General features: G+C 42.2%; 2 protein-coding genes across 6 annotated transcripts; one reads left to right on the top strand and one right to left on the bottom strand.

The window, feature by feature from the left end:
• The first annotated feature begins 75808 nt into the window (after positions 1-75808).
• Positions 75809-104789, top strand: SSR1 (signal sequence receptor subunit 1). 2 transcript variants are annotated; one of them, XM_073631011.1, is made up of 9 exons: positions 75809-76053; positions 80807-80919; positions 82744-82834; positions 92257-92519; positions 94877-94953; positions 96552-96630; positions 98649-98742; positions 101112-101126; positions 103922-104789. In XM_073631011.1, the coding sequence occupies exons 1-9, from the start codon at positions 75981-75983 to the stop codon at positions 103987-103989; spliced, it is 873 nt and encodes a 290-aa protein (XP_073487112.1). In that variant the 5' UTR covers positions 75809-75980; the 3' UTR covers positions 103990-104789. The 2 variants fall into 2 exon arrangements, with proteins under 2 accessions (XP_073487112.1, XP_073487113.1); XM_073631012.1 differs by lacking the exon at positions 101112-101126 and having other exon boundaries at positions 75813-76053.
• A 33797-nt stretch (positions 104790-138586) lies between these two features.
• Positions 138587-266418, bottom strand: RREB1 (ras responsive element binding protein 1). Of its 4 annotated transcripts, XM_073631006.1 has the most exons (14): positions 265668-266417; positions 247587-247649; positions 194242-194362; positions 188290-188406; positions 184797-184987; positions 178559-178648; positions 177783-177946; positions 166435-166579; positions 164356-164492; positions 154748-154937; positions 150180-152901; positions 146647-146811; positions 141650-142354; positions 138587-140312 (listed from the first exon to the last, which is right to left on the bottom strand). In XM_073631006.1, the coding sequence occupies exons 2-14, from the start codon at positions 247596-247598 to the stop codon at positions 140086-140088; spliced, it is 4986 nt and encodes a 1661-aa protein (XP_073487107.1). In that variant the 5' UTR covers positions 247599-247649; positions 265668-266417; the 3' UTR covers positions 138587-140085. The 4 variants fall into 4 exon arrangements, with proteins under 4 accessions (XP_073487107.1, XP_073487111.1, XP_073487108.1 ...); XM_073631010.1 differs by lacking the exon at positions 146647-146811 and having other exon boundaries at positions 265668-266418; XM_073631007.1 differs by lacking the exon at positions 247587-247649.
• Positions 266419-288181: the final 21763 nt, after the last annotated feature.

The following is a 288181-nucleotide window of genomic DNA, read 5'->3' as shown; positions in this document are numbered from 1 at the left end:
GTGAGAAGGTGTCCTGTGTTTATACTTATGATAATGTATAATCTACTGTGTGAAGCTCGGTGACAACAAGTCTGACCTGTAGTGAAATCCTGATTAATCATAACAATGCTCAGGAGGGCACGGAGTCACATCGGCTAAGTTAATTAGCTCACGTTAATTCTGTTTCTGGTTACAGGTATATTGTTAGAGTAATATGATTAGGAGGGGGACCTCCTCTTCTACTGTATAAAAGATTGTATTTTGGTTCTATTAAACAGTCCATGTTCAGCAACTAAACAAGTATCGTCTTGTTTTGTGCTTGTGGTTGGAATACCTGATATCTATAATCAGACTGGGAGGAAGCGGTATATGACAAAAGCATTCAAGCGGAGTGTGGGACATTTTGTTACATTGGTGGCAAGCAGTGGGGCGCTTCCTGCAGTCTGGGACATCCAAACTTACACCTGGATCCAAGGTGAGGATAGGAGAGATACAGATACCAGCTGCCATGGAAGAGGAATTCAGAAGGAGGTTGCGAGAGATGCAGATACAGCACAGAGGACCAGTTTCAGAGCAGGTCCTGCTGGGATGGTTTGATTCAATCCGCTGCAAACTGGAAGGAATCGCTAGCCCGTGAGCAGCGACACCAGGGAAAAGTTCTCCCCTTCATCCAGGAAAGGTACTGGTAGCAGTATGGATTGCGGGTGCTGTATTTGGTAGAAAAACCGCACAAGGAACAGACAGCTCAATTAAGCAGGCTGGTCTGGGCAGAGATGCGGCTAGATGAGAGCTACAGAGCCCTCTGGTGGCATGTATCCCAAGCATGCCCTTGGATAGCGGATGACAGCCCAACGGAAGGCTTTGTCTACGGCGGCCTGGGACTGTTGTATGTGAAGCTGACAGGGGACCCCAACTTTGGGAGTGATTTGGAGTGGCTGTTGGATGAAATCATGGATTTCAGAAAAGGGCTACTGAACGTCTCGGAAGTGCACTGGGCACTGGAAGATATAGATTTTCTGGCCGTTCAGGAATGGGAGCTGGAGATCGCCTACAGACGGCTGCTAGACTCTGCTCAGCACCAGGGCTGGGCTCCCTTTGCCTGGGACTATCAGGAAATACCAATTGACAATTCTGAAATCCTGGCTGAAGAGTCGGCAATGTGGCAGAGTAACAGTGTGCTTTGCCAACCTGCCCCCGCAGCTATGGACGCGGAGATCTTATGGCGGATGCAGCAAGTGCTGACTGACCTTGATCCTGTTCCTGCATGGGATGATCTTGGATGGAGGAGTGTGCCTGTCCAGCAGCATGCCAGGGAATCGGCAGTGGAAAATCTGGAGATTGCCATCCCCAAAGCTGACAACAGGGCAGAGCTCTGCTAACCTCTGCCCAGCTCCGCTAGCATCTTCTGGGTTCTACAGACGAGATGGTGAACCTCTATCCCCAGACACCAGTTGCAGAGACGGGATTTGCTAGACTTTTCTGCTGAGGAAGAACAACCTGATGAGCCTCCAGCAGAAGAGCTGGTATCAGGGCCAAACTTCACTGTGCTCTGCCCAGCACCAAAAGCAGTATCTGTGGCGTTGCAAGGAACTTCCCCAGCTGAAGTGCTGGTCACCAGACAGAGGGTCCAAGACCCCTGCCCCACACTTGTGGCAATTCTGGAGGGTGAGAAGGTGGCGATTACTTTCCAGCAGCAGATACAGGGGGAGAAGGGAGAGGAGTTCGTTGTCCCTCCCTAACAGTCGGCCAGGGTGGAGAAAGCGGTCTTTCCTCCCCAGCAAAGATCCGTGCACCTGGGAGACAGTACCATAGACATGTCGTCCCAGCAGCCAGATGAGGTAACAGAAAAGGAAGCAGCCAGATCACCTCCCCAATGGCAGCTACACAGTTTGGGAGTGGAGGAATCCAGCCTGCCCCAACGGTTAGCCGAAGTGCTACCATACTCTGCCCAGCACCGGCAACTGTGGAGTTCCAGGGAGCTGGGGCAGTTGGCTAATCTCTCCAGCCACAGATTACAGAATGTATGGACTTAATGGACTGTTCATCAGAGGATGTTATAGATTATGCATCGCCTGCTCAAGTACTGGCAGCAGGACCGAGTACTGCAGACCGCTGCTCCACACCCGTGGGAGTTTCGGAGTCCCGATGTGAGAAGGTGATGGTTTCTCTTTCCCAGTGAGTTTCAGAGATGCAGGGAGGAGAAGCAGCCACTTCACCTCCCCAACAAGGGTTCGTGCACCTGGAAGACAATACCAGTGAAAGGGAGTTCCAACAGCAGGCGGCGCCCCAGAATGATGACACCAACCCAGCTGAAGCGCTGGCAACCAAGACCTCTGCGGCAGTTCTGGAGGCCCAGGGTGAGGAGGTGGCGGTTACTCCCGAGCAGCAGATCAGGACCCAAGGAGAGAATGCAATCGGCACCTCACAACTGCAGCTTGATCTGGTGTCAGTGGATGGGCCTGCTGTCTCTACTAACATAAACCCAGCAGAAGTGCTGGCAAGCGGGCAGAGTGCTACCAACCTCTGCCCAGCACCGGCAACAACTACAGAGTTCCAGGGAGCCGGGGCAGTCTGCCTCCCTCCCCAACAGTTAGCCGGAGCTGATGGTGTAGGGTTTCCAGCAGAAGGGCTGGCAACAAGGTGTTGCTGGCCTCTGCCCTCAACTAACAGAGGACCGATTTCCTGTAAAGGTGGATGGGACTTCAGTCTCCAACTGCATCCCCCAGGAATGCTGGGCAGTCGGCCCAGATGACCAACAACATGACGGACTGAGCCCAGCCACCCTGTCTTCTCTCCTGCGGCTAAAGGGACTCCTGGGGGTAGGACCAGTCCCCACTTCCCCCCAGCAGCGGGTATGTTCTATGAGCGAGGCAGGGGTTGGCTGGGTGAGTAATTCTCTGGAACAATTTGTTTGGGGTACTGTGTGGGTACAGGCATTAGAGGACTGGAACTATGGACTAACTTCAGAGTCAACCCGTCTGGGGTCTCCTCCTGTGCTAGTCTTCTGCTGAAAGGGGAGAGATGTGACAGAAGGGCCCGTGGAACCAAGAATCCCTTTGAAAGGTTGGGAAACCCATGTTTCAGCTCCCCATGCACCAACTTGGATTACTTAAAATGGACAGTAATATTTATCCACAATATCTCCCAGGATATGTGTAAAGATTATTCTTGGTTTGTTTGATTCTTAACTCAACATGTTAGTTGAGAGAGCTGATCACATTGGCCTCTGTACAATGTAGGAGACAGACCAACTCATGCTGGAGCTCCTGCTATTGTGAGATGGCATCCTGTGTTTATACTTATGATAATGTATAATCTACTGTGTGAAGCTCGGTGACATGTCTGACCTGTAGTGAAATCCTGATTAATCATAACAATGCTCATGAGGGCATGGAGTCACATCGGCTGCTTTAAGGGATTAGTTAATTAGCTCATTTTAATTCTGTTTCTGGTTACAGGTGTATTGTTAGAGTAATATGAGCAAGAGGGGGGACCTCCTCTTCTACTGTATATAAGACTTTTATTTTGGTTCTAATAAACAGTCCATGTTCAGCAACTAAACAAGTATCGTCTTGTTTTGTGCTTGTAAGAGGTTGGAATATCTGATATCTATATTCAGACTGGGAGGAAGCGGTATACAACGAAAGCACTCAAGCGGAGTGTGGGACGTTTTGTTACACATCCGTTTACCAGCAGCAGTGTACATGAGGCCTAACTCTTTTACCATGGAGAAGCATGCCCCTAAATACATTATAGTATTAGTAATACAGCCCCACTTCCATAATGGAATGCAATGATTTTCAAATCTCGTAAATCTATATTTTTTCCCAATAGAAAATCAGAAAACATTGCGAATATTTAATGAGAAAATGTACAATTTAATTTTAAAAAAAAAAGGTTATTTTGAAATTGATCGCAGCAACATTTCTTAACCACTTGCTTACTGGGCACATACACCCACTTACCCAGGCCGGTTTCAGCTTTCAGCGCTGTCACTCTTTGAATGACAATTGTGCGGTCGTGCAACAACATACCCATATGAAATTTGTATCATTGTTTTCACACAAATAGAGCTTTTTTTGGTGGTATTTAATCACCACTGGGGTTTTTATTTTTTGCTAAACAAAATAAAAAAGTTTTCGTAGTTTGTTATAAAATGTAGCAAACCGGTAATTTTTCTCCTTGGCTGATGAGGTGGCACTGATAGGCTGCACTGATGATGAGGCACTGGTTAGCGGCACTATATGGGACTGCTGTCCCTTTTACAGAAGCGGTTAATCGGCTTGTTTTGTTCTCACGCTGTTAGCGTGAGGGGAAAAAAAAGCTGATTAGCGTCTTCTGTTTACATCATATGATCAGCTGTCATTGGCTGACAGCTGATCACATGTTAAAGATCCCAAGGACTCTGTGATAACAGAGCACGCCGCAGGGGGCCTGCAGGTAGCACGCCCCCTGCGGCGTGCTCTGTGATCGGGAGCATGTCCATGTACGCCCTTTTTCGGCTATAGTGTGGGTTAAAGTGGGGACAGGCCAACAAAAACTGGTAAGTGGTATTAACAAGGAAGAGCTGGAAGAACATATTGCAACTAATTTGATTAATTGCCAACGGGTCAGTAATATGATTGGGCATAAAAAGGGCACCTTAGAGAGTCAGAGTGTCTCAGAATTAAAGAATATGTAAACCTGACATTTTATATTCTGATATGTGCCTGCTGTACCGTGTACTTCTATGACAAAATTATCCTATGCCCTTTGTATTGCTTCCTTTGTGTGAAATCCCATGTTCCTGACAGTCTTTCTGCTTTCCTATTAAAAACTAAGCAGAACACACTTTGGTCAATTCTCTAGCTATGCTGGGAACTCTGTGTGCCCCCCACCCCCACCCAGCCCTTCACTGGGAAGCTCATTGTATTGATGTTTTTCCTCCCCTAGCTAAGAACAGAGGGAATGTGATCACTTATAAAAATGCGGGGGGAAAGGCATTTATAATGCATAATTTTACAATTACAGAAATCTCTGTGTACAAGGCTGAAACGCAATAGTGGATGCCTGTGATCTCTGGCCCCGGCACACGGCACTGCATTAAAAACAGACATTCGATTATGTACATCACTGCATGGGCTGTTTGATGCCCAAAAATCACAGTCTATGAACATACTTTGCCATACCATCCAATATGGTAAGGTAAAGCTCTAACATGCAAAGAAGAAGCCATATCTGTGAATGATCCAGAAATGCTGTTGTCCTCACTGGGCCAAGCTCATTTAAAATGGTCTGTCAAAGTGGAAAACTGTTCTGTGGTCAGATGAATCAAAATTTGACATTCTTTTTTGCTACTTTGTGTCCCACGACCTCCGCACTAAGGAGAGGTAGCTTCCGACTTGTTATCGGCGCTCAGTTCAAAATCCTGCATCTCTGATGGTATAGGGGTGCATTAGTGCGTATGGAATCTGCAGCTTGCACATCTGGAAAGGCACCATCAATGCTGAAAGATATAGTGCCTTGAAAAAGTATTCATACCCCTTGAAATTTTGTCATGTTACAACCAACGACTTAAATGTATTTTATTGGAATTTTATGTGATAGACCAACACAAAGTGGCACATAATTGTGAAGTGGAAGGAAAATTATAAATGGTTTTCAAAATTTTTTTACAAATATCTGAAAAATGTGGCGTGCATTTGTATTCGGCCCCCTTTACTCTGATACTCCTAAATAAAATCTAGTGGAACCAATTGCCTTTGGAAGTCATTTAATTAGTAAATAGAGTCCACATGTGTGTAATTTAATCTCAGTATAAACACATCTGTTCTGTAAAGCCCTCAGAGGTTTGTTAGTGTACCTTAGTGAATAAACAGCATCATGAAGGCCAAGGAACACACCAGACAGGTCAGGAATAAAGTTGTGGAGAAATTTAAAGCAGGGTTAGGTTATAAAAAAAAATATCCCAAGCTTTGAACATCTCAAGGATTACTGTTAAATCCGTCATCCGAAAATGGAAAGAGTATGGCACGACTGCAAACCTACCAAGACATGGCCGTCCACCTAAACTGACAGGCCGAGCAAGGAGAGCATTATTCAGAGAAGCAGTCGAGAGGCCCAAGGTAACTCTAAAGGAGCTGCAGAGATTCACAGCTCAGGTGGGAGAATCTGTCCACAGGACAACTATCAGTTGTTCACTCCACAAAACTGGCCTTTATGGAAGAGTGGTAAGAAGAAAGCCATCGTTGAAAGAAAGCCATACAAAGTCTCGTTTGCGAGAAGCCATGTACGGGACACAGTAAACATGGATGAAGAAGCTCTGGTCAGATGAGACCAAAATTTAACTTTTTGACCTAAAAGCAAAACATTGTGTGGCGGAAAACTAACATTGGACATCATCCCATCCCCACCGCAAAACATGGTGGTGACAGCATCTTGTTTTGGGGATGCTTTTCTTCAGCAGGGACAGGGAAGTTGGTCAGAGTTGATGGGATGGTGCATGGAGCCAAATTCAGGGCAATCTTAGAAGGAAACCTGTTAGAGTCTGCAAAAGACTTGAGCCTGGGGCAGAGGGTCACCTTCCAGCAGGACAATGTCCCTAAACATACAGCCAGAGCTATAATGGAAAGGTTTAGATCAAAGTATATTCATGTGTTAGAATAGCCCAGAATAGCCCAGTCCAGACCTAAATCCAATTGAGAATCTGTGGCAAGACTTGAAAATAGCTGTTCACAGACGCTCTCCATTTAATCTGACAGAGCTTGAGCTATTTTGCAAAACCGATTGGACAAAAATTTCACGCTCTAGGTGTGCAAAGCTGATAGAGACAAACCCAAAAAGACTTGCAGATGTAAATGCAGCGAATGGTGGTTCTACAAAGTATTGACACGGGAGCTGAATACAAATGCACGCCACACTTTTCATATATATATTTTGAAAACCATTTATCATTTTCTTTCCACTTCCCAATTATGTGCCACTTTGTGTTGGTCTATCACATAAAATCCCAATAAAATACATTTACGTTTTTAGTTGTAACATGACAAAATGTGGACAATTTCAAGAGGTATGAATACTTTTTCAAGGCACTGTATATCCAAGTTTTAGAGCAGCATATGCTCCCATCCAGATTACTTCTTTTTCAGGGAAGGCCTTGCATATTTTAGCAGGATATTGTTAAACCGCATACTGCATCTATGACAACAGCATGGCTTTGTAGAAGAAGAGTTTGTGTGCTTAACTGGTCTGCCTGCAGTCCAGACTTTTCACTAGTTAAAAATATTTGGCGCATCTTGAAATGAAAAATACCACAAAGAAGATCCAGGACTGTTGAGCAGTTTGTTGTGGAATCTCATATTAGCCAATGTATTTCATATTATATATATTGATTTGCATATATTTTATTGATTATTATTATTATTTATATTATTATATAGTAGTGGTTTTATCAATATTATTATGCAATAAGTAAAGCAACAATTATTAATCTTTAATAATGTATACTGTATTTTCCAGATTTAGAAAGTCTTCATTTTTAAGTGTTGAACTTTAAATGACCTCTGCTTTATGACAAGTACTTGTAAACAGGTGTTCTCGAAAATGTATTAAGATAGTCTACTGGGTGAAAGTTCATTAGAATAGATTCAAGTTATGTAGAATGGTCTCAGACAGATAAGAAAACAGGTGGTTAAAATAATTAGGTGGAATACAGGAAAGTTATGTACAGAACATTAATTAAGTTTGACAGGGTCAAACAAAGGTCTGCTTGTGCCCTCATTAAAACTGTTAAAATACATGCATATAGTGAAACATATAAAACATCTGGTGGGGTTATTGAAAGTTAATTGTCTCAAAGTTGTAAATCTGCAAATCCTTGAAGCTAGTTAAATCTTATCAAGATAAGGAGAGTTTGATAACACAGCTGGGTGTCAGACTGTCTCTATACAGGTGTTTTTAATTGGACAAAAACAGTTATAAATCACTTTAATGAACATATAGGAATTTTGGGAATAATTAAGTTTATCTGGTTGTAGAACAGGTGTCAGATTTATGGTTGGTTACTTTGACGTAGATCTTAGCGACCAATCATATGTAAGAGATATGATAAGATAAGACTTGTAAAAGGGTATATAAATGCAAGCTCTACAATTGTTAGACAGACAAGTCAGATAGGAGCTCATAAGGCTGAACTCTATGTATGCTGCCCTATTGCACGGGTCATAGAGGTCAGAACCAATGGGCAAGTATCTGTCCTAACTTGTCCCCTCGGACAAGTCAGATAGGAGCTCATAAGGCTGAACTCTATGTATGCTGCCCTATTGCACGGGTCATAGAGGTCAGAACCAATGGGCAAGTATCTGTCCTAACTTGTCCCCTCGGACAAGTCAGATAGGAGCTCATAAGGCTGAACTCTGTGTATACTGCCCTATTGCACGGGTCATAGAGGTCAGAACCAATGGGCAAGTATCTGTCCATTACTTGTCTCCTCGTACGAGTTAGGGAAGACTTCTTGACTTGTTCCAGAATGTGGTCTCAGGTGAATTTCCCTCACAAACTTGGTCGAGCTGGAACCCAGAACTCTGTGAGGGGACCAGACCACTGGTCGACCGGCTGGTCCCTATCAGGTGACAGGTTCCCAAGAATTGGCAGTAAAGACCCATTCTGGTTCAAGGTGAGAACACTTCACAATCGTTTCAATTTGGTTAGAGGATAAGAATATTTATATCTAATATGCTTGCATTGTAAGAAACTGTATAAATTAGACCTGTATATTGTAATATTTTGAACATAAACCTGTATGTTATCAGCTGTTAATAAACCTGCATTGCTGAAGTTCTGCCTGGTTCGATACTTTATTATTCTACTTCATTTGGTGGGGACAGCATAACCTCAACTCCGATCTTGCCTAACTCCATGCTGGTGAGGCACTGAGCTCAACACAATTTTGCGCAATTTATATCAGGTTAGCAGACACCTATTATTAGTTCTGCATTGTGTTGTGCCGTGTTTTGCTAGCGCTAGGATGGGCAGGTGGTTGTTGGGGTATCGCTGTCCACCAGGCTGATCTTTGTGATGGCAGGTTGGGTTTTCTCAACTGTGGGTGCCTTAAAGTACATTGTACAGGATGAGATACCCTGGGTAGAAAATGTATTTATTTATTTATTTATTTATTTATTTTTCTCTTTTCTCTTTTTCTTTTCTTTCAATTCTTTCTTTTCCGAAGGGGTACCCCTGTAGAGGGTTAATTACTCTCTATGTAAACCTAGGCGTAACATGCATGTTGGTTCCCTGGACTGCAAAAATTAGTCAGGATGAGGTTTTGGGGACATAAAGACCCCTGGAGAACTTGCGTAACATGCATGTTGTTTACCTGGACTGCAAAAATTAGTCAGGATGAAGTTTTGGGGACTTAAAGACCCCTGGAGAACTTGCGTAACATGCATGTTGATTCCCTGGACTGCGAATTTAAGTCTGGATGAGGTTTTGGGGACTTAAAGACCCCTGGAGAACTTGTGTAACATGCATGTTGTTTACCTTGACTGCAAAATTTTGTCTGGATGAGGTTTTGGGGACTTAAAGACCCCTGGAGAACCTGCGTTAACATGCATGTTGGTTTCCTGGATTGGTAATCAATCAGGAGAAGGCTTTGGGGTTATCAGATCCCTAGAAAGCCTAAGTTAAAAAACCTGAAACAGTACTGATATGTAGCTACTAGTAGAAAAGGTACCTTTGTGGTGTAAAATAAAACTCATGAGTTTAGAAGGTTGATGTCAGGAAAGGTAAGTCCTGACAGGTAAATAAGGTGAAGGTTTTGGAGCTCCATTTGTTAACAAAGTTAAAAGGTATGTATCGTCTTTGTGCTATAAGTGTATGTGTTTATATGTATCTGTTATAACGGTCTGAGTTAAGATCAGGTTGAGACATTCCTGATCGCCGTGGCAAGCAGGGCTTGGCGGTTTTTCGTGTCTTGAGACAAGCGTTTTGGTAAGGAGACGTATGCGCGTACGGTGCCTATTGGCTTTACTCTGAGCACTGCTGTCCATAAGTAATTACTAACTAAGCTGTCAGTTTTAATATTCTGTGAATATTTGTATATTTATATATAGTCAGGAATTTGTGTTCATATGTATGCATACTTTGCTAGGTGGAGTGACTGTGTATTGCTATATAGAAAACAGAAGATAATGACATTTTGTTAATGAATGTTCACAAATGTAAGTTAATTTATTTGTAATGTTTGTAGAATGTTAGGGAATATTGTATGTGTGAGGGAGACTGATCATCTCCCAAATTAGGTTAGAATAAGTCTGTAGTGGTTGTAAAAACGTTGGTGTGAAAGGACCCTATGTGTTAGTTCTATGAGTGAATTGTAAGAAGTATGTAACTGATGCTGAATTCTGCATAGTGTATGATGAATGTGGAAATGGTATGTATCTTCCATACAAATACAATTAGAACTTTCTGTGTCATATCTTTGATTTTGTGACACGTGTTATTAGTATTTGTTAGGAGAATTTATATTTATATGAGTTAAGTGTGTGTGTGTGTGTGTTTTGTTTTTTTTTTTTTTGTATGAGGTGTAAAATTAATCCCTATGTGATTGATTGTATATGTCTTTCGTTGAGAGGCTAGGGATTGATACATATATGGTGACTGATTGACTTTAGCGTCAAAGTTCTAAATGTTATTGGCAATGAGTGAGTGTGTGTGTAGAAGGCACAAATCATTAATCTTTTTTTTTATATTCTTTTGAATATGTACCTTAGCTAGTTAGCACCATTAATGAGCTGAGGGAGTTAGAAGTTATTTAAACTGTAGAAAAAAGAAAGTGGTTTGTTTTAAGTAATTTACGACACAAAGTTCTCCCATATTTTTTGTATCCAGCATACTGCTTCTGGAAGGAAAAATCTGTAGATAAATTCAATGGCGCTAATCTAATTAATGTCATGCTTAAAAGATTTTACAATTGTAGGTTTTACACGTTAGACAAAATACTGTATATTTTTTTTTTCAGTATGTGTTTAGGAGCTTATGTGCAACAGCATTAAATCACTTTTTGTGACAGCTCATCTCAGTGCTCTGTACTGAGATAAAGGGGCATGTTTAGGTGCCTTTAGACAGAAACTGGATGAGCTGACCAGAAAATAAATAAAATCTCAGAATACGTTCTTATTCTTAAACATTTGTTGATTTTTTATTAGAATATAAACTGTAGATTATAATAGGTATTTTGTCTTTTATATTATGGACTGTAGTAGTGAAAGGTGCATTTTATGTTTAGTGTATCACTCTTGTAAGTAGGGTGCTTATTCTCCCTTGTAGCTTTTGTTTATTTTGTCATGTCTCTATCTTATTGTACAGTATTATGTATACTGTCATCTTTATATATTTGCCTATTTAGTAGTATTCACAAAGATAGCAATGGGATTTATTTATTTGGTAACAGGGAACTCCAAATTTATATTTGTTTATTATTTTCTAAAAAGAATAGTGAAGAGTGATGCATGGTAACAGTGCTACCATCTTATTATATGTGCTATATGTAGCACATACAGGGGGGTGAATCAGATAATTAGAGTCTTAATTTTTAATATTAGCTTGTAAGCTCTGGTGAGCAAGGTCCCTTATTGGTATTGGCTATAACTTATTTTGTCCTACCTGATTACAATATTTAGTAATTATCAGGTTGATTATTAGTTTGCCTAAATAAATAATGTGTTTCTTTATTCCAGGAGCAGCCAGCACGTTTTCATATGTAAAGTTATACTTTGTAAAATTTCACTCCTTTTGATTTTTTTTATTATTCAAGTTCCTAGTTATGCTACTACAGGTGGCAAAGTCAGTTTTTGGATTAGGGTCACTCTGCATTAATATGATCTAATTAACAATAAAATTTGTATATAATTATTCTTAAGGAAGGGACATAGTAATGCACATTTTCTTAACCTCTTTAGATTTAACAGACTGTGCAAGTGACCATGTAATTTTATTTTGATTTATTTGTAATTATGAACAATCACAATGTAGTTTCACAAAATGTAGTTCTTCAAAGTCTATTTTGTGTGCCTGTATATAGGCTTTATTGCAATGAAAGAACAAAGCTGTAGATATAGATATACTTTAATAAATGTCTGCTCCTTTTTAAAGTAAATCACAGTTTTTCATATGGTCATGCAAATGTATGAGACAACAGCTAAGTGTCTGATGTGGGAAATTTTCCCAGGATTGGAGTGTATACAGCACTGATATCAGATAATTGTACCCATTTTTATGAAAAATCAGTTCCATTTTGCTCTATGCTTGGCATAGAAAATAGAACCTTGTGTCCACACTCATATTCATTGGTGGATAGGTTGTATGGGCTGTTCTAGACCAAATTAAATACAATTTGCTGGGCCATATGAAACTTTGGATAGATTTGTGACTAAGTTTAGGAGTTCTAGAGGCAAATCATAGTTGCTTAGACTTCATGTTGTACAGTGGGAGATAAAATGTTCATGTGTTTAAAATAATTAACCAAATTGGTGTAGTTTTGTTTCTAAACAGATCCTTGTTTTAGATGTGATCTCTTGTTCCAATCAAAGCCACTAAAGGAATGTATGTCAGTAACCCTTGATGACTGCAAGTACATTAAAGATCATAAAAGGAAGTGGAAGAATTCACAATTCAAGTGTCCATTTAAATCCACATTTGTGACAGTGACATTTTCCATTTCCATATAGTAGTCAAAGTCTGAGTGAGATTACCAAGAGTGTTATTCACATAAGTGCAAGTGGAATACATACAAGAGACTGTTGCAGACAAAGACATTGGAAATATTTCAGTAATGGACATTTCTAATTAATTATATGTGATACTTTGTATGTAGAGACTTACTGTTGTTTTGTTTGTTATATATGTTATAAGTATTAATATTGTGAACACCTTAAAGTGGAACTTTGGTCAGAAAATTGATTCCTGCTGGATCACTTGAGGCTAACCCTTTTTGCAGGTGTAGCTATGAAGCACAGTAAAAAAATAAGTGCCTATACTGTTTAAAATCCACTGTTCCACCCTGCTCTACACAGGCTCAGTTGTGCTCTATTTTTTTTGCACTGCTTAAAAATCTAGAGGCCAGTCTGCTGACAGCCTGAAATTCTACTGCTGCTCAAAGGTTATGGGCTTCAGTAAAATGGTAGCATAATAATTAATGTGGAATGTATTTTTCTTGCTAATGAACCTTATTTTATCACATTTTTGTGAGTAGAGTTCCACTTTGAGTAATGTTCAATCATTATAAACAAATAGTTTTATAATTTTTTTTGAAAAAAAAAAAAAAGTGGGGAGGTGTAATGTAATGAGTATGACATTATCGCTAAAGACTGTATGCTATTGATGCCTTATAGGATATGTTATGATATTTGTCATGATATTGTTTTATAATTCATGTTTTAAGACATAGAAGAGGTAGGCTACTGACTTAGACAGTATAGCAGTGACTGACAGAAGAGACCCATGCTGACTGTTATTGTATAATATTCTGCAGTATAGTATGTGCAGAAATGGACAAAAAGTGAAATGGCTTTGGGTTTAGCAAACATTGTGGGAAGACTAAAAAATTAAAACTAATGAAATATCTGGACTGACTTTATTGACAGTATGACATGACCAGGGTAATAGTGACTGATAGGTGGAGTCAAGGTTAGGAAATGATAAGAATTTTACAATTATTGTATGGGAAATAGTATAGGTTGGGAAATTTAAAAGAATAGTCTATATAAAATACTTTGTAGTGAAATTATGTACTTCAAAGGATTTATACTAACAATTATTATTAATAGTGTAAGAGTATATAGTATATAGATACATGTATATTATTTTAGCGAATGTTGTAGAATTAAAAGGAACACACTAAATTAAGTTATTAGATAAAATGAAAATGTAGGAGCCATTGCTTTGTAGGTTGCCCTGAAGTGCTTGCCAGAGACCTATTGTATCCTGACACTGACTTTATTTTTATTTTTTTTTTATAACTATATTTTTGAAGTGTATTTTATATCCAGACAAATATCGGATGATCGCAGAAGACATGATGCAACTTGTTACAAATGTTAATTGCTACAAAGGAAGGATTTCATGCAATAAAGGAACATCTGAGACTTGTACCCTTGCAGAACAGGTATACACTGAACTTGTGTCTTACAGCATCCAAAGCAGCTTGTGCTATGATACTGGACCAGCAACTGATGATGAAGAAGGAGATCTCTCCAAAAAACATCAAGCACTTGGCTAAGCTGAAAAGACCTATGCAGGAAAAGGCAGAGCCTTATGGGACTGAGTCTGCTGAATGGTCCCTGGAACCACATACTTCGCTTTCATTCACTAGCTGAACGGATTGTTCCTCTTCCCTGTTATCCTTGATGTGATGTTGCTGAGTAAATGTTGCCTGTTGCAAGAAGTTTGTGGCAAGAATGATCACAATGCCACTGAGACTGACAACTATGTTTTCCGTGCCACATATGGAGAAGGACTTTGCAGCTACAGAAGATGCAGTGTGTTTTTGATTGGACTGATTTATTTATTTTTTATTTTTTGGACTGATTTATTTTTATTTTTTTTGGACAATTTATGTGATCAGTGTTGGGTGCATGGGGTCTCTGAAGAGCATGGTGGGTGATCTGTACTGTAATTGCTGTGAGGCTTATGCCTCAACAGGGGAGAAATGTTGTGGAATCTCATATTAGCCAATGTATTTCATATTATATATATTGATTTGCATATATTTTATTGATAATTATTATTATTATTTATATTATTATATAGTAGTGGTTTTATCAATATTATTATTCAATAAGTAAAGCAACAATTATTAATCTTTAATAATGTATACTGTATTTTCCAGATTTAGAAAGTCTTCATTTTTAAGTGTTGAACTTTAAATGACCTCTGCTTTATGACAAGTACTTGTAAACAGGTGTTCTCGAAAATGTATTAAGATAGTCTACTGGGTGAAAGTTCATTAGAATAGATTCAAGTTATGTAGAATGGTCTCAGACAGATAAGAAAACAGGTGGTTAAAATAATTAGGTGGAATACAGGAAAGTTATGTACAGAACATTAATTAAGTTTGACAGGGTCAAACAAAGGTCTGCTTGTGCCCTCATTAAAACTGTTAAAATACATGCATATAGTGAAACATATAAAACATCTGGTGGGGTTATTGAAAGTTAATTGTCTCAAAGTTGTAAATCTGCAAATCCTTGAAGCTAGTTAAATCTTATCAAGATAAGGAGAGTTTGATAACACAGCTGGGTGTCAGACTGTCTCTATACAGGTGTTTTTAATTGTACAAAAACAGTTATAAATCACTTTAATGAACATATAGGAATTTTGGGAATAATTAAGTTTATCTGGTTGTAGAACAGGTGTCAGATTTATGGTTGGTTACTTTGACGTAGATCTTAGCGACCAATCATATGTAAGAGATATGATAAGATAAGACTTGTAAAAGGGTATATAAATGCAAGCTCTACAATTGTTAGACAGACAAGTCAGATAGGAGCTCATAAGGCTGAACTCTATGTATGCTGCCCTATTGCACGGGTCATAGAGGTCAGAACCAATGGGCAAGTATCTGTCCTAACTTGTCCCCTCGGACAAGTCAGATAGGAGCTCATAAGGCTGAACTCTGTGTATGCTGCCCTATTGCACGGGTCATAGAGGTCAGAACCAATGGGCAAGTATCTGCCCATAACTTGTCTCCTCGTACGAGTCAGGGAAGACTTCTTGACTTGTTCCAGAATGTGGTCTCAGGTGAATTTCCGTCACAAACTTGGTCGAGCTGGAACCCAGAACTCTGTGAGGGGACCAGACCACTGGTCGACCGGCTGGTCCCTATCAGGTGACAGGTTCCCAAGAATTGGCAGTAAAGACCCATTCTGGTTCAAGGTGAGAACACTTCACAATCGTTTCAATTTGGTTAGAGGATAAGAATATTTATATCTAATATGCTTGCATTGTAAGAAACTGTATAAATTAGACCTGTATATTGTAATATTTTGAACATAAACCTGTATGTTATCAGCTGTTAATAAACCTGCATTGCTGAAGTTCTGCCTGGTTCGATACTTTACTATTCTACTTCAAGTTAGAATCCTATATTAGTCAAGAATGGAACAACATTCCTCTCCCAAAACTCCAGCAACTAGTTTCCTCAATTCCCAGATGTTTGCTGAGCGTTGTTAAATAAAGAGGGAATACTGCACCATGCTAAAAATGACCCGGCTTTTTTGAGACGTGTTGCTGCTTTTAATCTCAAAATGACCTTATTTTTTTCTTATTCTGGTAAATTTTTTTGTTTAAACATTTGATGTTTTCTATTATCATAAAATATGGGTTTATGAGATTTGAAAATAATTGCATTCTGTTTTTATGTAGATTTTACACAGCATCAAAACTTTTTTTGCACTGAGGTTGTATTTAAAAAAAGTGTTCTGCTTTAGTGAATTATTTTCCATTTTGGTTTTGAAAAGCATTTTTCCAAATGCACAACTTTGCCCTAGGGGTAAGGGCTTCTGCCCTAGAGATATGTGTCCCTCATGAAGGGTTTTACTGTGATTACAAAAATAAATGTTTTTTCTTATTGTACATCACGGAACACAGAGCCATAGTAGGTACTATATGGATTATAGGCCATCTTCAGGTGATGGACACTGGCACACCCTAAGAAAATAAGTCCACTCCCTATACAACTCCTCCCACTACTTTGAGTACCTCAGTTTTTTCGCCAGTGTCTAAGGTGTTGGCCATGAGTAAGGATGTGCTGTGCTGAGCTTCACTAGTGCAATCCTTGCTGGGGCTAGCTATGCAGCCGGATCCATTCAAAGTGTCTTTTAGGTTGAATTGAATGGTACCCGGGCCTTGTGTCCGAAGAAATTAGGTTTTGCCTGTAAACGCTTCTCCAGTACTTTTGGTATTAAGGCCATAAAGTTTTACTGGCGGGATGTTATTACAGGTCCAGGATTGTGGGTTCCCTGGGGGTCCCCGGCTCCTGAAGGTTTGTTAACGGAACCCACCGTGAAGAGTGAAGATTGGGTCTGTTGGTTTTACTACAGAAAACCTTGCGGCGGGAAAGGTAAGTGGAGTTTTCTAGGAAATTTTTTACATTTCTTATGAAATGTCTCCTTGAGGGAGGAGCCGGATGTGGGCAGGCTACAGGTGCCGAAGCTGAGCTGGTGAAGACTGGCGTCCCCTCAACCGCGATGCGGGAGATAGACTGCTCGCGGTCCTGCCTCTAGCCCGAAGCCGTGACCCCCCGGCGCACCATCCCTGACCCCTGCTCCAACCCTTCGAGCTCTGCGGCGGCGGGTGCCGGCGGTGGAGAGTGGAAGCGCTTACCCCCGCAGATACCGGCTGCATAGTCTGGAGTCCCCGCTAAAAGCGGAGGGCACGCCGAACCTCCCCTGACGCAAGTGAACACAAGTGGAATTTTTGAACTAAAGTGGGAGAGTTAATAACCAGGAGCTGTGCTTTTGACTGCTTCTGCTTGCAAGTGTTGTTTTAGGGGTTTTTATTTATTTTTATTTTTTTTCCTTTGCTATCAGTTTTTAAAATACTTTTTTTTTTTTTTTTTTTTTTTTTTTCTGACACTTTTTAAACACTTTTTTTTTTTTTTTTTCTGCTAATTAAGGGGAGTGGTTAATTGTTCCCAGGTGTATAAAAGTGTCTACACACACTCCCCTGGAGCTTGCTCCCAGCTGATGGTGGCTTGCATGTGGATTTTGTGAACACAAGTGGAATTTTTGAACTAAAGTGGGAGAGTTAATAACCAGGAGTTGAAAACAGGAGTTTAAACAGAAGTCTTCAAATCTGTAAGTAACATCTTAAACTTCCCTTAAGTAATTGTATTGTAACTGGGAAATGAGTGCTAGCAGGGTTGAAGGTTTTGCTCAGTGCACAGTGTGCCACATGTATGCAAAATTGGTGCAACAGCTCCAGGATGCATACCGCTGTGACAGATGTGAGCAGGTTGCCCTTCTGGAAGCTCGCATTAGAGATCTGGAGGAGCAAGTTGCAACACTGGGCAGAAAGGACAACCTTGAAGGGGGTCCTCTGCTCGCTGAGCAGGTGGTCAGTAGGGTTGATGTGGGGGGTGGAGGGGCAAGTCAGGATTATCAGATAGGAAGATGGGTTAATGTAGTTAGAGGGAGTGGAAGGGGCTCGCAGAATAGGAAGGCCAGTCCTGTGTTTGTGCATCAAAACAAATTTGCCAAGTTGGGTGAAGATGTGGAGGTGACAAACACAGAGGTGGCAGCCCTAGATGTCACTGCTATCCCTAACAGCCGGGAGAGCAGCCCATCTAGTAAAGGTGGTGAGGGGAGTGCAGGTAGGCCTAGACAGTTGGTGGTTATAGGGGATTCTATAATCAGAAGGACTGATAGAATAATTTGTCGCCAGGATCGCCTCAACCGAATGGTTTGCTGTCTCCCTGGTGCTAGGGTTCGGCATGTGGTGGACCGGGTGGATAAATTACTGGGAGGGGCTGGGCATGACCCAGCTGTCTTGGTCCACGTTGGAACCAATGACAGTATACATGGAAGGTGGAGGCTCCTTAAGAATCAATTCAAAGAACTAGGCTGCAAGTTGAAGGGAAGGACCTCCAAGGTGATATTCTCTGAAATATTGCCTGTGCCATGCGCAACACAGGAAAGGCAGTGGGTGATTAGAGAGCTGAATGCATGGCTCAAGACCTGGTGTAGGGAGGAGGGATTTGGGTTTCTAGAGCACTGGGCTGACTTTTCATTTGGGTGCAACCTATATGCTAAAGACGGTTTGCACTTGAATGGAAGGGGGTCTGCTGTGCTGGGGGAGAGGTTTATAGGAAGGCTGGAGGAGTATTTAAACTAGGATTGAGGGGGGAGGGTGAACTAGAATTACATCAAGAAGACAGGTCAGTTAGGGGTCAGACATTAATGGAGGGTGGAATGGGGACAGATGGGGGGAGGGTTATGGCAGGTGTCAAGAAATTTCCCATGTTGCAAACAGCCATTGGAAACTGTAGTGCCATTTGTACTACTAAAAAATATATGAAAAACACCAGACCAAAATGTAATAATGCATTAAAGTGTTTGTTCACCAATGCCAGAAGTCTGCCAAGCAAAATAGGTGAGTTGGAAGCTCTGGTGCATGAAGTGAACTATGATGTAATCGGTATTGCTGAAACTTGGCTTCAATCCTCACATGACTGGGCTATTAATATTCCTGGCTATGCACTCTTTCGGAGAGACAGGGTAAAAAGGAAAGGTGGCAGGGTCTGTCTCTATGTGAGAAGTGATCTCAAAGCAAGTGTGAAAGAGCACCTGATTGATGGAGAGTGTGATGAGTCTGAAGCATTATGGGTGGAACTACATATAGATGGGCGTAGTTCAAAGTTAATCATTGGAGTTTGTTATAGACCACCCAATGTTAACGAGGAGGTGGAGACTCAGCTCCTGGCACAGATGGAAAGGGCTGCAAGGGCTGGGACAGTGATAATAATGGGAGATTTTAACTACCCAGAAATTGACTGGAGTAATGGCACTGCTGGGACAGTTAAAGGGCAAAAATTTATAAACCTAGTACAGGACAATTTTATTCCAGTTTATTGAGGCCCCAACTAGGAATGAAGCTCTGTTGGACCTGGTAATCTCAAACCATGCAGAGCTTATTACTAATGTGCAGATAAAGGAACACCTGGGTAGCAGTGACCATAACATGATTTCATTTGATGTTAGCTGTAAACAAGAAATACATAAGGGAAAGATAAAAACACTTAACTTCAAGAGAGCAAATTTTCCAAGGATGAGGGCTGCTCTCGAGGACTTAGACTGGGAGGGAATATTGGCAGCGATAAACATAGAACAGAAATGGGAATTCTTCAAAAAGACTGTTTGGGACCTCACTGCAAAGTATATTCCCATGGGCAATAAGTTTAAAAGGCTAAAAAGAAAACCTATGTGGCTCACGGTCAAAGTTAGAAAAGCTATAAACAATAAGAAAAGAGCTTTTAAAAAATATAAAAATGAAGGAACACTAGTGTCATTTAAATGCTACAAAGAATTTAACAGAATATGTAAAAAGGAAATCAAGGGTGCAAAAACTCAAAATGAACGAGAGATCGCAAAAAATAGTAGGACAAACCCCAAAAAATTCTTCAAATATATTAATAGTAAAAAGGTCAGGTCTGAGCATGTAGGCCCTTTACAAAATAATCTAGAGTGGGTGACTGGGGACAAGGAGAAGGCTAATTTATTAAATACTTTCTTCAGCTCTGTATATACAAAAGAGCATGGGGAAGCTCATGTCCATAAGGGGGGTGGTATTGACACAGCCCCCAATGATCCACAATGGCTCAAAAGGGATATGGTCCAGAAATATTTAGACAGAATAAAGGTGGATAAAGCACCTGGACCTGATGGCATCCTCCCAGGGATCCTAAAAGAATTGAGCTCTGTAATTTCAAAGCCATTGTATCTAATTTTTAGGGACTCATTAATGACGGGAATAGTACCGCTGGATTGGCGAAGGGCGAACGTGGTGCCTATATTTAAAAAGGGATCAAAGTCTTTACCAAGTAACTATAGACCTGTTAGTTTAACTTCTATAGTCGGGAAGATACTGGAGCGTTTAATTAAAGACCACATAGACGAGTTCTTGCTGGAAAAAAACATTTTAAGCAACAGACAGCATGGGTTCATGAAAGACAGAAGTTGTCAGACAAACCTGATTTCTTTTTATGAAGAGGTAAGTAAAACCTTGGACAGAGGGGTGCCTGTGGACGTGGTTTATTTGGATTTTGCAAAAGCGTTTGATACAGTTCCGCACACACGGCTCATGTGTAAGTTAAAGTCTACAGGCTTGGAAATATCAGTTTGTAAATGGATAGAAAACTGGCTAAAAGACAGAATTCAGAGAGTAGTGGTTAATGATTCTTACTCTGAATGGTCTAAGGTTATCAGTGGTGTACCCCAAGGTTCAGTGCTGGGACCCTTACTCTTTAATATCTTTATAAATGATATTGGATCTGGGATCAAAAGTAACATTTCTGTCTTTGCAGATGACACCAAGCTATGCAGTGGAATAACGTCCTTACAGGATGTCTCCAATTTACAAGCTGACCTCAATGCTCTGTCTAATTGGGCGACTATGTGGCAGATGAGGTTTAATGTTGAGAAATGTAAAGTTATGCACTTGGGGGCTAAGAATATGCATGCATCATACATGCTAGGGGGAGTACAACTGGGGGAATCTGTAGTGGAGAAGGATCTGGGGGTTTTGGTAGATCATAAGCTCAATAATAGCATGCAATGCCAAGCTGCGGTTTCCAAAGCGAGCAAAGTTCTTTCTTGTATTAAGAGAGGTATGGACTCCAGAGAGAGAGATATCATTTTGCCCCTGTTCAAATCATTAGTAAGACCTCATCTGGAATATGCAGTTCAGTTTTGGACACCAGTTCTCAAAAAGGATATCGGGGAACTGGAGAAAGTGCAGAGAAGGGCAACCAAACTGATAAGAGGCATGGGGGAGCTCAGCTATGAGGAAAGATTAGAGGAACTGAATTTGTTCACTCTTGAGAAGAGGAGAATAAGGGGGGATATGATCAACATGTTTAAATATATAAGGGGTCCATATAGTGAACTTGGTGTTGAGTTATTCACTTTACGGTCAACACAGAGGACAAGGGGGCACTCTTTACGACTGGAGGAAAAGAGATTTCATCTCCAAATATGGAAAGGTTTCTTCACAGTAAGAGCTGTGAAAATGTGGAATAGACTCCCTCCAGAGGTGGTTCTGGCCAGCTCAGTAGATTGCTTTAAGAAAGGCCTGGATACTTTCCTAAATGTACATAATATAACTGGGTACTGACATTTATAGGTAAAGTTGATCCAGGGAAAATCCGATTGCCTCTCTGGGATCAGGAAGGAATTTTTTCCCCTGCTGTAGCAAATTGGAGCATGCTCTGCTGGGGTTTTTTGCCTTCCTCTGGATCAACTGTGGGTATAGTATTGGGTATATTGGATTGTACGTTTTTTTTTTTTTTTGTTTTTTTTTTTATGGTTGGACTGGATGGACTTGTGTCTTTTTTCAACCTGACTAACTATGTAAGTAGGTACTCGAGGGGAATGCTCGGATTTGGGGAGAAATGACTGGACGGATTTAGGCTGCAAGCTGAAGCATGATGGTATGTCTATTCGGATAAATGATCTGACAGCTGTGCGGTGCAGGTGAGAGCCCCAGGAGTTTAAAAGGAGGACTACAACTGGTAAGATTTCGCTTTGACCTAAGCCAGGAGAAGGGTAAGTGGTCATTACTGACATGATTAAATGAACTGTACCTGGATCCTGCTTTCTGTACTTGTCATTGTTTGAACCCAGCACACATGAAGTAATACTTGGAGGAAAGGTGTTCTGTTTTTTTTTTTTTTTTCTTTTTCCTTTGGGTTTTTTTGCTTCCCTCTTCTTGGTAAAGCTGGTATGTTCACAGTTTAATTTATTAATAATCATGTATGCAGTAAAATGACTGATGACCTGAGGGGAGCGGACACTGTGAGACGCGATTGGTAGAGTCTCTTGTTTGGAGCAGCAGCTGCTGGTGACTTTGGGGTGATTGCCAGAGAAAGATCTCACGGACCGCTATCTGACCCCCACGCACCGCCTCCCGCTTTATGGGTTAGAACCCCACAACAGTCTCCCAAACAAAAAACTTGGGCTTAACGGCAGGTCCAGCACGATTAAGTTACCACGCTTACGTGGGAATCAAGGCCTTTCAGGAAGCACCGATTCTCTGGGCGTGGACTCAGGGGGGGCCCCTAACGAAAGGGAGGCATATTTTGAAAGGTTGTGGAGAAAGTGGGGTTAAGGAAAAGGCTGTGATCCCGAAACCTCCTGAAGTAACCGGCCCCTACTGGTCTCTCACAACGGGGGGGGGTATAGGGGCACGGGGGGCTAAGGGGAAGGGGTGATAGAAGAGTGCAAAATGAGAGGAAAATCAACCAAAGGGGTAAACACCAACCCCCCTAGAATAAGTGCTAGTCCCGGAACTATCAGAAAGTATATGGTTAATGACGGGAGTAAAGAAAATAGTAACGGTAGTAAAGACAGCCCGGGGAAAACAGGGACCAAAAATAAAACCCCAGAAGGTGCAGCAAAAATGGGGACAAGAAGACAGCCGACTGACACATTGACTCAACCCCATGGCGCCGAGATGGGGGAAGCAATGTCCGTTGGACCTCAACAGGAAAAACTCCTCCCTACAAAGGGAGAAATAGCAGAGATGTTTGCCAAATTAGAAATGTCGATCAAAGAGGAGATCAACACTGTCCACGAGAACATGAGCCATATTCTCAAAAGAGTGGAGGAGGTGGAAAACGTGGTGGACAAGCAAGAGACGGTTATAACAGCTTTGAAACAACAGATGGAAGCTTTACAGATAGAGCAAAGAAACATTAGATACAAACTGGAAGACCAGGAGAACCGAAGCAGAAGGAAGAACCTCCGGGTTAGAGGCCTCCCTGAGACGCAAGGTGAAAAAGAGGACCTGCAAGAAAAAATGGATGCAATCTTCCGAGATCTGAGAAATCCTAATGATGCAAGCTACAAATTAAAAATTGACAGAGTACATAGGGTTAAAAAGCCTGCGGAAATCAGGGGAGATGTCCCGCGAGACGTTATCGTCAGATTTCATAATTATCAAGACAAGGAACAAATCAACGACAATTTAAGGAAAAAACAGCAAGCAAAATATGGAGATATTAATTTACATATTTTCCAAGATCTGGCTGCTGAAACCCTTATTAGGAGAAGAACTTTGAAACCATTGCTAGAGGTATTAAAATCGCATGAGGTACAATACTCCTGGGGTTTCCCTGCATGCTTAACTGGTCGAAAAGAAGGACGCACGGCGGTGTTGAGATTCCCGGAGGAAACCCAAAAATTTTGCCAGCGCCTCGATATCCCTTTAATAGAGATCCCGGGATGGTGGGAAAGAACAACCAATCAGGAGCCTGCAGAGGAACAAATCGCATGGAAACCGATAATTACAGCAAAAAGACTCTAGACTAGATATGAGATTCTGGTCATAGTCATAGCGGTGAAGGGTCTGGAGTGGTGGGGTGTGTCGGGGGGTTGGGCGGGGGGGCGGAGGTGGGGGGGTTTGGGGGGACGGTACGGGTCCAAACCTGGCTAGGAGGTATTGGCACTTGACAAGCCCAATCCGAGCTAAACCTCTGGGGGGCTAACCGGGGGGCGAGGAGGAGTTGGGAGCCCGCGGTTATTTTTTCTTTCCTTTGGGCCAACGAGAGGCCCGTGTCCCCCCCAAATGATCGGAGGGAGGGTTGTGGGGTCGGGGGTGGGGGGTGGGGCAGGCGGGAATGTGTGATGGGGGGGGTGGGGTGGTAAGGGCTAGGGAGGTGGTGGGTGTGAGGGAGGGTAGGCCAATAACAGGGTGTCACGGGCTTTTCTCATTCAAAAACAAAAAAAGGGCGAGAAAGAAAAGGAGAAAAGTCAGAGAGGATGTCTAGTTTAAAAATTATCACTTATAATGTTAGGGGTCTGAATTCCCCCATAAAACGAGCAAATATATTAGGTGAACTGAAATTTCTAAAGGTTGAGGTGGCGATGCTCCAGGAGACACACTTAAGTTCTAGTAAGAACCAAAAAATCTTCTCTAGAGACTTTCCGGTATGGTTCTACGGAGACTCACCTAGGAGTGGAGCTAGGGGAGTGGCCATTGGCTTTGCCAGAGAGGTGAGGTTTGAGTTGGGGGGGAGATTGGCCGACCCTGAGGGCCGATTTCTCTTCCTCAGTGGAAAGATCAACGGTGTAGAGTACTCTTTGGCAAACATCTACGGGCCCAATAAGAATACACACAGATTTATAATAAGTACCCTGGGGAAATTTGAAGAATTCAAGAGGGGGGAGGCTATTATTGCGGGGGATTTTAACCTATGTTTAGATCCCGCAAGGGATTGTACGTCATATGCCCGGGCAACAGGAGGAGCGTGGGCAGGCAAACTTAAAAAGAAATTGCATCAACTGCAGCTGGTTGACGCTTGGAGGATGCAACATGGAAACGCAAGAGATTACACGTTCTACTCACCCGTGCATGCGACGTACTCAAGATTAGATCTTTTTTTTGCTGGAAGCAGTTATGGGAGTAGACATAGGTTACATGACATTCTCCGATCATGCACCGGTGTGTCTTCAAATAAAGACAGGGGCTCCCAAAACACAGGGAACAGGATGGAGACTAAATGAAGACATGCTCCAAGACAAAGAGATATTGAAGAGAATTAAAGAATTGGATATGTTCTTCAAAGTTAACATCCCTGGGGAGACAACTGAAGCTGTAGTTTGGGAGACTTATAAAGCATACATTAGGGGAATTTTCATGATGGTTGGGTCAGAGAGGAAAAAGAGATTGATAAAAGAAAAGATGGCACTTTCCAGGGAAATCCACGATTTAGAACAGCAACACAAAGCCTTGGGAAAGAAAGAGGTGTGGATGAGTCTACAAAGGAGTAGAGAAGCAATGAGAAACTTAATGGAGCAGGAAACGCGTAAAACTTATAACTTGATCAAAAAAGAAAGATATATCAACGGAAATAAACCGGGTAAAATATTAGCCAGGGCATTGGAAAAAAAAGAAAAATGCTAACTATATCGAAAAGATAAAGACCAAATCAGGGGCGATTAAATATAAAACGCGAGAGGTAGCGTGTGCGTTTCAAGAATATTACGGACAGTTATATGCCATAGACTTAAAAAATTCAAAAAAGATGACCAGTAACATAAGCGAGGAGAATAACATTTTTTTTAAAAAGGCCCATCTACCCAAGATTGCGGAAAGTGACAAAGACATCCTTGATGCCCCTATAACAGAACAGGAACTTAAAAAAGCCCTCCAGGATACCCCAGTCGGGCAAAGCACAGAAAAGGCCCATCTACCCAAGATTGCGGAAAGTGACAAAGACATCCTTGATGCCCCTATAACAGAACAGGAACTTAAAAAAGCCCTCCAGGATACCCCAGTCGGGCAAAGCATAGGACCGGACGGGTTAACCGTTATGTATTATAAAAAATTTCAAGAAATTTTTATCCCGATCATGTGCTTGTACATGAATGGGATTGGTGAAAGTTGGGATATGAGGAAAGAAGCATTGGAAGCCAGTATCGCCATTATCTGGAAAGAGGGGAAGGATAGTTTATTATGTTCAAGCTACAGGCCCATATCCCTCCTAAATGTCGACATGAAATTATTCGCGAAGATCTTAGCCGACAGGATGAAACTGATTATTAACGTTATTATTCATTCAGATCAGGTCGGGTTCGTGCCAGGGAGAGAAGGGAGAGATAACGATATAAAGACGCTAATGGTGATTCAGAAAATAAAGGAAAGTGGTGCCCCAGGTCTACTCCTGTCGATTGACGCTGAAAAAGCTTTCGACAGGGTAGACTGGGGCTTCATGTGGGATACTCTGGAAGAAATTGGCATAGGAAACAAAATGCTCAGTTGGATTAAGGCCTTATACACACATCCCACAGCAAGAGTAAAGGTTAACGCTACTCTTTCAGAGCAGTTTACAATGTATAATGGGACCAGACAGGGATGCCCGCTTTCCCCAATGCTGTTTGTCTTGACCCTGGAGCCACTATTGGCGAGGATTAGGTGCAATCCCGATATCAGAGGGGTAAAAATAGGGGAAGATGAGTATAAGGTCGCCGCGTTTGCAGACGACATTTTACTCTGTCACCCAACCAAGGATAACTCTCCCGAATCGTTAGAAACTATCAAGGTCTATGGAAGATTATCTAATTTCCGTGTCAACTCTACCAAGTCAGAAGTCTTGGAAATAGTGGAAGATAAAGAAGGGGAAAGGGCCTATCAACAAAGTCTACCATTTAAATGGGGGATGAAAGAGCTTAAATATCTCGGAGTTAAGATCACTACGGCGATAGAATCATTACTTCAGGACAATTTTTTAATACTTTTAAACGAGATTAGGTCTGACCTGAACCGAATATCGCGCAACCAACTTTCATGGGGTGGTCGAATAAACCTTCTAAAGATGTCGATCCTCCCAAAAATCACATACAAAATACAAATGCTCCCAATTACAATCCCGCAGAGCTTTCTTAACAAATTGCACACTGAGTTTCTTAGGTTTATATGGAGAGGGAAAAAACCCCGAATAAAGTATGCACAATTAGTCAACGATAAGAGGAATGGGGGGTGGGGGGCACCAGATATTAAAAAATATTACACCGCTATAGTCATATCACGTATCTTAGATTGGGTAAAAAATAATAAAGAAAAACAGTGGGTCAAAATTGAGAAGATAATGAGTGAAGTTGATCTAGGTAAGATAGTATGGATCCCACCACAGTATAGAAAACTGAGCATGAAAGCACCAGAGATCACTAAACAGACACTAAACATGTGGGACAAATTACACGAAAGGGAGCACTGGGGGTACAATTCACCATTCACTCCGCTTAAGGATACAGATTATTTTAAACCTGGGAGGGAAGACATGTTCGGAAGGTGGATATTGAAGGAGGATGTTCAACTAAAAGATATTATGAGACGGGGGAGATGTGTACCTTGCAAGAATTAAAAGCAAAAAAAGACCTATTCATCATAGATATGTGGAGGTACAGGCAGCTGAAACATTTCGTAGACTCACTCCCGCAGCCAATAAGGTCAATGAAAGAGTTAAGCCCTCTGGAAAAAGTATTCTTGGAAAACAAAAGGAGGGGAGGTGTCTCCAGGATTTATAAGATACTGATCAAAAGAGGAGAGGGAGCGAGCCCGGCGTTCCTAAAGAAGTGGGAGGAAGAATTGGGTATCAGTATAACCGAAAGGGAGGCGGGGTTGATCCTGAGAAGGGTTATGGCAACATCGGCTAGCCTTAGGTTCTCAGAGATGAACTTTAGAATCCTCGCAAGAACATATATCACCCCGGATAGAGCACATAGAATGCAGAGGGAGGTATCGCTGCTATGTTGGAGGGGATGTGGAGAGACAGGGACAATGGCGCACATTTGGTGGCAGTGCCCTGTGATCAAAGAATATTGGGAGGGGATAAGGAGAATAGCCTCTGAGATCACTGGAATGGTGATACCAGATGATCCCTGGGTGTGTTTGCATCACGGGAGTAAAATGCCTACGAAGAAGTACTTGACTTCTTTGTTACCACATCTCCTCAATGCCGCCAAAAGTCTTATCCCCAGATACTGGAGGGATTGCAGGAGACCTCCCTTGCGGGAATGGCTCAACAAGATAAACGAAATACACTGCCTGGAATATTTGAGATATTGTGATGGAGTTGATATGGAAACTTACGAGGAGATATGGAGCGATTGGGTAAAATATAAATCCTCACCTCATGTGGCCGAGGCTTAGGGATCATAGACAGAGGTTCCATCAATAATTACGTACTGGCCAGGAGATGAGCGCCGATTGGGTTCTAGATGGGAATTTAATAGCCTAACGGTAAGACAAACTAGACGACCCGCACCGAAGAGGGTATAAGTGACAGACCAGGGCTGGGACAGGTATAGGCCATGACACCAGGGGTCTAGGGGTTTAGAGTTTGGGGGGGGGGAGTGGGGGGTAGTGTGGCGGGGGTGGGGAGGGGGGATAAAAATGGTCAACTAGTTTTGGGAACGGGTGATTTCAGAACTATGTCTGTAATCAATGGTAAATTGTAACATATAAAGGAAAAAAAAAAAAAAAAAAAGCCACAATTATGTGAATTTGTTAAGGGATGAGATTGAACTGTTAAGTTGAAATCACTTCTCCCATATAATTATCTCGCTGATGTGGTAAGAAAAAAAAAACAAATATGAAATGTCTCCTTTAATTAGTAAATGTTGTCATGCCTATGTGTGACCACTGGGGGCTGGATGGAGCACATACCTTCTCATGCTTCCTCAAAGAGATCACGCTGTGTCCGGAACAGCAGGCTTCCTTTTCTCTCCAGCCAGCAGCAGACCTCCGGTAAGTCTGGGGGGGTTTCTCCTCACCAGACACCTCCCACCTGTGCTGTATTCTCCCCTCTTCGTGAGGAAGACCGTCAGGAGAAAAACGGAAAAAAAAAAATCAGCAAAAAAGAGGAGGGGGCCGTAGGCGATGGGGCGGGGCTTAGCACGGCATTGGCGTCCTCCAATGTCCAATACAGGAATTAGTGTTTTTAAAAGCACCATTATTGCTGCTGCAAGCTGACGGAGGGACACAAGAGCAAGAGGGGCATAAAAGAGGTTTGGTGACACAGGCATTCCTTTTGACACATTTACTATTGCATCAGGCTGAGCATTAATAGCAGCGGCAGGGCTGGACTATTGCTCAAGCAGTGGATGTGTTCCTTCTGGTAGTACCTCTGCTTTGTGCATCGGGCTATGGTTGGAAGGAGGGTAAAAACACCTCAAAAATGTGCTATAGAAAGACTTCTACAGCCACAAGGAAGCCTAGAACCATCTCAAAAAAGATGGCATCCTCCCCTGAGAGTGCTTTGACTGGGCAGAGTGAGCCATCAGGGACATCGGGTGTTGCAGCTGCTCTTAACACTGCAGCCCCTGTATATATTACTGAAAATGTTTTTCCTCAACCATATTAGGCTTGGAACAAAAGATTGATGCCTTAATCGCATCCCAGAGTGGGACTAAGCGTAACAGGTCCCCGTCCATTACCCAGGACCCTCAAACTGAGGAACAGGGGGCGAGAGATGAAGAATTTCTCTCAGGGGACCAGGAAGAGGCTGATGACTCCTCTTCTGAAGAGTCTAATCTGGATGGATCGGGTTCACAAGAAAGGTTGTTGGTACAGTCTCTCACTAAATTGGTCCACTTCACGTTTTTGCTGCCAGTAGCGGAGTCAGTCGATGAGTCCACTTCTTGTTTGGGTTTGATAAAGCCTCCCCAAGCTATTCATGCTTTTCCTATCCATTAGACATGTGCATTCGTTTTCCTCCAAATGCATTTTCGTCAGAATTTCAGGTATTTTCGTTATCGTTTTAACAAACGATAACGAAAGTGCAGAGTCCGAAAAACGAAAGATCCGACATAAACAAATGCTTTATTTTCGTTTTCGTTGCTACAACAGTTCGATATAGATAGGAGATTCGACATGATGATGACAATAACAATCTGTGTCCATCAAACCTGTGGTCGAATGTGCCTAACCTTAGCTCTATTAGTCCAGGATTATTCTACATAGAGAGAAAAGATTCGACGTAGAGAGAAAAGATTCGACGTAGGGGAGTAAAGATTCGACGTAGGGAAGTAAAGATTCGACGTAGGGGAGAAAAGATTCGACGTAGGGGAGGAAAGATTCGACGTAGGGGAGAAAAGATAAATAAAAATAATGATGATGATGAATGTTATTGGCTGATTGTAACCAAAGAGGTGGAGCAGTAAAATAGCTAGAACTAAGTACACACGTACTTTGGCTTATGGTGTCTGTTGAAAGTTCTAAGAAGATTCGACGGAGCAGGTAAACTATACGGCATTGTACAGTTTAGCTGCTCCATCGAATCTTCTTTGAACATTCGACAGACACCATAAGCCTTCAATGACAGATTCGACCTTAATTTGGATTTTCGGACGAATGCAATTTTTAACGAAAAACGAAACAAATAAAAATGAATTTCGGGAGTAACTAAATAAATTTATTTTTGAGACGAAAACGAAATTCCGAAACGAAATATTTCAGTGTGCACATGTCTACTATCCATTCATTACTAAAAAAGCTTATGTAATCTGAGTGGGGGCACCCAGATAAACAGTTTTTTCCTCCAAAAAAGTTTTCAACGCTTTATCCTATGGAGGAAGAGTTTATTAAGAATTGGGGGATTCCAGCAATCGATGCTGCTCTATCCTCTGTGGGCAAAAACTTGACTTGTCCAGTAGACAATGCTCAAATGCTGAAGGATCCCACAGATAAGAACTTGGAATTCCTATTTTTTTTTTTTTAATCAAAAATTTATTGAACAAGTTCATTGAACAAGTTCACACAGTTTCCAATGCACAAGCATCACATATTAATACATTTACATTTAAAATGTACAGTCCTCCCAGCGTCCATCAAATTTATCTTGTCTTTAAACCTAAGATGTTTACAACATACTAATACATATCGTACATCTGGCTTTTATCCATCAATAACGTGTTATGGTCCTCCCGCAGGGCATTGCAACAATCTAGGCATTACCAATTCCCTGGGACTTAGTCCAGGGGTATCTAACCATGGTGTCCAAATTTTTCTGGAATCTGCCAGGGCTACCCTTATGTTGATAAATATATTTTTCCATAAACAAGGTGTTTCCCATATGTGTTATCCAGGAGGCCACTGAGGATGAGGAGACTGATTTCCAACCAATCAGAATAAGTTTGCGTGCCTGGAACAGTGCCCTAGAGAGTGCTATTCTAGTCATCTCCTCCGGGACAACTTCCTCCAGGACCCCTAGTATGCAGTGAATTGGATCTAAGGGGACGGTAGTCTGGAACACTTGATTAAGCGTCCCAAGCACCTCACTCCAGTACCTATGGAGTTTTGGGCATCTCCAGAGTAAGTGGATGAGATCGCCTTGATGTTGCCTGCATCTGCTACATAGAGAATCTGGCCGCCTACCCATTTTATATAATCTAAGTGGGGTATAGTGTACTCTAAGTACTATATATAATTGGGATACCTTTTGATTCACGTTGAGAGAGCATATATTGATTGATTGCAGGAATTCCTCCCATTGGTCTCCTGTTAGTGGACCTACATCTTTCTCCCATAGGGACAGTGCCCTAGTTGGGTGAGCTTTTAAGTGATGCGTCAATAGCATCTGGTAGCAATGTGAGATAATCCCTTTAGTTTCCGTGCTGGTCTGCAATAAATGGAAAATGGGGGTGCTCGACATAGCCCAGTGGGTAGCGTCCACCGCATGTCGGAGCTGGAGATAAGGGCTCGTAGTTCAGGGAAAGACAGCAACTTGCCGTTCTGAAATATGTGCGATGGTAAAGTCACGCCAAACGAGCGCCACCTGGGGCCCTGTTGTAGTTTTTCTAGTTCGACATAGGAGAGGTTCCCCCATATCGGACTATATTCAGTATTCCCAGGTATTTGAATGAGGTCACCACCGGGATCGGGCAGGAATCAGGCAGATCCACCGCTCATTCCCCATCCAGCACCATCAGGGCTGACTTAGACTAGTTAATCATCAGGCCGGGGAAGTGCCCGAATCCTGAAATAATGGCGGTCACCTCAGCCAAAGAAGCGGTGGTGTGCCCCAGGAAAAGCATCATGTCATCGGCATATAACATAATCTTTTTGTGAAGGTCAACATACCTAAACCCCATGGTCCCCTGACTTGCCCTCACCACAGCCACCAGTGGCTCAATAGCGATGGCAAAGAGCAGGGGGGACAGGGGACAGCCCTTCCTTGTGCCCCTGCCTAAAGCAAATGCATGAGACATCCTGCCTGACATCCTGATAGTCGCCTGTAGGGAGGCATATAACAGATTAACCCAGGCTATGAATCAGTCTCCAAATCCAAACTTGGATAGCACTGCCCATAGGTATCGCCAGCCTACACTGTCAAATGCCTTGTTGGCGTCTAGAGACAACAGAGCCCCCATTGTCTGCCTGCAGCTGCATGTTTAGAAAAAGGCGCCTGAGATTAGTTTGCATGGATTTTTGCGGCATAAAGCCTGCCTGGTCAGTGTGTATTATAGATGCTATGATCCGGTTGACTCGCAGCGCCAAGACCTTAGCCAGGATTTTAACATCGCTCTGAAGGAGAGATATAGGCCTGTAGGAACCTGGGTCAACCCGATCCTTCCCGGGTTTCAGCAGCAGGATTATGTTTGCTCTAGTCATTGAAGGCGGCAGACTTCCCTCCTCGAGGGAGGCGTTAAATACTTCTAGTAAGTGTGGCATTATCTGTTCACCATATTGAGTAAGGACCTCCATGGGGATGCCATCTTCCCCCGGTGCCTTACACGTGGGAAAGGAGCATGCCGCACTTTGTAGCTCCTCCAAGGTCAGAGGGGCTTCCAGCTGCTGCCTGGCCTCCTCTGACAGGGAGGGCAGGTCAATCCCCGACAGATAGGCTTCAAGATCAGTATCTGAGTAGCCATCCCTCGCCCCGTAGAGGTCTTTGTAGAAGGATGCCAGCTCACATATAATGTGTTCTGGGTCATTAACCACCCTGCCATTGGTGGCGTGGATCGCTCCAACTGCCGGGGACTGTTGCTGTGACCTAGCTATCCTTGCCAGTAGGCGTCCCGTTTTCTCCCCCTCCTCATAAAATGCCAGCTTGGTGAAGAATCTCTTGCGCTCTGCAGTGGAGGATCTCAAGTGGTCCAGGGAGTCCTGGGTCAAAATTCATGCCTCCCTTGCAGAGTCCATAGGATCCATGACATAGGATAGTTCCAGCTGCCGTACCTGGTCCCCCACCTGTTCCAGCAGGGCCGAGGAGTTTCTTTTCACTGTAGCTATCTCTGCAATAAACACCCCCCTGAGGTAGGCTTTGAAAGTTTGGAATTCCTATTTAACAACAATATTTCTCTGGCAGGTTCAGTGGTTCAGCCTGCGCTGGCAGCGATCGGGGTATGTCAGTCCTTAAAAGACCAGTTTAAAGAGGTGCTTAAGATTATTCCTGATCAGTAGGCCCAAGATTTGGCTGGGATATCAGAGGCGTTATGTTTTACAGTAGACGCTATCAGAGATTCTATTCTCCAAGCCTCACGGCTTATGCTCGGGCTGCTGCATGTGCATTCTATGGTTGAAAAATTGGTCAGACATGCAAAAAGCTCTTGGCTAGTTTTCCATTTCAAGGTGAACGGTTGTTTGGAGATGATCTAGATAAATACATCCAAATAATTTCTAATGGAATAAGTTCCCTTTTACCAGTTAAGAAGAAGTTTAAGCGTTTTTATTTTAAACAAACTTCTTCTCCAGTGCCAGGAACATCAGCTTCCAGGCAGTCACGACGGCCTCCTCCGTCAAGTTCAAGAGGTAAACCTCAGGGTCAACCCCAGGGTCAAAAGAGGCCCTGGGGGAGGAAACCCACAAAACAAAATGCTAAAACCTCCTTATGAAGGGGTGCACCCCACTCGCTCGAGTGGGGGGAAGACTTCTGCAGTTCTCAAGGGTCTGGCAGGAACAGTGTCAAGACAAATGGGTGGCTTCCTCAATATCTCTAGGTTACAAACTAGAGTTCCAAGAGTTCCCGTCTCTTCGTTTTCTCAGATCAAAGGTTCCCAGAGATCCAGAAAAAAAGAAGTCTCTCTTTCTGGCTTTGGATCATCTCTTGTCTCAAAAAGTGATATCGGTGGTCCCTATGAAAGAGCGAGGGTTAGGGTTTTATTCAAACATTTTCACGGTACCAAAACCAAACGGGGATGTCAGACCCATTTTTGATCTCAAAAATCTAAACTGGTTTTTCAATATCTGCTCTTTTCGCATGGAGTCAATCCGATCAGTGGTCTCCATTCTACAAGGTGGAGAACTGCTAGCGTCAATGAACATCAAGGATGCTTTTCTTCGTGTACCTATTTTTCCCGCTCACCAAATATCTACGCTTCGAGATAGAAAATCTTTATTTTCAGTTTGTAGCTCTGCCTTTCGGTCTAGCTACTGCACCTCGAGTGTTTACAAAGGTTCTGGCTCCCCCTTTAGCCAGATTAAGGGCTCAGGGAATAACGGTTCTAGCTTATTTAGACAATCTACTCCTGATAGATCAGCCGGTAGCCCACTTAAACCAAAGTTTGGTCACCAAAGTCAGCTACCTGGAATGCCTAGTTTGGATTGATATCCAAGAATCTTCAAAAAGGAAAATACTTCCTACCAGTTACCTGGAAAGTGGTACCAACAGATGCCAGCCTTCTGGGCTGGGGAGCAGTCCTGGAAGAAGCGTCTGTCCAAGGGAAATGGTCCAAAACAGAAATGACCTTGCCCATTAATATTCTAGAGATTCCGGCAGCACGCCTGGCCCTGAAGACCTGGACGCTCAGATAACGGAATTGTCCTGTCAGGATCCAGCCCGACAATGCCACAACAGTGGCCTATATCAATCACCAAGGGGGCACGAGAAGTCGTGCGGCCCAGAGAGAGGTGAATCATATTCTATCTTTTGCAGAAGACAACATTCCTTGCCTATCGGCAGTCTTCATTCCAGGAATAGAGAATTGGCAGGCGGACTACTTGAGTCGCCAACAGTTGTTCCCGGGAGAACGGTCTCTTCACCCCATCTTTCTGTCAATATGTCAAAGATGGGGAATTACGGACCTGTTTTTGTGGATCTGTTAGCGTCCAGGTTCAACAAAAAGATCAACAACTTTGTGTCAAGGACAAAGGATACGCTGGCATGTGGAACAGATGCCTTGGTTTTTCTGTGGGATCAGTTTTCACTGATCTATGCGTTCCCTCCTGTTCTGCTGCTTCCGCGCCTTTTTCGCAGGATCAAGCAGGAAGGGAAGGAGGTGATTCTTGTGGCTCAGGAGATCTTGGTATGCAGAGATCGTAAAGATGGCGGTAGGGGACCCATGGACCCTACCATCACGGCCAGACCTTCTCTCGTAAGGTCTAGTATTCCATCCTACCTTACAAACGCTAAATTTAACAGTTTGGCAATTGAGACCCACATTCTGAAAGACCGTGGGCTGTCAGGTTCAGTAGTTTCTACTTTGGTTAATGCTAGGAAGCTGGCCTCCAGAGTCATATATTATAGAGTCTGGAAGGCATATGTCTCCTGGTGTGAATCCAGGGGTTGGCACCCCAGGAAATATGCCATAGGTAGGATCCTTGAATTTTTACAGATGGGATTAGAAATGAAGCTGGCCTTGAGTACTATCAAAGGCCAGGCGACGGCCTTATCAGTGTTTTTTCAACGACCACTTGCTTCACACTCTCTGGTTCATAGCTTTATTCAGGGGGTAACGTGGATTAATCCTCTGGTTAGGTCACCCCTGAACCCTTGGGACTTGAATTTAGTCCTGTCGGCATTACAGAAACAGCCTTTTGAGCCAATACAAGATATTCCCTTGGTCCTTTTGACAAAGAAATTCGTTTTTCTGGTTGCCATATCTTCTGCAAGAAGAGTATCAGAGTTGGCAGCTCTTTCTTGTAAAGAGCCATATTTGATTATTCATAAGGATAAGGCTGTATTACGTCCTCATCCTAATTTCTTACCGAAGGTAGTGTCGGGTTTTCATTTAAACCAGGATATTGTTCTGCCTTCATTTTTTATAGAACCTCGTTCTGCAGAAGAAAGGTCACTACATTCTCTTGATGTGGTGAGAGCAGTCAAGGTCAATTTGAAGGTGACCGCTCAAATTTTTGAAACAGATGTTTTGTTTGTGTTGCCAGAAGGTCCTAAGAGAGGACAGGCAGCGTCGAAATCTACTATTTCTAAATGGATTTGTCAAGTGATTGTTCAAGCTTATGGTTTAAAGAGAAAAATTTCCACCTTTTCATAGTAAAGCGCACTCCACCAGGGCTGTTAGTACTTCCTGGGCAGTGCATCACCAGGCCTCCATGGCTCAAATCTGCAAGGCTTCAATTTGGTCTTCAGTCCATACATTTACCAGATTCTATCAAATAGATGTAAAAGGTCATGAGGATATCGCCTTTGGGTGCAGTGTACTGCAGGCTGCAGTATAAGTCCTCTAGTCTCTTAGTGCCATACTTTTGTTGTGTATCCCTCCCTTCAGTTGGCATTGCTATGAGACATCCCACTCTGTGTCCCGTGATGTACGTTAAGAAAATAGGATTTTTGTAACAGCTTACCTGTAAAATCCTTTTCTTTGAAATACATCACGGGACACAGAGGTCCCTCCCTTCTTTTTGGTATACACATGTATTGCTTTTGTCAGACTGTCACGTACCTGACTGACGAGCCTGATATAGCAGGGGAAGGTCTCCCTTACGTATCTGGTTCCTGGCCCCTGATAGTATAAACAGAAGGCACGGGAGCACAGAGTGGTATGAGAGCCTGGCGGGTGACTTGCAGTAGTAATGCTCAGGATCCTGGTGCAAGCAGACTGGAAGTCCTTGGTAAACTGGAGCACAGGCAGCAGATGCAGAGCAGGAGCAAGATAGGCAGGTCCAGTCACAGGCAGAGTTGGCAGCAGGCGGTCAGCACGGTACAAGGGAGCAGGCAGATTCAGAGTCCAGGTCACAGGCAGGGTTTGGCAACAGGGGGGCAGCATAGTACAAGGGAGCAGGCCGGAGTCAGGTGCAGGCAGATAGCAGAGAGTAATCCAATAGACAAGCCGGGTATCAAGGAGATCAGACAGGTAAACAGGAAGCACAGGTACTGGGAGCTGCAGATCAGACAGCACTGAGCAAAGTGCTCAAGCAGTTTAAATAGGGCGAGTGGCGCCAAACGGCGTGCGTGCGCCGACGTGCACGGGCGCGTGCACACGCGCCGACGCGCATGGGTGCGCACACACCCGCGCGCGCCCGCACAACGGCGTGCACAGGCAAGCACCCACACGCGCCGGCACGCACCGGCGCACCCTAGGGCGCCCAGAACTGGATCTATTTCGGAAGCTTCTCTGACAGTGCCCCCTCCTTAAGGGCAGCCACTGGATGCCCATCAGGGCCAGTCTATTGGCGTGGATACTCCAAAAATTCCTTAAAAGTTCTTCAGCATGCAGATTGCTTTCCGTTTCCCAGGAATTATCTTCTGGTCCATACCCCCTCTACTTAATTAAGTATTGGACTTGGTTGTGCCTCCTCCTGCAGTCCAGGATTGCTCCCACCTCAAATTCTTCCTCATTGTTAATGATTACAGGTTCAGGTGGGCTGGTATTTCGACCAGGGAAAGAATTGGGAGTAACAGGCTTCAGTAAGGACACATGAAAAACAGGATGGACTTTCAATGTATCTGGTAAGTCAAGCTCGTAAGTTACATCATTAATTTTTCTCTTGACTGAAAAAGGACCCATGAATTTGGGACCCAACTTCCTTGAAGGGCAGGCCATTTTTAAATTAGCTGTAGACAGCCAAACCTGGTTACCAGGTTCTAGGATGAGTTCTCCTCGCTTCTTCCTATCAAACATCCTCTTATTGTATTCCTGGGTCTTAGCCATGGTCTCTTGTAGTAACTTATTGTTGGTGAGGAAGAAGTCCATTGTTTCAGTGACTGTGGGAATCGCACACTCGGGTAAGGAACCGGGCAGGAAGGATGGATGAAAGCCATAGTTGGCAAAGAATGGCGTTTGCTTAGTGGCAGAGTGCAAAGAGTTGTTGTAGGCAAACTCAGCAATAGGCAGCAGAGAGACCCAATCGTCCTGTGAGAATGCAGAGAAGCAGCAGAGATATTGTTCCAGCGTCTGATTAGTTCTCTCCGTCTGCCCATTCGTCTAGAGATAGTAGGCAGACGAGAATGCCAATTCAATTTCGAAAGACCCACAGAGAGCCTTCCAGAACCTGGAAGTGAACTGAACACCTCGATCAGATACTATACTAGATGGAACTCCATGCAGTCTCACTATTTCTTTCATGAAAACTTTTGCTGTTTCCAATGCTGAAGGTGTGCCTTTCATGGGTAGAAAGTGCACCATTTTAGACAATCCATCGACAACGACAAAGATGGTAGAAAAGCCTTCTGCCTGAGGGAGCTCTACGATGAAATCTATCAAAATCATTTTCCATGGCCTTTCTGGAACAGGTAAGGGTCTTAGTAGGCCCCAGGCCTTTGTTCGGCTATTCTTATTCCGAGCACAGGTAGTGCATGATTCCACATAGCTCTTGCAGTCGTTTGCCAGCTGAGGCCACCAAAATGTGCGTTGTACCAGCTCTGTCGTTTCCAGAACACCGAAATGTCCGGCCAACTTATGGTCATGGCAAAGTTCCAGTACTGCCACTCTCAGATTCTCTGGGACCAAAATTTTGTCCTTGTGCCAGAACAAACCATCTTGCAAGCTTACATTGTCTTCAGCAGATGGGGACCAACTCATGAAGGCTTGTCTTATTTGGGACAGGAGATCCCCTTGAAGTAACAAGACATTTCCAGCAGGAAGGATAGTATCTGGAGGTAAGGATTCCCCAGAATCATGGAACATGTGGGATAATACAGCTTGATGTTTTTAGAGCCAGGTCTGTACGTGATATGGAACTGAAATCTGGAGAAAAACAGAGCCCACCTTGCCTGCCGTGGTTTCAATCTCTTGGCTGTTCTCAAGTACTCCAGATTTTTGTGGTCGGATTAGACCAGAATGGGATGTGCAGCACCCTCCAGCAGGTAGCGCCACTCCTCCAGGGCGGCCTTAATGGCCAGAAGCTCCCGATCTCCTACATCATAATTTTTCTCTGCAGTGGAGAGCTTGCATGAAAAAAAGGCTACTGGATAGAGGAGGGCCTTGGTGCCTTGCCGCTGAGAAAGTAGTGCCCCTACTGGGACCTCTGATGCGTCCACTTCAGGGACAAATGGCAAGGCAGGATCTGGGTGTTTCAGGATGGACGCATAGGTAAATAGCTCCTTAAGTTTTTCAAAGGCGGATTGCGCCTTAGGGGACCAACAGAATTGGTCAGTTCAGTGATGGGGGCAATTATTGCAGAAAAGCCCCTTATGAACTTCCGGTAAAAATTGGCGAAGCCAACGAAGCGTTGGACTCCTTTCTTATTGGAGGCAGCGGGCCAGTCCAAGATAGCCGCCACTTTTTGGGGATCCATTTTAATGCCGTTGACGGAAATGATTAAGCCGAGGAACTGGATGCACTGGAGTTCAAACTCTCATTTTTCCAACTTGGCGTAAAGTCCATGCTGCCTGAGCCGGGTTAAGACATTTCTGACATGCCTGCGATGCTCGGTGACTGAAGAGGAAACGATTAAGATGTCATCTAAATACACTATAACATACAAGTCCAGAAGGTCACGGAAGATATTGTTAACAAAGTGTTGAAATGTCGCTGGTGCGTTGCACAGGCCAAAGGGCATGACAAGATACTCAAAGTGCCCGAACCGAGTACAGAAGGCTGTTTTCCATTCATCTCCTTCTCTAATGCGGATCAAGTTGTAGGCACCACGGAGATCTAGTTTGGTGAAGATTATTGCAGAACCTAATTTTTGGAAGAGTTCGGGCACAAGAGGTGGTTAATTTATTTAGTTCCCGGTAGTCAATACACGGCCGTAGAGAGTGATCCTTCTTTTCGACAAAGAAGATGCCGGCCCCGGCCGGTGAAGTGGATGGACGGATGAAGCCTTTCTTTAGATTCTCGTCAATATAGATTTTAAGGGTGTCCAGCTCCTGCTCTGTTAGTGGAAAAATTCTTCCAAAAGTTCAGTTCCAGGCAGAAATTCTATCGGGCAATCATAAGGTCTGTAGGGAGGAAGGGTCTCTGCCCCCTTTTTACTAAAGACATCAAGAAAGTCCCAATAAGGAGCGGGAATCGTCTGCTGCGATTCAGTGTCAATGTCCAGCACATAGTTCTCTGCAGGTCTACGCCCTTGTTGTAGGGCGTACAAGGCGGATTCAGCAGTGGCTTTTAACTGGGGATCCTCATATAGCTGAGACATAGTGGCAAAGAAAGTATCTAGGTTATCCAGGGATGCTGACTTCTGCTCCAGAAGATGGTGGGCCCAAGTCTGTGGTTCACCGGACAAAAGAGAGATCACAAAGCCCACCTTAATTGCTTCCAAAGAAAAGGTGCGTGGTTGCAAAGCAAAGTAAAGTTTGCAGGCGTTGCGGAAGGACCGGTATTTACTACGTTCTCCGGCGAATCTTTAGGGTGTAGGGACCCTAGGCTCAGGGGGTAGCATTACCACAGAGGGTGCAGATGAGAGTCCAGCAGCAGAAGCACCCTGAGGGTTGGCAGGTGATGATAACACCTGGACTCGTTCTTCCAATCTATTATATCCTTCCTGAAGGCTCTTCGCGGCTTGTGTGAGACCCGCCAGGTGTCTACACAGTTCCTCCATGGGAGAGGTTCCCTGCTCGAGCTCGGACATAGCTGTCCGATACTGTCAGACTGTCACGTACCTGACTGAGGAGCCCGATATAGCAGGGGAAGGTCTCCCTTACGTATCTGGTTCCTGGCCCCTGATAGTATAAACAGAAGGCACGGGAGCACTGAGTGGTATGAGAGCCTGGTGGGTGACTTGCAGTAGTAATGCTCAGGATCCTGGTGCAAGCAGACTGGAAGTCCTTCGTAAACTGGAGCACAGGCAGCAGATGCAGAGCAGGAGCAGGATAGGCAGGTCCAGTCACAGGCAGAGTTGGCAGCAGGCAGTCAGCACGATACAAGGGAGCAGGCAGATTCAGAGTCCAGGTCACAGGCAGGGTTTGGCAACAGGCGGGCAGCGTAGTACAAGGGAGCAGGCAGATTCAAGGTCAAAGGCAGGCCGGAGTCAGGTGCAGGCAGATAGCAGAGAGTAATCCAATAGACAAGCCGGGTATTAAGGAGATCAAACGTTCAGACAGGTAAACAGGAAGCACAGGTACTGGGAGCTGCAGATCGGACAGCACTGAGCAAAGTGCTCCAGCAGTTTAAATAGGGCAAATGGCGCCAAACGCGCGTGCCCGCACAACGGTGCGCACCCCAGGGCGCCCAGTACTGGATCTATTTCGGAAGCTTCTCTGACAGCTTTGCTACAAAACTGAGGTACTCCCAGTAGTGGGAGGGGTTATATACGGAGTGGACTTCTTGTCTTAGGGTGTGCCAGTGTCCATCACCTGAAGGTGGCCTATAACCCACATAGTAACTACTATGGCTCTGTGTCCCATGATGTACTTCAAAGAAAAGGATTTTACAGGTAAGCTCTTTTAAAAATCCTGTTATCATTATTATTCTTGTATGCAAGAGTCTATAGAGACAGTTGTGTGAATTATTGACTAAAGAAAACCTGAAATCTGTAGGCCTTTTCACTGTTTGAAAGTGCCCTGCTGTCAAGCTTATGCTCTGTTATTTGGGCCTTTCTGTGTCACTAAACCAGAACAAGTGTAGAAAGAAGGCTTTTTGACTCTTGTTGCATGGTCTTTGTTGATCTGTGGTTCAGAAATATTGAAACAATTTACACAGCATCTCAGACAGCATTTCCAGAAGGCTAGCAGTGGCAGTTGCCATTCCTTTCTCTTCCTTTGAGGGAAACCAGAAGTCTTGTACTGTGACGTTTTAATGCTTCCTACAGGACTGGACACTGACAAAAAGATTGTAGGCTAGTCTCCAATTTACAAGCCGACCTCAATGCACTGTCTAATAGGGCAAATGAGGTTTAATGTAAAGTAAATGTAAACTTATGCACTTGGGGGCTAAGAATATGCATGCTTCATACATACTAGGGGGAGTACAACTGGGGTAATCCGTAGTGGAGAAGGACCTGGGGGTTTTAGTAGATCATAAACTCAATAATAGCAAACAATGCCAAGCTGCGGTTTCCAAAGCGAGCAATGTCCTTTCTTGTATTAAGGGAGGTATGGACTCCAGAGAGAGATGTCATTTTTTCCCTGTACAAATCATTAGTAAGACCGCATCTGGAATATGCAGTTCAGTTTTGGGCACCAGTTCTCAAAAAGGATATCAGGGAACTGGAGAAAGTGCAGAGAAGGGCAACCAAACTAATAAGAGGCATGGAGGAGCTCAGCTATGAGGAAAGATTAGAGGAACTGCATCTATTCCCTCTTGAGAAGTGGAGGTTAAGGGAGGATATGATCAACATGTACAAATACATAAGTGGTCCATATAGTGAACTTGGTGTTGAGTTATTCACTTTAAGGTCATCACAGAGGATAAGGGGGCGCTCTTTTTGTCTAGAGGAAAAAAGATTTCATTCCCAAATACGGAAAGGTTTCTTCACAGTAAAAATGTGGAAAGGCCCATGCAAATTAGCTGTTTTAAGGCAACATCCTACCATGTGTACGCTCCATTGGACAAACTTTTTCGGTTTTCATCGGACAAATGTTGGCTGTGCAAACAGACAAACTTTCCGCCAACAAAAGTCCTTTGGTGCAAAATCCTATTGTGTGTACACAAGTCCATAGGACTTTAGTCCAAAGTACACACACGCATGCTCAGAACCAATGCAAAAGATCAGACAACAATACAGAAGTTGACCAAAGGGTGGCGGTAACGTGATTTGGTGAAAGTTGGCTGAAAAAGTCCTGCCGTGTGTAAGCTTAATTCGTTTACGGCCAACAAAATCCATGGGAAAGTTTGAACAAAGTCCGATCGTGTGTATGAGGCTGAATAGACTCCCTCCAGAGTTGGTTCTGGCAAGCTCAGTAGATTGCTTTAAAAATGGCCTGGATTCTTTCCTAAATGTACATAATATAACTCTGTACTAACATTTATAGGTAAAGTTGATCCAGGGAAAATCCAAATGCCTCTTGGGGGATCAGCATGGAATTTTTTTCCCCTGCTGTAGCAAATTGGAGCATGCTTTGCTGGGGCTTTTCACCTTACTCTGGATCAACTGTGGGTCAAGGATTGTGTATATGGGATTGTATTTTTTTTTTTTTTTGGTTGAACTAGATGGACTTGTGTCTTTTTTCAACCTGACTAACTATGTAACTAGTCTAGGAAAACCTCTCCTACTTTCAGCATGCTTTGCTTATTTTGCTCGTGTCCTTGGACGATTAATGTTTTTTTACTTCCTTTCTGCTGAGAAAAGCCTAACCGTTTTTACTAGCTATTTTTTCTTGAATCAAGATTTCTTCCATCATTGCATAGGTGGTCTCTTGGAGCTTTTCGGACAAGTTTTTTCTTAGCCTAATTTTAGAGTGCCATACCTGGACGCCACTGAACTACATGTTGGAGAGCTGGGCTGCAATGTGACCTTCAAGCACTGGATTTCGCTTGTGGCAATTTCCAAACCTTTGTGTACTGGTAATTAGAGCTGCACAACTAATCATCAAGAATCGTTATCGCGATCTTGACTAAAGTGTTTCACAATTCTTTCTATGCAAAGAATTCTCTCTGCTCTTCTGAAGCCACAGCCTTCAAAAGAAAGGAAGAGAAAAACTGGGCAGTCTGCCAAGATTCAAAACATTCTTTATCAGTTGAACTTAAGTATAAACATTGTAACAATTTGTCAATGGAATAGACTTTGTGTGTAAGTGAAAAAAGTTTAACCACTTAAACACTAAACCTTTTTGTTGGTTTCAAGTTGAAATCATTTGTTTTTGCTAGAAAATTACTTGGAACCCCCAAACATTATATATATTTTTTTAGTAGACACCCTAGAGAAATGGTGGTTGTTGCAATATTTTATGTCACACTGTATTTGTGTAGCAGTCTTTCAAATGCAATTAAAAAAAAAATTACTTTATTTAATTAAAAAAAAAAAAAAAACAGTAAAGTTAGCCCATTTTTTTTTTTATAATGTGAAAGATTTTACGTTGCGAGAATCATGAGAGAATTGTGATCATTTTATTCTTTGCAAAAAAGTTGTGATTCTCATTTTGGCCAGAATCATGCAGCTCTACTGGTAATACCATAAAATGTTTTCCAGGTCCAGAGTTGTGGCATTGTCTGAGCTCTTGCCCTGTCTCTGAAGACTCACTTTGTGCGTAGGCTGTTTGGACTGAACATCTGAAGCCAGCTTGCTATTAGCACTACTGAGAGTCTTTTTTATCAGTCACACTGTCTGTTTGGTGAAGTGTTGTATGCGATCTTAGTCACCCCTAGTGTTCAGTGATGCCTTCTGCTAACTTCCATGCCATTAGAGTACACAGTAGTAACGAGGAGTGTGTGCTTGTTTCAGAGATTTGTGTAATACATTTTTGTCAAAAGAACAAAAAAAAAAGTTTTAATACAGAAGAAATAAAACAAATATTTAATGATCCAACACTGTCCTAAATAAACATTTCTTAATTTTACAGAAATAGACCTTGATGCACCTCAAAGAAACAAATTAGTTAAAATAAAAAAAATGGGAAAAAAAAAAAAAGATAGAGTATCAACTCCCCTCCATCTAAAACACCCACTCTCCAAAGGTGACATAGGAACCAAAAAAAACCCCAAAAACTAGTCAGTTAGTCAATACTTCAAGAGACTGCAAGCCACAAATAATTAATGAATGTCTTAGAATATTTCCAAAATTTCCAGAAGTTGAATTCTAAAGATAGTTGGTTGTGCTGTGTTAGTTCATATACTGCTTATACAGGAATTATCAAATTAAACCACACAATAATTGACAGGGCCATCAGAGTCTTCCGATTTTAAGCCAAATTAATTTTTGCATCGTTTAATAAATGTGGGAGTAACATATTCCAATAATGCTTATATGGAATAGCTGCGCATTAGAAAAGTTAGATCCAAGGATCTAATGATGGAGTCCAACCAGAAACACTTGCCACTGTCACCCAGTGTGTTTGGATAACAGAGCATAGCCATCTCATATGTGCAATGGCCTTGTCTTCAACACAACCTCTCAAGCTTTTTGATAAATAGGATATACAAATAACAGTTAAATATGAGTGGTATAAGTACCATAGTGTGGTTTTATTTTTATTTTTTTATTCATTTTTGAACAGCTATTGAACTCCTCTAGATGCTATACAATACCATCATACTGCAAATGAAATTCTATCAGAAAATATTTACACCATATACAACTGATGAATGTATGGGGAATTTTCCAACCTAAAAAAAGGATTGTTAATTTTATTCAAATATACATACTGTAATTCTTACTCAAGGATTGCTTTGATATTCATAGGCCATATTGATATGGATCTATTTCAACAAGAAAATTGTAAATTCTTACAACTATCCTATCTGATCATTCTCCTGTCAGCCCTCTTCCTTCACGCATTAAACACCAACAAATTATTGAAATGGAAATTGAATGAATCTTTAATCAGATTAATTTGTTTAATGCTCTATTACTACAGACTTGGAACTGTACTTCCAAAATAACACATCAGGCATAACAGTTGCAATTCCCTGGGAGACATATAAGGCCTTTATCCGTTTAGGAATCCAAGGCATGTTATGGAAAGCAGAATTGCCTAAAGCACATTCTAGATTAACCCACAGTGTATAGTTTCAAGCATATTTCTAGTCAGCAGTTCTAGTCAAAACTGCTGCTTGGTAATCACCCTTAAAATAAGGCAGTGCCAGTCCACCTGTCTGTGTGGACCTTGATCATATAGTATAGGAGATCACTGGTTTCCTGTGGCCGGAAATACATTTATTGACTAAAGATTGTAGGAGGTACACATATTGATATCATTCAGAACAAGAATAGTACCCTCGGAAGAATATTAATTTTAATCATATTTGTTTTGCCAAGCCAAGAATGGTGAAGATGGACCCAACATTGGAGATACCTTTTGGATACGATTTAGTAAATGTTGGTAACTGATGCCAAATAAATCTGTTGGCTGGTGTGAGAAAAATCCCTAATATTTTCAATTTCCCAGTTCCTAGGTGAATGGTATGTGGGGTTTAAATTTCTTCGACTTCAGAAATAGGCAGTATGAGATTCAGAATTTCTAACTTACTCAAATAAATTTTGAAGTATGGGATATTTCTGAACGAGGTTGATGCAGTCAACAAATTTGGAAGGGATAAAACATGTATTTAAAGGAGGACATAATCCGCATATGAAGTGTATTTGTGTTTTTAAAGCGGTTGTAATGTCATAATGTGCTAGTAGGCATCGCCTACTAGCACATTATGTTAAACTTACCTTAAAACAAAGCTCTGTCAGTGCTGCAGGCGCTCTCATCTTCACCCGTCTTGCTTCTAGGTTTGTGGACTCTGGCTCTGTAACTGGCCGGAGCCGTGATGATGTCACTCCGGTGCATGCCGCGAGAGCTGCCGTTCACAGGGCTCTGAAGAAATGGCACAGGTGGCCGTTCCTTCAGAGTGTATGTGCCAGTGATATCACTGGCTGCATGTACAGTAAATATTTCCTAAACAGTGCACATTTAGGAGATATTTACACTACCTATAGGTAAGCCTTATTAAAGGCTTATCTATAGCTAAAAACGGGATGGAAGTTTACTTCCACTTTAATATTTGGATTTTGGCAGATCATAGAGAGGAACAGCTATAGGACAGCCTTTCTTAACCTTTTTACCCCAGCAGAACCCTTTGAAAAATATTTCCAGGTCTCAGGGCACCTCTGCTAAAAAATAATTTAGCGTGGGTCAATTAGAGGAATGATCGGTAGGAAGAATGCCACCTTTACAGGCAGCTAAAAGATCATTGATGTCTTGTTGCTGGCTCTTCCAAGTGGCACTGGACCTGGAGCTATACAGGCACCATGAAATGGGAGGTCAATTAGCCACAGTTCAAGGAACCCTTAATACCTTTGAACGCTGGTTGAAAATGTCTGCTTTAGAGAGATGCCAAACTGCAAGGGTGATAAGAGGAACCCCTGCTGGGTGCCATTATTTCAACTAGCGGAGTTCTGCTTTAAACGGTTCCGGACTGCCCCACGTACAGTGAGGGGAAAAAAGTATTTGATCCCCTGCTGATTTTGTACGTTTGCTCATTGACAAAGAAATGATCAATCTATAATTTTAATGGTAGGTTTATTTTAAGTGAGAAACAGAATAACAACAAAAAAATCCAGAAAAATGCATTGCAAAAAAGTTATAAATTGATTTATATTTTAATGACTGAAATAAGTATTTGACCTCTTCGCAAAACATGACTTAGTTCTTGGTGGAAAAACTCTTGTTGGCAATCACAAAGGTCAGACGTTTCTTGTAGTTGGCCACCAGGTTTGCACACATCTCAGCACAGATTTTCTCCCACTCCTCTTTACAGATCCTCTCCAAGTCATTACGTTTTCAAGGCTGACATTTGGTAACTCGAACCTTCAGCTCCCTCCACATATTTTCTATGGGATGAAGGTCTGGAGACTGGCTAGGCCACTCCAGGACCTTAATGTGCTTCTTCTTGAGCCACTCCTTTGTTGCCTTGGCCGTGTGTTTTGGGTCATTGTCATGCTGGAATACCCATCCATGACCCATTTTCAATGCCCTGGCTGAGGGAAGGAGGTCCTCACCCAAGATTTGACGGTACATTGCCCATCGTCCATTTGATGAGGTAATGTTGTCCTGTCCCCTTAGCAGAAAAACACCCCCAAAGCATAGCTTTTACACCTTCATGTTTGAAGGTGGGGATGGTGTTCTTGGGGTCATAGGCAGCATTCCTCCTCCTCCAAACATGGTGAGTTGAGTTGATGCCAAAGAGCTTGATTTTAGTCTAATCTGACCACACTTTACGCCTGTAGATGTGCTTTCTTGAGCAGGGGGACCTTGCGGGCACTGCAGGATTTCAGTCCTTCACGGCGTAGTGTGTTATCAGGTGTTTTCTTGGTGACGTTAGTCCCAGCTGCCTTGGGATCATTGACAAGATTCTCCCGTGTAGTTCTGAACTGATTTCTCATCATTCCCATGATCATTGAAACTCCACGAAGTGAGATCTTGCATGGAGCCCCAGACCGAGGGAGATGGACAGTTATTTTGTGTTTCTTCCATTTGCGAATAATCGCACCAACTGTTGTCACCCTCTCACCAAGCCTTGTGTAGGTCTATAATCTTGTCCCTGACATCTTTGGATTGATTGATTGCTTCTGTGGACAGGTGTCTTTTATACAGTGATACAAAAAAGACACCACCTGTCCCCATCTATAGTTGGCTATCGCAGTAAGAAGCATTGGAAGGCTAACATCAAGTATAAACAAGACCAAGGATAATTCTAAGGGAAAAAACAAACTTAACTTACCGACTAGCCCGCAGACAACTAATTAAACCCGTCTAACAGTATGCCTTAAACGTAGGGGTTTAGTTTGGACACATTTGCAAATACATGCGTAAGCAACAGAGCCTCGTCACGGCACCCTGGTATCTGTGGTACCTAACACTAACTTATAAGTGTCCCTACAGTGGAGGCACATGCATTCTGATGGATAGGTGAGAGCAGGTGGACTGAAGGGGAGCCACCCCTTCTTAAAGGTACAGGGGCACACTGAACACCCAGCATATAGCACAATGACTGCAAAGGTGTCAGTGGTTTGCCTGACCAAAAAAACATGACAGTGATACAAAAAAGACGCCACCTGCCCCATCTATAGCTGGCTATTGCAGTAAGAAGCATTGGAAGGCTAACACCAGGTATAAACAAGACCAAGGATAAATCCAAGGGAAAAAAAACAAGCTTAAGTTACCGACCAGCCCGCAGACAACCAATTAAAGCTAACAGTCTAACAGTATGCATTAAAAGCAGGGGTTTAGTCTGCACACATTTGTTTTTTTGGTCAGGCAACGCACTGACATCTTTGCAGCTATTGTTTTATATGCTGGATGTTCAGTGTGCCCCTGTACCTTTAAGAAGGGGTGACTCCCCTTCTGTCCACCTGCTCTCACCTATCCATCAGAATGCATGTGCCTCCACTGTGGGGACACTTATAAGTTAGTGTTAGGTACCACAGATACCAGGGTGCCGTGACAAGGCTCTGTGGCTTACGCATGCATTTGCAAATGTGTGCAGACTAAACCCCTGCTTTTAATGCATTCTGTTAGACAGGTTTAATTGGTTGCCTGCAGGCTGGTCGGTAAGTTAAGCTTGTTTTTTTCCCTTGGATTTATCCTTGGTCTTGTTTATACCTGTCTTTTATACAGGTAACAAGCTGAGATTAGGAGTACTCTCTTTAAGAGAGTGCTCCTAAATTCTGCTCGTTACTTATATAGAAGACACCTGGGAGCTGAACATCTTGCTGATTGATATGGGATCAAATACTTATTTCACTCATTAAGATATTTATAACTTTTTTGGAATGCGTTTTTCTGGATATTATTGATTTGTTATTCTGTCTCTCACTGTTAAAATAAACCTACCGTTAGAATTATAGACGGATCATTTCTTTGTCAGTGGGCAAATGTACAAAATCAGCAGGGGATCAAATACTTTTTTCCTCACTGTACATTTACTGCAGCAGGGCAGCCTGGCTGCGCGCAATCATGTACCTGTACGTGATTCGTGACCGTGAGTAGGGGGCGTGCGCGCCATCCCGGCAGTGATTGGATTTATTTCAGAACTGATCAATTTACAGGTCCAGGCCAATGATTTATGGCCTGAACCTACTGATTGGTTCTGACGAATGGCAGAACGTCCTGTGCCTGTGTAATGTAAACACAGGCACAGGAAAGGATGCAGCCTCCTCTCCTGGAGCCCTTTTTGGTTTCAGCGTGAGAGGAGAGAGTATCAGAACACACAGGCACATTTAAACCCCTGATCGCCCTCCCCAGTTAACCCTTTCACTCCCTGTCACAGTGTCACTAAATACAGTGTGCAGATTCTTTACTGATCGCTGTATTGGTGTCACTGATGACGCTAGATAGTGTCCCAGATAGGTTCAGGGTACCCACCATATATTCCCTAATAAAGTTTTAACCGCCTGATCATCCTTAATTTCCCTCCTTTCACTCTCAGTGTCATTAGTACAGTGCACAGATCTTATTTCTGATCACTGTATTAGTGTCACGGGTGATGCCAGTTAGCGTTCGATATTAACCCTTTGATTGCCAGTAACACTAACACACACACACACACTATACACCTCCATTACTAGTATAGTCTGAATAGATCAATATCTTTGATCAGACCCATACTAGCGTCCCCAATAGTATAGTGTCCCCAAAAACGCAGCATTAGTAGGATCAGCCCCGACACCTGCCAGCACCTGCGTTTAGACTCCCCCCCCCCCCCCAAACAAGTGCAGTGTCAGTAGATCACTCTCACTTCTGATACACAGCACACAAAATCACACCGTTAGCAGAGTCAGGCCTGATCTCTGCAAGCACTAGCAGTTTTTTGTAGTGGTTCAAACAGGCCTTGACAACCAGGTGTTTTTTTACCTGTGAGTCACACTAGGTACCTATAAATTTATTGGCCAAAATGTCAAACGAAAGGTACACTAGTGAAGATGCTTACAGGATGCTGAGCATGACAGATGAGAGCATTCTCACTGTCAGATTCAGGCTCAGTATTTGAATCTGTAGAGAACAGCGGCACCCTGACAGATAGCTCTGACGATGGAGTAGAGGTCCCTGCTAAGGTCAGGCGTACCCATACCGTTCCTCTGTTGCTGAGGTGCTACAATCGCATGATTCTCGCATGCAGCAGAGTGCCAGTTCTAGTGCTGCTCTACCTTATGGTGATCTGGCGAGCACCAGCGGACTAGTACATCCTGGTCGTAGACAAACCAGCACTGCAGTAACACATGGTGATGTGGCGAGTCCCATAAATGCAGTTCAAGCTGGTGAGGTGGCTAGCACAAGTAGTGTCCTGCAGCCGCCAATAATTCAAACCCAGGCCCGTAGAGCCCATAGTGCCCATAGGGCCCTTCTTGAAGCGCTTGCAAATCCTGACTGGCAGTCCACAGATTCTGCAGCGCCCTTACTTCCCCCATTCACTAGCCAACCCGGAATTCAGGTGGAAACAGCAGATTTAACACCCCTTGGTTTTTTTGAGCTGTTTTTCATGGAAGATCTGTACATATCTATTGTGGATCAAAGCAATTTATATGCTGATCAATTTATTGCCGCAAATCCAAATTTTACTCTTGCCAGTGAATTTGCATGGAAACGTGTCACGGTTTCTGAATTTAAAACTTTTCTGGGCCTATCCATCAACATGGGCATTACTAAAAAGAATGTGTTTCGGTCATATTGGTCCACTGACCAAATTCATCATATGCCCATGTTCTCTGCTGCCATGGCCAGGATTAGATACAAGCAAATATTGCGGTTTATGCACTTTAACGATAACGAACTCTGTCGTCCTCCGGGTGACCCTGCATATGATAGGTTCCACAAAATTCGGCCCCTCGTAAATCACTTGAACCAAAAATTTGCAGCCTTGTTTATGCCCCAACAAGCTGTCTGCGTAGATGAGTCCCTAATTAAGTTATCTGGCCGCCTTGTTTTCAAACAGTTTCTCCCCAGCAAGCTTGCAAGATATGGGGTCAAAATGTATAAGCTCTGTGACAACAGGCTACACATATCTTTTCCGGATTTACGAGGAAAAAGATAGCAGCGTGGAGCCCCCCAACTGCCCAGACTACATAAGGAGCAGCAGCAGCAAGATTGTTTGGGACTTGGTGTCACCCTTATTTGAAAGGGGTACCACTTGTACGTGAACAATTTTTACTTTTTAGACACCTCTTTCAATTTGTAATTGGCGCATGTGGCACCGTGCGATCTAATCGTCAGGGCTTCCCCCAACGGCTTGTAAATACCCAACTTAGACAGGGGAGAGAGCCTGCTTGAGGTGTAATGAATTGCTTGCAGTGAGGTGGGAGGACAAATAGAACATTTTCGTTCTGTCTTCCATTCACACAGATACGGCAGTCCAAACTGTAAAGGAGCCTGGTGTTGCTGAGAATCCTCTCTGTGTCCACGACTACAACCTTAAAATGGGAGGGGTGGAATTCAACAACCAGATGATGGGGCCGTACTTAGTTGCCTGTAAGGCTAGACACTGGTACAAAAAACTGTCTGTATATTTATTCCAATTGGCTCTGTTCAACGCTTATGTACTATACAAAGCACCAGGAAGAAGTGGATCCTTCCTAAAATTCCAGAAAGAGATCATCACAGCCCTTTTGTTTCCAGAAGGCCCAATTTCCCAATCCAGATACAGTGAGCCGGCTGCATGAGAGGCATTTTCCAGATGTCCTCCCCGGTACCCCTACCCAAAGAGCACCCCAAAAAATATCATGTCTGTAGAAAATGTGAATATAGGCGTGACACCCGCTATTTTCGTTCTACCTGTCCTGACAAGCCTGAATCCAGGACTGTTTCCGTCACTACCACACACTAGTGGATTATTAGTATAGGGTACACTATGGTACAGTCTAGGGCACACATTCACACAGGGTCTCGAAAGATGTTAGATGGCTATCGCATTTTGAGAGACCCTAGCTTGGAACATTTAAGGTTTTTTTTAGCCCCACGACTATGTAAGAGATGCCAGACAACAGGTGACAAAGAGAGGAAGAACACAGCAGTGGGAGAAGACGGTGGCAGGAGTGACGGCGACAGAAGATGGCAGCAAGAAAGACAGCACCAGAAGAAGAAGGCGGCGAGAGAGACGGCTCGGGGAAGAAGAATAAAGGAATAAAGGACTTGTCAAAAACCGGCTATTGTTTTTTTTTTTTACATTTCACTGCTTTTATGTACCCGATACCCATTCACATGGGGGGGGGGGGACCAGGATCTGGGGGTCCCCTTGTTAAAGGGGGCTTCCAGATTCCGATAAGCCCCCCTCCCGCAGACCCTGACAACCACCGACCAGGGTTGTCAGGGAGAGGCCTTTGTCCCCATCAACATGCACCCACCCCCCATGTTGAGGGCATGTGGCCTGGTATGGTTCGGGAGGGAGGGGGGGGTGCTCGCTCGTCCCCTCCCTTTCCTGACCTCCAGGCTGCATGCTTGGATAAGGGTCTGGTGTGGATTTTGGGGGGGACCCCACATCAATTTTTTTTGTAAATAATATTTTTTGGGGTATTTTTTTTGTGAGAATTCACATTTAGTGCACATATTTCATGGCTTACCTAGTCCACAAAATAATTAGTAGAGCCCTGTTTTTTGGGGTTTTTGCTTCCCCCTCCCCCCATTATACTTTCTACTCAAGGACTTGCACAGCCAAATACTTTTGTATGCAACTAGATTTAATACAGATTTGAAGGGGTATGAATGGTTTGCACTTATAAAATATGTATTTCGAGTCTGCAAAAATCAAACAAAGCAAAAAACAATCAACTTTTTATTTCAACATTAGTATAAACATTTGAGACATTAATGTACTTGGCCAAAAAAAAAAAAGGCATGGAAATGATGCTCCAGCATTTGACAATATAGTTAGAAGAGCCCTGCTCAAAAGAGCTTACAATCTACAAGGGTAAGACACTAAAAATTAGACACATTAAACAAATCACATTAGAAAAGCAGGGATACAAATGAAGCTAACAAGCATGACTAACCTTTTTTGTGATCAGAAGTCCTCACCTCAAACCCCAAAAAAGTTACATGGCAGGGATACAAATCAAGCTACTAACAAGCAAGTCCTCGCCCCAAACCCCTAAAAAGTTACATGGCAGAATTATCATAAACAAAAACAGACAAAAGTAATACAAAAACCAAAAAGGTAGTGCACAAACTACATTGACACACACAGCAGGAACCTTCCTTTTCATCTGAACCATTACATAGCAGTTGTAAGTCTAATGCCCTGTACAAACGACCAGTTTCGCCATCGGAATAAACTCCGAAGGTTTCTCCGACGGAACTCCGACGGAATTCCACTCAAGCGGTCTTGCCTACACACGGTCACACCAAAGTCCGACCATCTAGAACGAGGTGACGTACACCACGTACGATGGGACTAGAAAAAGGAAGTGCAATAGCGAGTGCGCCAACCTTTGGGCTCCTTCTGCTAATTTCGTGTTTATCTCGTGTTAGTAGAAGTTTGGTGAGATACAAATTTGCGCTTTTTAGCTTTCGTGCTTTTCAGTGCGTTACTGCTCTTCAGTTTGTGCTTGTGGGTTTGTATCTGCTTTTCAGTGCATGTAGTCAGTTCGTATCTGTTTTCCAGTGCGTTCTTGTCCGCTCATTTCTGATTTTCAGCTCGCTCTTCACAGGCCTTGCTGTTCTTCAGTGCGTTCTGTTAGTTCGTTCTGACCAGCCGACCGTTTTGAAGCCATGTTGCGGGTACGTACTCGTCGTAGAGTTCGTGCTATGCGGGGGCTTGGTGTTGGGGTTCATTCTTTGACCCAAGCCCAGTCCATGAACAGAGTGGGGAGGAGTTCATGGACCAAGAATTGGTTACTCCAGCGTGACCAATTCTCTCATATGCCTTTGCTTCGTGAGATCCAGGAGAATAATCCCGATGATTTCAGGAACTTTCTCAGGATGACGGACCCCATTTTTCACCGTCTGTTGGCTTTACTGACCCCTTATATTAGCAGGCAGGATACCTGCATGAGGCAAGCCATCACTCTGGAGCAGAGGCTAGTCGCCACGTTGCGGAGAAGCCTGCAGGACCTCAAGTTCTCGACAGGCATCTCCCCCCAGGCTCTGGGGATCATTATCCCAGAGACCTGTTCTGCTATAATTCAGGTCCTGCAGAAGGACTATATTAGGGTAAGTTTTCTCCTTTAACATCACATTCTATGTATTTATTATTGCTAATGTTTTGTATTTCTTTCCTCATTCCATAATTACCATGATTGTAATGCTGTGAATGGCCCCTTTGTTCTCATGCATGCTGTAATCTTTTAATGCTCCTTATTTGTCCTTCATGCATATTTGCCTTCACTAACCTCCCCAGCATGCTATCCTGGGCCCATATACACCTATAGCCTAGTCACTTAACAATGTATTTTGTCACCTCCATTGTAGTGCTTTACCCTGAACACCCCCTAAAATGTGTCCAAATGTTATTGTTGTCCTTAAATTCAGGCAGTGTGCCATAGGCTTTTTTTTGGGGTCTCAAACTCAGCTCGAACCCCCCCCCCTAAAATTTTTACAATGGGCCATCAGAGTGGAGGAGGAATCTGATAAGTGGGCCTTATATTTTTGTCTTAAAATACTCCTTAAAATGAATGTTATACTGATGTTGGCCAAGAATGTTTGTGTCTAATCTGCTTGCAATGCTATGTGCAAAAGTACTAATATATATTTTTCTTTTTTGACACCACAGTTTCCTTCAACGCCACAGGAATGGCAGACTGTGGCCTCCCATTTTGCCGACCATTGGGACTTTCCCAACTGTGGAGGGGCTATAGATGGGAAGCACATCCACAAAGTGCCACCACCCCATTCGGGGTCTTACTATTATAACTATAAGGGGTTTAATAGTATAGTGTTGATGGCGGTGGTGTTGGCACAATATAAGTTCCTCTATGTGGACATGGGGAAGAATGGCCGGATGTCGGATGGAGGAGTCTTCACCCAGACGGAGTTTTACTAATGGCTACAGGGTGGTGGCCTTGGATTGCCACCTGATGCGAACAACGTTGAAGGACTCCCGTTCGTCTTTCTTGCTGACGAAGTGTTCCTTCTGGGTGACCACCTGAAGAGGCCATTCCCCCAGAGGACCCTCACCCCGGGGGGAGAGTTTTTAACTACCGGCTGGCCAGAGCCCGAAGAGTCGTTGAGAATGCCTTCGGGATAATGGCCAGCCGGTTCTGCCTGTTTCTGACAGCCATACACATGGCGGAATACAAACTCAACCACATCATTTTATCCTGCTGCATATTGCACAATTTTTTAAGAAAAAATGCCCACAGTTATCTTGCCTCAGTTGGGCCTGAGGCCGGACTTCCTGCGAATCCCCTGACGGGCCTGGATACTGGCCGTCCTGGCTTGGCACCCCAAAGCGCCCGTGAAGTTCGGGATAAATATGTCAATTATTTTACGGGTAGGGGGGCCATTGCAATGCCAGACAATGTCTAAATATTTTTTTACAAATAAAAAAATTATATCTGATAAAATCTTGCATTTTCTTTATTGCTTGTGTTTCTTTTTGGCTGTCTCCTAGGTTCTCCTAGTGCACTTGTAGTGCCAAGTGGATTTTCCTTTAGTAAATAAGCCCCATTGTTACTGTACACACAAAATTACTTCCAAAACTGGTATTGAGCATTGAAAGAAGAAGCCACACATTGTTGATTATCAAAATTTTTACTCTGTGCACATTCACATATGCGTTATAAAATGTTTTAGAAAAATATATATTTTTTTTCTCAATTATTATTATTTTTTTTTTTGAAACAGGCATGTTTCAAAACATAACATACACAACTCTGGAACTTACAAAGTTCATCGTATAAAAACTGAAGGCAATATCAGACATTATAGTGTCAAAAATGTCTTGATATTGCCTTCATCAGATGGGGTGATGTCACCCCTGCAAAAGCCAAATTTTGAAGATAAACACAAAGTGGGAGTCCAAATGGGTATTTCCCTCCTGATCCCATGCCTAATGTCAACATGTACTATCTCCCATCATGGGGAATCAATGGACGTGTTTTGGGGGTGCAACCCCTTCCTCTCACCTACTAGAGTTACGAGGAAGGAGTTGCACCCACAAATGCGTACATTGAGATGCCCTGATGGCAGATAGCACATGTTAACACACCGTGTGCATCTTCAAAATTTGGCTTTTAAAATCTACAAAAAAAAATTGGTTTAGTCCAAAAATGGGAAAATGGATGGGATTTGAAAGAAATTTATATTCTCCCCAACACATCTATCATGTTCTTCATTTGTTGTTTCATAACATTCAGTTTCTTCCTTATAATGTCTATTTCACCATTCCACACCATGATGTCATGGATGAGCCTTTGGGCGCTGTCACTTGTGAAAGGTTCAGCTTGCTCTTCAACAACCAGCACATCACCTAAAAATTGGTTAAAAAACATGTATTATAAATATGCAGGCATACATAGATTACCTGAAGCTGGGGTGTCAGACACTCACCTGTTTGGGTGACAATCTTGCCCACTTCCTCCACCTCTCCTTCCTCCAGATCCTCGGGGGGTCTTGGGCTGATTTCCCCTTCTTGGTGATGTGGGGGGTCCCTGGTGCCTTCAGAGTCTTTTCTCCCCTATGAGAATGAAACAAAAGGTATACTTAGCATACAGATATTTGAGTCCAGAAATAGGAATATGAAACATTGCTGGGAAGCGGGGTACAATTGTCTGTTTTGGGCAGAGTTCCAAGCTGAAGACATGATTTTTGACCTTACCAAAGCTGGAATACTTACCTTTTTGTGACAATTTTCACACATGGAGACACCCCAAGTATCCACTGGAGCACCTGTGTGGGACACCTTAAAAAGTTTGTTCTTGTGTCCCACACTAGTGCTCCTGAGTCCAGATGTATAAACAGCTGCTGAGTGTCCTCTCCTTACATTACACTGAATCAAGCTTGCATTTCATTCTAGTTACAAACACATCTAGACAACAATGTACAAAACTTCATTTTATACAAACAGGCATGACCAAATGTATTTAACCTGTATCTGCCCAAAACATCGTATTTAATGAGCGAGCGATGTTTCCTACGACCGATTACTGTGCCCACGAACATGAAAGTCGCCATTTTAAACTGTACAACAGTAAAGAAAAGCACATGGCGCAGCATGCAAATAATAATAATGATAGGAACACACGACAAGTACTTACTTTTTAAAAGCACTCTATTTATTCTTTTATACTGATCTGACTCCCTCAGTTTCAGGTCAGACCAGTGCTTCTTTATTTGCTCTTTGGAGCGTCATACCCCAAAATTCTGCCGCAGACTCTTCACAACTTTAGTCATAATCTTGGCCTTTCGCAAATTAGGGTTGGTGTACGGTCCATGCTTCCCATCATAGTCGTTCCTCCGCAAGATGTACACCATCTCCACCATCTCTTCAAAGGCCATATTGGAGGCCTTAAATCTTCTCCTCCGGGATCGGGTCATTTCGGGCTCCGGGCTTTCCTCCTCCTCATTACTGGAATAATTTCCACACACCTGCTGTGTCTCTGCCATGTTGCTCCTACTGCGTGCCGAAGAGAGAAGGGGCGGGGAATATTCGAGAAAGAACGTTAGGGGCGGGCGACGCGGGCGGAGTTTCACGCATGCTCAGTGTATATCACACGCATGTGTTGTACGTACGATCTGTGTGTGGAGGAAGGAGGAACGGAAGTGGCGAGCGTCCTAAATGAAGGTAAAATTTGAACTTGGCCCATCACAGTGGCCTATACTGCTTCAAGATTGAGACCTATATTGAGATATGATAATGAAAGTGTAGGCTGACATTAGTGTTTTTGTCTTGTGTATTCTCTTACAGCGAAGATGAATCACTTTAAGGACCCAGAATTCATGGTCAGTTTCATAGACAAATACAGGGAGATGATGAATTTGTGGGAGGTGAAAAACACCTTATATTATAATAAACAAGCTAGGAGGTCAACGCTGGAGAAACTTCTGGACCTTGTGAAGACTCATGTCCCCAATGCAACCATCCAGTTTTTGTAAAGTAAAATTGGGATCTTGAAGAACATGTATAAGAAGGAGCATAATAAGATCCAGAAATCACTCAGATCAGGGGCATCAGCAGCGCAAGTGTATGTACCCAGGCTGTGGTACTTCAACAAACTGCAGTTTCTGGACAACCAGACTGAAGCCAGGGAATCACTTTCTACCCTTCCCTGCAGCCTTCCCTCCACCATTCCCTCAACCCCAGCAGACGACCGAACAACCTGGCCCTTCCATCCTGGAAGAAGTGGATGTGCCCAGCTGGAGCCAGGTATATTATTTTACTACATATTTATTGTCCTAATATTAATGATGTTAACTAGATGTTATAATTGATAACTAATTAATGATTTAAAACCAAGTGATTTCCACATCAATAGACAGTAGTGGCCAAAAATGATTGGGACAAGAATGAAAAATGCTGGGGGTCAGAATGATAGTCTTTTCTATTTATTAACATTCAATTTGCAAGTCATGAGCTAAAAATTGTGTGTGATTGATGAAGCAAAAACTAAAACTATGTCCCTTTTTTATACAAGGGATGAGCTTAGCCAGGAGGAGGGTCTTGAAAGTGTCAGCCAGGAGGTGGCTGTGCCCAGTGATAGCCAGGAGGTGGCCGTGCCCAGTGACAGTCAGGAGGTGGGCAGACCCAGTGTCAGCCAGGAGGTGGCTGGCCCCAGTAGGAGCCTCACCCAATCCCAGGTGCCTTCCCTCTGCCTTCAACCAAAAAGGTCCAGGAAGGGGACGAGGACGGAGGAGGCAGCACTAGGCCTCATTAGGGAAGCAAGTGATGTCCTCAGAAGCCAACCCGATGCTAAAGAGGCCTATGGCTGCTATCTAGCCACAAGATTGTTGAAATTGGAGGAGGGCCAACGCTTCCTCTGTGAGGCAATTATTGTTGAGGCCCTTCAGAAGGGGTTGAGGGGCCAGCTGACAGAGAACAGCCACATATATGATCTCACCCATCCTCCTCCTCCTCCTGCCACGAGTCCACCACCAGAGCCACAGCCTCCAAGGAAGGCTGCAGGGCAGCGTGGAGGGAAGGCTGCAGGGAAGAGAAGAGAGTGATGACCTGGGCTCAGTCTGGTCTGACAGAAGACGCCGGCTGGTGTAGTACCACAGCCTAGGGACATATATGTCATCTGCTGCTGGTCCTGATCTCTGGGAGTCCTGGACCAGATTGTGCTCCAAATTATATGGACTCCTCAAGATAACAATTTTTTTTCAACAGACTTGATGTGTGCCCTGAGGCCAAAAGGCTTTGCAAATTCCAAAAGTTTCTCCAGCATTGCCTTCCTCTTTATTTTGTTACTCAGAATAAATGGATATTTTATTTTCTGAAAATACTTGCCTATGTGTTTTTATAAAAATAGGTTAGATTGTGAGTATGCAGGTACATTTGAAAAATACAATGTCAAATTAACAAGGGACACCAACCAACCTCCTTGAGGTTACAAAATACAAGATAATAATGTTATTGTGGTAACTTGACACACCAAAAAAAAAATATATTATGGAGATCACTAGAAAATAATTTTGCAATAAGACAAAAAAAAGGAGACCTTGATGAAATAAAAAATTCTAAAAAAACATGACTATAAAAAATATTTCAAAACATTATTCTGGAGATCTGGCTTTAAAATAATAAAAGATTATTCATGAGATCACAAGAAATAATAAAGAAATACGGTTGTGAGAACTCTGTGTGAATATCAGCAGCAAAACAAGTTCATTCTTCTAGCATTATAAAGCACAAAAGAATGCGCGGCATTAAAAGATCACAGAATTTGCAGCGTTGAGGAATGTACTATCTCCATTACGAACGCTAGTTTTACCAGACCGAGCGCTTCCGTCTCGTAATAGCTTTTGAGCATGCGTCGTTTTTGGTACGTCGGAACAGCATACAGATGAGCGGGTTTCCCAATAGTAATTAGTTCCGTCGAAAAAATTTAGAACATGTTCACTATCTATTCAAACCAGAAAAAATACTGCGCTATCCCTAGATCTGATCAATAAAGATAAATGTGTATATTGTGAAAAAAAAGATTGATTAGTGCTTCTGCAACCATAAATGTGAGAAACATCCACTTATTACACACTGTATACAAAAAAGGCTGCGCTGCCACTGCTGAGTGAGTGCAAAAGTAAATCACTTAGATAACTGCAGCTAGTGCACCCATATGTAATGAATAAACAGTGAAGAAAGAATTGAATTTAAAATTAAAATTAAGATATTGAAAAAAAAATTCCAACATGAATCCCATAAAATAAACATAAAAAACTGAGCATGAGAGGTCAGATTCAAAACTGGATGGAATAAGCAAAGTCCATAAAAAAAGTTGTTTGATGGAAAAGTCTTTCAAAAGAGGAATACACCAGTCGTCCAAACGATGTGAGACATGCAATATTGTCACCCTAAGGAGCGTGATGACAGGAAAGTTCCTCCACCTCAAAAACAACTGCCCCTTACCAGATCGAGTGATCTCTTGTTAGGGAGATCGTGTAACTGGAGTTCTTCTTTTTTGGTCTGCTCCGGGCCACCTGTTCATTGCAGTTGAGTCTAACGTGTATGGACCTAACCAAGACCAGGGGAGCTTCCTGTCCATGGTTCTGACCAAATTACTCTCTTTTTGGTGGTCCCTGTTTCATTTTAGGTGGAGATCGAAAATGTGACTCACCAAACATGGACACTTCCTCAGCCATGGGGACTGAGCGTTCATGCACCTTCTAGAGGACCCCCTGAGAGGTGACCCTTTGAGATTTGTTCTCAGCAGAGACCCTGTGGCTGGGGGACACAGCCACATGCTTACACGATCTCCCTAACAAGAGATCACTCGATCTGGTAAGGGGCAGTTGTTTTTGAGGTGGAGGAACTTTCCTGTCATCACGCTCCTTAGGGTGACAATATTGCATGTCTCACATCGTTTGGATGACTGGTGTATTCCTCTTTTGAAAGACTTTTCCATCAAGGAACTTTTTTTATGGACTTTGCTTATTCCATCCAGTTTTGAATCTGACCTCTCATGCTCAGTTTTTTATGTTTATTTTATGGGATTCATGTTGGAATTTTTTTTTCAATATCTTAATTTTAATTTTAACCACTTGACGACCGCCTCACGCCGATGTACGTCGGCAAAGTGGCACGGACAGGCAAAATCACGTACAGGGTACGTGATTTGCCTTCCGCGGGTGGGGGGTCCGATCGGACCCCCCCCCGGTGCCCGAGGCGGTCGTCTTTTGTCCAGCGGCGATCGGTGATGAGGGGGAGACCATCCGTTCGTGGCCCCCCCCTCGCGATCGCCGCCGGCCAATGAAAACACTCCTTTGCTGCTGTATGCTAAACAGCAGCAAAGGAAGTGATGTCATCTCCCCTCGGGTCGGTATTTTCCGTTCCGGCCCGAGGAGAGAAGACATCTATGTGAGTGCACCAACACACACACACACAGTAGAACATGCCAGGCACACAAAACACCCCGATCCCCCCCCCGATCGCCCCCCGATCCCCCCCCAATCACCCCCCCCCCCTGTCACAAACTGACACCAGCAGTTTTTTTTTTGTTTTTTTTTTTTTTTTTTCTGATTACTGCATAGTGTCAGTTTGTGACAGTTACAGTGTTGGGACAGTGAGTATTACCCCCCTTTAGGTCTAGGGTACCCCCCTAACCCCCCCTAATAAAGTTTTAACCCCTTGATCACCCCCTGTCACCAGTGTCACTAAGCGATCATTTTTCTGATCGCTGTATTAGTGTCGCTGGTGACGCTAGTTAGTGAGGTAAATATTTAGGTTCGCCGTCAGCGTTTTATAGCGTCAGGGACCCCCATATACTACCTAATAAATGTTTTAACCCCTTGATTGCCCCCTAGTTAACCCTTTCACCACTGATCACCGTATAACCGTTACGGATGACGCTGGTTAGTTCGTTTATTTTTTATAGTGTCAGGGCACCCGCCGTTTATTACCAAATAAAGGTTTAGCCCCCTGATCGCCCGGCGGTGATATGCGTCGCCCCAGGCAGCGTCAGATTAGCGCCAGTACCGCTAACACCCACGCATGCAGCATACGCCTCCCTTAGTGGTATAGTATCTGATCGGATCAATATCTGATCCGATCAGATCTGTACTAGCGTCCCCAGCAGTTTAGGGTTCCCAAAAACGCAGTGTTAGCGGGATCAGCCCAGATACCTGCTAGCACCTGCGTTTTGTGCCTCCGCCCAGCCCACCCAAGTGCAGTATCGATCGATCACTGTCACTTACAAAACACTAAACGCATAACTGCAGCGTTCGCAGAGTCAGGCCTGATCCCTGCGATCGCTAACAGTTTTTTTGGTAGCATTTTGGTGAACTGGCAAGCACCAGCCCCAGGCGTCAGGTTAGCGCCAGTACCGCTAACACCCACGCACGCAGCATACGCCTCCCTTAGTGGTATAGTATCTGAACGGATCAATATCTGATCCGATCAGATCTATACTAGCGTCCCCAGCAGTTTAGGGTTCCCAAAAACGCAGTGTTAGCGGGATCAGCCCAGATACCTGCTAGCAACTGCGTTTTACCCCTCCGCCCGGCCCAGCCCAGCCCACCCAAGTGCAGTATCGATCGATCACTGACACTTACAAAACACTAAACGCATAACTGCAGCGTTCGCAGAGTCAGGCCTGATCCCTGCGATCGCTAACAGTTTTTTTTGTAGCGTTTTGGTGAACTGGCAAGCACCAGCCCCAGGCAGCGTCAGATTAGCGCCAGTACCGCTAACACCCACGCACGCACCGTACACCTCCCTTAGTGGTATAGTATCTGATCGCATCAATATCTGATCCGATCAGATCTATACTAGCGTCACCAGCAGTTTAGGGTTCCCAAAAACGCAGTGTTAGCGGGATCAGCCCAGATACCTGCTAGCACCTGCGTTTTGCCCCTCCGCCCGGCCCGGCCCAGCCCACCCAAGTGCAGTATCGATCGATCACTGACACTTACAAAACACTAAACGCATAACTGCAGCGTTCGCAGAGTCAGGCCTGATCCCTGCGATCGCTAACGTTTTTTGGTAGCGTTTTGGTGAACTGGCAAGTGCCAGCGGCCTAGTACACCCCGGTCGTAGTCAAACCAGCACTGCAGTAACACTTGGTGACGTGGCGAGTCCCATAAGTGCAGTTCAAGCTGGTGAGCTGGCAAGCACAAGTAGTGTCCCGCTGCCACCAAAAAGACAAACACAGGCCCGTCATGCCCATAGTGCCCTTCCTGCTGCATTCGCCAATCCTAATTGGGAACCCACCGCTTCTGCAGCGCCCGTACTTCCCCCATTCACATCCCCAACCAAATGCAGTCGGCTGCATGAGAGGCATTTTCTTTATGTCCTCCCGAGTACCCCTACCCAACGAACCCCCCAAAAAAGATGTCGTGTCTGCAGCAAGCGCGGATATAGGCGTGACACCCGCTATTATTGTCCCTCCTGTCCTGACAATCCTGGTCTTTGCATTGGTGAATGTTTTGAACGCTACCATTCACTAGTTGAGTATTAGCGTAGGGTACAGCATTGCACAGACTAGGCACACTTTCACAGGGTCTCCCAAGATGCCATCGCATTTTGAGAGACCCGAACCTGGAACCGGTTACCGTTATAAAAGTTAGTTACAAAAAAAGTGTAAAAAAAAAAAAAAATATGAAATAAAAAAAAATAGTTGTTGTTTTATTGTTCTCTCTCTCTCTATTCTCTCTCTCTATTGTTCTGCTCTTTTTTACTGTATTCTATTCTGCAATGTTTTATTGTTATTGTTATTGTTATTATGTTTTATCATGTTTGTTTTTCAGGTGTGTAATTATTTACACTTTACTGTGCTTTATTGTTAACCATTGTTAACCATTTTTTTGTCTTCAGGTACGCCATTCACGACTTTGAGTGGTTATACCAGAATGATGCCTGCAGGTTTAGGTATCATCTTGGTATCATTCTTTTCAGCCAGCGGTCGGCTTTCATGTAAAAGCAATCCTAGCGGCTAATTAGCCTCTAGACTGCTTTTACAAGCCGTGGGAGGGAATGCCCCCCCCCCCCCACCGTCTTCCGTGTTTTTCTCTGGCTCTCCTGTCTCAACAGGGAACCTGAGAATGCAGCCGGTGATTCAGCCAGCTGACCATAGAGCTGATCAGAGACCAGAGTGGCTCCAAACATCTCTATGGCCTAAGAAACCGGAAGCTACGAGTATTTCATGACTTAGATTTCGCCGGATGTAAATAGCGCCATTGGGAAATTGGGGAAGCATTTTATCACACCGATCTTGGTGTGGTCAGATGCTTTGAGGGCAGAGGAGAGATCTAGGGTCTAATAGACCACAATTTTTTCAAAAAAGAGTACCTGTCACTACCTATTGCTATCATAGGGGATATTTACATTCCCCGAGATAACAATAAAAATGATTAAAAAAAAAAATAGGAAAGGAACAGTTTAAAAGTAAGATTAAAAAAGCAAAAAAATAATAAAGAAAAAAAAAAAAAAAAAAAAAAACACCCCTGTCGCCCCCTGCTCTCGCGCTAAGGCGAACGCAAGCGGCGGTCTGTCGTCAAACATAAACAGCAATTGCACCATGCATGTGAGGTATCACCGCGAAGGCCAGATCGAGTGCAGTAATTTTTCCAGTAGACCTCCTCTGTAAATCTAAAGTGGTAACCTGTAAAGGCTTTTGAAGGCTTTTAAACATGTATTTATTTTGTTGCCACTGCACGCTTGTGCGCAATTTTAAAGCATGTCATGTTTGGTATCCATGTACTCGGCCTAAGATCATCTTTTTTATTTCATCAAACATTTGGGCAATATAGCGTGTTTTAGTGCATTAAAATTAAAAAAAGTGTGTTTTTTCCCCAAAAAATGCGTTTGAAAAATCGCTGCGCAATTACTGTGTGAAAAAAAAAAATGAAACACCCACCATTTTAATCTGTAGGGCATTTGCTTTAAAAAAATATATAATGTTTGGGGGTTCAAAGTAATTTTTTTGCAAAAAAAAAAAACTTTTTCATGTAAACAATAAGTGTCAGAAAGGGCTTTGTCTTCAAGTGGTTAGAAGAGTGGGTGATGTGTGACATAAGCTTCTAAATGTTGTGCATAAAATGCCAGGACAGTTCAAAACCCCCCCAAATGACCCCATTTTGGAAAGTAGACACCCCAAGCTATTTGCTGAGAGGCATGTCGAGTCCATGGAATATTTTATATTGCGACACAAGTTGCGGGAAAGAGACAAATTTTTTTTTTTTTTTTTTTTTTTTTGCACAAAGTTGTCACTAAATGATATATTGCTCAAACATGCCATGGAAATATGTGAAATTACACCCCAAAATACATTCTGCTGCTTCTCCTGAGTACGGGGATACCACATGTGTGAGACTTTTTGGGAGCCTAGCCGCGTACGGGACCCCGAAAACCAAGCACCGCCTTCAGGCTTTCTAAGGGCGTGAATTTTTGATTTCACTCTTCACTGCCTATCACAGTTTCGGAGGCCATGGAATGCACAGGTGGCACAAAACCCCCCCAAATGACCCCATTTTGGAAAGTAGACACCCCAAGCTATTTGCTGAGAGGTATAGTGAGTATTTTGCAGACCTCACTTTTTGTCACAAAGTTTTGAAAATTGAAAAAAGAAAAAAAAAAAATGTTTTTTCTTGTCTTTCTTCATTTTCAAAAACAAATGAGAGCTGCAAAATACTCACCATGCCTTTCAGCAAATAGCTTGGGGTGTCTACTTTCCAAAATGGGGTCATTTGGGGGGGTTTTGTGCCACCTGGGCATTCCATGGCCTCCGAAACTGTGATAGGCAGTAAAGAGTGAAATCAAAAATTTTCACCCTTAGAAATCCTGAAGGCAGTGATTGGTTTTCGGGGTCCAGTATGCGGCTAGGCTCCCAAAAAGTCCCACACATGTGGTATCCCCATACTCAGGAGAAGCAGCTAAATGTATTTTGGGGTGCAATTCCACATATGCCCATGGCCTGTGTGAGCAATATATCATTTAGTGACAACTTTATGAAAAAAAAAAAAAAAAAAAAGTGTCACTTTCCCGCAACTTGTGTCAAAATATAAAATATTCCATGGACTCAATATGCCTCTCAGCAAATAGCTTGGGGTGTCTACTTTCCAAAATGGGGTCATTTTGGGGGGTTTTGTGCCACCTGGGCATTCCATGGCCTCCGAAACTGTGATAGGCAGTGAAGAGTGAAAGCAAAAATTTACACCCTTAGAAATCCTGAAGGCGGTGATTGGTTTTCGGGGCCCCGTACGCGGCTAGGCTCCCAAAAAGTCCCACACATGTGGTATCCCCATACTCAGGAGAAGCAGCTAAATGTATTTTGGGGTGCAATTCCACATAGGCCCATGGCCTGTGTGAGCAATATATCATTTAGTGACGACTTTTTGTAAATATTTTTTTTTTTTTTTTTTTTTGTCATTTTTCAATCACTTGGGACAAAAAAAATAAATATTCAATGGGTTCAACATGCCTCTCAGCAATTTCCTTGGGGTGTCTACTTTCCAAAATGGGGTCATTTGGGGGGGTTTTGTACTGCCCTGCCATTTTAGCACCTCAAGAAATGACATAGGCAGTCATAAACTAAAAGCTGTGTAAATTCCAGAAAATGTACCCTAGTTTGTAGACGCTATAACTTTTGCGCAAACCAATAAATATACGCTTATTGACATTTTTTTTACCAAAGACATGTGGCCGAATACATTTTGGCCTAAATGTATGACTAAAATTTAGTTTATTGGATTTTTTTTATAACAAAAAGTAGAAAATATCATTTTTTTTCAAAATTTTCGGTCTTTTTCCGTTTATAGCGCAAAAAATAAAAACCGCAGAGGTGATCAAATACCATCAAAAGAAAGCTCTATTTGTGGGAAGAAAAGGACGCAAATTTCGTTTGGGTACAGCATTGCATGACCGCGCAATTAGCAGTTAAAGCGACGCAGTGCCAAATTGGAAAAAGACCTCTGGTCCTTAGGCAGCATAATGGTCCGGGGCTCAAGTGGTTAAATTCAATTCTTTCTTCACTGTTTATTCATTACATATGGGTGCACTAGCTGCAGTTATCTAAGTGATTTACTTTTGCACTCACTCACCAGTGGCAAGCGCAGCCTTTTTGTATACAATGTTCACTATCTAAGTCCCTCAGAATTTTCAATGGAAAAAGTCCGATGGGGCATACACACGGTCGGAAAATACGGTGAAAAGCTCCCATCGGACTTTTTCTGATGGACATTCCACTCGTGTGTACGCGGCATAACATGTGAGATTTGGAAGCAATCATCAAATAACAATAACAGCCTTAGTGGGGTGTAAGTCAGGAATTATGCACACCCCCAAAAACATATCTATTTGTAACCCACTCTACACACAGCAAAGAAAAATTCAGGCCTGTTCTTAGGCCAAACACTGATAGACACCTATCAGTGCCCATCAGTGCTGCATATCAGTGCCCATCAATTCCTCATCAGTGCCACCTTATGAGTGCCAACTCATCAGTGCCCATCAGTGGTGCCCATCAGTGCCGCCTCATCAGTGCCCGTCAGTGAAGGAGAAAAACAAAATTTGATAACAGAAACAAAGAAAAATGTTTTTTTTTCAAAAATTTCGGTCTTATTTAGTTTGTTTAGCAACAAATTAAAACCCCAATGGTGATCAAATACCATCAAAGGATAGCTCTATTTTTGGGAAGAAAATGTCCAGGCAGACATTAGCCAGCTGACTGAAGTTAGTTATTCGACAAGCTTATGTGTGTAAGGGGTTGGAGGTGCCTGAGGGAATCTTGGCGCCCTCCACTAGGGCAATGGTGGTGACCTTTGTGGAGAAGGCTGGTGCCAGACCAGGACAGATATACAGTTCGGAGTTCATGCCGGATTCGGCCATACGCGGGAGAGATGTCATCGTGCTCCCGCCTACTCATGTGGCGGGAGGCAGCGAACCTGGAAGGAAGGCCTGGGGAAGATGTCAGCCATCTCAGCTGTGACATTGCGGCGCTGGAGGGTTTCGTTCTAAGGTAAGTTTATCATAATATGGTAGTATGCAATGCAAACTAGCACATTATGACATTGCCTTGCAGGGATTTTTTTTTAATTTGTAATTACCTACAATTTACTACCGCTTTAGTGTTGGCTGGGCAGCAGACCTTCGGTAGGAAGGTCTTGCAAGCCATAGTCCCGCCCTAGCTGGTAAGTATTCGGTTATCCTCTTAGAGGTGCTGAAAGATGCCCCCAGGGAAAACCAGTTACATTCACCAGTAACATCTTTTCCAGTAGTCTTTCAGGACAGCAGCAACTGTTTACTCATACTTTTTTACTGCAGTAAACGTCTTTTCTTAAGTTGGTTTGCTTGTTTTGCCTGTACTTCATGTCTCCCTAGCAGGCTGCAAATGCTCCGAACAAACTGGAAAAGCTGGAAGGAGATCATCTTTTTAAATAGGGAAGATGAACTGTTTTGTGGTAAAATGGAAGGAGTGTTCTGCCAGTGGTGCTGTCCTGAAAGACTACTGGAAAAGATGTTACTGGTGAGTATAACTGTTTTTTATAGATTTGAGATGGATTAGAACACTTATTAGATTTTTATTGCTGTCTGTGCCCCCGTTAGGGAGATTCACCCTCTTTAATTGTCCTGTTTACCATTACCATTTAAAGTAAAAGAAAATTCCAAATTTTAGGCTGTCCCCAGAAAAGTAATAGGGAGAAATCTTCCAATAGAGACATTAGTTCTGGTGATCCCAAGAGATTCCCTTAATTTGCAGGAATTTCTTCTCACTTCCTATTTTGGCTTTGGGACAGGAAGTTAAATCTCCGCCATGGGACACAGATGGCAAAAAAAAAAAAAAATCTAACCAGGGTTATAACCCTCCTTTACTATATCCAAAATAGAAAAATGTTTTTCCTATAGTTCTACTTTAACCGCTTTCTGACCATATACTGTACATATGCAACAGCAAGGCGGCTCTCCTGGGCACTTCACGTACCTGTAAATGATCCTGTACTTCCGGGTCTGGTGCGCTCACACGTGCCGCCGGCGACCCGCTCCCGTTTTAATCGGATACAGCAGGAACCAGTCAGCGGGTCCAGAGGACGCAATGTCTGCCGGGACCCGCCGATCATTCGGGACACAGGCAGGATGGTGGTCTGTCCATTTAAAGAAGTTAGATCAAGTACTGCATTTTGGGGCTTGAACGTCCTGGCTAGAGCACCGGTTCACAGTTCATAGATCATCATATTGGCAGTGGAGCTGGGGTATAATTTTGCTTCTCAAACAAGTTAGATCGCCGTTCTGTGAGAAGGAAGGTTGTGATCCTGTGTTCCTGCTAAGCAGGAACACGGATCTCTGCCTTCCCATAGTACAAGCATCCCACACAGTGTACACAAGTATAGGTTAGGCACACAGTTAACCCCTTAATTGCCCCTAATGTTAACCCCTTCCCAGCCAGTGTCATTAGTACAGTGACAGTGCATAATTTTAGCACTGATCACTGTATTAGTGTCACCGGTCCCCAAAAAGTGTCACTTAGTGTCTGATTTGTCCGCCGCAGTATCACAGTCCCGCTATAAGTCGATGATCGCCGCCATTACTAGTAATAAATAAATAAATAAAGATTCCATAAATATATCCCATAGTTTGTAGATGCTATAACTTTTTGTGCAAACCAATCAACATACACGTATTGGGATTTTTTTTGCCTAAAATATGTAAAATACATATTGGCCTAAATTGATGAAGAAATTAGATTTTTTTAAATTTTTTTATTGGGTATCTTTTATACCAGAAAGCAAAAAATATTGTTTTTTTAAAAAATCTGTTAGTCTTATTTGTTTCTAGCGCAAACAATAAAAACAGCATAGGTGATCAAATACCACCAAAAGAAAGCTATATTTGTGGGAAAAAAAGGACATAAATTTTATTTGGGCACAGCATTTTTATTTGGGTACAGCAATTGCCAGTTAAACAAAGCAGTGACGTATCGCAAAAAATGGCCTGGTCAGGAAGGGGGGTAAACCTTCTGGAGCTAAAGTGGTTAAAATGGTAGTAAACCGCAGAAAAAAAATTGGGCCCCTGCAGGTCATTTCATAATGTGCTAGTATGCATTGCATACTAGCACATTATGACAGACAATAGGAAGCCCTCCAGCAGTGCGCTATTACCACTGCCAGTACTTCCATCATCACCAGGCCTTCCTTCTGGGTTCGTGGACTCCAGCCATTTGGATGGCTGAGCTGCAATGACACGCGGGAGTCACAGCCACCGCACAGCTCTATCGATGGATGACATGCTTTCCATTGAGAGTGCAGTGTGCTGGCTGCTACTAAACTAAATAACTCCTAACTGCTGTATGTTTAGGAGATAGTTGCTGTACCTACAGGTAAGCCTTACTATAGGCTTACCTGTACATTTAAATGAAAAAAAGCAGAGTTTACTGTATCGGGTGCCGCTCAGCCCACCTATCACCGACACCTACTGCCGGCTGCCGGCTGCCGCTGGGATTGACACAGGCACTGACAGGCTCTCACAAGGGAGCGCGTGTCTGTCAGTAGCTGTGGGGGAATTCTCCCCTTCCTCTCCACACTTAATACCGTGCGTGAGTGGCACTTGCAAGGAGCCAGCCGCCCACTCTGCTCCCTCCCCTATTTCCTCATTGGTGGGGGGAGCGGACCAATGGAGAGAGAGAAGCACTACAGGAAAGCATCTTGGGATATGTAGTTTCTAGCACAGGTGGCCCCATAGCATTCGATGGGGGGACAGAACTACACAGCCCAGCATGCCCACAGACCAGAGGAGAAAAGGACACCAAGAGGCTGGCTGGAAGCTGAGCAGACACCACGAGGCAAGGGAGAAGACCGGACCCAGGGGTGAGGTGCTGCCTTCCTGGGTCGGTGTGCCATTTCTCTCACAGATTAATGGCCGGTCTGGAATATCCTGCCTAAAAGGGGGGATACCAGGTACATCTCCAGGCACACCTCTACAGATGGAGTGAAGCATTCTGGTTGTGAGTTAGCCAGTCAGGCTACATGAAGAGCCTGCCTGCTGGGTCATCTCCTTCAGGCCTAGGTCGCAGGATTGGTGAGCGACACTTGCCCATCTTACAGAGACACAGCCTGCAGACAACGTTGACAATTTTTACCTATACCAGTAGAACACTGTGCTGCACTCATTCTCTGCCAGGCAGTAAAAGTGTTCTTTCTGCTTCAGGAGTAACACACTACACTTTGCATCACTCCTGCCAAACAGGACATCTAAGTGCACCAACTAAAGTAGCTAGCTGAAAATTCAAGGTCCCCTTCTTTCAAGAGACTGAAGTCACTGGTACCATGCAGGAACACACATACACCCAGGGCTCAGGATATATAGTGAATGAGCGGGGTAATCTGACTTCAGAGTTACATTGTTGAACCAAACTAGGTACAGTGTTTATGGTTCTTTGGGACTGTGGTGTCAGGGAACAGAAGAGAGAGGTCTGACATAAGAAAGGGTCATTTCTTTGTCCTCCTCCTGCCTGAACTCATAGAGCCCAACTTAAGTAGAGTTGTTGGTCGATCTGTTAAAGTGTTTGCTATTTTGTGATCTGTCATTGTTTCACACTGAGGCGGATTTCAGACATTTAAGCGCTATAAATAGCCTCTAAATAGCGCCTGAAAACCACATCCCATTCATTTCAGTGTGTCTTTTCACACTGGGGGGGGTGCCCTTGCGGGATGTTAGGAAATGTCCTGCAAGCAGCATCTTGGGGCAGTTTGAGAGCTCTGTGCACTCCCTGTGCAGGCTGCAGTGTCGCCAACCTACCAGATTGAAATTTACTGGCACAACACCCAAAATTTACTGGCACCACCACGTTTTTACTGGCATTTCACAAAAGTTCCAAAATTACATTTTTAGGTGTAAATTTCAGTATTTAGGCTACAAACAGGTATGCTAAGCAAATAGCAATGTGATTTAAGGTAGATTTTAAGGTAAAAAAACATATTTTTGGTATTTTCGACATAATAAGGAATTATCTAGTCCAATCACCTCCTGCCTCCATCACCTGTCACCATTACTCCCTGCCAGACTGCCTCCATCCCCCTCTGCCTCCACCCCCTGCCACCATCACCCCCTGCCAGACTGCCTCCACCCCTCTTTGCCACCATCCCCCTCTGCCACTAACACCACCTGCTCCAGTCCACCCCCCTCTGCCACCATCCCCCTCTGCCACCAACACCACCTGCTCCAGTCCATCCCCCTCTGCCACCATCCCCCTCTGCCACCAACACCATCTGCTCCAGTCCATCCCCCTCTGCCACCATCCCCCTCTGCCACCAACACCACCTGCTCCAGTCCATCCCCCTCTGCCACCATCCCCTTCTGCCACTGACCCCTCTGCCACCATCATACCATGTCTCCACCCCCCTCTGCCACCATCACACCCTGCCTCCATCCCCCTCTGCCACCATCACCCCCTACCACTATCCCCCCTCTGCCAGACTGCCTCCATCCCCCTCTGCCACTATCCCCCTCTGCCACCATCACCCCCTGCCACAATCCCCCTCTGCCACCATCATACCCTGCCTCCACCCCCCTCTGCCACCATTACCCCCTACCACTATCCCCCCTCTGCCACTATCCCCCTCTGCCACCATCACCCCCTGCCACAATCCCCCTCTGCCACCATCATACCCTGCCTCCACCCCCCTCTGCCACCATTACCCCCTACCACTATCCCCCCTCTGCCACTATCCCCCTCTGCCACCATCACCCCCTGCCTCCATCCCCCTCTGCCACCATCACCCCCTACCACTATCCCCCCTCTGCCAGACTGCCTCCATCCCCCTCTGCCACTATCCCCCTCTGCCGCCATCACCCCCTGCCACAATCCCCCTCTGCCACCATCATACCCTGCCTCCACCCCCCTCTGCCAGACTGCCTCCATCCCCCTCTGCCACCAACACCACCTGCTCCAGTCCACCCCCCTCTGCCTCCATCCCCCTCTGCCACCAACACGACCTGCTCCAGTCCATCCCCCTCTGCCACCATCACCTTCTGTCACCGTCGGCTGGGCTGTCACTCTGTCCCAGACTCCCCCCGGTCCCCGTAGACTCTGGATTGCCTGGTCCTGGATGCAGGGCTCCCCTCCATTCCGCCGGCGCGTGCTGCTCAGCCTCCGAGACCTGCTGCTCCAGTGGCAGAGTCGCCTGGCCCTGGCTCAGCTCAGCTGTCAGCTTGCCTTGCCGCCGCGCTCGATCGATTTGAAAATGACGCCGGGCGGCGGTATTACGTTACTGCGCATGCGCCGCCCGGCCGAGCGCGTACGAGCTTTCCCGAGCCCGGCCGGCTTCGGAACGGCGCATGCGCAGTTGCGTGGCCGGCTCGCGGCCATCATTTTTACGGGCACCGGTGCCCGTAACGGGCATTCACGGGCGCCCCGAAAAACGGGTCGTTTTTACGGGCTGCCCGTAAATCTACGGGCGGTTGGCAACACTGGCAGGCTGCAACACAAGCGCTTTTAACCCCTTCTTTGGCCACTAGAGGGGGTTAAAAGTGCACAGCTAGCGGACGAAATACGCTAAAGCGCCGCTAAAATGAGCTGCACTTTAGGGCTGCCGCAGCTCAGTGTGAAAGGGGTCGTAGAGTGTTTGCCTTTGCTTTTGGGGTTATTCGCCTTGAGGAGCCCCCTGAAAGCAGCCAGAAAGTATCATTGAGTTCTATTGCTCTTAATCTTTATTCATTATTACACCGCTGATTTACTTGAGAGATATATTGTCCACTATTCAGTTATACCGTTACTGGTTGTTCCATTCCTAAGAAATTTCACAGTAAAGACAATTTCTGTTTTTTTATTATAATGTGCGTGTTTCTCATTGGTCCTTGCACTTACACTATTGCCAGGTGTGCCAGAGGGGGCTGAGACTGTTATTGGGGTTGAGAGGCAGAGTACAGAACCAAATCTACTCTGGAATCTTGTGACTTCAGCTGAACTCGCATGATTTCAAACCGGCAATGCAGACCGACTTCGGGGACGATTTGACACACATCTGTGCGGGTTCATGCACAGATATCTATCCAAATCACCCCTGAAGTCACCAAAAGTAGTACAGAATCTACTTTTGGGAATCGGTGTGGTGCTGCAAAGTCGGATATTTCAAATCGCATGCCAAATCGGCCCAATGTGAACGTGTGCTTATAATGCAAGCCAATCCTTCGGAAAATGCTAGTTGCCTGGCAGCTCAGTTCAAAATGCACATGACTGTAAACAAGGATGTGTGAAATGCAAAGCTCCCAACTTTTTGAGATGGGATTGAGGGACACCTATCAGCAAAAGTATGTAGCATAGGACACGCCCCTTGTAGGAGAATTGTAAAAAAAAAAAAAAAAGGGTTAAACCCACAAGTGCTTTTTTACCACTACTATTCATTTATATTGGCTTTTGAAGTTTACAAATTCAGCAATTTAGAAATCAGATGAAAGGTTTAGTGCTGGGAAACACTTTTTGATAGATAAAAAGTGCATTTTATATATATCTATATAGATCAGACCAAAATGAGGGACAAATGAGGAGGAACGAGGGACAGAGGGAGATTGCTATAGATCAGGGACAATCCCTCCAAATCAAGACAGTTGGGAGCTATGGAAATGCCTTGGAGAAAACGGCTCCCCTTCATCAAGTAAAAACACGAGTAACATGGAACAATTATTATCACTTAGAATTCTGCACAAGTGGCAGTCCTCTACGGGAGCCTTTGATTCGTCTATTTCTCATTGGCTGGTAGTTAAATCAGTCATTTTGCTGTGGCTGAAAGACCCCGCCTCCTCAAGCTTGCGGCTTCTACCAGCCAGGACAGCCACGTCCGCTTCCTCTCGGCACCCGGAAGAGGTGGGTCCAGTGCGGAGCTTGTACCTGGCCACGCCCAGCCCCTCCCATATTTGGAGGATACGTATCACGTCGCCATTGACCGGGGTCTTGCTACTTGTACGGGAGGCGGCTAGTTAACAGATTCCTCCACCCCTTCCAGCTTCTTTCTGACTGGACGGCAGTGACCGGACACCGACATGATTCCGCTCCGCAACCTGCTTCTTCTTCTGCTGCTGGCCTTCCCGGTCACACTGCTGGGCAATGGCAGAGGTGAGGGGTCCTCTGGGCCGTGTGTGTGGTGTATATATAGTGTGTATGTGGTGTGTGCCCCTCGCTCTGGGCTCTTCTCCTTCCCTCCTGTGTTATTCCAGTCATAGAGCAGGCTTCCTGTCTGTGCTGTATACATCAGGCCTATGGCTGACGTGTCATTGTACGTGTGCCGCTCATTCATTCTATGGCTCCTCCCTATACATAGCCAGGCATAGCACTGATTGATCGGGGGTGTCTGCACTCTTCACATGCATTACTTATGGTGTGTGACAGACACAAGGGATCCTGTGCTAGGAACGAAGCCATATACTATAGAACACCCCCCTCAGAGGAACCCTGACTTTTAACCCCTTGGGGAACCCATGCCAAATCCAGTTGGGGTCAATGGTTTGGGATAAAATGCCCCTTACAGTGGTAGCCAATGGAAAGATGGCTCATTTGTGTTTAGCAGTAATACCCCCTGTAGTTAAGCTGTGCTTTTACCATCCCTTGACCGCTACCCTGGCCAGAGGGGTGTACACGTTCCACAATGCCTTGCAGGAATTCTACCCCCCGACAGTAAGGTTACCACCTCATCCCTTTAAAACTGAACACATAATAATTACACAGGTTCTGTGGCTGATTAAGGTGGTAATAAAACTCGGTGCCTTATCTGCATTAAATCAGACTGTGTGTAAATCATGTGTTCGGGTTTAAAGGGATGAGGTGGCAACCCTACCCGGCAGCTTCTTACTGGTGTGGCACCCGCTGTACTCCATCCATTCAATTAACGGGGCCGTCTGCAAGTGCCTCACAGCTGTGTGCAATGCAGGCAGTTGTGGGGTTCAAGGGGTTAAATACAAGCCTCATCACCACCTGCCAAATGCTCTTTGAAGAGCGATCTGAATGCAGATTTCTCTTCAGAGTAAAACTTGTGTGAACCAGCTCTTAAAGTGGGGGGAAGAATCCCCCCTCTTTATAAATAGGATGTCATGCTGAATGACTCTGCCATGTGGGGTTCAGCCCCCCCTCTGATAGGTCAGCCACAGCTTGAGGAGCCCTAGAGATTCACAAAACCCTGGCTGATCTGTAATGAAACATTCTAACTCGATTTGCTGTAACTTGAGAGATTTCTGCTGCTTACTTGGCAAGTGCAGAAAATTTGCAAAGTGGTTGGAGGGAAGCTTCAGAAAGGCAAAGATGTTTTTGTTACAATTTTTGAGCGGACTGCATATCTAAAGCCCGAACTGAATAGAGTAGTGAGGTTTAAAACTGCGGTTTTTTGCCATCCTATATCTTATTAGGGACATTTCCCATTACTTCCTGTACTGTAGACACAATAAAAAGTGAGATCTGAAGGATCCCAACAAATGTCACAGGAACAAGTTTGAAGGTTCTCCTTGTGTTTCCATTCTAGTTGCATCTCAGTTTGGATTTGTCTTTTATTCCCAGGTGATCAGAACATCCCCCAAAGGGGTCATAGACCGTAATAAAAACCTGAAAGAGGCTCTAACCTCCTTACCACTATTCATTTCTAAAAAAAACAAAAACAAAATCCCTTTTTAGTTAGGGCTTATGCACATGGGCAGTAATCTGCTGCTTTTAGCCTGGTGATGCGTTGTGTGTGCGATTACCCCCCCCCCCCCCCAAACGTGCACAGCTCCGTAATCTGGAGCAGCATTTAGTTTCTTAAAAAGGGATAAAAGAAATCTTCATCCGCTGTCCTGCATATTCACTGAAGGCATCTTTGCTTTTGTGCTAACGTTTATGTGCATACAGACTTTAACATAAATGTAGGCTGTTGTCCTTGAAAACCAAGGTAACTCATGTACTATATACATGTAAACATTAAGTGTACAGGTTTTACATAGGATGTTGATGACAGCAAGATCCTACATAAGATCATCCTCCTGCCTGTATCAGTCCTATACCTTTATTAAAATTAGTATTTAGTAAAATTCAAGCCTAAAGCTGGCCAGTCATCATACATCTTTTGTTACTCGCATAGTAGTAAAGTACTGGTCAGGCACACAGTTAACCCTTTGCTTGCCCCCCCGATGTTAACCCCTTCCCAGCCAGAGTTTAAACGCAGAGTTTAGAAGAGTTTGAGTTTTGCGTTTTTGTTTTCTGCTAGTGAGCTTCAATCCAATGCGAACCAGTTTTTTTTTTTTTTTTTTTTTTCCTGCCTCTAAACGTTGCCCTCAAAATATGCCTCTAATCGTCCTAATGTGCATCATGGACACATAGGATAACATTGAGCTGCTTTTACAGGCAGAACACAAAACTTCTGTAGAAGCAATGTGTTTTAACCACTTCAGCCCCGGAAGATTTTACCCCTGGAAACATTTTTTTTTTTTTTTAACTTTCTGCTATAATAGCCCCCAAAAAAATATAAAAAAACAAAATTCTTTCTGTTTAGGCTGATATGTATTCTACATGTTTTTGATTAACAAAATAGCAGTAAATGAATATTGATTGGCTTGCTCAAAAGTTATAGTGTCTACAAAGTAGGGGATAGATGTGTGGCTTTTTTTTTTTTTTTTTTTTTTCGGGACTGCAAAATTGCGGCAGACAGATCGGTCTTTTTTGGGACTTTTGAGCAAAAAATGGCTGATTTCTGTATAAATGTCACTGGTAGGGAAAGGGTTAAACACTAGGGGGCGATCAAGGGGTTAAGTGTGTTCCCTCAGCGTGTTCTAACTGTAGGGGGGATGGGCTACCACTGACATGACAGAGATCACTGTTCCTGACGACAGGGAACAGAAGATCTGTCATGTTACTAGGCAGAACAGGGAAATGCCCGGTTTACATAGGCAGTTCCCCGTCCTGCCTCTCCTCACTGTGATCGCTGGCTGCCGGCGGACATCAAGTCCACAGGCACACTTCTGTGGCGGGCGGCGAGGCACGCTATCCTGCATTTGCGGACTGACCTACAGGTACTTCAGTTTGTGCAGGAGTGCCATTCTGCCAACGTATAACGGCATGAACCGGTCGGCAAGCGGTTAACCTAGTGTGCATGGAGCCTTAAAAAGAAAAAAAAAAATTTGCAGACATTTCTGGAGCCTAAAGAAACGCATGGTTTGTTTTTTTTTTTTTTTTTTTTTTTTTATGTCCCTGTAAAAGATCATCTTGGAAAGGAAATGGTTAATGCGCACCCTGGTGTCCTCTTTGCTGATAGGGTGTCGTATATCAGGTCCCAAGGTGAGCCCTGTACTTTCCTCCACACATTGTACAGCAATATAATCTATGCTCACGTGGTCACTAAAAACAAATGGGGTAGAATGGCTGAGTATAGGACATAAACTAGGTTTCTTTTTGATCTTTGGCCATTTTCATGAAGTGGTCATGTTGACAAATGAGCCACTATTGGTCCAGGTTGTTTCTGTTCTCAAGATGATGCTCTCCAAATCTGTCCTCCAGCCGTTCATGTGTTGTGGTACACTGTTGATACCATGGTGTTTTAATCATTTATTTACTAAAGAAGATTTTACAGTCCGTGGATGAGTGCTGGCTTTTGTATTCATGTTTTGTGGATGTCCAAGCTCTAACTGAATCCTATTGCTGAGAAAACTGCAAAATGTGTTGAAACACTTGAGGACAGTTTTGGGAGACTTGTGTAAGAAAAGGCATGACAGGTGGAGCAGGAACACTTAAAAGCCTTCAGCAGTGTGTCTCAAACTTTGCTTAGTTGTCCCCCACTATAGCAATATTTGCTGTTCATCACCTGTACATTTTAGGCCCAATGCACACTGAGCATTTAGTTACAATGCATAGTGCTTAAGTGTTTAGGTGCAGACAAAGGGCACAGGTGTGCTGACTAGCTCTGCGGCTGACAGCTGCTGCAGTTGGACAGGGCACCTAGCCATACAAACATTTAGGCAGTATTCACCCAGGCATGAACGCCCAGAATGTCGGAAGCCTGTGTTACTGACATTTGTCCCAAGGCACACACTGCCCTAAACAGTCATACCGCTGGGTGCCCACTTTTCAGCTGCAGCAGCTGTCAGCCTCTCATAGGATGACGTGCTGCCAGCTGTGGGGCTGGTTGGACACCTGTGCCCTCCACCCGCACCTAAATGGTAGAGACCTATGCACAGGTGAGGACATGTGGCCTAAAAAGTGCCATATGTCATCCACATTGAAATGATCGAAAAACATTCTGTACATCACCTTCTCCAAAATATACAGTGCAACTTTTACATGCCTAGATTTCAAGGAGCATGTTGAAAAGATGAGATCTGCCAATGGTGGCTTATACTGTAGTAATTATATTATCACAAGGCAGCTCTGTGCTAAACTCCTGAGCTCATTTAGTCACATTTTTATTAAACAGTTTGGAACCTGCACTTGAAAAATGACAGTATGTATATATTTGCTACGCACCATCATTTCTCATCTGCATGTGATGGACAGTCCCAGGTGTGAGCCTAGTGCGTTTTTATCCCACAGAGTGAATTTCGTCATGCACACTGATCTCTAGTTGACATTAGATAGAAAGTTTATTTTTGACTTTCTTGGATGTCCTTCAAATAGTACAGTACATAGTATACACAGGATAATACTCTTTGCATATCTTATCGTGGTGGTGTATTCACTTCTTTGAAATTTCCTACCAACTTATTCTTCTCCATGATCGCTTTTAAACTTCTAATCACATTCCAATTTGCACATTTATTGGGCTACTCACTTTTCTGTTTTGTGAACACTCTAATTTGGATGAAATGTTTAATGCATTGATGAGACTTGCATAAATTATGCCTTTATAACTGCTCAGGACCTTTTGCTGCTGCTCAAGATGCAACAGAAGATGAAGAAGCCCTTGATGACTCTGTAGTTGAAGATGATGATGACGAGGCTGAAGTTGAAGAAGATGAATCGACAGATCTGGTAATATTAGCTTACATCTATTGTGAAGTAACGTTACAGAATAACTTTGCAAAAATATTTTTGGTAGCACCGATATCAGTACCGATACTGAGTATTTTCACAAGTACTCGTGAAAATGCTCCTGATACCGAAAAAGATACTTTGCGCTGCGATTTGCGTCAATACATAATGAATGGGCTCAAATTGCATGCGATTTCAACAGTTATATGGTGCAATTCCTGTCCAAATCACATGTGATCACCTGGCTGCTGGTCGGTTTGTTCTCGGTCTGCTGACAGCTAAGAACAGGGACTGTCACTTACTGCTCTCCATTCTGCTGTCCAGTGCCAATCTAGGGAGGGAGTTGGTGCTGCTGGCTCCTGCTCTCGGCCACACCCTAAGACACCTTTCACACTCAGACCACCTGAGCATTAGGGGTAAAACGCCGCTAGTTTTAGCGGTGCTGTGTGGGTGGCAGCGAGGTGCTTTTAACCCCAAAGAAGGGGTTAACAAGGGGTTAAAAGGGCCCGAAAAGCACCGCTGCCGAAGCGCTTTGCATGCGCTTTGGCAGTGCTGCCTATTGATTTTAATGATGGGCGGTTTAGGAGTGGTGTATACACTGCCCCAAAGACTCTGCTTGCTGGCCTTTTTTTTTTTTTTTTTTTTTTTTTTTTCCCCCCTGTCCTGCAAGCGCACCGCTCCAGTGTGAAAACACTCGGGCTTTCACACTGGGGAGGCGCTATTTTTAGTGCTAAAGCGCCTTCAGTGTCTAAGGGGTCTAAAAGGTAGTGGCAGCCATCAGTTATGCAGATCTTGACAATATTGTCAGGACCCTTTCTGATCTCGGTGTGACTCTGCCCCATCTACTGATGGCCAATAGCCCACTGACAGCAGACAATGAGTTACAGGAAACATTGATAAATGTACTCCTGTGATCCAAAAGAGTATAGGCAGAAAAAGTCTGGCCACTTATTCGATTGATAACCAGTTAACAATGGTGTAACATGTGCTACGACTTTGAGAGCACATGTTGCATCACAAGTTGCACCCCATTAATTGCAATGGAACCGTTTTAATAGGAGCAACTTGAGTTGATCCAACTTGGGGGGGGTTCCTGCACTACTTTTGGTCCGACTTCAGCACGACTTGCATTGACTTCTGTTAAAGAAGTCATATGCAAGTTGTGCCAAATTTGCACTGAGATGTCATCTTTAAAGTTGCGCGAAAGTTCCCTGAGTTTGAAGTTGCGGCAGTGTGAACCAGGCCCATGGCCCCTTTCACTTCTGTGACTTGTCCTGTGACTTGGGACTGAAAAGTCGCATGACAAGTTGTACCCCATGATTTCAAATGATTATCATCCATATCTGTGCAACTTCAAGTCGCACCAACTTCAAAGTAGTCCCTGTACTACTTTAGTCCGACTTTGATGCGAGTTGAGGTCCATAGACCTCGTATACACAGGCATTCCCTGAAATCGCGGCAGTTTGAAAGGGGCCTTAGGGTGAGTTAAAAAGGGAGGTAGGTAAATGGGGAAAACTGTTTGTCAGATGTCTAGCTGGTATGTGTTTGTAGGATCTTTTTGTATTGTTTGCAAGTTGTGGCCAAGTCTCTTGATCTATTATATAGTACGAGCATGGACAGACTGTTTCCCCTGTGACAGCAATGATTTTTTATTTTTTAATAGAACCATGCTGTTGGCTTATTTAAAAATGTGATTTTATTAGTATTGGACTTTTATGTCTTCGTTACCGAAGTAGTCTTACCCAAAGTACTAATTTAAATTTTCTTATTCAATTTTCTTCCTTTTTTTTTTTTTTTTTTTTTTTTTTTTTTATGGAACCCTAGGTAGAAGAAAAGGAGGAAGAAGATTTGAGTTCTGGTGAACCGAAAGCCTCTCCCAATGGCGATACCACTATTTTATTTGTTAAAGGAGAAGGTAATTCAATTTTCCACCACTTTTGTGTGTGAAATGATCTGAAGGTCATCGTTGTGCATCCTTGTATTATCTGACTTAGAACCACTCTGCCATTCTTTTTTTTTTTTTTTACGGCAAAATCTTTTATTGAACAAAAAAGGAGATTACATATAATTGGTGGTTTTGACAGTCATCCAAATAAATGAACCAGGTTATCAATTATATATGTACATTTGCTCTCTTTACTTATATGAATATTGGTCTAGTACCCTGTTATTGTTAACATATACATCCATTCAACTCTACATATCTTGCAAGGTATGACAAGAAAACTAGCATTATTAACCCTTATTATAACCTTTTGAGTGATCGGATTATAGGAGGTGAGGCTAAGCAATAGAGTTTTGGGTTCCATTACATTTAGTTGAGTCAGCTGAAGGGGTTAGTTTAGTCTATCACGTCTGGATCTTTGATTATACACATGTTTCGGGGGCTTTTAGCCACCTATCCCATATCTTATCATATTTTAGATGGACACCCCCTATTGGAGTACATTAATTTCTTGTATGGTAGAGCTTTGTTGATTTCTGTTAGCCATTGCACAAATTCCGGTGGGTTAGGCCTCATCCAGAATCTGGCTATTATTTTACGAGCATAGAAAAGAGTTTCGTGCAAAAATGTTTTAGTGAATTTATCAAGATCTGGAAAAATTCCCAGGAGGCATGGTTTTGGCTGTAGTGTGATGGGGGAGCCCATTTTATCATGCAGGAACTGTATCACCTGCATTCAGAAGGCTTGAATCCTTGGGCATTGCCATAATAGGTGAAAATAGGTACCCACTGCCTGACCACACATTAAGCAGTTAGTAGATTGGTTGCTTTTATATTTAGAAACTCTAAGGGGTGTGAGGTATGCTCTATGTGTTATAAAAGTTTGCGTTAAGCGGTCTGATAATTTAGGTGACACTAGTTTACAAGTGTCAAGTGCATCACTCCACTCAGAATCATCTATAAGGCCCATCTCTCCCTCCCACCTGGTCTTAAGTGTGTATGCAGATGAAGTTGCCTGAGGAAGTGTCAGCATGCTGTAAAATTGCGAAATAAGCTTCTTTGGGTCCGGGCATTTTACTGCTGCCAGTAGGGGGTTATCGTTCAAGTTTAGATCGTCTAGGGGGAACTGCGCACGAAATGCATGTCGTAATTGTATATATCGGTAAAACCTTTGCTCTGGCAATGCAAATTCCGTCTTTAAACTATTTAAAAGACTTCAGTTTTCCGTTTTGAGTGATCTGAGCCAGGTAAACTATTCCCCTTGAGCTCCATACTGTGTTGTCATGTAGAAGGTTGAATTCTGGTAGGGACATATTATGCCAAAGGTGAGTGCAACTATGGGGTGACATAATACTCAATTTGTCAGATGCCATCTCCCACACCTTTCTATATTGGTATAAAAGTGATTTGTTATCATTTTTTTTTTTTTTTTTTTTTGGCCCTCGTCTCTACCTTTACCCATATTGCTACTAGGGAGTCTAGGGTCTGTCTAGTCCATGTTGGACAGAGAGGGTGTAGAAACCTATTCCTGTCTACTTTATCAATATGGAAAATCTGTGAAAGCTGGGCTGCTAAATAGTATGCTTTAAAATCAGGTAACGCCATTCCGGCAAGATCTGTTGGATGTTTTAGTTTGTACCAAGGGAGTTTATGCCTATTGTTGCCCCAGACGAATGGTTTGATGAGTCTCAAGTATTTTGAAATGTTTTAGTACCAAATACACAGATGAGTGCCAGAGCATATACAGAACCTTTGGCAAGAGGACCATTTTTATTAAATTTATTCGGCCCATCACTCCGAGAGGGAGACGGGCCCATGCCTGCGTCTTTTGTCTAAACATTTCCTGTAATGGTGTGATATTGAGCTGTATGTAGTCTGATGGGATTCGGGTGGTACGTATTCCCAAATACTTTATGGTGTTTAGTCTCTGTAGGGGAAGTAGAGCCCTATCTTTAGGTGGTGGAAAGCTGTCTAGTGGCAGTATTTGGGATTTATCCCAGTTAATCCTGAGTCCAGAGAAGGTGCCGAAACATTCTATAAGGGCCAGGGCTGTTGGTAGGGAATCTTTGGAGTCATCGAGATACAGCAAAGTATCATCAGCATATGTGCTTATTTTTTCTACTATCTCCCCCCTCTGTAGGCCCACTATTCCTGGGTGTTCCCGTATAGCTATTGCAAGAGGTTCTGCCGCCAGTGCATATAGCAATGGTGACAGTGGGCACCCCTGTCTCGTACCCCTAGATAGGGGGAATTGGTCCGATGGCCATCCGTTTGCCAGAACTCTCGCCACTGGATCCTGATACAGAAGCTGAATCCATTTTATGAATCTGGGACCTAGCCCAAACCTATCCAGACAGGTCCATAGATACCTCCATTCGACTGAGTCGAAGGCCTTGGCTGTGTCCAAGGCAACGACTATTCTGGACCCAACATTATCATGTTTCGTCTGGAGATTAATAAACAGCCTCCGGAGATTGAAGGACGTGTTTCTTCCTGGCATGAATCCAGCCTGGTCCTCATGAACCAGTGACAAGATGACTGTGTTTAGGCGGATAGCAAGAATTTTGGCGAGAATCTTAACATCTACCTGGAGCAGGGAGATGGGACGATAAGATCCCGGAAGGTGTGGATCTTTTCCCGGTTTGGGAATTAAAATAATAGTAGCTTCCCTCATGGATGCTGGGAGGACTGAGTTTTCAAAAATGGAGTTGTATAATGCTAGAAGTCTAGGGATCAGCTGGTCCGAGTATGTGGAATAGAATTCCACAGGCAAACCATCCGAGCCCGGGGCCTTTGCGTTGGGAAATGCAGCAATTGCCCTAGATATTTCATCTCCCGTGAGAGGGGCTTCTAGCTCTTTTGTTTGCTCTTCTGTTAATTTAGGGCTTGGTAGTTCAGCTAAAAAAAGATTCTATCAAGGTGTCATCATCTGAAACTGTGGTGGTGTATAGGGCAGCAAAGAATTCTTTGAATAGGGATGCCACTGCTGTAGGTTCCGTTATCAAAGTTCCATCATGCGAGCGAAGGGAGATCACTACCGGGGGTCTCTCTTCGCAGTGTACCATATACGCAAGTAGTTTCCCGGCCCTTTCTCCATATTCAAATGACTTTTGCTTATGGAAGAAGAGTTTGCGTTTAGACTTTTCATAGTGTAATTGGTCTAGTGCTCTGGAACAAAGTTTAAGATTATTGGCTTTGTCTGCGGTGGGATCAACGATAAAGGCCTTCTCTGCTTCCTGTAAATGTTTAATAGTGATATCAGTTATTTCAGTAGTGCGTTTCAATTTATTTATACGCATGATAAGTATCATGCGCGCGTGTTTTTTAAATGTTTCCCAAGCGATTTGTGGTGATGTAGAGTCTCCATTAATCGCGAAAAATTGGTCCCATTCAGTTGTAATGTCATCTTCTGGAAATAAAGTCAACCAGAAGGGGTTCAGTCTCCATGAATTTGGAGGTCTTATGTGTGAAAGGGATAGCGTAACCCAATACGGGCAGTGGTCAGAAAGTGATCTAGGGTGGAATCCCGCTTCTAGCAACCTAGGGAGTAGTATTTTGGATATGAGGATAAGATCTATACGGGACATAGTTGTGTGCAGTGGAAAAGCATGAGTAGGCCCTTGTTGTAGGATATTTATACCGCCATGTGTCGACTAGGTTAAAGTTCTCAAGTATCCTTGCAAATCTTGTTGGGTGTTGGGGCGTAGTTGTAGAAAGGGATCCGGCTAACCTGTGAAGTTTTGGATCCAACACGTTATTAAAATCACCTAGCCAAATAGCAGGAGTATTAGGGTACATGGTCATGTAATCAAAGCCCTTGGTCAGAACGGAAAACTGAAATGGGGGTGGTACATAGATTGCCAGAAACAATATGGGGTCACCTTGTATTTTGGCTCTCAGAAAAACACATCTACCCTCTGGGTCGACTTCAGAACCTTGGAACTCAAAATGTGTAGATTTAGAGACTAGTATCGATACTCCTCTAGAGTGTGTGGTGTGCACTGAGTGGTACACCCATCCCATCCATGGACGCTTAAGTGCCCTCTGTACCGAACCTTCTGCATGTGTCTCCACCAGTACCACCACATCAGCTCTTTGTTTTTTAAGTTGAGAAAAAACCGCTGACCTTTTTATTGGATCCCTAATCCCTCGCACATTCCATACTACAAGTTTCAATGCAGCCATGAGGTGTTGTGTTTATATGAAGCGGCCCCAGTATTCAAATCTCCCCTAGGATTGATTGGTGATCGATACAATCTCCAATACATGACTGTCCATAAAAGCATGATTATTACCCATTGTCCCTTAGAGGGATCAGTTTGTATATAGTAAAAGACTTTGCCTTGTAACCTTAGGAACCACAAATCCCCCCCCCCCCCCTCCCCTCCCCGCCCTGCATTGTGGACAACTGATGCGGGCTATTTCCCCAAACTGCCAACATGGCATAAACTCTGTCCAGCCTGAGAGGAGAGCTGTAACAACTGCATAAATATTGAAATGAACGTTTGATAGCCATATAGCAGACCTTATAATGGTAACTGCGGCCGCAGTTATTATAGCAATAAACCAAACATGACCTCCCAGGCTGGGACCTATTACTAGTGAGGCGGCTTTGTGCTGCATAACGTAGCACTGAGTAGGGCTATGCTCACTATTTCTGTGAGCTCCCTGGCATAATGCTTCCCTCCGCCGAGAGAACTATTTAGCAAACATTTTCAGAAAACAAATAAGAGCATATATGACCCGTACTAATTTTTTATAATTAAAGTTCTGTTTCCCCCACTCCTCCTGCCCCCCCGACCATACCCCAAATATTAATATCGATATGCCAAACTGTGCAATAAAAAAAAAAAAATAAAAAAAAAAAAAGGGGGAGGTCTCTTTCAGCTGTGTAGGTAGCATTTCACTAAAGAAATCGCATGGAATGTTCCAGGCATAGTTGCTGGTATATTGCAACTCCTCATATCTTCAGAGGCAACAGTCTCAGGTATCAGTGTCTAGGTACAGCTTGACGCTCATTCTCTTTTTTGGGAATATTTAAGAGCACAGGACACAGTGTTGTGTTTTAGTGATTGTGCGAACTGTTCCAAATATAGTTCCTGGTAAATAGCTTCCCTTTACACTGCCGGAGCAACAGCATCAGTGAGCAATGTCTGTATGCAGGCTGTTGCTTCTTTCCTTTTTATATAGATGCGTATGAAGGTGCAAAGTACAGTTGCAATAGTCAGACAAGCACGCACACTGCCCCAGTCATAGGCTACCTCCCTTTCATGAATAACAGTATCAGAAAGCATTGTTTATACGCAGGGCATATCACCCTTTTCTCTAATTTAGTAACATTCCAGGGTGCACAGCTGAGAAGGCATATTGGTTTTGAGGTACATGGTAAGGACTTGGTTACTTATCTGCGTTCCTCCCTCTGTTCCAACCATGAAATGACAGCCTCTGGATCACCAAAGAAGTAAGCGCGGTCATCTCCCTCCACGCGTAGGCGAGCTGGGAATAACATTGCATATTTTATATGTTTGATGCGGAGTCTACGTTTGGCTTCCATAAATGTTTTGCGCTTGCGCTGAACTTCCGCCGAAAAGTCCGGGAATGCAGCGATCGTTTTGTTACCGAAGGGGATATTATCCTTTTCTCTGCTAAGGCGAAGTATGGCATCCCGGTCTTTGAAATTAAGAATTTTGGCTATAAAAGTGCGTGGGGGCGCTCCAGTTGGAGGTGGTCTGCCTGACATACGATGCGCCCTCTCCACAACAAATGTGGGGGAGAAGGCCTCACTGCCATAGGTGTCACATAACAATGATTCAAGAAATTTAGTTGAATCACCCCCCCCCTCCGCTCCCTCGGAGACCTATGAATCCAAGATTACATCTTCTGATTCTGTTCTCTAAATCATCCTGATTTTGTAGGATTTGGTTGACCTGCAATTGTATGGCATCTGTGGATTGCTGAAGGGGGGGGGGGGGAGTCCTCCACTATGCCAAGTCGGGTCTCAGCCTCAGTAACTCTGTCCCTTAATTTTTGGAAGTCCTGTCTCACTAAGGAGATATCCACCTTTACCTCTTCAATCCTGGCTGTAAGAGATGATTGACATGAAGCCACCGCTTCCTGGCACATAGTTATAGCCTCAAGTACCTTCGCTGTGTCAGCATTCACAGCGGCCTCCTCTCCCCTCATGCCGCCGCCAACTTGCCCAGGGGAATCTTTCTCCTTCTCCTGTCGGCGGTACTGCTCCAGCTTAGAGGTCGTTGCGGCTGGCTTCTTCGGCGGTGACATGATCCCGGGAGGAGTATGGGGTAATTGGGAGCGTTTGGGGGTCTCGATATTCAACTGGAATCTTAGGATTTGCTCTCCAGGATAGACTGTTGGCGGAGCTCCGCTGCCGTGCGTCCTATCCCATGCCGCTTCAGGCCACGCCCCCCACTCTGCCATTCTTACTCTGCTCAAGGACCCCAAAACCCAGGGCAAAAATAGGGCTGTAGCTCCCTTGTCAAGCTACTGATTTGGCCACAGTAAAGATCTAAGGATGTGAACTGCAGGTTCCTAAGGGCCCTTAATACCCATGCCTTGCAGTAATGTGCTGAATACAGCAGCTTATTTTAACTCGTCATACACCCGTTACTGCGTTGCAGTGCTATTCATTTTCAGTGGCATCCCAACACAATAAGAGGGAACACTCATGCATTGCAATGTACATTTATCTCGCTAACTTGTACTGTGAAAAATTGTGCATATGCATTTCTTCTGTCCTTTTGTTGGTAGCCCATTTAAATGAATAGACTGCCTAAGACCTAGTTGTCCTACAATGCCAATTAAGATAAGCATCTTAAATTAAAGTACTGACATAAGCAAATGCTAGAGCAACTTTTTTTTTTTTTTTTTTTTTTTTTTTTTTTTCCCCATCTGAAATTAGAGGCTCTGCATTATCAACAATCTGCAAACACTGTTGATGCAGATATTCCTTAGCCCCTGCCAGGGCACTGTCGTGTTTGAGGTTGATTAAAAAGTTTCTGCACACCAGGGTCAGCATTTTTAAACAAATATAGCCTTCAGTCCATGGGTACCCTCTGATGTGGCCTGCGACCTCCTGCTCTTGGGACAGGTCAGCAAGTCCAGATCGCCAGTTGCCAGCCCGGCATCCCAGAGCCTCCGTGTTGTGAAAGCCAGTGGCTGTGGAGGGAGCAGAGCCGCGTAAGCCGATGCTGGCTCCTGTCCCAGGCGCAGTGATACCAAATGCACTATGCCTGAGATAGCAAGACTACAGCTGGTGATGCCTGCAGATCAGAAAGTGGATTCAATTAAAGGTCAGTGTATATGCCAATCGGTTTACCAATGGGCATAATATCAATCTTATCAGTTCTGCAATGGTTATTAGCCTGCTTTCAAACTGATCTGCAGATGCAGTGTTTACCCACACCGCAGTGGCAGAGCCATTCACCTCCTACTTTCCTGCAGGTTAGCTGCGCTTTCCCATAGACTTCTATTATATCCTGTGGGTTTTGTGTGCTTTCTTATAAAATAGAAGTCTATGGCAAAGCAGTCAGTGTACTGCTCTGCACCCACTGTGTGGGTACATTCGTGTGAAAGCAGACCTATCCTCTGGGCAGTAAGAGCTTGTTTACATTTGCTGATTTGGGGGAGGGTTTGGGTAACAGAGTAAACCAACTTTTTTTTTTTTTTTGTTTTTTACTTTTTTTTTTTTTTCTGGCAGCAGGTTGCGTTTTTTGGTGTCATAGAGTTCAATAGAAATGCATCAAAAAGGCAGTGCTTGCGTTTTTGATGCATTTACGGTGTGTTTTTGCTGGTTTCTCTTTAACAGGCACCTCCAAAAACACAACGCATCAAACGCATGCCCAAAAAAATGCAAAACATTGGGAAAATGCATTTACCACTTGCATAGGTGTGAACCTAGCCTAAAAAATACACAAAACCCTTGATGCGTTCTCCAAGCAAATCAATTGAGACGTAATCAAGCACAAGTAACATCATAACCTGCGCTAAGGTGTGTGATGCACATTGACTTTCAAAGCAAAGTGCATTGCACCGTGCAACAAACATCCTTGATGGACATCAGAATGTGTTCTGACTTAAATGGTAAAAAAGAATATGGAAGGGAGGGAACACCTAGGTGTGAATTGGTCCCAAGGATCAGTAGCTGCTTTAGTAAGCAGCTACACTGCCACATACATTCCCTTTTTAAAGTGATCGCCGTTGGGAAGGCTTCTGTTAGACATTTAACTCTGGTTATAAGCAAAGATCTGTAAAACTTGAAACCATATGAGCATATGCCTGGAATGCTTGGATATAATGGTCTGTCCAAGCAGACAAAGGAGTGCTGTTATGATATGTAGATTTTGACTTTTCTTGTCAAGTCAGCAGCTAAGCCCTTATCTATGTCTCAAACCAGCCCTCCTGACAACTTGCTGTCTTCCTGAGAGTTGGTGGCATGTTGGTCACAGGAAGGGCAGGGGTTTCACCTTTATTCTGAAGCAAGATAATGGCATCCATTGAAATTAGTAGGTCTCAGAAGGCAGAGCTTCTATTCAGACTATACACTAAGGTTGTTTTAGAAGCTGAAAACTTTGTGTTTGGCTGCAGTTTCTGTAAACGTTGGAAAAAGGGTTGCTTTAACATATTAAAGCCTCCTATTTTTGTTCCCTAAAATTTAGAGCCCTAACATAGTGGCCCCTTACCTGCTCTTCTGAAGTCCCCATGCCAATGTCTGCTCCACTCCTGCGTCTGACCCCAGAGCAAGCCTGAGAGTGTGCTTTCAAGCCAGGCTGTGTATCCATAGATGCACGCAGTGCTGCTCTGTCTTGTGAGAGCAGGAAGAGAGACCAACTCTGCTGAAGATGGGCCCAGCGCTGGATCGAGAGGACTCGGGTAAGTGTGTTTAGGTGGGAGGGGTGGAAATGGCAGGTTGAAGGTTTTTAATGCAGGTAAAATCCCTTTTGACTTTAGAACCACTTTAAAGAAAAAGAGATTAAATTACTATTTACTTCTGTTCTCTTGCCCTTTTTTTTTTGACATGCTAATAACCCTTTGGTGTTCTTAATAAAGCAAGGTCCAGACCTGTTCCTCCTGCACTGTCACAATGATGTGTGTAGAATTTCCATGAGTTATTACTTCTGTATGGCAAGTAATGACAAAGGTATTGCAGAATCATTAGGCGTTGCACAAATGTAAAATTTGTTCTGGGTATTTAGGTGTCTGAGCTTAGGTGGCTAAAACTACCAAGTGGTGTGTGTTGGGTTTTTTTTTTTTTTTTTTTTGTTATAACAGACAGAATGTTCCTATGTTTGAAATTCATATGTTCACGTGGAAAATGGCTTGCAAATCTTTTAATTTTACAATTTTTATTTATTTATTTATTTTTCCCCCCCCCAGACTTTCCCGCTAATGAAATTGTGAAGTTCATGGTAGGCTTCACAAATAAGGGTACCGAAGACTTCATTGTTGAATCACTGGATGCCTCTTTCCGTTACCCTCAAGATTACCAGTTTTATATACAGAATTTCACTGCTTTGCCGTTAAACACTGTTGTTCCTCCTCAAAGACAAGCCACTTTTGAATACTCCTTCATTCCTGCAGAGCCAATGGGTGGTCGTCCCTTTGGACTGGTTATTAATTTGAACTACAAGGATGCTAATGTAAGATTCCTTATATTGAAGCAAGTGACAAAGTATCATAAATCTCATGTTGAAACTTGTGTTGAGCAGGACATTCTATAATTTTTTTCCTGTAAGGCACTTGGTTATCTGTTTGCCTAGAACACAATATGATCTTTTGTGTGCCACGTAAGGTGCTGAAAACAAAAATGAAATCCACGCAGCTGTGCCCCTAACCTAACCCCTTTCCTCCCACTGTAAAAAATGATGCAGCTTAACCAAAAAATGTAATTTCTCTAACCGTTTAACATGCACTTGGCAATTGCAGCTCCCATAATTCTATCCTGATGGGTCCACATGAAAATAGTTTCTATAAGACATTTAACCTCGCAGCAGAGAACTGGGTACAATTGATTAGGCATTATGTCACCTCCTCGCTGCCTTTTTTTAACCCCTTAAAAACAGGCCACATGCTGTTGTGGTGCAGCTCCATATAGTTGTATAGATTACATTCAGCATGCAGTATTGCCCACTGAGTGACAATGGGGATAAATCTTTACAGCTCTGCAATGCAAAACCTCATGGAGGCAGAATATGTATTGCCCCTGTCTGCTGTCTTTGCAGCTTAAGAGGGCAGTAAAAATGCAGCCATTGAATGGACAGCCACACACTGACTGAAATTCAGATGGTTCAACAGGGATCAGCTGAATTTTGATCGGTCTACAGCTACGTTTAAATTCAGTTGTGGGTTAACCAATTCTAATTTTGATGTCTTTTGACTAAAATGCCATTTGTAGTTTTTATCTTATTTTATTCATCAGAATTTATATTTTTATAGTTTTTGTTGACTAAAATCTCATGGGTTTAGTTAAATTGTAGTACATTAAGCATTTATCTAGCGTTGCCAAACTCGTATACTCCTGGTGTAAAAATCGAATATGTTTATGGTATTAATGTGTTTGAACAGGCACTACAGACAGATTTAGCATCTATCTACCTATATCATTGCACATATTGCCTGAATATATTATCAACATTAAATAACCACTTATGGGACCATTTTAGTCATCTGAAATGGTGTTCGTTGTATTTTTAGTTAATGAAAATATTTTTGTTGACACGGGTTAACAACTTAATGGGGTTGATTTACTAAAACTGGTGAGTGCAAAATCTGGTGTGGCTGTGCATAGAAACCAAACTGCTTTGGGGCCAGTTCACACCACATGCAGTCCAGTGTGTGGTTGTGTTTTTTTTTTTTGTTTTTTTTTTTTTTATTTTTTTTTTTTTTTCCTCTGCATTAAAACCACATGGAAAGTAGGTTATGTGGTTTTCAATAGCATAGTTTACAGTGCTTGCAGTTCCAGTGTGTTCCAGAAAAAAAGAACATGTTGCATTTTTCCTGCACTACACTGGAATGCTGTAACACACAGGAACACACATCCTTTATTTAAGGTTAAAAAAAGGGGGGTAATGCACTGGACTGCTTTAAAAACGCCCATACAGAAAAGCACCTGAAACACATCCAGACTGCATTTCTATGGTGTGAACTGGCTATATAGATATATATATTTTTTTCCTTTAAAGCTGATTGGCTGTCATGCACAGCTGCACCAGATTTTGCACACTCCAGTTTTTTAGTAAATCAACCTGTTCTGGACTGAAATTGCAAACAATAGTTTCAGTCCTGCTTAATCCCTAACCCTCACCCCCCAGCCCGCCCTTAACTCCAGACCATTGGGTTGTTCTGTAGTCAAAATAAAAACTAGGAGAGCTGGTAAGACTCCTTGAGATAACACAGGAAGTGTGCTCAGGACAGCTCTGAATTTATTTTTTTACATTGAACAGATATAACAATTATTTTAGTGGTATATTCCAAAGACTAAGAAGGGGGAGCAAACCAGAAAAGTTCATGGGGTTTACATACGCTTTAACACTAAGTAAACCACTTTAGGTAATCCACAACATTTAAACTGTACCTATAGGCATGAAAGGAAATGTTGATGTATTTCCACTGAGCTTATTACAGTGATTACTGTAACTGTTCATCACTTTCCAGTTTGCTCTTGCGTTGCTAAATTTAAACTGTGAAGGGTTTTATTTTTTTAACTTCAATGTATTCTCTGCATTAAGGTTAAAAAAACAACTGAAAGTAATCCTGCTATTCAATTCTCTAGCAGGCAGTGCTGTACATTACCCGTAGAGGGTCCTGGAAGCCCTGAAAGCCATGGTTATTTCTCCAGTGTGCATAGCAACCAGCTTCTTTAGTTGCTGGTTCTGGACACTTACTGGTGCCAAAGGATTCTGCTCCAAAATACCAGGATGTCCATACTATTTTATAAAGTGAGATTCGGGTGTTTGAGAAGCAAAATTGAGATTTTGATGTGTATTTGTTCTTCCAGGGAAATGCATTCCAAGATGCTGTGTTTAATCAGACTGTCACCATAATTGAGAGAGAAGATGGTCTGGATGGAGAGACGTGAGTTTATACAGTAGTCACCATGTTAACCACTTCAGCCCCGGAAGAATGTACCACCTTCCTGACCAGGCCATTTTTTGCGATACGGCACTTCGTCGCTTTAACTGACAATTGCACGGTCGTGCGCTAACGTACCCAAACTTATGTCCCCCCCCCAAAAAAAAGAGCTTTCTTTTGGTGGTATTTGATCACCTGCGGTTTTTATTTTTTGCGCTATAAACAAAAAAGCGACAATTTTTTGAAAACGCAATATTTTGCACTTTTTGCTATAATAAATATCCAAAAAAAATTCTTCATCGGTTTAGGCCAATATGTATTCTTCTACATATTTTTGGTAAAAAAAAATCTTAAGTGTATATTGATTGGTTTGCACAAGTTATAGCATCTACAAAATAGGGGATAGATATATGGCTTTTTTTTTTTTGGCACCGGTGACATTTATACATAATCAGAGCTAAAAATAGCCACTGATTACTGTATAAATGTCACTAGCAGGAAAGGGGTTAACACTAGGGGGTGATCAAGGGGTTAAATGTGTTCTAACTGGGGGGGGGAGAGAGAAATGTGGCTGACTAGAGAAGGAGAGATTGATGTTTCTACTTAGTAGGAACACCCGATCTGTCTCCTCTCCCCTGACAGAACCGGGATTTTGTGTGTTGGCTCCAGGGACACGTTGCAGGCGCGCGCCTACTATGGCGTCTTAAAGCGGGGGTCCACCTATCTATATTTTTTTTTTTTTTTTTTTTTTTGAGTTCATTCACAAACTTTTCTTCTCGGCATTACATACTCACATATTGTGTGTAATATGTCCGCCTGTGTCAGATTTTGTCAGAAAGAATAACTTGTATTATTCACTGCAGGCGGTTTCCATCTTCATTGTGGGCATTTGAAGCCCACAAGCATTTATTTCCTGGATACGGTGAATGCTATGCTCCCAGCATTCACTGCTCGTTCCCGCGCATGCTCAGTGGCATCCTGGGAAGCCTGAGACTAGCTCCCAGGAGACTGTGCGGAGTCTGGGAGAGGCTAGAAACACGCCTACTCCCACAGGAGGAGAACCAGGAAGTGCAAAGAAGAATAGAAAAATAAAAGGTAATTAGTGTGATTTAAAATTTTTTAAATGGCATGTCAGCATCTAGGCAAGGAAGAGAATACATACAGATATTGTTCAAAATTTGGGTGGAACCCCGCTTTAAAGAGCCGATGTACAGCTATGACAGCTCGCCCAGGGGAGCCATCCTGCCGCAGTATAACTGCGGTGGTTGGTCGGGAAGGGGTTAAACACTATTTTTATCCTTGCCTATAAATTCAACAAATTCTGTTGAATTGTAATCTGATTATTTTTTTCCCCATAAGGGTACAAAATATAATGCTCAAAGGATAAGTACTGTTTGTGCTTATACTGTTCATAAAAAAAAAAAAAAAAAAATGGCCCAAACACCTGTGTATGTATTTATACCCTGCCTGATAATGTCAGAGTTGGCATAATTGGCAGACTTTCCCTTAGAGGGCAGCAGTAAGAAATCCTCCTTTTTGATTTAACAAATCTTTCCTCCTAAGCTTTAATGCCTCAACATTGGTTAACCTTTCTTCTTCAGAATCTTCATGTACTTGTTCCTTGGTGGGCTTGGCTTACTTGTGATTGTTGGTCTGCATCAACTGCTGGAGTCCAGAAAGGTATATGCTTGTTTTATATGTCCCATGTCTGTTTATTACTGTATGCCTTAAAGTGGATGTAAACCCTCACATATACCCAGTGAAGTGAATGGCCTCAGATGATACACAGGGATGAAACCAATATATCCCTACATAAGTTTTACATGTATATCTGCTGTCTTCAGCTTTTATATACTGTTTAGAAAGTGCACATCGTGTTAGATTTTCTCTTCCTGGTTAGCACTGCAGTGAAGTCTGGGCATACAGCTCTGTTGAATCGTTCAGGGCTCTGCTAATCCATAGCATCCTCCCCAACACAAAACTCTGGCTGCTTTTATCTCCTGTGACAGAACTTGTCAGAAGTTAGCAGGCTGATAACAGAAGAACCAAGCAGGAGACAGCTACCGAACATAGTGCTTTGAAGAGAGATAAGGAAACACTGCAGATATGTGCCCAGCTCAAATTTCATGAATCCGGTTTACATCCACTTTAATAGTATTAAAATGACTCCTCTTATATGGACACTCCCATTTTAATCTTGGTATTTGCTGGTCCTCCTGATACAAGAAAGCTACCTAAGGTTTTGTTCTAAGCGGTGACTTTTCTTGTGACCTATACAATTGAATATTTTAGAAACCTCTGCTCATCAGTTGACTAGGAATTAGTTGCTATAATCCATCCGTACAAAAAATGATTGTTTTACTCACAAAATATATATTAAACAGATTTATATAGTACCAACAGTTTACGCTGTGTGTATGTTTGATTTGTTTTCCTTGTGATTTGGGTTTGTATGCAGCATTCCTCTATTTCCCCTCATGTTTAAACACCTCATTCTGTGGTACTTTGACATGGTATCGCACTCTTTCGATCATTAACACTGGCACTGATCGGTGAAATAAACAAATTTTATCCCTCCAGATCACTTTTTCCTGATTTTTATATGTTCTGCTTTAAAGCTGTTAGCAAGGCTTGGATGCATTGAGCTGCGTTTAGAGTGTCTAATCAGATCTTGGACGTACAATTCTATTATCTTTAAATGCAAGTAAACGTGTGTGTGTGTGTGTGTGTGTGTGTGTGTATGACATGATTGAAAAATCATTAACTATTTTATTTATATTCTATGTTTTTAGAAATGTCCTCCTAAACAGTTTTGACAGTACCGGTGTGGATGAGGCCCTAGTGGCCTGACCCTGACTTTTACTAACTTACAGTATATTTCCATGCGAGTTAAAATGACCCCTGCACCAGACAACATTTGTTTTATAGTAGCTAGAGTAATGAAGTGGAACAACCATTCGCTTTAGTGAATGTTGAGCTAAAGTACAAGTTATTTTTAGAGCGTAGTTGGGCTTTTGGCGCCATAGACTTCAATGAGGGCACTGTGTGCCTGAAGAGAACCACTCTTCTTTCTTTGCCAAACCCAAGGAAACACCTGAAGTTTGATACATGTGCATAAATGCTTGTAAAACAATTCAAAAGTGTGTGTTTATGCATGCACAAAAAACATGGTAAAAGGTTTAAAAACCTCCCAGAAGCACCCTCTGCTCAGATGTACGTACAGGGCAAAAAGCCATGCATGTGCCAAGAGTTGGGCTGTTATGCTGTTTCAAATGCTAGTCCCTGAACTGGTTGAAGATAGAATTTAACTTTAGAAAATAAAGTGCAAAAAGTTTGACCTCCTTCACATGTTTGATATAGGGTCAGTGTATGGCAATTCGGTGTAAATCTGCAGTGGGGGTCACAGGAGTATGTAATCGGCTGCAACCAGGGCACCTGTACACTCAAAAGCCACCCTGGACGCCCCTATCCCTAATTTGTAACTGCTCGATGTACTGTTACATGCAAACAGCCACGTCACCTGTCAACCTATCCTAGGTTTGTACAACCTTCCTAGCTGCTGCTGATTGCAAACGCCTATGAGCCCCAGATCTACACTGATTCTTGAGGCACTATGACCTAAATCGGCCATGTGACTAAGACCTTATGCTGTAGAAACATGCATATTGGTGTCTAATGCATAATTTTAATTTCAACAGAGAAAACGGCCAACCCAAAAAGTGGAAATGGGTACATCAAACCAAAATGATGTTGATATGAGCTGGATTCCTCCTGAGACTTTGAGTCAAATAAGTAAGTATTCCGATTGTCCGATCTGTCTTTTTTTTTTTTTTCTCTCATTGTTGGCAGCCCCATTACAGTACAAGCTCTGGCAGGTGGTCACCAGTGTGACATTTTTGTAACACAGTTAATGCATGCAGTGTGTGTGGCCTGTCATATATTTCAAGGTGTTTCATATTTTCAATATTCCATTAGTAAGATTCTCTGGAGCCAACATTAAAATGAGTACAAGAGCTGATAAGTGGGATTTTACTTTCATAGGCCAAGAGGAGTAAAGGGTCTGTTTAGTCGTCTAGTTCTAATGATTTGTGGGAGTTAGAATGACCTATACCAAAAGCAATCAATGCTGCTCCCCTAAAATATATAGGAGTACCAAAATACATTGCTTGTCTTATCTATAGAAACCAGTGCTTTGTTTTCCCTGCTGATCAAATTATTAAATGGTCATGTAATCTCTGTAGAAAGAGCTTAGGCGTTGATTAGACAACCAATTTGCAACTCTGGTCATTCCCCGTTCTGTTTTGTTGCTTATTTCTATAGCATAAGGTATAGAGCTGCACAATTAATCGTTAAAAAAAAAAAATTACGATCTCGTTTCAACCCCCCGTCACAATCCTAATCGGCTAGTTCCACAATTCTATATAAACAGCGCAGAGCTAAGCTGTCAAAAAAAGCCAGTAAATGTTTATCAGCATTCCTCAGCGCTGAGAGATCGAAGAGATGCAATGTATCTTTTTGGTTCTTAGATCAAAGGGAAGAACTTTGGTCTGTAAATGAGGTCAGTTTATCCACTTAAATACCAAACCTTTTTCTGACACTTTCTTACAAGTTAAAACCATTTTTTGCTATAAAATTACTTGGAACACCTGAACATTATAGATATAATAAAATGGCAGTTGTTGCAATATTTTGTCACACTATTTACACAGCGGTCTTTCAAATGCAATTTTTTGGGGGGGGGGAAATGGACTTCAATAAATAGTAAAGTTGGCCCAGTTTTTTTTGTATAATGTGAAGGATGTTACGCCGCGAGAATCGTGATCTTCTAAGCAAAAAAATTGATTCTTTTTATCTGGAATTGTGCAGCTCTAATAAGGAGATGACCTTATTATAAACCATCAGTCTGTATTACCAGATCCAATGATTTTGAAGCTTGGGAGCTGAAGATTGTACTCACAATAAAGATAACCTTCTTTTTTTTGTTTGTTTCTTTGTCAGAAAATTTTGTAAATAAGTAATTTTTCTCCTTCACTGATGTGTGCTGATGAAGCGCTAATATGCCACACTGATGAGCAGGCACTGAAAGGCTTACCTCTGGGCACAGTCGGGGCTCTGAACTGTACTGTTATCAGTCTGCTTGGTTTGAATTTTAAGGTGCTGGGTGGGAGATGGTGCTTTTGCTACAGGTCCATTTTACTTGGTGCAACAGTTGTCCGAATAAGAGAAATTAAGGCTTGGACAGAGAAATGTGGATTAAAATATATCTATATCTCTGAAACTGTCCATAGTTTTGCCTTTTTAAGCCTTTGGCCCCTTTCACACCCGCGATTAGGTCAGTTTTCTGGCGGATCCGATCAGACCACTCATTGTTCTCTAAGGGGTAGCGGATGTCAGCGGACATGTGTCTGCTGTCACTGGCCAGCCGGCATCCGATTCGGTCCGCTAAAAACAGATGGCTGGGGATATGTATGCAGTCCGTTTCCATCCGACCGCCCCATAGATAACAGTGGGCTGTGTATGTTCACTCTGCATAGAGGAGTGGACGCAGACCTGTCGTTCCCCTGCTCAGCAGAAAGATCCCGCACTGAGTAGGGGGGATCCACTTGAATGGATTTCACCCGTGTGAAAGGGGCCTCAGGCCCTTTTCCTGGGCATTCCGATTAGGTCTGCTTATGTTTTTCAGGTGGACCCGGTCAGAAGGTCCATGGATCCCTGTTGACAGGCGGATGTAAATGGACCTGTGGTCTATCTCCAGGCAGACTGGATTGGAGGTAGCCTGATTTAAACGGACAGCACAGTCCACTCTGCTTAAACTGAATGGGACATCCGTCCCAATCGGCTCTGAGCAGCAGATCTGCTCATAGATCCGCTGCTGATCGAAGTAAACCTGCTCTGTGTGGCCCATACCCTGACAATCCTTCTCACCTCTATCCGTACAACTAAGCATTTTTTGTTGTGATTCAACTACTTTCTTCTGGGTGTTTTCCAGTAATCCAAGAAAGGCTTTGTTTTTTGTTTTTTCTATTGTCTTTTCTAAAGTATTCCTTTAAAATGTAGCATGTTCCTGTTTCTTATTGCAGTCTGTCCTGTAATTGCTTTTATTTATTTTTTTTTTTCTCTCTAATATATCTTGCTGTCTTTTTGCTTCCTTGCAACTTCAGTGCAAATTAGACGAGGTGAGACCACTTGATTTTCTCTAAGTATTATTCACTTGCATCGATTGTGTGCTGACTTGTGATGAAAGTGCTGTATTAAAGTAGAACTCTGCCACTTTTTCTTCCTACAATGGGAAAACTTTGTACTTTTACTGCTGTCTGACTCTGATAGGGAGATTTCACTCTGGAGTCATATGCTGAAATAAAAACCCAGTAGGGAATCCACTCAATATGAAGACAGTAAGGTGGAGTTCCACTTTGAGATCATTTCATGAAAGTAATTAGGAATGTAAGTAGCTAGTTTAAAAAAAAAAAACAAAAAAAAAAAAACGTAGAAATGATGGATTTATTTATTTTTTTTAACAATGTTTGTGTCTAATGCAACTAATTCTCAGGTAGCTTGTATTATGTGGACATGATTTTGTACAGTAACACAACTGGAATCCATGAGCTATGCATGTCTAGAATATAGCTTCACGTGTCACATTATCACTTTAGTCCTACTGATATGCTAATGGGAGTATAGTTTGTCACCACTCTTCACAATGTTCTATGAAACCTATTTCTAACAGTGTCAGGAAACCTGCATAATTGGTAACTTGTGTAGCAATATGCATCAGGTAGTATTTAAGTAGCCTATACATTATACAACTTTCTGTTTTTGATTTCCTTTAGGTTTTCCATAAAATTATATAGTGCCAAGGTCCTGCCTGATTGCATACAAATTGAAATTGTTTAGATTTACCAAAACCATGAGGTCAAACCTAAAGGAAAATTGTATGATGTATGGTCATCCTTAGTATATGCATACACTTGCGTTTTATCACCCAGAAAGCAGCCTTCTGTTAATTGTCACATTCTAAAAGTGTCTGGAAGCTTTAGGTGATCTAATTTTGTGGCTGCGACAAACCTATTAGGCCAGACTTTAGAAAAATGTAAAATGTTTGCTTTAACTCTTTTGCTGCTGGAGCCATTTGGCTTTTATTTTTATTTATTTATTTTTTGCACACATTTTAAAATATATTACTGCAGTGGTCTAGGAAATGCAGATTTCACAAAGCCCCAAAACACTAAAGCTAATAGTAGGGCATACAACTGCAATAAATTACCCAATTTTTGGGTAAAACACAAGATACCCTTGAGCTATGAGTAAGCGCTCTATGGGAGCGTGAAACGCGTTAGCGGTTATGCTGCATTATCCCAACAAAGCCATGTACGGATTTTAATCATGTTATTACTTTTTCAATAAAGAGGATTTTATTTTTCACTTTTCCAATCCGGAGTGCGGCTGTCCAGATTTTTCCATCACACACATACCACAAGATATCCTTGTAGATACCGAACATGTCAAACCTTAAATTTGCTGTGAAATGGTGACAAACTTCAGTACTCTATATATTTTCCATAGGTGACACTTTAAAAGCCCCCATAGGTCATCGGTTTAGCATTACAGAGGAGGTCTGGTGCTAGAAATGTACTGCTCTTGCAATCTGTTTTCATGCAAAGGCGCCCCAACATATGCTTTAGTGTGTACTTGTATGTGGGGGGGTTATGTGCTTGGAGGGGGGGGCACACACGTGACCAGGGGTGTGTGGAAGGAATCGGGCAGCAGCACACTTCCAGCGTCTCTGCTCCAGTTGTGGGAGTTGAGCTCTAAAGTGTCATTTAGAGTCTAGATGACGCAATTTTGCGCCACACTGGCCTGTGTTTTCTGTCCCATTTACAAAATGCAGGCCACTGCAGAGACAAGTCCATGATTGCAATAGGGGCTGATTAACAGACTTCCTCTGATCATGTTACTTGGCTTTCCTCAACTTTTTTTTTTTTTTTTTTCCCCTTCTCATTTTGACTAACAGAGCCCTGAAGCAACTGTAGTGTATTTTTGAATTCTACTGACTGTGCTTTATAAATGTGCGTTAAAACGGTGGTAAGAGTGAACCCAGGATTAGAGATGGGTAGAGAAAAGCCTTTTCCAGCTTGTACATTTAATGGAAGGCACATTTTAGGATGCGGGTTACTTCTATGGCTCATAGGAAAAATATATGTGCCCTGCCTTTCACGGCAACACTGGTGTGATATGCAGCATGTCTGCATTTTCCATCAGCAAACTGAATGGTACCACGTGTCCCTGCTCTGCTGTTCAAAGACCTAAATAAAGTTTCACTTTTTGACACTTTAAATACCATAGCTCACACTCACTGTTGTCCACACAGCAAAACACTGCATTTCACTGTGTGGACTAGTAATAATCAGGCCTTGGTGGACTCTTAACCTCTTCCTTCCTGCCCTGGCATCCCTTTACAGTTTGTAAATGCCCATGGACAGGAAGGCTCAGCAATCATGGTGACATGATCATTAGCCGGTCCTGCCAGCTACAGATCTGTAGCCCGGACCAAGAGCTGTCTGTGACAGCTCAGTTTTTCTGCTGGGAGCATGCAATGAGCATGCTGTCTGCACATAAATATTGGCCGCCCCGCGATTTTTTTTTTTTTTTTTTGTCGTCAGATAGATGGATAGGAGAGAGATCTCTCATATGTGAGCCCTCTTTATTTTATTTGTTCTGTACGTGTTGGACGGTAAAGATGTTAAATGTTCTCCAATTTCCGTATTGAACCCCACCCTTTGACTCAATGTAATAGTTGTGCAAGGATTGTTGCTTTCTATCTGATAATGGCTAAGCAATGAGATTTATAAACATAACTGGACTTTTTTTTTTTTTTTCTGTAACCATTTAATTTTGTGCCTGCATAATTTTAACTGCAAAACACATTTTGAACAAGATGTAACTTATATTTTCTTGACTTTATTTTTAATAGATAAAGCTTCCCCGAGGAGATCTCCACGTAAACGAGCCCAGAAGCGATCAGCAGGTTCTGATGAATGAATAGACTTTGCTCTGCAATCTATACAGTCCACTAGTGCTATCCTCTTCTGACCAGGATGGATAGTGTTTGACATCCACCATGGCAAGTTGCAGTGGGAAACAAATCTTTGTTAAATATTTGGACTGCAAAAACATTAATTTTTTTCCCCTACTTTTTTTTTTTTCTTTTTTTTTTTTTTTTTTTCTTTTTCTCCCTGTCCAAGAACCTCAAGCCCAGAATATCCTCAAACAGTGCATTTATCGGGATTTTACATTGCAGCCCTGGGGACTTGGCTGTGAAGTCCTAGGCTACACCCTCACATTATCTGACTGGTGCATTTTCTGATTTATACTCGCCTTCTGAGAGAAATGTGACTTGTTTTTATTTCTAACTTGGTATGAGTAGACTTGTGCTCACATCAGTATGGCTGTGATTTTAAGGCCTGGTCACATACAGTGCATTGTGCTGCTATATAATACATGTAGGTACAGGGAAGGAAAAGCGCAAAGCCTGCCTGTTTGCAGCTTATGTACCATCTTCACCAATATGTATTTATGCTAAAACTTCAAGAAGAAGTTTGCACAATGGATATCTTGGTTTGGGTAATGACTGATTTGTGTGGAATATTATACAAGGGGATTTTACAAAGGTTGTCATAAATCGTAAAAACGTCCAAGTGGTTAGGCAGATGGCTGTACAAAAGAGGGAAGGTAATTTTTTTTTTTTTTTTTTCTTTTTGTAAATGGACAAAGTATTCTAACTGTCTGCCTACAAGTGTACAAAATAATAAATTCTTAAATAAAGGTAATACTTTTCCTAATTTGCTTAGCTTGTCACTTTTTTTTTTTTTTTTTCCCCCTAAAGCTTAACCAAGCTTCTTAACTCTGCTTTAAAACCATTACTGATCTCTGTAGTAATGATTTTCCACCAGTCTCCATGTTGAATAACAGCCAGTATTATTCAACCTACTTTGAGTCCAGGATGTCATGCCAGCCAGGTTCAGTAGAACTGTATTCACATGACATTTTGTGCGCATCAAATAGTGGAGGATTAAGGACCACCCACTACTGTTGGAGGAGAAGAGGAAGGACCCATGAGGTAGCTGGACAAAGTTAATTGTCACTTCTGCATTGACTGCCTCTCAACCAGCACTACTAAAATTACTGCATTTAAAACATTCATACTAGTAAGAATAGTTTTAGGAATTTGGTATGTCAGAGCTCTGTTGCTATTGATCCCTCTGGTGTACTGTAGGGTGGCTCAAGGTGTGTGTGTGTGTCAGTCTGTCCCCCCCCCCCCCCCCCCCTTCAGATTATGGAAGGTGTTTTGGGGGCATCATGTACAGAACACCAGGAATAGGTCCTCAATGGATGATGAATCTCACCCCCCGTTTTGGTATTGTACAAATTACTAGTAGCATTGTTTTGATTTTTTTTTTTTTTTTTTTTTTTTTTTGGGAAAAATAGATGGTTAATTTAGATATGCATCTGTGTTGGTGACCCCCTAAAGTTTACATTTGGTTGATCTAGATTGAGCCCTATAGCCAGGAAGGTCTGTTTTTAAATTGTGAAAACCTGACATTTAAAGAGACGTACCTTTTTTGTAGGCCATGGGTTAAACTTGCACGGGCTCTAAAATCCTATAGAATGCGATTGGAAGAACTGGTCAAGCAGCTGGGTTTGAACAACATGGAAGTAGAGACCTGCCATAAGAAGGCTCTGGTGCAGCAGGCTGTGATGCAGGCAGTTGCAACCCAGCAAGAGTGCCTGTTTGTGTAGATTCTTGCTAGGCTGTCAAACACCTTACAGAAAGTCGTGCATCAGATGTTTTGAGGAAGTGAGCATTCAGCTGCCCCCCCCCCCCCCCCCCCCCTAAAAAAAAAAAAAAAAAAAAAAAAAGGCAACTGCAAGGGCTAGTTAATATCTGACCCCAACCAGTGATGGGAAAGCCTTCCTCGCCACAGTTGAGCAGCTAGTGGAGAGGGGGGGCCTTCAAGAACAGTGGTCTGGTCTCTCATGAGTTGCAAAAGGCCTACGACCTCCCACATGGGGAGGACTAAAACAATTATCTGAAAGTGAATATCCTGGTACGCTGTGGGGTTTCTACTGCTGTCTGGGCCCAAAGACTGCAAATATTTGCCATCAGGGTTCCAAATACACAACCTAGTGCAGCATTAAAGAAAAGCTGGGTACTTTTTCTGGTCCCCAAATAGCTGACAATCTTCAGCATTGGATCAGTCATAGAGACCCCAAATCTGCAGATCAGTTAGTGGACATGGTAGTGTGGGGGGATCTACTTGGAGCTGTCATCTGGCAGGCCCATTTCTTCATGAGCGCTGAAGTTTCGTACAGCTTCCAGGAAACAAGTACTTTTTACAGAGAAACCCAGGAAATCTTTTCAGACGTAACTGGTCTCGTGAATGTCATTAAACATGACATTGGTTATTGTGACAATGTAAAGATCTAAGTAGTAATTATCTTGTCCCTGAATCTCATAGAAAGGCCGTGTTCAAAGAAGTTAGAATGTTAGAAATTGTCCATAAAGAATCGGTGTGTGTTCAAGCCCAACTGTGTTTCTAGCGAAGCCCAATGGCACGGACTTGAGACAATGTGTATAGGTTTGACACATCCCATGCTACAGGGGTGGAAAATAGGGAAATTGGGACCAGCCTGATACTTCACCACCCATGACATAGCCAAAGGGGGGACTAGCAGATACCCTGGCCAGGGGAGCGAGGACAGTTTCTTAATTCTACATGGGGCACATCCTATTCATGACTACTTTAAGTTACGCTGCCACCATCAGGTGAATGGATATTGCCCAGCTAGGCATATCCCCTCATCTGAGCCTCTGAATTTAGCTAGTGTCCTAAAGTAATGGATGTGTCTACATTCAAAATTGATTAAAAAAAAAAAAAATCCCAATAGCTAAAAATGCATATGATGCATGAACAAATATGTCTATTCTCCAAATAGAATGTGTTGCACCATAATCAAAGTAAGTCCAGTGACCAAACCCTCCACCAGACGTAAAGGGTACAAGATGGAAGCTGAAGTGTGCAGCAAAAATCTTTTCAGTACACCACTGCAGCAGCCACCAAATCAATGCAGCAGTACTGCTTACCAGATAGACCTCGACAGATCTGAGGTCTAACAGCACTTGTGGGAGAATCCCATACCTATATGTATGGTGGTGGATGCTCACTGTCACAGATCAGCCTCTCATCTATGTGGTTGACTCCAATTGGATCATGGCACAGGTAGCCAGACTGTTAACCATATCATAAAAAGAGGAAGTAAAATCGCCCATAGTGCAATACCTTTATTCAAAAACTTTTGTTTAAAATAGGCAGGTGGAGTGTTTGTTTTGTCACTGGACTGTTTGTATGAAATAATAATGACTTTTGATTACTGTATTTTACACATTCTACGTGGAGCAAATACTTTTACAATATGTGTATTCTCCCAATAACTAAACTAAAATGTATACATGAGAAAATATATAATCGTTAGACAACAGGTCGTAAAAGTACTTGCTCCACATATGTGGAGCAAAGACTTTTATGAAATCTATTGTCACTTTTATGTGTGTGTGTGTGTGTGTGTGTGTGTGTGTGGCATATATTATTTTTTTTTTTTTTTTTTTGGCCCGGTTCGCGACTGTCTTACTTTGCCCTGCGACTTCAGTTTGACATCAGTCCAATCCAACTTCCATGCAGCTTTAAAGAAGTCACCCAAAAAAGCAAGAAACATGAGGCAGTTTTAGTCCTTTATTGAAATTGGTAATGTCCCCCATGACAGCTCAGTCAATCACGATGGCCACTGCCTACCAGATTTAAAAAAAAAAAAAAAATGCATACAGGAATGTGAGTTCCCGCTACAGAGTTGTGAACGGGGCTTGACAGCTGAGTGTTTCTGTCCACTCCCTATGTACTTGTATAAAGATGGCCATACACTATGCAATCTGATTGTGTATTTAGTGAGAAGGGTGATCACTGATTGCATTTCATTTAAAAAATGTGCACCTGGGAGGGTGGATGATGCAGGGTGGGTGCTAATGAGATCAGCTGGTCACCTCCTTCCTGTGTCATGACAAAGTCTAATCAGGAAGAAATTACTAATTGAAACGTGGATTAGGACAAGAAAAATAAGTGACTCTAGGTTTAATGGAAAGCGTTGATATTTTTGCAAAAAAAGTACATGAATGCTATATTGGTGCATAGGGGAGCTGGAATGTAGAAAAAAAGTGTACAAAGGTGAACTTACTCTTTAAAATAACATCTCTTTTAAGAGGCTGTAAGGGTTACTATATAGATAGATAGATAGATAGATAGATAGATAGATATAATCAGTGCAGAGAGCGGCCCGAACCTCCTCTACTGGGGTCCCCAGCTGGTGCTCTGGGCTCCTCCACTTCTGTGTCTGCCACCATAGCAAAGCTGCTTGTTCTGGGGGCAGACATGTGGGCTTGTGCCCGAGCCAGGTTGTGTATGTGTGTCCATAGACTCACGCACAGCGAATGTGGCTCAGCCCCACTCTCTGCTCACAGGATTTGATTGACGGCGGCAGGAGCCATTGACTCCTGTCAATGACTTCTGCTGCTGCCCCTCTGTCTAGTAAATGCAGGGAGACTGGAAAGAGTCGCTGGAGATGGGCACAGTGCTGGAATGAGTGAAGTGTATTTAGGGGGGTGAGGGCGTGATGCTGAAACTTGTGTTTTTTTTTTTTTTTTTTTTTTAATGCAGGGAATGCCTAGCCTTTAGAACCACTGTAAGCATTTGGTAACCACTCACTGCTAATTGCATAATGCACATACTGTGTATACAATAAAGCAAGGCAGTGGGGGTTTAAACTTTAATATAGAGAACAATAGCTAAGACAGGCTTTATGTTGGGCAACTTTAAAAGACTGACTCGACCAGTGTTGATGGGGGAATCCCTCCTGCTGAGCTATTGTATTCTGACAGCAGGAGGTTCCCTGCTGTCTGAATACGATTACTGCTAAAGCCTGTGGCAGTAATCGTACAGAAACACCTGACAGGCTGGTTGTTCTGAAGTTGATCGACAAATTGACTTCAGTACAACCAGCCTGCCCATAGATTGATCAAAATACAGCAGGAACAGTCCGAATTTCAATCAGTCTATGGCCGGCTTAAGCCATCCAATTAGCCTGATGTGTACTTGTGCCCATGAAGTTCAACACTTCTACTGTTTATTTGTAGCATTTAAGGCAGGGATGCCCAACCTTTTGAGGAGTGAGGGCCACTGCCCCTGCCCTGGCCCGCTTACCCTCATGTTCCAATGCTGCCAGACCAATCTCCACTCCGCCCGCCGACTTCCGGTTCCAGGTATCGGATCTGGCATTGGGAGCATTTGTGCCAGAACAAGTACTCTCACAGATGCTTGATATCGGTCCCGGTACCAATACTAGTATCGGGACAACCCTACTATTCAGAAAAACATCCCTGAATTTCTTCTCGCTTCATGTTCAGGTGATGGATGTTAGACAGAACCAGAGGAGGAATATTCTCTCTCAGGAACCCAAGATGGGTTAAAGGGGTTGTAAACCCCCATGTTTTTTTTCACTTTAATGCATCCTATGCATTAAAGTGAAAAAACACCTGGCAGTGACCAGCCCCCCCTGTTTTACTTACCTGAGCCCTGTATTTCCCTCGGCGGGGACGAGCTGTCCCTCTCTCCACAGGGTCCCGACTCTTGACTGGATAGATTGATAGAAGCACAGCCATTGGCTCCCGCTGCTGTCAATCAAATCCAATGATCTGGGGGGCGGGGCTGAGTCGGCATTCATGTCTATTGACGCAAATGCTGGACTCGGTAGCGCGCCCGCAAGGTAAAGAGAGCGCTTCTCCTAGGGGGTTATCTGATGTGGAGAGGAGCTGCAAGAGCTGCGGGGGACCCCAGAAATAGACGATCAGGGCCACTCTGTGCAAAATGAGCTGCACAGTGGAGGTAAGTATGATGTGCTCGTTATTTTTAAAAATGATAAAAAGAGCCTTTTACAATCACTTTAAGTAATAATCACCTTGTAAAACAACCCATTCAGTTTAAAATGGGAATGAAGGGCAAAACTTTTTGGATAGATATAAAAAAAAAAAAAAAAAAAAAAAATCATAAATGCCTTTTTACCCTTTTTTATATTTACACACACACACACACTATTCCCCCTGTTATCAGCTGCAGGAGAAGCAGCAGCAGTCCACTGAGCTTGCCAGCGTAATGGCTGTGCAGCGGGGGGGGGTGGTGTCAGGACAAGTCTGATCAATGGAGGAGATTACACGGAGTTCCCAGCATAGCTAGAGAACTGACCACAATGTGCTCTCCTGCTTAGTGTGGTCAGTTTTTAATAGGGACTTGCCGGATCACCAGAGATTTCACGTAAAGGAAGCAATACAAAGAGAACAGGATTCTTTCTCGTACATGGTACAGCAGGCACATATCAGAAATCTGAAGTGCTGGGGGTAACAAGCACTTTAACGTTAATTAAACTCTCCCGCTGTGAATAGCAACATCAGGAATTTGCTGATTCTGTTTTTGATACCTGTGAGCGTCTAGCTGTGGCTGCTGAGCTCATCCATTTTCTTGACAGTTTGCACAGCCAGCGATTACCTCCAGTGATTGCTGCTGGATGCAAACAAAGGCTGCAGCTTGCTGCTACCATTTGCACTGGGGTAAAACAAAGCTTTTAACCACTTGCCGACCAGCCGCCGTCATTATACGGCAGCAGGTTGGCTCTTTCCTGCGAATCGCCGCAGCTGTACGGCGGTCCCTTTAACAGCTACGGCGGGTGTGCCGATATTTATGGCCGTGATGTCCGCCGGCCACCTGTGATTGCTCCACAGAGAGCCAGAACGGGGATCCCCATTCTGACAGGGGAGTTCAGAGTGGTCATCTGTTCCTAGTGATTAGAAATAGCAATCTCTTTGTACTTTGTCAGTCCCCTCCCCCCACAGTTAGAAACACCTCACAAGGAACACATTTAACCCCTTGATTGCCCCTAGTGTTAACCCCTTTCCTGCCAGTGACATTTATACAGTAATCAGTGCATTTTTATAGCACTGATCGCTGTATAAGTGTCAATGGTCTCAAAAAAGTGTCCGATCTGTCCGCTGCAATATCGCAGTCCTGCTAAAAAAATACTGATCAACACCATTACTAGTAAAAAAAAACAAAAAAAAAAAAACATAAATCTATCCCCTATTTTGTAAACGCTAAAACTTTTGCGCAAACCAATAAATATAAGCTTATTGTGTTTTTCTTTTTGTTTTTTTTCTTTACCAAAAATACGTGGAATACATTGGCCTAAATCAATGAAAAATTTATTTTTTAATTTTTTTTTTTTTTTTTTTGGGATTATTATTATAGCAAAAAGTAAACTTTTTTTTGGTTTATAGTGCAAAAAATAAAAAAAACACAGAACAGAGGTGATCAAATACCCCCAAAAGAAACCTCTATTTGTGGGGGAAAAAAAAAAGCACATTTTGTTTAGGTACAGCATCGCACAACTGCGCAATTGTCGGTTAAAGCGACGCAGTGCCGTATTGCAAAAAAATGGCCTGTTTATTAAGGGGGCAAATCTTCTGGTCCTTAGGTGGTTAAAGGAAAAGATTTAAAAACAATTTTTTTTTTTAATTGTCTATTGGAGGCAGTGGAATTCTGGAACAGCTGGGATGTCCAAACTCAGTGAGCAACCTCCTCTGAGAGGTCCAACAGCTGCAGGGACCATCCAACAATAAACTATCTGAAGGAATCTATGCCTGAATCAACTCTATAAGAAGATGGGGCCATAGCAGTTTGAGAATTTTTTTTTTCGATGTTTATATGGATGTCCACAAATATTTTTAAATAGTGGACCTAGTAGCAGTTACCCAGTGAATACTAATATAATAGGGATTGACAGTGGTTTAAAGAATAAATCTTTGTTCAACCCTGCCAATACAGCAAACCAACAGGTTGAAGTATTTAAAAATCTGGTTTTAAAGGATTTAGCTAAGGTAGTACCTAAGAGAAATGTTAACCTTTCCCATATTCAAGAAGGAATGGAACAACTACAAGAGAGAGAAAAAGCATTGTTATACGCCCTGCTGATAAAGGGGGTGGGGTAGTCATATTGGATAAAAGCTACTATGACACCCAACTCAATGAAATGTTGTTGGATGAAAATACCTATGCCAAACTTAAAAATGATCCCACGAATGCGTACCAAGCGGATCTACGCAGGTTGGTGGATCTTGGCAGGGTTAGAAAAGTATTGAACAAGAAAGAATATAAATATTTCAATCCTAGCTTCTGTTAAATCCCCACTATTTACACACTGCCTAAGGTCCATAAAGATGCGGTGAATCCCCCGGCCAGGCCAATTGTGAACAGTATAGGCTCTGTGACAGCAAGACTTGGACAATATCTGGATACGTTTCTCCAAACCAGTGTACTTAATACCAAAGCCTATCTAAAGGACACCAAAAGTTTTTTTACAATTAATTGGTGAGATCAACCTGGCAGGAAAGTCCCAAGTTTATTTGGTGACAGCAGATGTGTCGTCCCTGTATACGATCTTTCAGCATGACGATGCTCTGCTGGCACTAAACTGGGCTTTAAGTCAACGTGGAGACATCCCCTATGAACAAAAGGTGTTTTTGAGACAGGCACTCGACTTTTGCCTGTCTCATAACTACTTTTGGTATGATCACAAGTTTTATTCCCAAATAAGAGGCGTGGCGATGGGAGCAAGATTTGCTCCCAGTATCGCCAATTTATTCATGGGGGAATGGGAGGACAACTGTGTCTTTGCTAATAAAAAGGAGGGTCTCTTATTTTATAGGAGATTCATAGACAACCTCTTCTTTATATGGGAAGGTGATGAGTGTTCCCTACACAAATTTATGAGAACTAATTTCCAATAAGAACAATATAAGACTTCAATAAGAGTTCAGTTGTGAACATATCCACTTCTTGTATGTAGATGTGATAATACAGAGGTCTATTTTGATCACCACCATCTACTTCAAACCGACAGACAGAAATAGTTATCTGCCGTTAATTTGTGGACACCATCCACACTGGTTGAAAAACATCCCAAAAGGTCAACTGATGAGAATGAGGAGGAACTGCACTACAGATGAGGATTTCATTAAGCATTCTAAGATCATTAGAGATAGATTTGTTCAAAAGGGCTACAAAGAGCAACATCTTGATAAAATTATGAGAGAATTGGTTGAAACACCACGTGAGGTTTGTCTGATTGATAGAGAGTGACAAACAAACCCCAGACAAGAATGGGGTTTTATCTCAGATTATCACACACAATACAAAGAAATCTAAAATATTTTCAGGCGTCATTGGCACGTATTGTGCCTGGACAGAGTCCTACAGGATGTATTGCCAGGGAACCCACCATTTATCTATCGGAAAGCCCCTAATTTTGGGGATAGGATTGTACATAAAGTGCTAGATCCACCGGTTAGAAAATCAATGTTCTGGCAATGTACTGGTTTGTATTCATGCAGAAAATGTAGTGTATGTTTACAATTAGGCAATCCCATCAGAGGTCTGTCCGAATTCGTATCCACTGGGAATAATAAGTCATTTAATATATCAGAATGTATTACATGTAACACTACACATGTAGTGTATGTGTTAGTGTCCTTGTAACCTAATGTATGTGGGGAGGACCAAAAGAAGACTGAAAATTAGGATTTTTGAGCACATACATAACATAAAAATTGGATTGCATTTTAAGAATTATCACAATCAGGACCCCTCTGGTCTTAAATTTTGGTGGGTGGATTGTGTACACCTCCACTGGAGAGGGTCCAATCTTGTACGGGAAATATCGAAGAGAGAAACTCGTTGGATTGTTTTAATGGACACACTGACACCTAGAGGGATGAATATTGAACTTGATGTGAATTGTTTTATAAGTGACTTTTAGCAGAGTACCATTGACCCAACAATTTTCAATCATTTTAATTATTTTAATTACATGTAGTTCACTATACGTATTCTATCTAAAATGACTCATCATTTCAGTTTAATCTAATAATTTTTTTATCTATATACAATAATTGTAATATAGATGAATAAGATGGTAGCTTGTTTGCAAGTATTTATTTAGGATACATATATAATTTAATATAGAGGATTATGAATACATCTTGCTTGCGTAAGGGGGTATGTTAGGATACATACAGACTGTTATGGTTCTTATTCTGATTTTAATTTCATTTTTATTTTTGTAGTTTTAATAAATATTATATATTTATATAATATATTATTTTTTAAAATATTATTTTCATATTATCTGTTAGTTATAAATAACTGACATGGTTAACAGTGATGAATTATACCATAGAAGTCTGTGGTGTACGTACTCGCTTTAAGGCCAATTATTGTTTGTTGCTGGATGAGCACTGACAGATAGATTTAGCCCTGTTCGTTTCCAGCGATAATCAGGAAGTGTGAGCTGAGTGGGAGTTACTAAGGCGGCTGTCCACTAACGATGCTCGGAGTAGGGTTAATTGACTGTGACTAGGGCTGTATATTATCTGGCACTGTCAGATGATGTTGTTGGTGATGAAACGCGTCAGTGTTGTGCCAAGCGACTGCCAATATTGACGTCATCACGCCTATCGGTACAGGCGTTCGCTGGTCAGCAGAGCAGAGAGAGGTAGGAGACGCTGCCTAGTAACCGATCCTGCATGGACGTGGATGATACCTATGTGATGTACTGCTTGTTTTTCACGTGTATATTGTAAGTGCAATACTTAAGAGGGGTTTTGGAAGTTATGATTAAAGCATTTTAAACGGTATCACGCTATGAATCTTTCTTTCTGCTTTTGTATGAGAGTATCAGTGCAAAGATCTTCTGAACCGCAGCAAGGGATGGTTACACTCATTCATTAATTGTCACCTGAGATCATTGATGCCTATTTTCCAGTTCAGTCTGGTAAGCTTATCTCCTATAGGGGTGATCCGTTCCCTGATTTGACATGTCAAATTGCAGCCTATTGCCGGCAACGGCACTGTCCCAATCGGTGCGATACCGACTTTGCGGCTCCACACCGATTTCCAAAGGTAGTTCCTGCACTACTTTTGGCGACTTCAGGGGCGATTTCAATAGACATCTGTGCATGAACCCGCACAGATGTCTTTCAAATCGCCCCCGAACTCACACTGAAATGCGGGCTTGAAATCGATTTTAAGCCCGCGTTCAGTTTGAACGAGGGCTAAGGCCAGTAGGAAGGATGTAATCTAAAGATGCTCACTAAGAAGGATCTGATTATTATATTCTACAAGGGAAATCTGCAGCAGGGTCCCAGCGAGTAGAGTCTGCTGCCCTACACAGCCGTGCATAATTCAAAAGTGATATCTGGTGCAGGGGAGAACTCCCACACACTGTTGGAGGGGGGGGTGGGGGGGTTGGCCTGTTTACAACCAAAAATCATTTTTATGTTGGAATTGACAGATTATCCCCCCCCGCCCCCCCTCTACTAATTTATGATTGGCTGGTTCCTTTTGCTCTAGTGTCATCAGTTCAGTCACGGTTTTTGCTAAAAAAAAAATAAATAAAAATGAATACTGCTTGCCTACCCCTGCTGTAATCTAAAAGGGGTGGAGATCTACCTGAACAACATGGGAGAAGTCAAAGATCACCGGGCACAGTGTTGCCTCCTCACACCTGATTAAAGTGATTGTAAAGCTTTGTGTTTTATTTTTTTTAAATAACAAACATATCATACTTACCTCCACTGTGCAGCTCGTTTTGCACAGAGTGGCCCCGATCATCCTCTTCTGGGGTCCCTCTGCGGCTCTTGTGGCTCCTCCTTGCATCATAGACACGAATGCCAGACTCGGCCCCCACCCCCAGGCGCTAGCTTCATCGGATTTGATTGACAGCAGCGGGAGCCAATGGCTGCGCTGCTATCAATCTATCCAATCAAGAGCCGGGACCCCATGCTCATGAAGGGGCTCAAGTAAGTAAAACTGGGGGGCCGGTCAGTGTCAGAAGTTTTTTCACCTTAATGCATAGGATGCACTAAGGTGAAAAAACACGAGGATTTACAACCCCTTTAAGCCTCTAATTGCCATACTACCGTGTCTCAATAACATGCACTGTACGGCAATTATAGTTTTAAATTGGGTGGTGAGGAGACAACATATCGCCTCCTCACCACCTGTCAAACACACTTGGATCGCATTTTAGGGGAGCAGCAGTGCCTGCTGCACTTGTTGCATTCAGCAGCGGCACCCTTAGGGCTCATTCACTCTTAGCCTCGGTTCACACTGGGACGACTTGTCAGGCGACCTAGGTCGCCTGACAAGTAGCGTCTCGTTCAGTACAATGGAACCGTTCTAATCGGAGCGACGCAAGTCGCTCCGACTTAGAAAAAGGTTCCTGTACGACTTTGGGGGCGACTTGGGGCGACTTGCATAGACTTCTATACAGAAGTCGTTTTGCAAGTCGCCCCGGCATGTCGCCTTCCAATCGCAACCTATTCAAGTAAATGGGACCACTCTGCAGGTACCCTACAACTGCATGCTTCTGCGGGGTCCAAGGGGTTAAAGCAGGCGGTAAAAAAAAAAAAAAAAGCAACGCTGCCTGCTTTAACGCCTTGTTTGCTGTATTGCACAAGGTTGCAGGGCACTTGCAGAGTGGCCTCATTCACTTGAATGGGTCATGCTTGGATGGTGCTACACCCGCCAACCATAACAGGGCGTAAAATTCCTGCTGCGGCTGCAGCATGTGTACACCCCTGGCCACTGCAGCTGGGTGTGGTTGGGGCACGGATGGTAAAACACATTTTAACTATGGGGTTTTACCACCCCCTAAACTACAAATGTTAATGAGCCCTTACTGTTCTGAGCCCCCCATAAGGCTGCTTTCACACCGATGTGCTGCAGTTTACCTGCAACTTTCCTGGGTTAGCTGAACTTTGCCATAGACATCTATTGTATCCTGCAGGTGTGCTGCACTTTCTGAACGTGCACCAAAACTCTTGTAGTCAGAAAGTGCACCAAACCTGCAGAATATAATAGAAGTCTATTGCTAAGCGCAGAAAACCCACAGGAAAGCTTTAGGTACACTGCACCCACCCAATCGTGTGGGTAAACCGCAGTGCATCAGTGTGATACCAGATAGCCGAAAGATACCAGATAAACAGGACCTCCCTGGTAAGAGTTTTCTCTTCTTCCACTATATATCTCAAGGAAAGGCTCATCCTAAGTTCCCTTTGGTGGTGGTGGAAAATTCAGAACATCTTCCATATCTTTCTAGCAAATCTTGTTTCACTTTTGGATCAGATTCACTGATTATCCCTATGTGGACTTTACACATATACGTTTGTGTATATTTCATGGTTCTTATTTGAATTATATCACTTGGACTTTTTGGGCACATATCTTCAGTGGCACATATATATTATTTCAATATTTTTAATATCTTTCATAATATATTTTTTTTTCCATATATACATTTTCATACTTTCACCAATGTGTGTTTGTGAACAAATATTATTATTCACTTAGAGTTTACTTCAGGTATTAATTTTATATAGTAGGGCGACTATTTCCCTTTATATATTTTGTTTTCATGTTTTTATCGCATGTTTTTTGTCGCTGCTTCCTTCTTACTATTGGTTCAGTTTTTCTTTCTCATTCACGCGGTATATACCCCACCTGATTGCAGTCCCTCTGCATTGCACTCTGATGCCCTGGGATGGTGGGTCAGCATGCCTAGACCGTGATCTACCAGTCACCTGACCGCAATTTGCTGGTAGATTGCTGACCCTAGAATTAAAGCCTAGTACACATATGCTGAATATATCGGGCGACATCGGCTGGTTCAACAAAAACCGGCTGACATTCGGCCCGTGTGTATGGCAACAGATCCGACAGAAGCCAGCCAAACTGTCAGACGAGCATTCTGGTAAACCAGCAGCCGACCTACTCCCGATCAGTGCTCTCAGCCAATGGTTGAGAGCGCTAACCAGAGTGTTCTGGTGGGGGCCGTCCCCCTGTCAGAACACAGCAGCTTCGCGGGAGAGATTGCTGTACTAACATTGGATTGTTAGTACAGTGGCTCTGACTGGAGCTATCCCTTTCTTTTGATTAACCCAGTGGGTTGAATGGAAAAACTCATGGTGTGTACTAGGCTTAAGGTTACAAACCCATTTGCACATCTGTCTTTAACTCAGTTCATGCTATATAAGTTTGCATATTTATCTTCAGTTCAGTTCAGTTTACATCCACAAAAAAATGGAAAGGGTCGCAGACCTTTTTTCCTGTGGACGTAGACGTTCACTTACATACACCTCCATAAACATACATTGCGGTTCAGTCTAGATCTGTCTGAAAAACTGACACACTGATCCACACTGGACACTCATTTGAAATGTCTAGCACCGTTCCAGCCAAAATATCAAGATAAAAATAGCTGGCTCATTAAAAAAATAACGTCACAAACCCAGCTTTTTCTGTCCTTTCTCTTCTTGTCAGTCCATGAACTGAGCTTTTCCCTCTCCATTCCTGCTGTACAGGAACTGCAAGAGATTGACACCAAGTCAAATTCAGGGACTTACACTGCTTGCATTTTAAAAATAGATATCTTTATTGTACAGTACAGCAAACAGGAGTAAATTATAATAGCAAAGAAAGAAAGAGAAAGGCGCATGGCCTGGTGCATTATCCATAGAAGATGGTGTTTTCTGATGTAGTGTGCTGTGATGCGTAAGGACTATTGCAACAGCGAAGGAGCACTATTCCCCCAAGGCTATACCATCCATCCAGTCCACTGCTTATAAACAAACATACAGACCAGATTCGGTTCCATAAGGCTCTGAGGAAGAGGAAAAATAATCAAAACGCATTAGACGATTACTCTATCTCACCATCCTATGAGACATGGGGTTTTTTTTTATGACCTCTTAGAAGAATTATATGATGTTATTCAAGTTACTAAATGAGAGTACTCCACCTACTTCTGTTTTTTAATAAAACTTTTCACCAAGGATAATGCACCAGGCCACGTGCCTTGCTTTAGTTCTTTGAACTCCCCCTAGTTGGCTGAGGCAGCGGTGCGTGCAATATCCATCCAGTAAGCACCTTACGGAAGTACAACACATTTGTATCTAGGCCCTTCACATAGCGCAGGAGAGATTTATCAGTTGATATTGAACCTAGTAAATTATAATAGACCTTGGAATTTATGCCACTACCTTCAGAGAATTGGACACTGGTAAATGGGTCGTCTACCCATTATGATGGGAGAAAGCCTGGACCTACTGGTTCCTGGCTTACATGGCTTTATGGCTCTGTACTATTCACTACATCATTTTTCAACAAAAAATACCGCAAGTCTTATGCACATAATCAGTTTACAGGGCACAGATACAACGGAAAATGTATTATCAAATACTTACCATAATTTTCCTTTCCTGATGGACTCCATGGCAGCCTACGTGTGGGTTAACCCTGCCTTCTCTAAAATGCTATAGGACCCCACTCCCATAAATTTAAGCTCACCACTAGAGACCGCGTTCCGTAACTAGCCAACTCTTGACTAATGGGTGGGAACTCCGTCTGCCATGGAGTCCATCAGGAAAGGAAAATTACGGTATTTGATAATAAATTTTCAGTTTTCCTGACAGACTCCATGGCAGACTATGTGTGGGAAATAATTAGCCAAACCACACGGCTGGGTATGTTTGAACAAAAAAGATTGAATTGACCCGTCAACCGACGGGATTCCTAAACCAAAGTTCACAGAAGATAGAAAGCAGGTTCTATGCAATATTGCGACATAAAGGTATTAATGGAGGCCCACAAGGCCACTTTGCAGACGACATCAGAAGCCGCATGCCGGGCTGCTGCCCACGAAGCCGCCATACCTCTGGTGGAATGAGCCATCACCACCTCTGGAGGAGCCAAGCCCTTTAGCCCTATAAGCCTGCTGGATGGATTGGACAATCCCGGCCACGATCAATCTGGTTGAAGCTTGCTTCCCTTGTTATTGCCGGAGTGCAGGATAAACAGATAGTGAGAAAGTCTAAAGGAGGAAGTAACTTGCAGGTACTCCTACAGTATTTCCCCTACCTCCAGAGGGTGAACCTCAATGGAGCCTGGGGCCCTGAATGTAGGTAAGACAATTTCTTGGATCTCATGGAACAATGATGTAACTTTTCGGGCTTGAGCCGAGCATAGGAATGAGGACCATCCGGTCCAGGAAGAAAGTCAGAAATGGTTCTTTATGGCCTAAGGACCCTATCTCAGAGACCCCCTTTGGCCGAAGTGATGGCAACTAGGAAGGCGACTTTGCAGAAAGGTCTTTAATAGTATAATAGTATAGTATAGAGCGCCCCTATAACAAGGTAAAAAAACCCTTTTGCCTTTAGAACCACTTACTTCCTGAGCAGGCTACATGTCCCATGAGGCATTGCTCCTCACACATTCACAAGGTCTTAGGCACTTATTGACATGTATGGACAGTGTACTGAGCTTTATGCGTGCTGCACTGTATTTCCTGATATGTAAAATAATAATGCATTCTGTATGCAGACCAACTAATCGGCTGACCAACTAATCAATTATGACATTGATGATGTAGATACATGTGGTATAAAGCAATGTATAAATATGTTATCCTTTTACATACATGAATTATAAATATGGTGATTTTAAACAATTTGTTGTGCCTCAAAAATCCCAATTGTATTTGCATGCAAATTTAAGATACTTGTAGCCAATTTTGCAAGTTTATCACTACAATCCCTATTGAGGATACACCCTCCTAGACTCACTTGATGGGCACTTGGAGACTCTACTAAAGAATCTCCTTTATGCTAGCAGGACTGGCTCTACAGCCAGCCGCTGTCACCTTGGCAATTGCCCAAACTATGGCTAACTTGGCCATAATAATTAATGATGAACTTTGTCCTGAGATAGACAACCCACATTTTTACTCAGCTGCAATGTTTACCATGCTTCCTAATATTCTGTGTGTATGGCTGCTATGGAAAATCTGATTGGTCAGATCTCCAAAATGTCTTTACTTTCTTTATATTTATTTATTTTAGGTACTTACAGTTAGGTCCCTAAATATTTGGACACAGGCACAATTTTAGGTTTTTTTCAGGTATTTATCAAAACATATTCAATCTATACAATGGATATGGGCTGAAAGTGCACGCTTCCGGGTTTAATTTGAGGGTATGTACATCCAAATCGGAGGAAAGGTTTAGGAATTACAGCTCTTAAGAACAGCCATTCCCCCCTTTTTCAAGGGACCAAAAGTAATTGGATAATTGAATCAGGAATGTGGGATAGGGAAGGGGAGGAGGGATAGGGGAAAACTATATTTAAAAAAAATGAGAATTTAAAAAAAGTATTTTATATAATGTGAAATGTAATAAAATACATTTAAAAAAAAAGCTCTTTTGTGGCCAGGTGTGGGCTACTCCGTTATTTCTTCATCAATTAAGCAGGTAAAAGGTCCGAAGTGTGGTATTTGCATTAGGAATCTATTGCTGTAAACCTACATCATGCGTTCAAATGAGATGTCCATGCAAGTGAAACAGGCTTCAAAAATGAAACAAATCCATCATAGAGATAGCAGGAACATTAGGAGTGGCCAATTCAACAGTTTGGTACATTCTGAGGAAAGAAGAATGCACTGGTGAGCCCAGCAACATAAAAAAGCCTGGACGTAACCGCTTAGCCACTGTGCTGCCCTATATGCAGAATTCTATGGCTTAAAGCCTGGGCAACTGATCCTGTGCCAGAAAGATGCTTTTTTTGTGCATGCCCTTCTGGGTAGGCTTCCATTTGGCAAGCCCTCTATGAATATCTTGAGGCAGCTACTGATGGGAAAGGTTTCAGACCCCACTAAACAAAATCACACTTCACTCTGCAGTACATACTGTATCTTTTACTGTGCGGTTTTTATCCATGTGCCCCTCTTAGATGCAATCATCTACTGCATGTCCTTCTGGTTGTGGAAAACCTTCCCTCTCCAAGCCCGCTGGAGCTGCGGAAAAGCCTGACTGCTCTGAGCTCCAAGATGTTGATGGGGAGCTTGGATTTTCTCAATGATCATGCTCCTTGGACTGTTAAGGATTGGAACACTACTGCACAGCGTGTAAAACTTACATCTATTGTCAACTTTCCAGTGACAGTAAAGAAAGGACTTCCCCACTGTTTGGGCTGGGGTGATGATCCAATAACATAGGAAAGTGCTTGTTTGCCTGAACAGAAGCATGGGCAAATCAAGAGGAGGTGTCTGCTTTTTCCATGTTGACAAGATATTTTGTTGGACAGTTGTCTTCTTGAATGGAACTGGGTGAAAGGTCCTGCTTCGAAAGAGGCTAATATTAGGCCTAGAAATCTCATGGAGAATGTTAATGTGGAATGTCTCTTGGATCTCAATTCTCAAGCTTGTGCTCTTAGAAAAATAACTTTCTCTGCAGGTAGAAAGACTTTTACTATGGACGTGTCTGGGACCAGACCCAATATTCCAGGTGAAGGGAAAGCTGGAGAGCAGATTTGTTGAAAATGATCACCCAACCGAAGGTCTAGAGCACCCGTAATGACTTGTGGACATTTTCCGATTGAAAGGAGATAAATCCTTTAGAAGAAGATTGTCAAGAATGACTTTTTCATTATTTTTCAGGTGATGCACTCTTAGTGAGGAATGTTGCAGTGTCGGCATTAACCCTTGGGGAGTATCTCACCAAAACTTCAATCTCACTACAGACTTCTGTGAAATTACATTTCAGGGCACATTCATTAAACCAATGGGTACAGAACACCTCCAGATTGCCATATTGCATTGAATTTTACAGAAAATTACAGCACTGAAAATTGAAAAGAAAGGTTATTCAAAAATTCAAGTACAGTATGGCTTGCATAGCAATTGTATATGCTATATTATTTTTTTTTATTAGTTATTTTTTGTTGCCACAAAAGTGGAGTTACCCTTTAGGGTACGTTCACACCATATGCAGTGGGACTGCATTGGGCAGCTTTTAGACCACAGTCCCACCGCATGACAAGGTAAAATGCCTTGTCTCCTTATGTGCCTGATTCACACCACTGCTTTGCTTAAAGCAGTTGTAAAGGCAGAAGGTTTTTTTATCTTAAAGCATTCTATGCATTCTGATTTGTACGTTCTGTCTGACAATTCGTCTGGGGATGATATGCTGAAGATAACCATGACTCAATTTTAAGTGCTTTACAAAGTTCTTTCCAAAATTTGGACGTAAACTGCACTCCTCGGTCAGAAGTTATACTTTGAGGAACCCCATGCAACCGAGCTATCTCCTTAACCACATGCCGACCGCCGCACGCCGATGTACGTCCTAACTTTGAGGACGGATATCGTTGTTATGGCAGCAGCTAGCTGCCATAGCCTCGGTATCCCCGTTTTCGTGCGGCGGTCGGCTTTCAGATAAAAGTGGTCCCTGCGGTGGATTCGCAACGAGATCACTTTTATCGGTGGCGGGAGAGGCCCCCCCTCTACGATCCGGTGCCCTCCACTGCTTACCGGAGCCATCGGTAGCGGCGGAGGCGATCGCGTCCTGTCAGTGGCTGGGTAAGTGAGGGTAAGATGGCCCCCACCCGTCTCCATGACACTGTAGGGCGGAAGCAACGTCATAACGTCACTTCCGCCCATGCCTCTTAGAGGCGCATTTTTTCAATGTCATTTTTTCAAATGACATTTTTTATTTTTTATTTTTTTTAATTGCATTTAAGTCCAAATATGAGATCTGAGGTCTTTTTGACCCCAGATCTCATATTTAAGAGGACCTGTCATGATGTGGGGATGTTTACATTCCTTGTAATAGGAATAATAGTGATCCAATTTTATTTTTAAAACAGTGAAAAATAAAATAAAATAAAAGTAAAATAAATAAGAAAAAAACAGTTTTTTTTTAAAGCGCCCTGTCCCGACAAGCTCGCGCGCAGAACCGCGCAGAACCGAGCGCATACGTGAGTAGCGCCCGCATATGAAAACGGTGGTCAAACCACACATGTGAGGTATCGCCGCGACCGGTAGAGTGAGCACAATAACTCTAGCACTAGACCTCCTCTGTAACGCAAAACATGCAAACTGTAGAATTTTTTAAACGTCGCCTATGGAGATTTTTAAGGGTAAAAGTTTGACGCCATTCCACGAGCGGGCGCAATTTTGAAGCGTGACATGTTGGGTATCAATTTACTTGGCATAACATTATATTTCACAATATAAAAAAATTGGGCTAACTTTACTGTTGTCTTATTTTTTTATTCAAAAAAGTGAATTTTTTCCAAAAAAAGTGCGCTTATAAGACCGCTGCGCAAATACGGTGCGAAAAAAAGTATTACAATGACTGCCATTTTATTCTCTAGGGTGTTAGAACCCTCAAACATTATATATTGATTTTTTTCTAAGTAATTTTCTAGCAAAAAAAACCTGTTTTAAACATGTAAACACCTAAAATCCAAAACGAGGCTAGTCCTTAAGTGGTTAATAAAGACTTGTACAGTCTCTAAAGCAGATGGTATTCCAGTCATTGGTATAAAGTGTGCCATTTTGGATAGCCTATCAACTATCACGAAAATAGTGGTAAAACTTTCAGAAGGTGGGAGCTCGACAATGAAGTCCATGTTAATCATCTCCCAAGGCTTGCTAGGAATGGGCAAGGGCCTTAACAAACCCCAAGCTTTGGTCTTGTCTCCCTTGCTCCGGATACAAATCTCACAGCTCCTCACATAATTCTGACAATCAAGTCTCAGGCCGGGCCACCAGAAGGATCGTTGTAACAGCTCCAAAGTCTTATGGATCCCAAATTGCCCTGCCAAGGGGTGGTCGTCGCATAGATTTAAGGTTGACTGGAGCAAACTTAAGGGTACAAAAACTCTTTGCTCATGCAAGAACAATCCATCCCGTTCTTGCAACTGGAAGTCCTGCGGTGGCCCCTCCTCCCTAGAAGCTTGTTTAAGCTGTGACACTAAATTATCTCCTTGCAACAACAGAAAATTTTGTGGAGATAGGATGGTATCGGGTTGAGTAACTTCCTTTTCTTCCGGAAACATACGTGACAAGGTGTCAGGTTTTCCATTCTTAGAGCCTGGTCTCTAGGTTATATTGAATGTAAATCGTGAGAAAAACAAGGCCCACCTGGCCTGACGAGGCTTTAGGCATCTGGCTGTATGGAGGTATTCCAAATTTTTGTGGTCAGTAAAAATAAGGATTGGGTGAGTTGCTCCCTCAAGCAGATAATGCCATTCCTCCAGAGCGGCCTTGATGGCAAGTAACTCACGATCTCCCACATCATAATTTTTCTCTGAAGAGCTGAGTTTACTAGAGAAGAAGGCCAAGGGGTGCAGGAGAGATTTAGTGGCTTGTGGTTGGGATAAGATGGTGCCCACTGCATTCTCAGAAGCATCCACCTCAAGAACATGGGGTAATCCAGGGTCAGGATGTTGTAAAATTGGTGCTGATGTAAAGAGAGTTTTCAATTTATCAAAGGGAAGTTGCGCTGCTGGAGTCCACTGAAATCGAGTGTTCTGCTTAGTAAGCTGAGTGATGGGGCCGATGATAGCTGAAAAGTTTTTTATAAATTTACGATAAAAGTTAGCGAATCCAATAAATCTCTGGGTTCCCTTTTGATCAGTTGGCACCGGCCACTCAAGGATGGCATTAACTTTTTGTGGATCCATTGCAATGCCTGATGTTGAGATAATAAGCCCCAGGAACTGGATCGTTTCTTTTTCAAACTCGCATTTTTCTGCCTTTGCGTATAACTGGTGTTTCCGGAGACGGTTGAGGACCTTTTTAACTTGCAGCCGTTGTTCCTCTATGGAAGGGGCGAATATGAGTATATCGTCTAAATACACGATCATGAAGAGGTCGAGAAAGTCTCTAAAAACATTGTTGACAAGATGCTGAAAAGTAGCTGGGGCATTACATAGTCCAAAAGACATAACTAAATATTCAAAGTGCAAAAATGGGTACGGAAGGCTGTTTTCCATTCATCCCCTTTCCGAATTCTTACCAGGTTACATGCACCCCGTAGGTCAAGTTTCGTGAATACTTTTGCTGCTCTGAAGTGCTGGAAAAGTTCTGGAACAAGTGGAAGAGGGTATCTGTTCTTAATGGTTATTTTGTTTATTTCTCTGTAGTCCACACAAGGTCTCAAAGTGTGATCTTTTTTTTCAACAAAAAATCCCCTTTCCAGGTTCTCATCAATGTATAGACGCAACGCCTCCAGCTCAAGTTCTGATAAAGGAAAAATACGTCCAAATGGGATCTCGGCCCCGGGTAGCAATTTGATTGGGCAATCGTATGGCCGGTGGGGCAGCAAAGTCTCAGCCTTCTTCTTATCAAAAACATCTAAGAAATCATGGTAAGCAGGTGGGACATGATGGGAAACTGAAGTCTCTGGTTGTAGTTCCATTAGGGGTGCTGTGGTGGTGACCACTTGGGGAAAACAGTGCTGCTGGCAGTAGGTGGTAGGAAAAGACACAGTTCCCGATTCCCAGTTTATTTGGGGGTTGTGTGCCTGCAACCATGGAATCCCCAGAATGATGGGAAACAAGGGAGATGGGATAATATCCAGGTTTAGGTATTCAAAATGACCCAAAGAGGTTACTGCCAGTGGGGGACAAGTTTCTTGCGTGACAGGTCCAGACTTGAGATTTGAGCCATCCACCAGATTAACCTTTAAACGCTGCGTCTTAGTTTGCAGGGGGACTTGATGTTGTTTAGCAAAGGTGTAGTCCATAAAACAACTGCAGGCTCCAGAATCGATAATAGCTTGGGTTTGGATGCTCCTTCCCGGTAGCTGCAGAGAGAGCATCAGTACTTGATGCAAGGACCGGACTAGTCTGTTCACAAAGGTGATGGGCCCATATCTGTGGTTCCTCCCGCAGGAGGGAAATGACAAAACCCACCCTGGTGAACTCAAGGGAGAAAGTCCGTGGTTGTAACTCGAAATACAGCTGGCAGGGATTGCGAAAAGTTCGAAACTTGTAGCGATTCCCTGAAAAGCACTCCGGGATAGGAACTCAAGGCTCCAGGAGAGGAACTACTACTGTGGGTGCAGGAGCAGAAGCGGATTCCCCAGATAAAGAATTTTGAGATGCAGAGGGTAAACGACTTTCAAGCTGGACATAGGCCTCCTGGAGCCCGGTCACCGCTTGTATTAAGGTTGTGATTTGCTGGCATAGTGCCTCCTCCAGTCTCAATCATGGCTGGATAATACTATCACGTACCTGGTGGAGACTGGAATGTGATGGAGGCCTCCTTTGCTCCTTCCCGCCTACACTCCTGAAGGTGGGAACAGAAAGTGTAAAGGCAAGGAGTGGCACAAGTGCCGGGTACCTGGCTGGTGATGTCCCCTCTGTAGGTGGGTAGAGCTGGCAGTCACGGTCCTTGGAGCAGGAAGTAGAAGCAGCTTGGCACCAGAGCATGGACAAGAGCAGAACCAGGAGAAGAGTAGTAATTAGCAACAACCAGGCAGCAGGGTACCGAATCAGCAGGCAAAGCAAGTCCAGAAGCCAGGCCAAGGTCGGGTAACAGCTGGGCAATATGGTACCAAGTCAGAAGGCAGATCAAGTCCAATAAACAAGCCAAAGTCAGGATACCAAGTAACAGAGTAAGCAGAGGCGAAGTCCAAAGGCGAGCCGGGTCATACACCAACAAACAGAAACAGCAGATCAGGTCTTGGCTGGTCAGGAAGGAGCTGAAGATCATCCAGCACTGTTTACAGTGACAGAGCAGCTTAAATAGGCACCAAGTGCTAATTGGTGTGTGCACGCGCGCGCACACGCTTTCGCGCACAGATGTGCGCACGCGCATATACCCTGTGCGTGATTAACGGGCAGTGCAGGCATTATGTTGGTCCTTTGCTTATGAATATTAGCACGAGTGCAATGTGTACGAGCATGAGCAGGCATCCGGACTGGCCTTTTAGTGGTGGAGGTCTGGTTTACCTTACAGTAGGAGAAGAGGCATGGTGTTTTAGGGGCCTGGACTGAGATGGTTGTATTAAAGCTGTAATCTATCTGAGGAAATGTGATTTTGCCTGGTCTCCGCCACAGTATTCCCCTGTTGAGAACGATCAGTATGCCACCCCATTACCGGCCGCCGTCTCCCGATCGTTACCGCTGTTTTAGATTGGCGCACTGTAAGCGCCTTGACATTGTGAGTACCCATTGTGGATTTTTATTGTGATTTTCCATAAAGGTAATACATACTGCAGCATGAAGTTCTCTTTATATTGATATACCGAGGTATAAACTGTACTGCTGTGAGGAACAGAGGCACAAGTGTAACCTATCCAGGATCCAGCATACAATACCAAACCCACAGAGGTTCTAAGATGCATTTTGACCAAGCTTAATCGCAAGGTCACACGCCCTAAGGTGAGGGGCTATCACCTGGGGGGGAGCACTTATATGAGCACACAGCACTCTAGTTTGTGTTCACTGAAACACATGGATGGATTTTGGAATGTGTATGGACTGTTAATTTGATCATAGCACTAAGCTACACAGCACTGAACCGCACAGATGCAACACTGAATTACATGGATGTAGCACTGAATCGCATGGATGATATTTCTTTTGAATTTTTTATCTAATATTGTTTGAACATTGCACTATCACTGAATTACAGAGATACAGCACTGCATTGCATGGATGCAACACTGAATCACATGGATGATTTTTTTCTTGAAATATTTATTTATTATTTGTTTGAATATTGCACAAATATTTTGGAATATTTATATATATTTTTCACAGGCTTATTGAAGCACTCTTATTAGTTCATTTATTTATTGAAGTTTATTGCACATTAGTGTATAGTATTTTGGACATTTTATACATGTCACGAGAGAGCACAATACCACTTTATTAATTATATATTTATAGTTATCATTTTGATAGCACAGCGTTTTATAACTTGGTCTAACATTACCAGAGTTTGGACCAGAAGGGGGTTTAACATGCCTGTCTTCAAGTGGTTAATTATGTTGCTAATTTGCTTGATAAACAGCCCTTATGTCTTTCATCATTGCATCTAATTAAACTTTTTTTTTTTTTTACTTTAAACATAAAAATGTAACTCTGTCATGTGGAATAGGCTGCCTCAGAAGCTACCATGACCATTTCTATTAGGTGGTTCCTATTTCTTTTAAAAGTGGTAAACTGATTTATAGTAAAAAAAAAAAAGTGTTAAAAGGGTAAGTTCTGATATTTTTGTACTGCTATTAAATAAAAAAATAATATTCCAGACTATTGACAAACACTACCTCATCTTCACAGCATTTTAAATGGTTATCCTTCAAAGAACCAAAAGATCAGGTTCTCATTTATCAAGGTCATGGCATAGCCAGTAGTATTTAAATGACACATTGAACTGAACTACAGAATAGGTTTAGTTACTTGTGACTACTACTGGCTAGAGCAGGTTACAACTGTCAAAACAAGTATTATAGCACCATCTGGTGTTCTAATGCAAAACTTCAGCACATTGATGAAAAAGATAACATACAGTAGATTTCTGGATAACCATAGACCTACCTAGTGGCATATACAGTATCTCACAAAAGTGAGTAGACCTCTCACATTTTTGTAAATATTTTATTATATCTTTTCATGTGACAACACTGAAGAAATTAAACTTTGCTACAATGTAAAGTAGTGAGTGTACAGCTTGTATAACAGTGTGTATTTGCTGTCCCCTCAAAACAACTCAGCACACAGCCATTAATGTCTAAACCGCTGGCAACAAAAGTGAGTACACCCCTAAATGAAAATCTCCAAATTGGGCCCAAAGTGTCAATATTTTGTGTGGCCACCATTATTTTTTAGCACTGCCTTAACCCTCTTGGGCATGAAGTTCACCAGAGCTTCACAGATTGCCACTGGAGTCCTCTTTCACTCCTCCATGATGACATCACAGAGCTGGTGGATGTTAGAGACCTTGTGCTCCTCCACCTTCCATTTGAAGATACCCCACAGATGCTCAATAGGGTTTAGGTCTGGAGACATATTTGGCCAGTCCATCATCTTTATCCTCAGCTTCTTTAGCAAGGCAGTGGTCATCTTGGAGGTGTGTTTGGGGTCATTATCATGTTGGAATACTGTCCTGTGGCCCAGTCTCTGAAGGGAGGGGATCATGCTCTGCTTCAGTATGTCACAGTACATGTTGGCATTCATGGTTCCCTCAATGAACTGTAGCTCGCCAGTGCCGGCAGCACTCATGCAGCCCCAGATCATGACACTCCCACCACCATGCTTGACTGTAGGCAAGACACACTTGTCTTTGTACTTCTCACCTGGTTGCCGCCACACACCCTTGACACCATCTAAACCAAATAGGTTTATCTTGTCTCATCAGACCACAGGACTTGGTTCCAGTAATCCATGTCCTTAGTCTGCTTGTGTTCAGCAAACTGTTTGCGGGCTTTCTTGTGCATCATCTTTATAAGAGGCTTCCTTCTGGGACGACAGCCATGACAGCCAGACCAATTTGATGCAGCGTGCAGCGTATGGTCTGAGCACTGACAGGCTGCCCCCAACCCTACAACCTCTGCAGCAATGCTGGCAGCACTCATACGTCTATTTCCCAAAGACAACCTCTGGATATGACACTGAGCATGTGCACTCAACTTCTTTGGTTGACCATGGTGAGGACTGTTCTGAGTGGAACCTGTCCTGTTAAACCGCTGTATGGTCTTGGCCACCGTGCTGCAGCTCAGTTTCAGGGTCTTGGCAATCTTCTTATAGCCTAGGCCAGTGATGGCGAACCTTGGCACCCCAGATGTTTTGGAACTACATTTCCCATGATGCTCAACTACACTGCAGAGTGCATGAGCATCATGGGAAATGTAGTTCCAAAACATCTGGGGTGCCAAGGTTCACCATCACTGGCCTAGGCCATCTTTACGTAGAGCAACAATTCTTTTTTTCAGATCCTCAGAGAGTTCTTTGCCATGAGGTGCCATGTTCAACGTCCAGTGACCAGTATGAGAGAGTGAGAGCGATAACACCAAATTGAACACACCTGCTCCCCATTCACACCTGAGACCTTGTAAAACGAAGTCACATGACATCGGGGAGGGAAAATGGCTAATTGGGCCCAATGTGGACATTTTCACATAGGGGTGTACTCACTTTTGTTGCCAGTGGTTTAGACATTAATGGCTTTGTGTGGAGTTATTTTGAGGGGACAGCAAATGTACACTGTTATACAAGCTGTATACTCATTACTTGACATTGTAGCAAAGTGTCATTTCTTCAGTGTTGTCACACAAAAAGATATAAAATATTTACAAAAATGTAAGGGGTGTACTCATTTTTGTGAGATACTACTATATATAAAGCAATTAATATGGCATTCGCTGTAGGTGAGTATTCAAGGTGCATGTGTTTTAAATGACTGAAACAGTGAATGTTTGATGAAAGTCACCTTCACTGTTTTTAAAATATGCCCCTTTAAAGTGTAAGAAAACACAGGGAGAAGTTATAGGGTAGAGTAAAATGTATTGAAGTATGACAACGTTCAATTAATGTGGGATTTACCCAGAGTACTAAATTGTCCTTAGACATGTCCATTATTGTTCAAATCTGTATAGCAACCTATTTTTGGGGGGGCTCTAATAATATGACAGATTTTGGGGTCCCTAAAAAAATGACCTAATGACTATTGGTAGCTAAAATATTACTGTAAAGAATCTGTTTTAGATTAACTACCCTAATGCCAGAACCTCCTTCTCTGCTTGAACTATGGAGGCTGTGCTCAAAAAGACAAGCAGAGAGCAAAGCACCAGTCACAGTACTATCTGTAGGCTCACTGCTGCCAATCTTTTCCCTAATACTGACTTACCATACCGTGTCCTGCATGGTGTCTCTGTGTGAAGAAATTCTCTTGGCAGAGACTGGGCTATGCTTCCACATGTTAGAGGTGCCCCCCTATGACTGGTAATCTGATGATTTGGGGAGGGGGGTATTCAATAAGCAACAGGAGAGGTGAACAAAGCACAGATCCACACAATTGATGAAGCGGGAGATGATACATTTTTAGTACTCAGGGCTTCCTCTCCATCAAGAACAGGGAGCAGTTGTGTAACTAGAGCCAAACAACCGCTATGGGCCCGGATGGTGAAGGGGGACCCCATTATGGAGGCTGTTGATGTAAAATAAACTGTAATGTCTCCAGTCTAGAATAACGGTTGTCACATGCACAGGAGAACTTTTTGATATCATTGCTATTTACAGATCACCCTTAGTTTATAGGAGCATTTCTTTAGCTGCCTGTGTAGATTTTGCCCACAGAACTTCTACAACTTGGCCACTCTTAAAATAACAATGCATGTAAAATTCTGTATTTTTCACTCCAAAAAAAAAACAAAAAAAACCTAGAGTGTCTTCTCAGCTAAGACCCTTTTAAGACCACCGAGGTCTGCAATTCTCCAAAATAGGGTCTAAAAAAGTTATGGTATAAAATAGCTGTGTGACGGAGCACTGGCAATTCTGTCATATAAAGTATCCTGGTGGTTATTATTACTACTGTAGGGATCTGCTGCCCTCTGCTGTCTGAATTTGTACAATGTACACACACAGCCTTGTCATATGATCACTGTGATTGGAATCTGCAGACATGATGTTTCATCATTGTATTCCATGACTAACAGGAAAAAGTTAAAACTACAACTAAAGGCTCGATGTCTATCTAAAGAATACACCCTCTTAACATGCCTCAAATCTTGCTTTCCTCCATACTTTTTGCAAATTGTAATCCCAAGGTTCTGATTAGCACTAATTGAGTCTGAATCGTGTGGGGAGTGCCCAAAAGATTAGTCAATAGTGGACAGGATGGGGCAGTGGTGGTTGGGATCAAGTAGTCTGTGACACTACCATGTCGCAGCAAGCCCAGCCAGTACAATGAGGGATAACAGGCTTTTGTGGCAGCGTGCTTTAGCTGTGTCTCCTGAAGGGAGGAAATGATGAAAATTGGCTAAAGCCTTGTACACACGATCAGATTTTCGGCAGGGAATTGTGTGATGACAGACTGTTTGCCTAAAATCCGACCGTTAGTACGCTCCTTCAGACAATAGTTGTCCAATTTTCCGTCAACAAATGTTGGATGGCAGGCTAGTAAATTTTCGGCAGACAACGGTTTGTTGTCAGATTTTCGTATCGTGTGTCCATCACACAAAAGTCCAAAGTACAAACACGCATGCTCGGAATCAATGCTCACCAAACACGACATTAGCAGAAGGTGCCCAAATGGTGGCGCTCAAGAGCTGAAATTCCACATAGTACGTCACTACGTTCGTGTTTGTTGGCCGACAAATGTGTACCATTAGTATGCAAGACAAGTTCCTGGCACATGCCCTTCGGACAAAAGTCTGACGCGGTTAGCCAACAATCCGATCGTGTGTACAAGGCTTTAGGATGCCAGGATTAAAGTTTGGTTTAACAGGGATCTAAAGGTAAAAAGTCAGCTATGGATTACATGTATGTTCTTGTATTTTTCCCATATTAATCATCATATAACATGAAACCGTGGCAGTGCAATCTGCTGCTCTAAGCACTCTGTGCATCCCTGTATTGTACTATTTCCCCAAAGTCCATTTTAGCTTTCGTCACTGTTCTCCCAACATTGCCTGCAGTAGTTTTTTGGCAGCCACTTCCCTAGTCTACCCTGCATTGTCATACCTGTAGGCCATTTGGAACCCCCTGGATATCTTGCTGAAAAACTCAGAGTTAGTAATTCTCAAGTCCTGCCCTGTTGCTAGGATGCAAAAACTGGGTTTTTGCTCCTGTTATGCTGGGAGTAAGAGTCCAGCGGTTTTCACATCTAGCAACAAGGCAGGATACGGGGATTGTTCATTTTTCGGATAGGCTTCTGGGAGGGAAGGCAATAGAATACAGGTATGCCAATAAAATGAATGAATATTTTACAAAGCTGCAGTTTTGTAATATCTCATGGGGCCCCTTCACTGCATAGGCTATTTTATGGAAAAGGTGAACTTAGCCTTTAATTTGTTCTGCATTATATAGGTATTAACACTACATAATTACTTGTAAATGTTGCTGCACTAACAAACCAAATCTGACTTTAAGGAAAAGTACAGCCAAAGCTAGTTTGGTTGTATTTCTCCTGTGGATCATAGGATGCACTCCTGTGACACATTTTCAGCAGACACCAGGCTGAAGCCTGCTGTCGGCTGATGTGACAGAGCTGGTCCACGGTGGGGGAAGATTGTGACCATATGCTCAGGATCCACCCAGGAGCCTTGGCTGGCACTTGGCTCAGCCTCTCAGTGAGTGCCGCTGAGAGCCTGAGCCAGCCGCTCCCACCCCCTCTAAAACACAGCGCTCCAGGGAGGACAGAGCAGAGAGCCGGTGACTCTGCTCACGGAACAGTAAGAACCGAGCGATCGGCGGTGTTGGATTGCTCGGTTCTCAGTCTTTGTGCCAGCGGGAGACAGATGCAGCATTGGACTAATGCTTCATCCACCTAGGTAAGTATAATTCTTAAGGAATTTTTTTCCCCAAACTTTTCTTTTAAATCTAAATTGGTGTGTGGTCAGCTTTTAGACAAAAGACAATTTTGTTTTAAAGTTTTGGATAGAAAGCAGGAAGGGTTAGAGCCTCTATCAGGTTATTACTGCTGTCTGTGTATACCCACTAAGAAGATTTCCTTCACTTCATGTGTGGTCACTAGGAAAGGAAGTCATATGCTTCTGCCTACTTCCCTATGTCAACTGCATGCTCATTGCACTGTAAGTGGCCATTATTGTACCACCATGGTTCCTTTTTCTGCTAACCTCCTCTTCCTCCTAGTACTCGTTACACTGACAGCATTGTGCAATCCAATAGAGCCTGAGTTGCTCAAACCATATATTCTTCCATCTGATTTCTGCTGCATAGAGGGATTTTGAAAAGATAAAATAAAGACAGATTTTAAACAGTCGTAAAAGCAGAATTTCAGAATACAATATGGCAGTGTGTTAACATGCTGTGCATTTTGCATTAACATTTGAATACATGACTGAACCAAATATATTTTTATTTGCATATGGTTTTATACTGGGTTCCTAAATGTGGATCGTCCTCTGCCCATCATGGGTTAGGCCTTGTGCACACAGGACTCTCCTAAAAGCCTTTCCTCCTGGCAGCAGCATTTTGGCAGAAACAAAATTGGCCACTGAAATGATTTAACACTCAAGGACTAAATGTGCCTAGCATTTAGCAGTATCAGGCGTTTTTTTTCTGCCAAAACTCTGCCGCTTCTGGACGCACTTTTTTTTCCCTGCCTTTAAATGCTACTAAAAGCCTATGGGGTTGAATTACTAAAACTAGAGTGCAAAATCTGGTGCAGCTCTGCATAAAAACGAATCAGCTTCCAGTCCCCCCCCCCCCCCCCCCCCAAAGCTTAATAGAACAAGCTGAAGTTAGAAGTGGATTGGCTACCATGCACAACTGCACCACATTTTGCACTCTCCAGTTTTAGTAAATCCACCCCTATGTGTGCATGGACACTAATAAACTAACATTCAGGGGGTTTAAAGGCAGGAACAAAAAAAACAAAAAAAAAAAAAAACACCTGACGCCCCTACAAGCAGCTGCAAAATTTCCATTGTGTATGAGGCCTTAGCCTGGGTTCACACATATGTGATGGGGGAACCAGCGCGATTCCAGTGCTGGTTCCCGCATCGCATCTCCCCCGCAGGCAGATCACACTGCCCTCTGCGAACCGCTGGGGGTGTCAATACAAAGTTAATGACACCCCCAGATTGGTTCACAGATCGCAACGTGAACTGTGAATTCGGCCCAGAATCGGATCGCATGGGTGTGAACACCCATGTGATCAGACTCCAGTGCGGGGAATAAAAAAAAAAAAAAAAGGATCCTGCACCTTTCTTTTTTTGTGAATCCAATGTGAGTTTAGCCATACAACTGTATGGCTGAACTCGCATTGCACAGGCAGTGCGCATGTGATCAGCACCGCAATGAGGTGCGAATCACATGCGATGTCTGTGTTTGCATATGTGTGAACCCAGGCTTAATGTCACACTATTACTAAAAGGGACACATACAAAAAAAAGTGAGGCACTAATATAGTTACAGATAAAGTTTATCTAAAAGACTATACAAGAACACGTCTCCTAGGTGTGCGGTTAACTTGGTTTGGGAAATGCATCTCCCAGTTTGCATGTTATACGTTTCTTCTATGACTCCCACATTACATGTGCAATGTGTGTGCAAATGGACACAGAACTTTACACAAAGCAACATCAGCCATCTTTTTTTCCTTTTAAATATAACATTTTATTGCTTAGATTGTTTGATACAGAACAGCTTTTTATTTTGATTTTGGAAGTACTGTACAGCTGAATAAAAAGAAGGAATACAAGTACCAAAACAAAAGTGATTCTCTGTTCATGTGGCATAGACCAGTCTTGAATATAATGCATAGCAGCAGTTTATTTCCCTTTAGAAAAATATGAATCTACATTTTTATTGTAGTTTCTGCTTACAATAATGGGGTGTATTCACCAACAGTAATGTTGTTCGTGCTGACAAAGAAAGGAAGAAAACAAGAATCATTGTGAAGCTGGAATTACGACTGTTGTGTAGCCCAAGCTATATAAAAAGATAGCTATCTATGTGACAGGGCTATTATTGCATTCACAGTCAAGTGCTTATTGTAGTGATTCCATTACCTAACTATTAAATATATTTATCAATTCATTTTTAAACTCAGATATGACAAAATAAAAATAAAACAACAATAGAGGAAATTCAAATTGCAAAGCCCTGAGAAGAAGAGAAAGGGGGGAAAAAAAAAAAAACAACGAAAAACAAAACAAAAAACACAAAAAAAAAAAGCCGTACATGCAAGCTAAATCTACATTTCACCCAGAGTTTAATCATGGTGTATACTTCACAGTTTAATATACCAAAGTGACACAACAGTCTGGGAACAACTTATAATACATTTCTGTTTTTCGGTAAAAGAAAAACATACCTATCAGGGTACAAATATATTTAAATAAAGCTTTCAATCCATTTTGATTATTGCTAACATTTGTCCCACCCTTCTGACAAGTTAGAGATATACAAAATATTCTGCAGAGAAACAACAAATAAAAAAAATGACTAAAGTCCGGGGGTATAGGTTTAATGAATTAATTTGATTTAAATTGATTAATAAAAATACCTCTAAGGAAAAAAAAAAAAAAAAGTGAACCACTGGTTCAGATTTTTCATCTATCAGAATTAGTAATTTGTGTCAACTTTTTTGTACTGCTCATCTCATAGTGAAATATATTAATTTACATATAATTACAATGTATTTTGCAATAGCTGCTGCTCTGTTCCACTGGTCATTCAGTTGATTGTCATGCATTGCACATATAACAATGACAGTGTTATACTGAATGATCCCTCTCAAATTTGCTTAGATTCTTACTGAAGTTTAAAAAAGGATGGGTGCAGTGGTCTAAAAATAAAAATATGCTTCCCTCCAAATACAAACTACTCACCTTTATTATTTCAGAAGCTGGGAGTGTAACCTTTCTACTAGTTTACATTTATACTTGCATTAAAATTGGACTCAGTAGACATTAAGCCCAGGTTCACATCGGGCCGATTTGGCATGCGATCTGACATGTCAAATCAAATGCCAAATCGGCGGCTATTGCCGGCAATAGCACCGTCCCAATCGGTGCAACGCTGACTTTGCGATGCCGCACCGATTCCCAAAAGTAGTTCCTGCACTACTTTTGGAGACTGCAGGGGTGATTTCAAAAGACATCTGTGCAGGAACCCGCACAGATGTCTCTGAAGTCAGACTGACATGCGAGTTTGAAATCGTATGAGTTCGGCTGATTTCTAACCCGCAGTCAGTGTGAACCTGGGCTAAAGCTGAAATGTTTAGGACGCAGAGTACATACACAATGCGCTTTTCCATAAAGTTACTTTGCTTTTACAATGCAGCACGCTTGTTTTGCAATTGGCTTCTACTGGCTGTTTTTTGAACTGCAGCTTGCTAAATATAATGGGGACTCTGATCTGTTCAAATTCAACTGCTGACCACAGTTTACAAAAAAAAAAAAAAAAAGCCCTTTTTTTTTGCAGTCAACACTAGGCAAAAGCGCCAGATGGTAAGTGCAAAAGAGCCGCCTTCTGCTATGATGGGCTGTATAGGACCTATTTATTTATCTTACTGTTGTCATTATGGCCTTTTGAATAAAATAAATTAAAAATATTAATGGCTATAGAATCATAGGCGATCTAGAGGGAAGCATTAGGGCTATAGTAATGTAATAGTAAATATTTAACATGTTCAACATCTCGGAGATTGCAACAAACTGCAGAGGGCTAATTGCACAGTTACAGTAGATATATATATATGTGTGTATATGTATATATAATACATATACACACATACATGCATACACACGCATATATATATATATATATATATATATATATATATATATATATCTCCCATATACATTTGTATTTGTGTGTAGACATATATGCAAAATATACATATATATATATATATATATATATATATATATATATATATATATATATATATACACACACACACACACACACACACCCACATCCATAGATAACCAACTCACACACAGTTTATATCTATTTACATACACTTTTTTTTTTTAAACAGGGCTAATCTTCAAGCGCCATAGCACAAACTGTAATGTAGCTTCTCCTTTTCACCAGTAGTACATTCCTGCATAAGAAACATGATGGTCATGACATGATGGTTAAGGCATCCGATGCTGGAAGACAGAACTCTTTGCTTGGTTTGACAGTCCACCTCTGCCCTCCTCCACCTCCATGACGGGACACATCAAGGTCTGCACTTGCTCTATTGTGCACAGCCTCGCTTTTATTGAGAACGGGGTTGGAATGGTGCAATGCAAGAGAACTGCCAAAGGCTAACATTTAAAGAATAAAAAAAAAAAAAAAAGTCAAGAATTTTCTATTTATACATATTTATTATTACCAGGATTCAAAAGTTACCTGGTAAACTTTGAAAGGCAAATATTGCCCAAACGGTTCTGCAAAATGCAGAGACTAGTAAGCTGTTGAATTCAAGCAAACAGAATCAAGACATAGGCAGGGGTGGACAGTTCCATGGATGGTAAAGTTTCCACTGAATCCTCTGTGTGTATGTCGGAGGTAGAACTACTAAATAGTAACACCATTCAGACACGTTGTGTGTAGATCAAGTTGTACAGTTCAGAGATATAAATCTTTTTATGTTTCCTGGTTGTAGCAACTACCATTGATTTTGTAAATATTCTCATTCAGCACATCTCAGATGAATGTCATTCCTTCCTTCCACTATTGTCCACTTAGCAAAATCCAAGACTCATACGTGGGTTAAAGAATGAATATGAATGAGGTCTTATATGAAACCATCTCTGTTGCTTTCATTGTTTTTCCAGTTATTGGCTTTAGCTCTGAATGGCTTTCTCCATGACTTTAAATGTCCACCTCTGGAAAGACAGTGATTGGTGTACGGAAACAAGATTTCAAAACGTAAAAGAAAAACAATAATGCTTTACTGAAAAATGTCCTTTTTTTGAATAATTATTTAAATTTCTCATACATATAAAACTGTATATTGAAAAAGTGTGGTAGCAAAATATAATAAAGTAGTAAGGCACTCAAAATCCATGTAAAGTTTGCATTTCACTTTAAGTTTATGGCACATGATATGGCCTGCCATAATCCCATATAGCTGTCAAAACATCCTTAAAGTGGATCAAGTGTAAGTATGATTCTGTCATAGCAATTCAGAAGGGTAACAACCCCTCCACATCTCTGGCTCATTTCATTCCCACAACAGGTAAGAACCCCTCTGATAATAGATGTATGCAGGTTTTTTAAAACTCCTTGTTGGAGCTTTGTACAGATTTACGATTGGAGTTTCTTCAAATGTCTGTGTCTTTAACATCCACCCCTACTGCTGGCTTTGAGCTGTTATTTCCAGGAGCAGTTTCATTTTTTTGAGATGATTCCTCAGCAGCACTTTTTTTTGCTTCTGTTTGCAGCGTGGCCGTTAAGACTTGATGGTGTCACATTCATTTTCTGATGCATGATTTGTGCTGCTCTGCAGGGACTCAGTTTCACTTTCCTCCTCACCCCTAAGCCGTTTCTCCTCTTTATCAGTGTCCTTGCACTGGCTCTTCATATCCTTTACTTTCTGATGGATCCGCTGGTGGCGTACCAGACTGTGCTTTAGAGTAAAAGTGCGTTCACATGTCTGGCATTTGTAAGGCCGCTCACCTACAAAACAAAATACATTTCAAACATTGATACAAATAGTTCAGTCTGGGTGAGTGAATCAAACCAAAAATTGGAAACTATAAACTTAAAGTGGAACGTCAGTCATTTTTTCAACTTTCCACCTAATATATCTTCTGCCCTTGTGGTTTTAACTTTGGATATTAAAACATTTTTTTTCTGCCAGAAAATACCTTATACAGTCCACTTCCTGTTTCTTGTCTGGTAAAAAGTCTAGGCTTATGACACCATGCACAGCTCTCTCTCTAACTCTCCTGAGAGTTTTCCAGGAAGGGAGGGGGGATGAGCCATAAGAGCGCCAATCAGAGCTGCAGGGCTGAAGAGCTGGCCGTGTGCCCCTGTGTGTCTGTGTAAATCCAGGAAGTGAACAGGCAGCAGCTTCAGCTGCCCACAGTTAAAATGGCTGCAGCCAGACTCCGTGGAGGGAGTTTTTTACAGCATATTTGGCAAGTACAGAATCACAGTATATATAAAATAATATGCAAAGTGGTTGGAGGGAAGCTTCAGAAAGGCAAAGATGTTTTTATTACAAATTATGTGAGCAGACTGCAGTTCCTCTTTAAAGAGAATGTAGAGACTTTTTTTTTTACTTTAGGGAAGGGTTAAGTTCAGTAACGTTTGTATTGGTGTGTCACCCTTGAAGAGATTCACTCATCTGTTAATTCTGGTGATTCTTGTCTTTGTAACAGAACGTTAGGGGACACCAGTTTTGGTAACAACTATAAAAGAAGGGAATTCCCATAACTTTGGGGAGACTTCCTGTCAATTCCTAAAATAAAGGGGAATCTCCCCTAACAGAACAGAGACAGCAAAACAAAAAGGGGCAGCTTCACACTTCCCTGCTAAAGCACAGCTAACCCATAGTTATGCTTTTTGGTGTGCTTTCAGAAAGCACACCAAAACCATGGGACATAATAGAAGTCCATGGGGAAGCACAGCTAACCCATACAAAAACCACCGTTTAGCCACGCTTTGCCCACAGTGCAGTGGGGCAATGTGAAGCTACCCTAACTTGACAAGGATTCCATTCATTCCTTACTCTATCCAAGAAAAAATAATTTGAGCTACATACACATACATTTTAAGAACAGTTAATTGATCTGATAGTTGAAGATTGTGTCCCAAATAGTAGATTTCTGAAACATGTCAAACAGAAAATTGGGACAGCCATGTGATGTGGTTTGTGTGTAAGTGTACCACATTAACCTTCTAACTTGTGCACTCACCGGTAGTGCAAAATATGCAAGGAACAGTTATGATAATGATGTCTCCTTCCAATTTAATATATGTAAATAGAGAAACCCTTGGAAATGACTAACCTGTGTGTGATCTCATGTGTCTTGTGAGATCCTGGAGGGACCAGAAACGCTTACTACAGACAGTGCAGATCTTCTTTCTTTTGTCCGCTTTTGTCCCTTTAGTCTCAGTCTTGGAATCTTTGTCATCATCACTTTTGTCCAAAGGCTTTTCTACTTTCTCTTCAGGAACTTCTTCACCATCTAATATATGTTCAACTTGCTCACTCTCCACAGGAGATCTGGACACCTTTAAGTCAACCGGGAGCTCCTCTTCCTGGTCTCCAGTCTCCTTTGAGGGATCCTGATTAGCTGGGTTACAGGTGTGAGTTGACAGATCCTTGCATGCATGGTCACTGCTTTTCTCTTGATCATTGCTTTCACATGAATGTGCCTTCTTGTGTCTTCCTAAAGTAGCCGGAAACTTGAAGGTCTTCCCACAAATATCACAAGAGTTGCTCGTAGCCTGCCCATTGGGCGACAGTTTGAAGTCCATCAGCTTACTTGCAAAATTGAGATCTAGGCTTTTGTTGCTCACAGCGTCATCCTCTATCTGTTCATCTTCATCCTGGTTGACCTCCTGATCTAGTGTTAGTTTTTCAGTCTGCTTGTTCGTGGACACCGGCTCGCTTTCTGTAACTTCAGTTTGCTCTGCTTTTTCCCTGTCCCCAGATGTCAGATCTAGCACATCAGCTTCAACAGCTGATAAATCTCCATCAGATTGACTATCTATAAAGAAAAAGAAGGCAACTTTTAAGAAATGTGCTTTGAAAACCGAGCATTGCAGCTACTAAACTTGTTTATTGTTTTCCAAGTATTTAAAGTGAATCTAAACCTAAAACAAAAATGTTATATACTTCAGTTTACTAATCCTTAGATGTGGTGGCTGCATTACTTTCCTTTTTTTCCTGACATTTTTCCTTTATTCTCCTCTAGTGATCCTGTCAGTAACACACTTCCTGTAAAAATGTTCACTGACTACATCTAAGGAGTCAGGATGCACTCCTAACTTGGACTACAAACCCCTCATTCTCTACTGATCCCCCTTAAGGTAGCTACATGTTTCAAAATGATCATTCCATTGATCGCTCAAATTTAAAAGTTCAAATTGAAGAATCATAAAAACCATCTGTTTGATTAATTTAGCAAGCTTTTTGTCAATTTGGCGCCGGTAAATCGATCGGCTGTAGTATAATTTTATAAAACATTCCGATAAATCGAATGAATATTTGTGTGCGTGTGTCAGATCAGTTTAATCCAATGTTTTTGATTCTATTGTCAATTGATAACATGTGTTACATTGTTCAATATTTTAAATTGATACTAAACAGACAAGTGCAAATTGCCATAAGTCATTCACATAAATCATATATATCATGCCAGTGGAATTTTTTTAAAATCCTTTAAGCACCTTATTCCTGCAGTACTGTTGTGTGATCACATGATTTTTCCCTGTTCTTTGGCATCTACAGGGAAGGATATTTGGGAGGGGCTTCTATTACTCTGCTGATGTATGCTCTCTATAGCGTGTCTTTGTGTGGCCAGCCCTGATTGGTGCTCTGCCAGTCACATGACTAAAAAAACAGTCAGTTTCAGAACAGCAATTCAAATTAGATAAAAAATTTTAAATAACTGTTTTACAGCTCCCAATAAGTCTATCAAACATGAAATGTGTATTTTTGTGCATTAACTACTTGACCTCCGGAAGATTTACCCCCCTTCCTGACAAGTCCATTTTTTGCAATATGGTACTGTATTATTTTAACAATTGCGCGGTCGTGCGACACTGTACCCAAATAAAATGTATGTCCTTTTTCCCCCACAAATAGTTCTATTGGTGGTATTTGATCACCTCTGTGTTTTTTATTTTATAAACAAAAAAACGGACAGAAAATGTTGAAAACTTTTTTTTTTTTTTTACTTTCTGCTATAAAACCTATCCAATAAAAAAAATTGAAAAGAAAAAAAAAAAAAAAATCAACATTTCTTCATCAGTTTAGGCCAATATGTATTCTGCTACATATTTTTGGTAAAAAAAAAAAACCCAATAAGCGTATATTGATTGGTTTGCGCAAAAGTTATAGCGTCTACAAACTATGGGATATTTTTTTTTCTCTACTAGTAATAGCGGGGATCAACGACTTATAGCGGGACTGCGGTATTGCGGCGGACATTCTGACACCAACTGACGATTTTGACACTTTAGGAACCAGTGACACCAATACAAAGATCAGTGCTAAAAATATGCACTGTCACTGTACTAATGACACTGATCGAGAAGGGGTTAACATCAGGGGCGATCAAAGGGTTAACTGTGCGCCTAGCCTGTGTTTTACTACAGTGTGGGAGGTGCTTTTACTATGGGAAGACATGGATCCTAATCCCTGCTTTGCAGAGACACAAGATCCATGCCTTCCCTCCTCTGCAGTTCTGTCTCTGTGGCTGATGATCGGTGAATGCCCAGCGGACATCGAGTCCACGGTACCCGTTGTGATTACACACATCGGGAGCAAGCTGGCAGCGGCACCCATTTGTGCCCCCTACCCGGAAATGCAGGATCACGTATGTATATGTACATGTGATCTTGCGCACAGTGTCCGCCCTGTAGCAGTAAAACTGCTAGAGGCCAGCCCGCAAGTGCTTAAAATATGGTGTAGGTGGAGTCAGAGATGACACTAGTTTTCTCTCTGTTGCATCTGCATCCAAGGTTTTTTTTTTACTTTACAGGTATTAGCAATTACATTTGATATATTGAATACTGATTTAGATTTAAACTAAGCATTTGTGTGAGTTTCTTAGTATATGCAATCAATCAGCACATGGTTTCCTATCACCATAGTATTCAGCAATAAGAGGAAATGGGGGGGGGGTGTTATTTATTCACCCAGATGTGTGACTATAGTCCCGTGGGTTGCAAAGATAAGAAAAACGAGTAACTTAAGTGCCTAGAAGGGAACTGAAACTGAGCATGCTCCATAGAAGACGCCAGCTGGTCTACACAATCTCAGCCTGCAGTGGGGTGAATATGGGAGGGACAGCTGAAGGCAGGATCAACCAGGTATATTCCATTCTACACCAATCAAATTCAAATGCTTTGGTGGCTTTGTGAGTATGAACACTCTGTTATATAGCATGTAAAAAGAGTTTTTCATAGTATGGGTTTAACCGCTTCCCCACCGCCGTACGCCAAATGACATCCTCGGCTTTGAGCGGGGATGTCTGAATGATGCTTGTAGCTACAGGCATCATTCAGATATCGTCTTTTACAGCCGGCGAATCTGTGCACCATAAGAACGATAACGGCTGTTCCTCCACTTGATCGTTCTTACGGGAGGCAAGGGGACGCCCCCCCCGCCGACCTCCGATGCCTTTACCGACTCACCACTACAATTGGTGAGTCGGACACAGGATCCGCCGGCCCCGGATGTTGAGCATAGAGATTTCCGGCGGACTGGATGGTCGCCGGAGTCTCTATGATCGTTCGGAGGCCGGGCGCGATGTTATGACCTCACGCCCGCCCTTTGTATTAAAAAAAAAAGCCACTTCGGCTGGGAAGCAGTGATCTTTTGTTTTTTATTTCAGGCTTCCCAGCCTAGAGGTGAGATATGGGGTCAATAAGACCCCACATCTCACTGTAAAGAGGACCTGTCATGCCATATTCCTATTACAAGGGATGTTTACATTCCTTGTAATAGAAATAAAAGTGTTCAAAAAAATTTTTTGGGGGAAAAAAAAAAAAGTGTCAAGCTAAAATAAAGTAAAATTAATTAAAATTTTTTTTTTTTTTTTAAAAGCGCCCCTGTCCCCGTGAGCTCGCACGCAGAAGCGAACGCATAAGTCCCGCCCACATATGAAAACGGTGTTCAAACCACACATGTGAGGTATCGCCACGAACGTTAGAGCGAGAGCAATAATTTTGGCCCTAGACCTCCTCTGTAACTCAAAACATGTAACCAGTAAAAATGTTTAAAGCGTTGCCTAAGGGGATTTTTAAGTAGCGAAGTTTGGCGCCATTCCACGAGCGTGTGCAATTTTGAAGCGTGACATGTTAGATATCTATTTACTCGGCGTAACTTCATTTTTCACATTATGCAAAAACATTGGGCTAACTTTATGGTTTTGTTTTTTTTTTTTTTAAAGCACAAAACTGTTTTTTTCCCCAAAAAAATGCATTTGAAAAATACCGTGCGAGATAAAAAGTTGCAATGACCGCCATTGTATTCTCTAGGGTCTTTGCTAAAAAAAAAACATATATAATTTTGGGGGTTCTATGTAATTTTCTAGCAAAAAAAATTATGATTTTTACATGTAGGAGAGAAATGTCAGAATTGGCCTGGTAGGCAAGTGGTTAATGAGAATTTATTCAATAAGGAATCGCCCGTTTACGATTGCTCATACCTCATTAAATCACAAATTGAGGTGTGTAAGGCCACCTTTACACAGGGAGGCATTTTTTATTTTTTTTTGTAGTTCACAGATAATAGCTGATAACACTGTTTGATATAGCAGTTCAGTGCACAGGAATTTACAAGGACATGCATTTTTAGCAGAAACAGCAAGAAAACAAATGCACATCAGGACTGGTATGCTACAGTATATTACATTTTTATTCTTGAGTTTAGATATACTTTAAAATGTTCTACTTTCAATAAAATTAAAAAACCCCAAAACCTATGCCTTCACCATAAAAACCAATGACGCTGTGAGGCCCAGGGCTGAACGTGCACCAAAGATGCAGTGTCCAGTATGGACATAAAAATGCAGGTCAATTAGAAATCCCATTAAATGTGCAGATCAATACATGTTTAAATGTTTTGTTTTCAAAAGGACATACAGAATTTTTGTATGATGGACAGGAAGAATGAAATAAATGATAAAAGGCACGCATGCATGCATGCATCATTGTTTTTAAGCACATTTACACCATCAAATATTTTTACACCCCTGAATGCTTCTCCCCCTCACAGTAATAACGAATTAAAAAAAAAAAAAAAAATCCTACACTTTGTTGAAAGCGCTACCTGTGCTATCGTGTGATCCAGCATCACTTTCTTTAGAATGGGCCACAAGACCGTTTCTTCGCAAGGAGAGGTTGGCAACTCCATGTTTGCGTAAGAGATGGCGCTCACAATTAGATTTGGTAGAAAAGAAGGCATCGCATTGTGCACAGGGATAGGGTTTCTGACCTGGAGCAGGAAACAAAGTATTTAGTTGACCTAATGGTTTACTTAATCTGATGGTTTCTTCAAAATCAAAACAATGCAGAGAAACAGATCCCACGATGGGAGGTACCAGATGATATGGAGATAGATAAATGCACTATCTAGTAATTTTATAGAAATAACTTGACACATAAGTCAGGAGTTTTGTGGGTTGAAGCAAAAGAGGAGGGAGAAGGGAGGGCAACAATACCCTTTAGAACAAGAGAGCCTCTCTAGCCGGGACACAAAAGCAGCATTATGAAAACCCACTCTGCTTTAATCTGTTTTGAGTTGTTCGTTTTGCTGCTAATTAACAGCTAAATCTTCATTAGGAGATCACATAGACCAGTCCTTACTTCCAAGCTGTCATGTGATCACACTTTGCCTAATTACATGGATATCCATGTCTCCCTTTGTACTGCAGGAATGAGGCAAATCTCCTTTCTGTCAAATCACAATCTTTCGGGATACAATAGTACCAATCACACAGACTCCAGACTGACCTATGCCTCTTCTAAACAGAACTATTATGTCATGCTGCATTATGGGTTATATTTTATTCAATTGGGATTGTTCGCGTTTCAGAGATTTTTTTTATTTGAATATACTCTAAGTCTTTAATGTTTATGTTACTATGTATTGTATGGGTAATCTTTCATATGAATATGTGATGTGGGTTGTATGCACTATTTCAAATATTTTTTAATAATCAAGATTATTATTATAACTTGGACTATCTCTCTAAGTTTATACTTTACAAGAGTCTCCCGCCCTACCATGCAAATTGAGAACCAAATTAAATAAATAATAAATATCACAAATCATTGCTGCAGCTGTTGTCATGTGTTCCCACACTAAAAATTGCACTAAAAATATCATTTGCATAGAAGTGGATGTTGCACTGCATTTTGGAGTTGGCACTTTATATTTTGTTTTTTAGTCACACGGATTTATTATTCATGCATTTGAAAGTGATTTATATGCTATGTATATGGGTTAGTTTTGCTTGATTGCGCTGAGTTTTATATATCTCTCTAAGTGTGCTGTGGACACATTTTGTGAAAGCTAGAACAAAGTACGAAACGCTCATATGGTACCAGAATTTTGGTAATCCTAATCACCTAATGTAAGCATCGTTATTTGTCTTGAGGCCTGTTCACACGTTGATGAAACAGAACATGTGTATGCATTCCCAAACGCATAAAGAGTAGTGCATGCACTTCTTTTCAAAGAGCCAAACTGCATTGTACTGCGGTGCCAAGCGATTTGGTGCCTGTATATGCACTGCATATGGGGCGTTGCTCCTTCACTGTCCAGTCAGCAGGCTGTGAAGCTGGATGTGGAGAGGAGGAGTCAGGGCACAGGAGCCAGACCGAGAAGGAGGCCGAGAGCCCCAGACTATCCCACACATCCCTAGGCGGAGCTGCTGCTGTGCCGGGGAGGATAGTGACCGCACTGTACGCTCTATTATCATTGCTGCCTGTCTTCTGAGCACATACTCCATCCTCCTCACTCTCCCTTCATAACGTTATTCGAGCGCTGTGCAGTGCTGCTGCCTAATCCAGGGAAGCTGGAATGGCAATGTGCGGACCATCTCTGTAAGAATCCTGGCCACCTTGAGGATTATGCCAAGGGAAGTGTGGTGACCCCAATGCAATTTGAATGGGCTCTTTGTGACCATTTGGTCATGTATAGTAAGAATCCTGGTCACCTCGAGGATTATGCCAAGGGAAGTGTGGTGACCCCAATGCAATTTGAATTGGCCCTTTGTGACCATATGGTCATGTTTAACTGGTAAGCGTGTATTTTTACCATTGAGGTGTTGGCTTCTGATGCACAGATTTTCCATTATATTGGTGGTGGAGAACCAACTTTGATGCTCTGGCTTTGATATGAACTTCTGATAAGAGGACTTTCTGACATGTGGACTTTTTTTCTGCTTTTTTTTTTTTTTATTGCTCATGGTTTTTTTTTAAAATGCATTTCGTATGCCATATGTATATATTTACATGTGGGTGAAGTAGAGCGTTTTAGCGCAGCTCAGAATATTGTAGATGGTCATGTGTTTCACCCATATCATTGACCAAAACTCTACTGCTGCAGTGGAGGTTGAGGATCTCACTAAAAAGATTATTTCATGACATGGCTAACAGATTTTTTTTAACATACATATACAAATCTTTTATTGGAATAAACTAAGATTACTATGCAGGCTGCCATTGTCATCATTGCACACAGATGTAAATACAGACATATGGGTGGGCGGGAGCTTCTGAGTTTGGGATATTTTGCCCTTACACGAGTACCCGTAAATACAAGGTCCAGCATTTACAGGCATATACTTGTGTACTGTGCATTATGTCAATACAGACCTAAGGGCAGAAGTACACATCAGGTGGGGTTCACGGGCACTGTAAATACAGGCATATGTTATACTATACACCCATACACCTGTATTTAGGTTCATGAGCCCTAAATATGCCAGCTGTCTCTGACTTTAGTATGTTTACTGTAACTGGCAGGGAACAAGAAATTAAAGCAGAACTAAACCCTCCTACCCTTTTAACTGAAGATGGAGCCACCTTGGCCTATATTTACATCTGCAGTGGCCATGGTGCTGCATGTGACCAGCTATTACACCAGTCATTTGAAGGTATGAAAGATTAGCTGAGAGCACACTGCCTACTGTGATAGTTTGGTAAACCAGTAAAAGCGGGACCTTAAAAGAGAAGCATAGCCAAAGCTATTTTGGCTATACTTCTCCTATGGGTCGCAGTTCGTTCCCCACTCCTGTGACCTGTTTTCAGCCGACAACGGGCTGAAGTCCGCTGATGTCACAGAGCTGGTCCAGGCGCTAAAAAAAGATCCCGACCATATGGTTGGGACCTGCCCAGAAGCCTGGACTGGTAGCCTCTCAGCAATCGGCCAAGAGCTTGAGTACGCCCCCCTACAGCCCATTGTGCCAGTGAGCGCTGGAGGGGCAGAGCAGAGAGCCGGTGACTGACAGTCATGGCTTTCTCCTCAGAAAGAGAACAGAACAATTGAGGTGTTTGATCGCTCAGTTCTCTGTGCAGAACCAGCGGGGAATCGATACTGCATCCACCTAGGTGAGTATCATTTTTAATTTTACCCAAAACCCATTCTTTTAAGCTGCTAATTAAAAAGATGTGAACAGGAAGGCTCTTTTTTTTGCTAAGAGACATGCAAGGTCTCTTCTCTAATAAAAGAAACCTACCTGCCTGCTTAGTACAGGTTAAAGTTCATGACTGCCAAAGTAAAAGAGTCACTATATTTTGGGTGCTTAATTTAAACAGCATGCCTAAGAAACATTGTAGCAGTCTAGAATCTCTTACCTGTGTGAGTGAGCATATGTCTCTGGAGGGAGCTGGCCCAGGGGAAAACACGAGGACAGTAAGGGCAAGTTATTTTTTGTAAGGAGTTTGAGTAAGAGTTTCTCTTTCCTCTTTTTTCTTCACCACTATCTCTCTCATCCTCACTGGTGCCATTTTTGTCCATAGCATCTTTAATGTGATCAGTGGATTGCAGATAAGGGCTGAATTTGTTAGTGTCAGTTGTGGCCAACATTTTCTCAACACTTGCAAACTCACCACTTGATTCCAGGTCGACACCAGCAGTCACTACACCAGCAGTCACTTTAGGTTTATTTTTTGTTCCTTTCTTTCTGCCCCTTTTCTTTGCTCCTATGACTAAAGCAGCAGCTGTACGGACATCAGCTGGGCTTACAGAATTTCTACTACTTTGAGAAGCATCGCTGGAAACCATGGGTTCTTTCTGATGGATTGTCGCATTGGAAGCCACAGATTTGTCAGTGGCTGATGAGTTGTTGGCAGCAACTTGAGAAGTGGGTGTTAAATCTGTTTTCAGTAAAGTAGAAGCAGAAGATACAGAAGAAATGATCTGTGCAAGGGAAGCCAGGGGTGGTAGTTCTTTAGAAACTGATGGCTTTGGCAAGAGAGGAGGTGGCTTAGGCCTCAAAGGACGAAGGATAGTTGCACTTCCAAGAACAGCAGGGGAAATGACTGGGACAGTCAAATGCACAGGGGTTTTCACTGGTTTGGAATGTGTAATAGCTGCAGCTTTCTCTAGAATTTCATTGGCACTTAAGGGAAATGGGCATGGCTCGCAATTGTACTGTTGGCCAATGGGGCCACTTACTTGCTCTTGTGTCTTTGCTTGCACTTGTGAGTTATCTTTGTCCTTTTTTGAATATTTGGGCATGGACAGGTCAATGGGTTCCATAGAGGAATCATAAGAGGCGAGAGACAAGTCGTAGATGTGCTCCTCCTTCACTTGTTGGAACCCAGTAGGGTTCTTGTTCTTTTGAGAAAAGTCCAAGGGCTCATCAAGCTCCATAGGAAAACTGGCAGTAGGTTCAAGTTTAAAAGTAGATACCCCTCCCTGAAGAAATCCATTTTGTGGTTCCACATAAGATGTGGTTGCTTTCCGCTCAAGGTAAGTGCTTTCCTCCAAAAGTGGAGTGTCTGATCTAGTTTGCTCTGGACTACAGGCTGCACATAATAAAACATGGTTCTCTATTTCTTTCTCTTGTACATGCTGGTGCTGTTTAAGAATGTGGTGAATGCAGTTTCTTTTGGCAGAAAAGGCAGTGCCGCACTCTTTGCACTGAAACGGTTTCTTTTTCTGAAAGTTGGTGTGACTCCTCATATGTATATGAAGGGCACGATAGCTTTTTAAGTCCTCTCCACAGCATTTGCAAACAGTGTCTGGAGAACAGACAGCATCAACCATTTCAGATTTGTTTGTAGATACATAGTCAATGTTTTTTTCTATATCTTTTCTGGTGACTTTTAAATGCTTTTTACGCAGGTGTCGCTCGCAGTTTGCTTTAACAGTAAAAGGGTACTGACAGATTTTACATACGTATGGCCTCTCACCACTGTGTGTTCGAAGATGTCGTATCAGTGCTGCTTTGTCAGCTGCAATATAATCACAGATATTACACTGATAAGGCGATATCCCCAAGTGAGTACGTATATGAGCCCTCAATACACCGGAGAATGTAAATACCTGATCACAGAAACTGCAAGGATACAATACTTTTTTAGCTTGGGTTGGTTTCTTGCCATTTGATCCAGGAATATTTGATTTCAAATCTCCTTCAACTCCTTCTTGTTTGATCTTTGCCTCCAAATCCAAAGGCAAAAAGGCTTCTATAATACTGTCCTGTTCTAGTTGAGTCTTCAGATCTTGCTGACTCACCGATTCGGAGGTGGTTACTTGGGAATTCTGAGCAGAGGAACTGTAAGTCACTCCGGATCTGGATTGCAAATATACAGCGCTTGTGGAAGATTCCACAGTATTTTTTATTAATCTTATTGGTGGGGGAGGAAGGCTTGGGCTGATACAGCCTGGAGAGGCCTGCTGGTTTGCAACTACAGATGGCGGTGTTGAGGCAGCAACAACCGTACGAGGGGTCACTGGTGGCTTTGGCTTAAGAGGTGGCATATATTTGAAAGCAGCAGGAGAAGTTTTAGACAAAGGTGGAAGACTGATCTGAGAAGATGCAGAAGTAGCCATCTTTAATATTTGCTGAATATCAGCTAGTTCTCCAGAGATTGGTTTTACTACAATACTGTTGTCAGGCTGTACAGTAAAGCCCTTTTGAAAAGGCTGCAGAGAAAGCAATTTTAAGTTCTCTCTTGTTGGTGGCAGTACTGCAAAACGTCCACCCATAGAGGATGCTTCTATGGGGGACAACTTCAGCACGGTTGTGCTGCTACCAAGCTCACGAGGTAGGCTGCTCTTTATAGCTTCTATATGCGTGCCATGGGCACTTTCCAGTGAATTGTCCTCCTCACTGTCTGGCTTTGTGTCTTTGGTGTGCTGCAGACCCAGGGCTTCCATGAAAGTTTTCTTGTCTTCACTATCCTCAAACGAGTCTTCGGTTTTGTGCTCATTAGCTACCTGATCTTCTTTGTGGCTTTCCATGTGCAGTTTGAGAGCAGATGGCATTGGAAATGCCTTGTTGCAGGAGTCGCAGATAAAACTGTGCAATTCACTGATGCATCTACGCAAGTTGGTTTCACACCATACCTAGGACACAGGCAAAAAGACAACTCAATATTGTGTTTAAAACAAAAAAATACTATACTGTATAGACTAAAGTGTGTATATGGTACAATCATTTGCATACACACATTGATTTTACATTAACGTTCAGAAACATATTTATATCTAGAAATAGAATGTCCTACTCTGGCTGTGGATGGGTTAATGTCTATCTGGGTCTAAGGGCAGACCAGTATTTTTTTCTTTTTGTCCACATGCCATCTAAAGCCTTGTGAACTGGGGATTAGGATGATAAGCCCTTTACTGCTATAGAAACCCAAAGAGCATTGCATGTCTTGCTGTGATACACCGCATCTAGCCCTTTGCACAAAACACACAGCTGACCATCTTCTTTTGTTCTCCATTTTTAAATAGCAGCTTAGTGCAGGAGCAGCAGTATATCTAAGACATGCCCCTCCCAAAGATTAACTTTATTCCTGATGCCCAAGCAATTAGTTATAATTACTTGGGAATAAAATTGATTTAAACCAATCCAGCCTGGATCTAAGGTATGAACTGCTTACAGTCCAATGAATGACAGATGGTTTGAATGAATCTGACTTTAGGACTTGCTGTCAAAGTTGCACATGGCAGTCTGTCTCAGTGCCCTCTGCTGTCACTGTATAAGAGAAGTGCTCCAAGTAACAGAACAGCCTGAATAAAGCTAAGTAACAGAACAGCCTGTATGAAGCTTATAAATGATCTATTTTGTATTATGAAAACATAATACATAGCATAATAGTATATTCGGCATAGCATTCATAAAAACTCCTTGAATTTTGTAAATCTAACATAAAATGTGGCTGCATTTAAAGCTCCACTCCAGACAGGAAAGTTCAAAGTTGATTCAATTATGCATTTATTAAACATCCAGTAAAAATTGGATTTATCTTTAAACTGGTTTCATGCAACACAGCAGTACTCTAGACTGAAAGAGAAAGAAGCAGCGCTGTTAGTCAGTAAGGCTCCACTGCATTGCATAGTGCTGTCAATCTAACAATAGAAAAGAGCAGAAGAGCAGAGAGATTCCTTTATTTGTGTAGTGATGCTCCTTTACAGTCCTTGTGCAGTGATGCTCCTTTACTGTTCAGTCAGCAGACAAAGGTGGGTCGGTGACCAAGCAGTACAGCTAAACTGCAGTGGATAATATTGTGATGTCACCAACCTGGCTATAATGTCTGGAAAGAGTGCCTCAAACCAAAAATCACTGAACAAAATTACTATTAGTTTAAAAGGTAACTAAAACGTTTACATACACACATTTTAGCTAATGAATGCAACTCTAACACTCATATATGTGATCCTATTATACACATATATAATTGCCTTTGTACTCACTAAGATAATGTGTAAAAATATAGGGATTGTTCTTCAATATGACAATATCACTGAGGAACACCAAGCTATGGTAATGTGGCTATGCCCTTTAAAACATGGATATAAAAAGGAGTACACTTAGTAGCCCACAATTTATGATTTTCTGAAAGACTTGATTCCCTAAATGTATTTGATGCCATGTTTACTCCCTCTGCAGGCAGTATGTACATTATAATTCCTGGATGAACTATACAGGTAGTAAAATTAGCTTTATAATCTATAAAGGATGGGTAGTTTTATTATGTGGCTTGTTCAAAGTATTGACCTTGATCTTCTACAATTCTGATATTACGCTGAACAAATATTCAGCCTCAAACTGTTAATAACAAATCAGGAAAATATTGATGGGTATGTCGGAGTTTAAAGTCTACTCATTCTAGTGATAAGCAAATTATAGCTTTTGCTATTGCTTTAAAGCATTTCTGGCCATTCAGTTATACCCTGGCGACTTTACCTGAGAAATGATAGGGAACTTATTGCAAGAGAAGTCCGTAAAGCCCAAATCGTTAAAGCCTGCAGGGATGGAAGGGTTGTTTTGAATAAAAGGCTTCCCTGTAGGGTCTCTGGGGAGTAGCTTGTGGATTGCAGCATTGTGGCGCAGTAGACCCCGATGGGTGCGAAATGAAACGCAGCAAATGTCACACCTGGAAAGTCGGAGAGAAAATAAAATGGTCATATTATGTCTGTGCTTGGGAGTTAAAGAAGTAATCACATTTTATTTAAACTGTATTACTACAATTAAATCCCTGTACACACATCAAATTAAGCTATATGTTTCAATAGACCTTTGACTACAGAAGTATAGAGAACACACCACTGCTAACCTCCTTCTGAAATGCTAGTTGCCTGGCTGTTAACAAAAAAATTAGATTTTTGTGATTCAAATCGGATTTTTTTTTTTTTATTTAAAAATCACATTTTTTTTTTTTTTTTTTTTTTTTTTTTTTATATAAATCAGATTTTTTTGATTTTTATCAAATTTATTTTAATAAAATGCTTTTGGAGTAAAAATCTATCTAAAGATAGTTTTCTATTTAAGATACATTAATAATTTAGTTTATTCAGCATGAAATGGAGCTTAGTTATGTAGCATGAGGCTGTATATTCTGCAATATTTACATTTTTGGTAAACTCATTCAATGAATCTAAGCTCTGCAAGCTGAGAAAACATGCACTGCATTGATGCATTCACACAATTTCACAGTAACCATGAGATAAAAAAAAAAATCAGGAATATTCCTTTATTCCATTGTTTTGCAAATCTATGTACACTACAAACTGTATGATTGAATTGGTTCTGATATTTTACTTACCTGGCAGCTTATTATTCTAAATAGGAAACATTCATTTTGTTTGCAAATATTTAAGATTCTAACTACCAGCAAGAATAAGTACTTCCATTTAAAGAGCACCTGTCATTTCAGGTCCATCATGGCAGTGCCCGTTAGCGGGCATCCACTCACCTGCTGCCGCCACATCCCTCACCTTGTTGTGTCACTGCGCATCACCAGCCGTCCCATTAAAGTGAATGGGACTGTCGGTGAGTCAACAGCGGGTCAGAGGAGGAGCCACTGCAGGACAGAGATGACAGTTGCTCTTTAAAAATTATGATATAAAATCGAGTTGATTTAAATCAAATCCACCCTGACTGGCTGCCTCTGGCTTCAAAGATTCATTGACCAGACCAAGTATCCCCTGAAGTCATATATGTTCTGGGGGAGCAACTCAAAATATTGAAGCCAGAAGATCAAGAAGTAGGCCAGGCAACAAACATTTTCAGAAGGAGAGATCTGCAACGGGAGCCCTCATTTAGCTCTTGACAGGTTTTCTGTATTTTCTGAGCCAACTGGGTCTTAATACAGCCGGAGCTCAGTGTATCTGCAATAAATGCTCCTTGTTTGTACTCCTGTGTACAAAGGAGGAAATACAGTTTCATTTTTGATTTCATATTACATGTGCTTGGAATCTTCTCTATTTTACATGCTATAAAGTAGAATGCAAGGATTACTTTGAAAGACCTTATTTTTTTCTGAGCAACCTGTTGATAACACAGATGGGTTACGCAGATGTGCTTCGTCAAAGCTTGCTGTCGAGGGTCATGTTCAGTGAACTGCTATTTTCACATGCTTCTATAGTGTGTTATATTACTTTAATAAGCTAGGCTTCACTGCTATAGTTGGCAGCAAGTCAGGTAGTCGGCCTCCTAGACCACAGGACTATCTATTTTTGGAGTGCATAAACCAGGCCTAACTGAAAAGTAAACAAGCAGACCTTTTCATAGCATCATAATGTACCACTAAGATCTGCAGGCCAAAATAGCTTACATTGCTCTACACCTGAATAATTAAAACGAGAGAGTGAATTTATGCTTCCGAAAATTATGCAAATAGCCAAGCATGCTGCACAAATTGGTTTATAATTCAAAATTAAGGGTGTTATGATATTTATGCTCTAAATAACTGTTACAATGCGACACCATTGCTATCAGGAATTAAACTCCTCTCTCTTTAAAAACAGATGACATGAAGAAAAATAGACGGGGTTTTTTGCTGCAACTAGTACTACTAGTTCTGTTACATGCCTTCTCTATCAGCACCACCCCCATCCCCCAAGACTAAAAGCAGCATCATGATTGGAGTTCTCTTTCCCATAAGGGGTGCTACAAAAGGAAAACAAATCCTTGCCAAACATACAGGCTTGTAATAAAAACCTTTCAGGCCGGCACTCAACACCTGTTGACTTGTCTTCAAACTCAGAAGGCCAAACTGCAGACCAGCATGGAAAGACATCAGGGAGAAACATTTGGAAACGTCCTTGTCACAAAGACGCTTTACTTCTAGCCAACAATACCCAACAAGTCTCCCTGCATCTTGTCTTTAATCTGCTCTTCAATGATCAGGCAGGTCGCAGCAAATCCATCCCAATGTCTTACAGGCAGCCAAGTGCTCGGCATTTTAGCTAGCACATTATCTACTAATCCATATGCCTCTTAACCTACCTAAATAAGTAATAATGGCAAAAACAAGTATTTGTTGTTCCTAGAGTAAGGTTTATGAACATTATGATGCTTAAAAGAAATGGGATTTGCTCAGATTTAAACTGAATAAGTTCAATATATATTTTACAAGTGTGCTAGCTGACTGCATTATGTCTTGTTTAAGTAATTATGTGGGTGGTCCCAATGGTCTAGGCTGGGATGATCCTTTGACACAGTCTGTGACATCAAAGTGTGCCGCTTCCTACAGGGTATCCCAGTGGCTCCAATTCCTCTGGAGTCTGCAGTTTAGTTCAGAGCAATGTGACAGTGGGGGTTATTTACTAAAGGCAAATCCACTTTGCACTACAAGTGCAAACTACAAATGCAAAGTGCTCTTGAAATTGCACCGAAAGTGCACTTGGAAGGGCAGTCCAAGGAAAAGAAAAAACAGCATTTTTGCTTGCACATGATTGGATGATAAAATCAGCAGAGCCTCCCCTCATTTCAGATCTTCCCCTCAGATTTACAGCGACTGCACTTCCAAGTGCACTTTAGACTTCTAGTACAAAGTGGATTTGCCTTTAGTGAATAACCCCCAGTGTGATATTATCCTAAACTCTATAGAATCTTTAATACTGCGTGACCCAGAAATAAAATGTATCAAAGTCACGGATACCACCCACTCTTTCTTTGGGCGAATTAAAAAAAAAAAAAAAAAAAATCATTAGAAAAATCACTGTCCATTTATTTGCAATTTTTTGTGCCTTATTTTCAGAATTGTTCTCCAGGATTTGTGTATCTGGTCTACCCATTTTGTTAAATTTGTGTTAATACTTTATAAAATTTCCCTGGCTGCCATGGAGGAGCTGCCAACAAAGTCCCTGTGATGACGGACAAAATAGCCACAGTATAAAAAAATGTAAAAATAAAACTTAGGACGTAGCGGTGCATACAATGAGTTTTTTTTTTATCCCACTCTAGATTGCTGGAATATGTGTTCTTGAGCTGTAAAGGTGAGTTATTTGAACTATAGGTCAATTTATTACATAAAGTATGTGTATTGTGGTCCTCCAAAGTAAGTTAACATAAGATTTGGTTTGCATGTTTCTGAATGAACACAAGGAAAAGCCTTTCCACGGTTTGTAAACAGTACATAACATAATAATAATAAAAAAGAAATCCATGTAATCACATTAAATGACATCAATAAAGATGTGAAATGAAGCCAAAGCTCCAAGAGGGATATGCACACCTATTTTACATACTTTTCACATGTACATTCTAGATAAGTATATAGAGAAAAGGGAAGCAGGAATCAGGAAAATGACTTTAAGGCTGAATCCACACTGCTCTGTTGCAAAAACGTGTTTTTCCGCCACGTTTCTGGTTGCCCGACAATCAGCCTGCACCCGTGAAAAAAAATGTATGTGACTTAAAAACGCACCAAAAAAACGCAACTGCAGGTGGGTTTTTTATTCATTTCAATGGGAAGGTGCGTTGTTGGTGTGTGTTTTTTTAGCGCACCAAACACACACCAAAAATGCAGCACGCAGGACTTTTAAAAACGCAACTGACTGCTGTAAAGAGTTCCATAGGATTTAATGGTCACGCATTTTTCTTTGTACAGCAAAAACAGAATTCTTAATGTTTATTTTTATCAGGCATTCATTTTTTTCTTTTTTTTTTTGGAAGCACCTGTCCTAATTGGCAACATTGTGCACTGGAAATGAGCTCCAGTGCGGGTGGTACAGAATGACAAATAACCCCCCCCCCCACAACATTTTATTTATCTTTCTAATCCGTATTAGACAGCAACAGTGGAATGAAAACATCTGTGGCCTCTTGTGGATTTAGAAGACAATTAATGATCTAATTAACTTTATAGTACAGACGTACGGTCCCCAGGTGCTACAATTTAACACCCGTTTAGCTCTTCCACAGGGCAATTCTAATACTCTGAAGGCCAGGGTGTCATTTCATTAATACTGTGTACACTACAAGACCCGTAAGAAGCACAATTCCCAGGGGAAACAGGAAAAGCTATACAAGAGGCTTCTTTTGTATGTCAATTATCAAATCACAAGAGATGGGCTATTTACTTCCATTCCCACTTGCCTATTCTACTTTGCTTCCACCTCCTGTGTTTGAATGGGAGACATCTCCCTGGTCTCTGTGAACTGACATCAAACAGCTGCACTGCATTCAGCTGCTAGAAGGCAAAGGCAACACAAGCCGGGCAGCTCTCTCAGTACTGACACGGCTGGCACTCTGAATTTCCAGTCGCAGAGCCAGAAAAGTATAGAACACGGCTCGAAATCTCTGCTCCCTCCCACTGCGAGCAGCACTGGGCTCTTCCAGCAGCTCTCCAGCGTCATCACATTATTCAACAGGAGGAGAGCCAGAACTAAAATTGTATAGGTTTTTGGTAACAAACTAGAATGCCTAGCAGTTTTTACCCTTTGCCAAAAGATTTTTTCATTTCTTTCTGAAGCGAGTATACATTGGGGAATCACAGAATCTGGTGCAGCTGTACATAGTAACCAATCAGCTTCTAGGTTTTAGCCCTTGTTCACACTGGAGCGACTCGTCATACGATTTGACAAGTCAAATCGCATGACAAGTTGCACCCTATTGCCAGCAATCGCACGGTTTAAATCAGAGCAAAGCTGACTTTGCGGTGCCGCATTGATTTGAAAAAGTAGTTCCTGCACTACTTTTGGCGATTTCTGATGTGACTTGCATAGATATCTGTGCATGAAGCCGCACGGCTTTGAAATTTTGTACAATTTCAGATGAAGTTGCAGGATTTCAAAGCCAGTCAATGTGAATGAGGGCTTATTGTCAAAGCTTAAATTGAACAAGCTGAAGATAGAAGCCGATTGGTTACAATGCATAGCTGCACCAGATTCTGGACCAGTTTGGGGCAAATTCATACTGCCCCTCTGAAATCGCAGAGCAGCCAATTGACCGCTCTGGCCCTCTGCGTTGCTGCTACACTAGGGGGCAGTGTGATGCATGATTAATCGCAATTGTTTTCCCTGCAGTGACAGACGTTTTACAATGCGATAAAACGTCTGTCACTGCATATAGTGTGAACTGGTCCTTTGTAAATCTCTCCCATTGAGTTCATTCTGCAAGTCTGCCTTTGGCTCCATGCAAACTGGGCTTAAAAAAAAAAAAAAAACGTCTGTTCTCTTGGGAGTAAAAAACGCTCATATAGAGCATTTCTTGTACAAAGTCTAGACGAGTTTAGAAGAGTTTTACGTTTTTTCTGTCAGTGAGCTCCAATAAGAAACACGAACCAGGTTTTTTTTTTTCCTGGCTTCTAAACGTTGAACTCAAAATATGCCTGTAAACGTTCTAATGTGCATGGACACATAGGATAACACTGAGTTGCTTCTACAGGCAGAACTCAAAACTCCTGTAGAAGCAACGTTTTTTAAGCCAGTGTGCATGGAGCCTAAAAGTAATCAAGCTTTTCCCTTCTTTTTACACCCCACAAATCCGTTCTGGAGGGGTAGCTCTTTGTGCTTAATGAATGCTTCTTAGAAGTCGAAACACTGCATTAGGCAGCACTGTGGTGACATGGGAGGCGAAGAGTGGTACTGAATAAAAGATAAACGCACCACAACCCACCTCCATGCAGCGTTGTGGTGTGAACAGGGCATATAAAAAAACAAGGTCTAGGTGCCCTTGCTTGAGCCTGCATTGATCTGTGCAGCTCAACGTGTGAATGGGCCCTAGGGTTGAAACAGGGATTACAGTAAAACCTTGGATTGCAGCATAATTCGTTCCAGAAACATGCTTGTAATCCAAAGCACTTGTCTATCAAAGCAAATTTACCGATAAGAAATAATGGAAACTCAAATGATTTGTTCCACAACCATTTATTCATAAGTCCTTCAGTTTATAGGCCATAGAAAAAGATTATAGCAATGTGACCAGGTCGTGTAACCATAAAATGTCCATCCACAAATAGAAGCCTCCACAAGGGGATTAGAAGCAAAATCCAACAGGAGCTACAGAGTATAAGGCCCCTTTCACACGATCGGACCGTTCAGGTCCGCCTGTCAGTTTTGACGGCGGACCTGAACGGGCGCTCCATGTTAGTCTATGGAGCGTCGGATGTCAGCGGAGACATGTCCGCTGACATCCGACCCGGTCCGATCCGCTGAAGAGCAGACGGATGGCCCTACGTCCAGGTCCGTCGCTGGCGGATCGGATCGGGGGAGATCTGACGAAAACGGACACGCTGTCCGTTTTCGTCCGATCCCTCCATAGGCGGCAGCGGCGCCTGACAAGCCCCTCCCCGCTCAGTGAGCAGAGAGGGACCTGTCATCCGCCGGCTCAGCGGAGATCAACGGACAGATCTCCCGCTGAGCCGGCGGACCGAGGCGGGCTCCGTAGAAACGGAGTCCGCCTCGTGTGAAAGGGGCCTTAAAGAGAAGAGAGGCACCTCTAAGTGTAGCAATATGTTGCTAAATGTTGTACCTTCATTAAATGTAACCATATTGCTACACTTAGAGGCGCCTCTCCTCTTTTATGCTCAGTTGTGACATGACACTACTTGTATATCAAGACATCGCTTGTATATCAAGTCAAAATTTATAAAAAAATAAATAAATATTTGCTTGTCTTGCAAAACGCTCTCAAACCAAGTTACTCTCAAACCAAGGTTTTACTGTATGGCTAAACAAGATTACTATGGACATGAATGAAGCTTTTCATACATCAGCTGTACAGAATATATTGATTTTAATGTGCAAACTAACAGACTTGGGCTGAGGAAAAAAAAAAAAAAAAAAACAGTAAAGCACAACCACTGTGTATCACTACTAACAGGGAAGCATTCTGCAAATGAAAATTATAGCTGTCTGAGAAGACAGAATTACCAACTATAAAATAGAAAAAAAAATGACAAAACATGAGCAGACATTTACAAGATTATGTACATTAGGCTGACAACACTGTAACTTATTTTAAAAAAGACTGGAGAATCCCTATAAGTGAACTCCTAAATCTCATACCATCTGAAAGACTCTTCTATGGCTATCAGTCATCAACGTGTCTGCACACTGCGTAAATGTAAAAAAGCTCTGACAGGTCTCTTACTACTGAGCACCTTCATCCTAAAGAGAGTGAAACGAATGTCTGAACAATCGTGTGCAAAAAGGCATTGCCACTTCATGTGAAAGCTTCTTCTGTCATCTTCCAGTATAAAAATACATATGCAAGAACGTTCATCAAAAACATGCATGCACACATACCTCCCTCTACTCCCAAATCTAAAACCATATCATTAGGGCTTCCTATTTTAAGGCTGCTGGTTATAGATTGGGCAGATTGCCACTCACATTCCAGACGCAGTGTTGCTGTTTTGGTCTGACCCATGCTCAGGGATCTAATAAGACTCCAACACAAGCCACGCATCCCAAGCACATACACATAAGGCAAGGTGTAGGATACAAAAACCAACGTTCACTGCAAGGGAGTAATGAGTAAACTCAAAAAGAAAGAGCAAAAAGTGCTATTTTTTATGTACCTTGAGCAGGACTGTCAAAAATGTTAGACTACACTACAACTATTGTTTAGTAAAGCAAACTGACTGCGAGTAACAGGCCAAAAAATAGCTACAAGGAGACTAGTGGTGTACACACTACACTCCAGTATCACATTTCATTTGCAGGGATTATAGTCATACAAATAGAATGACTGAGGGTGGAGAACAACTCAACAACCAATCAGAAAAGAGTACATGGAAAACCAAAATAATATTTCTGGAGTCCCGGTGTCTGCAGCGACGTTTTCACTGTCGGGGACAAGTCAAGTTAGAGCGGTGCCTAAGGCTTTAAACTTGAAATCCTTCCATCTGTGGTGGATGCCTGAATTTCAGATATGGGTGTTCCTAATTCATTACCTGGAGACACTTAAGGCCAGTATTAGCCTGATCAGTACCAAAAAAATAATGCAAGCAGATGATGACTGTACAATCTACTTATGCTGTTTACTATGGATAGAATACAAAAGACTTTCACATCACCATCAGCACTATCTGTCCTTATCTGTAACATACTATAAGCAATAATATTACAGATCTCACAGCAGCATAAAGTTAAATAGTAAATATAGGGCATTTATGAATAAATCATCCATCACATTCATTCACCAGCTAACTATGGTTGTAAATTATAATACATTGACACCTCTGCATTTTGCCAACATTAAACATTTTGGAACATTAAAGCAAATCCTGCTATCTGCATCTCACCTTCAGTTTTCAGCAAAACAATCCTCCATTGGGATGAATGGCAATGCATGTAAAACACTGGGCTATAATTACACTGCAGGTGTATTGTTATGTAGAATGGGAAAAACCAGAGAAGTGAATATTCACCAGCCAAACAATAAATGCAAACTAAACTAGCTGACATACAGAAGGATTGTGCTATAATGTAATACTTCACTGAATATTTCAATCAATAGTGAAGGATAACGTCTATTGTAACGTTGAACAGCCATTATTAGGGATGATCTTTAACGTGTGCTGGACCTAGTTCGAACCCACGTGAGCGAGCCTGCTCGGAAGCTGTCACTTACCAATCATCTGTGGCCCAAACATTCCCCACCCCGTTGACACACATATACATGCTCTTGTAGATGTTCAGCTGCAGGGCAAAGAATGCCCTGGCAGCAAATGACGGGTCCAGTACAGGTGACAGTTTCCTAGCTGGCTCGCTCTTGTGTGTTCAAACTCAGGTCCGAGCATGCCCGTTCTCATCCCTAGTCATTTTTCATATACTGATAGAACCATTATATCACATTTTACTACTAAGGCTGAACAGTTTGTATTCTATTTTTTTCCTTTAATGTTTCAGAAACTAGTGCTGACTCTTTACCCTGTAAGCTACTGCCACTGTGCTGCAAAACACCAACATAAGGAGACATAACCAGCATTAACATTCTACACCCTTCATGTTAAAATGACAGGCCCACTTTAATTGCATATTTCCAGCTAATATCAGACGTGAAAGAGAGCATTATAAATTATGAACTGCTGACTGCAGACCCACTGAGAGACAACTTACTTTAAAGAAGCTTCTGGATGCATCTCCATGTGAGTGTCCAGAGACGATTTGCATGGAAATTCTTTACTGCATATTGGGCAGGGAATGAGATCTTCTGCCTTTTTCAATGGTTCAACTTGCTGAATTTCTTCAACCACCTTTAGGGAAAAAACCACATGGGGTATTAGCCAAACCGCCCTTCCCCCACATCCCTGTACAGATATATATTTTTGAATAAAGGTGTGAGCTACTGGCAGCATCTGCCCCACTCTACCCATCCAGTCTACACTGCAACTCTTGGAAAATGTTTTGCTCTGACGGGTCTGACTGGATTTGCACATCGAACCACTTTGTTTACGGGTAGCCTAAAGCTGGCCATCCATGTGTCAGTTTTTGCGAAACTAAAAAAAAAAACTGACACATTCAACGTGGATGGGGGAATTCTTTCCACTGAGTCATTGTATTCTGTTGATGGGGAGACTCTCCCACTGTCAGAATGTGGCCAATTGCATGTGGCGCCGATCGAGCGAAAATATGCCAACAGGGCAGAAGTCAATAAGTAGGTCGACTTTTGTTTTGTGAACACACATGGATTGAAATTTGTCTGGTTAAGCAACCATGTATGGCCAGAGGGGTTGTAAACCTTTGTGTTTTCTTCACCTTAATGCATCCTATGCATTAAGGTGAAAAAACACCTGGCAGTGACTGGCCCCCCCAGCCCCCGTTTTACTTACCTGAGCCCTGGAACTTGACCCGGCGGGAACAAGCTGTCTCTCTGTTCGGGGTTCTTGGCTCTTGATTGCTGTCAATCAAATCTAATGACGCAGGCGCCGAGGCCAAGTTATACATTCGGCGGCTATGGATGCCAAACGCTGGACTTGGGAGCGCGCCCGCAAGGTAACCCCCTCGGAAGAGCGCTTCTCCTAGGGGGTTATCTGATGAGGGGAGGAGCCGCGTGAGCCGCCAGGGGACCCCAGAAGACGAGGTTCGGGGCCACTGATGTGTTTGTTATTTAAAAAAAAAAAACGAACCCTTACAATCACTTTAAGGCTAACCATGCACGATGTCTGAACAAGTGAAATCTAATAGATTTTTCCATCCATGCTAAACAGTGTGGATGGAGGAATTTCCCCTGCTGGCTAAGGTATTTTGACAACCAGCACCTGCGCCTGTCAGGAAACCAAACAAGTGAGTACATCCAAATAGATGCACTCACTGTTTCACCAACAATTTTCCACCTGGCTCCTATTTTTTAAAGCCAGGTGGTGCCAACTAGGCCTGAATTTCAGCTAATAAATAAAATATGAGTAAAGAAATGGCAAGGTAATTGTGTTTGGCAACAACTTTTGGAATTCAGAGAGGTCCTAAGGGGTAAACAATGTTACCTCACAATTGTATGACTTTAAATAGAACATAAACAATCAAACTTGGCTGGGGGTTTAGCACCACACATCCATCATTGCTAACATATTCATAAAGGTTATCAAACATTTTGAAAATCTCCTATGTATGCTTCTCTGATAAATAGGGAACCTGGCAGAGCATTAACCACCTTGCATGATGACCATACATGTTTTTCGATTCATGATCAATTAAATTTCTGTCCAATCTATCCAGCTAGGAATATTCAATCTATAGTCCACAGCGCAGTTAAATGATATACCACACAAGGGAAAGTTGATGTCAATCGAAAGCTGAAAGATACAATTGTAAGTTATTGATCCCATCTCTGTTTCAACCATGCAAACTCCTAATCGATTCAAATTCATGACCTAAGAATCTCAGTGCTGCCAATTGATGCAAAACGCATGAGAAGTTATGGCCATTCAGTTGTTAGCCGATTCAACCAAATCACACATCGATCAGAAAATAAAATGAGGGTGTATGGCCACCATGTGACCTTAAAGCTCCTGGACCCAAACCACCCCTGTTGTAACTGTACAACATACAGAATTTGCAAAAAAATTGAAGAACAGAATATGGAATGGTTTTGTACATTTTGTTGCCAAGAATAAGCAATCCAAATGTCAAAATATTCACATAAATACTGGCATCTAAAGATCCACATTAGAAGTACTCGATTTAGAAACTAGAAGTCACCTTTTTTGCTGGAGGTGTGTCCTCCTTCTCAATTTCCTCCTCAGGATTTGATTTTCTTTTGGATGTCATTCGCCTCCTTTTTTGAGGGGATTGTGGGCTTGTAGTTACTGCAGCATTTGGGTCCTTTTCATGAATCTTCATGTGTCTAAAAGGGCATCACAAGAATATTTCATTAAATCTAAATAAGTAAAAAACATATTTTTGGGTGCATTATATTTTATACAGCAATTAATATCTATATAACGTAAACTGTAACATGCCATTTTCTTTGAGAAAATGCTCACACTACTAAATGAACTATTTGGGGCCCTCAAAGGATGATTCACTCATAAGGGAATGTCATTGTAATTTGCTTAATATGGCCATGCTGCATTAATAAAAGGAAAATCAAGACCTATACATCTTCATTGCATGATGACTTAAATCTGTACACAAGCCTTCAAAATGCGAGTAACTCTTAATAAGAAAATAAAATGGTTAAAACAAGACGCTAGTTTCAGCCCCCAAACAGAAAAGCTGGCCATGTTTCCAGAGATTTGAGTAAGAAAGGGAAGTGAGCAGGCAGTGTGCCTTGTGAACAGAAAGCAGACATTTCCAGTCAGATATCTTCCCAGCAAGTCTCCTTATTTGGCATTGCTCTGGTTTTAGCTCTGCACTCGCCAAATCCCAGCCACTCCATACACATAATACCGTTATGGAGATGAGGGCAACTAGGCCAAACTGCTCAGGGGAAAACAGTAGCTGGGATTGTAGGGACGATAGATGATCCATGTCATTCCACACCAAATAAAAAAGATCTGGTTTTAAGTCTCACAAACCAAATCTGCCATAGGTCTGGTTAGCAAAGTATTACACAGTTTATTAAAACAAGTAGGCCCCCGTTCACACCTTTGCTTCAGAATGCTCTAAAATGCAGGTGTCATCAGAGGCAGAGTTATTTTTATTATACAGGATTTATATAGCGCCAACAGTTTGCGCAGCTCTTGAGGGCAGACAGTACAGTTACAATACAATTCAATACAGGAGGAATCAGAGGGCCCTGAGTTAGGGCACTTGCACGCTGGTCCGCTTCAAAACTGGCAGTAAAACGCCTGTGTGTTAATGAAGCATTTTTGTAGCGATGCGGTGCGTTTTTTTTTTTTTTAGTTCCCCAAACATGCTCCAAAGTTGCAGGATTTTTTTTTCACCTCAACAGAAGCACACCGCCCCAGTGTTAAAACATTCATTGATTTTCAAAGGGAAGCATTTTTCTTGAGCTTTTCAGGCGCTTTTTTAAATGCAAAAAGCGCTTAAAAAACTCCTCAGTGTGAAAGAGGTTAATGACATCACATGACATTAACCTTAAAAAAAAACAAAAACAAAAAAAAAAAAACACATGAAAACTGATGAAATAGTACATGTGTAAAACGTGCATCGATACACACTGAAAAAAAAACAAACAAAAACAAAAAACACAGCATTAAAAAAAAAAAGGAAACAGGAAACGCAAAGATGGGAACCTATCCTTAAAATTCTAGGCACCATCCAAAGTGTAACTCCAGTCCCAACTTTTTTTTTTTATTTTTTAGTTTTGCTGGACATGTTATTACTTGAACAAGAAATGAGGGAAATCTCCCAGCGAATATAATTCAGACAAAGCTAAGCCTTACTTTTGGAACAGTTTTTGGTTCCCCAAAACAAGCACGTTCTATATTCTGATTAATACCTTACTGCTAAAGATCATCAATAAGGCACACAACTATAAAATATTCCCTATTCCCAATGTTGGGAGCTTTCAAAAAACAGGGACAGAACTCCAGACAAAATAAAACAGCAAGTAAGGAAATCTCAAATCTGACAAAGGTTCCAATTCTTCCTCATTCCATAAAAGAATAGTAGTTTTATTGTCCATGTTCCCACCAGGGAGATTCTGCTTACATCCTATCCTGACAACCATAAAAAGGTAATCTCTCCAATGGGTACACAGGCAGCGATCAAAACCTGGCAGGGGTTCTAACCCTATCACACTCAATCCAAAATGAAAAAAAGGGGTTAGAACCTACGCCTTTAAGGCATTAGTGAACAAACAAGGGAACAAAGTTAATTGTTTTGGGAAGGTGGAAGTCAGGGGTAGTTATAAAACAGCACAGCCAAACATTATGATTTAGAAATTTACATTACTACATCTTCTACTTTACAAAATCAACTGAGTGTCATTATAAAATATTTACTGCAGCATGTACTAATGCTAGGCATCCCCTGGTATAGGAACCCAAATTTCAGGTGTTCTTTGACATGTACATTACCCATATCCACTACTCATGAATATATATGGATATAAAAATAAAGGACTAAATGTTAAACAAACAATTGGGGTTTAAAATCGCTAAAAATACTAAGAGCCCTTTCACACTGGGGCGGGGTCGGCGGTAAAACGCCGCTATTATTAGCGGCGTTTTACCGTCGTATTCGGCCGCTAGCAGGGTGGTTTTACCCCCCGCTAGCGGCCGAGAAAGGGTTAAATACCACCGCAAAGCTTCTCTGCAGAGGCGCTTTGCCGGCGGTATAGCCGCGCTGTCCCATTGATTTCAATGGGCAGGAGCGGTATACACTCCGCTCCCTCACCGCTCCGAAGATGCTGCTAGCAGGGCTTTTTTTACCGTCCTGCCAGCGCATCGCTCCAGTGTGAAAGCCCTCGGGGCTTTCACACTGGAATGAAAGCAGCGGCACTTTCGGGTAGGTTTGCAGGCGCTATTATTAGCGCAATAGCGCCTGCAAACCGCCCCAGTGTGAAAGGGCTCTTACAGATATTCATTTTTATGATTGTATAATTTGCTAAAGGTCTTAACTGTCGTGAGATTATTTTAAGGATCAGAAGTTAAAGTTGCACAGCAACAGCGCTCCTATTGGGGGCTTTTAGCAGATGTATTTTGTGGGCTGCGGTAACCTCCTGTTATGCAGCAGCCCCCGCCCCCCTTTTACTTGCCTGAGCCCCGCAATTCCAGCAACAGGAACGAGCACACCAACTCCGGCCGGCCTGATTGGATAGATTGATAGCAGCGCGGCCATTGGCTGCCTGTCAATCAAATCCACTGATGCGGGGGGCGGGGCCGAGTCCTGCTGTCTGTGTCAATATCAGAAGGACTCGGGAACGTGCCCACAGGGGTGTCCTGAAGGAGAGCCCTTCTTCGATGGGGCACTCAAGAAGAGGAGGAGCAACCAGCGCCACTGAGGGACCCCAGAAGAGGAGGATCTGGGCCACTCTGTGCAAAACCAACTGCACAGAGGAGGAGTATGATATGTTTGTTGTTTTTTTTTTGTTTTTTTTTAATAACAAAGGTTTAGTAACACTTGAAATTGTATGTTCATGTCACGGTGTTGTCATCCAGTCTAGTTCTGGATGGACATGGTCATATTATTATCTGGAAATTGTTTATGGTTGAGCTATGCCTTAATGCAACATCCATTCTGCTGTGTTTTGATTTAATAAATATATTAATTGGGTTACCCCTTAAATAAACGCTATGGCCAATTTAGGCCATTAAAGTTATTTACGTGTCAGGCTCTTTATTTATATTGTTGTAATATCACATGCTCCTTTGTGCTGTCCCATGGGCTGTAAAGAACCTGCGCATATTTGCACGAATGTGTACACACACACATAGAAATTCTTCTATGTGCATATTTGTGTGTAGGTGTGTAAAAATACCAAGCACATTTTTGTAATATATATTTTTTTTACAGATCTATACGCAGGTCCATTAAAAACAATAGGCTGCATTTAAATAATTAAAGAAAAATGTCTGAATGCCTAAAAAAGTAGCGTTTTTTGGGGTTTCATGTGCAAGATGCCTAAAAACGCACATTATAACCTGCATAGTAAAAGCCCATGTTCTTTTAAGTGCCAAAGTGTAACTGGACCCTTAGGGTGAACTAACAAGCTTTCCAAATTTGCTAGCAGATGCCAGAATTTTCCCCAACGTAAGGTAAAAGGGCGATTTCTAAAATAGCCACTGGTACTTTAATTTGCAAACTGTGAAAATGTACTAACCCAAACTAATGAACATGCAACTGTAACAGTATACAACTATTTTAGCCTTTTAATTTTTGCGATTTGTAAAAAGGAATATAGTAATGGCAATAAACGTACAGGGTAAGTCACAGATGAAATGACTTGAAGAATCTCGGCGTGGATGAAAAGCAGCGAGTACAGTCATGCTCCCCCCTTGGGCAACGGTGGGATTGCAAAGCCCTGTAATGAGTGATCAGACTCAGACAGGCCCGAGTGTCAGGCATCTAAAGGATTTGAGGCAGTAGAAACGGTACAGTGCAGTTTGTGAGTCAAGGCAGTCAAATAACAAAACTGAATCAGCCTCCCACTCACTGCATCCAAGCATGAAAATGTATAATAAAAAGTGTACAAATCCCTGCACAGTGGAACCATACCCTTCTTCACCTGTATAGCATTGTGATCTCTAGGGTCTGTTCGCAGATTCCTATGGTTCAGTGCTTGTTACCAAACCACAGAACACTAGTACTATGAAGTCATGGGAGGCGGATCACACATTTATTAAAAATTTACATGCTCACATTCAGTGGCGGCTGGTGCTCAAAATTTTTTTTTGGGGGGGGGGGGGGGGTTTGCAAACTGAAAAATACTGAAACCCCCCCATCAATTGCAGCCTCACTGTGCCCTTCAAATGCAGCCACTGTGCCCATCAAATGCAGCCACTTGTGCCCAGTATTTGCAGCCAGGCATGTCCCCCGGTTGTCACTTAACTAACCCCCCCGCGACCAGTCCGGCGGCACTTACCGAGTGACAGGGCTTCCTCCTCCTCTTCTGTAGTGACGGGAAGAGGCGGCTGCGGTTCCTGTGTCCGCTCGGCTCCTCAGGCTTCCTCTGCTGTGTCTCCTCTTCCGCCAAAGCGTTAGGCATCCAATAGGATCGCCTAATGCTTTGACCAATCAGGAGACAGGTCTCACTGACCTGCCTGCTGACTGGCAGGGAGGAACATTAGTGTGAAAATAGCGAAAATTCATTCACAATGCCACACAACAGGTGGGATCGGGACGCAGTGCTCTGCGCCCGAGCCCACCCTATTTTGAAGCTTATTAGAGCCTCTGGCTCTAATCATGTGCTTCAAAATACACATCCCCTACCTGTCCCCGCCATAGTATTTCATGTGTCCGGCGTCCTAAAAGGGGCCGGGCACATGAATAGGGAGGGCGGTGGAGGAGCCCGTGCGCCCACAATGCACGCACCGCCACTGCTCATGTTTAACTACCAATCAAGGGCATGTTTTTGAAAACTGGCCAAGAGTACTTCATAGTGTACCACAGCAGGTCTTCTCCTTCCTTTGCAACAGAATATGTGAAGAGAATTGTTTTCTATGTGCCTTGTTCCCACCATACATGTACGCTTCTGTGCAGAAAACGCAGCTCAATGGCCATGGTGTGAGCAAGGTCTTAAGGGAAAATGAAACAAGAATTCTGTTTGGTTAGCATGGACAGCTCATTCAGTCTGGATGGCTCACTTCCCTCAAAAGAACACCTTTCCTTAGGCAAACATGGGTAATGACCTCTTTTTGGGAATGCCCAGCTGCCTGGCTATTATACTGACCCTCTGGCTTCAGTACATTCTGCACCACTGACCCTGAGCAAGTAAAAATCATTTTTTCCCCCTTGCATGTGATTTGGGATGCTTTGCAGAGTGAATTTTTGCCACATTCACTTATAGCCCGTACACATGATCTGAATCATGACTTTTTTGCTTAATAGTCGCAAGTAGAAATTGAATTAGGTAAATATAGTCACATAATTCTCGTACAACAGAAGAAAAAAAAAAAAAAAAAAAAAAAAAATCAGAAGGGAGTTCATGTGTTGTAATGTATTTGTATTGTATTTTCGGACAACTATACTGACTAAATGAAAAATCGCATGATCTGGTATCGTACAAGGAAAATTTTCATGCTTGTCCGATCGAATAATACATCGGATGAACTGTCATGATCGGCTCTCGAAAGTAGTCTACACACGATCCGAAAATCGTACGATTCTTCCTCAGACGACAGTTTTCGTACGATATTTGGATCGTGTGTACGAGCCATTTAGCCAAGGGAGAATTTCCTTGCAAAGTGAACACCCTATTTGCCTTCAGCAAATCAACCCTAAAGTATTGAAGCTAGTATGTCAACATCACAGCAAAGCAATTTGTATTTGCATAGCAAGAAGCCAGCCATGACAGTTTCTATATTTGTATCTGGAAAGGTCTTCTTTAGGGCTTGTTCACATGTGCAGCCAGGAGGTGTTAAATCCAGAAGGTTGATCCATGGTTTTACTGGCCCCCGACCCCCCTCCTGAACACAGACATGTAACCACTCAAAGATGTACACATGTCACGACTGCGATGCTGTGCTTTGTGACCAAAATTACACAGCATGTTGCATTCTGCTACCGGACACAACTCATGCAAATGGGACTGTGCCACAACCTCGCTGAAAATGACGCATTTGTGGCATGGTAGTGTGGCATTTACAGGGTTTAATCAGGCAGTGAGAAGGCAACATAGTACCTTCTCATTGTCTGTCAAGAAACTCTGAAAAGTGATCCACTGCAAATTGCTTTTCAGAGCAAGCAAATCTTTAAGAACACCCTTTATAATATACGATTATAAACATCCTTTGAATAAACCGTTACACTGCTGGTTTAATTATGTCAGTAGCAGGAAAGAACTCATGAGTAAACAAAAGCACCTAGTAATGGAAAACCCAAACACAGCATGCTAAGATACTAAGCCAATAGCTCTGCTGGAAAGAAACAAGGAAAATACATATGTGCGCAGTGAAAGATTGCAGAAGAGCTTGCCAATGAAGCTATTAAAAATGGTGCAGGTCTCCACATGTATTGTAGTAGAGGATGGACGAGACCTGCTGTGATACCCAAACACACACAACGATGCTCCTCTAAAAACATTAATACAAAAAAATAAAAATCTCTAGTTGAAGACACAGAGGGGGAGTGAAATAGGATACTGCTCTGTTTGCAAGTTCCAGCCTGCTCAGTAAAACAGGTCAGACAAGTTTTCGATCACTTTTTTTTTTCCTGTGTGTTGTGTGAGCTGAGGTGAAGTCCCAGGCAGTACCTTACAATTGTTAAGAGATGCATGACAACCTGGATGATGAGAACATTACTGCTGATCCCAGCTAAGCCAAAGGTTCACTTTCTATTTTATTAACACCTCTGATGCTGGTTGTTGGAACATGTATTTGTACAGGCATCAAAACTTTCTGTACTACTCCAGAACACAAACTTGGAAACGATTGTGTTACAAAATAAATGAATATTATTATAAATAACAGAGAGCTCTCACTTGGAAAAAACAGGCCCACAAATATTGTGACCTTAGATCTAACCCTTTAAACCATCAAGCAGGTTTGACCATACATGCATGCAGAGAGATCTGCACACACACCCTAAAAGATCATTTATAACAGGAACCCAATCTGCATGGTGTTTTCTGGAACTTCCAAGAGAAATGAAAAAAGGCTCAAACAAATGAGAAAAATATTAAATGATTGGTGGCAGAGTAACATAAGAAACATGGCCAATTAAAGTCCCACTGATTCCCCTTCTTGGGACTACATGTCCCATAATTTCAAGCATCACCATGGCCACTGTGCATGCCTGCCCAGTTTATGGCTCCTTGGCTGCTTTTGCATGTTGACAAAGACAGCATAAAAGCATTGGCTTGGAGTCTCTCTCCTGGGACTGTGCCCAAAAGGGTGGCTCCATAGGAAACTGCAAGGAAACAGAACCACCTGAACACCTACGACCTGGGCAAGCGACCCTTTGGAATGGCTCAACTAAGTAGAAATTAGCGCTGCACGATTCTGGCCAAAATGAGAATCACAATTTGTTTGCTTAGAATAAAGATCGCGTTTCTCTCACGATTCTCGCAGCGTAACATCATCTTTCACATTATACAAAAAAATTGGGCTAACTTTACTTTTTCGTTTTTTTTTTTTTTTTAAATTGCATTTGAAAGATCGCTCCCGAAATACAGTGTGACATAAAATATTGCAACAACCGCCATTTTATTCTCTAGGGTCTCTGCTAAAAAATATATACATAATGTTTGGGGGTTCTAAGTAATTTTCTACCAAAAAATACTGATTTTATCTTGTAGGCAACAAGTGGTTAAACTGACCTCATTTGCAGACCGAAGTTCATCCCTTTGATCTAAAAGAACTAAATGTTACAATGTTTCTCTTTATCTTCACCTAAGGGATGTTGTAATAAACTTGGCAGGATGCCTGTTTTGTTTTTTATTTGAAAGCTGTCAGCAGTGAGCAGAGTTCAGCTCTGCACCGAATCGAGGAAATGCTGTTTTAAGATCGTGAGGGGGGGTTTAAATCGCGATCTTGATTCTTTAGAGATTAATCGTGCAGCTCTAGTAGAAATGCAAGCTTTTATGGTAGAAGCAAGCTAAGTATTGAGGTCAGCTGCTGCAATCGATATTAAAAAGTTAGCGTTTGTTAACACTTTAATGAATTCTTGGAATTCTTCTGCCCCTCACATCATAAATACCTTAGATTTGGCCATGTGATCTCTGCCAAAGAAATGGACAGTGTCTAGGTAGAGCCACTGATTGGCCAGCTGTGCCTGAACATTAATCTCCCAAGTCCACCTAACAAAGACTAAATGACCGATGGGATTTTCACTGTAAAAGTTGAAGAATTCCATTATTCCAGAAGAAATGTATTTCAGAGGTCTCTGTAGCATTTTTTAGATTATTGTGTGGTTGGGTGATGTCCAGACAGACCTGCCCAATCAACAGCTGCCTGATCACTGATGCTCTGCGAAGATCACATTTTCAGTTTTAAGTACTGGTCATGTGACTGGCAATGGAGGGCAGAAGAATTTTCAGGATTCAGTATGGATGTGTCCAACACCTTTTTGCAGTTGCTGGTGGGGTTATTATATTAAACACATTCTTATGAACATACAGTGCAATTCAACTTAATTTTTTTATGTATAAATCATATTAAGAACAATTTCAGAGCAGTAATGACACTGCTGACTTTAGGATAACGATTTCTAAAGTTGTGTGCATCTTTAGGCATGCAAATATGAAAAGAAGAGGTGAATGTCAGATTATTTTCTTTATAAGACATTAAAAATGATTATGTACATTCTGAGAGATAGTGCATGAGGACAAATGGGCATTTCAAACCTTGAAAAAGAGACAAAACTATTCAGTTGGCAATATTGCAGTACTAAGCAGACGGAATTCACCTGAAAATACCTTAGGAGGAGTTAGTGGTGAGCTGAGAAAGCCAGAAATAAGAATTTAAGGGAACAGGAATCTTATAGCAACAGTACTGGATCTAGTAAGTAATATTGTCCATGCAGGTTAACAAGTCACAAATTCTTCCCATGTCACGGCAATAAATAGCACAATGCAAAGTATAAAGAATAAAGGAGTAGCAAGGAAAATAGCACTTTGCGTGACATCTAGAATTTCAAGCTATGTGATGTGATGGTGGACTCAGCATTTTAAACATTCGATTTCCTGTTCTGCCATCTACACACTGTACAGCATAAGAAGTCAGAACAGAGAATCCTAAACCATTCAGTTTACTACTGAATGTACTGGCAGAATGGCAGCAATAATCGCAGCTATATTTTTATTTAGATTTGATTAAGATACTTGATCTAATTTTTTATGACGTTTTGTATATGAACACACATTATTAAAATTTCTATCTAATTATTTTTTAATTGACTTTAAGACTCAATTAGTAAAAAATCCAAAAAAGCAAATATTCAATAAACTACAAACTTGTGTGTGGGCACTTTAAAGTGCCACTAAACCCACATCATAAAAAAAACTATCAATAAATACTGTATTACATGCTGTTCATGCTCAGTCACTATTTTTGTTTTCTGTATTCTGAAAATAACCTGGTTGATCCTGCTGCTCTCCATCTCCACCTTTTGTCCAAGTCACTCAATTCAGCTAAGGATTTTGCAGCTGTGGTGGTAACTCTGCACATGCTCAGTTTTCAATGAGATTCTATGCCGAGCATTTCCTCTCTATCACATCTGAGCAGCCCATGTGACTATAGAGTCACACATGTGGGCATATACACAGCAGTAAATGACAGCCCACTCTCTCCCTCCTCCTCCATGTCCACTAACCAGCTAAACACAATGGGAGCGGGATATTACATGTAGATTAATGATGGCTTCACCTGACAAACCCATACTTGCCTTTACAACCCCTTTAATTTCAAATATATATTTGTATAACAATTTAAAACAGTTTATTGATATTAATTATTTATTTTTACTCTGTATTCCAAAGGCTGTTTTTTTTTTCTTTTTTAAACATGTGACCAACGCTCTTTACTTTTCATTTCTGTTACTATATATACTTAGAAGGGTATTTTTAGAGACCCTTGAATTTATTTTTCTCTTGAAATAAATAATAGATTTTGATACATAAATTCAGAGTATTTCAAATAAACAATTGATGTAAAGATAGGCCAATTACAAAGCCATCTTGTTGGTCTTGCTAGTAAAATACTATCATTAAATTCAATTATATACAGTTATATTTCTATATGGTACTCATGTACAAATGTTAGTATGATTGTACAAATGCTATATTTTAACACCAATAAAAGCTTATTGTTTAAAAAAATAAAAAACATGTGACCAACAGCAGTGGACTAAAAGCTCCTCCTGCTTATGAAAGATCTGGGGTCATGTGACATCTGTAAATCGATTAGGAAAAAGGTACTTTGATTATTTTTTTAATTTATTTTTTTAAATAAAATTGCACACTTGTGCATTTAGTATTACTTTATCCTGGCAACATGGGCTACAATAATATGCCTGTAAAATCCTCTTTAGATTGACCAGCAATTATGTAGTGTGATAGCCTAGCTCAACCATTCACTCAATTTATACATTCGATCCACTCTTGCACTGTACAGTAGTAGGTGAGCCTTAAAGGAGACTGTACAGACTGGACATTGAGGCAAGCTGGATATGTTTTACTATCAGATGTGGCTAGTTCATGCTAGGTTCTTTGCTTTGTTTCATAGCTGCTAGACAAACAAGATTGTGTTCATTTTGGCACTTATTTAAGACACATTGGCACTCCCAGGTAATCTTAGCTCATTTCTTTGCAGCTTTACAACCAAAATCAAGTAGTCACATCATGTTTGGCAGTTAAGCCCGAGTACTGGATTACATCTGCAACCAGCCAAAGAACTTCCCAGGATGCAGCTACAAGGTTACACAGCTCAAGCGTGCCTGTACAGTTATTCTATCACACGTCCTTCATCTCGTCTACCACTCACCTGTGCATGTTCCCATTAGTAGTGAAGGACTGCCCACACATCGAGCATCTGTAAGGCCTCTCTCCAGAGTGGACAAGCATGTGGCGGTCAAGAGAGCTTGCAGAGCTTAGCGCCTTCCCACATATGCTACAGCTGTGGTCTGTGCCTCCAGTGTCAGTATTGTGCTGTATGAAAAATTTTTTTTTTAAAAGTCAGTCTATTTTATGTTACAGCTTATTTCTAGTAAAATATATATACCCCAAATAAATGCCCATCCAGATATCTCTCCGTCAGTATCTAAATCAATAAGGATATTTTTCTGCATAGAAACTGAGCTGTGTGATTGTGATACATTTTTACACTGGCTGGTCAAATATTGAGTCAGAAACGTACAGGACTGTGTAAAAAAAAACCTGTATACCCACCCTATGCTAAACACATAAAGCCTACTGCGCACACAGCAGAATTGACATAAATGTATCATCCCTAGCCCAACAATTTAGATAAGGAAGTTGATGCCTGGACAAAGTGACACTAGATATCTGGTGAGAAAGGTAGATGATAGCATTTTCAGGGGTAGAACTGTGATCCCTATGAAAAGGAATAATTAACTTCCAGTATTTTACTTGCTTATTACTTAGCATGCAAGTATGTAAACGTGAAAAAATAAACTGGATGCAATGCAAAAGGTTTCATTCATTTTCTTTTACAATAGTTCTACAAACACACATTTTTTTTTTCCATGAGCTAAATACTCTGTATACATGGTGTTTTTTAATGCAGAAGTCATTTCTTACCTGACGAATGTGCATAGTAAGTTGGTGCTGGGAATTGCAGACTTTTTCACACAGTGGGCATATGTAGGAAGACTTCTCCTCCTTAGATTCCTGATTAAAAAAAAAAAAAAAAAAAAAAAAAAAAAACACTAATTAGAAAATACACTGATAGCATAAACATACAAAAAAACAAAAAAAAAACAATGCTGATCAGTAGATTGCAAACCTTCTGAACAAGAACAGATTTCAAAACAGAATTTCTGCTAACATTATAGGTGGTAATTTATGTTGTGGTGAAAATTATTTGCTAACAAAAACAGATCTTTTAGTTTATTATCAATAAGGATGACCACAGACAGGCTGATGTCTCACCAGGACATCAGCCAAATTGTATTCCTCTAATATCTACTGCCTCTTGCAGTAAAGGCATTTCATCCGCATTTTAAAGCCTCACAAATGCCTGTCAACGCTCTGTATCAATTATGTCCATTGCAGCCGACACTGTATTTCACATAGTCATGTTGCGTCATGCCAAAATGTATCTAGCATGTAGCGTTCGGCTAACTTTACTGCTGCCCAAACACCTTTGTTCATGTCAATGTAAACAGGCCACAAACATGCCGCAAATGCCTCACAAACATGCCTATGACGTTTGCAGCACATATGAGATGTGTTTAGAAAGCGTTAGGCCCCTTGGGTGCCTCCGTCAAGTGGATCCGCCTGCTCAGTGGGGGATCTGACTGCTGATCCCCGCTGAGCAGGCAGATGATAGGTCTGTGTCCACTCCGCTATGCAGAGCGGAAACGGACACAGCCTGCTGTTCTCTATGGGGCGGTTGGATGGAAGCGGGCCTGTCCGTTTCCACCCGACTGTCATACGTTCCGGTAGACCAGGCATCACTAAATGGTGGACTGTGGACCGAGCCACTGTTTCATCCAGACCTGGTCAAGCCAATTAGGAGCCACTTCTTTCCCTCCAGCCTCCACCGCTGTCATTATAACAGCAGAGTGGACAGCGGGAGCCAGAACATTTTTTTGAGCGAGTGTGGAATAACAGCACATCATTGAACAGTGCGCGGGAGCGGTCATAACATTTCTGGATCAGGTATGGGAGGGTACAGCACAGCATTGAACAGAGCGTGGGATCGGGAGCTACCGGGATTACATTTTTGATTTATCCAGCGGGTGATTGGATACAGGACGGCCCTAGCAGCCAATCACCTGCTGGTTTATACAAAAAGTTAACCCCGGCAGCTCCCGTCCTCCGTTCAATGCTGTGTTGTGCCTCCCACACTCGATCCAGAAATTTTATGATCGCTCCCTCTCCCACGCTCTGTCTAAGGTGGGAGAGTGAAGGGGGGCTGAGGACACTACTGTGTGTGTGTGATGTAGCGAGGGGGGGGGGGGTGCAGGGTTAATGTGAAGAGGGGCAGTGCTGTGTGGGGGGTGATTGATGTAAAGAGGGACAATGCTGTGGAGGGGAGATGTGAAGGGGGCAGTGCTGTAGGGGGGGGTTGTGATGTGAGAGGGGGCAGTGCTGTTGGGGAAGATGTAAAGGATGGGGGCACAGTTCTGCTGGGGATGATGCGATGGGGGCAGAGGACAGTAGTGTGGGGCAGGGGAGGGGGGTTGAGGACTGTTGCGAATAAAGGGGGTATGTGATGTGAGGTGGGTTCAATACACTACTGTAAAGGGGTGGGTAGGGGTGATATGTAGGGGGCTTGAGGACACTACAATGAAGGGGAAACTGATGTGAAGGGGTGGATTGTGATGTGTATGGGGATTGTGGACACTGATGTAAGGGAATGTGATATAGGAGGAAAGGAAGAAAATTTTACTGGTCGGACCATCGTGAATTTTAATTCAATACCCCTGCGCTATATGGATGGGGAATGGATCCCCATCCGTCTGTTTTTGGCAGTCCGGATTGGATGCAGGCTGGTGTAAACAGACACATGTCCGTTTACAAACGCCCCCCAACAAAGAACAATGAGTGGTCCGATTGGGTCCGCCTGAAAAACGGACAAGAAGTCCACTGGTGTGAAAGGGGCCTTACTAGTCAAGATGATAGTACAAGAATCCATACAAATAGAAAACCAACACTGAGATGGCGCCTGGCAAACATTATTTCACATGACGCAAACACTTCAAAAACGTGTGCAAAACACAAAAGGGGTGCATCTTAGCGCAAAAGGCATGTTAATAGGTGCCCATGGTATCTAAAATGTCAAAGTGTGTCTAAACTGCTGTTATAGGACATCTGTAAAGGAAAAAAAAAGTGCCAATTTGTATCTTGTTTCATTTTATTGTGTATGTACAATTTGTACATTTCCATGCTATTTTCTTGATACATGCTGTATCTTTGTATTCTCACTAAATGCTAATAAAACATTTTGTAAAAAAAAAGAAGAAAAGAAAAAAATGTTGAGGCTGTCATTGCCAATTCTTTTGAAAATGCTATTTCCCTGGTTGTCTCTCAAAGTAGTCAGCATGGCAGCCAGGCAAACAGCACTTTCAATTGCAGGGGTCAGCAATGGCATCCTCCATATTTCCTTCAGTACAGATTTCCTTTAAGAACCTTTACATGCAGGGTAAAAGCAAGTAACTGATCATACCAAATAAAAGTTTGGCTGCCAAAACTTGCACTGTCTAATTGGCCAGAAAGTCAGTAGGATGTTTCACACAAGGTCATATTTTAAACCTGCACATAGACTTCTCTCAATCCCAGCCATCCCCCAGCCTGCTGTGAAACACTGCCTCCCAGTGGAAGAATTCCTGTGAAACAGCAATTCATGTGTTTTTATCGTTTTTTTTTTTTTGTTTTTTTTTAAAGATATTTTTATTGAGTTTAAAGACAGACTAACACACAGAGAAAAGAAAAGCTTTGGTTGTCCAACGCAGTGCATAGACAATGAATGCACTTAAATAGACAATAACCAGTAAACAATAATAAACAAATATCATTACACACGTCTCTTTTAGTTATTAAATGCATAGTTATAAGAAATTGTACAAGTAATAAAATTTTGAATCAGTGAAATAGTAATCGAAATCAGTAGGGTATTTGGCATGACCAATTAATAATATATCCAATGTAATTACAATGGGGTAAGGGTCAGAGGGCTAGCTATCCATCTGCCCCAAATTTTTTGAAATGTTTTAGTTAATTTCCGAGTCTCAAATGTGAGTTTATATAATGGTAGAGAGTCATTAATCAATTTCAACCAGAGGGGTCTCAATGGGGACTGCGATCTCTTCCATTATAATAAAATAGACTTCACATAAAAGTACAAGATGGTGGAGTAGTCTCTTAGCATGAGAGGGGACAGGTAGATCACCAAAGATGCCCAGGAGGCAGTTATTGGGGTGTATGATGTTTGGTAGACCTAGTACAGAAGAAATAAAGAATCCTATATCCATCCAGAAGTCCTAAACCACTGGACAGTTCCAGAAACAGTGTGGGAAGTCAGCAGTTTGGCCATATCCTCTAAAACAGGCATCACTAAATGGCAGACCGGGGGGCCAAATCCGGACCCAATAGCAGCCCTATCCGGCCCGCAGTGTTCTCTCCCCTCCGCCGGCTCGCCTGCCCACCGCTGCCGCTAACATCCTTGATTACATGGGAGGCGCGGCAGGTCTCTCCCTTTCATCATCACATCACTCCCCCTCCCCACACTGCCCTTCCTTATTCACGCAAGCCTGGAAGACCTGCAGGTCCGGACAAAGGGCGGGACTTTTCAAGTTACAAAGCGGGCGATTGGTTTCTAGGCAGTGGTGTGGTCCCAGCAACCAATCACCCGCCTTTAATTTGAAAAGTTCCACCCTTTGTTTGGACTGGCCATGCTTCCCGACTTGTGTGACTAAGGTAGGGCAGTGTGGGGAGAGGGAGGAAAGAGGAGTGCTGTGATGATGAAAGGGACAGTCTGACTCTGTAATATCGAGGGAGGACTGTGATGGAGGGTGTCTGTAATGGGGGTGGGGTCTGTGATGGAGTGGGGTCTGTAATGGAGGGAATCTGTGATGGGGAGATCTGTGATGGAGTAGGAATCTGTGATAGAGGGGGGCCTGTGGTGGAGAGGATCATTTTAAGGGTGTTGGCCCTGCCCATAAGGTCCAGGGGTAAATCCATCCAGTGTGTTTTTGTAGTTTACATAAAACCACCAATTCTACTCAAATATGGCTCTGGCATGTGAAGTCCTTTGTAATAGGAGTAATAACAGACAAAAGTTTTGGAAGGAATTTATGGATAAAATTTGGATAGATATATCCATCTTCAGCAGGATAAATAATCATTTTAGTTTTGTGCACATATTTCCTGGCCAGATTTATGTACGTATTGCAGTGGATTTTCCTTTACATCAGCATATTAGCTAAAGACAGAGCAATTACTGGCTCACCTTGAAGTGAAGAACTGAACATAATCTAGGCCATTGCAGCAGATGGCTGTTTACACAGGAGTTTATCATTAACAGAGGACCAAACTTTCTCTAATACCAGCACAGGAAAAATAGGATGGAAGATGCTAGTTTTACTACAGAAGTTTCTGCTACGAGAAAATGGCAGAGAAGCAGGAAGGAAAATGTGCTTTTATGCCATTATAGAGGTACAATGGATTAACAAACCAAAACAAAAAAAAACAGAGTGAGTGCTCAGAGATTTCTTTTTTTTTTTTTTTTTTTAACAAGGAACAAGATTTAGGTTCCATCTAAGTTTCTGACAGATACCCATGAATGACCCATTATTCTATTAATAATGCATCTGATAACTGTGCTCTGTTTTGTATCATCAGCTGACTTGCAAAATGTGCCCATTTACTTCAATGGATTAGGATATTCTTTCAGTGCATGTAGCTAAACAGATTTACTGCTATATTATTATATCATAACACTGATACTATCTAGTCGAATCTCTCCATTAAAACCATTAAACTAAAGTCCTGTTTATACTTGTGGTGCCGCTCTAAGCAAAAAAGGACGATATTGTCCCATTGGTGCTCAGGAATAGGGTGGCGGCATGAAATGTCACCATCCAGTAGTGTGTAGTATGCTTAGAAAAATCGCCCCTCTCCCAGGGCAGTCTATGTTGGCAACATGTATAAGCTGGCCTCAGCCTTGCACCACTCCACAAGTAATGCCATCTGACATGTTTCGTCCCACCCACCGAGGTTTAGTCATAGAGGTGGGTGGGGCGAAACATGACAGGGGGCGTGGCTTGTGGAGTGGTGTAAGACTGAGGCCATCTCACATGTTAACAACTTAGACTGGACTGCGAGAGCAGTGATTTTTCTAAGCATGAAACTAAAGAAATACATTTTAGGCTCATCATACAGCTTTTTAAAAACACTGCATGCAGAGTATAGTTTTGTACACATCTGTATGCAGCTGTATAGAAGGCTAGAGGCCCATTCATACAACTGCGTCTGGCAGTGCAATGTGTTCAGCAACGTGAAAATAAATAAATAAAACAAAGCTACATCCAGGGCCATATCTGAACTATATTTTACACTGCAACTATGGAAATATTTGTGCTAGTGTTTATATCCATGCATGGACCCTATTGGCTACTGCTCAGGGCTGACATGTAATCAACAGCAGTAGCAGGGCTGCCAATTATGTGATTACACACTAAGCCTAGGTTCAGACTATTGTGATGCGGGAACCAGCGTGCGATTCCAGTGCCGTTCCCGCATTGCATCTCCCTCGTAGGCAGTTCACACTGACCTCTGTGAACCACTGCGGGTGTCAATACAAAGTTAATGAAACCCCCAAATCGGTTCGCAGATCACAGTGCGAACTGAATTCAGACAGGAATCAGATCGCATGTGTGTGAACATCCAAGCGACCTGATTCCAGTGCGGGGAAAAAAAAGGTTCCTGCACCTTTTTCATGCAAATCCAATGCGAGTTCAGCCATACAACTGTATGGCTGAATTCGCATTGCACAGACATCGCATGTGATCGGCACAGCATTGCGGTGTTAATCACGTGATGTCTGTGTTTGCAATAGCGTGAACCCAGGCTTAAGGTTTACCTATCGTCCCTAAAACACAAACGTAACATGTGTAGAGCATATGGAAAACTTTTTACACAGGATCTTGCTGGCAGCAATTCAATACAGCCGTGTGAATGAGACCTTATAGGTACAACACAATTGTATGACTATAAAGACTACATCACGATCTTGTAGCCTGATGCTACAGACCGATTAACCATTTGTACATTTGACAAGATTTGGTTTATTGATTTGGCAAACCTTCCCTACCTGATTTCTTCTGCCAATTCGGTTTGGAGGTGGGCATTTTCCCAGTGATTTAGTGTTCTGAAGATTTGCCCCATTTTCCACAACATGTGCTGTGCTCATCACTGCTGACATCATGGCGTTTACAGAGGACAGGTCGTTCACCTCTGATCCATTGAGAAGGCCGCTTGGTTTCATGGGATCTTTTACAGAGGCTATAAAACAAACCAGCACTCAGATATTAAACTACAATGCTTAATAAAAACAAAATTGAACATCTTATTTGTCCCACATTTTCAATACCAATTAACTGCATTACACAGCCATACTTATTAAGTGTTCAAACTAGTATAAGAGACATCAAATGTGCTCATAGAACTAAGCTGTTTTGGGCCAGATATGAGTGGCAGCAGACCTCCAAATCCATCCCACTTACTGATCTCTGGGGATGAATAGATCAAATATTTTTAAAACAATTTTCCAACAGAAGCCAGTGGCAGAGATGTCCTCCGACTATTCCCCTCCCTTCTGTCTAGCCATAAACAGGCATGCGTGTGCAACCTTAGCATACATGTTATGGAAAAAGAAATTACCAGAAAGAGCTTTTGGCTATTGGATCGTACCCACACTTCCAACATCCCTCTGAAATACATGGGTATCCTATGTTTTAGTAAGAAAGTGCCAATAGTAAAGATGACAAAAATGAATTCAAACATTGTGTGTGCATTACAACACAGGAGGTATATAAAAAAAACAAAAAAAAAACATTCAATTTGGGAAAAATCTTAATAAGTTTACTTTTTACAAGGCAAGGAGGACCAGGCATAGTATTCTGGACAATTACCCTTTTCAAGAACCCATTAAAAGTCTGTTGACAGGCAAAAGCTGCAGGGTTGACAGTAAGCAGTTGCTGGTTCAGTCAACTCATTTCACATCGTACCCTCAAAAGACATAGTCTAGTTTGTTAGAATCCTTCATTTTATCTGAGGTATAGTAAACACCCAAGGACAGCTGGGGGTGCATGCATCATGTGACTACCATCAGCAACCACTCTCAAACGTGATACAGTGACTCATCAGAATATCGTATTTGTTGCGATGGAAAGAAAATTATGGGGGGGGGGGGGGGGGAGAGGAGAGGAATAATAGAAATCAGGCAGCATTTCTAAGTAGCCTAAATTTTCCCTCATTGGTGTTGTTGGGTAATGGTTCCAATGACTTGAGATTATTGTCTCATCCGATAACTGTTGCTTTAGGGTTTGGGTTTTTTCAACTTCAGATGGGTTTTGCATTCCGATAAAAATCTATGGTAATGCAAAACCCATTTGAAGCAGGTCAGATGCACCAGTCAATGAATTCTGAATGTTTACAGAAGCACCTCAAACTGATGTCATCGACCCTAAAAAATGGAGCTCCTTGTAGATATTTTGTTGATGCTGGGTAAATGGGTGTTAACAGTGCACAGGTAATAATAGGTTTAAAATTTAGTTTATACATACAGTAGAGCTGCACGATTCTGGCCAAAATTAGAATCACTTTTTTTTTGCTTAGAATAAAGATCACGATTCTCTCAGTGTAACATTATCTTTCACATTATACAAAAAAAAAAAAAAAAAAAAAAAAGGGCTAACTTTACGGATTAGCTTTTTTTAAACTTAATTAAAGTGTATTTTTTCCCCAAAAAATTGAGTTTGAAAGACCGCTGCGCAAATACGGTGTGACATAAAATATTGCAACAACCACCATTTTATTCTCTAGGGTCTTTGCTTTAAAAAAAAAAAAAAAATATTTTTTTGTTGCTTACAAGTTAAAAATCTGTATTTTTAGTACTTAGAACCTCCAAGCAACAAAGTATCAGAAAAAGGCTAATGCCCCATACACATGGTCGGATTTTCCAACGGAAAACGTGTGATAGGACCTTGTTGTTGGAAATTCCGACCGTGTGTAGGCTCCATCACACATTTTCCATCGGAATTTCCAACACACAAAGTTTGAGAGCTTGCTATAAAATTTTCCGACAACAAAATCTGTTGTCGGAAATTCCGATCGTGTGTACACAAATCCGACGCACAAAGTGCCACACATGCTCAGAATAAATTAACCTCCCTGGCGGTATGATTATTTCGGATTTTAGGTGCTGAAAGCGGTACCATTATTTTGCATGGAAATTTGGCGTTTTATATTGTAGGTCTGTAAATCTTAACAATAACACACTTAAATCTGTCCAAACAAGAGTCTAGTAGATATCCCGGGTATGATAAAGTTTGAAACACAAAAACATAAATTATAATATAATAAATAAAAATAAATAATTAAAAAAAATTTTAAAAAATAGTAATAAAATAAATTTCCCCACAATTCACTATTGCTCAATTCTGCAAGTGTTCTAATTTACTATCGCTGTTTTCTAGCTGGTCTAAAGCCACTTTTGACGTAAAGGGACACTTTTTGGTTGCTATGGACAATCTCCAGTTTCCAGGCAGAAAGAACAGTGTATATCATGTAAAACTGCATGCAGGGCATGGGCCAGAGCACTGGGGACAAAAGGGATGTGAAATCATTTCATACAGTACTGTAATCTGTAAGATTACAGTACTGTATGTGTTATGATTTTGACAGTTTTTTGAATTTGCCGCCAGGCTCACGCCCCCGTGCGTCGCGCCGCTCGCAGGGAACGGAGCCTGGCACGGAGAGGCTTCGGAGGAGGACGGAGCCCTCGGACACTGCGGGGGACATCGCAGGATCCCGGGGACAAGGTAAGTAACGCCGCCCCAGGATCCTGCAATGCGATCCCGAGTGTGGCTCGGGGTTACCGCTAATGGTACTGAATTTTAACCCCGAGCCACACTCGGGAAAACCGCCAGGGAGGCTACGAGAGCTATTGGCTACTGCCCCGTTTATAGTCCTGATGTATGTGTTTTACGTCACCGGGTTCAGAACGATCGGATTTTCCGTCAACTTTTTGCGACCGTGTGTATGCAAAACAAGTTTGAGCCAACATCCGTCGGAAAAAATCCATGGATTTTGTTGTCGGAATGTCCGATCAATGTCCGACCGTGTGTACGGGGCACTAGTCTTTAAGTGGTTAAACTGACCTAATTTACAGACCGAGACTCGGGAAAATGCTGTGCTAAGATCGCTAGGGATTTAGATTCTCGATCTCGATTCTTTAACGAATAATCGTGCAGCTCTAACATACACCTAGATGTAGACTGGGAGAAGAAAGGTCAGTTCTCACAGCACATTTACTGTTGGAGGTGGAGAGGTGACCAAAGAAGCAGAGCTTCAGGAGACATTTTTCCTTATCACTTATTAGTGGAGTAAATTAGGGTACGGGACCTAGAACTGAAGTTTGGAGATATTTTTTGCTTTTAATACAGACCACATTTAACAAGAATGAAAAAAAAAAACTTGTAAATTGAAAAAAGTGGACAGCAAAAGTGTATGCACAAAACTGAATTGGGCAGATATGTAGAGGCCAAAGGAACATGCCCACTTATTTCACAGGAATATGTTACCTCCTTTCTCATTAGCTGTGAGTTCAGTTATGGTTTGAATGTCTTGTCTAACACTGCTATCTGTCATGATGGTGGCAGAGACACTGTATCTTGAGTCAGCAGCAGCTCTCTCCAACACTGAAAATGAAAACATGCATGTCAGTGCGGTAGCAGGCGACTTGAAAACAACAGGCATTATTTGAATGATTTACATAAACATAACAATGCACAGTGACAAAAGAATATGACCATATTACCAGACTAGAATACAACACAGGTCTGTACTGTCAAGCTAAGGCATGATTTAGGCTACATTTAGTGTCATGCTGTGCGATCAGAGGGGTGCATTGTAGACATGCTTTGCATGCATAACTGCTATGAAAGATATACTTTGCTGGAAACTGCACCAAAGACGCAGCATGTATGCAAAGATACACTTTTATAGTATGAGAGTGTAGCCTAACAATGATCAGATTTTAAAAAAACCTGCAAAGACATATGATCTGACCTTTGCTTTGCAATTAAACAAGTCTCACCGGAAGAACAACTTGTGTTTCTCTTGTTTTCAAGGGATAAAGTAATTTGTCCAATTTTGATAGGTGCCTTGGATGCTGATCTAGTGTGGTCAGCAGTAGACCACCCTCCACTGTCCAAAGCTGCTCACGAGGAGACAAATACCAAATGAAGTCTGACTGATAGCAAGGAGAGGGGGTCATGATGGTAATCATCTCTGGCAGAAGGCACGTGGTGAAGACAAGCACCATTATTTACAATAACACAAGCCACCAGCTAGTCTTTCATTGTGATCCCTGTCCACAGCCCATATTTTCAGCACATGCTCACATCTACCAGCAGGACAGACTGGTGCTGTGTGGGCTACTGCATGGGGAGAATGAAGAAGGGCTGGTGTGCTGTTAGCTCCCCCATAGGAATGCTCATAAATTGGGCTTTAGCCTGGGGTGGAGCCAACAGCCAGTAGAAACAGAAAGAAATAGTCCTCTTTTTTCCCCAAACGACAGCATGGTTTTGAACTGGACAAAGTCTTACATGCATCTTGTTCCCTGGAGGAACAAAATCTTGCTGATGAGACTTCCTAAACTGAACGATAATTCCTTTTTAAAGCAGAAAAATGAGTGCAGGGAAGTTTTTATTCGTCAATGCAATACATTGTACTTAGGTGGAGGCAAATGCAGGTGTTATAGTCCCAAGTCTAGGAAATTTGGAAATTTGTCTCTAGAGATGTTTTTAACCCACCCCTTGCTACTGGAAAGCTGCACTGGGAAATCTATATATTCTTACCATCTATTCATACAGGCTTGATTTATTAAGTTGAAATATCACTCATGAAGTACAATCTTTTTTTATATGAGGTCCTTAGTCAAAATACTTACACAGGCAGATTGCTCATTTAAAATTAGAAACTATTCTGACAAAAAAAACCCCGCATGATCTATATTACGTCCAGCATGTGATATTTCAGCTTGTGGGAAAAAAAAGAAAAAAAAAAAAAATCGATTGTAAAAAGTGTGCGAAGTTCTGCAAAGTTAACTAGAGGGAAACAGCAACTCAACGTTCATCAGTGTTTTGCCACTGCTTTAAAAACATAACATCAGGAAACAAGAGGATGCAGGGAGGGCCACGATAGTTGGGAGGAGGGAGAAGGGAAGTAGCGGCTGACTAACTGCAGTCACAGCTCTGAGTCATGTAGACGATGAAACCAAAGCACACGCATACATGCAGCACAATACATTAGGCCTATGGAGCCCCAGCCATCCCCAATGATGTGAAGTGTGCTACTCATGATCTCTCTCTCTGGAACAGATGGGAAGAAGCATACATGGCTCAGAACGTACAGGAAGGAGGGAAACCAGGATGTGCAGCATAAGGAATGTGACTGGAAGCCAGAATAAACCCATTGCTGCCAATGTTACTGACTACCCCTGATAGCAATGGGTTAATATTCTGGGCAAATTATCACATATAAGTCAAGCAAGTCAGTGAAGCAGTGCAACGATCAAACATCCTGGTTTTCCATGGACAAGGGTGCCAATTAACCCAGCAGCGATGACACCAGGTCTTTTGTTAGCCTTTACAGAGTTGTGTTTTTTTTTTAAACAGTTGACAAAGGTGTCTTTCTACTTTACAGTATAACTGTTTAGTGAAAGGTTAACACTTTATGTGACAAGTACTGACTTCTTTTCTAAGGACAAAGAATGTTTTAAAGCTTACAATAAAACATATAGTCTTGTAACATGGGCCCTTATTTAATAGCGTGCCAAATCTTGACGTAAACCTGTATTCGGTCAGATTTACTTAACGTGTACCAGGAACCTAAAATGGTACCAGTTTCCTATCTCTATTATGCATCCTCACTTTTCTGACCTTTAGCCGGAGCCCTGAAATCAACCTGGTTCTTCCTGATATAAGACATATTCTTCTTCCGATTGCCTCCCACAATTCAGCACTTGGTGCCAGTCTACTGTCAAATGGGGACCAGTAGGGTCATGCATAACTGCATATGAAAATACTGACTTTCACAATATCTAGACCCTACAGCAGTGGGTAAGGGCAACAGGAAAATATCAAAAGGAGGAGACGTATCTACAAAGCCCGACAGAGAAATCGAGTCGTTTGTGGCTACCCTGAGGGTTAATTAAGTAAAATTTGTACTGAGCACCGGTTTACTTTTAGAGCTTTTGCTAACCACAGTAACCAGCAAGAGCTGAATTCACTATGAATTACTGCTATTAAGCAGTAGCAATTACAAAATTACATCCTTTACGAACACTGATAGTCTCTGATGTGACCCGCTATAATATATATTGATGTAAAAATACACATTAACATACACACACACACACACCCCCATGCAAAACTACACAAATATTCACATTAAATGATGATTTCATTACAGTGAGGGTAAGGTGATTTTAGATTTTAACAAAAAACTATTTTAACAGGTAAAAGCACAACAATTTTTAGTTAATATTTGAAAAGTACAGCCAGGGACATATATAATGTTCCTCCTGACAGAAGAAAGTAGAGTAAGCATTTTGAAAGATTCTCTACAAATGTTAAGCTTGCCATACTGTTCATGGTGCAGATTTCGGCCTTTTCCTGCTGAACCAGCTGAATTTCGAGCTGTGGACAACCTTGTCACAGACACCCCACCCCCCCCACTTGACAAAAGTTGATTTTTTTTAATAGAGTTGTCAAAAGAGTCTCATAGAAAAATGTCAGAAAAATAGTGGCTGCATCTAGCATCAGTAGACACTAGTCGGGTATTCTGTCACACATGGGTGCTGGCTGTCAGAATACAATACCTGGCAGGAGACGTGGTTTAGCATGGATGGAGGATTCTATCAGATCTATGTGTGTATGGCTTGCCTTAGGTTGTGCAATGATTTTCTAGCATTTAGGATCATCTCAAAGTGGTATTCAGCGCTTCCAGTGACTTGTTCTTACTGTTCTGTTAACTCGTAACATGTACCTCCACTTGTGTTGAGAAAAGATCAGTAACATTTCATGAATGTTACAAATCATCATTGCACACTCCTACCTCCTGCTGTTTGGAAGAAACTCGCACCCATTCCCCCGAGGCCCCCCACGCAAGTCCAGCTTCCTGTTTGCTAAGTAGGAGGGTCTGCCTATCAGACATATAATCAGTCCCAGTGTGGCAATAAGAGAAGAACTGATGGAAAAGTAAGCCAATCACATAAGGAGGAAATTAGTTAGTTGGTCCTTTTCCATTTTATCGGTTTGTAAGTGATATAACTAAAGGTTTGTTGAGCAAGGTAATCTTTTTGCTGATGACACAAAGTTGTGTAATAGGGTTGATATCCCGGCAGGTGTCTAACATTTTGTAACATGGAACATGATTTGGCATTGCTGGAAGATTGGTCAAAGCAGTGGAAACTGCAGTTTAATGATTATAATGTAAAATATTGCACCTAGGGAAAAAGATAGAGTACTATATTTGAAGTAGTGTTGGTCAGGACTACAGGGGAAAAAGATTTGGGGGTACTTATTTCAGATGATTGCAACATGAGCAAACAGTGTGGCCAGGCAGTGGGAAAAGTGAATAGAATCCTAGAATGCATCACTAGAGGGATCACCAGCAGGAGGAAGGAGATCCCAATTCCCTTTAGTTAGACCTCATTTAAAAAACTGTCCAGTTCTGGAGACCTCACTTACAAAAAGATAGTGATAAAATAGAACGAGTCCAGAGACGGGTAACATAAATGGTGAAAGGTCTGAGGAATAGAACATATCGGGAGAGAGACTTCAGGAACTTAATATGTACAGTCTGGCGGTAAGAAGAGAAAGGGGAAACCTTTAAATACATTAAAGAGGAATTCCAGATATGGATATTCTATACATTGTTACATTGGTCCAATCTGGATCAATGCAAGTATGCAAATGCCATACCTGACCAGTGCCTCTGGAAGCTTGACAGGCTGCCCTGCTGCATTCTGAACACAGGAGGTCGGCCGCTCAGCACAGATGCCATTCAGAGAATGCTTAGCATTTTCTGAAAGGTGCCTGTATCGAGCGGCCGACCTCCCATATTTAGAATGAAGCAAGGCAGCCACTTGGCGCAAGACCCAGAACCAAGTGAAGATCACAGGAGTAGCAGTGTGCATTTCAGTGATTTCCAGCTTTCAGGGACAGTGGCCAGTTATGGTAAATGCATAGTTACATTGCACTAAGCTGAACCAATGTAAATATGTATAAAATATCCATACCTGGAATTCCTCCTTAAGGTGTAAATAATGTTTCAGAGGGCAATATTTTGGATATAAAGCTAAGATTAAGAACACAGGGACATGACCTCAAACTAGCAGGAAAAAAGATCAAAACTAATTTTTGCATGTACGGTTTTTATCGAAAGAGTAGTTTATGATTAGAATAGACTTTCAGCAGAGGTAGCGAGTCAGTCAGTCAACAGTAAGTGGATTCTAACATGCTTGAGACAAACATACAGTAGATCTCTAAAAAATAAATAAATAAAAAAATGGGACAGACTTGGACTACTTGGTTGTTTATCTGCCATCACTCTATGTTTCTATGAGATTTCTGGTAGCTGTCTGAAAGCCTAGAGTGTACCAAACGTCTCCCAGATGCAACAGTTATAAAGGATAGATTTCGATTTTTTTGTCAGTTTTAGAAAAACATAGCTAGCAGTAGACTGAAATGAAAAGATATGGTTTAAGTAGAATACAACTACAAATTAGATAATATATTTTATATCATGATTAACAAAATTGTATAAAATTTGCCACCACTTCCGCTATCTTTTTTGCCCCAGGACATCGAAATCCCAGGGAGTTCTTGTGTCTGGATCTTATAACTTCCATGTAGTGCTCAGGATTGGCTCATTCCATCTCTCACCTTTCTAATAGACTACCACAGAGTTGGGCATACAAGATAGTAAAGAAGTGTGAGGCATGCCCTATTGTGGAAGATGCCAAAATCTGTTACATTGCTTGGAAATATTGTGCTATATGCAGACAGCCATTCTGCTGAATTACCAGTTTAATAAACCACAGAACACCGGTAAATCAAAGCAATTGATATCTATATGTACCAAATGCTCTCCAGTGTTTCCATAAAACACATGTATTACTATACAGGATATTAGTCTGTAAAACGTGAATGACATAGCCTGTCTCAGTAATGCAACTGAAAAGCTATTCTACAGAACTGTAGATAGTCATTCTGGCTCTTAAGCAGGGAACACCCACTACACAGACCATCATCTGTGTATGTGTCATTTTTTAAGCATGCAGAGTTGCTTGGACCGGTTAATCTCTTATATATAGAGACAGATAAATTCTTTTCAGGTGACAGGCTACAGAGTGTGAAACCATTGGATGAAGCACAGGATAGTGATGTTCGTGAATGAGGAAAGCATGTAAAAAGAAGCAGATGACATCATGGCTGAAGTTCCACAGGAAGTATTTGCCAACTGACCTTCAACTACCAGGCTGCTCCCTGGCTGCTGGAAAGGCTGGAACTGGCAGGGCCCGGACGAAAAGCTAGCTGGCAGCATCCCTTCAATTCCTCCTCCAGCTGGGCACCAATACACTGCAGTCTGATGGAGAGAAGACACAAGATACGCATTTAATCCATATGTTATGGCACACAACAACACAAAACATTATACCAGGCAGAATTCAGTTCTATCCACCTGGCTTTAACTGATCATCATCAACTAAAGTGGAACTCCAGTCGCAGTTTGAGAAGTTCCAATCCTTCCCCAGTCTATAGAAAACAATACAACAAATTTTATTTGAGTTACACTTTAGTCAGTAAATTGTACCACGATTAAAGTGACATTTCTCATTAAAGCTGAAAATCACACAACCACATATCAGTCTACATATATGAATTCTGTTGCTATATTAGCACACTGCAAGGCTGTCATCATTACTATAATTTCCTTTTACCATCTTGGATACATATTTGACAAAGATAATCTAAATGAGTATCCCTTAGTGTATTTTACCTTTCATTGAATTTATGGTCTTAGTGTAAGGGAGGGTTTTGTGTTTCCTGTTCTGGTAGCAGCTGTGTCTAGGACATGAATTTTGAGCTGGTTCATACCATGTCGACATATGAATCGCACAAGAACGCACTGTGTGATTCACACCGCATGCAAAACGCACTCCATTTACGATCTTCAGTGGGTGTCAATACAAAGTTAACACCCCCCCAAAAGCAGTGCGTTTGTCCACACCCCGCCTGCACTGGTACATGTACCACTTTTGGTGTGTAGCGGTGCAATTTTAGCCCATTCATGAATAGGCTGAAATTGCACCGCACAGAACCGTATGTGAATTGCACAGGATCACTCAGCGCATTCCTGTGCGATTCATGTGCAGGCACGGTGTGAACTGGTCCAAAAAAGAAAATCTCCTGAATAAGGAAATCAACAGCAATAAAAACTTGACAGGGAATCTAAGAAGTATTTGCTCTTTTATACTCTTGGTTTCATTCTTCTATTCCAGAGATCTTTAAATCCGAGGCAGGCCATACATGATTCTTTTTTTTCACTCAACCAGCGTAAATGAAATGAATGGAATCACTTCCACTAGGCTATTATCTTCTGCTGGCAAGGAGCCTTCCCCACAAGCAGAATACAATGACCAGTGCTGCCGGTGATAGCCAGCGGCACTGATCATTCAGGATCAAACAGGCTCCTTCTACACAAGTCAATCGATAGATCAACTTGTGTACAATCAGCTAGCCCATACATGGCTCGAAATTTCAGCTTAGTGCTACGTAAGCTGAATTTCAATCCACACCAGCAGTGTGTTTAAACGCATGCATGTTAATGTGTTGTGTTACAGCCACTCAAAAATGTGAATGGGCTGCCTAACGCAACAACAGACCAAACATTGGGCCTGCTGTATTTTTGTGTAGCTAGTGCAGAGTATTACCACAAGTTCTAGTGACGCTGCAACACAGGTGTGTTTTAATGGTACACTGGGGCGCCAGTCACAATAAATGGCACCGCAGAGCACCAAAACATGTAGCATGCATTACCAAAGGACAGTGTAGTGAATAGACCCAAAGACCAGGGCTACACTGGAGATGAAATCTCTTTGCTAGCAAGATATTTAATAGTGGTGGTCAGCTCACATGCAGCAAACTGAAATTAATATTCTGCTAAAGAGATGACTGCCAACCAGTAGCTATTTTACTCAGTAGCAATGATATTTAATCACCCTAACCTAAAGTTTGTGAGACAGCATCTAGAACTAGTTGTTGGCCCCACAAAGGTCTAACGACTGGCAGTGTTATAATAACCTCTCCCCCATCTACAGAACTTTAAAACTTGGGAGTTTTTCATAAGGAAACCTTTCCTAGTTTTCTACTTATATTTACATGGGGCTGTCATATAATATTCACATGGTACTTCATTCTTAGTATACCAACAAAGACTTTGTCCTCTACTGGATGCAAATAACAGACTAAAGGTAGCAGCTGAGAACGGCACAGTGGTGTAGTGGGTAGCACTCTCGCCTAGCAGTAAGAAGGGTCACTGGTTCGAATCCCAACCACGACACTACCTGCTTGGAGTTTGCATGTTCTCCCTGTGCCTGCGTGGGTTTCCTCCGGGTACTCCGGTTTCCTCCCACACTCCAAAGACATGCTGGTAGGTTAATTGGATCCTGTCTAAATTGTCCCTAGTATGTATGAATGTGAGTTAGGGACCTTAGATCGTAAGCTCCTTGAGGGTAGGGACTGATGTGAATGTACAATGTATATGTAAAGCGCTGCGTAAATTGACGGCGCTATACAAGTACCTGAAATAAATAAATAAAATAAAACAGATCAAACTTATACATAAACAATGCTATCTCCCAAGGATGTAGCTGGTACCCTAGAGATAGCTAAACAATCACCCAAATCTCATATCTTCAGATTGGACAAAGGGAGGCCAATGTCTTTTAGGATTGTTCATTAAAAGAATACCCCACGTGGACTTCTCTTAGATAAAAGGTGCGTATATTATTTATTTTGCGAGGTTTTAGAGAAAGCTGAATCCATGACCAGCTGGGATGTGCGCTGGCTAGGATATTTTAGTCTGTAGTTAAAAAAAGGTTCAGCTAAAGTTTTGCCTAGCTATGCACTTTTATTCAATAAGATACAATCATACAAAGATGTTCCGTCAGTCAGCTTTGCAAAAGTGATTTCAAGCATTGTGACACTGCGCAGTGGAGAAATCAATGCAGTACTTCTGGTTTGTCATGTGAGAGTCGGAGGATGCTAGAGCACATTCCTAGTCAAAGTTCACAGAAATGAAATGAGGAAGGCAGACGATGGAGTTATCAGAAAAAAAAAAAAAAAGCCAGTTCCTTCATAGGTCCTTTTACTGCTGAGCAGTCACTGCAACAAGGACAATACTAACAAAGTTTTCACAATCTCTGATATGTGACTTACTTAGGCTCGGTTCACACATGGGCGGCACGACTTGCAGGTCGCCTCAGCGAGGCGACCTGCAAACGACTGCGGGGCGACTTGCGAGACGACTTCTGCATAGAAGTCTATGCAAGTCGCCCCAAGTCGCCCCCAAAGTAATACAGGAACCTTTTTCTAAGTCGGAGCGACTTGCGTCGCTCCAATTAGAACGGTTCCATAGCACAGAACGGGAGGCGACTTGTCAGGCGACTAGGTCGCCTGACAAGTCGCCCCAGTGTGAACCGAGCCTTACAGAGACTTACACAAACTTACAGAGCAGAGGAATGCCTGGAAGAGCTGTAAAGCACACGTGTGTGTTAGAAACATATTGGAAACATTGGCACCATCATCTCCTAAAATGCTGAAGTCTCTAAAATGTTCCACTCCTTACTCCGACTATATACTTGGAACTAATTTGTGGCTGGTGAAATTAGGTTCGATAATCTTTTTTTTAAAACCAAGTAAAGAAAGTCTGGATTTGGAGAAATATGCCTGTATGCTATACGTGGGTATAATACATGCTAGTACCAACGCACGGCCGTGCACAGACATTCATTACTATTGCTGGCTGTACGCAGCACATGGGCTTACATGGTACAGAAAAAAAAAGCCAGGACTTTACATTGTATGACCCCAATGTGTCCATGTACATGAGTCACAGAAAGCATTCTGGCCGGGTTCACACTGGTACGACACGACTGTTGTATGACTGTCATCCTACTTTGCTCTGCAACATCGGTCCTACTTCCATCCAACTTGAATTAACAGGATAAGATTTCGCTCCGACTTTGAGATAGTCTGACTTGTCCTTTGACCAATCAAAACAATCCCAGTGTGACATAAATTCCTTTTACTGCTGCTGCAATCACCATGTCAGATGTCACAAGTCAGATGGTAAGGACAAGGATCCAACTTCAACTTCCATTGAATGATATTCAATGGGCTGAAGTTGGACCAAAGTCGGACCAAAAGTAGTACAGGAACCTTTTTCAAAGTAGGACCAGTTAAAGGTAAAGTTCATCTTTTCAGAAAAATCTGTAAGGTGAGCTTACACTGGACCCCCTCCCTATCGCACCTGGTCCCGCTCTACCTGAAGCCGGTGATCTCTCGCACAGACACATCGTAAAGCCGCTTTACTGGGGATCAGAAATCCCCCGCGGCTTTCTCTCCTAAACGTACCTCGTAAAAGGTACGCATAGAAGGAATTGTGATTGTTCGGCGCCGTCACATGGTCGGCGCCGACCAATCAGAACCCTCGGAGCCTGTCCTTTCAGTGTGGAGAAGAGGAAAGAAAGTCGCTGGGATTTCAAATCCCCGGCCCAGTAAAGTGGCTATACGATGTGTCAGTGCGGGAGATTGTCGGCTTCAGGTACAGTGGGACCGGGTGCGATGGGGAGGGGGTCCAGTGTAAGTTCCTTTTACAGATTTTCTGTAAAGGTAAACTTACACGTTAAGACAGCTCTCATAAGGAATCATTCATTTACACATGTCATGTGACATGTGCTCCCAAAGTCAGAGCGTATGTCGTAACAGTGTGAACCCGGCCAGAGTACCCTAATAAAGTATCCAAATAATGGAGAAACAGGTATAGTAGGCATACAAAGGGCTTTCCTTTCTTCAGCTAAAGAAAGGGGGGCTGTGACTCGCCGAAAAAATCGGCACAAAAAAAAAAAAAAAATTATAATACCATCCTCCTTGTTCATCTGCGGAAGCCTTTTGACTATACTGGTTCTATATACATAGTGTGAAACAGTATTCATCACGCTATCTTATTTACATATTGTTGCTAGCCAGTATATAAAGTGTAAAATATATAAAGTGGTAAAGTGTGTATATCTCAGAGATACACACTATATATATATATATATATATATATATATATATATATATATATATATATATATATATATATATATATATATATATATATATATATATATATATATATATATATATATATATATATACACATATACACACATGCATCACATATTGTTCTATTTTCAAAGTAATAGTGGTGGCCTGTTTCTAATTTGAAAGAATAAAAAGTACCACCCATCTGGACCATGCAGAGAATACTTGCAGTAAATAGTGTTAACAGGTACCCAGCTCCATCTGAATCTGATTGTACTTTGCCTTATATACACAGCAGTAAGAGCTAATGATTATACATGGATGAAGCAATCGCATGTACAAAGCAAGGGCAGCTCACCCTGTGCAGATGCTTTTTTTCTTTGTACCCTTGTGAGCAGACCCCACCCTTCCCTTCACACTAGATAAGCACCAATCTTACTCCACGAGTCCAATACTTATAACAGCCTTGCAGTATACTTTGCTATTGATCAGATGCAGCTGTATTCTTCCATACAAATGTTATTTCATGCTATTTATGAAATGAGGTTACAGGACACAGTTTTAGCCAAAATAAAATGTCTAATAAAAAGTGAAACAGCAAGCACTGCTCGCTTACTTTACTAATGGAATTCAACAAAACTGATTGAAGCACACAAGCCATGCACCTTGATTTGGGCTTCAGGAGAAATGACACTTGTAGTATATATACTGTATGTGTGCACTGGTCTGTGTTCTTAGAAATATCTTTCTTGAAATAAGGGCTTTCCTTTATTTAGCTGTGCCGTTCTCTGATGGAATGTGTGAAAAACCAGTACACTCTGGGGAGATTAACACCCTGCTAACCAGCCAATCCAAATGCTGCGTTCACTTACAAAGAGATCTCTTTAGCCTATAATCTGACAGAATGTTCCACATAATTACAGTCACGCTAATGAGTATGAATTTAAAGAAACAGACTCTGCTGCCGCTGCCTCCTTTTAGCAAAGTTTCAGGAATAGATCAAAACAATAAACTGGACAACATATGAACAGATGAGAACTTCAGATGATAGACTAGGGCTCATGCGCACAAAGCAGTCAGGCATACAGCACAAGAATTCAGTGGATTCCACAGCAAAGGCGGGCATTAGCAAGGTGTGTTCTGGTGCCAGTAAGAGTTAATGGTACGGCTGGGCACCTGCAAAAGGGATGCACGTTTTATGTGTGCAGGAACGTTTATTCCTGCAACATACAAATGTGAAGCTAGCCTTCAGGTTCACATTGACTGCGGGAATGAACTTGTGCGAGTTCAGCTGAACTTGCATGATTTTCATTCTCACATGTCAGTCCTGACTTCGGGGGAGATTTCAGACATCTGAAATCGCACCCCGAAAATTGCCAAAAGTAGTAAAGAAACTACTTTTGGGAATCAAACGCGGCATTGCACTGGTTCAGACGCTGCTGTTGCTGCCGTTTTGGCATGCAATTTGACATGTCAAATCGCATGCCAAAACGCATCAATGTGAAAAGTGCTTAGGCCTGTAATATAATTTAACAAATGTTCTCCCACACCCCCTTCAGACCACCAAAAAAAAAAAAAAATCCTCATATAGCACAGATATGTTGGCTGATCTTTGCCTAAAGTAGAACTAAAGCCAATCACGAAAAGCACATATAAGCTGAACAACATTAATGTAATTCAAAAGTGTTTCATTAATCTTTTTAAACATGCAGCTTCAATTAAAATAATATCTGGTGATCCTGCCAGAAGGTCCCCTGTTTAGATGCTTCCTGTTATGGAGTGGCAACTGTCCAGCATTGTTACCCTGTCACATGCACCCTTGGCAGAGACTACAAATGGCCATGATGACACATATGGTATGGTCCACAGTTTTGTGCAATGATGTGCAGCTGACACTGTTATGTAGACAGGAAGCGCCTGAAAGAGGCTGGAAGAGATCAGGAGCACCGAGATGCCAAAATGCCAAAACAGTATTTTATGTCAAAGAAAGCAGTGACAATTATTTACGATACGCAATGCCTTTGAAAACTAAAATGTCGTCCAGGTAGGGTTTAGATCTACTTTAATTAGCAGGGATCAAACGCAAACAAAACAAAGATTTTCCATACCCATCCAACCGATGCCCTACCAAACCTCTGATTCAATCGTTTTCCCCTCCTATAAAAGGTCAAATTCTCACAGGACTGTCAGAATTATTTAAATTGTTCAGAAATTTGCCTCCATGCATGGAAACCTCAAGTGGTCAAAAATGAGCCCTTTGATTCAAGCCTTGGTGACCCTGATATAGCAAACAAAATTAAGCTGTGGATATTAAATATTACTAGTTTACTTTTCTCATAGTAGCCACTTAAAAAAGGACCTTCAAATGTAAAATGTGACCAAAGCAGGAGCCGTGCTGTATGTCTGGGAGGGTGAGAGGTGCAAAGAACTGTAGTAGAGGGGTGTGGACAGCACAGTCTTCTGCTGGGGTTGCTACAATACAGTGTTTTGGAGATGGATTTCCTGCTGCTGTGAACCATGCTGCCGCTCTTGGCTGAAGAGGTCTGTTCAGCTGGTTTAAATATTACTGCTTTGAGCTTTGGACCGTTGCCCATGTGAAGATCTTCCCAGAAGCCTTTTCAGCAGCTTGATGCTCAGAGCTTGCTTTTAAGTCAGAAAACTTATGAACACTTAACTGCCTAGATACAGAGCATTTATCCAGCAGACTCACACTTTTCATGTGTGCCTTTGCAAGAAAAAACCAAAACAAAAAAACTTCAGTGTCATTTGGGACTGTCACTTGGCCAAATGTGAAGGTTGGAATTAACTACAAAAGAAAGCTTTCCCAACAGATGATGGAACACAAATCCCAGAAGAGCAATTCCCATATTGGCTAATAATATCTGCCTCTATTATAGATCTAAGGAAATTCTGATTCCTATGAAAGCATACATGAGCAGCTTTCTGCATTCCTGCCATCTTTTACTGACTGCATCATTACATGTAAAACACTTTAAGTATGAAATCTGATAAAACAGATTGATTTTTAGATTAAAGTATAGTAATAACCAGCACAGGGCAACCTACAGGAAGACGGAGGGGGCCCATTAACTAATGACTTTCATGTATTAACATGCATTACATTAAATAGCCCATTCAACTGACTGGACGGAGGGAACCATGCATTCGTCTAAGACTCGCCAGTTCCTAAATTTCTTGCAGGACAATTTCATGGGTGAGATGGTAGACGCACCAACTAGAAACAAGGCGTTATTAGATCTACCAATTACCAACAATACAGACCTGATCACGGATGTGGAAATACGGGGCAATTTAGGAAACAGCGATCACAGGTCAATTGGCTTCAGTATAAATCACACAAATAGGAAACACAGGGGGATTACATTGAATTTCAAAAGAGCCAACTTCCCTAAATTACAAATCTTGCTGAAAGATATAAATTGGGATAAAATCTTAGAAACAAAGAACACGGTTGAGAGATGGGTTTGCTTTAAGAGCATACTAAATAAGGGCATTAGCCATTGGGAAATAAATTTAAAAGAGTGAGTCCTGGATGGCTTAACTCCAATGTAAAAATGCATGTAAAAGTAAAAAAGGCCTTCAAAAAATACAAGTCTGAGGGATCATCATCAGCATTCAGACTTTACAAAGAATGCAACAAGATATGTAAGGGTGCAATTAGAACGGCTAAGATAGAACACGAAAGACACATAGCGGAGGAGAGCAAAAAAAAAAATCCCAAGAAATTATTTAAGTATATAAACAGTAAAAAAGGAGGACAGACCATATTGGCCCCATAAAGAATGAGGAAGGACATCTGGTTACAAAGGATGGGGAGATGGTGAAGGTATTGAATTTATTCTCCTCAGTCTGCACAAGGGAATTGGGGGGGCTTCAGTAACCAAAACTGCAGGGTTTGTCCTCATGACACATCACAGGAAGCACCCTCATGGCTAATTGAGGACAGAATTAGAAATAGACTTGGGAAACTTAATATTAATAACTCACCAGGACCAGATGGCTTGCACCCGAGAGTACTTAGGGAACTCAGTCAAGTAATTGCCAGACCATTGTTCCTAATTTGTACTGACAGTCTACTGACTGGAATGGTACCAGCTGATTGAAGAAAAGCCAATGTAGCACCAATATTTTAAAAAGGGCCAAAATACATCCCTGGAAATTACAGACCAGTTAGCCTAACATCAATAGTATGCAAGCTCTTGGAGGGGATGATAAGGGACTATATACAAGATTTTAGTAATGAAAACAATATCATTAGCAGTGGTCAACATGAAGGTTAGTTCTTGCCAAACCTATCTATTAACCTTCTATGAGGAGGTGAGCTGCCATCTAGATAAAGGAAGGCCCACAGACGTGGTGTATCTTGATTTTGCAAATGTATTTGACACAGTTCCCTATAAACATTTACTGTACAAAGTAAGGTCCGTTGGCATGGACCATAGGGCGGGTACATGGATTGAAAACTGGCTACAAGGGCAAGTTCAGAGGGTGGTGATAAATGGGGAATACTCGGAATGGTCAGGGGTGGGAAGTGGGGTCCCCCCAGGGTTCTGTGCTGGAACCAATCCTATTTAATTTGTTCATAAACGACCTGGAGGATGGGGTAAACAGTTCAATTTCTGTATTTGCGGACGACACTAAGCTAAGCATAGCAATAACTTCTCCACAGGAGGTGGAAACCTTGCAAGAAGATATGAACAAATTAATGGGGTGGGTAGCTACATGGCAAATGAGGTTTAATGTAAAAAAATAAAATAATGCATTTGGGTGGCAAAAATATGAATGCAATCTACTCACCAGGAGGGAGAACCTTTGGGGGAATCTAGGATGAAAAAGGACCTGGTGGTCCTAGTAGGTGATAGGCTCAGCAAAGGCATGCAATGCCAAGCTGCTGCTAACAAAGCAAACAGAATATTGACATGCATTAAAAAGGGGATTAACTCCAGAGATAAAGCGATAATGCGATAATTCTTCCACTCTACAAGACTTTGGACCGGCCTCACCTGGAGTATGCTGTCCAGTTCTGGGCACCAGTCCTCAGGGAGGATGTACTGGAAACAGAGTGAGTACAAAGAAGGGCAACAAAGATAATAAAGGGTCTGGAGTATATTAGTTATGAAGAAAGGTTATGCGCACTGAATTTATTCTCTCTGGAGAAGAGACGCTTGAGAGGGGATACGATTTCAAATTACAAATACCATGTTGGTGATCCCACAATAGGGTTAAAACTTTTCCACGGAAGGGAGTTTATTAAGACACGTGGCCACTCATTACAATTAGAAGAAAAAAGGTTTAACCTTAAACTGCGTAGAGGGTTCTTTACTGTAAAAGCACAAGGATGTGGAATTCCCTTCCACAGGCGGTGGTTTCAGCAGGGGGCATCTATAGTTTCAAAAAACTATTAGATAAGCACCTGAAAGACCGCAACATACAGGGATATACAATGTAATATTGACATATAATCACACACAAAGGTTGGACTTGATGGACTTGTGTCTTTTTTCAACCTCACCTGCTATGTAACTATGTAACATTAATGATGCAGTCTGCCCATTTCCTGTACAATTTCCCAGAACAGGCCAGCTTGACCAGCAAAAGTGTCAGTTACAGGGCTTGGGACAAACCATTTATTCTGACAGGTAAATCTTTCTCCAAAAGAGAAAAAACTGTATCACTTAGCTGGAGTTGGACTTCAAGTAATGGGGACATTACACGCTTAAGTAAATAATTAATTTGTTTTCTGATCGATCTTTTCTGATCGGAATAATTAGTTCTATAGTCCACGGACTCCACAATCTATTCAATTGGTATGCTACACATGGGAAAGTGCATTTCGATTGATAGTTAAAGTGGAGCGTCACCCAAAATGGGAAGTTCCACGTTTCTGCCTTCCCTCCCCTACAACTTTTGGCATGTGACATTTTTTTTGGGGGAGTGGGTACCTAGTTTTGATAGGTACTTGCTCCCCACCTCTGCTCAGGTCATCTAGACCAGTTTTTCTCAACTCCAGTCCTCAAGGCGCACCAAAAGGTCATGTTTTCAGGATTTCCCTCAGATGAAATGACTGTGGTAATTACTAATGCAGTGAAAACTGATCAAATCACCTTGTGCAAAATAGTGGAAATCCTGAAAACCTGACCTGTTGGTGCGCCTTGAGGACTGGAGTTGATAAACACTGATCTAGACCAGTGGTTCTCAACCTCAGTCCTCAAGTACCCCCATCAGGTCATGTTTTGGGAACTTCCCTTAGATAAAAATAGCTCTTATCAATACCATGTGATTTAAAGCATCTGTGCAATGTAAAGGAAAACCTGAAAACATGGCCCGTTGGGGGTACTTGAGGACTAAGGGTGAGAACCACTGATCTAGACCATGTTCAGCTGTTGCAGAACTACAAGTCCCATGAGGCATTGCAAGGCTGACAGTTACAAGCATGACTCCCACAGGCAGAGGTATGATGGGACTAGTAGTCCTGCAACAGCTGGAGGGCCGCCAGTTTGACACACCCGACTCTAGAGTCTAGTTGCCACCCCCCAGTGCCTACTGCCTCTTGGGACACGTCACAGGTCCCAGAAGGCTGCAGAACCATTCACAAAAGAGCAGCGCAATTCATGCATGCGCAAATGAGAAGCCGGCTTCCCACGCTAAAGATGCCAGCGCCAGGGACCCAAAGAACTGGCTTGGGTGAGACGACATTGGATCCTTGAACAAGTGAGTGTCATTTTATTAAAAGTCAGCAGCTACAATATTTGTAGCTGCTGACTTTTAATTTTTTGTTCTTAGAGTCAAGATCCTCTTTAGGATACAATCAGAATTCCTGTTTCCATCATGTTATCCCATAATCTGATCGATCAAAATATGACCGTATTCCTAAGCAAAGATTCTCAGTGCTGCTGATTGATGCAAAACAATTGATATTCCGCCCTGGTTGGATCAACTCAGTTTGATCTAATACGATTGAAAATGAGTTTAAACCAAATCAGAAGGGAAGTAATGCCTATTTGATGGTTTATGGATTGGATCGTTTGTGATCTCACAGCAGGCAAAACAGTGCTGTCACACCATTACAGGAAATGGGACATAAACAGATCTACTGTCAGGATTAGCAGGTAATAAAACTAGATTAATGGGGGATTCTGAAAAACAAAAAACAGCTGTGTTAATGCTAATGACAGACTGCAAAATTTGTCATTTTTTTGTTTTGCCTATACTTTTGTTTTAAGTTCAGAAGATCTAAAAGGTCATCTTCTCATAAGTTTACCTTGCCCAAGTAGAGCCGTGAACTAATGATCCAAGTGTAACCCTACACTCCTATGAACAAAGCTTGATGCATCAGAGAGCTCCAAGACAACAGCTTCCTGGGCAGCACAAAGTGCCTGGAACTGTACCATTTAACACCTAGAGACAAACAGTCCACATCCTTCCCTCCCCCAATGCTAAACACACTGTCTGCTTGCTTGAATCCCATGTAAAGTACATTGGTTATTGCAGCTGTTTAGCTCTCAAGGAAATCTCTTGGGCCACATTTATGGAGATGAACCTTACAATGTGATCCCAGCGGCTCTGACAAGGTACAATATATAGTAGAAGCAGATACAATGGAACAGACCAGACGTGCAATGCCAGCATGCTACTGAATTATTGGTTTGTTTATACTAATTATTATTATACACGATTTATATAGCACCAACAGTTTACGCAGCACTTTGCAATGGAGAGGGGGACAGCACAATTACAGTACAGTTCAATAAAGAAGGGACAGGGGGGCCCTGCTCGTAGAGCTTACATTTTAAAGGGAGGGGGTGGTTGTACAAAAGGTAATAGATGCGGGGAATGATTTGATGGGATGGCTCGGGGACAGTTGTTAGGTGGGTGTGGGATAGGCTTCCCTGAATAGGTGAGTTTTCAGGGATCTCCTAAAGGTGGACAGGTTAGGGGCTGATCAGATATACGGGGGCAGGGAATTCCAGAGGATGGGAGAGGCTCTGGAGAAGTCCTGAAGATGAGCATGAGAGGGAGCTAGAGAGCAGGAGGTCCTGGGAGGAGAGGAGGGGACAATATCTGCAGATGAAGTTGGTGATGTAGCTGGGGGGGGATGTGGATGGCTTTGTATGCTGTGGTTAGCATTTTGAATTTGGGGTAGGGGAAACCAGTAAAGTGATTGGCAGAGAGGGGCAGCAGTCACGGATCGATTAGTGAGGTGTATTAGTGTAGCAGCAGCATTCATAATAGACTGAAGGAGGGATGGCCTGCACAAGGGTAGGCCATATAAAGTAACATCCCACTTTCAATTGCACAGAAAAATAAACAACATGGATCATCAAATATATATGCAAAAAAAAAAAAAAAAAAAAAAAAGGAGAATACGTTTTGCAAAATTGAGATTTGCATATAAAATTTAGCTGCCTATATTTTGGATATATTAATTGCTTGGATATTTCCTATAGGCAACATCTGCTTGTGCCTTTTTCCCCATTATACACTCAGTCAGAATTGCCCAGATTTGTGACACATTTTAAAAGGAGAACTCTGCCCCAGACTTTATTTAAGGATAAACAACTGTCCGGTTGTTATTGTTGGAGCAGCTTAACCAGACACTGATAAAAGTCACAAGACTGCTCTAACTGCTGATGATAAAAATGTATTTAGCAGTTTAGATTTACTAAAACTATTGCATTTCCATGTTCTGTGTACTCTGGGACACCCAATATATGGAATGCAGGGTCCTGGGTTTAGTAACACATTTCTGCCTAACCAATCACTAGAAACTGAATCTGACATTTTACTTGAAGTGAAGAAATGGGAGAAAACCCATTTCAGGTGCACAATAAGGTAAACTGGGTCATACCGCTTGTATATACATTGGCCTGTGTGCCTGAACGACATAAACCAATAGATTCCTCCATCCAAACAGCATAGATGGAGGAATCTTCCCTGCTGTCTATTGTATTTGGACAAAGTTCCTGAACAGTGACTGCATCCAATTAGATGGACTACCTGTTTTGCCAACAATGTTCCACCAGGCTTGATTTTTCAGTTGGCCACATACAACTGGAATTTCAATTAGTGTATGGGTAGGTTAAAAGCCAATATCTAATGGATATCTGAAGTTCAGATAAAGGAAAAAAAAAACGTAGTCTCCATGACAGAGTCATTATTTTAGAGCCACCAGTGTGGGCCCCAGTAAAGTGACCGTACCAGTGTAAAGTAATGGGTACATATCAATTCGATACATTCACTTTTGATGAAACTGGAGCATTGTTTGTGGCGAGTTTGTGGGAAACCATATCCACAGCCATTTCCTGCTCTCGACACCTTGAGATTCTGACCTATTGTCAATGTTCTATTGCCTACACCTTGTGTCTCTGTCTTTTAAATGCATATGAATCATTGGAAGAACACTGTATTGGAGGTGTTATGTAGGCTTTACAATTCAACAGGAACAGTACACAGCCCATAAAAAGACTAAAAAGAATACAGTTGTGTGTGAAATCTTTGCTGAACATGAAGTTCATCTAATAAAATGGAAGCCTTATCTTTTCTATGTAGTTTGTGGCCTTGTTTCATGAAGGAAACCTTGATACACACAAGATGGGTACATACATAGAACTGATTTTTTTTTCTTTTTAAGAAAAGGGACTAGCTGTTACACCTTGACCGATGTAAATATCCTGTTCAAACATAATTAACCTATTTTCTAGCAATATGCGTTTGATTCGAGCAATCAGTAGTAACGCTGGCCATACACCACTCAAATTTTGGCCAACTCTTGTAAATTGTTCACAATTTGAGCCATAGGTGGCCCTGACTATACCACCAGGCTTGACTAAATTTTAATTAAGAAATTAAAGGAACTGGGCAGAAAAATGTCAAGATGAGCAGTGACTGCAGCCAATCAGCTGCAGGTACCATCCAGGTATTCTGACAGCCAGGGGTGCAGGCTGTTGGAATACAATAATTGGCAGTGGCAGATTAGTCCATCCACTCTGTTTAGCATGGTTGGTGAAACCTATGCATTTCTCTATAAAAGGTTTACCTGTATGGCCAAGCTTAACCATGCATAAGTGCCTAACTGAAATGATGGGCAATAGATTACACCTGTTGACAGGGCCGTTAAGACTGCGACAATAAAAAAAAAAAAAAAAAAAAAAAGGAACTTGATTAGACCTGCAAACAAGGCATCACAGGAGAATGTACCATATACATCTTTAAATGTGTGACACCTAAGTTGGCACGTTCTGTATTAGATGGAAACAATGTCCCACTGTTACAAAATATAAAGAGGCCACAGGAGGGTTTCCGGACTGCAGGTTTAATGGTTTAAAAAAAAAAAAAAAAACAAGTCCAGGACCATGGCATGGCATCAGGGCCCATTCACACTGTTTTCCACAAGCATTGCAGTGTGATAAATCTTCAATAAAAATCCTGAATGTTCCCATCTTCGCTCTGCAAAACAGCATGCTTTCAAAAATACAACATATCTGTTCTGCCTGTATTTTAGTGTGTCGGGTGGTCCCACTGAAGTCAATGATAGCACATCAAAGCACATATAACGTGTGTTTTGTTGTGTGTGCAACAGGTAAATAACAAGCTTTGGTCTATACATTACAAATTATAAATCACATATAAAAAAATGTTTCAATGCCTGTTGATGTGCGTCAATAACGCATGTCAGCACACAAGGCACATCCACAATGGTGCTTAACACCACAACTGCCTAATGCTACCAAAAATAAAAAAATAAAAAGAATGTACACTATTCTTTCCAGCAATGTTCTTCTATGTGTACTGCAACACTGAACGCTGACAGTGGCTGTACGTCAACATCTGCGACTACCGAGTGCGATGTATACCTGAATGCTTATGCATAAGCCCTAAAACTTACATTTTCACCCCCTTGTTACAATGTACAGGAAGGAAACTGAAGTTGGATCCCATGGCCATAGAAATCAATCAGGTTTCATCTTTAAAATTAGACATAGATTGACCGGCTGCTATGGGCAGCAGCTTCACTTTCTAATAACGACATCTACAGTACATCCAGCCTTCTATCACATATTGCAGATTGTGACTGTTTCACAGGCAGAGTTTCTCATTACATATGTTATGAAAAAGTGGATATAAAAAAAATATGTTAGCCATCGTTAAGTTTACACAATTCAAATCAACATAGGAAACAGAAAGGGGAAATAATGCTCAGAGCAGTGTAATCAAACAGTTGTTAGGCCATGTCACACAGTTTGTGAGGTTGTATATTCTCTTCATGTATGTACATAGGACAAAGAATGTACTGTCTGGAAGACGACTGCAGTGTTTTTCAGAGTACGAGGTCCCAAAACAAGGATAGCGTTTGTCTGCTCGAGAGCGCCATTCTGCAAGTAATGACTTACAGCTGGAGCACTCTGTCCACCAGCATCATCTGTGTCTCAGAGGTTTTTTTTTTTTTTTTTTTTATTCCTAATTTGTGTTCTTCTGCCTATCCTTAATTTCCCTCAGTTGCTTGGCTGGACCAGCAGTAGTATATTTTTTTAGGAATAAGGATCAGAAGTAGATTTTAGTGTTTATGTGTGTTAGATTGAAGTACTGAATATGTAAATTCGTATAATGGCTTTAATCTACCAACAGATTTTTTTTGCTACCCCATTAACTATGAGACACAAATCATAATGGTGAGACTAAATAAATAGTCTTTCATTGGTACAGTGAAACAAGATGGCTACCTTTGATTATTTTTTTTATGGGAACAGAGCAACAATGACTATCTTTGATTCTTCTTCCATGGGTAGATGAAGAACATGGCTACCTCCAATTCTCACCCCATGGGCACAGAGGAACAGCATGGCTACCTTTGATTCTTCTTCTTCTATGGCTGCAGAAGAACAGCATGGCGAGCTCTTCTTCCATGGATGCAGAGGAACAACATGGCTACCTTTTTCCATGGATGCAGAGGAACAACATGGCTACCTTGTTCTATGGATGCAGAGGAACATGGCTACCGTCTTCCATGGATGCAGAGGAACAACGTGGCTACCTTCTTCTGTGGATGTAGGGGAAAAACGTGGCTACCTTTGATTTTTAGCATAGCAAACACCTGGCATCATTTATTGGATCGTAGGCCAGCCATACATGGTTCGAATCTTGGCGGGTTCAGCAGGAACTGGCCGAAATTCAAACCGTTAATGGGCAGGCTGAATGTACCAAGCTGATTGATCGATCAACTTGGGTACAATCAGCCTGACGGATTCTCTTGCGATTATTGCTAGTGGCTGCTTTAACCGCTAGCAATAATCACGGTCTTCTCCCGGTGGGGATGGCTAAAGACCTTGTAAAGCAATGATGTCACCCTGGGACAGGAAGTGGCAATGGAAAAATTTTTAGCACAAGATTACAATTGGAATATGTATTTTGACACATTGGATTTAACTACACATTAATAAAAAGAAAATTCTCTGCGCAGGTTTTTGAAACTAAAGCTTTCCTCAGTGCTTAAAGTAAATATTAAACCCTCAAGTTTTCAGCAGTTGATTTAACCACTTACTAAGTATGCAGCTTCTTTATTTTTAAGGATATATTCTTGATTGAAAATGCACAGTGTCTGAGATCAGCTGCGACAACCCCAGCAGGGGTTCCTGTGATTAGATGCAAATAGGCAGCCCCATTGAAAGCAATGCAGTGACTACATGCAAGTGATAGGTCCTGAATGCAGACTGCCTGCGTCCAGGGATGATCACACGCATGTGATTGCGTGAGCGATTACATGAGTGGGTATGATTAGCTGCGAGTGCCGGCAGACTCCCATTACTTTCAATGGCACTGCCTACTTGCAGGTAATCGTGGATCTTGCAGCTAGGGTGCATTTTCGAGTGTGAATGCACCCTTAATCCTTGCCTATGTTCCAAGTTTAAGCTGGTGCCATGACCACCAAGTTTCCCATTTCAGAGTGGCTCCTTTCTCTTGCAGTGTCCTATGGAGCCACCCTTGCATGCAGGGACTAAAGTTGTGTCCCCCACACTATGTGCATCAATAGAAACAAATAGGCCCATAGCCTAGGATGGCAAGGCCCTCCCCTGCTTCTACCTCCTCTTACCCTCTTTCTTCTCCAAGCTAAGGAAACTACATTGTCCACGGTTAACTCTTTCCTGTGGAGACCGGACGTATAGAGAAGAAACACTGGCAGAGCAAGAGCCAGCAGCATTAAAAGTTGTAAACTGCAAATGCTGGGGTAAATATTATAATAATAAATAGTTTGCTGAGGGATGTTTATTTTATTGTGCTTAATGTGTTAAGCTAAAAAACGATGAGGGTTTAATACTTCTTTAAATGATCACAGCAAGAGCCGTGGGAAAGGTAGATGGAATGTTTGCAGGTTCCCTAAAGGCACAAGAACCTCAAAACTGTTTGTTTGGTATGCTATCTGCAGTATCAATTTATCCCCATCTACATAATAAATAACATTTACCATTCTTCTTCCCATTCTGCTAACTTCCACGGTCACTTCTCACTCCATTGTTACTGATGCCACACAAACAGTATTCCTCTCCATAAACGTCAAACAAAGAATTGAAGTTTACTGATGGATACCAGGGAGGAGAACACGCAACTTAAAACAGTATGAAGAAAAAGCTTGCTTACATCTTCTAGCAACAAGATTTCGAAAAGTCATCACTCTGTTACCCAACTGCAGCAAATAAATCAAGTCTCCTCCCCTACCAGACATTGCTGCAATTGCAGAGCTGTGTAAATCTCAGTAGTGGATAGACAAATACAAATCCATTGGCAGGAAATACAGTTCACTTATATGTATTTATTTCCTTTAGTTTTGGATACAGTAGAAAAGGGCTGAAACCCCTGTAAGTTTATTGTTTGTTGTCTCAGTCTTGTGTAGGAGACCCAACAAGAAATGAGAAGAAATCTCTACCAAGTGCTGGCATTCCCCCCCATACATCCATCACTGGAACAGGTGTCCAATGGAATATTTACCTTAACCTCATGTTTTGATGAAGACTCTTGTGCCTGGTACATACTACAAGTTTTTTTTTTGTTCAAAAAAAAAGATAAAAAAAACAAAAAACAAAAACTGACAGCTACGGTCAGAGCCGCTGTACTAGCGACCTGAAGTTAGTACAGCAACCTTCCCCACTGAGCTGTTGTGTTCTGACAGGGGGACAGCTCCACTGCCAGAACACTCCGACCAGCGCTCTCTGCCATTGGCTGAAAGCACTGATCGGAGTCAGATGGATGCTGGTTTTCCAGCATGCTAGTCCGACAGAAGCCAGCCAAACTGGTTTTGTCAGACAGACCGACATACACACGGGCCCGACATTTAGCCCATGTATATAGAGCTTAAGCCCGGGTTCACACTATAATGCGCTGCGGACCGCACAGGAGCGCTGTGCGTCCCTGTTCACCGCTTCAGGGACGAATCATGGCCGATTCTATGCCTGAATTTGGCCCTGAAACGCAGTCAAAGACGCACAGCGTTTTTGTGCAGTGCACACCGCAGCCGCCCCGGATATATGTGAACCGGCTCCATAGGGAGCCAGTCACATTCTCCTGCTATGCGAATTAGAGTCTGCTTGTTGCTGTAGATGGAATTACAAGAGGTGCTCATGTATTTATATTTGTTGTATATGTATTAAAAATATATTTTAAATGTCTTAATTGCATTTTTATATTCCATTTTATAGCAGTGAAAAAAAGGGTAGAGGCAGTCAAAGGGGTACTTTTGATAAGGAGATCTACTTCACAGGGTACATGATGCTGTTATAAAAGGGGCGCATAAGTCAATACAGTTACATATGACATTGGTTCAGATTGCAGGGTAGCATAGGAGTGTGCAGCCCAAACAGAAGCTCAAACACACATGAGATATAAAATATATATATATAGTAATAGTGATCTGGTCCTTTCTTGTCCCTGAAAAGCAGGGAGAAAAACAGCCAGATTAGTAAGTAAAGGCAGCACACTTTTTCACATTGTTGAACACACAGTTAACCCCTTGATGTTAACCCTTTCACAGCCAGTGTCATTAGTACAGTATTATCACTGTACTGTGTCAGTTCGTGACCCTGCCAGCCAGTGTCAGTTAGTACCAGATTGCCCGCAGAGGGGTACTGTGCCCCCATACATCAGAGCATGGCACAGTGCCCCCTGACAGCAGAGCATGGCACAGTAGTGCCCCTTACATCAGAGCATGGCACAGTAGTACCCCGACATCAGAGCATGGCACAGTAGTACCCCGACATCAGAGCATGGCACAGTAGTACCCCGACATCAGAGCATGGCACAGTAGTACCCTGACATTAGAGCATGGCACAGTAGTACCCCGACGGGCACACCCTGTGCGCACGTCTATGCAGGGTAGTTATGGCCAACCCATAACCAATTAATTGCATTTTTACTGTCCAATAAATATGAATAATTTTGGTGTCATACATTGTTTATATTCATCTATAAAAAGGGCAGTATAGCATGATTACCTAGCTACTAAATGGCTACCTTTTCTATTGTCATTTTAAAGCTAATCACGACCTCCAGAAAACACTGAGATAATCAGTGATTCACTGACCTGACCAAAGTTTTTACCATTGTACATTCTGCGCCCCCCCCATCTTGGAAAAAAAAAAGGAATTTGGCAGGAGTTGGTCTTTAGAATGCATATCTGGGCAAAAAAAAACAAAACCTCCTAATCATGCCAGAAATCCAGCGACTTCCTTACCTTCTGTAGTTAGATGACAATGCTACACTGAAATGTCTTCAGCCCTGCCTGTGCTCTTCCCTGCTGGACTATACAATATCTCCCCTGCTGGAACTACAGAACACCTCCTCTTTCCTCTTCTCCATAACATAACAGGAAGCAGATAAGAGCTCAGATCAGGGTGACAACACTACCTGGGACTTTTTTTTTCCGTAATTGTCTTTTTATTGGACTTTAATCAAAGAGAATAAAAAAAAAAAAAAAAAAAGGCGCACATTGCGAAAAAGTCACTACTTGGAACTTTAGTGCAGCAGAGTATGTTATTAGCTCACTACAGCAAGTTAGGAGTTTACTGGATCTCTGACAGGATCAGCAGGTAGATTTCTGTAATTGCAGGTTACAGAAATGTGCATATAAAATTGCAGGGATGTATTGTGTTTTTTCAAATTGTTCAATCATTTCAACTCAATATTACTGCATTGCAGAGCATAAAATAACCATAAACAAGGCATTCCTTTTTGGAAGCACTTGTGGAAGAGAAAATGTTGAGATAATTGCCATGCATGGCATAGATATTCCTCTTGAAGTAATCACTTAAAGTGGTTGTAACCCTAAAAAAATGCTCCTGTTCCCTGTTCCAACTGTTGCAACACTAGTCCCATCATGCCTCTGGGTGTCATGCTTGTGGCTGTCAGAGTCTTGCTATGCCTCATGGGACTTGTAGTTTTGCAACAGCTGGAGGTCCACTAATTGCATATCCCTGCTTTAAAGCATCTATAGCATATTTGTCCCATTCTATGTTGTAAAATACCTGGTTGATCCTGCCTGCTCTCGTGTCCCCCTATGTGTACTGACCTTGGTAATCATGGTTTCTGATCCACGATCATGTTCCGTCATCCCACTGTGTATTTCCTTCCTCCCTCCCTGACAGTTCCGTAGTCTGTGTTGTGAGAGCCGATCTCCTCCTTGCCCCACCCCTCCCCTCTTGCTCTGATTTCGCTATGGCTGTAAAGTAATGTATATAATTCACTTCTATCCCCTCTGTTTTAGGAAGATATTAAGTACAGCATGTTGTTTTTTAAGTATTATAATTCTAAATACCTTCTTGCACAGCAGCGAAGTGCTGTCACGTGACCTCCCTCTGCTGGCTGTTATATGTCAGAGGGGAATCTCAGCCCCTCCCACTGCTGTCCTTAGATCAGGGAAGGAGAGCAGAGGGAGGTCACGTGACCGCACAGCAGCGCTGTGCAAGAAGGTATATAGGATTAGATTTAATTTTAAAAACTGACATACTGTACTTCATATCTTTCTAAAACAGATGGGATAGAAGTGATTTATCAATGTGACTTAACCACTTTAAACCAATTGCATTTTCACATACCGAGCATTTTGAGCGCTGCCTCAAATTAGTTTAGTTAGAAATCCAAGCAGTATTCCAAAAGTTTAAAGTGTTAAACTGATGTTGGTGACTAAAAACTTGTGGAGTTTAGCACATTTTGCCATTGTGTGCGTAATCAATCACATAAAGGGGTGTAAGGAAGCAAGGCCAACCTTGTGCTATTGTTTCAGCCACAGCACAGTTAAACAGTGTAACAGCTGCTATTTTTAAGAAGGGGAAAAAAGTTACACTATTTCAGCAGTGTTCTTTCCAAGAGAAATGAGGAATGGCTTGAAAGGGTTTGTATCCAAAATATTCTGGTTTCATAGTGTAGCATCAAAACACAACCATATGAGATCAGTGTTGTACATCAAGCATGTATCAAACCTCTACCAATCTTTAGTACATTTAGGCCTCTGCTGCCATGTTTGGTTTAAAGTGAACCTTTGCTCAAACTCACTTTTAAATTATTTATATATAAAAATATAAATAAAGTAAATAAAATGTTATATTATATATATATATATATATATATATATATATATATATATACACAGTGTTGGGCCTAAAAAAGAAAAGTGGAAAAATATATATATATATATATATATATATATATATATATATATATATATATATATATATATATATTTTTTTTTTTTTTTTTTTTTTTTCTTTTTCCACTTTTCTTTTTTAGGCCCAACACTGTGTATGGTGAATACATATATTTAATACATTCGAATGAATATATCTTCCATCTATGTGGCCGTCCAGATAGGGTGTCCTGCCTGGGACAACTCGCTGTACTCAGAGGTAGTTTTGTGCTGTTCCTAGTGCTCTTTTAGTGCAGGGTGTGATAGGTAGAAAGGCTGACAGTAGCATACAGGCCACAGGACTGTGGTCTATCAACCAATGAGGCACACAATGCAGTGTAACTGGTTTAGCAAGATTTTCAAATTCTTCCACATAAATCTGTATGCTGCTAGGCATCATCTGCAAAACTAGCTGCATTTTTTTTTTTTTTTTTAAGCACAACACCACCATCTTCAATCCTCGCAATGAAAACATTTCACGGGCGAGTTTTTCTGTATGATGATGTATTTTCTGTAATGATGTTCTGTACAAGGAGGTAAAAGGACAGAGAGCTGCAGAAGAAACAGCAGCTGGCAAAGAAAGGCCCCGCTGTTCACTGCTTAAGACACACAACTTGCACATGTCTATGCCCATCATTCTGCAGTGGAGAGACACGGGACAGGCAGGCAGCATTCTTAACCCTTTCAGTTCCTAGGCTTTAATGCCATAACATGAAGTTGCGTGGATATAATCAAGGCAACACTAACTTCTGAATGTTAACAGTAGCACTGCAAAGACATTTTATTTGAGTTTTTGTGATAGTATGACACCACTGGTGTGACTCCTGTGTTGTACTTAAGAGTTTTCTGTTCCTTAAGCAGATTTAGGGCCATATTTTCGGTACCTGGGAGCCATCGGTGTTGCATATTACAGTCTACAAATCAATTCCAAGATAGGGCTTTACGCAGGCATAAACATGCATACGGGCGTACACCCTTTGACACAAACTTGAACGGTAGCTGTAAATGTGATTTAGTGATTCAGTGCAATCAAAAGATGTTGTAATATAGCCAAGGTATAAAGAGTGATGCTAGCCCCTTACAATCTACACGTTATGGACGAGAGAGCTAGCATGTCAGTTTGCTGCTGCTGTAGACCTACCATATATAGTACATTTGCTGGCTAGAATTTAGTTCTGAGTGCCGACCTATCCAGTGACACAAGCATTCCTTGGCTTGGTTTGTGTGCGACATACAGCTTTCTTCGGGCTGCATGGCCACACCTGCCAAAGCACATGGGCAGCAAGGAATGAAATCACAAGTAAAAGTCTACTCGTATATTTATCCTTCACCAACACCGGAGACAGTAAGCATTGCATCCCAACCAGTTTCTCATCTGCCATTCTCTTATTACAAATCACATGCGGCTTCCAAAAGTTGGAAAGCACATGATGCTGGTACTGTATCCTATTTTATATTGCAGATGAATGATGCTTTTGGATCTTTCCACACTGACCTTCCAGATACATTGCTCTGATTTCTGTGAACGAGTTTGAAAGTTGAATTATACAAAAAAACAACGATGGTTTAAAAAAAAAAACAACTGATGACATGTAGATAAATATTAAAGGTCACATGAAGTCTACAAAATGTAAAGATGCGCTTCCAACCATATGTTGGGGACCACATTAAAGTGGTTCTAAAGGCTTAAAGTGATTGTAAAGTCTTGTTTTTAAAAAAAAAAAAACAAAAAAACTATAAACTATGCAGCTGATTTTACACAGAGCAGCCCGGATCCTCCTCTTCTCACGTCCCTCCCTCCTGTTGAGTGCCCCCACAGAAAGTAGCTTGCTATGGGGGCACCCGAGCTGAGCTGCAGCTCCGCGTGTCCATTCAGACACGGAGCTGCCATTCAGCCCTGTCCCCTCTCTCCCCTGATTGGCTTTGATTGACAGCCATGGGAGCCAATGGTGCAGCTGCTGTGTCTAAGCCAATCAGGAGGGAGAGTCCTGGACATCGCTGGACAGAGAGGGGGCGCAGGTAAGTAGTAGGGGGTATTGGGCAGGCTGCTACACACAGAAGGCTTTTTATCTTAATGCATATAATGCATTAAGATAAAAAAAAACCTTCTGCCTTTACAACTCCTTTAAGGATTTTTACTTTAATTCATTCTCCACTGCAGGATCCCACCACCCCCCCTCCGCCTTATACTTACCTGACCGATCCTAATCCAACACTATGCCCGAGAGCAACGGCTCTCTCCTCCCTCTCCTTCCTGACTTTAAAGTGGTTGTAAATCTCAGGCATGAATTAACAAAACATCTCTAAAGTGTTTCTTTGTCTCAATTAAGAGCACTAAGTGTCATTTTTGTCTGCTGCCTCGTTCCTCTGCTATAAAAATTAGTCACTTCTGACAAGTTTTCCTGACAAAAAAAAAGGTGAAGAGGGGAGGGATCTCAAGCTGATTGACAGCCTCATTTCTGTTGTAAAGGATGGTGTGTCCCTTCCCTCCAATCATCTCTCCTTACTGATGTAACTTCAGTTCCCGGTCCCCTTCTTTTGTAAATTCTGCATTCTGAATGGATATAGGAGAAAGACAGTCGTAGATAAATAGGTGCAACTTGAGTAGGAGGATTTGTTTTATCTCTGTGTATCACCTGAGGCCAGTCACTTGACTGTGTATATGTAAGGATTTCCAACCACCACACATGGCTCATTGCCGCTTGTTCAGCTGAACCAATAAGATCAATTACTCCCCCCCCATCCAGCATGGGTGGAGGAATCTCTGCTGCCGGCTTGTGTATGCAAAAGTCGCAACACCCTGAATAGAACGGGTGCCAAACAAGTGATACTGCATCTGATGCAGTCATTGTTTGGCTGGCAAGTTTTTCACTTGGCTCAGCTGATATTAAAACGGACTCTCATCAAGCGGGGTGGTGCCAACGGAGCTACCGGTATTCACGGCTCAACTTTCAGCTGAGGCAGAAGGATTTAGCAGGAATCATCCAAAATCTGAAATCTAAGCCAAACCTAAATTCTGTGTCAGAATATCAATATTAGTTTAAAGTCTAATCAAAGTGTAGTGGAGAAAACCAGACAGGTAAATCTTTTAGGTCACTTTAACACTTATGCATTACAGTAACATGGTAAACACAAGTTTGATCATGCGTTTCAGTAACGCGGGGGCCGCAGTTTGTTAAAGTTTTGTTATTTTAAGTGGCACCTGTAAACCATTTGTATAGTATGCTAATGGCAAAAAAGATGCAGTTGCATTGAAAGGTTGAGCTGCACCCATTCAAAATGCACAACATATCGCACGTTAAAGCATGTGTGGCAATATACTACAAAGGTCTGCACCTGGCCTTATACATGATGATAATGCACCATTGCACCAATGGGTTGAATCACCCCTAGGCTTCTTGATCCTCTAAGATCTTAACGGACAGTTTTCCCTGAATATTTTGTTTCTATGCTGGCAGCCATACTTAAGCAGCAGGACTCCTCTTTGTATTTTTGATTATTTTACAGATTTCATTGGGGGAGAAGGCAGCCTTCATTTGCACTGTAAAACGCATGACAGCTAGGCAGAACTTGACAACCGACGGTGCCAGTGCACAGGTACAGAAAGCAGCACGTCTAGTTTGTCACCAAGTACACCAAACATATATCAGTTTTGAGTAGAAGAAATAGATTTTATTAGTTTAAAATAAAACTTTGGTTATCACATACATTTATTTATCATACAAACTTTATTGCTTCATGTTCCCAGTCCTGGAGGGGCTCTGTATGGAGGTCCTAGACTTAACCTCTAGTTCAGAGCTCTGTTGGTCACTGTGGAACACTGAAACCCCTCTCCTGGCTCTGGGTTGCCAACTTTTAGGAGTGTAAAGTGATATATTTTTTTGCCAACAAATGTCCTGCTTTCTGGAGCAAAAATGGTTTTTGGATTTAGCCAGAATTGAAAGTGTTTGTTACCTCAGCACTTCATATTCCTGATATGTGCCTGCTGTACCATGTACTTGTATGAGAAAGTATCCTGTTTTCTTTGTATTGCTTCCTTTGTGTGAAATCCCTGGTGTTCCTGCCAGTCCCTCTGCTTTCCTATTGAAAACTGACCACACATTAGCAGAAGAGCACAATGTGGTCAGTTCTTTAGCTATGCTGGGAACTCAGTGTGCTCTCCTCCAATGATCAGACTTGTCCTGACACGCCCCCGCTGCACAGCCATTCACTGGCAAGCTCAGTGGACTACTACTTCTCCTCCCCCCCAGCTCTTATGCAGCTGAACGAGGGAGGGAATGTGATCACTTATAAAAAAGATAAAAAAAACATTATAAATACCTTTTTTTCCCCATTTATACACAAATGTTCATTTCCATTTTAAAATGAATGGGTTGTTTTACAAGGTGATCGTTTACAAACACTTTAAGTTTTCAGTTGACAAAAGTTAATTCTTACCACAATTTTGTAATAGAGAAAAGTACCTCAAACTCGTTCTAAGTACCCCTTTCAGATACAGAAAGCACTGATTAAAAGTGGAACATCCTCTTGTATCTGGGCAGTCGATTTCCATCCCTTTAGTGCAATATTACCAAAGCCACCTGTACCATATAGAACTAGAAAAGGGGTGCCAGGGTTGCAAACTACCCCAGAAACAAATCTGGATAATGATTGCAAGCCTAGGACAGGATGATCCGCACACGTTCATTTATGCCACCGGTTTTATTTTACTCAAGGGTACACAGCTGCTGAATATGTCAGCACTTTACAAGATCGGAATATTTAGATTCCAATCTCACTTGTGCATGGAAAGGGTCTCAAACATTTCTATTAGTAAAATGTTGCCATGAGTTCTTTGTGATCAATTTCTAAATCATCCACCCCTGGAAGGTAACACTGGAAAGCCAGCATTCCACAGCTAAGGTATTTGCAAGCAAGCCACAAATAGGAGATGGCCTACAGACCTGAAATAAGAGCGCCTAGCAACCAGAAAAAAAAAGACTAATATAAGCATGTACAAAGTTCTCAGGATGCTGCTGAGAAAAACTTTCTGCCACCAACATAAGCAGAGAAGGCATACAATCATTTCACTTTCTGATGAAGTATCATCACAAATTTAAATGAAATAATTTGCACATCGCATTAAAAAGTTAGCATTTTTTATGATTCAGCCATAGACAAGCAGATCAACAAGGGTTCAGAAGCTGGCTCACAGTCCACTATACTGCTGTTTCACCATGACATTGTGCAACCATGTCCCCGTCTTCACACCCATTAAATTGTGATACACAATGCAAGAATAGTTGCTTATTGAAAGGAAATGATCACCGAATGATCACAGATTTCTTGACATGTTGGGAAAATGCTGTATGCAATAACCATATCCAGCACTTGCAAGCACTCCATCATTTCTCAGCTAATCCCTTGGCTCAGATGCATCAGTTACAATACTGGGTCACATATCACTAGACTTACAGCAATTCTTCACATGCACAAAGTATCATATAGAATTGGAATACTTTACTGCGAAACTCCTCCATAGTCCAACCGGATAGCATGCTAAACCAGTCTTTCTTATTCAGGGTTAATCCAGAGGTTTCTAGGGGTTTCTTGAGCAAATTACAACTTCTGACTCTCAGATAAGTAACCACAGACACTAATGATCTTTTCATCTGTAAGAGGGAACTTCTCAATGGACTACAAATTTAAGGAACATTCATCCCAGTGACCATCCCACTAATGTACAGATACAGTACTGTCCATACAGTAATCCATTGTTAGCATGGATTCCCCGAGTCTAGAAAATAAAATACTTACCTTTCAGTAATTTTCCTTTCCTGGTGTCTATTCATGGCAGCATACACATGGTTGGTTGCTCCGCCCATATCCAACTCACAGGACCCATATGGGTTGGATGTGGGCAGAGCAACCAACAAGGTGCATGTTGCCATGAAGATACCAGAAAAGTAAATTCAAGGGTTCCTTCATGTTGCAAATGTTGAGAAAGGCTGGTCTAAAAAACTGAAAGTACTGGGTTCAATTTTAATCTAAAAGCACTGTTTTTCCTACTTCTAGATAGGGTGGAGGAGGGTTAGAACCCATTTAAGATACAACCTCTGTGTCTGTCCTGGTGACCACCGTTGCCTGAATAGAAAGTGCTAAAAAATTTAAATTTTACAGTTGTCATCAGAACAGATGGCAAGAAGGAATCTTTTAGGAGGGCACCTGTGCCAGTGAACAGCTGTTTATTGGGGCCTTCTCCTCATTTTGACGCGTTTTCATTTTGCTTCCTGTTGTGTCTTTAGGGCAGGAAGTGAAGGGGTATCTCAACAGTACTGAGACAGCAAAGCAACAGGTCCACTTTAATGCCCACACATACCTTCTCTTTAATTTTCCGCCACTACCTTCAGCCACTGGGAGCAAGGAAAAATATGACTACTTCCAGTCCCTCTTCAACTCTCTTCCTCCAACATGACAGCACTACTGACTGGCCATTTAAGCACCCAGTGCTGTCACGTGGGGGCGGGGAGAGAGTCATCAGCCCTGTGTAAGCTCAGAGTCCCAACCTACAGTTTAAACTATATGTAAAGCCCAAACATTTCTTTTTTGCTTTTGATGGAGAAGAGAAGGTTGAAACCAGTACAGTAAAACCTTGGATTGCGAGCAGAATTTGTTCCGGAAACATGCTTGTAATCCAAAGCACTTGTAGATCAAAGCAAATTTCCCCATAATAAATTATGGAAACTTAGATGATTCGTTCCACAACTATTTATTCATAGGTCTTTCAGTTTATAGTCCATATAAAAAAAGATCATAGCAATGTGATAGGTTGTGTGACCATAACATTTCCATTTACAAATGGCAGCTTCCACAAGGGGATTAGAAGCAAAATCCAGCAGGAGCTACAGTGCATAAAAGAGAAGAGTGGCACCTCTAAGTGTAGCAATATGTTACAATTAATGAAGGTACAACATTTAGCAACTCACATGGTTGATGATTAAAAGAGGCACATCTAAATATGCAGGCACCTGGGGTAAAGCTGTCCACATCCTCTGCACGTCGGCTCTTACTGCTGTCAGTCTGCAATCATGACCGGGAAGACTACCCTGCAGTAGAGCGATCTGAAAGTGAGGCTTGAAGAGCTTGTGGAGAACAGCAAGGAAAGGATGATGTCACCCCTTGCACACTGCGCTCCACAAGCCTCACTTTCTGTTCGCTCTACTGCAGGGTAGTCTTCCCGGTCATGATTGCAGACTGACAGCAGTAAGAGCCGGCGGTGCAGAGGATGGTCTATGTGGACAGCTTTACCCCAGATGCCTGTATATTTAGATGTGCCTCTTTTAATCATCAACCATGTGAGTTGCTAAATATTGTATCTTCATTAAATGTAACCATATTGCTACACTTAGAGGCGCCTCTCTTCTCTTTTATACTCCGTTGTGACATGACGCTACTTGTATATCAAGACATTGCTTGTATATCAAGTCATATTTTGCTTGTCTTGCAAAACGCTCTCAAACCAAGGTTTTACTGTATGTTTATTTTTCTGCAGTGTGTGTCCTGCCTGGGAGATTTGCCTTTCACTTCCGGTTCCGGAGACACGAGGGGGTACTAGGAATCTCAAAAAAAAATTAAAAAAATAAAAGTGTCCTATTTGGAAGATCTCCCATTACCTCTTGTTCTGGTGACATTTCTAATACTTTAGATTTCCCATCACTTTCTCAGTGACAATGATCGCCACAAGGGCAAAAAAAGACAGAGTGAGAATTTCCCCAGCAGGGACACAGACAACAATAAAAACCTGACAGGGGTTCTAAACCTTTCCACTATATCCAAAAATAAAAGAGAAAACAAAAAGACACACTTTGGCTATGCACAGGGATTGCACTCTCCTCCCCAGCAGCCAAAAAGAGTAATGGGAGTAGGTGAATGGAATAGAAGTTTGTGCGGCTGGAGGGACTGGCATTAAAGAGAACGTGTTGCTTTGCCTTGCAATAGTAAAAGGACAGGTTCCCTTTCGGAACTGAAAATGTCCTTATATTAGCTTAATAATTTTCTGCCTAGTAGGAGTGGAAAGGTCAGCACACTGAGCCAGTTATGGCTCTCTTGTTTTGCAAAGAGCTGTTGGTCTAAGGCCTGGTTCACACCTATACGTTTTTGGTGCCATTTGCTGAAACACACCACAGTTCATTTAACATGGTTTCCTATGGGACTGTTCACATCTATGCTTTTTTCAGCTACTGCGTTTTTGGAAAGGGTTAGGGACTTTAAAAATGCAAAACGGTGCTTTTTTGGTTCAATAGACTTCAATCGAGTAGCCACAGAAAAGCATTTTTTAATCTGCCCACCAACAAAATTGGCAAAAAAAAACCCCAAAAAAAGAAATGCAAAACGTAAATCGTAAATTCTTGTGTGCAAAAACGCAAAACGCACAGCAAATTACACTGCAGAAAGGACCAAAAGCAAACTGCATAGGTGTAAACTGAGTCATACACAGAAAAGGGACCATTCAGCAGACCTAAATTGCTTTATGGGCTTATTCAAACTTGTGCCCTGTGGTAATGCATTCATTGTGAATGACACCCCAGTGCATTGCACAGCAAAGAGCTACTCACCATCACACATATACCATGCATTGTAGTGTGCTGCATCTTGAAAAGGTCATATATGTTTATCTGCTTTGGTGCAAGGGTTTTGCACAGAGCAGCACCAATCCTTCTTTTCTGGGGTCCCCTCGGTGGCGCTCCTCCTCTTCATTGGGTGCCCCCACGGAGAGCCGCTTCCCATGGGGGCACCCATGCGGGCATGCTCACGGGTCCTGCTGCTGCGTCCATTGACACAGACATGACTTGGCCCCGCCCCCGCGTCACTGGATTTGATTAACAGCAGCGGAAGCCAATGGCTCTTGCTGCTATCAATCTATCCAATGAGGACCCGAGACAGAGGCTGGGCTCATGCTCGTCGCTGGGTTCAGGTAAGGAAAAGGGGGGCTCTGCAGCACAGAAGGTTTTTCACCTTAATGCATAGAATGTATTAAGGTGAAAAACCACAAGCCTTTACAACTCCTTTAACGCAACCATGTTAACATATGTCATAATAAATGTTATTACCTGTGTATTAACACACCACAACAACACTTTAGCGTGAAAGGGTCCCTAAAGTTAGAGAAAAAAATAGGGTCACTTACCTGGCACAGAAAACGATCAGTGAAGCCTGGATCACAAGACTGGCTAAACAAGTAAAACCATTCATAATTAAATTTCAACTGTAAATTTAGTTACGGTATCTACCTGGACTTTACCTTCAATAAAAAATATAAACTCCTCTTATAATTTCAGCTGTAAGTTTAGCTGTCTACCTGGAGTTCATGTTTAATAATATAATACACCCATCTTCTTTTAAGGTAATCTACATGCATTTTCAGAGCAGTTTTAATACTTATTAGACCTAGGACTCCTTATTATATATTTATAGGTTGTTCACACGTGGGAGAGAGAAAGAGACAGGTGTTGAGCATCCAGCAGGCAAAGAGCTGGCGTCTTAAACAAAACCCTTTAACACTGGGCAGAAACAAGCTGACAAATCCAGTTGGGATGCAGTTAGTGCAGAGCAGTGTGGGATGCTGGGCAGGCTAAATCTAACAGTTGTGCCCTCACTAACAAATGGTCCATTCATGAGGCAAAAAAGTATGTATGGAGGGTTCTAATTCTACAGTCAAATGGAGGGTTACTGTCGCCTCTCCCTCCCACACAGCAGGGTGAGCAGGATGAAGCGTGGAGAACCATACTGTACACTTATCTTTGTCATCTGTGGAGCCTGTCACAACTGTCACTAAATAAAAAATAAAAACTCAAAATGAAATCGGAGTAAAAATTACTTTTAGTATCTTCTGCCTTGTACAATGCATAAAAAAAGGTGATACAATAGCCAAAAGAACACCATGGAGCAGAAAGACGTAGAAGACTACCTCAGGAGTTATAAAAAAAATTAAGTGAAAAATTTCTGGGCAAATTTGCAAATGTTTAAGTGAACTGGCCTGGAATATCTTCAGAGAAAAAGAATTTTGCAGCAATAAAAATTCTGCAGCCGACCACGTCATTTACACCTGAGCGTTTTCAGCTCTTAAAATGCTCATCTCAAAAGTTCCAAAACGCCCCAGCACGCAAAATCCCATTCATTTAAATGACCCCTGGTCACATCTGAGCTTTCTGTCGCCTGAAGCAAAACGCCTGAAGCTCAAAAAAGTACATGAGCTTCTTTTTAGGCAGATTACAGGCGTTTTATTGCTTTTTACATTGGTGACCTTTGGACCTCAAAACGCCTGTACAAAAACGCCAGAAAAACGATACGCTCAGGTGTGAATGCAGCTCAAAACAATATGGCTTATCCACTAAACTGTTGCACACTGGTTATTGCAATAGTGAGCAAGCCTATATGCACTAATTCTGTCATACAAGAAAGATGGGGATATCCACTGCTGACCTCCTATACTTGCTAGTTGTCAACTGTTTGGTCCCTTTCACACTGGTGCCCTCCGTTCCGTCTCTGAACTGACAGAATTGGATGTCACATATGCAGCAGCCATGTCTCTTCAACTTGTGATGAAGTAAAAAGTGGACTCATGCTATCCCTTTGTATAGATATAAGCAGATGTGCATCCACTTAGATTTGCCCACATTGGTCAGGTAAGTAAAAGCGGGCCTGGAAACAAACATTTTCCATTCCATTTGACGAACCTGAACAGACTTAGATGTGAGTGGATATAGGTGGACGTATGTCTGCTTACATTTGGCCACCCATAGGGATTACATGGCTCCAATTTTTCACCCATCACAAGATGAAGGACAAAAACATAATGGACACATTATATCACATGTTCTGATCCAACTCAGCAGGGGCTCAGTCTAGCATCCCCTGTACAGATGGAACAGAGGGCGCCCACGTGAAAGAGGCCTAAGCCTGCCTTCACACTGATGTGTTTTTGCTTTGTTTTACTATGCTAAAAATGCATGAAAAAAAAACACAATAAAAATATTTCCCTTTAAATCCTATGGTACACCACTGCGGGTGTGGTGTGTTTTGAAAAAAGTCCTGCATGTTGCATCTTTGGTGTGCTTTTCAAAACTGCACTATTAAAAAAAAAAAAAAACAGAGTTTTGATGTGCAATTCCAGAAATGCAAAAACGCTGAAGATGAAGAATCCCATTATTCTCAATGTCGCTTGAAACCTGAAGCTTGAAAAACTACACTGGCCTCTTTGGGGCTCATTCGGCTGTACAGGATAAGTACAGCCGAATGAGCTTTTTCTGTACTTCTCCGTTAAAGCAGAACTTCCTTTTTGGGTGGAGCTCCACTTTAAAGCATGCAGCATGGTGCCAGCAGGGTACCTCAGGGCCAAGAGGTAAAAATCTCCTGACGATGCTGGTCAAGGATTGGAAGATACAATAATCGGAGATTGCAGAAACAGCATCCACTTCTGAGAAGGAGATCTACATACAATAAACTATATAAAAGACTTTGAAAACACATTTTCTAGACAAAAATCCTTGCACGTTGTTCTTTGGTTAACATCAGCACCATCATACATGAGATAAAGTTATCTTCACCTTCTAGTAGTGAATCAGCACAATACTCTGGCCACCCTAGGTAAATATTTGCATGTGTCTCAACAGTCGGATACCAAGAATGCAGCTTAAAAGAGGTAACGTTATTTATTTATTTTTTTCCTGTTATGGTGACAATAATGACCCGCGGCATGAATGTGAAATTGTTTTCACTGTAGAGAAATTCAGTGACTAAATGGAAAGAACGTTGAAAAACGACATGTTGTGGCTTAAAACCGTACATCTCTGCAGAGCTGCTATTGCAAAACCTCTCTCGGTGCTAATCTCTCTCCCTTCCCTGCTACAAATCTCCAGGCAAGAGGATGCAGGCCAAAGTACAAGGCAAGAACATTGGCCAACTGTTGCTGCAGCCGCTCTCCTCCTCCTTTCAGAGTGTGGCCCCTACGGGCCAATCACAGCGCTGCCAGCAGGTGTCCCGCCCTGTGGAGCTGCTCTGACTGACAGCGGTGCTGTGCCGAGCAGAAGGTAAAATCCATCAGTGAAGGGAGAACAGTGCCTGTAGTCTTGTCACTCTCAACACATAACACATAACACATCTGTGCTTTATCTTCCTTATCGCACTTTGCTGCTGAGAAAATACAGGAAGGCCCAGTATATAAATAGACAAGATTTTCTACAACTGCTAGAAAAAAGGTGAAATACTAAGTTGATGATAATCATGAAACTTCTACAATCATTGCCAGTCATCAAAAGTACAATAAAAAAATGGATTTACAGTGTATACACACACACACACACACACACACACACACACACACACACACACACACTAAAAATAAAAACCTTTTACAAGTATCTTTGCTGAAACTCAAATAAGGAGCTTAAAAAACGAAAAAACGCAGGCCTCTCATCCTTTTGACCTTGGACTCATTTGCTCGATCTCAGGCTTTCCATACACTCTCTTTGCTAACCATTTAGCTCACTGCGAGCTCTGATAATAATGGTTAATGTTTACTGAAACCTGCACATGAACTGTACTAAACGTGATAGCAGAACTTTGCCTCTGAAAGAATCCATGATGTCCACTCACCAAACCTGCATATACTCATCAAGCTCCAGAGGTCACAGATCAAAGCAGGATATAGAGCCGCAGTGACCCCATATTACGAAAGCCTTCTCTTTCACCATATGTACACCAATTGTTTCTTGTAGTGCTGCATTTACAATTAAATGTTTGTTTTTTTGTTTTTTGGATTTTTTTCTTCTTTTTTAGGAATGGTCTTTTCATAAAGGTCTTTTCTCATGGGCTGTGCCTACTCCTTTCAGCAAAAGACCTAAGAACAGATCATCTGATGAATGAAAACAGAATAGGTGGAGGGAACCTTTGACATCTGTGCCCATTCCATTTTTTTTTTTTTTTCTTTGGCATTTTACAACTGGACCTTAGCGGACCCATCTTTGATCTATGGGTGGCTGTAGAAAAACGAGCTTGCAATCATTTACTACCCCCCGGTCTGTCACGTTAAGGTCTGTAAAAAACAGCAAAAGGAAACAGTTTTTTTTTTTTTTAATCCAGACCTGGACAGACTCAGAGGTAATCAGAAGTAAACGGACGCACGTATGTCTACATCTGCCTGCCCATAGACTTCCAAAAGTTCTGAAACAAATCAACAAGAGGACCCGATAAGAAAGTCCTTGTGAAAAGACACTGCAGGGAAAAGAATCCACTGAGCCTCCATCTGTAACATCCCAAAACTGAAGCTTACTTTTTTTTTTTTCTCGTTCGCATTGGCGATTCCTGTGCCGCATCGCATCTGACTCGCAGGTAGTTCACACTGACATCTGCGAACCTCTGCGGGTGTCCATATAAAGTTAATGTTATCCCCTAATCTGCAAACTGTGGAATCAAGGGTCCGATTCCAGTGAAGACCAAAAAAAAAAGCATCCTACAGCATTTTGGTGCAAATGCGATGCGATGAATTCGCATGGCACACATGTGATGGGCACAGCAATGTGGTGCGAATCAGATGCGATGCAATGTCTGGAATCATTCATTCATCATAATAGTGATAATAATAGTGTGAACCCAGACTTAATCTCAAAATACTAATGATGGCCCATACATGCTTTTCCCCAATTGATGTCTCCTGATAGGAATAATCGATCTATAGCCAACAAGACATTCAAACAGTATAATGCCCCGTACACACGGTCGGATTTTCCGGCGCAAAATGTGTGATAGGACCTTGTTGTCGGAAATTCCGACCGTGTGTAGGCTCCATCACACATTTTCCATCAGATTTTCCGACACACAAAGTTTGAGAGCAGGATATAAAATTTTCCGACAACAAAATCTGTTGTCGGAATTTCCGATCGTGTGTACACAAATCCGACGCACAAAGTGCCACGTATGCTCAGAATAAAGAGATGAAAGCTATTGGCTACTGCCCCGTTCATAGTCCCGACGTACGTGTTTTACGTCACGTTCAGGATGATCGGATTTTCCGACAACTTTGTGTGACCGTGTGTATGCAAGACAAGTTTGCGCCAACATCCTTTGGAAAAAATCCTAGGATTTTGTTGTCGGAATGTCCGATCAATGTCCGACCGTGTGTACGGGGCATTACACAAATTGTGAAGTGGATTTAAATCGATAGTTGCAAGATACGATCGTAGGTTATTTACTGCATCTCTGTTTTACCATGGATTCTCATAATCTGACGGATCAAAATCCAAATTAAATTTATGAACAAGGCATCTCAATGCTGTTAATTGAAAATGATCTGCCCTGACTGAGCCACTCTGTTTGATCTGATCTAAGTCGAGTCTTAAGGGGGGTACACACCATGAAAATCGGGCGAACGTTCGTCCGATTTTTCACAGCAAACCGCTAAAAGACAATTGTTACAGATCATGTGCAGTCTCTTTTCTGATTGTTCTTGTACGAAAACGGTACACATTAAACTAAAATCGTTCTGTTACCATACGAGAAAAATTTTGGAGTTTGTCCCTACGAAAATTCGGAAGCGGCTGTCGAAAGTTGTGTACACACTATACAAAAATCATACGAAAATTCTTTGGACAAAGATGTTCACCCGATTTTCTTATAGTGTGTACGAGCTATTAATCGATCAGAAGGGAAGTTGTGCCTATTCAAAGTATTTGATGGTTTTGTTTAAAATGTACATCGACTGGATTAAAAAACAAAACAAAAAAAGTGTGTAAGGCCAGCAGAAGTGTGCCCAAAGAAATATGATAGCCGTCTTTAGAAACATACAATTACATGTCAATTATTTACTTAAATAAAAAAAATATTGTATCAATACCAGTGCACTTTTCACAACACTGTGTTGAGGTGGGTTGCGTAAAAATGCAGACAATGCATTGGATTAATGTGTCATTTTGCAGCACTCAAAGTTAAAAGAAAAAAACCCCACACTGCATCGCCCCTATGGGCAGGTATGAATGAGCCCCAAAGGAAGTATTAAAAGAGAAGTGTAGGAAATTTAAAAAAAGCAAACCTACATACTCACCCAGATGGTTGCAGCATCGATCCGATGCTACAGCTGTCCCCCACCGTCTCTACACCGAGAACAAAGCAATCAGATTTCGAGTCTGCTATGAGCACAGAGAGGTGACTGTCACTCACCGCTCTGTGTTCCACCCCTCCAGTGTTTACTGGAACTCCGAACTGTTGTCGGGCATCTGGGTGGATCCCGGCATTATTGTCAGGATCACATCAGCCGACAGAGGACTTTAGCCCACTGTTGGCTGATCCTGAGTCACAGGGGTGCAGAACTAAGTGCATTCCTGTGACCCATAGGGGAAGTTTGGCCAAAAAAGCTTTGGGTCATACTTCTCCTTTAAATGTTTACAGAATAATCATTTGCAGGAAACTTATCACAAATCTTATGTCTACAGGTAACCTAAGGTGTATATACCAGCATGATCTGCATCCAAATCTTATCACGATTATAAACTTGTGAAAGCAAACAGGGTTGTTATAATAGAATGCAGTCTGTTTCATCAGAAAAGCATGCCAAGCAAATCGTACAAATACAAACCAGACAAAATGCTTTATTTTTCTACACACAAGAGTGAAAAAAGAAGAAGAAGAAGAAAAAAAAAAAGTCTTCACCTTCCCCCAACAGCGAGATGCTTGGGAGGTGTACAAAGGTAAGGTTTAGTGTGTGCTATCAGAGGTGAACAGCAGCAATAGAGCCGCAGTCCCCTTGGAAACACGCTGCACCCTCTGTTTGATGAGCAAACAATGGTACCTTTTGAGCCAGTACCAAGCAGGCAGGGCAAGGGGCAGCCAAACAGTCCTGGAACTTACAAAGTTGATAAAGCACATGAATTCACTCACAGGTCACAAAGAAAAACAGAAAATTCAAGCATGACAATGGAAAGCGAGACTTCATTTCACAGCACCAGTTCATCAACATTTGGATACAGGACAACCACCGCACAGGGCTTGTATTCTCACTCTGGTTATTTAGCAAAAGGACCATTAAAAGACCACTTTCATAAAAACAAAAGAAGAGAAAAAAAAAAAAAAACTGTAAACAGATAGCCATTTACAAGTGGCTCCACACATCCTCATCCTTGCTTCAAGCTTTAAACAATTTATCACTACCTCAAGCAAGCAGTAAAACAAGGTGCGTCTTCTCATCCCCACTTCCATTAAAAAGCACAGTCAAACATTGAAAAAAAAAAAAAAAAAAAAAAAAAAAGTACAGGAGTTTCTTGGCCTTGGGGAGTGGCAGAATATACAGTGAATCGAAGGAATCTCAGAGCAGCAGATACATGCTCAAACATGGCCTAGCCTGGGTAACAAACAGATAACTGATGCTACAGAATTCTTAGCAGAGAAGCAAATTTAAGGCACGCATATCCAAAGATGTTGTAGAAGACCAAATCTGCAGTCAATTTCCTTGACTGAGTTCTAAAGAATGGCTGCATCGTGTGTGTGTGTGTGTGTGTGTGTGTGTGTGTGTGTGTGTGTGTGTGTGTGTGTGTGTGTAACAGATAGCGTTCAATAAGGTGAAAAACACACCGCAACCACAGTACAATTTTATTTAAGGATTGCCTTCCACATCCCATATTGCTTCCCCATCTGACACCAACCATTTTTTAAAGTTAAAACCCTACTTCTTATCCTCTAAAAACACTAAAAGCTTTATTGTGCAAAAACAAAAAAAAAAAAACAAAAAAACCCAGCTTCAAAAAAGGGAGGCACATGGTGCAATGGGAGCTGCCTTCCTGATGGATAAACCTGCATAGTGGTTGAAGAGTGATTGAGCAGCCTCTATTTTACTTGATGAAGGCCCCTTGAACCTCCCTTTACACAGTCGGTGTTGATGGGGGAATCCCACCCGCGGAGCCATTGTGTTCTCTCAGCGGTTGGGTGAGGGAAACCACCCCCCAAAATCAGAACACAGGGATTACTGCTAGTGGGTATAATATCCGCTAGCGATAATCACATGTAAAATCCAACAGGCTGGTTGTACCCAAGTTGATTGACTAACTTGGGTACATTCAGCCTGCCCATACACGGTTTGGAAATCTCGTCCGGTCCCTGCTGAACTGGCCGAGATTCGAATTGTCTATGGCCAGCTTAACACAAGGAGGTTAAGTGGCTCCATTAGGATTGGCTACAAAGACCCAAGGTGACTGGGTGAAGCCTGAACTCCAGGAAAAGGCTACGCTGGAGCACATTCCATTACTCGGAGGAGGTTCAGCTGTCACAAGAGTTGCCCACCCATCTGCCTCTTGCGATGTTTTGTCATAGCTTAATTGGCAGTTTTGACCTTCCCAGCAATTGATGTTGCTGTATGGGCTATGCCCTCAAGTTAAATTCTGGGGTCAGTCTAATGCCTGTCTGGCACTGAAGGTAAGGACAGGCCACTTAGACTATGTTAGTTTATGTTTTACGGGTGCTCACAATATAATTGTGACTGGCATTGTTGTTTGCTACATTTGGAAAGTTCAATAAAGCTGTGGTCTTGCCTTATTTCCAACATAATCAGCTTATATATCTTTTTTTTTTTGGTCTATTCGTTGGTGATAAATGAGCATATGCTTCTCAGCAGTCATGACACACTGCATGCCTCAAAGAGTCAGGAGGTATGTCTGAACCCACCACCAGTGTAGAGTACTGTGGGGGCTTGAAGGGGAGAGCTGTTATTGAGCTGGGAGATAAAGATCCTGAAGCCTGAACGGTTATGATAAAACCATATCTGTTGGTGCAGGACCTGGATAAAGTAAACCTTTCCCAAACCTGTGAAATTCAAGGTAAGCACATTATGAAAAATGACATAACCATGGGTTCCCTTTTGTGAAAGAAGCAGGTCAAAGTGATTAGTAGATCTGTATACAGTATACAAGAACACCAAAATGATATCAAGTTTAGCTTTTCTTGCAAGGGCCTCCTGACCTCCTAGAGAAGCTGGCCAATAACTCAAAGTACCAATAGAGATGTTCAGGTGGTGAAAAGGGCCAGGGCCATACAACTTTTCCTGTAACAACTGAGAATGGCATATCATTTCATTCTCTCACATATTCAGAGATGTAACCTCTGCTTAACCATCGTTTTCATGACTTGTTCACTGCCAACTGCCCAGGTTTGGGACAGGCTTACTTTAAAAAAATACCATAAGCTCAAAACAACAGACAAGATATAATATGTAATGTCAGCCATATATCTGAGAAATTCATACTAACAGCACATTGGGCAGGCCAAGATTCAAATGCCTGAACAGAATGATGATCACCAAAGCGGAACAGCAGATTTCAATACACTTGGTGCAGTGTTAAAATATGCAACACGGCTATGACTTGTATGACTCTTCTACTGCGTTCTCTTACCATGTGTATATCAAAATGTATGAGAGGGCTCCATTTAAAACTAAAATGACATTTAGATCACACAAGACGGCAAGAGTCAGTTTGCATTTCTGACTTGGTAAAATACTGGATCTGTACATACGTGTGGGGATAAAATTAGAAAGTGGACTTTTTAAAACTGACAGAGCAACAAAACACACAAGATGTAAAGGAGCCTCAAACATAAGGCTTGAAAGGAGCAACAGTTGGTGCCCAGAGCATTTCTCCCCCTCCCCCTGCTCTCCATCTCTTCCACACCCTTCCAGCAACTATCACAAATCCTCAGGCCTCACGACTGCCAGCTGACAGAACTGTTTAGTCAGCAACCAGAGGTAGAGATACAGAAAGCTTCCACGACTCCATCACTTCAGCCCACATCCAACGGCCCCAGCTCCACAAGCACATTAATCGAGTACCACTAATAGGAACACACTCCCCACACTAAAAACTCTGCTTTGTATTGTATACTTCTTACAATTATTACTAACTGACAATACATATTATTTCAGTGCTAAAAATAAACAATCAACTCCATGTACCATTATAGAAAATATATATAAACTAATATCAGCTGAAAAAACAAAAATGTCCACATACACAAAAAAAAAAAAAAAAAAAAAAAAAGACCATAGCCCACATCAGTAGGAATAGAACCCAGATTCACTACTATTATCATCAAGAAAATGTTCTGTGCTGCAACTATCCTCATCTTATTTACCAAATTTGCTTTGCTTTAAAATAACATATTAATACTAATCCCATATAACATGATGCTGTAATTAAAAAAAGCACACCAAGGTAAACATTTCCACACTTTTATGCCCCTAGAAAAATCCATGAAGCCGCTAAAGTCACTCCTGCCCAAAACAGTGCCTGGTGTAAAGTGTTTTGTTTTGGATATTTGCAGGTAAGAATTCACAACTTTGGATTGGAGTTTCATTTTAGGGCTCTTTCACATGGGTGGACTCTGCCAGCAGATCCGCCTGTTCAGCGGGGGGGGATCTGTCCACCGATACCCACTGAGCAGGTGGATGACAGGTCAGACACAGCATGATCCGCCTGTTCGGGGGGGGACGGATCTGTCCACCGATACCCACTGAGCAGGTGGATGACAGGTCAGACACAGCATGATCCGCCTGTTCAGGGGGGGGGGGGGGGGGGGGGGAATCTGTCCACCGATACCCACTGAGCAGGTGGATGACAGGTCAGACACAGCATGATCCGCCTGTTCGGGGGGGGGGGGGGGGGGGGGAATCTGTCCACCGATACCCACTGAGCAGGTGGATGACAGGTCAGACACAGCATGATCCGCCTGTTCAGGGGGGGGGGGGGGGGGGGATCTGTCCACCGATACCCACTGAGCAGGTGGATGAGGATGACAGGTCAGACACAGCATGATCCGCCTGTTCAGGGGGGGAGGGGGGGGGGGGGGGGGGGGATCTGTCCACCGATACCCACTGAGCAGGTGGATGACAGGACAGACACAGCATGATCCGCCTGTTCAGGGGGGGGGGGGGGGGGGAAGAATCTGTCCACCAATACCCACTGAGCAGGTGGATGACAGGTTATGCACAGCAGACACTGCTTTCCTCTTTGGGCAGCTGGATGTAAACAAGCCACCTGTCCGTTTACATCCGACTGTCATCCAATCTGTCAGGTGGATGGGAAACAAATCCCCCATCCGTCTGTTGTGCTGAACGGATCGGATGTCTGCAGGGGGGATAATGGACACATATCCGATAACACCTGCCGTTTTATAGAGGGCAATGGATGGTGTGATCGGGTCAAATCTAAAAAAAAATGACAGGCGGACCAGATTAGTCCGCCCCTGTGAAAAGGGGTCTAAACACCAAGTTTTTAAGCAACTTTTACATTTGCAAAAGAACACCATGATTTGAGTACAAGGCTGTTTCTATTAGGCGAAAGCAACCCCTCAGTCAGGGTTCTGTGGAATCATAGGGTTCCTTCAAAGACTGTTATGCCGCGTACACACGGTCGGACTTTTCGTCTACAAAAGTCCAACGGACGCCGACGGACTAAAGCTGGCTGGTAATCCGATCGTGTGTGGGCTTCTCCGGACTTTCAGCAGACTTTTTCAGCCTCAAATCCGACGGACTTTAGATTTGAAACATGCTTCAAATCTTTACGTCGTAACTACGACGGACCCCGAAATCCGCTCGTCTGTGTGCTAGTCCGACGGACAAAAACCCATGCTAGGGCAGCTATTGGCTACTGGCTATGAACTTCCTTATTTTAGTCCGGTGTACGTCATCACGTACGAATCCGTCGGACTTTTGTGTGGTCGTGTGTAGGCAAGTCCGTTCGTTAGAAAGTCTGCTGCAAGTCCGCCGAAAGTCCGCCGGAAGTCTGTCGGACAGGCTGTCGGACTTTTATAGACGAAAAGTCCGACCGTGTGTACGCGGCATTAGGGGTTCCTTGAACAACAAACAATTTCTACTTCTTAAATAAGTACCACTGACCCAAATGATCTGTCTATATTTGTAAGGGGAATGCTTCTTACTGAGCACCAGTGTAAAGGGGTCCTTCTCACAATGACCACCAACATAAAGGGGCCAATCTCCACTGATCACTAATGACAGGAGGCACTGCAATGACCACCAACAGGAAGAAACACTGTCCGCATTTTCTTTTTTGCCATTTTCATCATCAATTTCATTATTTTATTATTTAATACTGAAAATAAATTTATTAGCAAGAGTTCCTTGAGACCTGAAAGTTATTTCAAGGGTTAAAAAAGGTTGGGCTAAGGGATGAGAATAACAGTTTTTTTATGTGTATGCCCTGTTAACAGTTGTAAGGCCTGTAATGTGTGCTTGAGTTGCAAATGAGTTAGAAGTATAACCTTCTGCTTTAGAGCTCAAAAAATAAATACATAAAAAAAAAAAAAATACAAAAAAAAATAAAAATGTAGAATTCTACAAAGCGGAGAGGTGTACAATGCCATTTACTCCTACTCTTTGGCGAACTTTAAAAAAAATGAATTGCTCTAATGGCCACATACAGATGAACACGTTTATTTTATAGTTCTAAAAACAACCAATTAAAGAAAAAAGAAAAAAGAAAAAAAATCATTATATTGAAATTATGACATTACAAAAAAGTTTGAGACTGAAAACTCATGTTACCATACACAAAAAAGCAGTAACATTAGAGAATACAGCTCTTACATCCTTTGTAATGAAGTTTTGGCCACCAAGCTGTCTGTGTCCAATTAACCCCTTAGGTCTAAGTATCCCACGCTGGCTGTTGGCAGCAAATATTTTAATAGAAATCAGACTGCTCTGGGCAGTGTTCCCCATGTTTTCTCTCCCTCCCTTCAGCTCGGAGATGATTTCTGCTCTAGCAACTTCCCCCATCTTGTGAGAGCAGTATGTACAGTACAGCCTTCATGTTTCACTTCCTTCATCACTGATGCCTGTCTAGGTGCTCTGTCTGTCTCCACATCCAACGTGTCAGCGTCTATACATACTAGTTAGGAAAAAATATGTGACATTACACATTCTACAACCAGTTTAAAAGAGGAGTCCTACAAAGCCAACTCGCTATACTGGCTGAAAATGAAGGCAAATGAAGATCTGTGTGATATAGTCTTTTCATGTGTCTGTGTTGCAACATTATTTCAAACACACCAAGCATTCTTTTGTGGGTAAGAGATAAAGAAGAACTCCAGTAGTCACTGCTTGCATAGGTGTTCTCTTACATGGTCAACTTAAAGTGAACCTTTCTTTTCCCTAAACATGTAGACAAAATAATATCAATCTTCTTCATTCAATTCATCAGCTGTTCCAAAAAGCACACATTTTTTCCACAAAACTGGCAGTCTAAAGCAGACTAAACAGTGCTGTTACCAATATGCTAATTTTGACTTGATGTCAAATCAACAGCTAAAGCAGGAAGCGGTTGAGATTCAAACCATGTATGGAAAGACTGAATGTAAGCAAGTTGATCAATCAACTTGGGCACAACCAGCCTGCCGGATTTTACATAGGATTATCGCTAGTGACTGTAGCCGCTAATAATAACCACTGTGTTCTCCCAGTGGGGATGGCTTCCCCCACTCAACCACTGGGAGAACACAATGGCTCAGTGGGAGGGATTCCCTTGTCAGCACGGTCTGTGGTTGCAGGAAAGAAAATTGCTCCGTATATGGCCAGCCTAAGGTCGGCCATACACGGTTTGAATCGCAGCCGGTTCAGCAGGAACTGGCCAAGATTTGAGCCATTAATGGGGAGGCAGAATGTACCAAGTTGATCAAGCCTGCTGGATTCGCTTGTGATGATCGCAAGCGGCTGCTATAGCCACTAGCGATGATCACCGTCTTCTCCTGGTAGGGACGGCATCCCCGCCTGCCCCCCTGCCGGGAGAAGAAAATTGCTCGGCAGGAGGGATTCCCCTGTCAGCACTGTCTGTGTTGATGGGGGAATCATGCAAATTTATTTCCTGCATGCAACCACGGGTTGCAGGAAAGAAATTTGCACCGTGTGTGGCCTACCTTAGTCCTCACCTCCATCTCTAACAACTGTTCCTGGCCCCCAAAGTACACAGAGAGCAGTGACACACGACCATCACAGGAAAGGCTAGGATTGATAGCTTGGCTTTCCCTTCTCTATGCTGTGCAAGAAGCAAGATGGCAACATCCACTGTGGAAATAACCGAGTCCCCAAGGACAGACTTAAGCAAAGTTTTTGCTCATTCATATTACAATTGTCAAGAACTGAATAATTCATATTTGGCAATATTTTATGAAAAGATTGGCAATGAAGGGCTGCTTGATTGATTTTATTATTATTACTTCAGAACCTGTAGACCACAGTACTCAGCTACCACCACCCCATAATGGCAACCAACTGAAAAATATGGATTGTAAATCAGGGTTTCTCGACCAGGGTTCCACCACTGGCGGATTTATATCTGTCCAATGGTGGCTTCTGTGTTTCCCAATCAGGCTACATCATGGAGTACGGATGGATGGATATCAGCCTGATGGGATTTTTTTTATATTCTGGTGCAGGACGTCGGCAACTGCCAACTGCGCCCAACCCCCCCCCCCCCGCCTTTAATTTCCTTAGCCCCAATACGTTCTCTAAAATTTTAATAAAATGAAAAGTACATTTTTATTATTTAATCTTTTATTTTTTTATTACTACAACTCACGGATTACACTAACATCCTGTAATTTTTATTTATTTATTTATTTTAGGGGCTGTTCTACAAGACCCTACATTTTTCTTAAGGGTTTTCCCAGTGTTAAAAAGCTGAGAAAGCTTTTTAACACTATTTACAAAGAGCAAATCGTAAATGTTAATATTTATCCTTTTTTTACTCAGTGATTTTGTTTTAGGGGGTTCCTGAAGACCATAGATTTTATACGGCTTCCCCCAGAGTACAAAGATCTAGAAGGGATGCTGTATAGGAAATAAAACTAGCAAGACTGCCAAAAGAATCTCCCAACCCAACAATGTCACAATTTGTAACAATGAAGAAGAAATTCAGGTTTTCACAGAATGTAGTTTGTAGCGAAAAATATATTGCATAAAAAAAAAAAAAATGGATGACAGGAAACACCAAAAATAAAATAGTGTGTGGATTCCAGCAGTTTGCCCTAAAGTGTACATGCCAATAATGCCGGTCATTGTGGCTCAGGCTTATGCTTCACAGCTTCATCTTGGCTTATGGTGCTCACACATGGTAACATACCCTACAATTGCAGGTTACTTGTAAGGACTTCACATAGTAGTGCTGCAGTGCATTTAAAATTACACAAATCTGTACAAGTATGTATGTCCCTGTGTCCACCGAAATTCACTGCAGCTTACCCATGCAATATGCGCTCTAAAAGCGAAGTGCTATTCAGGGTCGGTGCTAGACTATTTTGCGCACTAGGCAAGACCAGCCACTTTCACTCCCAGGCCCCCCCCCCGTCAGCAATGACATATCTGTACAGATATATAGGAGATAAAAAAAACTCAGAGTAACAGAGATCGAATGAACAAAAGGCTGTGACAGGCTTACCAGTCCAACTACACCATCCAGGGAAAGAAACAAATGGTAGTACCACCTGTGCCTCCACAAGGCCAAATTACCTACCAAACCTCCCTATATACTCCCCACGGGAGAGAACGCACCACCCACACCAGTACCCCATCCGCTTGCCCGGTCCAGGACCCACAGCAGAACCAATGACCGCTGTTGCGATCTTGAAAGAGGGCAGGGTGGCGGCATACCGAGCTCCAGGCATTGGAGCCAACAGAGAGTGGGGGACAACCTATCGACATGACCCCAAAAACCCAGGTATCCAAAAAAAATAAATTAAAAAACAATTTCGACAGGGACTACTCTAGGTCAAGGTCAAACAGTACGAATCAGCGACCCTGCCTGTGCCCTAGACAGCAGTGCACCCTAGGAGGCTGCCTTGTTCGCCTAGTGGTAGCACCAGACCCTGGTGCCATTAAACACTTGCCAATTTACATCTGCTGAAAGTCAGAGCTCCTAGTATTAAGCTGCATGTGTTAATATCAATATATTCATATTATTTCTAGATATAAGCTCATAATGCTTAGACTTCTTCCTTCATTTTAGAATAAAGCTACTCTATATTACTAGTTTAACATAAGCAGAACATCACGCTGAAAAATTAAAAAGTCAACATATGTGACCTGTAAGTTGCAGGATTCCAACAAGACATCACTAACAGACAATCTATATACCCACACATCCTTTTTATGCATTTTTTTAACCTTTGCTCCTGCTTTAACGAGTAGCTGCACCCTTTGCTTGGAATTCACCCATGACACACCATCAAATTCTCTCAGCTTTATACCTTTGTAAGGGTTCATTCTCACACTTTCATCTTTCATATAACCAGAAGAAGAAGTGCTCCGTTTTCCACAGCAAATAAGGTTTATATAAAGACAGCCAAAAATCTGATGTTAAACAAGTCTGCACACCACTGAACAGAAATCATGCAACCTGTTATGAACAAACATCACCTAATAATATAGACATATTAATATGGATAGTGATATAAGTAGTTAAAGTGGTTGTAAACCCCTTACATATACCCAGTAAAGGGACTAACCTCAGGTGAAACACAGATGAAACAAATCCTCCTACATATGTTGTACTTGTCTGTCTATCTGCAGTCTTTGCTTCTCTACAAAAAAAAAGTGCTGAATTTATAAGCTTGTCGGAGGAGAGTTAAAAAAAAATGCACATGCGCGTAGGAGCCACCGTTCACGGCACAGGGCTCAGAAGGAACGGCACCAGTGTCCGAGAGCGCATGTGCCAGTGATGTCACTGGCTGCATGTAATGTAAATATATCTTAAACAGCGTGCGTTTAGAAGATATGTACACTACCCATAAGCAAGCCTTATTTTTGACCCACCTATAGGTAAATGTCTGCAGAGGAGGTTTAGTTCCTCTTCAAAGAGGAAGAGTGCTCTTGCGAAGAAAATGCTTTTATGGACTACATGTATAAAAGCATGATACAAAAGATGCTAACGCGTTTTGGCTTTTGCAGCCTTCCTCATAGCATATGGTACGCAATGAGGAAGGTTGCAAAAGCCGAAAACGTAATCGCCTAATGATTAAGCACAAGATGTGTGTGTAAAACGCGTCTACTTGACTGTTTTCTGGTGTCATCACGGTGATTTCACAGTGATTACAATAAAGGCATTTGGAACCTTTGGATGTGCAACCGTTCTTTTTCTTCAAAAGCCGAAACAGCGTTAGCATGTTTGTATCATGCTTTTATACATGTAGCCAATAAAGAATTTTCTTTGCAAGAGCACTCCGGGTTGCCGGCTTTAATCTTATGCAGATCTACTACCTTGGGAGTTGAACGCCCTAGCCAGACCTGGACTCCAGCTCCTGGATATAAAATATAGCAGTTGAGCTTGGGGAATATTATATTTAATTTATATTAAATTTATATTTGCCTGAACAGTGACTGCATCTGACTGGATGCAGCTGTGGTTCAGCTGACAATTTTCTGCCTAGCTCTTTCAATTTGTCAAAGGATGTCGGGTGGGAGGGTGCCGACAGGGCAGTCCACAAAGTGAATCTCCTCTGGTTCTGCAGGAACCAGACAAAATTGGTCAGTGTATGGCCAGCATAGGTGTACATGCATATGGCTGTGATAAAATGACAGATCGCCTTTTCAGGATCTTGCTGAATAGGTAAAAAAAAAGGTTAGTGTTTTCATGCTTATATAAAGTACATTCACTACTCAAATACATGAAACGTGAAGTTCGTACAGTGCTTAGACATGTAAAATTCTGCTTCCATGTCATTCAATTTACACATGTATGTACATGTGATTATACGCATACAAGTGTGAATTACAGACCTTGGATGCAGATTTCTCTATTTCTACAGATCTGAACACAGTGCATGTTTACTGATCTTAACGCATTGTGCGCATAGGCCTGAAGAAAACAACAGAACTGTGTTCAGATCCATAGAAAAACAAAACACTACTGATTACAAAGCTGGGTGTTTTGCATCCATGTGCATGAGCCCTAAAATGCAAAATAGATCTGTAGCAAAGACAGTTTTTAAATTCTTGTTTCACACTCTTACTATAGCTAACACTGCCAATTCAGACATTGGATAAGTAACATATTTACAGGAAAAGTTATCATTTTATCATATCTAGACCATAAACATGACTTTTTACAGTGTTCATCAAAAGGTGAAACATTGTACCAAGCTATCCCAGCAGCAGAAGGTACAATATGTCGGCATGTTGTGTGAATTCACTTCCAGTCACACTGCTCCTCTGCAGAGCTACAAGTCACCTAACTGGTTGATGTGAAAACAAAACAGAAAATGGGGGCTGTGTTTTAGGTGCAAACAAGTGGTCTGCTTACCATAAATAAACAAAAAATGTGACAGGACATTAAAGCGTTAGAAAACAGACAAATCTAGAGAGGAAATGTTGTTTCTTTAGTTTGTAATGCAACTACACATTGACTTATTTTATCCAGACCTTAGACAGGTACATTCACATCAAATAATGACTTTATGCAAGGAAATTTCAAAATAGACAGGGATGTCAGACATATAATGATGCAGTGCATAACATTTAGGAGTAGGTATTGTATGACATGTAATCCTCAATACAGCCGAATAAATATATATTATATATATATATATATATATATATATATATATATATATATATATATATATATATATATATATATATACACACACACACACACACATATACACACACACATATATACATACATATACATACATACACACACACACATATACATACACACACACATACATATACACACACACACAAACACAAACACAGAAGTTTATTTGTAATAAACTAATGCACAGTAAAGTGGTGGTAGTTCTCAAAGGAACCACATTTTTTTTTTTTATTTTGCACAGAAACTGCAAAAATGTAAAAACAAAATGAAGCAAGGCAACCTTTTTTAGATGGTTCAGGCCCTGGGTTCGTGCCTGGGGTCCAGTGTGTGCGTGTCCCTGTTCACCGCTTCAGGTGCAAATCAGGTCTGAATTTTTGCCTGAATTCACACCTGCATCTGACCCAAAGACACACAGGACCCTTTTCAAATGCGGACCATGGCCGCCACGGATCTGTGTGACCCAGCTTCATTGAGAGCCGGTCACACTCGCCTGTCATGCGAATCGGATGCGGTGAAATCCATATCCAATTCGCATATGTGAACCCAGCCTCAAAGTACAATTTTAGTTTTAGATAAACATAGGATGATTATAAACCCTATCAGTTAATTTTGTATTCATTTATTTTTTAACAGAACTATCAGTTTTTGCCATTGGTGTCCCAAGAGATTTCTCTTCACCTCCTATCTTATAGCCAAACAGGAATTCACTCCAAGATGGAGGGGGGAGTTCCTGGTTGTCACCAGAACCGGTCCTCACATTGGATGTTTTCTCTTCCATTGTTTTTCTAGTGACAACTCAAAATTTGTGATTTTTTTTTCCGCTCACTCTCGGTGATAAGTCGTATTAAGGTGAAAAACCTCCTGTGATGCAGCAGCCCCCCAGAGCCCCCCCCCCCTTTTACTGACGCGGGAGCCGGGGGGAGGGGCCGAGTCCTGCTGTCTGTGTTAATGGACGCAGCAGGACACGGGAGCGCGCCCGCACAATTGCCCCAAGTGAGAGAGGCTCTCCAACGGGCCACTCGAGAAGAGGAGGAGCCAGGAGCGCTGCTGAGGGACACCAGAAGAGGAGGATCGGGGCCACTCTGTGCAAAACCAACTGCACAGAGGAGGTAAGTATGATATGTTTGTTTTTGTTTTTTTTTTTTTTTAAATAAACCTTTACATATCCTTTAAAGACCTTCCTAAATATCATAATAGACTATATTGGTATGCAGCTTTATAGCAACGAGACTTCTTTATACAATTTTTCACAGAGAAATTTGGAACCTGATTGGATGCTGAACGCAATGACTGCGTTTTGTTTTTTTTTATAAAATCAGTGCCATACTGTTTTTGCCTAAAAAAACAGCACATACATTGAATGACTTAAGCAGGTTATCCTACATTTATTGAAGCTTACCAAGCCTCAAAAACAACTTGTCAGTTAATTTTATGCAGACAACACTGTTGACTACAGTGACTGCAACTATCAGTACACACTGCCAGTACTTCATTACCTCAACATAACTTAGGTGGTGCATGCAAACAACTTCTTAAAGTGTATTAAAATTAAGATCAAGGTAGAAATTGATGACATTTGCCTATGACTTAGAAGCAGAATGTGCTCAGAGCACAGCAATTATAGCCTGGCTGGGGTGACCACATGCAGGAATGTTGGATACCTGGTCCTCTGCTGCATTCCGTTTTTCCATCTGGTGGCCCCTATGTCATTATCTTCTCCTGTATTGATGTAGGGGCTGACAGGAGGAACAGCAGTATGTACCATAGGACCAAGCACCACCAACACTCTTATGCCCGTACACACGGTCGGATTTTCCGATGGAAAATGTCCGATCGGAGCGTGTTGTCGGAAATTCTGACCGTGTGTGGGCTCCATCGGACATTTTCCATCGGATTTTCGGACACAAAAAGTTTGAGAGCAGGATATAAAATTTTCCGACAACAAAATCCGTTGTCGGAAATTCCGATCGTGTGTACACAAATCCGACGGACAAAGTGCCACGCATGCTCAGAAAAAATAAAGAGATTAAAGCTATTGGCCACTGCCCTGTTTAGAGTCCCGACGTACGTGTTTTACGTCACCGCGTTCAGAACGATCGGATTTTCCGACAACTTTGTGTGACCGTGTGTATGCAAGACAAGTTTGAGCCAACATCCGTCGTAAAAAATCCTAGGATTTTGTTATCGGAATGTCCGAACAAAGTCCGACCGTGTGTACGCCCTATTAGAGAAGTGTGTGGGATGCTTAAGATTCTCTGGTGGCCATAGTGCTTCAATGGAGCAAAGATAGGATTTACCATCTTTTGGACAAATATTTAATGATTTTTTTTTTTTTTTTTTTTTGCAGGGTACTTATTTAAGAAAACAAAAATGGTGACAGGGTCATATTTTAATTTGTATGTTCCATACAAAAAAAAAAAAAAAAATGTACTAAGTACACATTTCTCTATTCTTATGTCCATCATTAATCATAAATCTCCATTTACTGGATAATTCAAATGAAACCACTGCAAAGGATACAGCATTAGGTGAAATGTCAGTAATTTATAGCAACCAATGCCTCATAACGATCTAACTTTATAAAAAAATAATTCAGATGGTTGTTATGGGTTTCTACACTTAAGCTGGCCATACAATACTAGAATTTTGTTTGAAATCTTATGTTTTAATTCATTAATGAAGTCAAATCAATGTTCGTTGTTGACCACAGTGACAAGAAAAATCGAAGGAGTGAGCTGGAAATTTTTTCTTGAACAAATGAAATTCTAAGAGGGATTGAGGTTTACGTTCAGGAATGTCCATTTGCTCCAAAATTGAATGTTCAAAAAAATGTTTCCTTTTAAGTAATTTGGAACGTCATTTGTCAAATGTACTGAAAATTGTTGTACAAATGTTACGTTCATTCAAAAATCTACTCGTGTATGTTCAGCTTTAGCACATTGTTCCTCACACAATTTACTGAGTGAACCACTTGAGCGTTTCATCTTCAGACTCTTCTGTAGGTTAACTGACTGGTCCTATCACTCCACCACAATAAAGATGTTAATCAGGTTTTGTGTGGACCTCTTTGAAATGCAGATTATAAACTGAGAACTTTATCTTATCACTAGTTTTTCATGTCTGGTAAGAGCAAGGAGAAACAGGGAGGGGGGCGGACAATAGTGAGTATGTAACATGTAGTCCATTCTTACCTGGTTTTCCATCACGGAGTGCCAGCTTTCTGTCCCAGTCACAAGAGGGTTCACTTTGGATTTCTGCAATTCATTAGTATCTATTAGCACTCTGAAAATAACTTTGCTATAAGTCCACTGTTTACATGAAAAAAAAACAAAACTTGGGAATATATAATAAAGCACGTTAAAAAAAAAAATGGAAAAAAAATGAATGGAATGTTGGAACTCATCAATGTATCATATATATATTTAGTCCAATACTTGGTCATTTATTATGCATCCAATGAAAACGTGTAATTATAGCATGTTCTCTAGTATATTACACAACACATGTAAATAAAACTAAAAAAAATATATATATCTGTGCATCAACAGACTTGCATCTTTGAACATCCTACCTTCCCAGGGTCAGATGACTAAGTGATAACCAACACCCATCAAATCCTAATTTCTAAAGAGCTCCAACAAAACCTGGGAGCGTTCTAGAGAGATTTGGAAAAGAAGGCACCTGGTTGAGTTTCAGGAGCTGCACATGAGAAAGTGTGCGTGTTGGCGATGAATCAGTTTTGAAATCTGGCACTGATGTATAAGTTACCTTTCCAGCATCTTGTTACCATCCTGAGAAAGGATTTATCTGCTTGGCTCCTGGAGGGGCCTGAACTGTACTGCAAGGCTTTTGCAAGTAGGAGTGAAAGCTCACAAAGTAACACCCCACACCTCTTACTGGCAGTACCTTAACCCACTCCCTACCAAAGAAAAATAAATCCCATTTGAACGCAGCATTACATCACAGCTGACCGGAAAATGAAATACGATGGAAAACAGCTGATGTGGTTGATGATGTATTAAAAACACAAATACGAGTGGTTTATAACTTCTCAGCTATATAGCCCCTATGAATTTTTACATTTTTATACATCACATTCACTTTTTTTTTTTTTTTAAAGAATAGTGCTATCCCAAACAGTGGCTGTGACATATCAGCTATTTGTAATTTACCAGAGATATCCATACATTTATATGTCCTACTTAGTATATTATATACTACTGCAAAAAGTCAGGAATTGTGCTAGAACAAAAATTGTATGGGTTTACTATAAACGACATGGAAAAACAACAAAACATAACCATAAAACAGAGAAAAAATAACTATGCACATACATTTTTTTGTGGGATAATGATATCAAAGGTCCTGAAGAAAGAAAATCCTCAGAGAGGGAAATGAGTTCCCAAACAGGAAAAGAGACAGGCGGTCCAGATCATTAGTTACTAGCCAACATCCTCTTCAAGAAAATCCTTTTGCTTAAAACGATGAGGCAACTGAATCTAGAACCAAGCTATTTAAACTGCTCATGATACAAAAGACATTATATAATTTTGTAAGGAATTGTAAAAAACAAAACAAAAAACAAAAAAAATACAGCTTCTGACCTCAATCTAACACATTATTAAGAAGCTTAGCAGAAGCAAAATGCAAACACATTTACACTTTCACAGAACGTTTTACTGACCTCAATTCTCAAACTAGTTGTAGGATAGGAATGTAAAACATGCCTACACATACGTATACACCTGGTCCAAGATGGAGCTTAAAGCAGCAATGCAGACACTGAATAAGGAGGGCTGAGGCAGCTAGTTGCTAATAACCAGTTACAAAGATAATGCTCAAGATAAAAGACCATCAATGGTGGGAGGGCGTTTTGTGGTTCTGCTTTCAAACCAAACCCTAAACAAGGGCTGTTACGGCCAACCTAGCAGTGGGGGAGATTGTGGTCAGGTAAATATTTTCAATCAGCCATCAGCAGGAGATCCTAAAAAGGTTCCTTCAATGGAAAAAAAAGCCACTATCTTGACATGTCTGGAGCCAGTACCGTCTTGCCTAGCTAAGCAAATTCAGAGCGATTATGGTCCTCTTATAAAGGACCATATTTAGGGAATCCAGCAAAAACAACAGACATACAGGTTCCCAAGAAGAACCTATGATGAGATATGACCAGATGCACTGCTAAACTAATCTAGCAGTTATCGGGTGTAATTCATACAGGAAAAGAGCGACTCACTTTTAGGGGATGAGTAATTGCAGAAGCAAGAGTGGCTCTGTAAAATCCAAAAACCGTATCCTGGAAGCATCTTTAAATCAACCTGAACAGATGCCTGACTAGAACTTTGAATTTATCTTATACTTTCATTATTAGGATGAAAGCTTTTGTTGTAGATATTCAAAACTCCCCTACTAAATCTTTTTTCTTACTATCAGGCAAAGCATGGTATTTAAAATGCATGTAGAATTTCTGAGTTCCAATTTTCTTTGGCATTTTAGATCTTTTTGTTCTTACTAGACTATAAGCTGGAATTCACAACGATCAGAGGATAACCTCCAACATGGACTACCAAAATGGCATGGAATTGGATTTGTTGATATGGACAAAAACGTTACGATTTCTGGCTTCAATTCCCACAAAGCAGCCTCATACTATAGAGTATGAGATTTAAATATGATTTGTCACCAATGGAAATTTTTAAATCCATGCCACACCATTAAATGTATACCCTCACTATACAAACATTTTTGTATTTTTTTTTTTGAGGAATTAAAAGTAGTAGACATGACTCCTAAGAAAATAGTTCAATCTTAACCCAAATGCTCAGCTACAATAGCTACACCTAAACAGCTGGTGTCTTTTCATGAATGTCGTCTCCATTACTTGCTCATTTTAAAAATGGATAGTTTACATAATAACATGATACAAAACAACAATTACATGATACAAAAGTTAAAGTAGGTACAAAGTAGTGCAAATGAAACCATACATCGGAAAAGCTGTGTTTGTGTGGATCTTTCCTTACATAACCCTCCGGAATCTTAGCTAAACAAGACTATACATGCTACGATCTTCCTTGGTTTGACTCATCATTCCCAAAAACACATTCGTACCTTGAAAACTAGAATTGCTCTCTTAGTTTTAATGAAAATGTTAATTCATCGGTTTCATCAGACCTTCACCATCTTAACCTCGGGCAACAAGCTAGCATCAACCAATTCTTTATTACTAAGAAGACAACAGGGATTCACCCACTGAAATCCCAACCCTGTTCATTCTACCTGTACAGATAAAGTCTCCGATGCAACCCTAATTTAATTAACAAAAGAGGATCCCAATTCATTGCTTCATTAGCCTTGGCAACAAGAAGAGCAGGTAAATCCACAAGGCGCTGTTTCAGCTGCTCTTTTTGCCATGGAAACCAGAGGTCCTAAATGTTACCATGTGCTTAACAGCAGCTTGAAGAGGATGCAGGCGTGTACTCTGTCTAAAGCTAATCTACCAAGAAGGGGTTTCAGACAAGGTGGACATCTGTTACAGACACAGATCCAGCCAGTTGTCTTGATCTGCACTCCCCAATGCTAAATGCACACAGCTTTTTTCCAGTTGCGGGCAACAATAGATTTATAAAAGGAGTTATCAGAAACACTTTTTATCTTAACAACAAAAAATAAAAATAAAATGCTATTGCTCTGTTGGATGCAACAGTGCTTGTGCGTCTATAGGACTTTCCAAACTGTAGTAATTTGCTATAAGCATAAGTAGAATGTTGTACTATGTTATCCTTTGATAACTGAATAAAGTTTTCAGTTTTAAAAGGAGAAGTCCAGCCTGAGCTCATTTGGCTGGGCTTCCCCTATGGGTCACAGGAGTGCAATTCGTTTTCCACTCCTGTGACCCGTTTTCAGCAGAGAGCAGTCTGAAGTCCGCTATCCACTAACATCACCAAGATCAGTCGAGGCACCGCATCATCCCGACTTCCCAAGTCTGGATTCGCCAGCTGCCTTGATTGATGGCAGTCTCAGCCTCTCAGCGAGCAGCTGACTTGGCTGCTCCCCGCCCCTCCATAGCTCAGCGCTCCAGTGAGCGTGGGGGGGGGGGTCAGAGCTGGTGGACAGTCAGCGGCTCTCTGCTTGGGGAGCTGTGAACACGGAGCCATCGGCGATGTTCGACCGCTTGGTTGTCAGTGCAGAGGCGGTGGAGGGGACCGATGCTGCATCCACCTAAGTATGAATCTAGGAAAAAAAAATACCTCTCTTTTAAGTGATACCCTTTATTGGCTACCTTAAGTTATTAGGGATGCAAACTCTTGGAATAAGTCAGATTCCTTCATCAGGCTTTAAGCATATAAAAAAGTCTAACAAAGGGATCTCCCAAAACTTGCATTTTTCAATAACTCAAATGAACCAATAAAGGGTATCACAAACACCAACCTTTATGCTATAAGCATAAAATTACCTCTTTTCAAACAGAAAACAATAAGTAACTAAAAGCAAAATGACTTTAGTTAGCTACTTAACAAGTTTATCTTTTGACCCCCAAGAATAACTACAAAGGAAAGGAACAATGCCTGTGGGGGGTTTCAATAAGGTTCCTCCGCCTCCGTTAGCAATGGCATTATGAAAGTCTGGAGTCTGCAGGTGAATCCTTGTCTGCCTATTCAAATAGCTGGTCGACAGAAATCTACTGAGACTCTTGCAGCTTTTCTTATTTGAATCACACTGAGCAAACAGTCTCCACCCGTAACACACTGCTTTTGTCTGAAGCACCTTTTCACTGAAATCAACCTTTGTTTAAATGGCAGGATTGCTAACAGGCTCTAGTGAAAACACGCTACTCCGGAATGCTTCCATTCTGCCAAGGAAAATAGGAGAAGTTCTCATATAGGTCTTCAGATTGTAAGTTCTCCTGGCAAGGAAGGCATACTCCAGACTTTTGGAGCATCCCATAACCAACATTATCTTTTTCAAATTACATGGGTATTGATCTAGAATTCTGATCAAGTCCAAGCAAATGATACCTAAAACAGGAAAGGAACACATGATACAGTGATAAACTAATCAATACAAATCAAAATGTCAATAACAAAGAGATCCTACAAGCCAGTTAGGAAGTTCTCCCTAATAGCCGATTGGGTTAAATTTTAGCATTAAATGAAGGCGGAATTGAGCATCCCCGGTATACATAGGCCTAGTGCTAAAGGACTAGCACTTCCTTAGGCAACAAGCGGATCAGTCTCGGAAATTAGAAAGCATCATTCAGATCATACAGCTCTCCAGCAATGTCTGCTGTTAATCTCCAATTACAACACATCTGCTGCCCTTTTTTGTCAACCTTTTACATCAGAATATTACCGTTGGTGAGGACAGAAGCAATTCGCCTAAAACATAAGAAGACAAGCAGTATATCTGCTGTATGAAGGGTCAAGTGCAGTTTACCTGATGCTCTTATTCCCTGCAAGATGTCAAGTCAATAAAGTGCCTTTGTGGGAGGCATCTACTATTAATATGTAAAGCGTGGACTGGGAATTCACAATTTCTCCATAAATTATAAATTAAAACACAAAACAATACCAGTAGAGAACACCGGCAACCATATTTTCTGAACTGATTAGGTGTACCCTTCATTTGACCTTTAAATGCTAATCCATTTGGTTGGGTTTTTCATTGCAACTCTGCAGCTTTACTCATAAAAATAAAGTTTATTTACAAAGCATCCATGACCTTGTTTACTTTCAGTCGCCAATTAACCAGTCTAGGTATAGATTTCACTCTATTCTATTTTAACGTCATTAGACACTACGTAGGGACACAGAAAGTATCATATTTTGTGCTTGTGCTACTGACTTCATCATAACAACATGCGTCAACTACACATGTACCATTTTATTTTTAATTACTTTTCAATTTCAGTGGCAGTTTTGCTGAGATATATATTATATATATATATTTTATGGTGCTACTTACACAATTAATAATAATTGTGGATTTTCTGTGAGCCCTTTCACACTGAGGCGGGGGCGGTGGCAAAACGCCGCTATAGCGGTTTTACCCCCCGCTAGTGGCCGAGAAAGGGTTACATACCACCGCAAAGCGCCTCTGCAGAGGCGCTTAGCCGGCGGTATAGCCGCGCCATCGCATTGATTTCAATGGGTAGGAGCGGTATACACTCCGCTCCTTCACCGCTCTGAAGAGGTTGCTAGCAGGGCTTTTTTTACCGTCCTGCCAGCGCATCGCTCCAGTGTGAAAGCCCTCGGGGCTTTCACACTGGAATGAAAGCAGCGGCACTTTTGGGTCGGTTTGCAGGCGCTATTATTAGCGCAATATCGCCTGCAAACCGCCCCAGTGTGAAAGGGCTCTGAGATATTTTTGCAGATAGCAAATTAAAGTAATATAAAGCTAAAAAAGCAAGCATTTTTATATTGCAGTTTACCAATTTGTAGATGTGATGGCTGCATTTGTTTTCTTTCTAATGCCGTGTACACACGGGCGGACTTTTCGACCGGACTGGTCTGACGAACCAAATCGAGTGGAGAATTTGACCGTGTGTGGGCTCCATCGGACCTGCAGCGGACTTTTTCGGTCAAAAATCTGACGGACTTTAGATTTGGAACATGCTTAAAATTTGTCCAACGGACTCGAGTCGGGTCGAAAAATCCGCTCGTCTGTATGCAAGTCCGACATAGTCTGGTCTTATGTCATCACCGTCGGACTTTGGTGTGATCGTGTGTAGGCAAGTCCGTTCATTCAAAAGTCCGTCAGACCAGTCCGGTCGAAAAGTCCGCCCGTGTGTACGCGGCATTAGGCTCTCTTTATTTCCCCCTGGTGATCAGGTCAGCAAGTCTGTGGTTTTTCAACAGAACAAGCTCTCTTGCTGATGCAGCAGTAAGACCCCTTTCACACTGAGGTGCTTGAAAACTGCCTATAAAAGGCTGGGCGTTTTTGAGGAGTTAGCGGAGCGCTTTTCTGAAGGTCACGTGACTCAAAAACTGCTGCAAGAACCATTTTGAGGGGGTTTGAATCGCTTTTCAGGCACTCCCCATTCATTTCCATGGAGTGGGGCACTTTCAGGCACTTTTTTTTTAGCTCTCCAAACTTGCTCCAAAGATGCTGCTTGCAGGAGTTTTTTCACCTCCCTGCCAGCGCACCGCCCCAGTGTGAAAGCAGTCATTAATTTTAATGAGAAGCAGTTTTTGTGAGCTTTTTTTTAACGCAAAAGCACTTGAAAAACTCCTCGGTGTGAAAGGGGTCACGGGGTCCATGCACACTGGGCTTAAAAAAAAATAAATAAATAGAATAATATGGCAGTTCCTTTGGCAGAAAAAAAATGCTCATATAGAGCGTTTTTTTGTACAAGCGTTTAGCAGAAAACTGCGCAAAAAAGTTTTGTTTTTTTTTACTGCCTCTAAATGCTGAGCTTAAAATATCTCTGAACATCCAAATGTGCATGGAGACATAGGGGATGATTTACTAAAGCTGGAGAGAGTAATATCAGGCTCACATCTGTATAGAAACTAATCATCTTCTAACCTCAGCTTGTTCAATGAAGCTTTGAAAATAAAACCCGGAAGCTGGTTTCTATGCAGAAGTGAGCCTGATTTTGCACTTTCCAGCTTCAATAAATAAACCCCAAAGGATAGCATTAACAGCTTTCTACACACGAAACTAGAAGCAGCATTTTTTTTTACACCGGTGTGCATGGACCCTAAAAGGGTTGAGACAAATCATTTACCACTGACAGGGGTGCTTACAATAATCTGCTTTTATCTAAAACTTTTATCCTAAAAGGAAAAAAACTGCTGCTGTAACTGTAAAGCGTGAGCTGGAGTTCATCTTTAATTTTGTTAATGTATTTAAATCAGCTAGTACATCTAACGCTCCCCCCACCCAGACCGACAATGCTGCTGTCCAAAGATGCCCCTTTGTGCATTCATCCAGAGTGGGGCACTCTTAGGCCCGGTTCACACCTATGCAGGTTGCATATTCCAGATGCGTTTTTCAATACACGTTTTTGATCTATTGGAGTCTATGGAACCAAAAACCAGAAAAAAAGTCCCTGGTCCTTTCCATAAAATGCACAGATGTGAACGTGACTCATAGGAAACATGTTAAATGGACTGTAGTGTGTTTCTGCAAAACTTAAAACCCACTAAAAAATGCATAGGTGTGAACCAGGTCTAAAACAGGGAGGGGTGTTACTGGCCGGATCACCAGGTGAAAACAAAGGGAAAAAACCTACAAAAAAAACGAATGCAGCCCACATCTAAGGATTGGTAAGCTGCAACCTATTACATTTTTGGGTTTAATATTGCTTTTTACACCCATGTGTTTTTTGTTAACTGTACAGGTATGTCACAAATTCTCTCTTACAAACCCCGGGTTTTGCCAACACAAGTTTAAACATCCAACTTTTTTTTCGTTTGTTTGGTTCATTCGTTTTCATGCAGTTAGCATGGAGGCCAGAAACATCCTCAAATATGAGAACGGTTTCAGAAAAGAAATGAACAGTAGAGCTAAAATCCATAATAAATAGATGTTTTGGTGGAGAGCAGCTCCCTCCACACCTCCATCTTATTACGTGAGCCCTACATCCTTTACCTGATTGCAGATAACAGGATCAGGAAAATGTCCCACCCTTTGCAGCATGTTAGAACAATGATTCACTTTACTTTTGTGTCTTTAGCTTGCCAGGTAACAAACCTGGTGGGCAAAGTCTTTTCAATGAAACAGTCAGCATGATCAGGGAAGGTGGCGGAGCTGGATGTTTAACTCTTACCATGCCAGTAGAATTTAGTCACAAACGTTTAGCAAAAAGGACAGACTTTATTTATCACTAAAGTGGGCTACCAAAAAAAAAGGGGAAGAAGAGGAAAAGTGATGATGTCATAATAGCATCTATGATGACATTTAATTAGCAATATATTGCTTCCCATGTCCTTTACAAAATGTTTACAGTATTAAAGTGATTTATGCATTAAGAAAAGCTTAAATTTAAGAAATAAAAAGGAAAATAAGCGCATTTATAAGGAGAGGCGCAAAAGGGCCAGACTGATGACATGAATGGTAGATATAATTATACAAAGTCAACATGATATATATAATTATATGTAGTAAACATTGTCAAGAGCATAGTATTAGTACACTTTGCAAAAACAAATATGGTATAATATTACTTCCTACTTGGATCAGGATGCCTAACTAGCTCAATAAATTAAAATGCATGCGCTCTGCAATATACCTACTATACACTGGCTTTTCACCCATATGTCTACTTAAACTGTCACACAATCTACTTAGGTGCAATTAAATGACAAACTCACTGTAAGGAGTGAAAATTATAGCAATAATTAGGCTTCACAGGCTGCTAGTATGACACACTGATTCAGTTCTTTTCTTTGCTGGTAGCAAAAGTAGGTTATTACCAGGCGCTAAAAACTCTGTTGGGAGCTAGAATTGTCCTTTAGAAGTGTATGTTTGGTCATTAATAAAGAAAAGATTAAAAGAGAAAAGTTTGGGATATGAAAAAATAAACATCAATTCACACCTAGGTGAATGCAGCATCCGTCCCCCGCCACCCCTAAGACCAAGAACTGTGCAATCAAAGCCCGCTGATCGTTCACTTCTCAGTCTTCTGTGAGCAGAGAGTTGGTCACGGTCAGTCAGCGACTCTCTGCTCTGCCCCTCCAGTGCTCACTGAAGTGCCGGGCTGTGCAAGAGGTGGGAGTGGCTGTCTCAGGCTTGCAGTGGCTCGCTGAGAGGCTCAGCCAGCCGCCAGTCAGGCATCTGGGTGGATCTCAACATTAAAGTCAGGATCTCTCCAGTGCCTGGACCGGCTGAATGATGTCAGCCACCAGCAGACTTTAGCCCTGTCACCTTTGGCCCTACTTCTCTAGGCACGTGGATCAGAAAACTGTTAAAAATGATTTAAGTCCCTCAAACCTTACTGGATGCATACTTGTTCCAGATCAGTGACTTTCTACTCAATGAATAAAGGGTCATATGAAAGTCCTGAAGTGTACATTGGCAACACCCCAATTTCTCGCCTTACAGGTTCACTTTAAACTGAGGCTATTTTTCCTGTGCAAATTAACGGCTCATGCACACTGGATATAAAAACCTTGCTTTCACAGGCGTTTGGCTTTTTTTCAGCCTGCAAGCGCACCTCTATGTTAGCCTATGTGTCAATGCACACATAGACGTTTACAGGCATATTAGAAGAGAACCATTTACAGGCTGAATAAATAAAACAAAACATAAAGGTGCATTCAAGAGAGGAGCTGAAGAGCAGAAAGAACGCTGAACACGGCTAAAACGCATCTAAACACTAGAATGGCTTATTCACGTATGAGCGGTAATGCATTCCAATGGCCAAAATAAATTTATATTCTGGTCAATGAAATCCATTAACGCTGAGACACTTGACAGGCCTAAACACCAAATACGTGGCTTTTACTGCATTTTTAAAGCAGCTTTTCTTCTGCCAGGAGAAAAGGTGTTCAGAGGGGCTAAAACAGATGCCTGGTGCGTATGAAGCCTAAAAGGTGAAAAACGCTCTCCACGTGTGCAAACAATGCAATAAGCAACCCGTTTAATTCAGATGGAGTACATTTAATAAAATGCTGACAACTCCACAGACCTACACTTGGTTTTCTTTTAGTACAGAACAGAGAATAAAAAACATCCATTAGTATTTCTCATAGATAGTTCTGGGACCCTATTGAAGAGATTTTTCCTCACTTTATGGCCCTGTGATGTCTGTACAAGAAATCAGTGATGGGGTTGCCACTAGGGAATGAGGACAGACAGAAATAACATAATCGGAACTTCTAATCATTTTTCACTCTATTAAAAAATGCGTTTTTGCCTAGGCCCCCAATCTATGGATATCTTATTACTTCGTATTCTGAAAAGAAGCAACAGAAAAGCTTGCCAACAAGGACACAGACCGCACGTATATGTGTAGGTACGTGTGCACGTATGGGTAAGTGATCTGGTGCGGGGCGGCCGCCCTGCCGCAGTAAATGTACTGTGGGTGGTCTGCAAGTGGCTACAAAACAGGCTCTGATGACCCATTCACGCTACTGCATTGTTGCACGTTCCATTCATTCATAAAATGCCATTCGTTCGGAATGGGCCCCAATGACACTGCTGACAGACGTGTGTTCTGCACCACATTGATGAGCATTGCGATGTACTGCCAGAAATAGTACATGCACCTTTTTTTGGTTCATTAGGCAGCTCACTCAAATGTATGGACTGCCTTAGAGCAACGCACAATAGATTGTGGAGTAACAAGCATGCACTAATGCACTGTAGTAGTGTGAATGAGCTTTAATCCCTCCCTGCTCTTACCGAAATAAATAGTTTTGGCTCCAAGACTAACCATACACGCATAGATTTCTGTTATTCAGCCCCAGGTTGAACAAGAGAAAAAAAAAAATAGATTCCTCCCATCCCTGCTAAACCGTGTGGATGATGGAGGAATCTCAGAGGATGCAGTCACTGTTTAGCTGTCAATTTTCCACCCTGCTCCTTTCATTTTTTAACTGAAGCTTGTCAAACCGGGTGGTGCCATCACAGCCATCCATAACCCAAATTCTGCCCGATTCAGCAGCTTAACACACTGGGGGTTATTTACGAAAGGCAAATCCACTTTGCACTGCAAGTTCATTTGAAAGTGCACTAAAAGTGCACTTGGAAGTGCAGTCGCTCTAAATCTGAGGGGTAGATCTGAAATGAGGGGAAGCTCTGCTGATTTTATCATCCAATCATGTGCAAGCTAAAATGCTGTTTTTTATTTTCCTTGCATGTCCCCCTCGGATCTACAGCGCCTTTACTGCTGAGTGCACTTGCAGGGCAAAGTGGATTTTCCTTTAGTAAATAACCCCATAGTCAACTATGTACTGTACTGCTTGTACACTGTGCGATCTGGTATGGAATTGCTGCACCTTTCACATCTCACAAAATCAGATAAAGGGCCCCCTGCCTGAAAGACTGGGAGAAGTAACCTGTTGGTGCAGGAAATGCGTAAAGTAAGCCTTTCATTGACCTCTGCAACTGAAACAGAGCATGTAATGCATACAAAAAAAAAATGCAGATGCAAAGGTTCAGCAACAACAGCATGGCAAAAAGATAAGTACTGCTGGAAATGTAGGCAGCTGAAGTTACAAAAAAATCTTGCCTTTTCCAGCAAAAGTCAGGCTTGGCCCCACCCCACCCTATTGGCCACTAAGGCTGTCTCTCACATAAAAAACAAAAAAAACAAAAAAAAAAACTAAATTATCATGATATAAGGGGCAATTCAAAGCTTGCCCCCCCCCCCCCTTTTTTTTTTTAATTTTTTTTTTTAATATATATTACACACACACAAAAAAAAATAATGTATGCTACCTGCATCTCTTGGTGGAATTATCAGGTTAACACAGCTTTTAGGCTCTGTTTCCACTACTGCGACTTGTTTTGCGACTTGACACATGTCAAGTCGCATGACAAGTCAAAACCCATGTATTTCAATGGTCCCCGTTCTAATTAGTGCGACTCAAGTCGCAGCGTCTCCAAAAAAGGTTCTTGCACTACTTTGTTCCGTCTTCGGTGCGACTTGTTCTCCATAGAAATGTATTAAGTCGCAATGCAGTCGCATGTACATGTCTGACACCGCGACTTTGTTGCGACTTCCACGGAAGTCTACGGAAGCACATGATCTCTGCTCCTCCCAAATACATCACTTCCTATATTGATGTACGTGAGTGTGGAAGACAGGAAGGGGAAGTAACTAAGCAGGATAAGGAATTACATCACTCTGGCTAAATCGCAGAACATCAAAGTCCTTTTTAAAGTCTCATCAAATCGCAACATAAATCGCATTGTAAAGTTGCAGTGTAAATCGCGCAACTTTGGGGACGCACTAGTGGAAACATAGCCTTACTGATGGTAACCTCTACCTATGCATTTTTATAGGCTCAGTTTGAGCTGACTGGGTTGGTGACAGATAAACGTTAAGCTCCAAAATGTTTACTCAGACCACTTGTGTCATCTGACAAAACATCATGTGTTTAGTTACTAGCAATGAAGACCTTCACAAGTGGACATAAGTCAAAAGTGTGTTTTTTTTTTTTCCTTTTTTTGATTAAACTTTTTTTGAAAAAAAAAAAAAAAAATAATAACAAAAAAAAAAAGGAAAATTTTGCATCTTGCCTTTTACTCAGATATGAGGGTTAATTTTAGCTCACTTCTGTTTAGCTGCTTAGCAACACTTATCCTATGACCTTCAGAGCACCACCTTCTTTTAAAAGGGATAATGAATACCACCATCTAAAGGACTTTATTTGCTTTTCTTCAGCATGGAAACACACCACTGCTCTTTTTAACACAGCATTTTTCTAATTTGTCATTGTGAGAAGAAAACCAACACTTTTACCATTACCAGGAAGAGAACTTTTTTTTTTTTTTTTTTTTTTTTTTTTTTTTATGGATAGTACCCTGCTGTAACTAATCTCACAAAAGACGTGGTCACCAGCTACTGATTTTTAGTAAGGAAGTGACGCATTACAAGAACAGTACAACACAAGCAGGTTACTCAAGACAAAATGGAAGCATCCTCATCGCACTTGTCAAGTCTAAAACACAAGAAAAATGTATGAAGCTAAAAAGCTAAAGTACTGGAACTTATTTAGCAAATACGGCGATCCTTTATATAAGCTGAAGATTATCCAACAGAAAGGTACCCCTGATGGACTTATCATAAACACTAAATAAATGAGTCTTTCCTTACATCATAGTTCTAGTTCCTGGGAGAAAAAAGGAAAAAAAAACAAGAAAATTAAAGAAATCCAAAAAGCTATAGCACTATATCTCAGTCAGCAAAGGCACTGATCCATAAGACACATAAAGCTGAAGATAAGTACCACTGATGGACTTATCAAGACCACTGCAAAAAAATACAGAATTAAATCAGAATTCTAGTTCCTTGGAGAAAAGAGGAGAAAAAAGTAAAACAAATAAATATCAATGAAATATAGCACTGTAACTCATTCATCAAAGGCAGTGATCCATAAGACACAAAGCTGATGATTATGCAAGTACCATTGATGGACTTATCAAGGCCACTGAAAAAAGTTAGTTATCAGTGATCCAATAGACACATAAAGCTGAAAATTATCCAACATAAAAAAAAAAAAAAAAAAAAGGGGGATTATAACAAATCCACATGACACATAAAGCTGAAAAAAGGTACTAATGATGGACTTTAAACCACTTAACAAAAATCAATCTTTTCCTACACCATAGTTCTATTTGCTGGTAGAAAGACCACATGTAGATACACCAGGAAGTAACTGCTCTACATTGAACTGCTCAATAAGCATCCATTCAGCAATGGAAGGGTTAGGCACAAACTTCAGACCATATGACACAAGTAAAGATAGAAAGCTGCACCACTACAATGTAATCCACACTGATGAAACAAACAACACTTGTGAACATCAGTACAGGAATACAGCAGGGAGAGGACATTCAGCTCATGGAAACTCCTTCTCTGGCCAAGGTGTGTCAGTGATGAAGCTCAGAGCTCCTGGAAACTTATTGGATGATAGGCTTGTGAACAGTAGCAAAACAAAGTCATTTCATACCAAACTAATTCAGAATCTCTGAAATGTGCAAACAAATCTCATGATGTGTATGGGTAAGATAAGCAGACAATTTATATGAATACTGTAACACCGAGACAATAAGATGGCTTGCTAGAAAGTCTATTCCATCATAGCAGTAATAAAGTGTTGTACCCGGTTAGCCATCAATTAATACAGGAAGTCTGCAGTTTAAGTAACACCCTTTATTTACTAACTGCTTTATGACAGTATAATGCGCGCGCGCACACACACACACACACACAACAGCACAGGGGTCGGCCTTAACACCCAGTTGCCGCATATATGCGCTGTATTGTTATTCTGGGGCCTGTGCCATCGGTGTCCCCAGTACTGTGACCAAAATTTTACCAACAGCTCACGATCAATATGTGACAATCGAGAGCCAGAAGGACCCGCTCCTGATTCCGCTATCACTGTGCAGCCAATCATAGTGAACGAAAGAATGAGAGCCCTTCCTAAAAGCATCACTGCTCACTTAAAGGGGTGGCAGGTAATTAGAGATGCAAACTTCCAGGATAAATTGGATCCCTTGGTCAGGCTTTATACAGTACCAATCCCATCCTCAGGCTCTATAAAACCTTTGGTCAGGCTTTATACAGTTCCGATCCCTTCACCAGGCTTAATACAGAACTGTTTCCTATGTCAGGCTTTATACCAGTATTGATCCCTATGTCAGGCTTTATAGAACCCACTGTCATTCCTTATACAGTACTGGTTCCTTCTAAGGCTTTACAGATCCTTATGTCAGGGTTTATACAGTACTGATCCCCTCTCAGACTTTATAGATCCTTTGGTCAGTCTCTATACAGTACAGTACACCATTTCAAGTCTGACAAAGGGGGATCAGTACCGTATAAAAGCTGAAAAAGGGATCAAAGTCATAGAAAAGTTTAGCCAATAAATCGTATCACATGATCTCCAAACTTTCTGTAGAAAGTCTACTGAAAGAGTGAGCGATGCAGATCTGTAAGATAAAAAGAAGTGTCTGTTTTCACATCCTTCCATCCTACTGTAGAGCATGTGACATGTCAGCCAACATGGAGATCCAGGAAGCCAGTATGACGAGGCTGAACAATTGAAGGGTTAAGCAGTGAGAGGAGAGTGAGGACCCTCCATCAGATACACTTCCCTCCCCTAACTTAGTGCAGAGTAGTATGTTGGTGCTGCTGTGCTGGCTCTTAAGCCGTGTAGAATTTCGTAATGGAATGTGAACTGCTCATCCGGATCTGGGCTCCTTCTATCTCCTAACCAGTAAGGAGCAGGGGAGGACAGATCTGCTGAGACAGGAGAAATGCTCTCTTTTCTCCTCCTCCTTTTATAACTCATCAAGGGATGCCTTACACAGGCACATACGACATGCTGCACCTAATAAACACTGGCAAACTCCATTAAGGATGCGTTAAACGTGTGCAGCGCTACAAACATACGGAGGTCTAGTGCTGGCAGATCACTGACCTTCAGAGAGAAAACTGTTAAAAAAGTTTTTACAAGCATTGAAAACCTACAGCCACTAGTTGTAGCACAGATGATCAGCCAGCTTTAGACACACCATACACAATACAATCTGACAGTAATAATCGGTTATGGTGGTCATAAACATTTTGTTTTTAGTATCTGATCGGGTGAGCAAACAATCAACATATTTTCCTTTCTATTAATTTCTATTGGATTTAATCAAGCTGAGTTGATTGGCCAGTGTGGAAAATTATTGATAGTGTTGCATCAATTGGTAGTACTAAGATGTTTTGTTTGTGAATTGTATCAAAAGTCAAATTTTGAAAACATATGGTAAAAAAAAAGAGATGTGATCGATAAAGTTATGATCAGATCTTCTAAATATTGATCGAAATCCACTTTCCTGTGTGTCATAATTAAACTGGTTGTCAACTATAGATTGATTATGCCTATCAAGAGAGAGGCTGATAGTTCATCAACGTTTGTATGGCCACCGTTAGACCTACCTACAGGAAGGGTCTGTCTGATTGTATAGAGATTGACAGGATAGTTTGGTAGATCTAAAGCAGTTGTCTCCAAATCGCGGCCCTTTATTTGCTCTTATCCGGCCCTCGGGGTGCTATTCCTCCCACTGACATGATACACTTTGCCTCCCATTAACACCAGGGATGGGGCACTATTCCTTTCCCTAACACCAGGGATGGGGCACTATTCCTTTCCCTAACACCAGGGATGGGGCACTATTCCTTTCCCTAACACCAGGGATGGGGCACTATTCCTTTCCCTAACACCAGGGATGGGGCACTATTCCTTTCCCTAACACCAGGGATGGGGCACTATTCCTTTCTCTAACACCAGGGATGGGGCACTATTCCTTCCCCTAACATCAGGGATGGGGCACTATTCCTTCCCCTAACATCAGGGATGGGGCACTATTCCTTCCCCTAACATCAGGGATGGGGCACTATTCCTTCCCTTAACATCAGGGATGGGGAACTATTCCTTCCCCCAACACCATTCCTTCCCCTAACATGAAGGGATGGGGCACCGTTTGCTGCCACTGACACCTTGACAATTGTTACCACTGGCCAAAGTCTGCCATCCTCCCCCCAAAGCCTGAAGGACAGGAACTGGCCCTCAGTTTGGAAAGCTTGGAGACCCCAGATCTAAAATAAACTGTACGGTCAGATTGAAATGTGTATGGTGAAGTTTCATCAGTGCTAACTTAACACCCCCACCCCCCCACCCCCATCTCCATCCTCCTCCCTGAGACATGGGAGAGAGAAGTCTGTCCTGCCTCTTAGCAACCATGAAGGTGGCAGTCTCCTGAGAGACGAGTCCTCACCAGTAATCTGCTCAGGGGGAAGGATGGCCACAGGGAGAAAAAAAAAAAAGTTTCAAACAGAAAGTAATTGTAGTCTACACACAACCTGGGGGTGAAGGACACCTTTAGAGATATGATCCGCTAATGGTGACCATTAACGCTTCCATAAATGCTAGATTTCTTTTCTGATCGATCCCTCCTGCTAAGAATAATCCATCATTAGTTCGACAACACAATCCATATGCCACATACGGGGGGAAGCGGAATTTGAGTAGGCCATCTCAGAATCCGATCCTTCAAATTAATGATCGGATGATAAAACCTGAAGCGTGTGGTCACCATCAAGCTCATCAAACACTTTATAATCTCATTTAGATCTAGGGCAGACTAGGTCGTGTATGGGCCCGCCTGATGGGATACAGATGGATTAGGTTGGTCCTCCTAGTTTTGGTAGAAGTAAAGTTGATTGTGAGGAGGGTGATGGAGGAGGAGGATGAGATGACACCTTTCTTTTTCTGTCACCCCCCCCCCCCCCCCCCATGTTGTGTGATGGCAGCCTCCTTCCTGTACTCCTGATGACGATGGTAGCCAAGTGGTGCTACGTGTGATCAGCACACAGCAGATGCTCAGCACACGTTCTAATGCTAGATCGAAAAAGTTCTCCTCTCCCCCCCCCACGGGGTGGAAAGTTTGTCAAGGCCAACACCACCCCCCCATCCCCCAGAACAGACGAAAGATACATGGAGGACACACAGGGAGGGGAGATCTGCCATCATACATCCACTTCCCCATCTCCAGCAATGACCTCTAAGCCCTGTCTGCCCCCCTCCCTCCCCCACACACACACTTACCCTCCGAGGAAGGTCCTCATGTCACAGGCTGGCTGCCATCTACAGCGCTCGGCAATGGAAGATCAGCATAGCACGGATGACAAGTCGGGGAGGAAAGTTTGTTGATGATGATGATGATGATGGTGGTTGGTGGTGGAGTTGATCACAGTCCTGGTGTCAGTGGGAGCGGAGCACCATCCACGGGTTATAAATAAACTTTGCTCTCGGAGGAGATGATCTGGCCGGATTCCTGAGCTCAGCCACTTTAATATGGATGAGCATCAGGTCCTGCAGGCAAAGTGCTGCTCCTGGTGCTGCTGCTGTTGCTGCTCAATGCTGGTTGGTGGAGAACTTTAACAAGGAAGGGGAAGGAGAGGCAGGGGGGCGGAGAGAGAAGGAAAGGGGGGGAGGGCGAAAAAAAAGCAACATCATCTTCTGTAAACTTTCACACAAACTTTTTTTTTTTCCCCTTTTATCAGAACATCCCATAAAAAGTTCATAGAGACCCCGCAATTCACAGCGATCGCTATAGAGAGATGAGGGGGAGAAGTCAGATCACACGATCAGGTCACATCATCACTTTAATCAGTGACTCTGATCAGGACAGTCAGGGGTGTTGGGGTCCCCTATGATCCCCCCCAGGGATGCCTCCAGCAAGGCAGCGCACCTCCCCGGCTGGTCGGACAGGTAGAGGACAGGGAGGGGGCGGGGCCGCGGTCAGGGATGTGCAAAGTTCACCGCTCCGCCGTTCTCTCTCCTTCCTCTCCGCGCTGTAAGTGGCTGTCGGCGTACCAGCTGACCTGCACGGAGGATGAAGGAGGGGCGGGGCTGGGGAGGCAGGTAGAGCAGGTTAGGGACTCCACGAAGCATCACGTGTCCCATGTCCTCCTCCTTGGGGATCAGCCTGTCCTGGCCGCCTCTGCGAGCATCCCGTCATCAACTTTACATGGCAAATCTATTGATGAGGAGCGGACACTCACCTGTCTATAGGAAGTCTATGAGACTCATCACAGCTGTCTGATTAAACACAGGAGGGGCAGCCCCGTCCAATCAGGAAGCAGGTGTCATGGAAAGGATGATGCTGGCTGGTTGCCAGGGGCGACAACAAACTTTCTCCTTTCCTTCAGAGCACAATAGTTTACAGGTGTTCTGTGCTTAACTCCTTTACCCTGCCTGCCAGCAGCTCTTTAAAGTGGTAGTAAAACCCACTTTGTGATTTTTACCCCCTACAGGTGAGCCTATAATAAAGCCTACCAGTAGGTAAAATGAATATCTTTTAAACTTGCACAGTTTAGGACAGGGATATGCAATTAGCGGACCTCCAGCTATTGCAGAACTACAAGTCCCATGAGGCATAGCAAGACTCTGACAACCACAAGCATGACAGGCAGAGGCATGATGGGACTTGTAGTTTTGCAACAGCTGGAGGTAATCTAATTGCATATCCCTGGTTTAGGAGATGGTCACCCTGGATGCAGCCAGTGACATCACTGGCACATGCACTCTGAAGGTCCGGCATACCTTGCCAGAACTTCTGAGCTTGGTGCCGGAACCAAGTGCTCCCGCACGATGGAGTGACATCATCGCAGCTCCGGCCAATCACACAGCCGGAGCACGCAAACCCAGGAGAAAGACCGGGGGAACATGTCTGCCCTCTCAGCGGTGACAGTACAGCGCTGAAGGGCTTTGTTCCAAGGTAGGTATTTCATAATGCGACGCATACTAGCATATTATGTCATTGCCTTGCAGGTTTTTTTTTTTTTTTCTTTGCAACCGCTTTAAGTTGGCTTAGTACTTGCTTGTACGACTCCAAAGTTGCGCCAACTTTGGAGTGCAACTTTGGATGGGTGCAACTTGAATACAACTTTGGCTTTGACCAGTGAGAACGGACAACTGTTGCACACAAGTTGCATTGTATCACATTCAGGTACGGGTTAAAATTGAAGTCTATGGCCCTCAAGTTGCATGACAGTTGGACCAAAATAGTGCATGAACTACTTTGAAGTCGCTGCAACTTTAAGCGCCGGTTCACACAGGGGCAACACGACTCTGGCCGCGACTTTGCGAGGCGACCTGGACGCGACCCGAGGGCGACACCACAGCGCGACTTGGGGCGACTTACAAGGCGACTTCAAGTCGCCTCCAGGACAGGCGACTTTCCAGTGGCCAATCAAACTACAATCCGCTCTGGGGGAGGGAGGGGTTTGCTTGAAAAAAACATCTTCTCTTCCTGTGAAGTCGCTTCAGTATAGATCACGATCCGACTTGTAGGCGACTTACATTGAAAGCAATGGGTACAAGTCGCCTACAAGTCTCCTTGAAGTAGTACAGGGACCTTTTCTGAAGTCGGAGCGACTTCAGTAGCGTACATATAGACGGCTCTCATTCACTTACATGGACTTTCAGATGTCAAGCGACTTGGGGCGACTTGAGGTCTGACAAGTCGGATCCCAAGTCGCGGTAGTGTGAACCGGCACTTAGTCGTGCATATAAATATGGGTATTATTCGAAAACCTGGCAAACGTCTTGGACATCAAAGTTGCATGACAAGTCACACAAATGTGAATGGGGCCTTCGGGTCTGTAGTAGTGCAGGAAACTTTTCAAAGTCGCTGTAACGTTAGGTCACATAGATTGGATTGGGTGTCATTGAAGTCAATGGGCTGTGACTTGTCATGCGACTTTGTGTCCAAAGTCACATGACAAGCCGCACTAATGGAAATGGAGCCTTAGCTGCTGCTGGAAAAATTCATGTGCCATCCAATGGGCATTACCACCGCCAGTCCAGGGTTAAATCTTTCAAATGCCTCTAAAGAATGATCCCCTGTGAATTGCTTTTCAGAAGGGTAACAATGCCCGGAAGATGGCATGGCTTCTCTACCATGTGACCAGTTCTCGCAGCAGTAACTTGAGAGGGGGACCCTCCAGCTGGCTCCCAATTCATAACTGTAACCAGGAGCTGTCGCAGCTTGGTCAGTGTGCTTGGACCTTTATGTACTCCTCCCTTCCTCCTTTACCACATTTGGCACATTATAATTTTTTTCTGGGGAGCAGGTACCAACTCCCATTTGGATAGCCCAGGCCAGGGATGCTCAACCTTTTAAAGAGCAAGGGCCATTTAAGTGATTTGGTCACTGTTCATGGGCCACAATGAACTACAGGGTTTTACTGCCCCCAAACCACAAATGTAAAGAAGCCCTTACTTTCCTTAACCCCTATAAGGCAGCTTTCACATTGATGCACTGCAGTTTACCCACACCACAGGTGAAGCGCAGCGCACCTGCGTGTTAACTGCACTTTGCCATAGGCTTGTATTATATCTTGCAGTTGTGGTGCACTTTCAGAAAGCGCACCAACCCACAGGTAATAATAGCAGCCTAAAGCTCAGTGCAGCTAACCCACAGGTGCATTGCACTGAACCTGCAGATCAGTTTGAAAGCAGTCTAGTAACCAGTGGAAAACAGATATGCCCATTGTTATATGTATATTGTCATTAACTGACCTTTTCATTTAATGATCCTTCACTCTTGGATCTCCAGGAATCACCCTTTTCTGCAGTCATCACCAGGCGCCAGCTATAGAAATGTTGCCGTCCCAGGCAAAGTACATTTGGTATCACTCTGCCTGGGACAGGAGCGGACACTATAGAGGAAGCATTGCCTTATGTAGCTCTGCTCCTTCAGCAGCCGCATGCTTCCTGTACCGTCAGCTCCATCCACAATACTGATGCTCTGGGATGGCAGGTCAGCAACCCGCAATTTAGGCTTGCAGACCCGCTATCCCAGAGAAAGAGCTCTGATGAGGGCCACATCAGAGGGATCTGCGGGCCACGTGTGGAATGCAGGCCACCAGTTGGGCACCCCTAACCTAAGCAATCTGAGTGGAAGTTCAGTCCCCCACTTTACCCACAGCCTTCTGCAACACATCACAGGTCCCAAAAGGCTGTGGGACCAGTCACAAAGCGCAGCGTGGATTGCGCCTGCGCAGTGGGAAGCCAACTGTGAAGCCACAAAGAGTCACAGCTGGCTTCCCACAGTAAACATGCCAGAACCGAGGCCCAAAGATCAACAAAGAACCAGCCCAGGTGAGGATGATGCTGGATCCCTGGAGAGGTGAGTGTCCTTTTGTAAAAAGTCAGCAGCTACAGGATTTATAGGATATATAATTTTTTTCTTTCTAGGGTGAAGATCCTCTTTAACTGTCTCCCGGCCACCGTACAGTCAACTGACAGCTGGGCGGGACCTCTCTTCTTTTGGGAGGACATCATATGACGCCCTCCCATTGTTGGCGCGCAGCGATCGGTGGTGTGTCGTGTCCCTTGGACACAGCCCATCACCGACTGTGGTAAAGAGCCGATGACGTAGGGTCTTTACCATGTGACCAGCTGTGTTATCAGCATTTCCTTTCCTCAGCGCTGTCAGTGTCTGCGGAAAGGAAAATGATAACCGGCTTTGTGCTGACAGGGGCTTTTATTGATCACTGAAGATCAGTGCCCCAATTATCAGTGCAGCCCCATCAGTGCTGCATATCAGTGCTGCATATCAGTGCCCATAAGTGCAGCATATCAGTGCCACTTATCTTTGCCCATCAATGCTGCCTCATTAGTGCAGCCTCATCAGTGCAGCTTATCAGTGCCACCTCATTAGTTCAGCCTATCAGTGTCCATCAGTGCAGCTTATCAGTGCCACCTCATCAGTTCAGCCTATCAGTGTCCATCAGTGCAGCCTCATCAGCACACATAAGTGAAGATGAAAAATTACTTATTTGCAAAATTTTAGAAACAAAGAAAAAAATGTTTTTTTTTTTTTTTCAAAAGTTTTGGGCTTTCCATTTGTTTAGCAAAAGATAAAAACCCCAGTGATGTTTAACCGCTTCAATACAGGGCATTTTCACCCCCTTCCTTCCCAGACCAATTTTTAGTTTTCAGCGCTGTCTCAATTTAAATGACAATTGCGCGGTCATGCGACGTTGTACCCAAACAAAATTGACGTCCTTTTTTCCCCACAAATAGAGCTTTCTTTTGGTGGTATTTGATCACCTCTGCGGTTTTTATTTTTTGCGCTATAAACAAAAGAAGAGTGACAATTTTGAAAAAAACACAATATTTTTTACTTTTTGTTATAATAAATATCATAATTTTTTTTTAAAAAAACAAATTTTTTCCTCAGTTTAGGCCGATACGTATTCTTCTGCATATTTTTGGTAAAAAAAATCGCAATTAGCGTATATTGATTGGTTTGCACAAAAGTTATAGCGTCTACAAAATACGGGATAGATTTATGGGATTTTTTAAAAAAATTAATTTTTTTTTTTTTTTTACTAGTAATAGCGGCAATTTTTTTCGTGACTGCGACATTATGGTGGACACATCGGACACTTTTGACACATTTTTGGGACCATTCACATTTATACAGCGATTAATGCTATAAAATTGCATTGATTACTGTATAAATGTGACAGGCAGGGAAGGGGTTAACCACTAGGGGGACACGAGGGGTTAAATGTGTTTCCTAGGGGAGTGATTCTAACTGTAGGGGGTGGGGACTAACAAGGGGAGGAGACCGATCGGTGTTCCTCTGTACTGGGAACACAGATCAGTCTCCTCTCACCTGACAGGATCCACAGTCCTGTTCGGTTAACGCACCGGGTCCCGAGCAATGCCGTGCGTGCCCCCTAGACGGCCGGGAAGCCCAGGACGTCATATGACGGCCACCCAGGATGGGAGATCCCATCTCAGGCCGTCATTTGACTATGGGCGGGTAGCGAAGTGGTTAAATACCACCAAAAATTCATTCAATGTGTGACAGCGCTGAAAGCTGATAATTGGCCCGGGCAGGAAGAGGGTGAAGGTGCCCAGTATTGAGGTGGTCAGCACAGCCAGTGAGTCAATGAAGAGAGAGTGAGGGCAGGGCCGAGCCGCTGCTCTGTCTGCTCATTTACACATGAAGCGCGGCTCAGCCCTGCCTACTCAGATGCCCCCATTGCAAACTGTTTGCTATGGGGACATGTGGCAGGATGCAGGGGCCAGGAGCACAGACGGGGACCCAAGAAGAGGAGGATCGGGGCTGCTCTGTGCAAAACCACTGCACAGAGGAGGTCATTATGACATGTTTGTTATTAAAAAAGTATATATATATATATATATATATATATATATATGTACCTTTAACATCACTTTAAAGCATACCTAATTGCTAAACTTTTAGTTTTAGTTTTGGACTGTCTGATTCTGTCCCACTATTTGTAATGTTTACTGGTATTACCAAGAATGACAAAAAGAAAAACCCACATTTTGCCCTGGCTCACATTGCAGCGATTTGACATGTCAAATCGCATTGGCAAATGCGCCGATTTCAATGAGGATCAGGTTACCGGGGCCCCATTGACAACCATTCTCATGGAAATTAAACGAAAGTTTACTAAAAGATGATAAAACAGCAGAATTAGTACAGGAAGAGATCAAATTTTTTTTTAAGGCTAATGAAAGGGGCAAAATAGCATCCTCTATACTGTGGGAGGCCTTTAAGGCATATATTAGAGGGATCCATATATCCATTGGAGCAAAGGAAAAAAAAGAGAGATCAAAAAGAAGGGAACAACTTATAGAGGAAATACATTCACTGGAACAAGAACATAAAAAACATAAGGGACACCATCGGGAAAGCTTCCACCAGCTGACCATCAAAAGGGAGGAGTTAAGGGATTGTCTGGAACAGGATTCGAGGAGGACATTAAATAAAATAACAAGAGACAGATATTTTTGGGGAAACAAGTCAAGTAAGCACCTTGCAAGGTTATTAAAAAGTAAGAGAGACCCGAACTTCATCGAAAGAATCCAAAATAAAAAGGGTGAGACAGTATTCACAACTAAAGGTATAGCAGAAGAGTTCAGGAAATATTATGAGGCACTCTATACAGTAGGTCAAAAGGGACACCCTGAGCAGACAAAGGGTAGGAGGGTCGAGGAATTCCTGAGTGAAGCAGGGCTGACAAGGCTGGCGGAAGGAGACAGGACAGACATGGACAGACCCATAACTGAAGCAGAAATTTACTCCGCATTAAAGGATTCTCCAGCAGGAAAGAGCCCGGGCCCAGATGGGTTTACTACCTTTTTTTTAAATAAATATAAAGAAACCTTGGTGCCAAAGCTCTGCCATTTCTGGAATGATCTAGGTACCAAAAGTGTGATGGGGGAGGATTCCTTGTCCGCAACTATTACCCTGATTCTAAAAGAGGGAAAAAATATGTTGTGCTCCAGCTATAGGCCTATTGCCCTCCTAAACGCGGATACCAAATTATATGCTAAGGTCTTGGCGGGCAGGCTGAAGGACAAAATGACGACTCTGGTACACCCAGACCAAGTGGGGTTTGTCCCGGGTAGAGAGGGGAGGGACAATGGAGTTCGCTCGCTTCTCCTCCTTGAGTCTACCAAGTCTGGTGGGTCCCCAGCTCTAGATTTATTGCTTGGGTCAGAATGTTGTATAATCACCCGCCAACATCCGTTAAGGTTAACGGGGTCCTCTCAAGGCCATTTAAGATGGAGAACGGAACTAGACAAGGGTGTCCATTGTCTCCCCTATTATTCATCTTAACCTTGGAATCCTTGCTGGCGACTATCCGAAAAAACCCAGACTGTAGTGGGATAAGGATAGGAACCGAGGAACATAAACTAGCGGCGTATGCCGATGATGTCCTTTTCTATATTACGAATCCCCGGATATCGATTCCAAACTTGCTGCAGATTTTAAAAAGATATGGTGACATCTCAAATTTTAAGGTAAATCTCAGCAAGTCTGAAATCTTAAATATTAACATAGACAAACAGGAAGAAGAAAAACTTTCAGAGGAATTTCACTTCCCCTGGAGAAGGGAGATAAAATATTTAGGAGTTAAACTATACAACTCTCTGAAGAAATTGTATTTAATTAATTATATACCCTTATTGAATTTAATTAAGCAAGAAATACAAAAAATGTCCACGCGACCACTCTCCCTGTTTGGCTGCGTAAATACAATAAAAATGGTGTTGGCCCCAAAAATCCTCTATAAATTTCAGATGCTTCCAATTTGCCTACCACAGCCATATTTGAGAGCCTTGCGAGGCCTAATGGTAAAGTTTGTCTGGGGTAATAAAAAGCTACGAATAGCATATAATCTGACTAGTGGGAAAAAACAGGGTGGGCTTGCCCTACCGGATTTAAGTAAATATTATAAATCAGTGACGCTTTCATGGGTGATGGAATGGTCAAAGTCGGCATCAGAAAAAAGATGGGTTAATATCGAACATAGTTTGAGTAGAACACACTTAGGGCACATTATATGGAATCCCCCAAAATACAGAGCACTTAGCACAAACACGTCAGATATAACACTTAATACACTAAAATTATGGGATCAGATTCACACTCAAAATAAATGGAGTTATAGCTCTCCTCTGATTTATTTGAGGGATAATAAATTTTTTGAACCCAGTATGAGGGAGGTGGGGGGGAATTGGATTAAGAACGTTAATACACAATTAAAAGACGTAATTAAAGAAGGAAAAATTCGCACATTCCATGACTTGAAAACTGAGACAGATTTAATGGAGATTGATGCGTGGCGGTACATCCAGTTGACACATTTTGTAAAGAAACTTCAGAAACCAATCAGAGGCGAAGAAGATTATAGGCCGCTTGAGCAGCTTTGTTTGAGAAAGGAATCCAGAAATATCATTTCTGGGCTGTATAAAATTTTAATGACTAGTGAAATGGGAAAGGGAATTGGGGACACAATGTAGTAATCACGTGATAGGGAAAATCCTGAAAATGCTGCATACCTCCTCAGTTAGCACGAGGATGACGGAAACAAATTTCAAGTGCTTGGCAGGGTGGTATGCGACCCCAGACAAACTTAGCAAATCCCAACCGGAGAAATCTGGGGAATGTTGGAGAGGGTGTAAAAATATTGGCACAATGGCCCATATATGGTGGGAGTGTCCCACCATCAAAGTGTATTGGAAGAAAATTATACGCCTAATAAAGGAAATTACTAATAGGACGATTCAGGAAGACCCATGGATTTGTTTATTCCATGGGACTGAGGAGGCAATCAAGCAATATCAAACATCGATAGTTCCCATTTTGTTGGATACTGCCAAGAGTCAGATTCCTAAAAAATGGATGGAGCCTGAGAGCCCTAAAATTCGTGAATGGTTACTCTATGTTAATGAAATTTACATAATGGAGAGTGAGGAGGGCGCCAAAGCAGAGTTTGAGGAGGGGACTGAACCAAAAGATAAATGGGCAGGGTGGTGAAGGTATAAGAATACCTGGAGCTATGTGGAGGAGATTACTGGCTAAAGGTTAAACGGGTATAAAACAAGGGAACTACGTGAGGGAATTAGGTTATTGAATTATATTACAGTAACTCAGCAGGATTGGGAAGGGAAGGGGGGTGGGTATTTTTTTTCTCTAGGTTGTGGGTCATTAAAGATGGATTTTATCTATATGTATGTCAATATATGGATTTTTGTATTTTGAAAATATAAATAAAGAATTGAAAAAAAAAAAAAAATCGCATGGCAAAACGGCAGCTATTGCCGGCAATGACTTTACAATGCCGCACCGATTCCCAAAAGTAGTTTCTGTACTACTTTTGGCGACTTCGGGGGCGATTTGTATAGACATCTGTGCATGAACAGATGTCTCTGAAATCGCCCCCGAATTCGGAAATGACATGCAGGAATGAAATCGTGCAAGTTCAGCTGAACTCGCACGATTTAAATCCCGCTGTCAGTGTGAACCTAGGCTATCAGTTGTAACAAGAACAGGAATAGAGAGGAAATCTTCCTATGTGGACACTAGCTCTGGTGGCAATCTGGCATTCTCTCAATTTGAGGGGATTTCCTCTCACTTCCTGCATTGGCTATGGGACATGAAGTGAAGGGAAATTTCCCCAATCATTTTAACCCTCCCCTACTCTATCCAAAATAACATTAACTTAAAAAAATACTGTTTTTTCGTTTCTCTGTATATGTGAATTAAAAAAAAAACTACCAAATACATATAAATATACAACAGATCTGTAAATACATGATAGGGTAATACCACAACTCCAGGAAATTATATAACAACAATATACATATACAGTGCCTTGAAAAAGTATTCATACCCCTTGAAATTTTTCAGATTTTGTGATGTTACAACCAAAAACATAAATGTATTTTATTGGGATTTTATGTGATAGACCAACACAAAGTAACACAGAATTGGAAGGAAAATGATACATGGTTTTTAATTTTTTTACAAATAAATACATGAAAAGTGTGGCGTGCATTTGTATTCAGCCCCCTGAGTCAATACTTTGTAGAACCACCTTTCCTTGCAATTACAGCTGCAAGTCTTTTTAGGGATGTTTCTACCAGTTTTGCACATCTAGAGAGTGAAGTTTTTGCCCATTCTTCTTTGCAAAATAGCTCAAGTTCTGTACAATTGGATGGAGAGCTTCTGTGAACAGCAATTTTCAAGTCTTGTCACAGATTCTTGATTGGATTTAAGTCTGGACATTGACTGGGCCATTCTAACACATGAATATGCTTTGATCTAAATCATTACATTGTAGTTCTGGCTGTATGTTTAGGGTCATTGTCCTGCTGGAAGGTGAACCTCTGCCCCGTCTCAAGTCTTTTGCAGACTCTAATGCCCCGGACACACGGTCGGATTTTCCGACGGAAAATGTGTGATAGGACCTTGTTGTCGGAAATTCCGACCGTGTGTAGGCTCCATCACACATTTTCCATCGGAATTTCCGACACACAAAGTTTGAGAGCTTGCTATAAAATTTTCCGACAACAAAATCCGTTGTCAGAAATTCCGATCGTGTGTACACAAATCCGACGGACAAAGTGCCGCGCATGCTTAGAATAAATTAAGAGACGAAAGGTAATGGCTACTGCGACATTTAAAGTCCTGACGTACGTGTTTTACGTCACCACGTTCAGAATGATCGGATTTTCCGACAACTTTGTGTGACCGTGTGTATGCAAGACAAGTTTGAGCCAACATCTGTCGGATTAAATCCATGGATTTTGTTGTCGGAATGTCCGATCAATGTCCGACCGTGTGTACAGGGCATTACAGGTTTCTTCTAAGATCACCCTGTGATTGGCTCCATCCATCTTCCCTTTCCATCAACTCTGACCAACTTCCCTGTCCCTGCTGAAGAAAAGCATCCCCACAACATGATGCTGTCACCAAAATGTTTCACCGTAGGGATGGTGTGTTCAGAGTGATGTGCAGTGTTCGTTTTCTGCCACACATAGCGTTTTGCTTTTAGGTCAAAAAGTTCAATTTTGGTCTCATCTGACCAGAGCACCTTCTTCCACATGTTTGCTGTCCCCCCCACATGGCTTCTCACAAACTGCAAACGGGACTTCTTATGGCTTTCTTTTAACCATTGCTTTCTTCTTGCCACTCTTCCGTAACGTCCAGATTTGTGGCGTGCACGATTAATAGTTGTGGACAGATTCTACCACCTGAGCTGTGGATCTCTGCAGCTCCTCCAGAAGTTGCCATGGGCCTTTTGGCTGCTTCTCTAATTAATGCTCTCCTTGCCCGACCTGTCAGTTTAGGTGGACGGCCATGTCTTGGTAGGTTTGCAGTTGTGCCATACTCTTTCCATTTTCGGATGATGGATTGAACAGTGCTCCGTGAGATGTTCAAAGTTTGGGATATTTTTTTTATAACTTAACCCTTCTTAAAACTTCTCCACAACTTTATCCCTGACCTGTCTAGTGTGTTCCTTGGCCTTCATGATGCTGTTTGTTCACTAAGGTTCTCTAACAAACCTCTGGGGGCTTCACAGAACAGCTGTATTTATACTGGAATTAAATTACACACAGGTGGACTCTATTTATTAATTAGGTGACTTCTGAAGGTAATTGGTTACACTAGATTTTAGTTAGGGTTTTCAGAGTAAAGGGGGCTGAATACAAATGCACGCCACACTTTTCAGATATTTATTTGAAAAATAATTTGAATATCATTTTCCTTCCTCTTCACAATTATGTGCCACTTTGTGTTGGTCTATCACATAAAATTTCAGTAAAATACATTTATTTTTTTTTGGTTATAGCATGACAAAATGTGGAAAATTTCAAGGGGAAGGAGTACTTTTTCAAGGCACTGTAAATGCCCCTCCATGTTAGCCTAGGTGTCCATGCACAGAAAGGCGTTTAGAGGCAGAAAAAAAATCCACTGCCAGAGTGTCCACCAGCAGCAGCGTTTTGGCCGAAAAAATGCTTGATGTATGTAAAGGCATCTAAACGCATGTTAACACTAGGCATGTCAAATCGCTTGAGCATTCATTTATTCAATGGCCTGAATAAGTCTTATTAGGAGGAAGTGGCATCATTGTTGTGTGGCCCATTGTTTAATACTAGTTATTTACATGGAGCAGGAGCGAGCTCCAAGGTTTGGCACCCAGCATTTCCATAGAGGAGATAAATGAATGGGAGCATTTAGGTTCAGAGTTAATGGGAGCCACAGGTGTTTCAGACAGAAATCAATGGCTGTATGCGGGCATACACTGGTACGTGTGTCAACACCTGCAGGGAACTACACCCAGATTTTACATTATACTGCCCCGGGCAACTGTGTGCATATGGCCTTGGACCAAAATAAAGCTATATTAAAATCACTGAGCTAGTGCTATCATCCTTGAAATCAATGGAAACACTTGAAAATGCTTATCAATAAGTGCTGACCTGCACACAGACTTTATACCCTAAAAACTGTGAGGTGTGAATGCAGCTTTCTGGCAGTGGAGAAAAACCTTTACCTAATAACTAATTAACGTTTAATTACTACAAACCTGATTTTTAAATTAAAAAAAAAACATATATATATATATATATATATATATATATATACTGTATCTATAGGAAGTGCTTACTCGGTATATATAGTGTGTGTGTATGAAGTGATTACTCGGTAACAATAGGACACATTCAATTATCTGGTATGCTCTAATTAAAAAATAATTTTAAATGTATGAATATTAAATTAATAAATGCATCTAGATCTTTGTATCTATAGTATATAAAAAAAATATATATATATTATATATATAATTTTAGGTCTCTGTCAAACTGGCATATTTGTGAAATAACCACTTAGGCTCGATTCACATCTATGCATGTTGCTTTTGAGCATTTCTGCAGTGCTTTTTGCAGTGCTTGCCGCGTGGGGTCTCCCCCAGTCCATACCCTGCCCTTGGGTGGATTCGGAGGGGACCCCCTCACACCAACATTTTTTTTAAAATGGCGTGGGGGTCCCCCCAAAATCAATACCAGACCCTTATCCGAGCATGCAGCCCGGCAGGTCAGGAAAGGGAGGGGACGAGCGAGCGGCCACCCTCCTCCTGAACCATACCAGGCCACATGCTCTCAAAATTAGGGGATGGGTGCTTTGGGGCAGGGGGGGCTCTGCCCCTCACCCCAAAGCACCTTGCCCCATGTTGATGGGGACAAGGGTCTCTTCCCGACAACCTTTGCCCGGTGGTTGTCGGGGTCTGCGGGCAGGGGGCTTATCGGAATCTGGAAGCCCCCTTTAACAAGAGGGCCCCCAGATCCCAGCCCCCTATGTGAATGAGTATGGGGTACATTGTACCCCTACCCATTCAGAAAAAAACTAAGTGCACTACCTACAGTGGTAAATCAATAAATAGTAAATGATAAATGAAAATAAATAAATTTAGTTATAAATTAATACATATTGAATGAATTGAACAGTTCATCAAAGGGTTAAATAATGTCCTAATAAGAGGTGTTTTTAGGGACAAATTCTTTTCTTGAAATAGTGCCGTGTAGTGTTAAAAAATACAGTAGACAGTTTTTGACAAGTCTTTTATTAAAAATCTTCTCCACTTTTCCTCCAGTCTTCCTCCATCTTCTCCCGCGTCTTCATCCTCCAGTCTTCTCCTTCTCCCCCTGCTTCTTCTTCCGCTCTTCTTCTGTCTTCTTTGTCTGGTTCTTCTTCCTCTGCCGCCGACCCTCCTCCAATGCTGCGTCCTGCTGATCTGTCGGTGCCGATGTCCTGCATTTCTTAAATAACGATGGGGACGTGTCAATCGGATTACGTCATCCGGAGGCCACGCCCCCTTGTGACATCACCGCCCGGGACCCAGACAACCACCGGGCAAGGGTTGTCAGGAAGAGGCCCTTGTCCCCATCAGCATGGGTGCAGGGTGCACCCATCCCCCCATGTTGAGGGTATGCGGCCTGGTATGGTTCAGGAGGGGGGGGCGCATGCTTGTCCCCTCCCTTTCCTGACCTGCCGAGCTGCATGCTCGGATAAGGGTCTGTTATGGATTTTGGGGGATCCCCACGCCATTTTTTTTTTAGATTTTGCTGTGTGGGGGTCCCCTCCGAATCCATACTAGGCCTGGTACGGACCGGGGGGGGGGGAGAGAAACCATACGCTGTTTTTTTCACGATTTTTTTTTAGCCGGCATTTTGTTTTTACATTGAGCGGGAAGCCAGCTGACCACTGATGACTCATCGGTTGTTAAGGATGCGGTAGCCGGCTTCCCGGCCCCCTCCTTAGCAACCAGCTAGATACAGTGTAAAAAAGAGAAATAAAAACGCAAATTGTGGTAAAAACGTGGTACTTGAGTTTTGGATGAGGGTCCATTGAATTATATTACATGCAAAATGCTGCATTTTGCGGAAAAAAAGTCCCCGACCCTTTCCAAAAACGCAGAGGCACAAAAATGCATTGATGTGAACATGTTCCATAGGAACCCATGTTAAAACAATTTCCCTGCATTTCTGCAAAATGCATCAAAAAACGCATTAGTGTGAATCGAGCCTTAGTCCAAAGGGAGGAACTGGACGTGATGTATTACACAGATAGAGGAACCTTTGATGAAAGTTGTCCTGCATGTGTTGTTTCTTATGAAAGAGCCAAACACAAAACTATCTACTAAGTGCACTTATTTTCCCATTTGAATGAAGCCTTGTCCTTTTTTCAGCACATAAAACTTCTGGTTAACACAGAAGATAAGAAAATTAATTAGCCAAGTTTGAAATTCAATCTGAATTAGATAGAAAACTAAAAATACTTCAGGAGCATAAGTTTGTCATTGTTTAGCAACATGCCTCACAATACACATCAATTTACAATAATGTATTTTACATTGTTACTCTTACATCGATTTACATGTAAAATGCATCAGGCAAAAAGCAAAGGTGTGAATTCAGCCTCATAGTGCAGCTTATCACTATAAACAATGGTGATTTTCTACTCTGAGAATTTGGCTTCACAGGACATTGCTGCTGTACCACTTTTCACACAAATATAAATGCGTAAAACTATAAATGTTTTCTGAAAGCAGCGGACCTGTAAAAAAATAAATAAATAAATAAGGATGGCAGTTGCGCATTTTTATGTCACATGATATTTGCTCAAGATTTTGTCAAATTTATATTTTCAGTAAAAACATTTCAATCAGTGTTATTTATTCTATGTAGTATTTTAATAGGATGGTATGGTTTATAGAATAAACCACATATAATTAATTTAGTTTTATTTGTTATTAATTGGTGTTATTGGTAATTTTATTGTTGTTATTGTGTCTTGTTTCCTTTCGTTATTGTGATTTTGTGTTGTCTTCATTGAAAGTTAAAGCTGATTTCCATGCTTCCTGTGACTTCAAATAGTTCATTTGGACCAGTGCTGCATGTAGCTTCAGCTATAAACAGTTCACAGTACTGGGTTCCAGCTGTGAAACAGAGACCTCCCGTCTCACACAGGAACAATGCAGAGTCACTTGAGGGCTCTCAGCCATTTATAAGCAGCTTTGTATTGTGTGAATGAATACAAAGCTTCCTCTGATTGGCTGTGTTGGAGAAGCGGGCTGATGATGTCACACTCTCTCCGACGCGGCCAATCAGAGGAAGCTTTGTATTCAGCTTTGTATATTGTTTCGGGTGTGATACAGGAAGTCTCTTTCTCAGAGCTGAAACTCAGCACTGTGTACTGTATGTAGCTGAAGCTACGTGCAGTTTATACAGTGCTTGGAGACACTGCACTTCGTGAAGAAAATAGTTTATTTTGTACTAGCTTGGTCCAAACGAACTGTTTAAAATCACAGGAAACGTTGAAATCAGCTTTAACTATAAATGATGGTCCTAGATAGTCCTTTTACTCTAACTCAGCCTTGCATGAGGAAAACGAATGTGTTGCGCAACTACACTTATGTATGTACTTGCGTTTTTAGGCATCACCTCCCCTCCTCCTCCAATCAGTAAACGCATTGCATTTGCAAAGTATTCTCTGAATGGTGTCCGTTCTGAAAGCCCAACCTCCTGTGTTGACAATGCATCTGGCCGGTCCCTCAGCAGGGACTCGGAAGCAAGTGGAGATCACTGAAGTAGCAGTGTTTACTTCAGCGATATTTAGCTTCCTAGGGAATCAGCCAGGTATGGTATATACATAGGCATTAGGCAACTATGTAAAAATATATGATGCCTGGAATTCTTTAAGCCAGTCCCTGTTTAAATTTGTAAAAAAAATGATAGATATCAAGAACTTTAACATTACACAACAGTATGACTACTAATTTAGAAATACGAGAAATAAGGTGTGATCTGGCATAACCACCATGATATGCCTCCATCCCTGTAATAGAAACATAAAAACAAGTAGCAGTGGTTATGGGACTTTAAATGAGGCATATAACTTAAAAAAAAATAGTTAAAGGTATATAAAGTAGAACATTTTATTTGGACAATCAATATAAAACATTTCATGTTCTCAAAATACATGATACAATGTTGTAGTCATAGGGCCATTGATAAGCCATAAATAAGAGCTGACATATAACAGATGATAGTTGAAATATATCCATGGTGAACAATTACATAGTAAAATTGTAAAAGCAAATACATGATCAATATAAAATGTAAGAATCAGACTGTCTTGACATATATAAACTCTACACGTTTCATGGATCCTGTCCACTCATCAGGAGTATGATGCCAAAAATATCTGTAAATATAAGTAGTAGATTCTTATATTTTATATTCATCATGTATTTGCTTTTATAATATTGTCATGCAATTGTTCACCATGGATTTATTTCAACTATCATATGTTATATGTCAGCTCTTATTTATGGCTTATCAATGGCCCTACGACTACAACATTGTATCATGTATTTTGAGAACATGAAATGTTTTTGTATTATTATTTTGAAGTGATATGGCTCATTTAAAGTCCCATGACCACTGCTTCTTATTTTTATGTTACTAATTTAGAAGAATATACACAGACAATTAATTTTATCTGATCTTAAATTTACACAGATCACACAACTTGTACCAAAAAGTGTGTTAATACTGCTTTTATTTAACATCAGATTTGTTTTCCTTTTATTAGTTGAACTGGATGGACTTTTTTCAACCCAAATAACTATGTAACTATGTAACAGATGGACAAGCGGGCTGGGAGGGTCAAATCAATAGCTGAATATTTATGCATCCCAATCCCTGGGGAGAGGTGCCCAGATGGTGACTGGGAAGGGGCATAAATACCTGAGATGGAGACAGAGGGGTCCCTATCCTCGAGAAGGAGATCCCAGCCTGGAGGGCTGTTGCCCTCCCGGCAGGCTTTCCATGTGTCTACTGTTCATCGAGGTCCCACCTAGGCTAGCTGGGGGGCCTATTCTGCTAAAAGTTTCTGGAGCTGACTATGGTTCTGGTCTGGTATTGCTGGAGAGGTGTCTGGAAGATATTGGAAGGTGACGCTCAACTATCCAAGGACATCAGTGATGATTATTAGTGATATTTCTTTATTTCTATGTACCCTGGCTTGGTTGCAGTGCTTAGAAATGCAAGTTAGAAACAGAGCTGCAAGGTGAGACAGATAACTGTAGACATGCTGCAGACTTACAGACCACACAGCAGCTCACCAGAAGGTTGCATTCAAATACGATCAGAGCATGTACTGTAGAAAACAATTGTTTTGTGGGTACCTTTGCAAAGATTTTTCTATTGCAGAGAACTCTGCCCAAGTGTAAACTAGCCCCTGTATTTAAATATGGTGGCATGTTACATGTGGAATACTAGAGTTAGGCTACTTTCACACTGGGGCAGGTGGGTGTCAGCGGTAAAGCGCCGCTATTTTTGGCAGCGCTTTACCGTCGTTTTAGCGGCGCTATTCGGTCGCTAGCGAGGCGCTTTTAACCCCCGCTAGCGTCCGAAAAAGGGTTAAAACCGCCCGCAAAGCGCCGCTGCCCAACTGATCTCAATCAGCAAGGGCGCTTTAGGAGTGGTGTATACACCACTCCTACAGCGCTGCAAAGATGCTGCTTGCAGGACTTATTTTACCATCCTGCAAGCACACTGCTCCAGTGTGAAAGCCCGAGATAGGAGAGGCTCTTTACAGGCGCTATGCAGGTGCTATTTTTAACAATGTAGCGCCTGTAAAGCACCTCATTGTGAAAGTAGCCTTATGCTCTCTACAACAGTGTCAGTTTCTACCATGTCATGTTTATTAATTTTATTACAGGTACTTACTGTATATACTGTAGTGTCGACAATTTATATACAGTATATTATACATTCACGTCAGTTCCTGCCCTCAATGAGCTTTCAATCTAAGGTCCCTAACTCACATTCATTCATACACATACTAGGGCTAATTTAGACAGGAGCCAATTAACCTACCAGCATGTCTTTAGAGTGTGGGAGGAAACTCAGGCAGGCACAGGTAGAACATGCAAACTCCAGGCATGTAGTGCTGTGTTTGGGATTGGAATCAACAACCTCAGTGCTGCCAGGCAGAAGTGCTAACCACTTAACCGCTGTGTTGCTCATGTAATAGGCTGAGATACAAAGAGGTGTAAAAGTACATAAATCAGGGGTCTCAAAGTATCGGCCCGCGGGCCATTTGCGGTTAAAAATGGCCCGCAGGCAGGGCTGATCCAGGACTAGAGGTCGACCAATATTTGGCCGTTAGGCCGATATATAACACTGGCCGCCGTTCCTCCTTCCTTCTCCACACTCAGCACTTGATGCTTGTGTGAAACTGACACGTAACAAGAGGAGAGAGACAGAGGGATCTGTCAGAATTGAGGTTGATGTCGGGGTGGGTGGGACCCGGCCAATATCAATCACCAGCCAATGGGATCTGGGCGGGCCGCTACGTGTATGTGGCCCGTCCCTTTTCTTAAGCAGCCCAATCATTGGCTGGTGTTTGATAGCTGCTGGGTCCCCGACATCAACCTCAGTTCTCACAGATCCCTCGTCTCTCTCCTCTGTGTTACGTGTCAGTTTCACACAAGCATCAAGCGCTGAGTGTGGACAGCTCCTCTCTGTTACTTGTCAGTTTCACACACAGTTACACTCCGCTCAGTGTGAAACCTGCCAGTGCCAATCAGTGCCACCTACCAGTGCCAGCCAGTGCCACCTGCCAGTGCCACTGCCAGCCAGTGCCACCTGCCAGTGCCAACCAGTGCCACAACCAATCAGTGCCACCTGCCAGTGCCAGCCAGTCTTCCAGTGCCACCTGCCACCTCCAACCAGTGCCACCTGCCACCGCCAATCAGTGCCACCGCCAATCAGTGCCACCTGCCAGTGTCGCCAACCAGTGCCTGCCAGTGCCACCACCAGCCAGTGCCACCGCAAATCAGTGCCACCTGCCATTGCCAACCAGTGCCTGCCAGTGCCACCGCCAACCAGTGCCACCGCCAATCAGTGCCACCTGCCAGTGCCAACCAGTGCCTGCCAGTGCCACCTGCCACCTCCAACCAGTGTCACGCCAATCAGTGCCACCTGCCAGTTCCACGCCAATCAGTGCCACCTGCCAGTTCCAAAGCAGTGCCACCTGCCAGTTCCAAACCAGTGTCACTGCCAATCAGTGCCACCTGCCAGTGCCATTGCCAATCAGTGCCAGTGCCAATGCGTTTGTTGACACACGTGCTGGGGGTTAATAATGCGTTTGCTGACACCAGTGCTGGGGGTTAATCATGCGTTTGCTGACACCAGTGCTGGGGGTTAATAATGCGTTTGCTGACACCAGTGCTGGGGGTTAATAATGCATTTGCTGACACCAGTGCTGGGGGTTAATAATGCATTTGCTGACACCAGTGCTGGGGGTTAATAATGCATTTGCTGACACCAGTGCTGGGGGTTAATAATGCGTCTGCTGACACCAGTGCTGGGTATAGTATAGTATATTATTGCTGGTATAGTTTATTGTTTTTGAAGTTTTGAAAGTTTGCATGCGGCCCCCATGGGATATGAAAACTTGTAATGTGGCCCTCAGGCAATTTAAGTTTGAGACCCCTGACATAAATCGTTGATATCTTGCTTTTTGCGTTAGACGTGTGCATTAACGCAACGCAAAAGAGTGGCAAAGTGTGAATGGGTCCCAAGGTTGGGTTCACACTGTTTCATTACTACAATGTGTGAAAATACTGTGCTGTTTTCTCATTCATTCTACTGTTAATTGTCATGTGATGCATTACAAAGAATAGTGCATTTTCCTTTTATGGTACAACTTGGTCCGTTGAGCAGCCCATTTAAATTACATGCATTAACACCACAACAGCGTGGACCCAAAAGATGTATGCATATACCGGACAAGCAAAACATATCCTTATGGTGTTAATAATGCAATATAATGATGTGTGCGGATGCACTAGGGTTGCCACCTGTCCGGTTTTGACACGGACAATATGGGATTTGAATGATGTGCCCGGGTTTCCCTTTGCCTCAGGCCTGGACACCAGAGCTGCCGACAGGGGGTACCACCAGGCCTTCTGTAGGGGGCCCAAGCACACAGGGGGACCCGGACAGCAGGAGGATCGGAGCGGTGGTGCGGGTGACAATTACAGAGGAGACAAACTGGGAGAGAGAGAGAACCAGGTAGCCGCTGGTGCATTATTTTTTTTCTTTGATTAAATGTTTAAAAACAAACAATCTGCATTGCACTCACAGATGTCAGAGCAGTAGGCATATCACAGTCTGTGAAGTCCGCTGTCAGCATTCTCCTGTTCCACGCTGCTCTGATCGCTGAATCACTGGGGGAAGCCAGTACAAGGATATAGCCGCAGGGAACTCCAGTGAACTGTCAGCCTCTGATGATGGAAGTGTGGTTAAGCCATAAAAACGCTCTGATTGGTCACAGTGTCGCAGGCTATCTGACAGGTCACTGGAGTTCCCCATGGCTCTATCCTTGTACCATCTTCTTCCAGTGATTCAGCGATCAGAGCAGCTCTTCAATCGAAACCATTCCATTGTAGCTCTGGCTGTATTTTTAGGGCTCATGTACGCTGCTGCTGATAAACGGACGTTCAGAGGCAGTTGGAGGGTTTTTTCAGCTGCCCCTGAACTCATCCAGTGTTATCTTATGTGTACATGTACAGAGGTTTGTTTAATCTCGTTTTTAGGCAGTTGAGTTTAGAGGCCTTTTTTGAAAAGCAAAAAGTTCAGATGCTGAGTTTAGAGGCATTTCAGGCGCCAAATGCTTCTAAACGTGGCTAAACGTGGTAACTCTTGTTTAGCCGCGTTTCGTTTACAGGCGTTTTTCATTTTGGGCTACTTTTTAAAAAAAAAAATAATAATTTTTCAAACGCTTCTAAACGCAAACACGGCATGTAAACACGGCAAAACGGATGTTTTAAATGTGGGTTACTATCTGTCAAGTTAAATAGTTTGGGAGAGGTTGTAAAAACGTCCCGTGTACATTAAGCCTTAGGGTCGTTGTCCTGCTGGAAGGTGAACCTCCGCCCCAGTTTTAAGTCTTTTGCGGACTCTAACAGGTTTTCTTCTAAGATTGGCCTGTATTTGGCTTCATCCATCTTCCCATCAACTCGGACTAGCTTCCCTGTCCCTGCTGAAGAAAAGCATCCCCACAACATGATGCTTCCACCAACATGTTTCACAGGGAGGATGGTATGTTCAGGGTGATGAACAGTGTTAGTTTTCCGCCACACATAGTGTTTTGCTTTTAGGCCAAAAAGTTCAAGTGTGTAAGTACTCTCGGGAAGAGGGAGTTAACGGGACAGAGGTTAGGAGAATGGGACTCTTTGGCCTCAGTTGTGCTCAAGTTGGACTGAGAAACTCTGGGAGCCCTAGAACCTATATTCTAAGTGCTTGTAATGGTCACGTGCCGAACAGCCCAAGAGACAGCCCTGGTGGGAGGGGACAGCCCGAGCGGGCTGAGGTAGGTGGCGGGGGATGGGTGACCCCTCCTGCCCCCTGTAAGAGCAATCCAGTGGCTAATCAGCCCAGTATAACCCCTTCAAGCAGAGGATATACAGGTACATCCTTCTTTTGGGGAAGGGGTTAAGGGCCCGTTCACACTGCCTGCACACTAAACTGGAGCAGTTTAGTGTGTGGGCAATAGACAGTTTTGTCTGCAGTAAGTTGCGATGAAGAGCTAGTGTGATGTGTGTTTGAGCGCATCACACAGTTTCCTTTTTTTTCCCTCAACTCTATTTGTCACAAAGTGACACTTCATTCATGTCATCGCACAGCAATACCTGTCA

This window comes from Aquarana catesbeiana, linkage group LG05 (genome assembly GCF_042186555.1).
Source record: "Aquarana catesbeiana isolate 2022-GZ linkage group LG05, ASM4218655v1, whole genome shotgun sequence".
Taxonomy (NCBI): Eukaryota; Metazoa; Chordata; class Amphibia; order Anura; family Ranidae; genus Aquarana; species Aquarana catesbeiana.
Note: the sequence above shows the minus strand (reverse complement) of the source record. Positions and strands in the feature narration are given on the sequence as shown.

What these genes read in the sequence shown, in the direction of transcription:
- SSR1 (XM_073631011.1), top strand. Translation starts at nt 75,981, where the DNA reads ATGATTCCGCTCCGCAACCTGCTTCTTCTTCTGCTGCTGGCCTTCCCG. An exon ending in ACTGCTGGGCAATGGCAGAG is followed by an intron (nt 76,054 to 80,806) that starts GTGAGGGGTCCT and finishes ATAACTGCTCAG; the next exon opens with GACCTTTTGCTGCTGCTCAA. An exon ending in AAGATGAATCGACAGATCTG is followed by an intron (nt 80,920 to 82,743) that starts GTAATATTAGCT and finishes ATGGAACCCTAG; the next exon opens with GTAGAAGAAAAGGAGGAAGA.
- RREB1 (XM_073631006.1), bottom strand. An exon ending in TTACTATGCACATTCGTCAG is followed by an intron (nt 177,947 to 178,558) that starts GTAAGAAATGAC and finishes TTTTTCATACAG; the next exon opens with CACAATACTGACACTGGAGG. An exon ending in AGTTCCCTATCATTTCTCAG is followed by an intron (nt 152,902 to 154,747) that starts GTAAAGTCGCCA and finishes CCTGTGTCCTAG; the next exon opens with GTATGGTGTGAAACCAACTT.